Here is a 267633-nt window from a genome sequence, read left to right as displayed (position 1 = left end):
GGTATCGCTGAACTGGGTTTGAACCATTCAGGGTCACAGTCTGCAGGTGCAAATACCAGAGTTGTGAAGTAACTTAAACTAGTGGGATGTTCCTTTTTTTCGTCCCATCTTTGTAAGAAGGCTAGTAAATATTAAAAGAGATGTACTTTCATCTTTTCTTCACTTCCCTGGACTATCTAGGGGAGTTATTGCTCATATTCTTTGCTTAATTTCTTAATAAAAAAATGCATTTTGATTTGTTTTGATTAACTCAGTGTTTCATCTTAGGTAAAACGTCTTTATTCCCTTAACACTGATTTCTACAAAAATAATAACAAAACAGGAAGTGAATCATTGGAAGTCAAAATTGGAAATTAAAGAAGAAAGTGCTAATTTTCATTTAGAACAAACACTTACTAGCAGCAGGCAAGATGGAGAAATGTTTTCAAACTCATCCCCCTCATTGTGGAATAGCTCGGTTCAGCTTATATATGTACGTTTCCAGTGTTTATTTTTTTAACTTTGTGGGTGCGACTTATAGTGAGCTGCGCTCTATAATCCAGAAAATACAATATGTGTACGATTCAGTGAAAGCTAAACACAAATTTAAAGAATTTTTAGACCCATGGTGATGTTAAAAAAATCCTCATGAACTGTTTGAAAGCAGGAGTGGTGCAGGCAGTGGGAGTCGTGCTACCCACCTGCATGCTCCAACCAGGTTGGAGCCCTGTACTGGCAACCAGGCCAGCTGGACAGCATCTCTCAGACAAATTTGAGCTTTGCCTCAGGCTTTAAAAACAATAAAGAGCTATGATTTGTTGGCAGAACAAATGCAATGCAACTTAAATTTGAAGTGATTCTGCCACAATGAGAGCAGCCATTCCTTTCCTCGGAATTAGGCTCCAGAATATTGTCTAAATGACCCATGACGCTCCAAGCTGTATCATTTGATCAAGGAAAATAAGATTATGTTGCCCATTATTGTAGGAACAAGAAGTTAATGTTGTATCCTGAGTCGAACATTATGTGCAAATAAAGCTGATTAAAATGTTCTCTAACCTAATGTGTGCAAACGATGGTTAACAGCTGAAAGGAGCACAAAACAGGCAGAACTGATTGGGTGAAATCCCAATATCTGAAAATGATGCTGTGTATTAAATGTAATAAATATGTTTTGTGTAGCCCACAGATATATCCTAATTTGTTCCGGGAAGCATAAAAGGTCACCTTTAAACAAGTTTAAGCATGTTTCTTCAGGATGCCACTTGGCTCTGTGGTAGAGCAGGCACATCAGTCCTCCAGTCCGCTGTAGTCCTCCTACTGGTGGTGGACTTTTATTACAGAAATTGAGCTATCCAAACCATCCTGGCCTTGGATGAAATTGTAATTAGAATACATTCAATTACAGTGTTAACCATTCCAGGAATGAACAACTTACCAAATTATACCAAGAGTGCAACAACATATCACCCGAGAGGTCAAAAACAAACCAAGAGCAGCATCTAAGTCACAGGTGTTAAACTCCTGTCCTCAAGGGCCGGTATCCTGAAGTTTTTAGATGTACCACAAGTACAAAACACTGGAATAAAATAGCTTAGTCACCTCCTCCTTGTGTAGATAAGTTCTTCTCCAGAGCTTTAATGACCTAATTATTCTATTCAGGTATGGTGCAGCAGAGGCACATCGAAAAGTTGCAGGACACTGGCCCTAGAGGACTGGAGTTGACACCTCTGCTAAGTGAAATCATTCTAGCTGACTGGGATTGAACTAGACCAGCCTGACATTGACGAGTTACACCTGGCATTAAAATCAATCATGAGCACCGTGTCTGTTGATATTTTGGTAACGTTACAAATACTTGAATCCATTATAATTCAGGCATGGCCTTTTCAAAATCCAGGTCTTAAGCTTTACCTAAAAGAGGATCTTCATCCTCAAAAACCCTCCAGTGTGGCTGAATAAAGCAATTCTGAACTAAAACCAGCCTTAGCTAAAAAAGGTTTGTATGGATTTGTAAAAGAAAAATAAAGGAAGAAGTAATTATTTAAAACTGCATTTTGTTTTCACTATGGTTATTTTTGTTTGATATGTGCAATATATTTAAGTATGGTAAAAAGCGGAAACAAGAAATGTACAAAGCAAATACAAATCACACCACTGTAAAAATAATTTTGCTGGATTATGTGTTTGTAACCAGCAAAGCATGTTAATATGTTACTTCTGTACATTTATTCTAATATTATTTTTGTGATAAAAATAAAAAATAAATAAAATACATATACTAGTCCTTTTAAAAGCGGTCAGTCTGGCCATGAACATTGCTCTCACCTTCATATAGCTCTGCTTTGTGTTATTAAAATGCTGTTCTGCTCCATCCACTGCAGCTCTTATTTTTTATTTTATTTTATTTTTTTTACCAAAAACTGGGTTTTCTCCTGTGGCTCGCAGTCCCCGGATACATCTGCCTCACTGACACCAAAAGTGACCTTCACACTCTCCCACTGTCCAAACTGCATATGGCAAGAAAAATAAAAAAATAAAACAAAACAGCAGAGTGTGGCCAGCTGTCCTGTTCAGAGTGACAATGATCTATGTGGTGATCAAGCTGTTAATGACTTAGTTGGACCTCAGCCATTATGTGCTGTCCACATCCACATTGATGGAAAATTCCCCTGCCTTTAAAAAGTCTTTAATACCATCCATCAATGTGTGAAACAAGCTGTCCAACAGGAACAATCACGTTGATAAAAACACCATAAAAATCTTTAATAGGGCAAATGAATTGAGGGAACATTAATGGGAATTCACCTCAGTAGTTGAGGATGGTATACATTTCTAATAATGTCTGAGATGTCTTCTTGATATTAATGAAAGAGCAGAACAGAACAGTTGTACTGAGGCTGTGTAGTATACAATCCCTTGTTAAACATCAATACATCTTATTGCTTTTTTAAGCTTTTTTGCATTTCTAAAACACAGTATTCAATATTTCTGTCTCAGAGCCCTGAAAAATACAAAAACAAAATATTCATTCGGTCAATGAAGTCATCATTTAAAGGATTGACCTGTTTGTCTAAACAGAACCCCTGAGACCACAGAGCAGTGCAATACTCCTGGAGGTTATTAAAGGACTATAACAGTTAAATCAATCAAAGCAATCCCACTGTTTAGATTACAGTTAAATAAAACATTTAAAGTGACAGTCTGTATGTTATTCTGATAATTGTAAAGTAACTCAAGTATAACAAGCAGACATAAGTGGTTTCTGGAGGGTAGGTGAGCAACAAAATAGATGTTTTTACCAAGAACCATTTTACAGCATATACATTGGTAAAACCGGCTGACCAATATGATGGTTGCTCAGTTTGGGTTGCTAAATAACAGAGTGGACTATGGTGGGGTAGGGAGCAGAGGGACAGTACTTGCTGATTTGTGACATTAAATTCTGGTTTGGAAACTGGTCTTTTTTCAGACACCAAAAAACATGAAGTCATTGCTAAAATTGGCTAGGTGTTATTTATTTATTTATTTTTTTTATAGAAGCACTTGAACTGTTTTGAGAAGCAGTTGAGACCAAACTGGAAGTAGAAAAACATGCAAAATGTGAATTTCGTATAATATGTCCCCTTACAAGCATGGGAACATTACGACATGCAAATGTTATCTCCAATTTTCTTGAAGAAGGTGGTTATGTATCCCTTCCAATAAGATTTTGTTGTTTTAATTGAGCAAAGTCATTAATTTTTCATAATGTGTATCAGTTACCAGAACATGTTAAAAATCTAAAGACTGTATGAGAAAACTGAATTCTTTGTCCTCTCTGTGACGTTCACATGGTGTTTTGTGTCTTTAGTTTTGAACTAATCCATGTCATGTTCCTCATTACCATTATTCCTTGCACCTGTGTTGTTCCCTGATTGTTTCCCTTATTAAGCCTCACTCAGTCACATTCTCGCTGCCTGATTATTGAACACATTATCCAAGTAGTTTTCCAGCACTCTTGATCTCACCCTCTTTGATGTGACCTTGGTCTTTTTTCCCTGGATTTGCCCCTTTGCGTTACCCTACCTGGATCTTGACTCACACCCAAATTATGGATTCCCCACTCACCTCCATTCCGTCAGTGCAGCATCAACTCCTTTTTTTGTCCCTTGGCCGATCCGTGCAGAACCTGATTAGCAGATCAGGTTGATGAACATTCCACACACTAACCGTTTTCTTTTTGAGTGTTTCTCAGATCACTGATTTCTTCTCTCAGGCCCCTTTAGTGCTGTAGTTGAATAAATAAACTCAGAATAAATCTCAGTTCATTGCTCACTCCTGTGTCATGGTTTATTTTCTGGGTCCCTCTAGTGAGTCATTATATTCTCATAATTTCTTTCTTCAATTATATGGTACACACAACATAACAGTTATATTTCTTGTCTTTCCAGATCCAAAAACAGAACCTTCCTTGCTGCACATTGAAAGTACGAATACAGCAGTCCTTGGAACTGAGTTATCTGGGCTTCCAAGAAAACTCACAAACTGATTAGCTGCTTCACATGACCTGCCAATTAAAGACATCTTTAAAGATGACAGAGCTGGTAGATGACAAACACAATCTGTACCATAATTTATCATGACTAAGAATGCTGTCTGGACAACCAAGGCAGCATATGCCAAACACAAAGTAGGTAAACAGAGAGGAGCAGTGGTGGAGACTTACAGCACAGTCAATAACAGGCAAAAATATAACAGGACAGATGCTTCAGACGCCACAGCAGATCTACACAGAACAACATGGTGGAGCGGATGAGAGACGAATTGCAAAAAAGCTTCAACAGCAAATGACCTAATCTCAACTTAACGTTATGGAACACAAGTAAAACTAAATTATGTTTCTCCTGGATCACAATAAAGTTAAGTCTTTCATCAGACATAGATCAAATGGCTTCAGTAGGGGAATATTACTGGTAACGTCGCTGGTCCCCAACCAGCAGAGAGAATTGCAAAATAAGTAATTTTAGCTTTTATTCAGCAGACACTCTGAAGAGGAAGAAAGTTTTTGTTGTTGTTGTTGTTGTTGTTGTTGTTTTTTTTTTTTTTAACCATAGGGAGACCTTATTGGTAATTGCCTAAATTATTTCAATATTTAAATCTGGGGACATCCATATTTTCACCAATTACTATTACTAGCTATTAAAATACCATGACTTTGTCAGTAGTTATGCTGACTGGTGGGATTATCAGTCCTCTGTGTTTTTATGTTTTCTCCTTGTGACTCTTGGCTGGATGTTTTTGGATTTGTTTTCTTCTTATCTTCATTATTTCTTTTTTAAATCTACAAACTCTTCCTCTCTGCTTTTGGGTCCAACTTTTCACCAACCAACATCATGACAAACTGATCTTTTAAAATGACCTAAAAAATTACAATAATAATTATTTGTATGCCTAAGCTATTCTTAGGGGACAAATATCCTGTATTTTGATTTACTGGTAGTGATTGGTTGTTATTTATCCAAACAAATGCAGTATTTGTCAGGAATACCCTGCAGTTATTTTCTGGAGTTGTTTATTTGCATGCACTTTTAAGGCCTGGCAGAAACTGAGAGAGAGAATATTTCCAACAATCAATAGTCTTCACTTTGTTTTTATAAACATTGCTGAAGAAAATTAATCTTTCATGTATGTTACTCTTACAAATTTTTATAAATCACATGTTGCATGGTTTTAATAAAACAGATTATACACTCCTGATCAAAATCTTAAGACCAGTCAAAAAATTGCAAGAATTTGCATTTTGCACTATTGAATCTTAAGAAGATTCTAAGTAGAGCTTCACAATGTTAAAAGAAAATATTAGTGCAAGAGACAAAAACATTTGAGCAGGGAATTTTCTGAAAACTGCATTTACACTCAAACATGATTTTTTCAGCTGATCAAAAGTTTAAGACCATAGTCTTTAAAAGCCAAAGCTGTGCAAAAATCTGGATTCCATGTCATGTTCTGTGAAGTCTTTACACTGTAAAGACCTCCAGATGGCAAAAGCAAAAAAATTCACTGACTTTGAACGTGGCAGGATTGTTGAGCTGCATAAGCAAGGCCTCTCACAACGTGCCATTGCTGCTGAGGTTGGACGCAGTAAGACAGTCATTTTGCATTTTTTAAATGATCCTGAGGGTTATGGAACAAAAAAGTCAAGCGGTAGACCCAAAAAAATTTCACCAGCTCTGAACCGCAGGATCCGATTGGCTGTCCATCAAGACAAGGGACGATCCTCTACCCAAATTAAAGCCATTACTGGTGCCGACTGCAGCCCGATAACCATCAGACGGCATCTGCAAGGGAAGGGCTTCAGAAACAAAAAACGTCTTCAAAAGCCACGTCTTGTTCAACTCCACAGAATTGCCCGTTTGGACTTTGCAAGGGTGCACCAAACATGGGACATTGAAAGGTGGAAGAAAGTTGTCTTCTCTGATGAGAAAAAGTTTTGGCTTGATGATCCTGATGGCTTCCAACATTACTGGCATGACAGGGAGATCCCACCTGAGATGTTTTCTACACGGCACAGTGGTGGGGCGCCATCATGATTTGGGGTGCGTTTTCCTTCAATGGAACAATGGAGCTTCAGGTTGTGCAGGGGCGTCAAACAGCAGCTGGCTATGTGGAGATGTTGCAGCAGGCATCCCTCATGATTGAGGGCCCTCGTCTTGTGGTAATGATTGGGTTTTTCAACAAGACAATGCTGCAGTTCACAACGCCCGCCTGACAAAGCAGTTCTTCCAAGAGAATAACATCACTCTTTTGGACCATCCTGCATGTTCCCCGGATCTAAACCCAATTGAGAACATTTTGGGGATGGATGGCAAGGGAAGTTTACGAAAATGGACATCAGTTCCAGACAGTGGATGCCCTTCGTGAAGCCATTTTCAACACTTGGAGCAATGTTCCCACTAGCCTCCTGGAAACACTGGCATCAAGCATGCCTAAACGATTGTTTGACGTCATCAACAAGAATGGTGGAGCTACTCATTACTGAGTCCTTTTTTTGGCACTTTGATTTCTGTTTTGGGGGGTTTTGGAGGTTTTTTGATCTATGGTCTTAAACTTTTGATCAGCTGAAAAAATCATGTTTGAGTATAAATGCAGTTTTCAATTAATTCCCCGCTCAAATGTTTTTGTCTCTTATGCTGATTTCTTCTTTTAACATTGTGAAGCTCTACTTAGAACCTTCTTAAGATCCAATAATGCTAAATGCAAATTCTTGCAATTTTTTGACTGGTCTTAAGATTTTGATCAGGAGTGTATTTTTTTTTTTTTATAGTCTTTAAAGATTACAGGTTTTTTAAAGACCTATAATCTTTAGAGAGATTTTAGGTTGCTAGTGTATTCCATACACTCTGGACCTCTGGGATGAATTGAATAATTGTGAAAAGGCATCTAAAAGTCTCAGATGGATGATATCTTTGAAACGGAATATCTATGTCAGCTCCTCTTGAGGAGGTACTTTCTCCAGTCAAGACTCACTTGTCTTAGTGCTCTTAGGATTTTCCAATAGATTTCCTTTGTCCTGAATCTCAATCCCCTTCTTTTAAAAGGCTTTATACAGTGACTCAAAGATCCATTTCCCTCTTCACATCTTTGTTTGTAGTCCATTCATCTTGCAAGATGTCCTGTGTTTTTAGTATCGATTAGCTGTTGCCTGCTGTCCCAACCTGAGCCACAGGAGACTTTGACAGGTATGTCTGATAATGGAGTCATCTCCTTCTCATTATCCTTTGAATTCAAGCAGGACCAGTGATGCCCAGGACCCTTGCCAGACCCCCAACACCTCAAGAACTAATGATGACACATAACAATGTACACAGCACTAAAACAGACAGCACAGTACTAAGAAGGAGCTTTCTTCTGCTTCACACCAATTGATACGTTTCACTGAGGCCTCTCTCAGAAGTAAAGAGGAAAAAAGTGCAAAGAACACAGAGGATTGAACAAACTAATCCAAGATGAAAAAAGCAACATCCATCCATTATCTGTTCACCCTTATCCCTATGGGGTCAGGAGTTGCTGCTGCCTATCTCCAGCTGCGGTCCGGGCGAGAGACAGGTACACCCTTGACAAGGTCGCCAGTCTGTTGCAGGGCAACATAGAAACAAACAGGACAAACAACACACACTAATACCGAGGGAGAATTTCGGAAAGACCAATTAACCTAACAGTCATGTTTTTGGACTGTGGGAGGAAGCCACACTACCCGGAGAGAACCCACGCATGCACAGGGAGAAAATACAAACTCGGTGCAAAAAGACTCCGGGGCGGTAATCGAACCCAGCACTGTAGCACTGTTGCTGGAAGGCATCCCCAAAAAGGCAAAATAAAAAAAAAAATCATATTTCTCTAAAGCACAATAGTTTACCAGAAGTGGTGGCGGATTTGTCACGGCTGAATGTTGATGTTTTCATGAGGTGTAACACAGGTTGTAGTGTACAAAAAATCTAAACTACCTTTCATGGAAATTTGCACAAGAAAATACTGAACTGCATGAAAACACAGCAACTGTGGGAAAGGAAGCTGTTCTGTTAGAAATGACACTCAAAAGCAAGACTTGGATTTGATTTTGGAAATCACCTGTCAGATGCAGCTGTCAGAAAGCAGAATGGTTGTGTGCTGCAAAGACATTTCTGGTGAAGCTGTGTGCCACTCACAAGCTTTTTATTAAAACATTCTCTGACAGATGGCTTCAGAAAAAAAAACTATTAAGGCTTCCCCTGACTTACTGAACCCTAAACGTCCTTCTATTTACAGCATTCTGTATAAGGGCTGAACAGTGCTGCTGCTAAACTGTGCAATGCATTCCACTGGATGGATGTTAATTTGTTCTTCTATTTTTACAGCTTTCTTTTCTGTTAAGTGGCATTGAATAGTTTGCACATCATTTATGCCAAAGATAATTTGAGCCTGAGCAACAGAGACTGTGTGTTTCACTTGTCCCAGTGCTTGCTCAACATTTGTTCTCCTCGCTCTGGTACTCCAGGTGTTTTCAAAGCATTTTTATATGATGGTCAGATGAGAAGGACTGGAGTTGGAATTCACAGCCGCCTCTGTCTCCCCAGCTGTCCTAAACACCCAGACAGGAAAGTTTATGAAGCTTGATGTTCCCAGGAAATCAATTCTACCTAATTTATACAACTTTTTAATCCTAATTATTAACTTGTTTTTGTGTCAAACAACTTGGTAAATCTGCTAATTGGACTTTCTTGTGTTGTTTTTTTAAAACATTAAACATAAGTATTCTCATTAAAAGTAAAAAGGCAGAATAAACACAAACCATGTTTTAGACATTTGTGTATGTTTAGTGCCTAGATATTTTCTGGTCTGTCCTGAACAGCAAGCAACAGCATAAACTCTACAGGTTAGCTAAATTCCTGTAAAAATAGTACATTTAAAAGTAAACAGGTTTTACCTGAGGTACTTTGTTTTGTTGAGTAAATAAAACCAGAAAATGTAATACAATGTTGACATCCTATCAAAGCAATCAACAAAATGGCTCAGCATGTCTTTATTACAGAGACTATGTACACATAGCAGGCAAATGACAGCCAAATTCGCTTTTTTTTGCGAATTTTTTTTGCAACCTATATCTGCCTCTTTCATGAGTCTGCAGTCTGAACAGTCAGGTTGCATTTTACTCGGCTTTTAGGTCATTGATGTGAGAAAGGCATCACAATTCTGCATCAGAAGAACCCAAATGGGAAAGACTACATGGATAATGCAGACCTACTAATAATAAATATTTTTTATGTAATGAGACTGAATACTATTGTTATTCAAAGAAGAATGCCAGTTAAAAGCATCCCAAAGGTATTCAGTGCTGTTTTCTAATATATTAATATATTCTCTTTGTTTTCCAGATTAAAAGATACAACCAAAATACTCACCAAATCATGGCTGCTCATCCTCCCTCAGCAATTGTTCAGGCCCAAGACACACACCTTTGCAGATGATATTTAGATCCTACTTAAAACCTTCTGGATATTTAATCAGTTTCCCACACCTCTTCACCTCAGAGTCCTCTGCCTGGCTGCTCAATCACACAGAACCTCTCCTCCAAGGTAGACCAAAACACTCTGTCCCACTCTGAGCGATCTTTATTATGTAGACATTCTCAGATCATTCCCTCAAACAAATGTCTCCTACAGTCAAATCTCCCCATGACTATCACTGCTATCACTGTCCTTCCTCCAGAGAACAAGAAAAAAAAACATCACCTTTTTATTATAAATTCTTTAAGAATTGTCTGAATGGCTTTCCTGCATCTCAGTCAAAAAATGACCTCATTATAATTGTGCTCTATGAGATATTCAACATAGTTCCTCCATGTGTCTCCATGGCAAGCTATATCCAAGTATGGTTTGTAACAGTTTGTCCTTGAACAGGTTTCAGTTTGCTATTTTACAGGGCAATTAGATAATTTGATTGTAACACTCAGAGAGCCTTGTTAGGGTTGTGTTTCTCATTTTCAGTCATCAAGTACCCTGTATGCCAATGTTGAATGAAAAATTCCCAGTGCCACAAATGCAAACAGCGGAATTGTAGAGGTCTACTACATTTTTAAACTGAAAAGCAAACAGGTTGACCTTAACAGAAAAGTTCTACCATTTGAAAAAGAAAAGAAAATTAAATATTATGGTCACTGTTATTATCAAAGGTTTCATAAATAATTGAGAACAAAATGAGAACTCCATAAAATCTTCATTTCAAAAGTCAATGAGAAAAACAGAAGTCAAATCACAAGCTTTCTTTCCTTGTTTTCATGCTGATACCCAACATTCAATGCAAGCATAAAATACTAAAAAAATCAACATCATAGATATAACAAGGAAAACAGATGCAGTAAAGAAAATAAAATTGAAACACACTGAAATTCTACAGATAATACATGACAATGATTTTGAACCCATAAATAACCAAAACAAATAAAAATGTAATTATACATTCAGTCCACGATGTTGAGATCCTGTCTTTTTTTGTGAGAAAGCATAAAGAGCCTTGAGCTATCTCTAGATTGCTCAAATGCAGATGGGGGCGTCGGGCAAACTTCACACTTGGCACAATGCAGTCAGACAAGTAGCGTTATCCTGACAACTGTCATATCCAGAGTCCATCAGACAGTCTCATCAGACGGTGCTTAATTTTATACATCTGTCACCATGGAATTGATTGGAACACCTGATTCCAATAATTTGGATAAGTGAGCAAATAGTTTGGCAGTATAGTATATCTGTACAACTACACTGCCAGAGAGGGATCTACGCAAGCTGGCTGTTACAGTGTGAAAGGATTCAGGCCAGCCCAATGCAGTGAGCACCCTGTTAACAGAGGGTCCTGGGTATGATTCCCAGCCTGGAATCTTTCTGCAAGGAGTTTGAATATGCACATGTTCTCCTTCTGCATGTGTGCATTCTCCAGTGTCCTCCCACAGTCCAAAAACTTGACTGATAGAGTAAATGGTGTAGAGAAATTCTCCTTATGTGTGAGTATGCGTGTGCGTGTGTATGTATGCGTGTTTGTCCTTTCTGTGTCTGTGTTGTCCTGCAATTAACTGGTGATCTGTCCAGGGTGAACCCTGCCTCTCGCCAATTGATCACTGGAGATACCTACAAGGATAAGTGAGATGGATGGATGGATGGATGGATGGATGGATGGATGGATGGATGGATGGATGGATGGATGGATGGATGGATGGATGGATGGATGGATGGATGGATGGATGGATGGATGGATGGATGGATGGATGGATGGATGGATGGATGGATATTTAGGAATGTATGTGCTGCTGGGTGTACTGATCCATACTTGGAGGATGAAGAATAAGCAAACAGAGCAAAATTCACAGTTGACCTGGGGGATAGTGCACATATATCTGTTTGTGTGAGTTATGACATTGAAGCAGCCTGACAGACTTGTTCTCTGTCAGCAGATGGAGGCATACATAATTCATTCGGGAGGCAGATTCATGCTGTTTCTCTTCCTGTCTCATTGCTGCTTCCGAATACAGACAAGGCATGATTTGGCTACAAAAGAGAAGGAGGGCTTCATGTCTAGCCTCGCTGTTCCAGAGGTTGTCTGGGACATTCTAGAACAACTCCTCTTATCCCATATGCATGGGGTCAAAACCAAGCCAGTTGTGTATTAAAACTTTGCTTGTAAGTGAATATTCCTCTGCTGTCTTTTTTGCTGTGCCTTTACACTACAGTTATAGTTTGACTCCACATTTAGCAGATGGATGCTAAACTACACTGCTTGTTTAGTTTCCTGTTGGTGAAGAGAAGTTCTGTTTAGTTAATTCATGTTTCATAATTCATAAAGCAAGAAAAAGGAAGAATCATTTCTTGCTAGACATAAACTCTAAACTACACAGATGAAAACACTGAAAGAAGGCACAAACTATTCAGAGAGAACTTAACTAAATACAAAAAAAAAAATCCGTCTGATTTTTTCATTTAAGAGAAAAAAGCTCTCCAAACCAAACTGACACTTTGGGGAAAATAAAATAAAATTCTGAACCATCCTTGGCAGCAACAACAAATTAAAACAGTGGAGGATGTGAGGGGTCTTCAAAGACATTAGTGGTTCAAGTTTCAATCTTAGCCCTGTACTGTTCCTGAATGAAGGGGAGGCCAGCCCCCATGATCCTCTTTCTTGGCCTGACTGTTTGATGCAAATGTATTTTATTACACTGATATAGTCATGAAAGTATTTTAAATACATCTGTATTGTTTTTCAGTATTGGTGTTCTTCTGAGGTGAATGTGTCTACAGCCTAAAGAACCACTGCTCCTGTTTAACAGAACATACTGACTAAGTTCTGTTAAGAATCACTTCACTAGAGAAGTGAATCTTGAGTATATATTTCTAGTCTTGTGGAAACATTTGTAATAGGTTCTGAAACAGTTATGTCCTAATAACCTACATTATGTTGGTGTACAGACTTACGTTACATTGCAGTGTAAATGATAAAAACCTTATTTGTATTTCTTCTGAAGTGCAGGGTCAGACTCAAGGCTGAACCAAAATAAATTTACCTTAAAGATTTTCACCTTGTTTCTCCAACTAAATTTGTGTCTTGGGCTGTTTGTGGCTTATTTATATTGATTATACACCGGAAAATGAGTTCTCAGCTGAAAACAGAACAAATGAAGCAAAAACCAACATCCCTATTGTATTTATAGGGATGTCTGTCAGTTTCTCACTTGATAAGGATACACCAAAAGGTAAAATTTTTGGTGTTTAGCTCCTTTATTAATTTTCTTCAGCATAAAGCATTAATAATATATTGATTTTTGTACATTTAACTAATTGTAAAAAGACGTATAAAATCATTAATTATGTCAATTCTGTAGTTTCTAGTTTACAAACTACAAACAACTGTAAAAAGGAAAAAGAGATTCTATATCTACATGAAAGCCAACAGACGAAAGAAAAAGTACACGCATGTGAGGTTTTTTAGTACAGAACACATACTTGTGCCACATTTTTTTCAGGACACTCTTCCATTTGCAACCTCCTTCTTCATTGGGAATCACTTTCCTAATCTTTCCTTCTTTTAGATATTTTTCAGTTATGTTCTTGGCAGAGCAATAAATATCAGTTAAATATGTGCAGAAAGGCTGCATGCAAACAGCTTGCAGAGTTTTTAAAAAAAATTTAATGTAATTAACAACAGCGTGTGGATCTACCCATGCAGCAGTAACAGAGGATTCTTTATTTGGAGTGCTGCTTGAGATCATCTGATGATTGAAGAACTCTTTCTGCTTTTTCAGACTCTTGAGAAAAATTTGTGACCCTTAGGCTGATTAATGTTGCACTTTGATCTGAAGTTCTTCATATGACATCTCAGACCAAAATTTGATATGTTTTTATCACAGGAAAAGGACGGAATTGTCTCATTTCTTTAATTAATGCTTATTCTGGACTCCAAAAATATTCACAGTCCTGTGTTCCTCTTCCGTCATATTTGGGTTATATTTTGACACTGAACTCAGCTGAACTTTTGAGACTCAATTCAAAACAAAGGGCACAAAAAATAAATTCAGTATGTGTGGGAAAAACACAATGTCAACAATACAACATGGTAGTGGCTCCAATGTGCCTTGGGATTAAATTTTTGTCAAATCTAACTGAATTTTTCTTGAGATTGATATAAATGCTAACAGTTGCAAGTGCAGGCCAGCAATAACTCTGAATCTTTAGTTATCTGCTAAATTGTGATGATGAAAGACTTTCATATCAACAAATCAGGTAAGTGTTAGAATTACTTCATTTTTTTTTTTTTTTTTTTTGTTCAGGATCTCCATTCGCTGGGATTTCCACCAGCCACGCTTTCTTTGAATACATCATTAAAACACACATCATACACTCTTTTTTCTCTTCTGTAAATATTTCACCTCTCCTACTTTCATGTTTGCATTACAGTTTAATTTTGTTCATCCACAGAATTTCTGCTCATCACTCTTCTGAATGCATTAAGTTTTTCCACAGGTGATTGTGCAGCACTTTCTTTTAGTGAACTGTTCTCTGGAGGCCAGTGCTGAGGAACACCTCATCTCCTCAACAAGCTTATAAAACATAAATCAGCTTTCCCTGTATCAGCTTTTGCATTTCTTCATCACTTATTATTTTATATCTTTCCCAATCGACATGTCCGAATATCCATCTTTCTATGCTTTCATGATAATTTTTTAAAAATATTACACATCCTCCTCCACTTTCTTGTTCCCTATCTCCTCTATTACTAGCATATCCTGCTATCTCAAAATCTAACTCTGGTCTAAGCCATGTTTCTTGAACACAAATAATATCTGGTCTATTTTCCAAATAACTGAAATATCATTTAAACTCTTGACCATTTGCTAATAAAATTCTTGAGTTCCATTGTAAAATTAACATTAAAGCTTTCCTCCACCTTGTTCCCATCTATTTAAGGACTTTTATTTATTAACTCCCAAGATAAATCCTTCACAACTAAAATTTGTTCATCACCTTTCACTATAATCTTGATTTTTTTCAGTTTTTTGCTTCACTTGATCAGTACAATTAATAACATATTCCATGAATAGCATTAATGTATCCATTGTTATTTCAATTCCTGACATTCTTCTTTCACTAGGCCCAGGACTTGGATTAGAAGACACTTGTTGATTTTTCTGAACTGTTCTTTTTTCTTGAACACTTTTTGCTGCCTCTGCATAAGTAATAGTTTTAACTATTTTCAGCTGTTGTATTTCTGCTGTCTTTTTCCTTGCTTCACATCCTCCACATTATGCTGCCCACGAAAGTTACATTTCAACTGTACATCTGCTTCACGTTCATCATATCGATGAGCTCCACCACATTTAGTACATATTTGCTTCCCTTTACACACTGATGCAATGTCACCATACCTTTGCAATTTGTAACAGCGCAAAGGAGGAGGAATATAAGATCTAACAGGAAAACTCATGAAACCAATTTTCACCTTATCAGGAAGAACATCACCTTGAAACTCCAGAAGTATTGAAAGACTATTTTTTTTCTCCATACACAGATTTTAACAACCTTTTCAGCCTCCGCACTTCCCCACCATGTATATTTCTTTTGAGTTTTTCTAAATCTTCCTTGAGCGGAATACCAGTGATTACGCCACGTGATACTATGTTTTCTCCAACAATTTTCCTTCCATTCACAACCTTTTTGCAAATATGATCAATCTGTGTGCTTTTATTCTTTTGTTCTTCAGATTTACATTTGATCAACATGCTTCAATCTCGCAAGATTTTTACAAACTCCCCCTCCCCGAGTTTCTTTTTTATTTCTCTAGAAACTGCTATCGGACTTAGCTTTATGTTCACATCTTCCTTCCTGAATTTAAGTATTACCTCAAATTTTTCACTTATCACTTTCCTCCCAACCACTCTGTTTTCTTCATCTGAACTACCCTCTTCTAAACTTCTCTTACTATTTTGGCTACCACTCTCTCTATCACCTCTACCTCTTCCTCCACCTACAGGTGTCCATTCATCAAAATCCATGTCATCATCATTACCACCCCCATCTACCTTGGTTGTCATCCCAATCCAGTCACACTCCACGTTATGCCAACTGGAGTTTGTTTTGTGTTGTTTTTGTGTTGACAAAAACAATACAAAACAAACCCTTCTGCAGATAGCGTTTTCCGGGTTCCTCCCTTCCTACACGGTCTTCACACCAATTCTGGGGAACTCCAGCCCTGGATTCAGGAGAATGGTCAGGTCAGATGATAAAATTAAAGAAGACTGGGAAAAGGAAAACAAAATCCTAAAGAAAGTGTAACATAAAAATTAATAAATATAAATCGGCAGAAACAAAACAATAACCCTGTTTTGTTGGGGGGTGGGGGGAGGTTTCAGGAAAAAAAACTGAAATGAAAAAAGAAATAAATGATCAAAAGGAGAAAATATCTGAAACTAAAAGTCCAAACAACAAGAATCATGACCGAAAGTCTTGGGGAGGAAGCCTAAGCAATTATTCAGTTTGCTAATAATGCCTTGGGCCAGGTTTGAAACTCCCTACACCAACAACACTGACCCTGAAAACTTTCCCCAACTTCCTGCTAATCCTGCTGAACCCATCTACCTACGCCCACTTGGACATCATTTATATATTAATATTATACCATAAATCTTTTCTTAAATCTTACATGAAAACTTTTAATTGGTTTAATGCATCTGATTCAGAGGCAAGCATCAAAATATAACATCAGTAGTCACTGATATTGAAGACTGTACATAATAATTCTACAGTCCTTATGGTCTCTTAATAGAAATCTCTTAAATTCAACATCACACCCTCATAAAAAGAAGGATTTGAAGTGCTTTCTGCTGCCACATTAAGAAGGAATATCAGGCATTTGCTAGCTGGTAATCCCAGGCCGTCCTCAGCACGCAGGCTTTCAGCAATAATCAAGAAACAAGGTAGATGAATGTAAATTAATCCTACAGATTAGTGGGAGTGTATAAAAATGAAGAAAGAGGATAGAAAGTGAAAGAGAAAGAAAAAAACATTTCTGACATTGATAAAAGCTCTGGAAATGGTTTTGAACTTCAGGAGACAGTGGAGAATGTTGATGCTGTTAGAGCTGCTTCGCCTCAGTTCCAGATGTCCAGATCAATTCCAAACAAATCCATGCATCAATACACTTTTTATTAGATATCAGTAATTATTCAAAAGCATTTACTAAATGATGAATTAATATTTGACCTAAGGAGACTGCATGGCCTCCGCTGGTGTGCAAAATGGCTGAGACAGAGGCAACAATATTTCATGTAGTGATTCTTGAGAAGAGGAACAAAACAGGTCCTAAGGATAAAGCACAAAATTTGAATAAAATATACACAAAATCTATATTTTTCAAATATCTAACTAAACTAACTTGGACCATGTGAGCACAACAATACATGTCTTCCTGGTGTTTGTTTAAAGTTTTTTTTTAAATTATTATTATTATTATTTTAAACTTTATAGTAGATGGATGGTGTCTGTAAAATCCCTTGTCCTGGAGCAGAACTCAATACATTATAATAGTTTAAAACAAATAAAGGAATACTAAGATAATATATCATGACAATTAAGTATAAGTACTCAAATAAATAATTATAAAAATATCAATAAAATGAATTTAAAATAATTTGTGTATATTTTCCAACTCCACTGAAATTTGTCTCAAGTTTTTGTCAACACCGTCAGACATAAAAAGAATGCAAAAAAAATCAGGTATTATTGGGGGGCATCAGAACTTCTGAGGATCCCATGACCTCTTCCCTTCTCTTCCTTTGCTAAGAGGGCTGGACAGCTCTGGTTAATATATGTTATTTTTTCTTCTTATTTATTACAAAATTGTTCATCACAAGCATGATGTGTCAACACCATAACTGACAATTTGCAAAATTTTGATGACATTTTGTGAAATAAATGCATAATTTTAGTGTACTGTAAAGATTTCATGGACCTGATGAGCTACAATATGACTTCCTTCAGAATAACATTATGTAAACTGAGGTAGTTTGACATTTTGTCAACTCCGTCAGATCACTCCATCAGAGTTTATAAACTGACAGTGTGACTCTTTCAGTGTCAAATCTCACTTAAGTGTGCTGTTAATTCATCTTAATGTATTTTACATAAATGGCTTTACTTCACATGTTTCGAGTATTTCTTTTTACTCACTAGTTTGTCACCACCTTCAGTTCTCTGTCAACTCCGTCGGATGGACTTTATGTTGGTTTTTATTTAAATAGTATTTGTTTTTTGTTTCTTGAGAAACATTTATCTGTAAAAAATATCACTAATAGGGTAATTAAAAATAATTTCATATTTATGTTTGTCAGACAGTGTTGACAAAGTTCTGGGTACATTAAAAATGTAATTTTCAAAAAAATGTTGCAACTGGGAGCCTGCACCTTAGCATCTTTACATTTCCAAAACAGTATTTTAGGAATAATTACATTTTTTTAGGGGGATGGGGGGGAGATTTAAACACATTTTGTCCCTCTTCTCAAGAAGAAGGACAAATATTTTGCTGAACACTTTTTTTAAACCTTTAGAGCTGAAATACACTCTAAGAACTGTGGAGCAGTCACCGTGGAGACAAACACTGCAAATTCCCACTTCAGGTCTGAAGTATGTATATATTTTCCTTTTGAATTATCAGACAGGAATATGTATTGTTTAGCTTTTGTTCTATAAGCTTCTTTTTAATAGGACTCTGGAAACAGACTGGGGCTACCATCTTCTCATTATCGCACTAAGATTATCTGCTGCTTCATTTCAGCTTTTTAATGGACCAAAGAATCAGTAAAAAATTCCACTGAAGAATTCCACCTGAAAGAACGTCCACTAACAGACATTTAACATCAGTTAGATTTTATTTGATTGGCTGCAAGAACAAAACACTTTGGTCTCCATTTCTTTTATAGATTAGTCTATGTAAGTAACCTCTTAAGAATAAATAGGAAGGAATATTGTACATTTAGAATCTATAACAAATTGAAGATCAAATTGTCTGCTGTTTATATCTGTGTTTATAAGTTGACCTGAATGGTGGAATGTCTGACAAAAAAAGATTTATTTATCATTTTCCTAATTTGTTAACTAAATCTGTGATCATTGTTTACAAGCCAACATCCAGATGCCCATTGTGTAAACACTGTGCAGAATCTTGACCCACCACTTTATGTTTTTTATGCTGGGATCATTAAGCAGACAAGATGCATTAAATGCCTACTACATTGCCAAAAGATTTGATAACTAAGTTTTAATGCCTTTTCTGAGCATGTCTTCTACAGTGATTACAGAGAACGCTAGAACTCAGAGAAGACGACTGGCTGAAGGACCAGATGTGAGTTGTGTCAACGTTGTAAATAGAATATTGATTCATTTTTAAAAGAATTATATGAAATCTGTTGCAGACTGTCCATCTTCACCAAAACTAGTCAAAGGATAAGGTTTCAAAGAGTAAAACCTGACCAAAAATCTCTCTGATTCAACAAGAAAGAAACTTGTCACCATTTTAGTGGTAGATGTAATTGAATGTCATGACTATTCACCAATAAGCTTCCACTTGCTGATAGGAGGCAGAATTTTACATTTATTTTTTCAACTGGTACTACTGTATGTTTTCTTATCTGAGCATGGATATGTGTGAAATCCACAGAAATGTTAGAATCATTTGAAAAACAATTCTTAGGATGATGATTACTCAAATAGTTTTCTTCCCCTAAAAATCCTTAGTTCAGTTTATTAATAGTCTCAGTTTGCAATGTATGTGTTATACTTTAACTGTCCAGTTGTCTTTAAAAGGAAATAGATTCAATGGTGGTAACTTTCATAGAAGGATGAAGAAATTGCTGTCTTTACTTGTTTCTTGCAATTTCCATCTTTACTTGTTTCAGGGAATTATTGTTGTTGGTAGCAACATGGTTTATTCATACAAGGCCCAGGTTCTCATTAAATCTACTGTGAAGTTGGCACTGATATAATTCTATGAAAAGGCTGAAACTGCTTTCTAAAAGTGCAGACTTTTTTTTTTTCTTCACAATAAATGAAGATTATGTAATCTCACCCTACTGCGGGGTTGCCGCAGCAAGTTGTTTAGAATGGCTGGTGGAGCTGGATGAGATTAAATCTGTGAAGATGTGAACATTTATTTAGTGAAATATCAAAGTGTGCACTAAATGACATGACAGCTGCAGTGAAATGTTCTCGACATGCTGTAGCTGTAGGGAAGCTGTAGCTAACAGGGCGAAACAGCACATATGCTGTTTGAGTGTCTATATATGTGATGTCAGTGTGTGTGTGTGCCTAATATTTATTAGTGTGGTCCACTGAATGTGGGTCAGTTCTCTAGCATGTTAACCCAAAGTTAGCAGTTCCTCCAGGCATGTTGACTTGTTTGGCTTCCAGGGCTGCAGAAAACTCACAAGTAGTGGACAGCCTGTTCTCCAGATTTGGAGAGTAAACTATCAAGTAAGATGACCTATGACCTCATGACATGTTAGGAAAAAGTTAATGCAATCCTAGGCCACTTTGGTATGTATTTAGTTGACATCTGATATAGAAATGCGAGTGCTTCAGATTTTGATCTTACATTTTAGCTTTCAGTGATACTTTGCTGAAACCAAACACTGATACCGCAAAATGATTCAAAAATGAAAAATTCTATCTGTCTGTAGTTTTAGTTTGTTTTTCATGCTCAGAGCATATTAAAATATGCCCAACCTTTCTGATAGTTTGTGTCAGAACTAAAAATATTCTCCACATTAAAATGGGATTTATGTTGCACCAAGCATTTCATTAGCAGGCTGTTCAGGTCTGATAATTTGCATAAAAGATGCTAAATAATAATTTGGGTGTATGCACACCAGCCCTGTTTAGTCCGCTTTAACTGAACTCTAGTTTGTTTTCCCAGAAAGTCCTTCATTTAGGGAGATGTTGTTTTTTTCTCCATGTTAATTTAGGCTGTAGTGTCTCTTTCAGTTGATTGAGTCTCTGTGTTGTCTTACCCACCCCATGACTGTCCCCAACAGTCCCTTGTTTCTTCGGATTGTCTCCCTGTGTATTTAAACCCACATGTGTTCCTTGTTCTTTGTTGGGTCCTTATCTAATCTGTCTTGTTGTCTTGGCATGTCTTGTCTGGAGTCTATGTGATTATTTTCAACTGCTACCAGTTTTTTAGCTAATAACCTTCTGCTCATTCTGTGCTGCCTGGATTTTGGACTTTGAAGTTGGATTTTCACCATTAAATCACCATTAATTCTCTACAACTTGGGTCCGCTGCGTCTACCTCACCACCTTCATAATCGAATTCCATAACAGTGAATGCTTAATCAGACTCTTATGTGGACCAAAACAACAAACTGGTTTTGTTCAGTTCGTTGACCAAAACAAACTCTGACCAAGGGCATATTAGTACGGAAGAGGATTAGGGCCACTGAAAAAGAAAAACATTCTGAGATTAAAGTCTGAATTCTGACTTTAAAGTCAGAATTCTTTTTTTTTTTTTTCTGTGGCCTTAATTCTCTTCCGTACATATGTGATTATATATGATATGATCATATATTTATAATCTTCTTAGCAGAAATAAAACTGAAGAATAAAAATTTGACAAATAAAAAAGCAACCAAACAACTACCGTGGCTCCTATTAAAAGCACAAAAATGTCAGTTCATGTGTAACTGTATTTCCCTTTCTGCTGCAGAAGGACATTTAAAGGAAAAGGCTCCAACTAATGGCTAAGGACTAACCAGATTGCAGGAAATGTGGTTTATAGATGGAAAGCAGACACCTTGAAATGAGCGTGATTTCCATTTCATCCCAGGAGACCTTCAGAGCACCTTGGAACATGATCATCTATTCAACAGTGATGTGACAGTATCAAAACTGGAAGCAGATGCTGATAGAAAAAAAAAATGTGTGTTGAGGTTGTGGGGGTTATAAAAGGAGACAAAGCTCTGAAGGACATAAACAGCCTACTTACAATAATTTGACCCACCTAACCTTGGACTGAATGGAAAAGCAGACATGACAAGTTTGTGTTTAAACAAATCTCAACCATTTAGGAAATTTAACTTAAAAAAAAACAAAAATTTTTACCAGAGGATGGTTGGTCTCTGCATCAGAGCCTAGACCAGCAGACCAGCTGTTATGTCATGATAACAATTGGACTGTTATCCAGAAAGAAAGGAAAAAGAAAGAACGATGTTTAAATACTTATTTATCCACTCAGTAGTGATCCATATGAACATCCAACACAACTTAACTCACTTAAATTAACACATTCATAAATAAAAGTTCAAAATTATTTAAAGTAATTAAGACACCTTCGTAATCCCAAATATTCTGAAAAAGATTTAGTTCATCTAAATTTAAATAATGTCATTCTTGCTCTAACCATACTCATAAAATGCTTAATGCCAGGGGTGTCAAACTCCAGTCCTCAATGGCTGCTGTCCTGCAGTTTTTCGATGTGCCACAGGTACAAAACACAGGAATGAAATGGCTTAATTACCTCCTCCTTGTGTAGATCAGTTCTCCAGAGCCTTGCTAATGACCTAATTATTATATTCAGGTGTGGTGCAGCAGAGGCACATCTAAAAGTTGAAGGACACCGGCCCTCAAGGACTGGATGTTGACACCCCTGCTTTATGCACTCAGTATTCTGTTCTTTATTAATTTTATATTTTCTACTCAAATAAATTGTCAACTTTGGTTGACCAACATAAAATTTAACAACTGTACAATTTTCTTCTTCCCTTTGTCATATGTAAAACCACAAATAAAACTCTGTTCTGTGAAACTTTCTCTAAATTATTTCCAAATATCTCTTAGTAATGTAAATAAATCCATAATTCTGAAACATTATACAAAACAATGAAGAATAGTTTATCTTAATGAACAAAAGGCACCCCTGGCATACATTTATCTAAAACAACACGCTTAATAGCAGAAACAAAAGCATTAACTGCAAAAAATAAAACATACAAGATTCCCCACTATAAATCACCAATGTTTTTAATCAATGTTGGCTTATAAAATAGCCCCCATCGAGGTTTCACCTCAAAACCAACTTTAAAAAAAAATCTCTCCGAGGAATATGTTTTACATCTTTCAATTTTATTTTGTTCAAAGGCTTAGCACATCTCATATTATCTTTCTATTTACAGAATCCAAAAATGTCCATTAATTTTTATCCTTCTCTTAAAATAAAGTCCAGGACATTCAAAGTCTTTCTATTGTGACTAAGAACACAATTTCCTTGCTTTTTTTTTTTTTTTTTTTTTTCAACATGAAGAAAAACTTTGTAGGAGTGTCCTTTGAAGCAACTTTCTGAAATCTGCATTGGACCAGCACCCCCTAGATTCTTGAGTCTAGCAAGTCACCCAATGCAGCTTTTTTAGACTTGAGGTTTTCAAAACAATTTTGATCTCCTGTGGATTATGCAGAAACTCCACTACTTCAGATCTCCGATTTGGTTAAACCAGATGAAACATTGGCAAAATTTGTTCACTTCAATTTTACCACAATTCCACCACTATCCTAGAGATGTAAAATCTTCCTTTCTAGGTTTGTGCCCTCTCCAGAATGAACTAAATGCCTTATTAGAACTGGTATCTGATAACAAAGCAGTGTTAAAATGCCAATAAGGAGATTTATGTTTGATATTGGCAATAAAAGCACTACAAGCTCAAAGCTTCCCTGAGTTTACTGTCTCCTGTGGTTGAGATTTTACCTGCGCTGTAAAATAAACTATCCTTTTGCTACTGACATCAACTGTTTTAGATTATTGGTTTTTGTGTTATACCCGGTGCCAAAATTTACCCTTAAATACCTTCCTCAGTGAGGGGTTGTAACACTTTGAAAAAGTTGATTCTTCAACTTTTTCTGTTCTGTATTCACTGCTCAGTTCCTACATCCATCAGTGCCTGGATAGTGTCATTCACTACCATTAGTCTACCTTTTATGATTTCCTCAAATTAATGACTCTGCTTTAAAAACAGAATTGCAAGTCGCTTACTGGCCTGGGTTAAATGACTCAAAATTTCTCCCCCCATTCTCTCCTCCAATCTGTCTCATTTAAACAATCACTGTGTTTCTTGGACCATCAACACATTTATATGTTTTAAGGTCATTAAATCAAACACACTGACTCTCTTCTTCAAATCTCTGCCCTAGATCAAATTTAATGTAGAACCTCTGAAGTCTCTCGTTACAAAGTATGGAAGGATTAAAACCAAAAGAAAATACAGAAAATTAGCAAATGTCAGAGTCATCACTGTGAAATTCTTGTTTAATAGAAATGTTAGATTACTCGTTACTGGAAAAAAAGTGATACGACGTCAGTGATGCGTTACTGACATCACTGCACACAAGTTTCATTTGACCCCCATGAAAATAAATTCTGCCTCCCACCTGGCTTGAAACCCTCTGTTCTCAGCGTCCACTAACCGTTTAGCCATTTTTGAGGAGGGGCAACCTGAAAGTTAATCTCTACTCTGATTACTTCGCATTTCTGATTACACTACATTTCCCACAATGCTACCTTTGCATTGTGGGAAATGTAGTGATGGTGCGTGCAAAACAGGCCGCTGTGGCCTGCGGGGCGTTGTTGCCTGCGAGCTGGTTCTAATAGTAATTTAATATCATCCAGGGGGCCATAGATACTTAATTCATAATGTTTTTGTCTGCTTGAGTTAATAACTGGATGTCCAATTATTAAAACTGTAATTTAAGTTTGAGGGTATGTGTTTTACAAAGTCAAAATATCCAGCTGCTTTTGAATTAACTCATTATGCATCATAGGTTTTTTTGTGAATGTATTTTCTTTTTGCTACATTTTCTCAGGAACAATTACTCCATACTTTTTTTATCATTGGTTTTATTGATCTTAGCTAAATCTGGACTTCTTGCAAGCCTTTAACTGATTACAAAACAAAAACCCTGTAAATGATCATGTACAAAAACTTTAGTTTTATGGGTACACATTATTAATAAAATATTTTTAGAACCCAGGATAACTTTTAAAAAAAGCATGTTTTAGCTTGTGGACATCATTGAGCATAGATATATTCTTAAAGAATACCATATCCTCCTTTAGGCATTGATGTTAATGAACTTTTTAACCTTTGCTGTTCTCTCAACATTTCTCACACTGTAAGAATGGCAAAATCTGGAGACAGCTGTCACCTTTGTACTGTACACATGTGCAGGGTACAGGTCGTAAACACTGCATGAGAGCAGCTATGCAAACTCTCAGACTTTCCACTTCCACACAATCATCCATTGTTACAGTCACATTATGCACTGTACGCTCTCTAAGCTGACACATACTCGCATCTCAGCTGCGCCTTTCTTCCCGCTCACAGCACAGCTGTGGTTGGAGATGTGATCAGTGACGACTTTTCTGGCTTGGATGTTCCCATCATCCTCCCCCGCACAGTTAGCATCCCAGACCCAGCCGACCTGGACAGGGACCAGATCCCAGCTCCGTACACTGGGCTTGACGAGGCCCGAATACATCCAGGATCAATGTATCACTTTAACTGAGCTCGGTGCAGGAGTGGGCCTTTTAAGAATAGTGATGTGTAATTAAAGACACTGTGAATGGAGCTGGATCTAAATATAAAGGTTATTAGATTTGTTAAGGGCTTGGACAATTTGCCTTGCATTAGACAAGGATGAAAGATCATTTGTGAATCGCTGCTAAGCAGGCAGAGGAAATAATCACAGTGAACACAGCTGCCTTCTTTCCCTGGCTGCTTAAGCTAAAAGTAGCTAAAAAGGTCACAGTGAAACTGGTTTAATTTTCCTGACAGTGTTATTTAGAATAAGCTTAACAAATCCAAATGGCATTGGGCCACATAGGAGATAAGACAATAGCAGGAGTTCAGACAAAAACAAACAATTAGTGTGAAATAGCATAAAAACATGAATGAGATTATTTGGTTTGTTTTATTTTCCTGTAAAGTACCATCCATTTATTAATGACCCCTGTCAAGTTTCACAAGAGGTTCATCTGCAAGATGACAAACCATTCTGTCTGCAGGTAAGGTCAGAGCCAGCCTTCAGCGCCGTCCTGCATAAAAGCTGCTTGTGCTTGGTGGGTAGATAGTCTGTGTGGTCTGATTAAATATTTAATTACACATTTAGACTCTTTGGCCACATGCTGAATTAGTCATGTCTGATAATGGTGTGCCATGCAGAAGACAGGGCACAGAAGCCTCTGGGGGAGTACAGCCTCCCCGAATCCCACACAATAACCTGCTCACTGATATAACTCAAGAAGAAGAACATTTTTAAGAGAATTGATAAACAGCTAAATGTCAGAGTATAGCAGGAAACATTCCCTTTTGTTTTAACAGCTAGTCACTAGTGAACATTGATATTAGCTACATTGTGTATGTCCAGATCCAAGAGAGCTTCCAGGTAAGTTTAATAGAACTCAAGAAAAAGAAAAAAACTGCCAAGAAACAAACCAGAGGCAAAGAAAAGCTCATTCTTTTCATTTCAATGCAACAAGACATGTTAAGTCATTTTTTAGTCCATGTCAAGTCTAAAGTTTTACACCTCACCTCAAGTTTTCAGGCAGGAAATAAAGGAAGTTACACACAAAATCAGAGGTCTGTAGAACATGCATCAGATTATTATTTTTTATTTTATTTTATTTTATTTTTTGTGATTGTATGTCTTCGACACTTCCTGTGGTGTTTGGAATGTTGCTCTATTGTGTTGTATATGTATACTCAATAACTTTATTATTCATTATTTTCATTATAATTTACCTATTTTTCAATGTTTGTATGCCTTCTGTGTTTTGAAGTCCGTTGATGTCCTTTTATGTTGTGCTGTATGTTTGACAAGCTACTGAAAAACTAATTTCACTGGGCTGAACTAAATTAAGCAAAGAGGCAAAACTGGTTAATATTAATGGGTCCAAGTTCCATCCATATAAGTTTGTTACTATAATAACATCAGCCTCTTTCAGCTTAGTGCAGACTAGATCATTTATGTGAAAAACATAGTCAGTCATGTTGCAGCAGTTGGACATGCAAATTCATCACATCCAACGTAAAGCCACAGCTTTGGATACATAACAATACTTTTACTTCTTGACAGTTCATCAGTTTTCATAATTCTATCATTTTTACTCAGTACAGTTTAGCTGTGTTACTATCTCAGTGAGTTTGCTGGTTAAAGTATTTAACTGGAGGGTTCAGTTATTTGTGTTATTAAACTCTTATATTGGAGAGGTGTTCTTTTATGTTTTACCACATATGTGTGAAGAACTATCTTGTTTGAGAATGTCATTGCTGAACTTAAATCTTTCATATATCATATTTATTATCTAAACCTTTGCAGATAATAAGTTGGTGATTGGTCATTTTGATCTAAATGACACATTTTACTAATAATTGCCTTTGACATTTGTGATGTTATTTATAGCCAAACCAAACCTTTAGTTGTACAACATGTGAAAAACTGCTGCCATAAAGCTCTTTGAACACAGATGCTGAGTTCCTCTACAAAGGCCAAATCACTGTGGAAAACCCAGCGAATGGACAAACCCCGAAACGTAATAGTCATTTGAATCCCTTTACTACATTATGCTAGTGCGTCTGTGGAGGGCGTTGCATCAGGAGGAATTCAACTTGTGGCAAATATGTGGGTAGTTCGAGAAAGTATAATAACCTTACTTACCACCTTTAATAGCTAAATAGCATGATGATCACAGGCTGCTTTGCTCTGTCACCATTGGGTGGTGTAGAAAACACAGCTCTGTGCTGAATACCAGAAGGAAGCCGAACACTGATTACACTTTTGTTGTCCGCATTCTTGATTTTAAAAAATCCACAAAAAAGTGTTCACCCATAGCAAACCTGCAAAAGACAAACATGAACTACAGTGAGAATTGCACAACATATGCATGGATGCAAAGCAAAACATTGCTTTTGTGAAGTCCTGAAATTATGTCACAACATGAAGGATATTTGCAATTAAGGCAATCTGGTCCAAATTACAGCTTCATTATGACTGAAAAATAGGATGATGGGAAACATTTACTCTGCTGCTTTTATTCTACTTTACATCATGTTGAGGAGCAACACTCATTCATACCGAGTGCAATTAATTCCAGGAAACATAACTGGCACTTATTCCATGTCACTGGAAGGCATTAGAGGAGGGTTTATTTTTCTTTCTTTCCAATATTGGCTCAGCTGCTCATTTCAGCTTCATCCTCATTCTCATCTCCACATACATTTTGTCCTCTAATGCTTTAGTTATACATAATTCCAACATAAAGGGACTCCAGAAATACACTCAGTCACATGTAAATGCACTATAATTTCCTGAGGGAGTCTTCCCAAGGGATCAATAAAGTCAAGTCTAAGTCTCTAAGTCTAAGTCTTCATGACTGCACAGGACTTTGACTGAATCAAGAACTGGAAGTCAATATGGCTGCGTCAGAGAAAGAGGACAAATAAGTGTATTGGCCTGCAGTGTGAAGACAGGATAAACCAAAATATATCTGATAACCACATGACACATCACAGTCAGAAAGAAAAAGTCTTATGAACCTCAGCGCTTCATTCATACAACTGATGCCCAATATTAATTATTCATTTGAAACATTTTGCTCATACGTAAATCTGACAACACTGCTAGCTAAGTGGTCCAGAGATGCCTTTCTGCATGCTTTTGTGCTCGTCTACACATGGCCATGTATCCTTGACTGAAGTCAGGACAATGACAGTGATGAAGGAAAGATGCATTTGTTTGTGCTCTTCCATCCAAAAGCCTGTCAGATCTTTCTTAGTTTCAAATCGATGTGGGTTCCCAGCTGTGCACCCTGTAGCTGTGCTGGCTGCCTCCATGAGTATGTGTGTGACTGGCTGAGCAAGGGAGAAGGCCTGAGGTTATTATGTTCATGTAAAGAAAAATGGTGAGACAGAGTGGCCAGATTGAGACAACACTATCATTACTGCTTATCCATGAGGATTCAGGGTCAGGGTGCATGCTGCTCCTCCAACCCTGGAAGTTTAAACTGAGGTCTCTCCATATTCACAGAGATCCAAAGCTAACAGCTTGTTTAATGCAGTTCTGGGGGACTTGTCATTGGGATTATTTTCCATACCTTCTATAGGGTTTCTTTTTTGCTGTGAATTCAATAATTTCAAAGGCTTTTAGTCTGACTGGGTAGTTTGGCTCCAGTTACACTGCAGTCAAAATGGGACACAGATTGATAGCATGAATATAAACCCAGAGTGTATTGTAACCTTTTGATGCACAACATTGGAAAGAAATTACCTGGTTGGGTTCTTATGATCTTTATAAACAATCTGCATCACTCGATATTCCAGATTCTATTTTCTATTCAGTCGTGTTCTTGTATATTTTTTTGACTGAAATTTATTTTTCCTTCTAGTCTAGTTAGTAGATAGATAGATAGATAGATAGATAGATAGATAGATAGATAGATAGATAGATAGATAGATAGATAGATAGATAGATAGATAGATAGATAGATAGATAGATAGATAGATAGATAGATAGATAGATAGATAGATAGATAGATAGATAGATAGATAGATAGATAGATAGATAGATAGATAGATAGATAGATAGATAGATAGATAGATAGATAGCATTTATTGTCATTGAACAGGATTCAACAAAATTTCTATTGCAACTCCCATGCAAAAAGTCAAATATATACAATAAAAAAAAATAAACAAACACACAATAATAATAAGAATATACACAATAATAATAATAACAATATATACAACTAAAATTAACTAAAGGCACTCAACCACACCAAGGAAGAAGTAGTCGGTCCAATTCTTCCTTGGTTAGTATTCAGTATTTTAACTGATATACATATAGTCAGTAATAATAATTTTATTATTTTATTATTATTATTATTAACAAAGACCATAATTTTTACTTTTAGTCTCCAACTTTGTGACAAAGTACTGCTATTTTATTTACACAAAGTATACACAGGAATGTAGACAATATAAAGGAAGTTACACTGTGTACATTCCTGTGACACAGGAGAGACACTCCAACTTGGAGTGTAAACTTGGCATTTACACTTTGGATTCTTGTTCTGATAAAACTAGATGTTATTTTCTAAGTTTGTTCTAAATTTATATACTATGCCTTCAGAAAGTCATCACAAAAAAAATTGTTTCCTCATTACTCCTTTGCCAATGTCCATAGGAACATTACACTGAGAAATACTCCCTGATACGGAGCTCAAAGAAATTGATTGAGCTCTGCCCCTATAAGTTATTAGCAACAGATTAATCTTAAATATTATGTTTTTATTAACAAAACAACAGACTGTGTGTAATTAATTTTTATAATGTTTTTCATTTAATGAACTGAGCTACTGTTATACATAAACTTCTCTATTATATTCTAATTTGTTAAATATCGAGCAACGAATCCACAGAAGCTTCTACAAACACAATTTTACAAAAACAAAATTTTTAGTAAGCAAAGTTAGAAATTATTAAAATATAGGTTCAGATAGTTATTGCATCAAAGAAAAGTTTTAAATTTGACATAAATGCCTCACTTCTACTCTTATAATTAAATAGGAAAGTTATTTGCACAGTCAGTCCTCTTAAGACTCTGACTCCAGTCAGTGAAGTCTCAACTGTTGTCCACCAGTTCTGAAGATATACCCCCTGTTGACCTTTGACTCTGAGTCAGGTCCTGCTGGGGGTTTCTCCTGTTAAAGTTTTCCTCTCCTCCATCACTAACCAATGTGGTCTTTGTTTTCTGACATCTTTCCACCAGAACTAGCATTAACTTCCTTAGAAGTCATTAGCACTGATAGATAAGAGTTGCGTTTAGGAGATACTCTGATTAAGGTATATGCACACTGTGAACTAGTCCTTGTCAAACTCACTCAAATCCTCACTCTTACCCTAACCCTAACCAGCTTCTAAGAGAATAAAATGTTCTCCTAGTGGCTAACTTACCCTACTGTATGTAGGAGCCTCGGTGAAGAGATAAATAAAATCAAAGTCACTGGTCATAGTCCTTAGAGCTCTCTGGAAAACTAGGTGCTATTTATTAGGAACACATTGTCAGTATGTGAGAAAGGTGGTGCCACAGCCCCAACACAATTTCATTTGACGCAGTTTGACTCCAGAAGAGGGGGCTGATGGGTGAATTTTACACTGAGAGCAAACCTTTTAGCTTTGAACACAGCAAAGACACAATGTGGCAGGAAAATGGGCGATTGGGCTTCAAAATAAGAGTATTCCCATGAGGAAGGTGGAACGTCTCAGCTGGACTTTGGTGTGTCTGCGTGCATGCATGTGTGTGTTTGTGGCTTACATTTAGAGAAAATGGATGCAATTATTATTAATGTGACAATGCAGGGCTTCCCCTTCCTTCTTTCTTTCCTTTGTTCTTTATTTATTTATATTTTTTTGTTTATTTCTTTATTACTTTCATTTATTAATTCTCTCTTTCTTTCTTGCCAGTGGAACTGGTAGTATTATATCAATATTAAGGAATTATTTACCCCTATACTTAGGTGAAAATGTAGTTTTGTCTTATTTCAAGTGTACTAATATATTTGTAGTAGAATAGACAAACATACTTGATAAGAATTTGTTTTTCTACAGAGTATACTTTTAATTGCTCAAGTATTGTAGAAAGAGTCTGAATAATTAATATATTTATTGCATACTGACTCTTCCCCAAGTCTTACTCAAAGGGTTTCCCCTTATGCTTTATTAAACCATGTATTTATTTTGAAAGATCTGCCTGGAAGTTATTGAGGTGTATTTTGGCTCTCTTGATACCAGAGCGAGCCCCTGGCTTCCAAATAAGGAATTTGGCTGTCGCCGCGCGGACGCACGGACTGACAAGGACGCTCCAGAGCCGCGAGCTGGAGACGGCAGTTCCCGAGACGTGCGCGAGCTTCCTTTAGATCTGCGGCTCTGTCGCAGCACTCACATTCACCTGGGGGAGCGTGCGGCGTGCGTGCGTGCGGAGAGGATTTCCAATTGCAAAGATCGCCTAACTTTTTACACAGAAATAGACTCTAAGGATTAAAAACAAACAACGAACAAATAAAAAAAGACATATAAGAAGACGAACTGAAGTGAAATAAGGATATTTCTGTCCGAAGTGAAGAGTTTGATTTACAGGGTGAATACAAGCTGAATGCGTTCTACGCACTGGGAGCGCATCAAACAGAGAGTCTGAACTCCTGGCAGTTTCTCTGTCCTCTTCGTCCCCGAAGCGTCGTACTTATTTATCTTAGGGTGAGGCGAGCTTTTTCAGAATAAAAACGCGTTTGGTGGACTTATCGCAGGACTTAACCCTTCTGGAATTGTTGAACACGCTGAACGCACCGACCATTGATCACTGCCATGCTTCGGACGGAGTGGTAATTTACTCAAGGTAAATTATTTTTTTTTTATTGTTCGTATTATTTCGTCCAGTTCTCTGTTACCGATGTGTGAGGAACTGGTCCGGTCAAATCAAAGTTTCCTGTGGCAACATTTTGGGACGCGTTGCCCTTGTTGTTTCAGGAAATTCATATCTGGTTAAAGGGCAGGAAATACCACAAAGAGGTCAAGTATTAAAATATGTGAGCTGTCATTTATTCAACAACTTGGTGTTCCTGGAGCCAGGCCAGGAGATATCCGAGTGATTCCCAAAGCTCACACGCCCAGTCGCTTTGAGGCTCAGGGCGGCTCAGGGCATCGTCTGTCCGCGGGGACGCGGCGCGGCTCTCCGGGGATGCGGTGTCGCCCGAATCCAACCCTGCTCAGAACCAAGACAGCTGAGCCATTCTCTGTTTTCCTGCAGAAGGTATATAAGAGCAACAGTGTCCTTCAGTAAAACAGAAAAGAAGTGAGCTTAACTATATGAACTCGCTCACTGTGCACCACATATATGGCTCTTTTACACGGTATTTTCCCATTCACTTAAATTGCTCATGTTTTTCTTGAGAATGTAAATACTTTAATATAAAATACTGGACTATAACCAGCTTTTCCCGTGCATGTTCAACCAACATATAATCAATCATTTTCCGAAGCAGTTTGGATTATTCTGAAATGAACAGTGGCGAGGAAGATCAGTGTATCGCTCCTGGATTCCTTATTTTTATGTATGTATTTATTTATTCATTTATTTGTTTACACTTTAAAATAAGTTCCTACCATGTTTTCATTAATTTGTATAAACAAAAAAAGACTAAAATCAGGCGAGCTGCTGGTCAACTCCTCAAATGTCTCCATCTGCAGCTTCCAGGTGGCTTTCGAACATCCTGGAAACATGATCTGGATCTGCAAGAACACCGCAAAAATGTGCTGATGTCATGTCTTGGTGATACTTGACGAGCAGACACAGAAATCATGCCTCCGGTGATGCTCTTGGGGGAATCCCAAGTCTTTGCAGTGGAAGAGCTGGATGAAGAGGCTGTGGCACACCGCCTGTCTCTAGCTGATGGCCCTGCCTCTCAGGAGACCTCATCACCTCTAAATGAGTTGTCATTCACATTCACAGTCTTTTGCTTCGGTGAGCATCCTTAAAGTCTCCTGGAGCTGGAGTAGGACTTCTTAGCCTGCCCAAGCTGTGGCACTCAGAGCCAGCAGAGAAGGCAAGTTTGGAAACATTGCAGATTTTGGAATTTATATCAGTCTAATAAAAGTTGATAATTCCTCTTCATTGGACATTGGAAAGCAAAGTCAAGATTTGATCTCCTAACCTTTTTTAAATATGGCTAGATCAGACTGTTGGGGGCGCTATAGAACATCCATTCTTTCATCTGTCCATTTAAAGCCCCAGCGCAGTCTGAGGTGCTGACTGTTGAATAACTAAAGGCTGTATGGCCTCAGAGCTGAGATTTCTGACCAATAGGCCTTCCCTCTTTCAGTTGGCTCTAAAGTGAGAATGCAATCTTAAAAACTCAGAATCAGAAACTGGGCTTAGTTTTTAAGATCCATGAAAATGCTTTTTGATATTCTGTTTTGACATTGCATAAACGTGCTGCAAAACCTTCTGTTGAAGACGGATTAATAGAGTTCTGGTTTGGAACTAATTCAAACCTCCAGTTGCAGTCAGTTATTCAAAGAAAATTAATGACTAAATGAGCCTCATATCAGAAGAAATTGTGCCAATGGCTTTCTGGGAGAATTTTATTATTGTTATTATTCACTGCTGATGCATCTATTCAATATCCATTAACAATCCTAGTTACCACATGATCCAAATGATCTTTCTTAAAGAAGGAAAGAAATGTGTTACTGCAGCTAAAACAACACAGCGTACTTACTAATGGAGTTATAATTATGTTTCATAGAATGACATCATCTGAAGAGTTTTTTTTGTCCTTAGATTTAACTATAGAAATCTAAGGACAATGGATAAATATAAATTTATCCATTAATGACTAAATGTCATTGTATATTATAAGTTGATAATATCTTTGCTCTTTATAAATACTCTGGTACATTAAATAAACAGATACTATTTGCCCTTTAGCAGGACAAAACCACATTCTTTGCTTACAGACATTCTGTTAAACATTGTTACTATAGTGAGAGTGCTGGATGCTCTTTCCCAGTTTGTGCTACATTAAAACAAGGAGGAGATGTAGTGACCTTCTGTAAGCCTGCTGACCAGCAGTGTGCAGCAAAGAGTCTGAATAATTAATATATTAATATATAGGGGAGGTGTAGGGGAGGAGGGCTAGTGCAGCATTACTACTGTCAGAAAAATCTCTGTTTAGTCTGGTTTTAATGTTTAAGCGTTTAATTTTTAAATCTTTGGTACTCTTAAATGTACAAACATTATGTAATTTTATAAAACACATAATGATGAATTTTATTCCAAATGAAAGTGTGAACATTTATGTGTTTAAGAAAGAAAAATTTTTTGAATATCTTGTTGGAGAATTAACCTCTTTTCTAGCAAATAATTTCAGTAAAGCAACATTGAATGTTTTATTATTATTATTATTATTATTATTATTATTATTAATATTAATATTAATATTTGTATTAATTTATAAGCCATCTAGCCGCTGATGCTTGATAGTAACACAGTTTGAAGGGAAGATGTATGAATCTTTTTCTCACCCAGAATACTTCTTTTCCTTGACAATTCTGAAGCACTCACTAAATGACATGTTGTCAAACAGGCAGCTATAGAAATACATAATTTGTTTATTTTGACTGCATGATGTTATCTTTTGAGAAAATAAATGTGGATTCTTAAAGACTAGATCATTTCTTTATTCCCTGTCTGCTCTATGCTCCACGCAGGTTGGAAAATCTCTTTTTTTCATTGAAAATGTCATTGAAAGGGATTTAAAAAGGAGGAATGGTTTGATTGAAGGAGTTCTGGTTTGAAACCTCAGCCTTGTGACGATCCAGATGACACCATGATCCAGTGAAGCAACAGTAAGCATATGTAGTAAGCATCGTAGTGTTTATGGAACTTTTTGTCACACCGCCATTATTTCTAGATCAAGCCAATGACAAAGCTCTGAGAGAGCCCGATATGCAGGACCTGTCAGATGTTTTAAAGTCACAAGCATTTCTGGGAGGGAGCCAGGTTTAGAGTTTGACAAGCATCACCCCGGCTTCCCTCGGTACAGGTACTGCATGTTGGCAGTCAACTGTTTTATCTCCAGAAAGAGAAGAGATAAGCGAAGGGAAGTCAACAGTGGAGCCCTGACAGGCACTGCTGGCTCTGAGGCGCAGGGATGAGACAAGCCAACAACGCAACACTGGCCTTTTCAGAGGCATTCAGGCATGTTTTTTTTTTAACCTCGATGTCCTCTTTTGTTTCTGCACCACATCCTCCCGCAGCTTCGGAAAATACCCGTACTGTCGGCTCGCTCGCCCTCCCTCTGTCTTCCCATCCTCTGATCACTCCCTTTTCAAACAAGGCCACAGTGTCCAAGGCTGTGAGCCGTCAAAGACATTCATATGTGAATTTGTAACATTAGAGGGATCAGTATGAGAAAGGGAAACTGGGGACGTCGTTGAAAAGGAGGGAGATTAAATAATGGACGGGCGACAAGGAGACAGTCAGTGAGACGATCAAAGATGGATTAAAGGAGGGACAGAGAGAGCATACAGGACTCAGAAGATGTGCATCTAGGAGGCCCTTGAACTCTAAAAAGTGTCTTACCATCATGCTTTGGAGTAAATGGCCAGCAATCAGTCTTACCGCACAGGTTATTCATACACTCCCAAACACAGGGACATTATAATGAAAACCTACTGTGATTCTGTGTCCCACTGGCCTGTCAGCAGTAATGTGGTAAATTATTGTTCTTTTTTTGCCTGAAGGGACCTGGAGGTCCACCAGATCCAGTAAAACTATTTGTTTCCCTAATTAGGGACAAAATGAGAGGCTTGGGAGGGTATTTAATGAGGCTTGGCCGTGTGGGGACAGAATCAGGAACTGTTATTCTACAGTTGCAAAAGTTTTACCACAACATTTAACAAGCACTGACTAAAGCGGTTTCATGTATCAAACGCACTGAATGTCATTAGATGGGATTGAACAGAAAGTTCAGCTTAATTCCCAACCTGGCTGGACTGGTGCTCCAGCAGGTGCAAACGTCACAAACCATCATGAGGTCTGATTGGGTAGTTGGTCGTCATGGAAAAAGCCCCTCTAAGTTGCAAGAGAAATATGAATTTTAAAAATTGAAGTTCCACAATTATTCTTTCCATGTATTGCAGCTCATTCATGAGTGGAAGCTGTGACCGTCGCCTTCTGAGAGCCAGCAGCGTCTGATCACTTCATTAGTCCTGTTGCTAAGGTAGAAAAGGAGAGCTTCAGGTCAGCTATTTAATCTGGAAACAACAGCAATCAGAGCATCAGAGCAGGAACAAAGAAGAATGCCTGCTGCTCAGAGGTGTTTATGAGCTTAAAAATACAAATGATGTGTAGTCCAAACAATGTAGAACATGACCTTTTGGAACAGATCGTGTTTTATTCTCTGCTCTAGCATCAAGGCTGGATTGATTTCCTTTAGGTTGAACTGTAATGCCTATTACTTTGCATTGTTCTTCTGAAACAAAAATTACCTTATTCCTTTTTTCAGAAACCAAACACTGTTCGAGCTTACATCACTAACTTCTTAATTTGCCAAGGCCACACTTCAGATATACGTGTAATGGTTTCCAATAATGTTAAGTAAGTGTGGAGAGAAAGTACCAGCTGTGTTACATCTGGTATTTATCAATCAATATTTAGTGTAAGGGCATAAGGTTATTTTATTTAACTGTTGACTTCAATGATTAATTTAATTCAAATAGACTTTACATGAAAGATACATCAAATGTCATAATTCATATCATTGAACTATTTTCAAAGAGTCATTGGAGATGGTGATGCTATGGGCAGGAAGGATCTTCTGCAGCAATTTGTCTTGGAATTAATCAGAAGAAGCCTCTGACTGAAGATGCTGTTGTTGTCTGACAGTACTATGACAGCTCAACATCCAGGCAGCAACAGTAACATTTCCTGATGACACCATCAAAAGCTCTGCTAATCCAGCTCACTTGCTTTCACTGCTCCTCTTTACATCTCTGTCTGGCCATACAGTTAGGAAGCAGGTAGATGTCAGAGATGGAATATGATCTTTTCCCTTTAAGATCAAGAGAAGAGATGTTTTAAACTTCCCTTTGATCCCACTCTACATCCATGATTCCTTATCATATCCTCAGGGACTCCAGATGACTCCACACTACTGACCAATCTGAGCTAAGAAGTTATGACTACTGGAATATCAGAAGAAATCTTTTTCTGAATGTTTGTGTTACTAAATCTGATTCCATGTGTGCATGTAAGGCTAGACACTACTTACTGTGTAATTTTGGTCAAGACCAGATTTGCATGTTAGCTAAGTATATAACAATGTTGAGAGATGATACAATGTACAACACTGGGTTCGCAAGCACCAGACACAACTTTAGCTATATTTTAAATAAATTCTATATTGTTAATTTTCTCACAGAGAAAAGATGTAGAATAATTTAGTCCATATGTTTCGATTTATATTATTGTGTAAATCTAAAGTGACCTTTAAGCCATGATAACACATTTAAGCATTTACTCAAATAACTTAATCTTCATACATCTCAAAATCTCTTCCTTTTTAAATTATTTTTAATTTAAAAAAGAATTAAGCAGTTCAACTTTGGTTATCTTCAGTATGAGATGATCACATGTGACCAAACTGTAAAATAACTGTTTAGAATTGTGCAGATAGGGAGCTTCAGAGCAGATACTAACATTAGCACTGTTTGTGGCTAGTGGTGAACCAGTCACAATGTTCTCACAGTAGCTACTTAACCACGCAGGTCAGGCAGAGACTCTGTTTCACTCTTTTGTTGCTTCATTTTTCTATTGAAATTCTACCAAAGAGTTGAAAATTGGTAAGGGTTTTTTTTAATGTTTTTATGAATGCATTGAAGCATTCAATATATTGAGCAGCATTCATTAGTGCACTGTCAACATAGATGTAAATCAAAAACTGCTTCCAAAAAACAGACACCTCAAACTTAACAGGATGCACCTTCATATCTGAGGGTTATGATATTAATGTAATCTTATCAAATGTTTTGACGAGTCTAAGCAATTTATGAGAGTTCACTTTTCAAGATGTATCTTGGCATTTTAACAACATTGGATCTCCACACATTCTTAATGGTAGTAAGTAAATATTGGTTTCAGGTGCCAGTGATTAATACATTAATGATAAATATTTTATATGAACCAAAGTTTAATATTGCAAGACCAACTAATTTATGTGGTTTCTTACCTGTGCATTTTGGTGAGACACCAGTCAGTATGCCTGGTTAGTCTATTTTGTTTGTTTGAAATGAAAAAATTATAATTTTCCCATATCTTGGGAATTTTCAGACAAAACCTCTCACTGGATTAGACAGCAGCTGAAAAATGATGACGCTTGGCTCTGATTTGTATGCCAGGGATGGTTTGTTATGTGTTTTTATGGCAGGATCAATTCACTACCTGACATTTCTTTATAAGGGCGTCCTGAAACTGTTTCCATATTTTTTTATGGCCTTAATCTTTGCATCTCCCTATGATTTCTCATTTTTATATTTTCCCTGGTTTAAATGAAACTGCAAGAGAAACCAAACCTCTAAATCTTATTTAGCCTTATTTAATTTCTTATGAGATGACCGACAACATCCTGTTGTGGCTCTGTCCCTTCTTGAGCAGATCTTTGATGTGAGATTCCATTTTTAAGCTTTACGCCATTTATACATTTAGTCTGTTCTGAAAATAAAGCTGCTCCGCCAGGAGCTGCAGCCTTCAGGTGACTTTTAGCACCTCCTGCCAGAAACACACGCTGCTCATACATCCAGAAGAATGAGCTTTTGTCAGTGTGGTAATAGAGTCTGCAGCGCTGCACTCTGTGTCTGTTGGTTTTAGCAGGAAAAGGATTTCATCTGACTTCTGGGTGCAGCCTCATATTTCTGGAGCCCCTGAGTGCTAGCATTAATAGTATGGTAGCATCTTAGGTGAGTGTCTGTGAATCAGAGTCTTTAATTAACAGGATTCTCTTTTCTGCTATTTTTGACTTCATGTTAGCACATTCTGAGAGTGAAGTAGAGGAAACACCTTCACACCTCAGATCTGGAGCCATCCTGTCTCCAGATCTGTTTTTAACATTGCACAATATGTAAAACATGAAAGAGCAAAATCCTTTTTCGAACACCCTTTTCTGTTGGAGTCATTGCATTTGCATGGTGTTTTTTTTTTATTATTATTATTATTTGTTATTATTATTACGGCAGGTGACGCTTTACGTAAAATTTGATGTAGCAGATGTTTTTATCCAATGTGACTTAAACAGGAAGTAGAGAAAAGCCTTAGGGTGAAAATATCAAACAGCACATAACAAGCTGATGTTTTTGGTTTGTTTCTTTATGACTGGAAATGAAAAATATATATCCTGCTCTACTCAGCCTCCGACAATAAAATCCACTGTAATAAAATGTGTCTGGTACAGAGATGTACAATTATAGAAAAGAAAAATCTTCACAAGTAAAATTGAATAAAATATTTAACCCAACTATTTACAATATTCACAGAAACATAGAAATGGTTTAAAAGCCATTCACATATTTTGAAGCTTTTCCTTTAATGATAATAATTATTTTGTTTTTGTTGGTCCAGGTGTTGGACAAGACATTGCTTAAAATGTTGTACAAACATTATAGTCCCATTATAAATCACTTACACTAAAAATGTAAACTAAAGTGAAAACCTGGCATAAAAATAAAATTATTTAATTTTATGTTAATGAGGAATGATCTCAGACAATTGGATTGGATTTTTAAAAAACAAAGTCTGGTAAAAACAATTCCAAATGGAGCCACAGAACAAACCGATAATCCGACCAGAGGACAAAGGGGTTTAAATGTGTGTTGGTGCCTGAGCAGCACGTCTTGGTGAGCGGCAGCTTAATAGATGGAAACCCCTTGTTAAGGTCAGAGGTCAGAGTAGAATAGGCAGCCTGAGACTGGGATTACCAAACTGTTTAACTTGTTCTGTGAAGGGTTCAGATGCTTCATGATAAAAGATAACTCAGAGAGCTGCTGCAGTAGATTACACAGGGGTTATGAGTCACTTGAAATAGTTTTATGGTATCACTGTTCATTTATGTTATCTGATAAAAACACCATACTAATTATGATTAATAAATGCTTTGTAAGCTTCACATTTAGGTCAACTGGTTTTCTTCCAAGCAGAATCTCTTTCTGCTCTTGATTTTATGTGTTTTTTTATTGAATATGCAAACACATTCTTGAAAAGCTCAAACAAGGCCATTGGTTTGCCATAACTTCTTTTTCAGCAGTTACCATGGTGAATCAATATCTGGAGGATCTATTAATGAATTATATAGATGTGAGAGACATCAAATTTTTTAGTTGATAAGGTACCCCACCAATTCTGTTTTGTTTATAAGTTAATTCATTGTTCACTGTAGTTTATTAATTTCTTCTGAACTTGGTTTTATTTTTGGTAGTCATATTTACTTGATGTCAGTGAATGTGTCGCTGTCGCTCAGCAGTACACTGTTTTTCCCCGTTCTGCTGGGTAGGGTTAGATGTTGACAGGCGACTTTTGTATGAAGGAAAATAAAACCTTTCTTATAATCAGCAAGGACAACTCCGGATGTCGTACATGCTGGAGCCCAGCAACAGAGGTAAACATAACTGAGGGTTAACTGAAGATATTACTTTTTGGCTGACCTGGAGTTAAATTTTCAGCCTGCTTTGTTCAGAATTATCTAGCCCAGATTTTGCAAAGAAACTCTTGAGTTTGTTAATCGCCAGATGCTACACCCGTTTGCAAAAACAGGAAACACAGGCTCACCAGAATGAGACAATAACAGATTGTAAAAATGTTTCTTGTTTTCATGAGTCTTCATTTCAGCTTCAACATTCAGATGGTAGGGTCAGAATTAAGAAACAAATATGCAGCAATCTGTCATGCCAGTATGATTTAAAATCAACAAGGAACATTTCTCAAAACTGGTGTTCTTAGAGATGCCACAAGGAATCAAAGCAGGTGTGAAGCCAAGAAAGTTCTACCTTAAAATGTGGCCAGTGAGTGTAAAGCACTGTGCTCTGTTTCGGAAAAGAAAACCTGAACAGGGATCAATTATAGCTTAATTTTGTCTCTTCTATTCTGGGAATGCACTGCAGCATCGTTACATGGTGTCATATTCCTCTAACGGAAGTAACTACATCAACTTAGAACACAAAAATTGACTATAATATGAGCAATTAGTGTGAGCTAAAAGAAACTGAACTTCTCTCCAGGACCACGCCAGTGCCTCTCCTGTAACTTGCTGTTAGTTGTTGAAATGCCACAGAAATGAGCCAAACGCATGTGGGCATGTTCACAGCGTCTCCTCCGCATGCACATACTGTACACATATATCTAGCTTGTGAATTCACAGATGGTTCTCTCTGCTTCCTCCACAGCTTTCTCAGTGGTGGCATGACCCTCTTTTTGGCTGAAAGCATCACTTTTTATCAACACATTATGGTGTCATTGCTGTAGTTTTATTTTCCTGGCACTTTGCTGATTTCTTCAGCAGCCATAGGGACATGGATGACCTACGAAGCATTTCTAGGAACATTCTGTGAGTTATTGTGGCTGCATAAATTGATGACCATATGCGCAGCAGTTGCTGCACACACAGATGCATGCTGTTCTATTTGATACTTGTTTATTTAAATTGGAACAGTTCTTCTGCTTCCTTCAGAAGTATCCCAATAAAGCAGGCACAGGTAGTTTCATAGTGCAGGGTGAAATGATCTATTCTTGCTCTGCTATGATGAGTCCAGGGGAAATCTTTGATCTGGAGTGTCTGGATAATCATCCATGGCTGAGCCCTGATTTCCATCTCTATTCAGCTCTCTCCTGAAAGCTCTATAAGAAGCCATCACCACTGGAACTAATCAGGGTTATTACCACTCTCCCTATTGAACTGCATACTTCACCAGATGTGGGCTCTGCCTCCAGCAGAGCTTGTTCTATGTGTTGATGTTTCACACTCACTTAATTCTATCTGCTAATGCATTTTTGCTGATCCTGAAATTGTGTGGACAAAAATGTAGATAAATAATTATTTATTCTCCACTTGAAAATTCATTGCTGCAATTCCTGTCAGAGATTCTGGCATTGTGTAATTTCAGGGTCAGAAAGTCAAAAACATTCAATTTACTGAAGTTTTGGGACTTTACGGGAGAGTGGAAATCAATATGTTACTTTTCCTGCATGTTTGAGGTCAATTGAAATGCACCTGATCTCTGGCTTCTATCTTTGACCTGTTGATAAGTTCTCTCTGTAAACTGTCATTTCAGTAGACTTAACCCTTCGGTGGTTTTAGCGCGACACTCAGGAAAAGCGCAGAAAATGTCACAGCAGGGAAGCGAAGGAGGTTGTCCCATCAGACAGTCATTTTCAGGAATAACAGAAAGTGACTTTACTAGGTACTATATGTACCTGGTAAAAGCACACATAGGGTCAGTGTGACCCTACTTCACCTCACACAGAATAAAAAACTTGTGTGGTCTAATCAACCTCATTTCTTAAGACCACGAGAGGGTTAAAATATAATTTGATAAACATTTTCAAACAAAGACAACTTGATTTGGAGTTGACTAATCTGTCTGTCCACAGAAATGAGCCAAACGCACGTGGGCATGTTCACAGCGTCTCCTCTGCATGCAGATACTGTACACATACATCTAGCTTGTGAATTCACAGATGGTTCTCTCTGCTTCCTCCACAGCTATTCTATTAACACAAATAGCTTCATTGACAAAATACTATTATTTGTGTGCATTTCTTAAAGAATGTCCTAACATTCTCTCTGACATTTCCAAAAGATTGCCAATATTTAAAAAAATCAACATTTTAAATGGTTGACAAAGATTCACAGCTGAAAATCATTCAACATATAAATTTTGCTGCTTCATGTCTTCATTTTTACTTTTTCCTATCAAAGCAGCTTGAACAAACAACTGACATGCCTCTGAAGAAAATAAACTTCTAAATGGCTTTTGACATTTCTGTCCCTCAGAAATGGCAAATTTTGGCCAATTTTGTGTCTAGCTTCTCTACACTCAAGAGTTTTGCTATTATCACAACCTGATAACACTGACACCAACTGCTTAGTACGTGGAGAGCCAGTGGCTGTAATAAAACTGGAACTTACTCAACAAAATCAATTGTCCAGAATTATCCATATACCTGTAGTTAGAATAGACAGAGTAGGAGAGGCATAAAAAAAAATAAAAAAAAAACACTGTCCCGTATTCTCCTATCCCCCAGCTATAAGGCTAAAAATCTAAAAGACCAAAATTACATATTTCAGTTGGGTTTGGCTTAATTTTTTATGTTTCTAATTTAGTTTGGTTTAGAAATCTACATGTCCAATTATAAAATTTTCACCATAACACTGAGATTAACCTCTCCCTCTCTGAGTTGTGTGAACCATTTGCCCTGACGGTTTCTTTTCTGGTTGACAGAATGTCATTGTTAGCTCTGGTTATCCATAAACAGCTGATTAACAAGAAACATGCCTTCTATTGGGAAGGATGGCTGCTCAAAAACTTTTGGAGATTCATGTCATAATTTTTAAATGGCTCACTTAACATCCAAAAAAGTGCTAGTCATTAGTAAATGTTTTATTTTTTTTATTTTTTTAAATAAAGGTGCCATGACAGATCAAGCTAAATATTGGTAAATTTTCATCACCAGACAATTTTTCTATCTATGTCCAGTTCTACCAAGTCCAAGTCAAATATCTGCTTTCAGGCTTCCAAGAAAACTCTGGTTACTTTGCAAAGGGTATTTCCTGAATTTCCTATTGAGAAAGTAACAAGGAGTGACTTGAGACTCAGACAGAGAGGGAAAAACAATTAGAAGAGTTTATTGACATACAAAATTAAAGTGTTTGGCGCTCCGGCCCCGGCTGAGGACATCAATGATTGCAAAACTTTTGTGATAAGCTCAGATGAGCACTCCCGATGCTGGTGGGAACGTCATCCCACAGGGATCCAGCACTGATGGTGGAGGTTTGGCGAAGAATGTGGCCGAATGGCCGGGCGAGTGGAGGTGAAGGGGTGGTGGAGGTGGGTTGAGCTCTGCTGGAAAGCGGAAGACGCCATGGATGGAGAGAGAGGCCAGCGGGGGACGCAGCGGGGCAAGGGATGGTAAGCTGCTAAGAACACAGGATATGGGGTGCACAGAACTCAGGGCTTGGGATGCACAGATCGCAGGGCTTGGGATGCAGATAGAAGAAAGCCGCCTGGGGATGCTGGGAGAGGTATAAGGAGATGCAGGTAAGCTAGCAGGGTATTAAATAGTGGAATGGACAGAGCGTGGGACATAGGGATGCTTATAAATAGAGGCTAAAAGGGGATGTTGCGGGACAAGGGATAAGGGGTAGCTGGTTAAAAGGCCAGCTGTGAGCTGGGGATGCTCCAAGGCATGGGATGATGTGCTATCGGAGAAGAGGGCCAGCTGAGGGTGAAACGATTAGTAAAGAGTGAAAGAGAAAGAAAGAAGGTGGCTAAACGTTATGAGGATTACGGATGAAATTACAAAAGGAATACTTAAAGAGAGGTATAGACTGCTTGTGACAGAAACGAGATGCTGGAGTAAGAATTAGACTTACAGTGAAATAATCGAAAGATGTGTGTGATAGGTGAGAATTCTCCTGAAAGAAACCTGAAATTAAGGAAGTAAAAGCAAAAGGGGGGAAAGTAACGTCATGGCATTGGGAAGGAGCATGCGTTTAGATGGACTAAACCAACCACCAGTGAATTGTGCAGTACTCGTCTGGTATTGAGGGGAGCTGCAAACACGAAGAGATGTGTATAATTATAAGAGGATGCTGAAGATGAACAACAAAGCTGTTGGTGAAAGGCCGAGAGAATACATGCAGACTGGTTGAACGTGATCTAAAAGGCTGAAGACGTCTTATATGGATTTTAGTCTCATTGTCACAAGAATGGGAGGCTTGGAATGATAAATAATCATAAATAAACAAAAGCTAATACTCAAAATAGATAAGGATGAGAAACTGAGAAAAGAATAGGCAATAAAATACAGTGTGTGAAGTGAGATTGAAATTTGAAGTGGGTGATGTAGTCCAATACTTGGAGTGGACTGAACAAAGGCTGAGAGAGACAACTCATCAGCAAAGGTGATAAAATGACCGGGGCTATAACAAGTAGAGATGATAAAATTGATCGATGCCAATTGATGACATGAGGTGGATAGGGGGGTTCGGCTTAATGGTTCGCCATGACAGCTTATTGCGGAAAGCGACGATGAGGGATTGCTTGCAGAAATGGCCCCTCGGGAAACGGGCCATTAGAACAGTAGGGCAGTAGAACAGATTTTGTAAAATACTGGGCAAGCTAGAGAATAGCCTGCGTAGACTAGGAAGTGACAGGATTGCCTGTGGAGTAAAACCATGGAAATTTTGGACGATCTTGGATGAGAGATGAAACTTAAGAAGGGTCAGATGGGACACGAGCTTGAAATATCAGAATACGTGACATTTGCTTGTTAGCAGAGAACGACCATCTCCGGACAGCTTAGCAGGAGGGCAAATGAATATAGGTGGCTAGGCGGTGAGAGAAGCTGATGACGAGGCTGAACCAGAGGGGGGAACCGGTGGAAAGATGATGAACGGCAGTGGTGAAATGGAGAGATGATGAATGATGAGCTTTGAGGGAACAGCAACGTAGATTGGTGCGGCGAGACCTTAGCGGTCCTAGCCAGGGCCTGAAGTGAAGAAAGGCTGCCCGGGGATGACGACAGTGGGATTATGCCAGAGATGGACCGTTAAGTAGGTGACGAAGGAGCAGGAGACTGTGGATCGCAGTCAGGCGAGAGAGTGCCGGGAAAAGCTGCTTGGAATGATCGAGGCCAGGAGCAATTCTCTTGCAACTCGGGAGCGTCTGAGGGGAAAGGCAGGGGCTGAGGATGCAGCTAAGCAGCTTTTATGGTGGAAGTTAGAGGTGGAAGGACGAGGAATCACAAAGAAAAGAATCTGGTGAGACAGCTGTCTGAGAAGCTGAGGCGTGCAAATGAACAGATTGAGCTCTGCAGGAAAGCATAAGACACCGTGGATAGAAGTCCTTATCAGCTGGGACTTTGATGGTGATTGGACATGACGTGTCTTGGACCTTGGACCAGTGTTGATTGGTCAACGGTGATGACCAATCACCGTCAACCGGTGATGCACCTGTTGGATGATGCAGGTGGGGCGAGACAGAGTCTTTCAGTCTGAATTTGCGCCTAGGCTTCATTTCCTGTACACTTTCATACCTGCCTCATTTAGTTTGACTTTCGACAAGCCAACTCATCTCTGTCAGATCTGAGATGTCACCATTATAAAACTGCTTGTCTTTACTCCAAATATTGATCTACAGTCAAGTGGCGATTTGTCTCATATGTCATGAAAGTCTTAGTAAAGTTTTTGTCTCCCTGAAAAAGAAGCCATGTGGTTGTGAAGTGCTGACTTCACAACCACAGCTGTTTTGTCTGCTGTGTTGTACAACAGTTCTGCTTAATTGAAGCATTTACTTGTGACCTCTGCGCTCCACTTCATTTCATCCATAATGTTGTTTTTCCTCCACTTAGAGGACATTGCAGCTTGTACTGAACATAGCATATTTTGCCAACGTAAGCACTTGTTAATTTGCTGTTTTGCTCTTGCATGATGAGCTAATGATGGTTGAAAACAAATTGTTAACAAAGGAGGTAATTTATGCGTCACCTTATATTCTCTCTGAAGTGATAAGTGTTCTTATTTATTGTCCTCGCTGGGCTGTTTTATTTTCCCTCTGTGAGATTGCGTCCTAAAAAATGGTTCTCCACTCTGGTCCTCCTCTCCTGTCCTTTTGAATATCTCTTCCTATTTGTCCTCGACTTCCTTGATACTCTTTGTTCCCATTTTACTCTCAGATATTCTCAGCTTGAAGATCTGCTTAACTTTCACACTCTCTACTTTTTCCCAAATAAATCTTTATTTCTGTTCACCTTTTACCCAAAGGTGTCAACACAAACTCCAAAATATTGAAAGAGTCCACATCGCTGCTTTGGAAATATGGATGCATATAATTAAAAAACAGTAAGGGAATTTCTCTGCTGGCATCTTAAGACAAAGACAAACAACATTTAATTTAAGACTGAATTATAAAAAATGCAAATTTAAGATGACCATCACTGTTAACGCACAATCAGATGGACACAAACAAAAAACAGCAGAATATATTTCCTTGAAACTAAAATGTTTCCATGCTTTGAACCAGGTGAACAAAACATTTCAAATATGAAAGTGAAGTTCTTGCTCCATTTGCTTTTTATGCAAATATCAGTATTAGAGTTGGTGTGAATTGTGTATTCAGCCTAACTGATGGCGTTGATAACAAGAATTTGTCGACTTCAAGACTTTTTTAGCTGACACAATTTTTAGGAGATTAGTTTTTGGTTTCTTAAGCTTTTTGAAAAATAATTGTTTTTCTGCACACTGCTATGTGTGTGCCTGCTTGTGGGGCCCTGTGCATGTGTGTGCGCACGTGTGTGTACTGCAGTCTCTAGGCGTCCTGGGTATGGCTCTGCTGCATATCTCAGCATAATTTGGCTCCAGTCTTTGGATGGGACCAGCTCTGTATCATCAAAACAATCATGCTAGATGAAGCATCTGTTTCAGGGACAAATTTGCCAGGTAAAAAGAAGTGTTTTTAAAGTTATGAAGCTCATTCAAGTCAGGAGATCAATGAGTACCTGAACACCACAGATTTTCTTACTGCAACACAGAGACACAGCACCCATGTATGTGGTCCAAAAAACTAAATAATCATAATCAACTTTTTAAGCTTCTAAATGCTCTCTATGAAACATCTTATGTTTGAGGAAAGTTCTGGACTCTCATTGGATTGGTCTGCCTGTGCTTGTTTGTGTTGATGTGCAGGGTTTGGAATTAATAAATGACAAAAAAAAAAAAAGCATTTTGATCAAAAATTATATTTCTAGAAATTAAGCAACATTTTCACTTCAGAAACCATTTTTTACTGCTAAAGTATTGAATAAACAGACATATCAGCATATCAAAAACAAATACATTTGTTGCTTTAATCTGTCATTTGGTGCAGAGGGGTGCAAGGTACTATCCTATCCATTCATCTTTCCAGTGTTTCAGGAACTCCTGATTGTTCATCGACCTTCTTTAGAGATGTGAACTGTGGACACTGAAGTTAACATTCTGGACGTCTGTGCCGCTGCTGCTACAAGTTTAGGACTGAGATGCTATTTTAGACTTGAATGGCTTTGCTAATAGGCTGACTCCTTTTAGCACAACAATAGGCATATTTGAAAAACAAACTCTGTTGTTATTCAATATAAATGGATTTTGACCAAGATAACAGGCAATTTTTTTTTTCCTTTTCAGAAAAAAAGGTACGACTCAAAGAGTGAGCAAGTAGTCTAGAAGTTGCAGCTGCAAATGTTTTGTATTTGCAACATGAATAACATGTACATATATTTACAACAACAACATTGGGAGTATCCAAATGGCCATTGAGGAAGGAAAGAAAAACAATAAAATAAAAAATAAAATAAAGGGAAAAAAAAAACGACAAAGAACTATATCAATCACTCGTTCCCAAAGTTCATCTCACACCCCTTAGTCCATCCGCCCTGAATGGGGATTAATTAGGCTTGCGAACAATATGATTATCCAGAGCTTGGTTCACATCTTGGGTAAAGAAAAGTCCGATCGAAGAGGGAGCAGAGTCCTTTATTGATAACAAGAATTCTCCTGCCAGCTGGGTAGGAGAAGCAAGCAGCATCTTCAATCACCAACAGGTGAAATCTTTTCTTGGCTCTTAACCTGGTCTTTTAGCTCACCATCACCTGGCCTGAATAACAAAACAGGACCACTTCCTCAATATATATCGATATATGATCTAAACATTCCTAGTGTATACACAATTCAATAAATAACACTTTGTATTATAAATTATTCTAACAATCATATTTAATCAATTGCAATTTCAATCAATCTAAAATTTAATATAAATTACATTCATGAAACAAATATACACCATATAATCAATTAACATGAAATGTAAAATTCTAATATAAACCAGTGCTCAATAAATACTTAAATTACCCTTTTGTTTATCAAAAGGAGTGTAAATATTTCTTTAGTGGCTACACAACAGCAGTAATTATAAGCCAACGCTACGTCATGCACAAAAACACTCACCAGTTCCGCAGTTTTATCTCACACTACCGGGTCTTTTTCATCTCCCGTCTGGCTCACAATAATGGGCTCCTGTACTTCAGCACATTAACTGAGCATCGTGCATATCTACAGAAAATAAATGACACAACGCTTTAACTGACCTGCAAGCTCTGCTCCTTCCAACGCGTTCTAACCTTCATGCCTTTCTGCTCCAGCTAATATACCTAGCTGGTAAACTGCGAAGGTACATGTGACCACACTACTCAGCCGCAATTGGCTAAATAATAATCTCGCGAGAATCACTAATCATTCTATTAAAACATCGCAAGATCGAAGGCTAAAGGGGGATTAATCTGCACATCAACTCTAAAGCCAGAACCATTGCTGTACCCAAACAAAACAAATACAGGAAAAATGACCCATTTTCAACTACTTAATTATAAAACTCTAGAAGAAATTATAAGTTAATTAAGTTCCAGCTCCTGATGTCTGGATGTCCTACCCACACATTTCTTTAAGAAAGTCCTGCCTGTTATTTCTACTGATCTGATCCAAATAGTAAACTCATCGTTCACATTAGACGTTTTCCCCCAGGCTTTGAAAACAGCAGTCATCAAACCACTGCTAAAAAAGAACAATCTGGACAAATTCCTACTGCAGAATTACAGGCCAATCTCAAACCTGACATTCATCAGCAAAGTTATTGAAAAAACTGTGTGTAAACAATTAAATAGTTTCCTCATGATGACCAACTGCTTTGACACTCCAGTCTGGTTTTCGTGCTCACCACAGCACGGAGACTGCCCTCGTAAAAGTGTTCAATGATATCCATATAAATACGGACTGTGGGAGAACCACAGTGCTGGTTCTGTTGGACCTCAGTGCAGCTTTTGACATTGTCAACCATGACATATGACTGAATCGACTGGAGAGTTGGGTTGGACTCTCCGGTTTGGTGCTCGACTGGTTTGAATCTTACATAAAGAACAGTAATTTCTTTGTTTCAATTGGAAACTTCTCATGAAAGAGGTCAAAGGTCACATGTGGGGTACCCCAAGGTTCAATCCTAGGACCCCACTTATTCAATATTTATATTCTCCCACTAGCTCAGGTTATAACAGGAAATAATATTAGCGGATGACACACAGCTCTACATTACGATGTCACCAGGTGACTCTGAACCCATCCAATCACTAAATAAATGTTTAGAACAGACAAATATGTGGATGTCCCAAAACTTTCTCCAGCTGAACAGAAATGAAACTGAAGTCATTATTTTTGGACCTAAAGAGGAACAATCTAAAGTCAATGCACAGCTTCAGTTATTACAACTAAAAACTAGCGATCAGGCCCGAAACCTGGGAGTAGTGATGGACTCGGACTAAAACCCTGCGAGCCACATAAAAACGATTCCAAAGTCGGCCTTCTATCACCTGAAGAACATCTCCAGGATTAGAGGAGTAATGTCTCAGCTAGATCTAGAGAAATTCATCCATGTGTTTATCTTTAGTCGCATTGATTATTGTAACAGCGTCTTCACAGGCCTGTTCAACAAATCAATCAAACAGCTGCAGCTGATCCAGAACGCTGCTGCTCGTGTTCTCACTAAAACCAGGAAGATAGAGACATAACACCAGTTTCAAAGTCCCTCCACTGGCTCCCTGTACCTCAAAGAATAGATTTTAAAATACTGTTGTTAGTTTACAAATCACTGAACGGTTTAGTACCACAATACATCAAAGATCTGCTGTTGTTGTATCAACCTTCCAGAATCCTCAGGACTTCTGGTTCTGGTCTTCTTTGCATCCTCAGAACCAGAACCAAAAGAGGAGAAGTAGCTTTCAGCATCTATGCACCAAACATTTGGAACAAACTTCCAAAAAACTGTAAAACAGCAGAAACCCTGACTTCCTTTAAATCTCAACTAAGAACACACCTGTTTAGAATTGTATTTGAAATGTAATATGTAAAAATGTATTGTTTATTCCATGATGCATGACTTATGTTTATGATGTAAAGCACTTTGAAATATCTTGCTGCTGAAATGTGCTATACAAATAACATTTTATTGATTGATTGATAAAAGACTAAAGAGTAGAAAATCAGAGGAGGAAATGAAGGTTAAAATTACACTCGGGTTACACCAACATCTCATCAGATTTGTTTTGAAGCAGAAATGAATCTCCATTGAGCCAATGGAAGCATCCATGCCCACCATTTCTGTCTGCATATTTCATTTGTGTGTCAGGTTCACTGTTGTACCAGAAAAACAATAAAATGTTCCAGCTGGGGACTATTTCATGTACAAAACAAAATCAGATGTTAACATTTTTGATGCAAGACTCCTTTTTGACATGATGACATGTTAGCTGTGCTTGTTGGTGTGTGTGCTTAGAGTCACCAGCATCAATGTCTGTTGGGTTGCAGCTGCTGGACGCTGGTTCAGCTGAGCTGCGCTCTTTAAGTGCTGCAAGGGACAGTGCTAAAGGAGTACCTTTTGAATAATATCTCTCACATTAACATAGCTATAGTGGAATTGGGTAACATCACTAAATTATAAGTAATAACAGTCATAGGCTGTTGCTATGGAGAAAAATAAAAACATTGCACCCCATTAAATTCTGCTTCGGTCTACTTTTGTTTGTCCACTATAGCTGTATCAGAAACCTTAATGTTCTCACATAAGAGAGTTTACCAGGGGATCCATTCTATGCTATAGTTGTGCCACTTTTTAAAGCAGAACATTGCACTTCGCATTCAGTTCCACACATAAATATTCTGCATGTGTTCAGATATGAAATGATGCTGTATTCATTGGGTACGGAGCAACGGGACAGTACTTGATGTTCTGCATGTGTGCACCCCTACTTCACAGCTTACTGAAATCCCTTAGCACATGTTGAAAACAAGTGTTAGCTGTTGACATACTCATTAAATGACCAATCATTTGGCTTCTTTTACTGACAACATGGCTGCAGCGTCACATTAAGTCTTCAATTAGCATTTGAAGGTAAACAAGGACTAATTGTTAAATGATGTGTTGCTTCTTTTTCAGCAGCTTTGTCCGTATTTGTCGTTCTGAAATTTAGCCCCAGCCTGCTTTTAACTTCTGATATTGTCATGTCTGTTTGCTCCAGAGGCTGTAGAGAAGCACTGAGACACTCTGAATTTGCATAGAGCAGAATATCAAGCTGCCGAAGAGCAGCCTGTTTGATACATAGCCATTGTTTCGCTTTGGCTCCAGGTCAAAGTGAGAGCAGTAGGCAAAAACTGACAGACAGATACCAAATCAACAGTCTGTATTCCCCCCCCCCCCCCCCCTCCTGTCTCTCTCTGGTGTCTAATGAAGAAGCTAAATGTGTTGGAAGGGATTTTGTTGTTGGCCTTCATTTCATCCTCTCCACCATCTGCCCTTTCTGGAATCTCTGAACGCTTCATCTCTGCATGTGCCGGAGGAGCAAATTAGATGTTTTTTAATGTTGATGAAATCTGAGTTTCTGCAGCAGGCATTGTTTTCATTGTCTGTTCAGCTACTGCTTATCTCAACTATCCAAGTCTTTCACTTGTGCCAAAGAAATAGGAAACAACATGCCTCACTTGCTTTGCACCCAATGATTTTTTCTGATAGAAGAATCCCAAATGTTAAAAGTTTTATGAACTACCTAAACTTTCCATCAACATGAGAGGAGCAAACAGACTGTAATTCAAATGAAAATGCCACAGTCCATTACTTTAATGTCTGGATATGGAGTGGAAATAAAATGCTGCCAGAAATAACAGTTTTAGTCTGCAACAAAAAGCTTGAAAACACAGCTTTCTTTAGAAAGGAAATGTTTTGTGACAGGAAGAGAGGATCAGGTAGGCACCACAAGCTCAGTGTACAGTGATGAAGCGAACCTGTCAGTGTGTGTAATCAACTGTGTACACAATGGCCAGCCACCAGGGATGCAGACTGAGGGCAACACAACAAACACACACACATTTTTGGTGCAGATATGTGTAGTGGTGGGAATCAATTAGAATATCTTCAAACGGAACTTGTGTTTGCTGAATGCCAGAAAACTTAATGAGAGCTAATTCAGGCTGTCTTATTTTGTTGGAACAAGTAAAACAATTTCACAGCATGAACATCTCTAAAATCCTTCTACTCAGGTGTCATAGCAAAGATCCTAATGACTATGTCACTTGACTGAAGTGACTGGAACTGACAGCAGTTTGACTTTTTTTTGGTAGAATCAACTAATCGTCATCTGACATCCTTGGTCACTTTGTGAAGAATCGCTATGGAAAATATAAAATTAGCCAGTGTCAGAGGAAAAGTAACACAGCCTGCCTCACAGCCTAGGATGCTATAAATTATACACACTTTATCCCAGTACACACACTTATTGTACGGACCAGAGACACCCCATAAGTGACAGACGCACTGCATAGAGATGATGTTTTCAAAAATGCATTTCTTATTCACGTTTAGAGCCACATTGATGCACAAAAACCACAGCAGCTTCGCATGTAGTGACATTACTGATGAAGAGCATCAGGCTGGGTGATAACAAAATACTCTTACAATGAAAAATACATTTTATGAAAACCCACTTGGATTTGTTTATTTTATTTGGTCTGTCTTACAAGAAATTCCATGTTCATGTTCGTTCATAAGGTTTTATGAAAAAGGTGTAGTATTTTGTTATACATAAGGGATTTTATTTAGACATTGTAATAACTACAATTATGCTTTTGTGTTACTTGATTGGATTTATGACAGATGCAGCACACATAGATCTTTGAATTCTCTCACAGGTGACACATCACAAAGAAGTTACTTTACATCAATATATTGAAGCAGTATAATCAAAAACGTCTTTACTTTTTGTGCATTTATCAGCACAGCAAAAGTCCATAAGAATCCAATAACTTTTATTCAAACAAGAGTCAGGCAAGGTTAAGTAACAAAGTGCTTAAAGGGCAGTTAAAGACCGGTAGAATGCAAGTTAATGGTACATTGCAAATTACAACTCATTACCTTAAAGTGGATCCTGGAAACATTTTGCCACTCACAGCCATCTTCAGCAAAAGTCTCTGAGTTCATCTGAAATAAGAATGAGTAAAAATCCCAGATTTGTTCTGAAACAGAATGCAATCATGCTGTTGAATGTCTTCACAGCTGCAGTCAGACATTGTGTTATGCTCATGCTGTTAATGAACACTTGAACTCCACTATGTGACACAAAAACCAAATACTCCTGGGTAATACAGCAGGACCATATCTCAACGGGCAAACAAGTAGCTCAAGAAAACAAAGACAAAGGTAATTTAAGAGTAGCCTAGTCAAACATCTCAAATTATGTAAAGCCAGCTGAGATGTTTTGGTTTGGCCAAAAACAGGTGATTCCTGCTGGAAAATCCTGCTCTGTTCCTGGATTTCTACAATTATGTAAAAAAAAAAAAAAAAAAAAAAAGAGTGGTCTGAAATTCCCCCACAGTGATATATGAAACTTGTTCTCACTCAGTCATAGTCTTTGCCACTGGGGGTACAAGCAGTTTAGGTGAAAGGTTCTTTCCAACGATCATTTGATCTTAAAATTCATTTAATCTGAAAATGTTCTTTGGCAGAAAAAGAATGAATCTGTAAATACTTTGGGGAACACAGAGGTCCGGTGCCGACTCTCCAATCCAATCCTTTGAGCAGTAGTTGGAGATGAACAGCAGAAGTATTTGCAGGCTTTTTTCTCTTCTTTGCAGAGGGAGAACAACAACATGCCACAAGGCAACAAGTGTTGCTCAGATAGCAAAGGCAAGGAGACAGACAAGATACAGAGAGAAACAGATAGTGAGGAGAGGAAAGAAATGCTGAGAATTTTTTGTCATGACAAATTAAAACAAAAAAAAAAACTGAGCAGAGGCATTCAGTTTTCCCCCCTGGTGGTGAGTACTTGGAGGACGCTGAGGTTTACCTGATCCCACTGCAGGCAGGTAACACAAACAGTAGACTAGACTGACTTATTCAACATTAGCATTTGTACATCATTTGTCTTTGTCAGTCAGGATGTAAGATCCAGGCTTTGGATGTTTTATCATACAGCACAAATAGGACTAAAACTGGGAAAACATAAATAAATATGAGCAAGGTGCAGAATTAACCTAAGTACAAAGAACACTCCTCATGACATGTTTCTGCAACACAAGCATCACTGCACATTCCTCTCTCTGCATGCAGCTTCCAGAATGTCCAGAAAACTGCCATTAATGTAAAACAAACAACGTTCATCAATAAAATCAAAAACTGTTGCAATATTTCTTAATTAACAATACTTACACACAATGCTTCCAAAGGCTATAATTCCAGGTCACCAGGTGAGAGCTATACATTTTCCTCCATTGATTTGTAGTATATATGGATTGTTCTGCCTTCTAAAACCACAAAATAAAATAAGTTTTGTTTTCATAGCTTATGCACTTGTAAATCTGACTGTGACATTTTGATATTGTGTGACACACTGTCAAGAGTGCAAATATCATTAGAAGGGAATAGAATTAAAATCTGTCACTCAATGAGTCTATTATCTGCAGAACCAGGGTATGGTGATCAGAACCAGCACCATAGGAAATCCGGACAAACAAGTAATGAAAAAAAAACAATAGATGAAGCAGAAACAAAAGTGGAAGGGTCAGTCAGGATGTCCCCAGAGAACAGAGTACTAAATATTTTAGCCGTCATGGCTGAGGGTAGGCAGCTGGTCCCTTTGCATGGCAATGAGGGGAAAGGAGCAAGGCCTGGTTCAATAGAGCCCTTTAAGCGTGGGAAATCTCTTCACATTATCAGACACACACGCACACACCCACAATCCAGCTGAGTAAGAGCCACAGGACAGTGAGGGTCTGTGCTGCCTTGATGTACCATCTTCGCTCCCAGAATCTGACTCGATTTGCTGCACAGATTCAGACCTTCTGAATGACGCGCACATTTTAAACTGCTGTTGGTTTTGAACTAATTTTCTTCATTTTTAAGTTTTTAACAACTACAGCAGTTCACTTCGCACTAACTATATTGTTATTTGTGCCTGCTGATTTTTATTTTTTTTTTGTGGGTGTAGCAATGTAAACAGATAATCGAGTTATGGTTAATTGTCAAAAACAACTAATCTTGTTAGCGGTGAGCCTAAGTCTTGCGAAAAACAGAAACAATATTATCAATGTAATATAGCTTTGACTGATATATTGTGTAACCACTCTGTAGAATATTGATACTAATTTTATACCCTCAGAATAAACTTTTGAAAAAAAATGTGTTTGTCAGACTACATTATCACAAGTAGGATATAAAGCACCTTATTTTTTTTCCAGTGGGTTACTTCCTCTTCCTATCAAATATTTTATTTACTCTAAAAATAATGTAAGATTTGCAGCAGATCCTAATCTGATTCTTTTAGATCTTTTTTCGTTATTGTTTTCTCTTATTCCACTACTGACACACACATGGTATAGCTCTTTTCTACAGCTCCACCACACAGGCTCATTGTTTATTGTTGTATGTTAGGTCTTACAGTAATAGCCTGGATTTAAAGCCCTTATTGCCCTGCATGAGCATGATAGGTTAGAGCTGTGTCTCTAACACAGCGGTGTTTTTCCATTCACACCAAATCTGTGTTCCCCTTACAGTTAAATCTGTTGCATACTGGCAGGTGACAAGGTGCAGTTAAAGTCTGTGTGAATGATTAGGGTAAAAATTATGCACATAACATTTCAATAAATTTGGTTTAGTTTTTAGTTTATTTCATTTTCTAAATCTAGTAAACCTAATATAACAGTGAATTTATTTGTTCATAAATATCTTGCAATTTGAGAAGTTTGGTGAATATGAAGGATCTGCAGTAAGTAGAAAATTATATTTAAGAGTCTACCTTATTCCTGGCACTTAAAAATAGTCAGATGTAAATAAAATTCACTCTAATTAAATAGTATAGAAAATATCAGATCGAGACTGAACTCAGTTATGTGTTTACCTCCCATTCTCCACTGGTCTATATAATCAGTGTATATTTCTGCGGTTCATCTCCCCAGTCCTTAAGAAAAAAAAAGAATTCCTATAAAGATCTTAAGATGTACCGTATTTTCCGGACTATAAGTCACAGTTTTTTTCATAGTTTGGCAGAGTGCGACTTATACTCCAGGGTGACTGATGTGTGGAAATTAACACATCACTATATCATATCACATAATTGTTTTCACACTAAACCGCAAGAGGGTGCTCTAGGTCTGTGTTATTCTACGTTCGGAGTTAGCAGAGATGTTTACAAGCAACACCAAAGATGAAGATTTCATTGTGTTTAGTGATTTGGAGAAACATGGATGGTTTGGTAAATTTGTTAGCATGTTATTTATGTGATAGTTATCTGAATAACTCTTAATATGTTATCCTAACTTACAAGGCACATTCTCAGTTTGTTGTTCATGTAGCTAGCCTGCAAGGTCAACAGCAGGTTTTTTTTTCATGTTAATAAAATACAGGAAAACGCTACAACAGGAAGTTATGAAGTCGCTAAACTAATGCCCTGCATGGTGAACCGTTGTCAGACGGTGATTTTATCAAAGTCTCAGAAATAATGTGCCCAGAAAAAGTGCCTAATTTCAACAATGCAAGCTTGTCCAGAAATACAGAATTGAGGACTTGTCAGCTAACTTGAAACTTCAGCTGAGAGACAAGGCTTGTGCTTTTGATTTTTACTCAACATCGATGCCACAGACACCGTGCAACTGTTCATTTTTTTGCGGGGAGTCGATAATTTTTGCTGTATGGAGGAGCTGCTTGATACTATGAGCCTAAAAGGCACAACGATGGGAAAATATATGTTTGAAGCTGTGTCAGTTGAAAAGATTGGGCTTAAATGGGTCAAGCTCTGTGGAGTAACAATAGATGGAGCTTCGCCATGACGGGCTAGCTCAAAGGAATGGCATCGTTGGTGTGCACAAAGGTAAAAGAGAGTGGAGGTGAGGCTGTTAGGATGAACTGTATAATCCACCAAGAAGTGCTGTGTTCCAAGACTGTCCAGCTGAGCGATGTGATGAACTGTTATTAAAACTGTCCATGTAATTCCAGCTAGAGGACTGTACCACAAAGATTTTCAGGCTTTCCTATTTGTTGTGGATGTTGAATACGGGATGTACTCTACCACTCTGATGTGCGCTGGCTCAGCTGCAGCGGTTTTATTGGCTGAGATCAGAAATCAACCAGTTTTTTTTTAAAAAAAGGACAACCTCTTCATGAAATAAGTGACCCTCTGTGGCAGGCAGACCTGATATTTTTAGTTGATCTTACGCACAAGAACCTACAAGGAAAAGAACAGCTGGTGCCGCACCTGTATGCGCACATTAAAGCCTTCTGCGTAAAGCGCCGCCTTTTTGTGTGACCTGACCCTTTGTTTATTTTTCTGTATTTGGCCCTCACTAAAAGAAGTTTGGACACCGCTGGTCTAAGGAATAATTCAGCATGAATTGCTTCTCACTCAACACACAGCTTTGTTCTCACAGACTTCTTCATGCTGCCACGAGTGCTTTGATGTGTAATAGTGTCAAGACACGCTGAAAATCTATTCCACAAATACACACACTTACACAAGCTCTGTGATTCCACTGTTAGTTTTCACTCGCATTCATAGTTTAGCTCTTTGGTAGTCATACTCATGGGAAATTGGTATCTGTGAGGCATCATGGGGCTCAGTGGCAGAGCAGCGCACCTATGCTGAGACTAAATTGAAATTGAGATAGTCCAGAAGCAGAGGAAACATGGCAGATATGGGCATACTCAACCCATGTTAGATGAGAGAACCATGAGGAGGGGTTCGAGGAGCACAGGCAACAAAGCGTAGATTCCATCTCCCGATTTATGCGCTTGGTTTCCCATTGGTCAAAGACACTTTGACCAAGTGACACTTTGGTCAAAGACAAAGACACTTTGGCCCCGAGTGCACCACAAAAATCCTTCCACAACCTGGAGATGAACTGGGGCCCCCTGTCAGACAGGATTTCCGTAGGAATCCCATGGAGTCTGAAAACATGTTTAATAAGCAAAAGAGTGGTTTGTAGCAGTTGGTAATTTTCTAAGGGGCACAAGGTGACAGGCCTTGAAGAAACGATCAGCTATGGTGAGTATGACAGTGAACCCCTTAGAAGGAGGCAGGCCGGTAACAAAATGGAGCACAAATATGGGACCAAGGACGTCCGGGAACGAATAAGGACTGCGAGAGACCACTGGGAGGTTGATGGTGAGACTAGTTTTTAACACAGGTGGAACAGGCTTAAACATATTTATCCTCACATCCTTATGAAGGGATGGCCACCAGAAGGAACGCCTGAATAATGGTGTGGTCCGACTGGTGCCAGGGAGGCCAGAAAAACGAGAAGTGTGGGCCCAATGTATTAAATGCAAATGAACCGAAAGAGGAACATAGGTTCGGTTCGGGGGACCGTTACCAGGATCAGGATCGGACTGCTTAGCTCTGATGACCTGGTCAGAGATGTCCGAGGAGACCGCCCCCATGATACATGAACACGGAACTATGGTGTCAATGACTGGACTCTCATTGTCAGAGGAAAATTGCTGAGAAAGAGCATCTGGATTCAGTCTTCGAGCCGGGTCTGTAAGAAATGAGAAAACTGAACCGAGAAAAGAAAAGAATCCATCTCGACTGACGAGGATTCAACCGTTTGGCCGTCTGCCGATAGGACAGGGTGTCCATAATACTATTGGAAGCTCAGCCCCCTCCAACTCGTGGTGCCACTCTTCAAAAGCCAGTTTAATAGCCAACAACTCACAATCCCCTATGTCATAGTTCCTCTCCGAAGGGAATATGCAGCGAGAAAAAAAGGCTCATGGGTGCAGTTTGTGATCAGAAGGAGAGATCTGAGATAAAACCGCCCACACCCCAAAATTGGAGGTATCCATCTCCAATTTGAATTGCTGAGTGGGGTCAGGCTGAATCAGAACTGGAGCGTTAGCAAACTTCTCTTTCAGAACCGAGAAAGCTGCCTCCGCTTCTGGAGTCAAGGAAAACTAAGACTTGGTGGATGTGAGACTGACTGTAATTACGGATAAACGTCTGATAAAAATTCTGCTGTGAAATGACAGGCAGGGCTCCTCCATCCAGGGCAGAAACTTGGACTTGAGCAGGGAAGAAAAAATTGGTATGTTTAATTTCTTCACCAGTTCTTCATCGATCAGATTCTGCTCACATCCTGAATCAATTAGAGCTGAGATAGTAACTGACCTTTGATTGACAAAAAGAGATGCAGGAAGAGAAAGTAAGGAGATCGAACTGGAACAGCCACCCACCAGGACTCCCATTATCACTGGTGGGCTCTCCCTTTTAGCCAAGCGGAGCAGGCGGTGATGAAATGGCTAGTAAGCCCACAATAGAAGCAGGCACAAGCTTCTAGTCATTGGTGTCTTTATATGGGGGAAATTCTTGTGCGACCAATCTGCATGGGTTCCTCGGAAGGGAGCGTGTTCGAGGTGGTTTCCATGATAACATGGAAACCAGTTTTTTCAGAAACTGTCTGAAAAAAACATAAGTATAAACCCCTTCTTCTCTTGGGACCTTTCCCACAGTCTATTATCAATCTTAATAGCCAAAAATATTAAATCCTCCAGACTGGCTGGTTTGTCCCTGGAAACTAGTTCATCTTTAAGGGACTCATTAAGAGCCTGATCAAAAACCCCTTTTAGAGCTTCGTCATTCCACCCAGATGTGGCTGCAAGGGTGCAAAAGTCTATTGCGAATTGCAAACAGAACGGGACCCGTGCTTCTGGTTCGAAAGGTGATGTGATATCTTTGAGCTGCATTCTGCATAACCAAATGTTTGCTTTAAATCTTTCTTAAAAGATGGTGAATGGCGTAAGGGAGAGAGATGTGAGGCTAAACTTAGCTTCTGCCCATCTGAGGGCTTTTCCTTTCAATAGCCCGATCATGTACGCTATTTTAGCAGTCTTCTGGAAATTAGTCTGGAGCTCAGCAAAATACAATGGGACATTGCAAAATGAATCTTCCACTCTTTCCAATTTCTCCTGAATCATGTTCTGGTGTTGGTGGCGAAATTTCCCATCCATGGAGTGACCTGACCGAAACTGATGCCGTTGAATGCTCCGCCTCGGGTGGTGAGGCGGCGGTTGCCACTCTGGCTATGTTTTGAGGCTGAGGGTTATGTTGAGGGTTATGTTGACAGTTCTGAGCCTGTGGATCTCAATTGATCCATCAGCTGACCCTGGATAATTTGATGATCCAATAGAGTGTGAAGCATAGCATCGTGATGGGCTAGGAGTTCTGCAGAACTTAAACTGGATCGTGAGTGAGGACCTGCTGGGTCAATATGGCTCGATGGTTCTGTCATATTGGATTTAAGTTTCTTAACCCACATGCAGGTTCACACATCAGAACGGAGAATCCTTGATGCAGAAAGTTTATTTACAATCAGTCTTTAATCGGATTTATTCCTGATTGCTCTCTGGAATCGGGAGTGGCTTGCTGACTCAGTTGGTTTCCCAGGCGGTGGGGGCGCAGAGGGAGAGGAAAGGATCCAGGTAGGTGCGGAGGCTCGAAGCTGGTAGCGGAGATTGACGGATGGCAACAGGTGCGGTTGGTGAGGTTCAGTCAGTGGTGCAAACCTCGGCTTGACATGATTCCAGGTTAGATCCCAATCACCAATCGGGGTCTGTGAGATAGCAGAAAACAGAGTAACTTGACAATTCGTTAAACAACAGTGACAAGAACTTCAGGTAGCCTCTGACCAACAAGTGGGGACCATCGAGCGATGACTGACAACTCCACCGCTTCTTGACAGGCCAGCCACCAATTGCTGGAATCTGCTGCAGGTGCGCCAGCCTGTCAGAACTCTTCCACGAAGATTGTCTATGGGAAAAGTTCTCACACAAACTGGATCGTAACACATACGATCCAGTTTGTGTTACAAATGTAAAATGCTGTTTACATTAGGATATAATGTAAACAGCACTGTCAGTGATTCAGTAAGTGTATAGTAGGTGTGTAAACAATCTAGCAATCTGACTGTTGATTACAGCCAATCCACATTATTAGCAGAACAAAATTTGGCTTAGGGCCCCATGAAGGGTTGGGCCACTCCTGCAAAGGAGGACTAAATAATGCAACCCAACATCATCCCAAAAATAACAATAATTTATTTTTCAGTAAATTATAATAAAATAGTAAACAAATAGTATTATGCTTGCTATTTTAAGCATACTAGTATGCTTAAAATCTTATGTTTTAAGTATACGATTAAAACATAAGATTTGTTGTCGTAGTTCTAATGGAATACATCATCAGCAATGACTATTATTAAGAACCATCACAGAGGCGTCCGTGTGTCTGGTGTATGACCACTTCATCCTCTGAGACCATTTTCACACTGACTTTTTCTCTGAGTCTGTGTGTGGGTGTGTCTGCATGTGTGGATAATTGGTTATATGTTTCCACTTGAAAGTAATTAGTAAAATGCATCTGGCATAAACACGCTCAGCATGTCAATTTACTCACGTAAACTCTTAATGACGGATGGGTAGCATACGTTTTCATCTCTTTTCTTGCTGAGTGAAAACTCACTTTTCATGGTGACAGGAGATTCAGCAAGGGATTACTGAAGGTCAGTGAGAGGCATGTTTCCATCTAGTCAGTTCATCTGGATGCTGTCAACAGCACAGAACATTTTCAACACTCATCCAAGACTAATGTTTCATTCTTGCAGTGACTTTGCTTTATTTGGGTATTAATGTCTATTAACCTGAAATTCTTGAAAAAGAAACATCTGCGTTTGCCTGTTTCTTTTTATTTATTTAATGTCCACCACCCACATTGAATAATCCATTTGTTGAAATGATGTTTTTGTCACTTCCTTAAATCTGTTTTCAAGTCGAGTAGTAATAGTTTTTCCAAAAGGGGAAGGTATAACAAAAATCCCCTGCATTTTCTTTTAAATATTTTAGATATGTTTTGTGGAAAAGTCCGAATTTTCCAAAAATATTTTGGAATTTGTATTAACTCACAAATTCAGTAACATGGTTCAATATCTGCAAACACTGAAACATGAATAGTTGGGGATCAGCTGAGATGGTACACAACAAACACAAAACTGTGAAAGGAGTTATGAAACTCTTTATTAAACAAAACTATGCAATTTGTTACAACTAAAATATAAATTGTGCAAATATGCACACAGATGCTATTTATGTTTTAGGTCTAACAAATATTTTGTGTGTAATTCTATTTACTGGTGCCAGTAACTATAATATTGGCTGCTTTAAGGTTGTGTCACTGTTAAATACCAATGCTACCACACAGGAATGTTACTGTTGTTGTGTTTATTTTATATTAATGTTAGTTAAATATTCTTAAATATATAGTTTATAATTTTGTAAATTTGATCCACAGTTTAAGTCTAAGCTGCATGATCTCTTTGTTGAATTGGATCTATTTCAACGCTTTTTCACTCAGGAGGCTTTGCTACATAAAATCATAAAACCTAGCTTAATATTGTTCTACCACCAGGTTGAAGTAAAATGAGAACTTCATTCTCATATTACTTGGGTTAGGACCTTATTTTTGTCACGCACTCCCAATTTCCCTCACTGTTTTGCTAATGTCAGTTGGGAGTTTACCACATTATCCCTCTTCACTCTGTCTCTCTTCCTCCTTGACTTCAAGGCTCTGTTTATCATTTATTGCTGAAGAATATTTACAGAAGTTGAACTTATAGCAAATATTTGTGATTTTTGCACGTTTGCTAACATCAGGTGCAGATTTATCTTTTTCTTTTTTTTACTCAGCTGTTCCACTTTTTCTCTTTTGGGTTTCCATTCCGGATCCTCCTTTTGCAGGCACATTTATGACTTCATAAAGCATTTGACCATGACAAGCATTTCCAAACATTTGCTTCAGAGGAGTTGAATTGTTGTAATTAGTAGTTTAAACAGCAGAGGATGCTGCAGATAACATAAATCTGTGTTCAGCTACTGGAAATACCTCAATTCAGTAAATAAACAGAATTGAATTGGTGGCAGAAGTGTTTATACTTTAAAAACAAACAAACTTTGAGAGTTTGGTGTCGCTCTTCTGCTGACTTCTGTAAAAAAAAAATAATAATAATAATATAAAAAAACTACTGGGAAAAAATAAAGTGAAATTTTGGAGGTAGTCAGAATTGATGATAACAAAAATTATGAGTATGAGACAGGTGTTAACATTTACTGATGTGATGAAATAGTGAGGAACCAGGAAAATGGGAAGGGAGTCAAGGAAGGACAGCGTGCAAATGTGTGATCAGCCCTTGTTGTGGAAGACCTGGAAATCACTTCAGTCCTGATATTTTTGTAAAGCAATTTCATATGCAGAAGTTGTTCTTCTTGACTGGTTTTAAATGTTACTCTTCTTGATAAACTGCTGGCATTAACATTCCAAGTACTTGCAAACCCTGACAGCTTATGTTTTCATCTTAAGTCATCATAGAGCAAGCTATTCCAATTTTGCTGAATAGGAAATTATGAAAAAGTATGACATTTTATTTAAGTGTTTTCAAGATTTTAATAAAAACTTCATCATTCAGTTTAATTCACTAAAAAACAACTTTGAACTGTGGGAAGTTTGAGAAAGTGTGGGATTCTGTCGTAGAAAATGCGTTGGAATAGTTTTTAAGTGTCATTTTGCTCTCTTTATTGCCACCTTGTGTTTTCATCAGTGCATAACAAAGAATTGCCATCAACGTGAGGTCATTAGTTCCACAAAATGTTTGAACTTTGTAGTATTGATCTTTTACTTGCAGGCTGGCATCAGCGTCATGTATCCATCCATCCATCTTCTACCGCTTATCCGAGGTCGGGTCACGGGGGTAGCAGCTTAAGAAGGGAGGCCCAGACTTCCCTCTCCCCAGCCACTTCCTCCAGCTCCTCCGGGGGAATCCCGAGGCGTTCCCAGGCCAGCCGCGAGACATAGTCCCTCCAGCATGTCCTGGGTCTTCCCCGGGGCCTCCTCCCGATGGGACATGCCCGAAACACCTCACCAGGGAGTCGTCCAGGAGGCATCCTAACCAGATGTCCGAGCCACCTCAACTGGCTCCTCTCGATGTGGATGAGCAGCGGCTCTACTTTGAGTCCCTCCCGGATGACCGAGCTTCTCACCCTATCTCTAACGGAAAGCCCAGGCACCCTACAGAGAAAACCCATTTCGGCCGCTTGTATCCGCAATCTCGTTCTTTTGGTCATTACCCAAAGCTCCTGACCATAGATGAGGGCAGGAACATAGATGACCGGTAAATTGAGAGCTTTGCTTTTTGACTCAGCTCTCTCTTCACCACGACGGACCGGTACAGCGCCCGCTTCATGGCGGACGCTGCACCAATCCGCCTGTCGATCTCCTGCTCCCTTCTTCTCTCATTCGTGAACAAGATACTTGAACTCCTCCACTTGGGGCAGGACATTCCCCTCGACATGGAGGAGGCACTCTACCCTTTTCCGACTCAAGACCATGGTCTCGGACTTGGAGGCACTGATCCTCATCCCGGCCGCTTCACTCTCAGCTGCGAACCGCTCCAGCGAGAGCTGCAGATCACGTCCCAATGAAGCCAATAGGACCACATCATCCGCAAAAAGCAGAGATGCAATCCTAAGGCCACCAAAACGGATCCCCTCAACACCCTGGCAGCGCCTCTCCTTGAGCTGCCACCTTATCATGGTGGAGGGGTTTGAGTGCCCTAATGATCCTAAGAGCTATGCTGTCTGGGGCTTCATGCCCCTGGTAGGGTCACCACAATTCGGCGGACTGAATAGACAGGACCCCCTTCAAAATCACGGGCGGGAGGAGGGGGTTCTCGTGGCGGGCACAAAGAACTGGTCAACACAGGCTTAATGCAAGACACATAAAATGTGGGATGAATAGCGAGTCATGGCGGCAGACGGACCGCAGAGGGGCTGATAACGGACTCGATGTCAAAAGGACCAATGAAACGAGGGAACAGTTTCTGGGAAATGGACTTCAAAGGTATGTCTTTGGTAGACAACCAAACCCGCTGTCCAGGAGCGTAGACAGGCGCCAGCCCTCCTCTTACGATCCGCAAATCGGCAGTTCTGCTCCATGGTGCTGTTGAGGGTGGCAACTGTGTTCCTCCAGATGGTCCTACAGAGACGGTTGTGACGCCGTACTGAGGTGACAGCTATGGCCTTCTCCGACAACGTAAACAATGGTGGCTGATAACTTGAAGAGATTTCAAAGGGAGACAACGTGGCAGACGAGACGTGGGAGTTATGTGCATACTCAGCCCAGGGAATGAACTGACTCCAGTCAGAGGGATTGGTAGAGGTGAGACATCTGAGGATGGACTCCCACTCCTGGTTCATGCGCTCCGTCTGACCATTAGACTGTGAATTGTAACCAGAGGATAAACACACATCGGCCCTGAGAGCCGCACGAAAATGTCTCCAAACCTGTGCCGTAATCTGCGGTCCTTGGTCAAACACGATCTCCGCAGGGATGCCGTGAAGCTGAAAAACATGCTTGACCAGAAGCTGTGCAGTCTGGAGAGCAGAAAGCAGTTTCTTTCAGGGGACCAAATGACGGGTCTTAATGACCACCGTGAGAATAGTAGTCATGCCCCCAGAAATAGGAAGTCCAGTCACGAAATCCAGTGCAATGTGAGACCACAGCTAACTTGGGATAAAAAGGGGTTGTAGCTGGCCAGAAGGGAGTTGGTGGGAGACATGATTTATTTCGAGCACATCCTGGACAGGCGAGCACAAACTCCTTGATGTCTTTGTAGCTAGATGGCCACCAGAAGTGTCGAAAAATGAGTGCGATGGTTCTACTCACCCCGGGATGGGCTGAGAACTTAGCGGTGTGTAACCACTTGATCAATCTGGACCGGACAGACGTGGGCACATATATACACCTTGTTCGGAGGGCGAGTTCCCGGATCAGGTTCGGTTACTTGAGCTTGTTTGATCAAATATTCAATTTCCCAAGTGACAGATGCTACTGAACAGCTGGGAGGAAGAATAGAGACCAGATGTCTGTCTGAATCATCGGAGGAATGCAATCTGGACAGTGCATTGGGTTTAATGTTCTTGGAACCGGGGCAAAAAGAAATGGCTAGGTTAAATCGGGAGAAAAATAGGGACCATCGTTTCTGCCGGGGGTTGAGTCTTTTAGCTGATTTGAAGTACGAGAGGTTCCTGTGGTCAGACCGGATGCAAAGCTCCCTCCAACCAATGTCTCCACTCCTCGAGGGCCAGCTAAACAGCGAGAAGCTCCTGATCCCCCACGTCATAGTTTCTTTCGGCATTACTCATTCCACGAGAGAAGAAAGCACATGTGTGGGTCTTATGGTCTGTCTCAGAGAATTGTGACAGGACGGCTCCTACCCCGGATTCAGAGGTGTTCACCTCTACAACAAACTGTTTAGTGGGGTCCAGCTGAATGAGTACGGGTGTGTTAGCAAACAGAGATTTCAGGTTGCTGAAGGAAGTATCAGCCTCTGGTGTCCAGGAAAAAAACATTTTGACTGAAGTCAGGGCATTTAAGGGTAGTGCGATCTGACTGTAATTTCTTATGAAACAACGGTAAAAATTTGCAAAGCCGAGAAATCTCTGAAGTTGTTTTTGGGTTTCCGGAACCAGCCAGTCCAAAACAACCTTTACCTTGTCCTCCAATGGTCTCACCTGTCCCCCTTCGAGCACAAATCCCAGGAATGACACTGAAGACTGATGAAACTCGCACTTTTCAGCCTTGACAAACAGTCTGTTCTCCAGGAGCCGCTGAAGGACGAGTCAGACATGTTGACGATGTTCAGGGAGAGTCTTAGAATAGATCAGGATATCATCAAAATAAACGAAAACAAAAACATTCAAAAAATCTTTAAGAACATCATTTATTAGAGCTTGAAAACAGGCGGGTGCATTGGTCAACCCAAAAGGCATGACCAAATACTCAAAGTGGCCCAGAGGTGTCTTAAACGTCATTTTCCATTCATCTCCGTCCCGAATGCGGAGGAGATGGTATGCATTCCGTAGGTCGAGTTTAGAAAAAATGGCCGCTCCCTGAACCGGTTCTAAAGCAGAGAGAAGGGGTAGGGGATACTTATTTTTGACCGTTATCTGATTTAAGCCACGATAATCAATACATGGTCTGAGGGAGCCATCCTTCTTACCCACGAAGAAAAATCCTGCTCCTAACGGAGAGGAGGATGTGCGGATAATGCCAGCAGTGAGGGAATCCTTTATATATTTCTCCATAGTCTCGCTCTCCACTTTGGAAATGTTGTAAAGTCGACTATTGGGCAGACGGGCTTCGGGAAGTAAATCAATAACACAATCATAAGGGCGATGTGGAGGGAGAGAAAGTGCTTTAGATTTACTGAAGATGGCAGCTAAATCATGATACTCCACCGGAACAGTTGCGATGTCTGGCGGATTCGCCTCATGTTGGACTGCTGATGACGGGCCTGGTGCAGCTGCTGAGCGGAGACAAGACGAATGACAATTTATTGACCATGACACAATGTGTCGTTCAGCCCAGTCGACATGAGGATCGTGTTGCTCTAACCACTCAGACCCCAGGATGACAGGAGCGCTAGCTACCATCTCATGGTGATTTTCAGAAATAAGCAGATTTACTGTTTGGTGGGTAATCCGATGCAGAGCTTGGCCGTCCAAAGCAGAGACTCTTAAGGGTGTTTGTAGCGGTAAAGTCTCTATGGCCATCTGCGGTACTAGACTAGAATCCAGTAAATTTCTTTCACAACCTGAATCGATCAGGGCTGACAGGGCAACTGACTGGTCTTTGAACGAAAGGGTGACCGAAAGGAGGAGTCGAGGAGATTTTTCTTTAATTAGGTGGTCCACCAGCCTCCTCTCATCTACTGGTGGACCTTGGTTTTTACTTTAGATGGGCAGGCAGAAGTGGCCGGCTGTGCCACAATAAAGACAAAGCTTAGCTCTAATGCGCCTCTCAGGTGAAAGACGAGCCTGTCCAATCTGCATGGGTTCGGGCTCAATTAGCGCTACATGACCTGGGCAGTTTTGTTACAAAACACGCCCTCCATAGGCGAAACTAGTGAACCTCTCCTCTTATCCTTAGTGAGGGCTCTGTTATCTAGGCGGATGGCCAAACTTATCAATTCCTCCAGAGTTCTCGGTTCTTCCGGTGTTGCGAGCAGGTCCTTCATGTTTTCGTTTAGAGCATTATGAAATGCACTTTTAAGTGATGCTGGATTCCATCCAGAGTCGGAAGCATGGTCGGAAGCATGATTAAACACTTGTTTAAACTCTTTAAGAAAATCCTCGAACAAACACCCATAATCAGAGGATGAGGAAAACTTGGATTCTGCCCAGTCTAAAACCTTGCCAGATAGATGTGAGAGAATGAATGAAATATTGGCGCCATCATGAGGAAAACTGTGTGGTGAGTGATTAAACAGTATATTGCATTGAAAAAGGAAACCCCTGCACTTACTCACATCACCAGGGCTGGAGGAAAACATGGAGCGGACTGTGCTGACGGTGCTGCAATTGGGTGTGGTTGCGGGATCCGGAGCTAGATTCTGCTGTTGGGAAGGCTGAAGAAAATGAGCAATCTCCTCGAGGCAGGCGTTAGCCTCTAGCTGGCGTTTGTTCATTTCTCGTAACGCTACATCATGACTCTGAATTAAAGAGTGCAGAGTTCCACGGAGTGTGTCTGCTGGGGTTAGCTGTTGGCCGGAGTGTTCTGTCATGTTTTGGTTTACGCAATTAACCCACATGCGCAGAACGCACTCAGGAGACCAGTGAAAGTTCAGTTATTTATTACAAAAAAGTGATTTCTGTGGTACTCCTGGCCACAAGGAATCCAGATGGAAACAGACACCGGAAGCTTCACTGAGACAACACCATTAACTGGCTAACACTCTGACACTCCGACAGGTTTCATCCTCTTGAAGTACTCCTCCAGACAAGGTAAGTGGCAGCAGGTGTGCAGGTGGAATCCGCCAGCCACGCCCACCACGACGCCCCTGGACGCCCCCTGGTGGGGAAGGCTGAACGAACACTATCCAGCCCTCCAAAGATCCACAACACCTATAACTCTTGTGAAGCTTTTAAACTGGAAGGTCATTGCCATTGTGGGCTTTTGAATCCAGCAGTCATGAGCAAAGATGGTTTGTAGTGGCTATGGTGGTTAAAGGACAACATTTTATACGCTGGTACAGTTTAATAGATTTTATTATTATAACAATTTATGGTGACACATAACAGATGTCTGCTCCCCTGTAAACATGTTTAGGTCTGCTCCTGGCTTGCCTTTGGAGTAAAGTCGGTTTTTGGCACATGTAAACTAGCTTCATATTTCCCTTCTGAGGATGCTGTTTTTACATCTGTCTCTAACCAGGAAAGGATATGTAAATGAGCACTATAGCAGACACTATAAGGTTTAATTATACATGATTGTCCCCTGATGTGCCTGCACAGTAGGTCATCAGTATGGGGGGAGATGTACCAATTACTGGAACATCTTTCAGAGAGATTTATAATCAAAACTAAAGCATCCTCTGGTGAAATGCTGAACACTGTCACTAGATGAGGGCTGCAGCAGGCATGGAGGGTCCTGCTGAGTAAAAAAAAAAAATAATCAGTGCAGGTTTAAACAAATTCAAGCTTTATTTGCTTTCCATGACTGTATATTGTAATGACAGAAAAAGACAATAGAGAATGTGTTTTTAATCTGTCTGACAAAAACACAATGAGTTTGTGTTCTGGAGGCTTTCAAAGGTTTGAGCAAAGTGTATTTTACAGCTGGATGGAGCAGCATTTAAATGCAGTCAGTTGTATATGATGTTCTCCTTCAATTTTAATCCCGTTTCCTTTGTGCAAACACATAGCTTTTCTGATGAACTCATTTTCATTTGAATGCAATCTGACTTGATTCGATTTGCCATCCAAAGCAATTGGCTTTCATATTAATGCGATTAGGTTGTAGAACAAAGCGGCCATTATGCAGAGACTTATGGCGCGAGTGGAAAAAAAGGACCATCACATTGCCATCAGTAACATCCCCATTGAGAGATATGGGCATTAGAAGGGGAAGATAACACACACACGCAACGCCATATGCATCTTGACTCTAATCTTGCTTTGCCTTTTGTCATGGCTGTGGGCAGAGCTCGACTGCACAAGTGTTAGATGTGAGAATCCTACAAAGTGGCGGATCTTAATGTGTTTGTCAAACCACTTGTGATCTGCTCTCTGTATGTAGCAACACTATAATCCAAGGTTACATATTGCAAATTCTCATCTCAGTGAAATCCAGTGACAGTCATTTTTAGCCCTGCATCCACTGGAACAAATCCATGGTCTGTTGGAGTGACTTTTCTCTGTCACCATACTTCTGCTTTGATTCTCTGACTGGTGGACAGAGCAGCATTTAGCTTACAGAATAAACAGTCTGTACAGTTAACCTAATAATAGCCATGTTCAATTACACTCATGAGGTTTTATGAGTTCAAGTATTGGAAACAGTGCTTGCTGTTTGCTGTTTGCTGTTTGCTGTCTGCAGCCTGCGCTGTGGGCTTTGACTGATGGACACTGACAGCATCACAATTTTTCTGCTCCACTAGCAGCTCAGGGAGGATAACACTGTTGGTTGAATGCTCTCTCCGCCCCACACATTTATCTAGACCAAGACACCTTAACAAATTTGATAGACTATACTGACACACAATTGCCTTTTAAGTCAAAACCATAGTGAGCTGTCTCTTCTCTGAATGCCCCACTCTGCTGCAGTCTGAAAGAGATTTTGGAAGTTCATGCTGGAAATAAAATATTAAGTCCAATGCACATGCTCGACGTAATGAACTCAAATTAACACATTTAAAAATTTTATTTAGATCTTTAATAAAACCATGTCAAAATAATAGCTTTCATTGCAAAAGTTGCTACAAAAAACCATCAGTCTGAAGTCTGAAACTGCTTCAGTGAACCTATGGGAAGGATTAGATGGATTCTAGCTCTGGTTTCTGACAGATCAGTGCCTTAATGTAAAGAACAAGCGACTGCGGGGCAGCTGGTAAAATATCCTCACAATGCTACTGGGATTTCTTCCAGAAAATGAAATCACAAACCAAGCTGAGTTCATAACAGAACAGACACCTGCAGTATCTGAATCTGCATCGCATGATATCATTTACTCATATCAGTGAAGTGAGACATATTTTGGTTTTTAAAAGTGAATTACAAGCATAAAACAGAGAGATGTTTTGAAAGGGAATAAAAGTACAACGGTGGTTATTATAATGCAACCTAAAAAATACAATAAAGGTTCAGACTTTACTCAAACCTAGAAATAGAACAGCTATTACTAATGTTAGTAAAATATCGGAAATTGCTAAAATGTACTTACAGATTAAAGAATTCCTTTTACTAAAAGTAAAACCAGACTGGACAGAACCAAGACTGCCATATGGCATCAGGCCCTCTGCCCTCCACCAAGGACACAGTGGAGATGGATGGAGGGCTGGTTCAGGAAAAGAGGACAGGAAAGAGAGTAGTAACTGTTAAAACTTTAGAGACTTGAAGGACTCTTAAGTTGATTTTTGCTATTTTGAAAGTGCTTTCAAAGGGTTGTACCTGTTTTGTCATAGACTCTGCATACAGCGGTCTTTGGACCTTTGATGTTCTGTTTTCCCCCCAGTTTCCTGTCTCATTCCTGCGAACAGCGGCCACCTGTGTGTGTTTAGGGGGTTATGGGATGTGAAATGTCTTCCTTATGCTTATTAGAAAGGTTTTGACATTTACCACAGTAAACACATTCATCAGCAGAGACAGCTAATTATCTATTTAATTTCAGAGCATTGCAGGTTTTGTTGTACTCATATGGGTGGAGATGTGTAGAAATGGCAGCATTTTGCTGAGAAAAGAGCCCTCTGTTATCCCTAATGCTTGCTGAGATATTAATATCCCCTCCAACTTTGCAGAATTTACATATGAAAACACTTATTTTGGACTAAAGACACCATCAAGAAAAGAAAAGTTTGCTTTGTTGGTTTTCATTCAGGCTCAGACAGGCCATTTCCTGTCAGCATATCTTCGCTATGAATACTATATACAATGGTGCACGCAACATTTTATTTTAATTTCTCCTGGTGTTTATGATTTATCCTCTCCTTACAATAAATGATGTCTTTGTTATAGTCCTTCAGGTTTCTTCATTGTATATGATGAAAATACTAATGCTGCTCCCATCTGTCCCATCTTTAGCCCCTGCATCTACAATTCAACAGCTGGCCTTGGGTTCAGCTTGACAAATAAATTTTCATCAGGACTGTGACTGACATGTGACTGCCAAGATCTGTCCATTTCTTTACCATGCTGCTGCACTGGTCTAAGGAAGGATACGAGACATCAACAACCTTGATGGTGTAAGAGCAGGCTTAATGTTAATTATCTGAACCCAGTCATGAACAGAGAAGGCTGTCTTCCTGGTGGTTTTAAGCTTTTCAAGGTAGATTTATATTTTTGAACTGAAGTGTTGTCAAAACAGTGGAAGTCTTGAATTTTCTTTTGCCTAGTTGAATGAACAATTTTAAAAAATTCACAAGACTTGTGGTAGTCAGCTTTCTGATTTCTAGTTTGTGTTGTTTCTGTCAGCATACGCAGTAGAAAAGGTGTGACTCTTGTACTGTCATTATTCATCTAGTGGAAGAGTGAAATACCGATCGATCAACTTGAATAAAGACGTTTAATCTTACGTTTATCACAGAGAAGTTCCATAATTTATCTGTTTATGATTCATCATGCCTATTACTGTCACTTTGAAATTTTTTATTTTTATCTTTTTTTATTCCTAGGACATCTGAAAGTAACCTGTAATCTAATTAAGTTTTGAAATTAAGTGGACAGTCCTAAATAAGTTGATTTTTCAGAGCAACTATGCCATGACTCGTTAAAAGTCAGAAAATTGGAATAGGAACCATCAAGCAAAGAACGCTCGATGGTTGACGACAAACAATTTTTCACCAAGTGCAGAGCAGAAGTTTATGTAGGCAGAACACAAGTGGAAGCAATCAACAGCCAACAGAGTCAGGAGGAGCAGAGAAGAGATGCAACATGAAACATGGCACAGACAGGGAAATCATATCATGTGGTTGAGAACATTCTTTCAAGCTATTTTGGGAATTTATTGAACTAGCATTGGTATGGTGTTTAATTTATGGGCTAACATGTTTACTTGTATTAATTCTGTCCACTGATTGGTTCAAACCAAACTGCATGTGAAGACTGGTGGAATTTTGGAATTAGCTGCCAAACCACTTTTTATCCATTTGTCTGTACATGAACAAATAGTGATCATAACTATTTCACTCATGGATGTTTGAAAATGATAATGATGATTAGGAGAGCCATTTAAGAAAAACTGGAAAGGGGTACAGCGAATAAAGTTGATCATGTGGCTGGAGTGAAATGGAATGCTGAAATAAAGCCTCTGATTGGACAGAAAAATGTCAGTTTATGTCAGACTGATCTTCACAGATCTCATTTTGTTGTCATTTCTCATCACTCCTCTTATCTTATTGGTCTGCATGATCAATATCTATCTTTGAATGTGAATATTATCCTTGGCACATTGTAATATGAGTGAAATAACAATGAGATAGGATAACTGTGACATGTTTCATGTAAGAGAAGTATGTGTTTGTAAGGCATGTCTGGTTTTGTTTGTGCCGCAGTGCAGCAGCTCTGTATCAGATCCCTGAGCTACACTGCTAATCAGCCAGTAATCCCTGCGCTGCTGATGTGACAAGTGATATGCCATCTGACTCTATCATTTTTTCATCAAAGTTCTTTTTGTCTCTGTGTCTCTGTGTACGTCTCAATTTGGGGCCTGTTGTCTCACTGTGATTGAGCCATTGTTGTGACTGACTCACTGGGAGCCTGTTGGGGGTGTTTACATGAGTTTTTTTACTCCTGGGCTGCAGGATGTGGCAGCTGCTCCATTTTAATCTCTTGATGATCATCTGAGCTAAAAAATAAAATAAAATAAAATAAAAGGGAAGATTTTCAAACCACAATATTTTATTTGTTTTTTTTTTCTATTTAATATGTTTTTCTAAGTATATTGAGAAGAGGCATATTTCACAAAACATTTTCATCAGCTCATATTTGTTCAGACAGAGAAAGCTGGTTAGTATTAAAACTCAGTTAACCTGAAATGTGGTGCAAGAAAATTTAAAGCATGGTGGTTTTTTGATCAAACTTGCTCTTGAGAAGGTAAAGTAAACAAGAATGGCTTTGTAGAAAAATGTCTAAATTATGTCTAATGTGATTTGACTTATTAGATACAAGATCAAAACTTTCCCTATAAACAGACATCTGGTAGTCAAACTGATGATAGTAACCAAGCCGTCTATCTCTTCCGGTTCCACTGGAATCTTTACTGTAGGTTCTCTTTACCAAGTTCTATTGCAGAGAAATATAATCCAGCACTTAGTAATAGGAGCATATCAATACACCCTGCTTTAGACTTGAAACAATAAACTATGTCTCTTTGAAGAGATGGCAAAAGAATTTTAATAAATTTAAAAATTGTGTCAAAATTCTGGGGAAAAAAGGGTCAGTGTCGATCAATGTGGTAATTGTGACTTTGTTCTTAGAACAGGAGAGGGAGGCAACAAAATCCAACCCCTCAGTTTCCTACTAAAGCACCACTCACTGCCTGTGTGCTGATGATGAAGCCATCAAAATGCTTCCTGGTCCTTTTTTCTGCACAGGCAGAAATTATCAAGCAGTCAGAATGAGGGCAGATGAAGTGAGGTGAGAGAAGATGGAACATGAGTCTGGCCAAGTTGAAATGATGACTCAATGAAGTGGAAGGAAAAATATTTCCTCATTAGTGATATTGGATATTGCGACTTTGCCAGAGTATTTGAAAAGCTTTTCAAAATTCTGCAGCCATTTCTATCTCACAAAGAGCATAAATAGAAAATGTAGCTTTTCATCTTCATAAAGAGACCAAGCTCCAAATTGTTCAAGAACAGCAGTTGATTTAACAGCAGTCATTTTTTGTGATTTTTGGGGGCGAGGGTTAAGGGGTTAAACATTCTGTTTAACAGAGACTTGTCCCAGAATCCAACTTTTCCAGCAAATTTTGTGTGGACTATTGTGAAGCAATTCAGAAGAAATACACTTTTAATATTTTATTTGTTTTACCAAATTGCTTTGCTCTAATGAAGACAATAGTTATAAGTTCATAATGTTTGTATTTGAAGAACCCTATTACGAAAAAAACTGTTATACTAAAAAGAAGTTATATTTTTTATGTAATTAATCATCAACAGTATGAACTGTATGAACAAAATAAATGTCTATTTATTTTGTTTAAAATTTATTCTGAAAATATGAATTAGGAATTTCCTCCATTACAAATATGAAAAATAAAATAATTCATTCCTCCCTCATCTTCAGCCATGCCTAAACTTTCACAGCTTTCATTTTTTCATTAGTCACATTAATCCTATGATACTGAAAGAAGCATTGTGTGATGTGATAATGATGAAACAAGAAATAATAAAAACAATGGAAAAACTACCTGTTTGTCTAATATTATAACATTACGTTCCAGACTACATACTACACAAATCAGCTTTGTTTGGGTGATCAGAAAGAGTAAAGCATTGAATTCTGAACATTGTGGACATCCAATTGTCTGCATACATCTGCATAGGAGGAGCTGGGAAAACACAGTAGACCTGACTTGTGCGCTAATAAGAGCACCATGCCCCACAGCATGACACATATTCCACTATGCTTAACAGCAGGCATGAGGTCCGTTGTTTTACATTTTTGCCCTTTCTGTAATTAGCAGTAATTGTTTTTCGAAAATCTTACATTTTAATTTTGATCTTGCTGAACTGCACAAACTCAAGGTAAAGGTTGGATTTTTCTCCGGTGTCTGTAAGAAACTCCAGAGAAAACGCACGTCACTGTTTAGAGATTATGATCTAATTAGGTGAACTTGACAAAGGATCTTGAAGATTTTCTATGTCATATTAATGAGATTGTTTTCTTCTTTCAGTTTAATAGTAAAAGTAGAATGCAATCTATGAATTAAGGATTACTTGTAAATACATTTGCTACATGCAGTACATGAAGTTAACAAACTCTGCATGTCACTTCCGAGAGACTTGTCACCTGATGTTATTATCTAAGCATGAAAATTACATTGCTTTTTACTTCTTGAGAAATACAATAATTTAAGATTATTGTTTTCTTCTTCTCTACATTGAACCAGTTGGAATCATTCAGCTGAAATATAGATATGTTTTTCTCACAAAATATAAACAGACTTTTTAGGAAAGCAGAAAAATTAAGTTTGAATTATTTTCCTTTTCTAAGCTAATTTATATTTCAGCCAAGCATCTTTGAAATAACAATGCAAAATTCTACTAAATATATTTTGTAATGTTTATTGAAAACATCAGACCACCATAAGAATATAAATAATTTGTTATTGAAATTCTCTTCTCTTAAGGCATCAGCTGATTTGGGGGGATTAATAAAGCAAAAACAGAGTCCTGATCACAGCAGAATAAGAGCAGTAATGAATGGTTGCAGCTGTTGCATTTTTGTAATTAATAGTCTTCTAATTGGACAAATGATTTTGCTGCCAGATGAAGTGTGGAAGCAGGCGTGTGAAGAAAGTAGTAGTCTCTCAGGAAAAGACCAATCTGAACTTGCATAATGAAGAAAAACTCCATTACACTGCCAGCTCCTTGCTTCCATCTACCTGGGTTCTACCTGGTTCTGTTCTGCCACAACTACAGAGCTTCATTTGTGGCAGTTGTTCTGAGAAAACCGCACAAACAATGATAGCAGATAGGTATTTTCTATTGTGAGGATAAATGGAATCAGTGTAATCTTGTTCTGTTGTATAATCAGATCCTAAATCTAATCTGTATCTTGTCTTTCCCATCTCACAGATTCCTGCAAACCTCAGGGTTGTCTAACTCAGCCATGGGCATATCGCTGGATCTTTGAGAAGAACCAGACTTCTTCACATTTGTCACTATCTTTCCATCCCCTTCTCCATTTTCTATGCATTTGTTATATGGAAAACTGGGGAAGTGACTCACCAGGAACCAGACCCCATCAACCGTGCCTGTGGAACTGCCTTCTTTCCTTCAACTGGAAACCATGAAAAACTTTTTTCTCATTGCTGGCCATTCAGGATGGCCTTTTCCAGCACTGTTATTGTTTTGTGCCACTTTTCTACTGATGGACGATTGCTGCCATGCTGCCCCCTCGGGCCCTGAGTCCGACTCCTGCTCCACCTTAGTTCAAAACCGCTTCTTTGGTTTCTTTTTGTCATCATCAGTGTTCCCCACTGTGCCTTGTTCCTGGACCCTACAGAACCCAGATCCACGACGGTACACAACATTCATCAAGGTGACCAAACCCACAGGGGGCTGCCAGCCATTTCAGCTGCGGACCTTCCAGTATGACTCTTTCTTGGAGACTACGCGTACCTACCTTGGCATGGAGAGTTTTGATGAGATTGTGAGGCTGTGTGACTCCTCTGTTCCTGTGGCCTTCCTAGAGGCTGGAAAACAGTTCCTGCAGATGAGGAAAGGACCTCCTCGGGCAGGGATGGCCATCCAAAATGGTGATGAGGATTTTAAAACCGAGTACCTGGTGGTGGGGAAGCGCAATCCAAGCATGGCGGCCTGCCAGATGCTCTGCCAATGGTTGGAAGACTGCTTAGCCTCCAGCACATCCAACAGACCCTGTGGCATAATGCAGACCCCCTGCCTGTGCTGGGATAAGCCTCCACAGCTCAGTGTGGGTAATAGTTGTTATCACAATGGAGTTTACTTGGAAAACTGTTTGCCCAGTGTGAAAGGGAGCGGAAAAGATCCAGAAATAAATGGTGAGTAGTGTTCATTTTATGGCAGTTTAAAATAAAAAAGTGTCAGTAGAGATTACATCATTGTTTGTGAATCGACTGCTCGGCCTTTCAAAATCACTGAAATGCTGAGATTAACAATTATCTCTGCTTCTCCTCTAAACAATAGGGTAGAAAATAGTTTTCTGCCAAGAAACTGCAGAGTAAAGAGAATTTTGTTTTTGTCTGTCCTTGGAAGGTCAGCATCACTGTTTAACATGCTCTCAGCAAGGCATCTGAAAAATGGTATCTTCAGTGGCCATCAATGCAGGGGAAATGTGTATGATTTGTGAAAAGTGAGAACAGTAGTGTGACATTGCCTCAGAAGCACATAGGGGTGTTCTGGCAGCAATTGGGAGAAAGAGGGACTGAAAGAGGCAAATGGGAGGTTTAAGGTTTCCTGTGACGGAAGTGAGTTCGGTGACCTTGCAGTGTCTGCAGCGCATTTGGTTCCTTTGCAGTCCTACAAGTGACACTTGATCGGCCTCAGGGAAGCTTTGGAAAACTGAGGAGAATCAAGTGCTGATGTTGGATAGCTGTGAGGATGCTCAGCACAGAGTGGGGGGAGAGGGTTGGGGCTCGAGTGATGTAATTAGAGACAAAAGAAGAAGTTAGATAGGAAGAAAGGCACAAACACATTGGGCTAAGGGTTCGTGGTTTGTAGTCTAATTGTCTGTTGCTTGATCCTGACTCCCTTCTCCCTCTGTGGACAGGATGTGGCCTGACATCTTTATCCTTGCTTTGTCATAATTGGCCAGAGGGATAAAACCTTTCTTGGCTCCCTTCTCTCCCCTTAACCTTTTCCAGCATCTATCTCACATTTTTTCTCCCTTGGTCCTTTTCCGTCTCTTCCTCCTCTTCTTCTTCCTTCTTATCTGTCCTACCATCACTTCTTCTCCATCTCTCCCTCCCCAGGCTGATGGTGGGCTGATACTGAGACAGTCATGGGAAGCCAACCAAGCAAGATGTTGTACTGGGTGTTTCTTGCTTTATCCACCTCCAGTTTCCAAAGAACCCGATATCCCCCTGCTACCTCTGCCTCCTCTGCAGTAGTTATCACACTTATGTAATCCTGTTTATGGTGCTCAACTGCAGGGTGTGGGTTATTTGTGCCTTAAGGTGTGAAAATTAAAACAGAAGTATACCATTCACCATTTGCTTATAAAGGGATAAAAAGCAAAGGACACATTATAGCTTTTTTGTCTCCTTGTGCTTCAGTCTCCACAGACCAAACATCCATATCACAATCCAAGGTGAAAGCCTATTGTTTTTGGAATATTGGCCTGGATGGGCGATGGCATGGTTGAAAAAAATAAACAAAAGGCTGCAGAGAGGAAATGGGTTGTGAATGAAAAAAAGGCAAGGGAACCAACAATTTAAGACATCCTGTGCAGCAACAAATGGGACTAGAAAGGTGTCTGTTGTGAGGAATGAATAAAGACAGCAGATCTAGAGTGCACAGACAGAAAGGAGCTGAAAGAATTTAAGGTGAAGAGGCTTGCAGAGCTAAAAGGGAGAGTGGTGTGAGGTGAAACGGGTTTGACTTAGATCAATGGATTGTAAATAAGGGTTTTCTCTTGGATGTATGTCTTCCATATGGATGGAAGAACATCTGGTCCAGCATAGACCTGAATAGAAAAAGAAACCTGATAGTTTCTATTGTGTCATGTGTAATGGTTGAAAGTCACAGTGCCTTAAATGGACACAGTAATTCAGAAAAGTGCCGCTATTCAGCCTGACATCCATTGTCAGCTGGATGTGTCAAGTCAGATTTCCATATTTGATGCACATCACCTATTATTTAGTGAGGCAGAAGGTTGAAGGTGCACAGCTCTGGGTGGTTAATGGACTGGTTATACATCAAAACGTCCATTTTGACAAGGTTAGCATTAATCATTTCTTTTCAAGAAAATTGATATCATAGATGTGAAAATCTGAAAAATTGAACTACCAGTTGCTTTAAATGATGTTCAAAACTCCAAAATCAAATGAGTCTCATAACTTATTCATAAAATTTAATAAATAAAAATGTAAGAAATTCAATAGCAATTACCCAGAAATAGCACAGCTTAATTTCACACACATATAAAATTCAGCTCTGCTATGCAGATGCTCCACTCACATTGCATTATGGGATGGTTGAAAAAATAAAAAGCTGAGTTGTTTTATTGCTAAAATCTAACTCATTCGCCTCTCCAAGGACGTTAACAATTTTCCATAAAGACAAAATTAGAGTTGGCGTAGCAGTACTTTGCTAAGCTAACCGGGCTGACTGTAGTGAATATTTTCTACATTTATCACTCTTAAGGTATTTTTTTTCAAATATTTTAGGCTATTGTCTACAATTTCTAGATCCAAGTTTGTGTAAATAGAAGGCTGCTGTGTAGTCTCAGTAACCATCACCTGTGGAACTCGAGACCTCACGGGATGAAAAATAAGTGGGACGCTGTAGGAAATAAATGAAAAACAAGTAAAGACAAAAATGAGTCTTTTTTATGTAAAGTAAATATGATTTGTTGAATAAAAACAGTCCTCCATCCTGGCCCTGTAGAATAGACTAAAAGTAATTGAACACTAAAACTAATATATCTTATAAGTGCTAACTTCACAAGTGGCATCAAACAAGTGGAAAAAATGTGATATCCAGTGAAGTTGGTGGCTTTTGCAATGACACATTTGTTTATTTGCTGCAGGTGATAAGTAAGTAATTGTCATTTCTTAATGACTTTATCAAAATATCTTAATTTTAAATATATTCCTGGCAAAGCTATTGCTCTCCAACCAGTTCTTTGTTGTGTACAGTGATGAAGTGATATCAAAAAGAATTAATGATAGAACCTGAAGATTGGGGGAGAGGCAACAAATTATAGCAATGAAGATGGTCTCAGTTATGTACTATATGGTGCCAGCTCAGCAAAGAAAGACAGAGGTCATGTGAGCAATTTAATAATTTAATTATTTTAGAACATCAAAGTCATTACTATGGAGGGAGATGCAGCTGAAAAGGATGAGAACAGGAACAGAGAAGAGTGGAGCCAAAAGAGATACAGCTTTGATTAAAACAAATGGTAATTATTGTCTTCAGCTAATCTTACAAGTAGTATAATTTATTCCTGAGTAGTTGTCCCTGCTTTTAAATGTAAGCCTGGAGTTATGAAGGGAGAGATGAAGCACAGAAAACCAAAAGGTAGACGAGAGAAAGAAAGTAAAATGACATGGGAGGGTAAAAAGAGGTAACAAAAATATAAAACCCTCAGTCAAGCTCAGCTGTAACATCTCCATTCCCCCTATATGAAGCATGTAAGAGGGAAATTTAAAAAGTAGTGTATTGATAAAATGACCAACTTTTAGGATGCATTCACACCAACCCTGTTTAGTCCACTTTGATCCATCTCCAGTCAGTTTGCCTCGAAAGTCTGGTTGGTTTGGGGAAATGGGGAATGTGTAATGAGCTCTGGTCATTACACAAACCTAGCTCTCGGTTCAGCTCAAGTGAACTCTGATACAGTTCTAATGCGGAGATGGCTCCAAAAGCAGTAAGTGAACTTCTGGGTAAATATAGCCAAAACAAATGCACCAAACGGCTTGTGGTAATTTGTCAAAGACTAGGAGAAAAGTCCTACAACTGCTAAAACCTGATGCCACTCTATTTCTGTTTATATTTTGTGAAAAATGTCTTCTCCAGAAGTCTTCATGTCATTTCCTACAGTGGTTGTTGGGGAGGTTAAGAGGGAATAGGTTGCTCAAAGGGTATGGATTGTTTGGCACAGCAGAGAATTGCAACAGCTGAAAATGGAACAATTGTTGTAATTTTTGTCTCCAATTGAACCAAGTTGACCGCATTATCAGGGGTAAAAACAACCTTTATATTTACCATCTTATTTCCTTAATCATTCAATTTTGATTGGGCAAAAACAGGCTTTTACCTTTTATTGACATATCTTTTTTTTTATTTCTAGCTCCTTGTCTAAACTAAAATGCATTACTTTGTTCAAGTAAATTTGGGGCCTCTCACAGCACTTCCTTTGCAGAGAAAGGTTTATTAAAAGCCAGAAAGTTCAAAAATTCTGAAAATGAGTGAATAAAATTGATTTTTTTCTTTTATTGCTATTGTTATTTCTGACAAACATTTCACCAAGAGAAAACAACAGATAAAAAAGCAGAACTTGCATATTTTCTAAGTGAAACACATACTCAAATACATGAAGCACACCACTTGTTTGGTGACTATGAATCTGAAAAGGAGTCTGAAGAAGTTTACCTTATTTAATCAAACCCCATTTCTATCCTGTAGCCCATTACATGAATCTTCACATTTCCCTTCTGAATCAAAATTAGTCTTTAAGCCAGATGTTAATAATACATACATACATACATACATACATACATACATACATACATACATACATACATACATACATACATACATACATACATACATACATACATACATACATACATACATACATACATACATACATACATACATACATATATGCAATGATTGAAATTATAAAAACTGTGAAGGAATAGTCTTACTTTCAGACATTTCTGTTATCTTTTGATCGACTACAAAGGAAGAAAAGATAAGTTGTCAGTCATTTGACAGCAGTGGAGGTCTAACTTTCACCTTTCTGCTTTTAACTCAAGTGTTCTGCCTACAGTGTCAGAATAAGTGTGAGGTCACATCACTTCCATAATTTGACCGCTGCTTTCTGACTTTCTGATTTTGACTGACAGATAAATAAATAGCGTACTGTCCACAAAAAGTGACATCATGTGGAAAGAAGAAATGGTCATTAGGCAGGGAACTGCTGGGAGACAGCAGCAGCTGAGGAAAATGAATGTGAAGGCTGCATCCCTCCCTTCAAGCCTCCGCTGTTAATCTAAGGGCTCACTATCGTGCCTGGATGCTAACACGACTTCGCGCTGATTAAGCTGTGTAATTGTACACACGCATACACAATCTATGATGTCACAGTAGAAAATGGCACATGCAACAATGCTACCACGCACCAGCTCCCCATGCCTGAGTGGGTGGCTGACTGAGGGAAGTGGATAAAGCTGATTTGGTGTGTGCATGTGCAGAGAGCTAGGTGTGGTGTTCCCAGCAGGAACCCAGCGAGGAGAGATGGCAGCAAGACGCTCTGCGTTGATGTAGAGGTCACACCCCCGGCAGGCAGCCTTACTGTCTGTTTCCTTTATTTCAAACAGTTGGAGGGGATGAGATGAGACAGAATAAGCTTCCCTTATTGTTGCTACATGTTCACCCCGTTTAATGACCAGCATCATTTCCTATAAACAACAACTGTGGTGATTATCACCATTTTTTATTTACCCTTGTCGAATCTGTCTGCCGGACAGCTTTAATTTAACATACTGAAGCAGAGGCTGGATGTTTGCTTTTGTGTCTCACACCGTTTCCTCTTACTGCTGAGCTTTTTGGGAAAGAAACTGCCTTGTTTTCATGTGGCACTGCTGCAGCTGTTTCAGCTGAGATGGTGACAAAAGCATGAAATAATCCTGCATTAGCTTGAAACAACAACGAAAGCAAATGCTGATATAAGCAAATATGTAGATTCAGCAGTGTTCAGTGAGGGGATTGCTGTTTGGAATAGTATGTCCCACAAGAAGATAATATTCAGACTGGAAATTCTGACTGAGGCTGCCATTAGAATACTGTTGGAATGTCTTAATAATTATAACTAACAACTACCTTGAATGAAATGACAGTAAAAGTACTTATTGATGTATTTTATTTTGTACGTAACTTCATTGTGCTTTGGAGTGAGAATAATGGTTAAAATCACCAGCTACTAAATATGTTACAGATGTCAAGCTAGAAATTACCTGATGCACAGGGACAAACAATTTAAGCTTGTCAAGATAGGTTTACGTAAAATAACATGTTTCTCTACCCACTTTATGTCCTCTGATTGAAACACTGTCAGAACTTGAGTAGACTGCAGGTATGTTCAGCAGCTACACTGTGGGGATCTGACGCTATTGCCTAATGTTTGCAAATTCAAACCAGCAAATCCAAGAGCACCATTGATACATATACCATGACATAATGGTGTATTTGGTTTCTGAAATCTTAAAACAGGCAGTTATAAGTTGGTTGTTTTAAATAGTCTCAACTATTTATGGGCAGTTGTGTCCTTAACCTTTCTGAATTCTGGGTATCAACTGTATTTCAAATAAAGCTTAAAAATCTGCATGGCTGTGAAGGTACTCATCCTGTCAGTGATATACAGAGGCCTGGTAATGACCCATTGAGTCATAATTTGATTCAGCTGTGTTGAACCAGATAGAGAACTAAAATTCCAATCGATCACTTTATTTTGTCCACATCAAACATAAGAGACATGCAGGATACAGCTATTGAGGACTGATTTTGGACACACTGGGCTCAAGGATATACCAGATATTATTCAAACTCTGATCCCGAGACATGGACAAATTATTTCTCTGTGATTCTTGATACATCATCCAACTGCAGTGAATCTGAGCTCTACTGTAGCTGCATTTTGTAACTTTTATAAAAAATGTTTTACATATTTATTCTCACTGATACTATGTGGTGACAGTACATAGTATCAGTATCTGACCCAACAGTTACATTCGTAACTGTTGGGTCAGTTACCAATGCAATGGTTGATTTCTATCCATTAAATAGAAATCAAGCTCTTCTGCCCTCTCTCAGTTCTCACTAAGCAACCAATCAGGGTCAGGAGGAAGGTCTTAGCACTGTCTACTCGCTACCAATACATCTGAACAAAATCAGAAATGGACCTAGAACTAAGTTTTAATTTTTGATAAAAATATTGAACGCATCATAGATGTCACTGTTCTGCATCAGAAGTTTGCTAGAGAACATTAGACAACAACCAGCATCATTCATGCTTCAATTAAGCAGTTTTACTGTTAATAGTTACTGCTTGATGATAAAAGCCACGCTCCAGGATGAAAATGGTAAGCAGACAAATCTGAGAGTGTGTTTGCATCTCCTAAGTAAGACACCATCAATTTACAGACATTAGAAAAAAAATATGAGATTTAGGAAGCGAAAAGACGGCCTGAGTTTTTTTCAGTAGTTCTCTTCAGTCATGTGTTGGAGAACTGTCAGCTGATACAAGGATGAGATAGGGAAGCCTTGACTTTCTGACAGCCAGCTTGTGATCCACACTATTCTTTATGCGTTTTCTCTCTTTTTTAGAGAAATCTAGCCCTTTCTCCTACTATTACTGATAGAATATAAAAACTTACCTTGGAAATTTGAAATTTTGTGTTCGTCTGGAAGAAAATGGAGAATTAAAGTGAGTGTTGGCAGTCTCCTTGGCTTTGAGGACATTTAATGTTAGTGTGACTGTCAGTGTCATTCTTCAGATTTGTACAACGAAGATGGATCACAGCGGACCTCGGTGAGGCCCATGTTTACTGCCTCCCTGTACTGGAGCCAGAGCCATTCATCTGTGTTGGTGTGCCTTTGTGTCCTTGTTAAGCGCAGGCGGTGGCTCTGCAGGATGGCTGTAAAGGCTGCTCTCCTTGGCAGTATCACCTGAAATGACACCCAGAGGTGACACACTGTCACACCCATAGCAGGCACAGGACACACACTCTGATATACAGAGCCACAATGAGCTGAACGGATCTTCGCCAAAACCTGACACGGCCAGAAAAAGGACTCATTAGTGTAGACATCTTCCATGAAATGCTTTAGCAACACTCATACACACACACACAAGCAAATAAGAAGAGCAACACACACATGTAGACATGCACACATCTGGGTGAGCTCCATAGAGGACCTGCCTTCCGAAGTTAAGCTGTGCTGTAAATAGTATCAGCAGTGTAATTCTGAGTCCTGCTTGCTGTTTCCTGGACATGTTTTCATCTGGTTGGGATGTATGATACATCTGTGAAGCAGAAATAAAGGTTTTTAATTAGATTATCCATCTCAACCCTCTCCAGGTAGGTGTTGCAGATTTGCAACAACTTAATCAGTCTTTGCAAGAAATTTGAGCCTGAGAGGGTTAAGCTTTGTAGAGAGCTGTGTCACCCTATAAACTGAAGCTGCTGTCATGTCTTGGGATTTCTCAGCTTTAGATGGTGGCCTTGTGTATACAAGTACTTTGTCATATAGGTCAAACTCAATCTGCTCTTTGGTTTTTCATTCAACTGGACACAATGAAGAGTAGTCTCCTAGAAATGTCTGACATAGACAAGATTAGCATGAGCATGGGCATGAAAGAGATTTTCACAGGATGCTAATCTTGAGGAAAAACACATTTCTCAGTCTGGCTGTTGAACTCTGTTAGATTCACATCTTCATAGCCAGTACAGGCTTTCTCCTATTGACTTGGATTCTACTTGGCCAATCAGCAAACAGAAAGAGAAGTAGTGATTCATAATGTTGATTTCCTACTCTGATTTTGTATCATACTCTGCCTGTAGTTTTATTAATGGCAGTGGAGAAAATGAAGGAAGCTATTCATTCCATGGTGGTCACACTTCCACATTATGTATTAACATTAACAGCCTCTTCGCTCGGTTCTTCTCAAATGCAGTGGAGGATGGTTGTTTATGGAGCTTTCCAGCTTTCTGGTAAGCTCCATACCAACGAACTGGTGCATTACATATGTCATGGACAAATGTTAGTGATTGGGTAACATTTCAAACTCCACACTTCCAGGAAGCAATCGTTTCTCAACAGCAGAGAGCCTAGATGCTCTGAATGAAGGAAAATGTAGAACAAGGACTTGGTTTCCTTGTCCTCTGTGCAGCCTCACAGCTGTGATGCTACAGTATCACAACATTTATTCAAATAATTAAACTCAAAACTGAATTGGATTAGTTATATAATGAACAATGGATAATTAAATTTCTATCCAGACTATTACAGATATAATTGTATTTGTAATATTTAGGTTTTGTTATTTACATTCTAAATTACAGATACTGTTCTGATTGAATTGATGGTCAATTTGTGTAACTGAAAATGTAGTGTAGCATGTAGAGTGCTTAAGTTCCAAGTGAAGTCTAATTTTTTTTTAAATTTTACTTCAACTGAATTATGGGCTTTATTATAGAAAAACAAATAAACAAAAACAGTGGTTTGGATGAATGGAAACATGCTTTTGCATGCTAAGACCTCAAAACCCTGAAATTTGGTAGTAGTAGTATCACAATTACAACCGAAGAAAGTTAGGATGTTGTTCTATATACATTCACAATTACGGTAGTCAAACGGTGAGAGGCAGGGTACAGGCTGATTCATTTAGGGTGGACAATTAACCCATATTTTCATGTTCTTTAATGCTGAGTAGAAAAATAAATTCCCATTAGGGATGTGCAAACTCCACCCAGATGGGTTCCAACTTAAAGTGAACTAACAAACATTTTTCTGCGTAAAGTGTTCTGGCAGTGCAGACCTATCAAGTGCTGTAGTGTTACATTTTATTATCAATAGTCATAGAGGGTTATTTCTCTGCCATGATGTGGTTTGTGCCAGACGGCAAACATTATTCATGCTATAAAACTGGAACCGGAAGGTTCTTAGGAGAAAACAAATGTTTTGGGGCCTTTTACAGTGGATCTGTTGGGTCAGTTACCAATGCAGATGGTATCCATACCATTACCGGATCAGATTGATGACTGAAAGCTGAGAGAAAGGGAGAAAAAGAAAGAGCTATATAGAGAAAAAAAAAAGCTGCATTTTTATTAACTCAGTCAGCTCGGTCTGTCAGCCAATACACCCACATCTGCTTCCGTGAATCATGCCTAGTTTCAAATAAGCTGAAGAGATAACATCTGTGGCTTATCACACCTATAGGAAACCTCTATGAACAGGAGCCTCGAGATTGGTCTAGAACTTGCTTCTCTTCCTCTCTCAGGTAAGATTCATGTGCTTTGCATGACGGCATAAGAACATAACACACTTTGGCTCAGTATATTGTCCACAATTCATCGCTGAATATGACATTTTGAATTAAAATTCAGAATTTGTCTTTTTTTTAATTTAAAGAAAACAGTATTTGGTGGAAAATCATAAAAAATGGTCAAAAGTTGTCAGTGGGGAACAAGCACAAGATATGTTTACCCAGAGCATTTAGAGGGCGAAATAAAGTTTATTCCATTTCAAAACTGCAGTGTGGAAAAATGTAAAAGATGGATAAATGCCTGCAGACGACCTCATGAACAGCTGGCTACAGAGAGCCACGGTATTAAAACAACATGTTGTATGAAGGTTTTGTGATAATTAGATCATCTGCTCCTAGGGTTGAGGGGGGGTACTGACGAGCAGGAGGGAAGTGAAGAGCGATAATCAGTGATAAGAGAGGGCTCTAAATAAAGGAACCAGGGACACAGGAGCGATCCTCCGGACCGCAACCCTCCCAATCGACGAGGTACTGCCAGCTGCAACCATTCTGATCATGACTGCCGATGGCAGTCATGGACGGAGTAGGTCGGACGGAGTAGGTCGGATGGCCATCAAATGTCTCGGGGGGGGGGGGGGTGAGGGAGCTCAGAAGGAGTGCTGGTCTGGACGGCCTTTATTTGGGACACGTGAAAAGTGGAGTGAATGCGGAGGGAGGCTGGGAGACCGAAAGTGGACGGGTTAATAATAGATTCTATTTCAAATAGACCAATAAAACAGGGAGAAAGTTTCTTTGACATGGATTTAAGTGGGATGTCACGGGATGATAACCAGACTTTTTGACCGGGGGTGTATGTGGGAGCCGGGATTCTTTAACGGTATGCCTGACGCTTGTTTTGTTCTGCTGTATTGTTGAGGTTGTGGATGGTGGATTTCCAAATATTCTGGCAGAGGCAGATGTGGTGACGGACGTGTTGTCCTCTTCGGATAGGAGTAGCGGAGGTTAGTAACCAAGGGAAGCTTCAAACGGGGACAGACCAGTGGCAGTCGATACATGGGTACTTAACACAAGGGAGGAATTGGCACCAGTCCGATGGATTGGAGGAGGTGAAGCAGCGGAGCGTAGTCTCGAGTTCTTGGTTGAGCGTCTCAGTTTGGCCATTGGTCTGTGGGTGGAAAGAAGAAAGTGAATCTTTGGCATGAAGAGCAGTACAGAAATTTCTCCAAATCTGGGATATAAATTAGGGACCACGATTGGACAGAATCTCTTGTGGTAAACGGAAAACATGTTTGACAAGGAGTTGGGCTGTCTGGAAGGCTGTGGGCAATTTACAGAGGGCAACGAAGTGGCAGGCTTTACAGAAACGGTCAATTATGCATAGGATGGTGGTCATACCTTTAGCCCTCCCAATCAATGAGGGAGGGCTAAAGGTGGTAATCCAGTGACAAAACCTATTGAAATATGGGACCAAGGGCGTTTTGGAATGGGGAGTGGCTGAAGGAGACCAGATGGAGGTTGATGGGAAGACTTATTTCGGGAACAGATCGTACAGACTTGAACATACTCTTTGACGTCTTTATGGACTGAAGGCCACCAAAATTTGCGATTGACCAGGGCCATAGTTTGACTAATGCCAGGATGACCAGAAAACTTAGAGGTGAGGTTGTGGATGGTGGATCCACAACCACCACCACTGGAGCAAATTGGCTCGAACGGAGGTGGGTACATATAGTTTGTTAGGTGGATAGGAGTCTGGTACAGGTTCGAACAACTGGGCCTGTAACTACTGCAGTGTGACAATAGTTACATCTCCCATGTAACTTTTGCCACGCTGCAGCTGGGGGGGGAGAATGGTGGCTGGAACCTTGTCCGAGTTGTCAGGTGACTGGAGTCGGGAGAGAGCATCTGGTTTAATGTTACAGGACCCCGGATGATAGGAAATGGAGAGATTATATCGTGAGAAAAACAAAGACCAAAGTGACTGACGGGGTTTGAGCCTCTTAACTGATTGCAGGTATGAGATTTTTATGATCGGTCCAGACCAGCACCAGATGCTCAGCTCCTTCCAGCCAGTGCCACCTTAATGGCCAATAGTTCTCAATCCCCCACATCATAATTAAGCTCTGGAGGAGAAAGCACACGGGTGAATCTTACTGTCATGAGGAGCTGAGAGAAAGGGAGAAATACCTTTCTCCCTTGGATAGCACGGCTCCTACTCCTGTATCTGAGGCATCGACTTCCACTATGAACAGTCGAGAGGGATCTGGCTGGATAAGCATGGGAGCATTTGCAAAAATATTTTTGAGGCAAGTGAAGGCTGCTTCGGCCTCCAGAGTCCTGCAAAAGGGGGTCTTAGTTGAGGTGAGAGCGGTTAGAGGAAGAGCGGTTGTAGTTCTGAATGACTCGGCAATAGAAGTTGGCAAACCCAAGGAATCGTTGAAGCTGCTCGCATGTTTCAGGGGTCAGCCACTCCAGTACTGCTCGGATCTTCTCCTCTGCCGGTCTTACCTGTCCGCCCCCCAAAATGAGTCCAAGAAAAGAAACTGATTGTGGAATTCACATTTTTCTGGTTTGACGTATAATTTGTTTTCTAGGAGATGTTGCAGGACCAGACGAACATGATGTTTATGTTATTCAGGGGGCTTGGAATAAATCAGAATATCGAGATAAACAAATACAAAAATGTTTAGAAAATGCCTCAGGACATAGTTGATGAGGGGTTGAATAAAGACAGGAGCATTCGACAACCCAAACGGCATTTACCAGATATTCAAAATGGCAGATGGGCGTCTTAAAAGCAGTTTTCCACTAATCTCCCTTGGGGATGCGGAGTAGATGATAAGCATTTCTTAAATCTAATTTGGAAAAAATAGTTACACCATGAACCGGTTCAAAAGCAGATTATAACAAAGGTAAAGGATACTTGTTTTTAACTGTGATATTGTTCCTACCTCTGTAATCAGTGCAGGGTCGGAGAGAACCGTCCTTTTTGCCCACGAAGAAGAATCCAGCAACTAATTGAATTATTCAAGCAGTTGTTGTTCATCACCTGTTCATCACCTCTAGGTGTACTATCTGTGTGCAGGTTTGTTGATTCTGTTGTTGCCACATACATTGCATGTACTCCTCCATGCTGAGTGACATTTGGGAGAGACCACCTGCATCTCCATTTACTTTGCCTGAGTGATATTTTATTGAGAACTGAAAATCTGCCAGTTCAGCAACCCATCGATGAGTGGTTGCATTCAGTTTAGCTGTGGAAAGCACACATGTAAGAGGGTTATTGTCAGTGTAAACTGTAAATGGTGGTGCATAATAATCACATATGGCTCACTTCAGAGCCAGGAACTCCAGCTTCCCTGAATGAAAAGTGATAGTTTTTTTTCTAGGGGTGTTAGCGTTCTGGATCCATATGCAATGACTGCTAGAGTTCCCTTCTGTCTTTGGTAAAGTACAGCGCCAAGCCCTTCTTGTGAAGCATCAGAATGTAGAAGAAATGGCTGTTCAAAGTCTGGATAACCCAATACTGGTGGTTTCACTGGAAAATCTAATTACTGGCCAAGCACCTCTTGATGTTTTGGTTACCATATAATTGGCTGTGATGATGGCAATTGTCCACTGTTCTGATTTAGTTTTCCTACACCTCGCTTTTTGTGTTTTCCTTTTCCCAGGGCTTGAAGAGAGAAGATCATAAAGTCTTAGCTATGCAGGAGAAGTTTGGGATGTAACTGCGATAGTAGGAGACAAATCCCAATAATCTGCTCAGCTCTCCCACTGTGGAGCGTTTTCTCTCTTTCAAAGCCTGTGCAGGAGCAATATCTGCAGGAACCACTGCATATCCATCTTTTGTGAACCGCTTTCCAAGAACTCTCACTTGGTTCTGAAAGATGTCACATTTCCTTGGTGTCAACTTGACTCCTGTTTCCTGATGACGCTGCAATACACTTCTAAGATGATTGAAGTGGTCTTCAAATGTTTTAGAGTGCACCAAATTATCATCCAGGTGAGGCAAACACATCTCATCATGTAGCCCAGTCAGGCACTCTTCCGTGGACCTCTGAAACTCTGCTGGTGCTGATGATAATCCAAATGGTATTTTCACCCATTCATACAGACCCCATTTATATTTGTTGATTCTGTTGTTGCCACATACATTGCTTTTACTGCTTGGATTTGACCTACTTTACTTTTGGAGTGTAAAACAATGTCATGAGCAATATCATTGTTCACTGGGATTCTGAAGCAGGACCAGGAAGTCTGCTGTAGGCACACTAATCCTTCTTTAATACTTAGTTCTTCTGGTAGCTGTGACTGTGACAAATAGGACTCCTTGCTGACCTGCAAGTAGACCAGCTCGTGTACTGCACTTCACCATCTTCATCTGGCCAGCTGGGATAATGAGGAAGAAATACCTCTGCCTTCTTAATTTCAATAGAAAATTCTGAACTAACAGCTTCTGTAATGATAGAGGGAGGATCCAGACCCTTTTTTAATAGGTACTCAATCACATCGTAACCAATGATTGGTTCTTCTCCCACCGCATCCTCCTCAGCAACTAGAACTGGCACCCAGAGCTCTAGCTGTGTTTGACTAAAGGTACACTATTAACTATATAACTATTGTATTGCCTTCACATTGTATCTCATGTTAAAGCATAAATAACATTTTGGGAAATTTGACCTCAACCCAAGGGATTGGTATCTTATTCACTGCTCTTCCATCCAATATTCCAGGTCCAATAATTTCAGTGAGACTTCTGATAGTAACATGGGGGAGAGTCTGCTTTCTCCATTTTTAACTCATGAGGCAGACCTGTCCAGTATCCAGTATCCCACAGAGCTCTGGTTTCCACTCCATCCAGCAGGCAGATAATGGTACACTTCTTTCCAATCAAGTTGAGCAGTTTATCTCTTTGTGACGGAGAGAGGAGGTTGATACTAACACTCTCATTCAACTCAGGCACCATGTGTCTCACTCCTTCCATACACTTAGGTTCTGAATGGTGTGTGATGTCAGTGGTAAGCTTGCGTGCATTTCCCGTTTGGTCATTTTCCTTTTTATCATCTCCTTTTGCTTGTACAGATGTCACACTGCTCACAGACATATCTGTTTCTGTCGGCTTATCTGACGTGTTTTGAACAAATCTACACCCACGAGATAGATACCCACCTTGTATCTATCTCTCCTCTATTGTTTTCCTGGCAATGTTTACAGCCACGTCTCCTACTTAGTTTTGATTTGGAAACAGGTAAACGAGAGTCATTAACCAGTCTCCTGATGGTTAAAGACCATGACTGATGCATTTCACTTTTAAGTTGTCTGATGGCATCTAGGAGCTCGGTTTCTGTGTGCGAGGTAGATGATTGCATTTTCCAGCTTTATTCTTTATCCCGGTGAAAGATAACTGTTCTTGCTCCCAAATTGTGCCAACTGTTGTTTTGGGAACTGCCTGTGCTTCTGCTCCGACCTCCCTCACTTTCAGATCTTTATTATTTCTTCTGAACTTCTGTTGCCTTTCCCATTCAATGTTGGCTGCCTCATTAATCTTTGCTATCAGTACGTCATCTGTAACTGTCAGATCATCCAGGAAGTTATTGAGCTGATATTTGATGTTGTCATTAATAAGTCCTGTTCCTACTGCTCTCAGAAACTTCTTTTGAATCATAACCCTCTTCTGAACCAAGTTATCTAGATGCAGCGAGCAATCTTTCTTTTAACTCTGTTGCTCTAAATAAGAAATTTTGTGGCGACTCATTACTATCCTGAGTAATGTTAATTAAGTGATGATATTGGTAAGTGGAGCTATCTTCCTTGTAATGGCCCTTTAATATTGTACGCAGTTGTGCAATTGTAAGGTCTGTTTTGGTCTCTTGCATATCACGGAGGTGTAAACTTGGGCTAATAGCACTGACCACAGACTATATGATCTCCACTGTAATTTCTTTTTAGGCCCATTTCAATCTGATGGATCATTTTTGAATAGGACAGTTTGTCTCTCTGACCTCTTTCTCCAATTTGGCCATTAATTTTAAACTCTCTTATTGTAACATCTGGTGGATGTGCTGCAAAGGGGTCAGCAAGTTGTGTTGGAAGTGGTGATGTTTCCTGTTTTTTCACTTTGTTTTCCAATTTTGCCATTTCTCTCTAATTTCTTTGTTGCAGCCTGGGAACTTAGCTGTAATACTGCATATTGTTTTTGCAAACCAATAAGCGCAGCATTGTCCTGTGTCACAGCATTAACAACCATCTGTGACATAAAATGTCACAGATGGTTTTTATTTGGCTTTTGATATTAATCTGCTGAGGAATTCATAAGCCACGTTCTCTTCTTCACTCTAAATAGCTGTATCTACAGTTGCATCTATTAGTCTGATCAACTTGTGCTTTCTGGTCTGATTTTGTATTGAGACTTTTCCATATAAACACACCTGTAGTAGTTGGTCCTCTTTCAACTGCACCAGGACCTCACTTAGCTGGTCCTGCACTTGCTCCAACTCCATTGCTGGTGTACCTCAGCCTCTCTCTCTTTACTGAAGCATCCCCATATGGGCCACCAGTTTTTGTGGTTTTTCGCAAGTTCTTTATTTGATGTACACTGTTGACAACAAGAGCGACAGTGAGTGCCTCCGCTGACCAGCCGTTACTGCACTAAATTGCTGTTGGTTCGCTGAGTCAGGAGTGCTCACCGTGCTATATGTGCCAACTAGTGGCAAACTGCTGTAACTGCAGTTTAATGCATCTCAGTTTGAGTAGAAGTGCAGCTAGAGGAAAAGTACAGTCAACTGTTCTTAAATAAAGTTAGACAAGGTTGAGGGGGTCCAGTTGCTCCTCATGTCCATTCTGTCACAATTTAACTGTGCTGAGAAGAATGAAATGCCATTCTTATTTTTTGCTGGTGTTATAGGTTAAACACTTCCATTGGTCTGTAGTTACTGACATCAGGCAACATTTATCACCTTTCTTCAGCTCACCTTTGTGGAGAGACTGAAGTGGCTGTTTTGACCCACGGGCAACAGGCAGCACTAAAATTAAAATCTGCTAACATTTGAAGATAGTATAAATTCACATGTTTCCAACAATATTTTATGTTTTCCCGGTTTCAGTATAGCTGTGCCCACACACAGAAAGCCTGAAGAACAGTTTATTCCTGTCAACTTTGGAGAAACTTCTGTTCAGCCAAGACTTTTTTGGAACCTCTATCCTGCAGATGATAGGCTGGGCCTCATCACCCTGTCTCACATAATGTTGTTACAGTCTCTTCACCAACTTTATGATGGATGCTGGAAGTGTTTGCTTTAAGTTACATGTTCCAAACCTGTATGGAGGTAATGAAACATAATAAATAAAGAGATCTGTATTTCCTACATTAAATTGTATAAACAAAGTCCAACTGTATTTAGTGTTCAGTTTATGAGGACTCTGAAACATATCAATCATTCAAGAAATAAACATGTCCTCCATCCACCAAACTTAGTCAGGAATTGATGCAACATGATAAGAGTCTCTCTAGTGCTGCTGGAGAAATGTGCCTATTTTAAAATGCATGCATTCAACGCATCTTTAACCTGGACTTTGCATTCATTATGGCAGCTCTGATCGCCACTGAGTACAGAAGACTTAAAATGGCATCCATCTGATACACTCTTCATGTCTTTTAACAAAATGTTGCTTACAGCAAGAAGATAGCTTAAAAGGGGAAAAGATGCATCAACAGTTGCTGATTAGAGAATTAATAAGAGCCATACAAACATACTAGACTTAAAAGTCTATTCATGATCTACCTGGCAGGTAGACAATTGGCACCTCATGTTTTACTCACATTTCCACATCAGTTTGTTCACTCTTTTCCAATGTATTTTAAAACACATACACATTTTCCCAAAACAGAGAAAGGCAAAGATCTTCTATTAAGGTGTTTCTTAGATGTGTTAGAAGTCTATAAACATGGAATCAAGTTATAAGTGCCAAACCAAAGTCAACAAGAACAGAAGCCAGATTACATTATGACAGAGATCTAATCTGAAACAACAAAAAAACCTAAGAAACCTAAGAACCAATTTGTGTTCTTGAAACATATCACAGTATTGTTTTTAGTGAACAGTTGTATTGATCAAAATCAAGACTTACGGTATACACATCTAAGACTATAAGTAATCAAAGATACTGATTAAACAATGCAACCCCATATGCTTGATTGCTGTGTAAGGGCTGCATACAGTACATAGTACAAACTATGTAATGTACTCTCTGGCAGTCAGTGCTGAGTTCCTCACAGAGAACCTCTCTAGAGGATTCACTGTTTGCTTTCAATGTTCGGTTTTGTTGAATTCTATATCAGCATCAGAAAAGTATAATATTTGTTTAAAATATGAAAGCTGAAATTGAATTCAACTTCTCAAGAGACCTGACTCCTTGTGCGCCCCCCGCCCCCCCTCGTTTAACTGTAAGACATTGTATTGTGGTACAACCTTGTTTTCTTTCATTGAATATTTTCATTTTGAAGCACATTTGTTTGATGAAAATTGTGGTTTTTGCCAGCACCACACACAGAATGTACTTAAGTGGGGTGCAGTGCAGAATCCAGGACCAGCAGTCTCAGTTTTAAATGCTTTGTAACAGCGAACAGCTGGGCCATTCTGCTGATGTAAAACTCTATATATTGTTTCATGTAGCAAGCAGTTACTTTCTTTGTTGTGCTATAACAACTCCAGGCATCTCTGATTTTAAACAATCAGCATGAAAAACTTAGATTCCTCTAATCTTGTTTTAGACATTACATGGAGTTCAGCTGTGGTAGAGGCTGGCTCACATTTAGTGTCTTACAAACAAAAAGCAAAAGTGCTACAAGGTAACAAACCTTCTCTCGTTTCAGAGTCCTAAATCTCTTTTGGTTTAAGAAATGGTTTAATGTGAGTCTTAATCACAATTCTTGATATTAATTGTTTATATTGTATTATTTGTTATTTTAGTACTAAAGCTCCAGTAATAATTGATTTGTGGCCCATTTCTGATCTACTGATTCTACAAAACCTCAAAAATGCATAAGATTTTAGCCAGTTGTGATTTTTCTTAGGAAATGTAAAAAGCATCATTCATTTTTACTGTACGAATAGACAATGTCACACAGTGTGGCACAATGTTTAGTAATTTACATTTTGTTGTAGAATTTGTTATGAGAGTAGCCAGGTGAGCATTGTTAGCATTATTAACTATAATCACAAGTCTGTTAGTGTATTCTCTGGCAAACACCTACTTTTAGAAAAAATCCTAAGCTTCCCAAAAGGCTACCTGCACTTCCAGATCCAGCATGTTCCATAACAATCATTGTATAATGCCTCATAACCAGAAATCAGCACAATTTTGTGGGAATATTTTGAAGATAACTTCCTGTTTAAAAGTAGCCACCACACCGAAATGGAAACCAACACTCCTCTGTTTTATATAAAATTCTTTTTCACTAGGTTTTTTTTCCTCCCCTTTTTGTGCTTTTTCTGACTTCAGTAGTCTCACTGAATAATAATTTGCTTTCTTACTTCTGGAGCAGCTTCCACAATGCGAGGTGTTGTGGTCACATCGGCCCAGTTTAGGTACGTGCTTAGGTACGTTGGATTCACTGACAAGAAAAACATTGGATTCCATAACATCTGTCTTGAAGGCAAGACATAACTTCTTGCTTAAGCATGAAGTTAAGGATGTTTGTAAATTGTGCAAAATAATCAACCAGTATTTTATTTTGGCGGGTCAAACTGACAGCACACTTTAAGTTCAGGGTCAGAGGTGAACTCAGATCTCCTCCATTACTGTCACTGCTGTCGCTGAGGCAAGCTGCTTGTGTTTGGCATTTCCCAAAATCACTGAAGAATACTGCTGGATTGAGCCTGTTGACTTGAGTGTATTCTCATGAATGAACCTTGTCCCCAAACTCAGCAAAAAAAAAATTCACTTCAAAAGGAATAGCAAGTTTACGTTGTTAAAGCCAGTAAAGTATAAATGATTAGTAAAAGTCGTGTGACAAACCTTCTCTCGTTTCAGAGTCCTAAATCTCTTTTGGTTTAAGAAATGGTTTAATGTGAGTCTTAATCACAATTCTTGATATTAATTGTTTATATTGTATTATTTGTTATTTTAGTACTAAAGCTCCAGCAATAATTGATTTGTGGCCCATTTCTGATCTACTGATTCTACAAAACCTCAAAAATGCATAAGATTATTTGGTGCAAGTTTACATTGTTAAAGCCAGTAAAGTATAAATGATTAGTAAAAGTCGTGTGACATGCTAATCCTTTCATATTGGAATTGTATGCAGTCTTGGTTCAAGTGCCCCCTACCAGCTATACACCAGCACCTGATTCACATAACCAGCATCAGAAAGTCCATCAACTTCAGCAGGTGTGAGCAAATTGGACTTTTTGAAGGTTGATGTTCTTCACACTTCATAATCTTCAAATTAACATACAAAAAAAACTGTTGCAGACAGTGAGAGGCAACATGACAGTTAATTTTTCAAATATAAAAATAAATGTATAAAATTTAGTACAGAGCAAGTTCATAAGTTTCTATGTTTATTGTGATGTAGCTGAAAAACACAGCAGCAGCAGTTTATGTAATTTTAACAGTTGGTTTAGTAATGACCAAAATTATTTGCAATACTGCAGGATTTGATCTTGCATAAATTATGTTCTATAAATCCATAAGTGCTTGTTCTTTTCTGCGAAGAGTTTAAAATCTGTTTATGTAATGTCAATAATATGCAGATAGAAACGATAAGGCTCAAAGTAGGAAATAATTCCAATGATGCTGTTTATAGTAGTTAAATGTATTATTAGTCATTTATTATCGTTCACAATACACATTATTGTCTGATTCATGACACATTAAGCTTTTTTAACAGCATTGCTGTTTGTGCCCATTAAAATCCAGAATGATTCAGGACTCCTTTAGCAGAATGAGTCAAATTTTGTCTGGTGTTTCTTGCTGCGGCCTCTCTGTTTGGGCTGACTGTTAGGGTCTGTGTTGCCAGAATTTGTGACATAACAAGCAAGCCAATTTAGGAAAACAAGCAACTGGTTCTCTATGAAATAAATTTGGTGCTGTGTATAACGAGCAGAACTGACAGCTTTGAAGCCAAAGCCATGTGTTGCAGGATGCTGTAAAGAATTCAAAAGGCAGCAGGTGATTAAGGTGTTTGAAATATTTCTATGAAATTGACTAAAATTTAACATGAATAAGCCTGATTTGAATGTAGCCTGTTATGGCCTTATTTGCATCAGGATGATCAGGATCAGAAAATGCTGATTATATGCGTCTTTCTGTGATTGGGGTCCTAATCAGGTTAATATGGAAAAATTCCTATCCTTCTGAGAGAATCCCACAGGTGTCTTTGAATTAATTTGCTTGAGCAAGAATCTGAAGATGTGAATAATTCAACCTGAGTGTAATTGTAGTGATAATTCAGTGGAATGAAATAATCCAGGTAAATCCAACCTTTTGAGATGGCTTCACATGAACAGTCCCACTGACATGCTTCAGTTTGGTTACTGACCTCAAACTGGTGGGAAGAATCACATATTGGTGTAACAAGTACCTTCATCCTAACAGGCATGAAAAAGCAGCAGATTTTATTTAAAATTCTAGTTTATTGCATCATGGGTTGATTTTTCAAGACGACAATTCAGAATGAAAATTAATTGTTCAATTGTAATGTATTTAATTGTACTTTTCTGAGGGTTCACATCCAAAATAATACCATTGTTATGACTGTTTAAGGTCACATTATGCATTCACCACTTATTTGGTCAGACAGTGGTATTTACTAAAAATGCAATTGGTCATGATTAAATAATCAGAACATCTTTAACTATTTTAATATTTGTTCTTTAATTGAGTCTCTTCAGTAGTTAAAACACTGGGACTGGATGAACCCATGTGTTCCAGTTTTATTTAGAAATTGAAAATTCCACATTTGGAGTTTGAATGTTTATCAATATTTGCAGTGTCAGAATCCAGTTTTCAATGTGTTTGATTTGTATCTCACTACATCTTAGTGCTGTATCTAAATGAAGTTAATATGTTAGTAGCTAAACATCATTAGGTGTGTAAGGTTAAATTTACACCAGCCCTGCTTAGTGCACTTTAATCAAACTTGTTTGTTTGACCACAAAGTATAGATCGTTTGGTGGGAATGTGCAATCAAACTCTGATGCGGGAAAAAAAATTCTAGGTATTCGTTTGGTTGAAGTCATCTCCAGTGTGGTTTGAATACATGTGAATGCGGACTGGACATGGCCCCAAAGCAGGAAGCAGATGATAGCGCAATGCATTTTGGGTTAACGGAACCAAAACAAATGCAAAAATGTGAGACCAATGCCAGAGGGAGAAATGGCTTGTGGTATTTTATCAAAAACAAATTCTACAAACTCTAAAATCTTATTTTACTCAATTTCTATCTACATTTTGTGAAGGACATTATCTAAAAATGTAATGTTGCAATTTTAGCCCCCATTCAAACAGAACCTATCAGGCCATCAGGTGTGAAAACTTCCGCACTTCATTAATTAGCAAATTCCTGTTATTTTCCAAATTGAAACTGTAACACAGATAGGTTGAGATTTTTTTTTCATTCTCAGCTCCAGTAATAGCTTCAGCTGCAACCTAAAGAACCACAAACACATTTTTGTTTACATGATGTCTGTTTTAGTTCCACTGGAAACACTTCTAATGAAGGAAAGACTAGTTTACTTGAAGAGCTAATCTTCACCACTGTTAACAGTCATTTAATTATATTTACCAGGCAAATAATAAATAGCAAATATCTTCAACCTACCACAAAACCCGAAGAACCACTTATACAACAATTTGAGAAGTGTGGCTTTAAGAGTCTCATGAACAGGATCTGCAGGTTTTAAAGTAACATTTTTTCCCCCCAGAGAGTAGAAAAGGCTGTAGCGTTAAATCAAACTCATCTTACCCAGATTATTCCCACACTGAATACCTTGCTGCCTCACCAGCAGTGTTGTGAGAGGCTCCTTTTTAATGGTCCACCAGAATGAAACCCTTGCCACCTCCTCATCCTCATCTTTCTCTCGTTGTTTCTCTAACTGTGTCTGTAAGTCTGAGTCACAATGCAGTCACCATCCCACACTGTGTGGGGAGACAAGGGCTTGTGATGTATGAGAGAGGTGCAAAGCGTGGGAAGAATAAACTGCATTGCTCAGGGACCTATGTGTGTGTGTGTGTGTGTGTGGGTGGGTGGGGGGGAGGGTTGGGGGTGCACCATTGGATCTTACAGATTAGTGATCCCTGGACGCCTCTCAATATGTTTCATATACTGGCACAGGGTGTATGCCTTTTAATGGAACAGTTTATTATATCCCCAAAGTAAATTGGAGAAACATGGATAACAATGATGCATCAGATTCATGGTGAACGAATAAGTCGCAGACCAAGAGCATGGCGGCCAGGGGCTCGTAGTGAAATTCATATAGAAAATAGATCTCGAGTCTCTGGGAGTTCCCCCAGGGACAGTTTAGCCTGATGCCAGGCTCTCCTAGGAAGACAACTAGTAAACAATATCCATCTAAAGCGGGAGTAGTTCTATGTAGCACTCAGTGCTTTGGCTGAAGTGAAAAATCCAAATATAAGTTCACAGAAGGGCCACCCAGATTAATTGTGCTGAACTTTTTTTTTTTTTTAAAGCAGACCAGGACAATGGAGTTGAGCGAGGAAACTTGTCATAGTAATCTGGGACCACAGGCTTCATCAACAGCCATCTGGGCTAAAGATGGAGACGGCTGTTAAAAACCTTGTTCCTTTGAGCTGTCAGTCAGGCTGCAAAAAACTAAGAAAAGCATGTGATTCTTGCAGTGAAAGACCTCTCAAGCTTTTTCTTATCACTCTCTCTAAAGTACAACATCCATCTTCAGAATTGAAATGTCTGCCTGGCTGACCTGCCAGGCAAACCGAAGAGCTGCCCATAATGGGCCACGTTTTCATAGACAATGGGTTTCAGCATGGAATGCTCAGTGAAGGTGCTTACTGATAGTAAACCGAAGGATGAAGAGAAAAAAATAGTACATGGAAACTATGAAGAAAAGCAGCAGTTTCATAGTTTCTTGAAAAACTGAGACAGACTGATGACATGCTACTTTAACCATGCTGCCATTTGACATGCTGGCCTTAAGTCTAAAAAGCATTCTGAATCTCATTTCGATCAAAACCACATCAGTCTGAGCTGAACAACATAGAGCACTTTTATTTTTAGTGCCTCTTTGTTATCAGAAAGGAAGTAAGAACATTTGAACGTCTTCTTCACTCTTTATTGTAGCTTATAACATTTGACAGATTTTTTTTCTGAGTTTGGTTTTTGTTCAAATACTGTCAGTTTTGCTTTGTGTTCATTCTTTGTTGTTTTGGGGATTTTTGCTGGAAATTATGATGAGATAATCTTGCTTGAAGATTATTTCTTGAGAAACTGTTTTTTTTTGCAGTAGAGTCATATGCAGTTTTTCAAAGCCAAATGATTTTTTGATATTGTTGGATGCCAAATAAAGCTCAGAAGCTCTGAAAAAAGCAGAGAAGATGGAGGTGAAAGAATAAATAATTTCTGTCCACCATAAGATGTTACAGCAATGACATTTTTACATTAACTTGCATGCCAGACAATGAGGTAGAAGCTCTATTGCTGGGTTTCAGATGACGTAGCACCAATGTCACCCAATGCAGATGGAGGACTGGAGGTAAATGCAGCCCATTTATTTATTTTGATCCAGCATCAAAATGTCTAAAGTATGTGTCATGCACGGTTGTTCCAACTGTTAGAGAGAATAGAGAGAAAGATAAAAGTTATTTTTGTGTTTTGAAGGTAGTTGGTCACAAGGGAATTCATTTTAAAAACTTACTGAAAAAAGAAGAGGAAAGTGGATCAACAGGTACAAAAACTAACAAAGCTAACGTTTGCATTGCCCACTTTCTAACAGGTAACAATCGCATAGTTTAAATTGTATTTTCAGATGGATTGGACAGTTACTTAGTAAGACAAGCATTCACATGTAAGGTATATACTATTTTTTCGCCCTAGCTTGGTTGTCCTCAGAGCGCTAGCTCAGTGCTGAGTCACGGACAGAAAATGTATATTCAGTGGGATTATCTTGCTAAGAACAAAAGCTAAATAAATAAAATATAACCCACCCAGCCTTACAGTCACAGTGAGTTGTTACTATTCCCCCAAATGGTTCGTGCCTATAGGTGTGTGAATAGTTGACCTACATTAGACCTGATTCCACATCCTACCAATGCCTCAACAGTAACATACAACTCCAGTATGAATTTAGGTTTACAGAAGTTAAATAAATTATTTACCAGAAGATTCAAACTCATAGAAATAACATGGGTTAGTTTGTTGTTAGAGATAGCATCGTTATCATAGGCTAATTAATTAAAATAGCACAATTCACTGCTCACCTAACAGAAACAAATCGACAGCCATTAAATCTTCTTTTGATCCTAAATGCTTGACTCAACTTGAAGCTAAATGTATTCTCCAAGATTTTGAAAACAATAATTTTTTCAAAAAATGAGCTGGAATGAGGTCAATGAGTTCTGCAGCTCCAGAGTTAGTTATGTGGATTGCCTCAAAATTATAAGAGAAGTCATTTTTACAGAGATAATACGAATGATATCCTAAATGTCCTAGATGTCTTGTCTGTTCCAGCCTATTTAATGCATTAGCATACTCGTGATCAATTTTGCTTTGTTTTGAACCGGAGAAATGTACTTCCAGCCCTCCATCTGAATTTCATGCGTCATCCGAGTCACGTGTCTGAAATCTAGGAATTGTCCAAATATATCCAAATCCATTCTGGATTTGGATATATTTGGTGTACTTTGTGCAGCAATCTCACCTCTTTGTAAGACCATGTTATGACAAAAAGTAAAGCTTAAAAAAATATCAACTATCAACCTCAACTTTTTGAAAAAGGTTTGAAAACAATTGTATCTCTTCAATGTTAATTCAACAAACATAATATCTGAACTGAGTAACTGCTGGGGCCTTTTGTAAAGGCATACTTTACACAAAGCTTCTTTTTTCTTCAAGATATTTTCAAATCAGTTCCATTCTCCAACAGTGTCACTGAGGGATGAAAGCAAGCGGCACATTTTCTTAAGGTAAGTGTCTAAACATACTTGATCCGACTTGAAATGACAAAATCCGTCAATTCTACAAACATTAAACTATCTGAGCAGGATTTGCACACATTGAGCCGCAGCTTTGAAGGAATTTGTTCAAAATTTGACAATAATATTTATGCTGTGACTTCCTATGCAAATTACATTCACAGTGAGGGAGAACCAAACTAGTGGAGTTGATGGCAAATAGCCAAATGTTTGACCAGGTAGCCCCTACAGGGTGTTGCAATGTTTTTGTGATTGTTGCAGCCTAAAATTACAGATTTTTCAGCAACTTTTTCAAAAAGTTGAGATCAAAGTTTTAAATTGTTTTAAACTTTATTTTTTTCTGTGACCTGGTCTTACAAAAAAATTGAATTTGCTGCATGTAAACTTTCCAAAAAATACAGGAATCCCAGGTTAAGATTTTTGTTACAACCCAGCTCAGCAAGGGAAATAACAATGAGCCAGGTGGAACGGGTTTTAAAAAACAGGTGGTGTATTATTTATATTTTTTTAAGTGAAAGGGACAAAGGAGGGGATTTGAAAGAAGGGCACCATGCTAAAAATAAATTAAATTTATAAAATACGGGACCAAAACCAAACTCACAAACAGACCTGTCAGGTTTGATAGGGGAAAAAATATTCCAAGGGACTTCAACCAGAACTAATTCCAACAAACTTTTTAACAATCAGGCACTAGAGTCTCCATCCAGAAACCACCTAGGTTCTTTAACAATGCACTAAAACAAAGAAACCTAGCAGAAACAATTAGTGTAAGTGAACAGGTCAAGCCAAAGTTTTCACAAGACACTCCAAAACAAACAAACAAACTGTTCAGATCAACCATTCAGCTGTCCAAAACACCTGCCCAACCTTCAAAGTGCAGCTCCTCCTCAGAGCTGCAGTTTCCAAGCTTCCAAGCTTCTGCCTCACAGAGCAGGCTCTCAGCTCCTTAAGATTACCCAGCAGCAATTAGCAAACACCTAGTGGAACTGTCTACAGAGGCCCTATTTTAAGGTGCTGAATCAGTGTGTGTGTGTGGTATTTTCATGACAACTGAATATAACATACTTAATTGATTGTGCTTTAAAATGGGACTATGTACCCGGAAAACACATAATGCTGGTCCTTTAAAATGAAAATTTAAAATACTATTTAAAGTGGAAATATTTTAACGTTTTGTCTTGAAATAACATTTTTATTAAAAATTAAATGATGTAGTGAGGCGTTGTCAAAGTGCAAAAATGCATATTGGTCGTTCAGGTCAACTTGAACTGTATGCACAGTAGAGGGAAGTCCAAGAATGTTCGGTTCATTTCTAATCAGCTGTGTGACATATGTTCCTAAAATTCCATCTGATGCTGTGTAGCAGTGGAGAAATATTGTTAGCTCTTTGAAAGTAGACTGGATGATGGTGCAGCTGAGCAAAAGGGTTAGCTTGAGAAAAATATGGAAAGCAAAGTGCCCTTATAGTTGTGACTTTTTACAACACCTAATGGATTCAAAGCTGCTAAATGATGTTCTATAAACATAACAAATGCCCAGAGAATAGTACAACAGGTGATCGGCAAATATTCACCATTTAATTTACATCGTTGTCTAATTGGGAAACACGTTTGGTTCTTTGTTTTTTTATAACTAAAAACCACACACTTTTTATTTTACTTCATGTTGACATGAAACAAACTGAAAAACACCGGAGGATGGTTGTTTGTTTTTATTAATTTTGTGCTATTTTCTTAAGTGAGATGTCTTTAAGTTTTTGATTTAATCAAATTCATCTTCAAAATGAGAATTTCATTTTAAATTCACTACTGCCTTGCTGACCTTTTTGGACCTTCACATCTTTAGAAAATAGGAAAACTGTAATAGTTAAATGCAACAGTTATGTTTGCTATTCAGGAATATTATAAATTAATTTTTTTTTTTTTTTTTTTTTTTATGAAATTTATTCGAACATGATACAAATATAAAAATAAAATAGTGCACAGTAACAAGAAGTGCATAAGAAAGAAGAGAAAATACAGATTTTTTGTTTCAGTTGACATATCATGCTCAAAATGGGGTAGGAAGAAGTGAGAACTTATAAACTCCTACCCCTAAACACTTGAGACTGTAGAATCCTACTGTCATTAAAAAATCAAAATCAAAGTGTCAGTCAGAAGTAACAGTTACTAATATTTACCTATTCATTTTCCCATTTTATACTGGTTTGTCTTTCTTAACCCTTACACCAAGTTATCTGCAATACACACCTTATTGCTTTCTATTACACGTATGTGTATCTATTGAAAATTACCTCTTTGTACTTTCTTTTGAATTGCGTTAAACTGTTGCTTTGTTTTAAATCTTCATGTAACTTATTCCATAACTTTACACCTTTAATTGAAATACAGAAGCTTTTCCTTGTTGTTCTGAATTTGCGGATCTTGAAGTTTGAGTGACCCCTCAAGTTATACCCCCCTTCTCTTTCAGAAAACGTGCTCTGTATGTGCTCAGGTAACAGCTGTTTAGATATTTTGAACATAAATTGAGCCATTTTAAATTCTACAAGCTCGTCGAATTTGAGAATTCTGGATTTTATGAAGAGCGGATTTGTATGGTCATAATAACCGACATTATGGATGATTCTAATGGCTCTTTTCTGTAGGACGGTTACCGGATGTAAAGAGCTCTTGTAATTAACTCCCCACACTTCACAGCAATATGATAGGTATGGTAAAATCAGGGAGTTATATAGAATATGAAGTGATTTAGCATTCAATACATGTCTAGCTCTAGCCAATATGGATATACTTCTACTGAGTTTACTCTGTAAATGTTTAATATGAGGTTTCCAACTGATTTTGTCATCTATTATTAAACCGAGGAACTTATTAGCAAAAACCCTTTGTAGAGTTACGTCCTCTATTTGAACTTGGATTTCAGTATTTTTATAACAGTTCCCAAAGACCATGATTTTCGTCTTGTCCAAATTTAGGGATAATTTGTTATGGTCAAACCATATCTTTAACTTACTAATCTCTGAAGTGACTGTTGAGAGAAGATGTTCTAAATTGTCGCCAGAGGCTAGAATATTTGTGTCATCAGCGAATAAGATAAATTTTAATACATTGGACACTTTACTGATATCATTTATATAAAGATTAAATAAAACTGGTCCCAATACTGATCCTTGTGGTACTCCACAGACAGTCTCCTGCCAATCAGATTCCACCTCTCCCAATTTCACAAATTGTTTCCGGCTCTTTAAGTAACTCCTCATCCAGTCAGAAACTACTCCCCTAATTCCATAGCGTTCTAATTTTTTAAGTAAGATTTCATGATTTATTGTATCGAAAGCTTTTTTTAGATCTATAAAAATCCCTACTGCCAGTTTTTTACTATCTGTTGCGTTGGTTATTTCTTCTATTAAGTCAGTTATGGCTAGTGATGTTGACCGGTTTGCTCTGAATCCATATTGACTGCTGATAAGTAGTGAATGTTTTTCTATGAATTGTTCCAGTCTTTTCTTAAATAGTTTTTCCAGGATTTTAGAAAATTGTGGGAGAAGAGACACAGGCCTGTAGTTAGTGAAGAGGTGTTTGTCGCCAGTTTTATACATTGGTTTGACCTTAGCTATTTTCATTTTGTTGGGAAATAATCCTGTTTGAAATGATAAATTGCAAATATAAGTTAGTGGTTTAGAGATACCTTTAATTACTATTTTAATAGTTTTCATGTCCAGATCATCACAATCAGTGGAAGTCTTATTTTTACCGTTATTCACAATGTTTATGATTTCTTCTTCTTGTACAGGGCTGAGATATAAGGAGCTGGGATTATTCTCAATTAGATATTGCTGAGTTGCAGTTTTTGTAGTCGGTATTTTTTCTGCTAATTGAGGTCCTATATTAACAAAAAATGTATTAAATTTATTGACGACACTTTTCAAATCAGTAATATTCTGTTCATTATCTATGAAATAATTTGGATAGTTGTTATTGTTAGATTTTCTAATAACTCTATTTAAAATATTCCATGTTTCCTTAATGTTGTTTTTATTCCTATCCAGTAAAGTATGATAATAGTCCTTTTTACATGTTTTTATAATATTAGTTAACTTATTTTTATATTTCTTGTATTTGTTTTCTGATTCAGACGTTCTATGTTTTAGAAATTCTCTATAAAGTTTGTTTTTCTTTTTACATGCCTTTTGTATTCCTTTTGTGATCCACTGTTCATTTTTTTGATTACTTTTCCTGTTATATTGTTTGATTGGGCAGTGCTTGTTATATAATATTTTAAATGTTTTTAAAAATTCTTCATATGCTGAATTCACGTCATTCATTTTATATATTAATGTCCAATCATAGGCTAACAACTCAGCTTCTAGAGCTTTTAGTGTCTCTTCAGACGTAACCCGTCTGTAATGTGTCTCTATTTTTTGATCGTCTGTTTTGCACTTACAGTCGTAGACTATGAACACTGGTAAGTGATCAGTTGTGTCATTCATTAATATTCCACTAGTTAAATTATTTTCCAGCACATTTGTAAAAATATTATCAATTAAGGTAGCGCAGTGCGATGTAATGCGACTGGGCCTGGTGATTTTAGGATACAGGCTTAAACTGAGCATGGTTCTTCAGTCATTTCTTCAGTCATTCTATGTTTATTTGGATTGAGAAGGTCAATATTGAAATCCCCACAAAAAAATGTTATTTTTTGATTAATTGTTATAAATTTTTCTTCTATCCAGTTGTTGAGTACTTCAATGTTTGATCCAGGGGCTCTATAAATGCAACTCACTAAGACATTTTTCCTTTTTTCCACGAGTATTTCTATAGTCACACATTCAAACATGTTGTCCATCACAGTTGACATTGTTTCGATCAACTTATATTAATCTTCTTGTCAACATACAAAGCTACTCCCCCTCCATTTTTGTTTTCTCTGTTCTTACAAACCATTTCATAACCATTGATTTCAAAGTCTATGCCCTTATCACTATTGAGCCAAGTTTCTGATAAGGCAATAACATTGAAGGTCTGTGAAAGTTGTTGGAGGTATTGTTTGATGCTGTCAAAATTTGCATAAAGGCTTCTGCTATTAAAGTGAATTATTGACAGCTTTTGTTCCGTTTTAATGCTGTTGTTGAACTGATCATCGCTGTAATAGTGACAACTATCATTGCTGACATTATAGAAGTTGTAATCAGGATCAATGTCAGTTTCAATATCTTGCAGATGATAGTTTCTGTGTTGGAATACGGGTAGCTCTATATCCTCATAGGCCGTGATCTGTTGCATGTTTCTCTTTCAGAAGTGAACGTCAGCTATGTCTGGCTGTCTGTCATACATTGTTGGATAATTTAGGGGTACTAGTACGTGGATGGGTGATCAACTTATCATAACGTAGGTAAGCAATGTCCCCTCTTTGACGTGCTGCTTTTAAGTCCGGCATTAGTTCCGCCCTCCTTTTCCTTACTGCATCCGTGAAGTCTTCGTTAATGAAAATCTTAGATCCCTTAAGTGCCTTGGTGCTCTGCAGAATAGTTGATCTGTCCTTGTATCGTAAAAATTTGACAACAATGGGCCTGGGTCTGTCTCCTCTATGTTTACCGGTGCGGTGAGCTCTCTCAATGTCAACCTTATGTTGAAAGTTTAGCTTTTCAATTAAAATAGTTTTCACTTTCTCCTCAGTCTCAGCCCAAGTCTCATTTGGTGATTCAGTAATTCCATCAAAAACCAGGTTATTTCTCCTTGATTGCCCCTCAAGGTACTCCATTTTATCAGTGATAGTCATCATACCCTCACATACTTTAAATATGTCTGACTGCACCGTGTCACTTCGGGCCTTGTACTTAGCACTTTCTACTTTAATATCGTCAATGTCTTTCTGTGTAAATTGCAGGCTAGTTTTAATGTCCTGTAGTTCTCGTGTCATCGCGTCCATTCTGGTGTTAGTAGTATCCATAATGATTTTAACAAAACCCTTAAAATTGTCCTGTTGTTGTTGGAGTAACTCCATATACATTTGCTTTTGCTGGCTCAGCAACTCTTTGACTTGCGTGAGTGAAACATAGTCTCATCTTGTCCCGTCGGTCTTGGATCCTTTTGGAGGCATTATTTCGCTTCTTTTGCCTGTCGCTGCCTTAAGGCTCCTGCTCAGCAGTTGGAGGCCACTTCGCTGTCTTTCTCTGCTTGCTGTCAATCCAACGTGTCGTTTTCCACTGGTTTTTTTCTCTGTTAGGTCGGTTAGCCGGGCGTTGGCCTCGTCCCGGTTAGCAGCCGCGATGTTAGCAAGCTAGCCACAGCAAGCTAGCCGCACTGTCGCTCTGTGAACACAACACCCTGGGCCAGACGCGTTGTCCAAGCACAGCCGATCTCTCGCTGTTCCGCTGACTGTGGTGGATAGCGGTACTTACGGACAAGGCAGAGATGAACGAGACAACGGTGTGGCCATTTTCCCTGGCCAGTGACATTTCTGCAGCAGCAGTCTTCGTCAATATTATTCTTCAACAGATTATTATATAAAGAAGTACATTTCTGCCCGCAGAGCAGAATAACAGTTTGATCAGTTCAGCTGGATATTTTTCAATGAAAAAAAAAACAACATTCAGAAAAAAAAATATTTGTTCCATTTTATATGAGGATCCTCAGGCATGAGTGTTTTCATCTGTGTACGAGTATAACGTTTTGTGCCATTCAAGTCAAGCTTATCCTCCTCCCTCTATCCCCCTTTCCTCCTCATCTTATCTGTTTTCACATTTTCCCCTCTTTCTGTTCCTGTCTCCTTCATCTCATCTTGCTCCCGCCCCCGCAGCTCTCCCTCCCCCATTTCCTCCTTTCACCGCCTGTTATCTCTGCTGTGCAGTTGACTGCCTCTGTCCTCTGGGTGTCAGCATTCGCCTTATCCTTCATTCAGCCACACAGCTTTGTGTGAACCAGTCACTCCATTGCTCCCTGCGCTTCATGTTTTCATCATTATTCTCCCCCTACATCCTCATGTCTCTGTCTTTCTAAACATTTTCCCTCAGTTGCAGCTCCTCCCTCCCCAACTGGATGCTGGTTTTTACAGCTGCCGTAAACATCATATTTTAGCCATTCTTTGTTCCCCTAACAGCTCCACAAGCAAACGTTCCTCAGTCATAAATCTGCAGTCATGCTATCCACTAAAACCCTGTGTATGTGTGGGTGCATGAGCGTGTGCGTGTGTATGTGCACTAAGTGCTAGCTATTGATCAAAAGTACAGAAACTGGAGCTGTAAGAAGAGATGCCCATGCAGTCATCCTTTCGCTCCAAATAGAAGATGAAGGTGACTTTCAGGAAGTTTGTCAACACACTCACATGCACCCAGTGAACCGTGCAACCACACATGCTCACGCACACACACACGTAGACACTACAAAGAAAGTGTGTGTTTTGACAAAAACAGATAATCAAAATAAAGTATGGACTGTGGAAAATGGAAGGATAGAGGATGAGTTTAAGCCTTGCAGAGGAGAAATGCTCCTGTGACAAGGTGCTCAAACAAAAGCCCCCTCTAAATTGAGAATATAATGAAATGTCCTTGCAGACCTGGGAAGACAAAACTAAAACTCCATTACTCCCCTCACATTTTTCTACCCTCTCCAAGACTGTATTTTTGAGGCAGAAAAAAGAAAAGTTACCACCATTGTCATTTTAAAAAAATCTTCTCTTCAAACAGGCCTGAAGTCTTTTATTAGCCTTGCTAAAACCTTCATTTGAAGGAAGGAGTGATGTTCTCTGTTCCAAACATCTGTCATTTTTTTATTATTATTTCATTCACAATAAGACCAGAATTCAGATTGAGGAGAGGAGCTGAAGGTCATTTTGGAGTACCAGGCTGACATTAACTCTTCTAAAACAGATATACATATTCACATCAACATGCCTCCTTTCTTCCATGAGTTCTATAGAAAAATTACATATTATTTATTTAAGAATAAAAATTGCTTTTTGAAACTGGTAACCATGCATTCACTTATAAATGTATCTAAGGGTTGGCAGCTGATTATACTTTGAAACTATACTGAGGATCTGTAGAATCCATAAAAATCATATGGCAGAAAATTAGATCATCTGTAGAAGATGTAAAGGATGTTAAAGCAACTTATATCAAGCAGTAGTTCTAAAGTTGGTTAGTTTTTTCAATAATTATATATTTTTTCAGGTTCCAGGGATGCATTCTACAGCTTTGGTCAAAAAGAACCTTCAAGAAAAAATAAAACTCAGTAAAATGAGATCAATCAGTATATAAATATAAGAATGAATAACAAAACATTAGCAAGCACCTTGTTGCAGTGAGAGCTGAAACAAATCACTGTCAATGTTCCTGTAAGATCTCGCCTCCTCCTTTCTATTTTTCTTTTTTTTTTAACTTCGAAAAAACGTTTCCCCTCATACAAATTTATGTGTTAGCACTCACACGCCGTTATAAAAGGGAACCAGTGAGGGTTAGATTGGGGTGAATACACACAAAGGCAACTCTGTCTTTGTGTGTACTCCTCATTGCATTCTTTCTACTGAAAGAATGCAGTGAGGCCACTGGCATATACCTTGGTATTTTTATGATAGTGCTTTTTTTTTTCCTTAACAGCTATTTTTCATTTATAGTCAAAAAAATTCTTGCAACTTTGGATCTAGAAATTTGTAATTTAGAAACCTTTTCCTTGGTTTTAGTCTTTCTGTGGTTCCGGTGTACACAGATAAACCCAAAACCATCTCTATGACTGTAGACCATGCCAGCTGCTGGACAATTTAAGTAATAACACAGTGGCTACCAGCCTTTCCCTCAAGTAAGAAACCAAACTTTGCATATATAGCAACTTTCACAGACCAGAAACCACAAAGTGCTTTACAAAATATAAGACATAAAGACACAATAGCTAAAACAGAAGGAGAGATAAAACATCATAGATGTGAAAAAGATGTGATTAAAGTAAAAAATGTGTAGTTTTTTTGTAATATAATTTTTCTCCCCAAGAAGATATTTCATTTTGTCAAATCCTTTTAATTTTTATCTCAAACCTGTCTATTGAACACTTATCTTCATGTCATAATACTTTCAACCATGTTGTACTCTCTTCCTATCTGCTTTCTTATTACAAATGAAATCTTGGAACCCTTAGCCAGGATCTACAATAAAAAACAAGAAAAAAATATGAGTTTTTTATTAAGATTCTGAAACATGCTGGTGAAAAAGAAGGCTGACCGATTCAATCTCACTGACCGAGATTCAGATTACATAATTTACACATTAAGCAGTACATAGTAAGCCCAACAGAATAAACCTTCATTGAGGCAAATAAGGTGATGAACAAAGACATCTGAAATGACATACACAACTGACTCATCATTGTATAGGGTTTTCTTCTTCACATGTTTTAACTTTTGAAAATCATGTTTTGTGCAGTGATATTAAATTGTATTTTCAGGTTTTTTATGATGTAAATTTTGTAGTACTTTCTGCTTTGAATTTAGGAAAAAAATCGCTGAAGTTGGTCTGTTACCAATGGACACTTAGCTGACTTTAAAAACTGTTCTGGTCAGAAATAATTTTTCTGTCTATGCTAAAACATGGAATGACATTCCACAACACATTAAGTCATTCCTAATATTAGCAGTTTTAAAGAGCACTCGTGCGCATCATTTGCTGGACACCTATTTGAGCTGCATCAATCTTCAGTGCACTGTATGATTTGCAGAGACATATGCACCAAAACAACAACAAATGGATACAAGTGTGCCCAATTCACCACACTTTCCTGTAGTTCCAAAAGATTTAAGCCAGGGATCTGAAACCTACACAGAGCCACATATGGCTCTGTGGAATGTCTTCAACGACAGGTCCCAGAGGAAAATTTATCCAAATTATTTTATTTTTTTAAGAATGACCTATTTCCTAGAAGAAATGTATCAAGACAATGTAACATTTGTGACTCTAAATGAGTTTATTATCCAGACTGAAATAAAGAATGCTTAGATCACACCACTGATCTAAGCGATAGCAGTATTTTCATTGGCTGGGGATGATTTTGTCTACATACTTTATTAACATGCCTACCAGAGACATTGTTTTGTTTGGCACGGTAACCATTTCAACTTTTTTGTGTTCCAGATGCCGTAAGAAATACAGATTAATTCAAAAGTATGTGACAAATAGTAATCTGCTAGCTATAACACTTCATAGTTTGAAATAATACATTTATAATATTTCTAAATGAAACATTTTTCAAACATGCAATTTGTGATGGTGCCCAGGCACCGTCAATTTGTGACGGTGCATGGGCACCGTCAATTTGCCCATGCACATTTATAATGTGCATGGGCAAACCGTCAATTAATTAGATTAATAATTAAATTATTATTAATTTCATTATTGATTATTGAAATCATTATAATTTCATTAATTATTATTAATGAAAACAATAATAATAATAATGACAATACAGACCTTTGGGCACTTAAATAACTTATATACATCAGTCATATTATACTCATGGTTCTGGCATGTTGGGATGACAAATAGCTGCAGAAGAGATTTGTCTGCGTGCACGTGCATGTGTGTAGGTTTGATTCTTTGCACTGAATCGAATGCTCTTCACGGTGACCTCTCTCATCCCAATCTCATCTCTGAAGAAGATTGATTTGCGAGTAATTAAAACTGTGTGCATCTGGATGTGGGCCAACTTCATGTTCTATTCATGCAGATTAATACATATTTGTCGTTGCCTGTGGGGGCTTAAAGACATCTGTCTGTGCCATTAAACATTTATGAGCTTGGAGGACACAGGCGGGGAGAGAGTTGTTCGGCAGCACTTTGCTCCATCCTCCTCATATCAGCACACATCTTAATGGTGAACATTAAATCAGAATAGCTAAACAGGGAATTTGACTATGACAATAGCATTCATCACACCATGGTTCTAAAGAAAAAAAATAACTCCTCTCAGATACTTTTTCACTGCAAGATACCATCAGTCGGTGATGCTTATTTCATGCTGTCGCAGGTAAGTTTTCAAAGTATTTACTCACACAGCCTTATCCTCTCAATCTGCTTTGATGATTGCTTTAATGTATTTGCAACAAAAGAGATTTTTTTATGTGTTCTTTGATAGTATTTGGACACTAGGATACGATAGATGGTAACTCCTGAATTTTCTCAGCCTGGCCTCAGTTGGTGTGGGTAATGTTGGGTAACGGAACATCGGCGGGTATGTACTTCTATTCAATATAGAAGGGTATTATATAACCAATTTGCACATGTTATGTGTTCTCACATCTAAGGCTGTGTGTGCTATGAACAGAGTCCATTATCAAGTGATTACCTTTATAATTAGCATTATCACAGAGGCTTCTTTCATAGTGGAATACCCATGCTAATGACTGAAGTTAGCATGGGTATACCTCAGAAACACTTCTTTTTTAATGGACGCTTTTAAATAAAATATCTTTATGGCAAAGATATTTACCTTTTTCCTGATTGAACAGCATTTCTTAAAATTAGAGGAAATTTGTACACTGACAAAACAGCTGCACATCCAGAAGTCCCAATCTGTCAACTCAGGAAATAATTGCTCCCACTCTTTTAGGAAAAGAAACTGTGTTCTAACAGTTGTGTTCATTCACTATGTTTATATGGTCCCAGCCCCTTTCTTCAGAGACTACATGGGTTCCTGACTGGAAACACATCAGGAGACCACTTTTTTCAGTAACGAGTACTCTAATGCGTTGCTATTTCCAATCCAGTAGTCAGACTACAACTGCATTTGTAGTAGTCTACAAATGAAGTAGACAGTTACTTGTCGAAATCACTTTACGTCACTATCTTCTTTTGTTATTTAATTGTATTCCGTCTACGGGTCTTGTCGAGTGACCAACATCTTTATCCAACTGTATCAGCAGCAGAAGAAATGTAAACAATGGAGGGAGATGTGCATTTTGTTGGTGTGAAAACAGGAACTATTTTGAATTATTATTATTATTAGAGGCTATTTTTTTAAGTCGCTTGCAAATTTAATGAGTCACGGATTGCATCTTTTTGGGCTCATTTAGGCTTGGAAATAAGTAGAGACTCATAATAAATCCCAGAATTTGTCCGCTATTAAGGTAGTATTAGTTAGACTCTCCCTGTCCATAATTTCCCGGATGATCCGTCCCGCTGTGTCTTTATTAATGTCATCTTAATATATTACCTGTGAATTATGTTGAACTATCCAGAAAATTGGAAACATCAAGACTAATCTGAACAATGCAATGAAAGTGAAAAAAGCCACAAATGAGTGAATACATAAAGTTGTGCAACTAAACCCCATTTTAATTATTAATATTTATATAAATATCACAAATCTGTGCAGCAGCCTTTTGAATGGACCTTACCACAAGGGCCGCGTTCCATTGGCTGATGCCCATTCTACATCATAGCATGGCTACCACATGCGTGGCTGCCTCACAAACGCAAGCTAATGTACATGCATTAGTAAACACAAGTTTTCACATCAACAATCGAAAAAGAATGGTTCTCTATTGCCTGTACTGGTGATGTCAGGTATCCTGATCATATTTGTGGAAATAAAATTCACAGATTTCTAAAATCAGAATCAGAATGCCTTTCTTGGAGCAAAGCTTGTGCATGACCACATGAGCAACTCAACCTTTGTAGGATCAACAACAAAGGAGTGTGTGCTGGTGTAAATATCATTTATTTGCTTTATTTCTATCTGTAAAAAAGAAAATCAATAATAAACACACCCATCATGAACACCTTTTAACTAAGTACAGCATAACGGCAGTATGCAGTATACTAATTCTACACCTTGAGGCCTACCTGCTACACAGTCTTACATTAGCTAAACAGATCGATATGCAATGTGTATCTGACATACATTCAAGATTTTATTTTAGCAGAAAAGGCTTTGAACTAAACTGTTGCTCTTGTTAGCCACTCTAGCACCGAGTACAGTACCAGGACTGGGCACACTCAAACATTTACCAACAAACCACAGGATTCACCCTCTGATTTCAAAAGTAACCTACAAAACGATGAATGCCCAACTTACCCAGGTTGCAAGAACAATAAGCATCTGTAATCTTGTCCACGGCTATATTGATGCTATGTTTTCCTCATCGACCGAAATGCTGTGATGTGCACAATGTTGGAGGCATCGAGTAGCTCAAACACCTTGATGTCATCCAAAAAAGATGACCTGAACTTGTTAGTTCCTCTGGCCATTGTTGTAGATGATATTTGGTGAAAATCCAGCAGAAGTGATGTGCTAATCGACTCAGAAATACACTATGAGTCCAAGTGGAAGACCCCATGTTTACATAGAAACAAAGCGCCAACGCTTTGTTTGAGACTGAAGGCCATGTGAGATTTTCGAGGTAGGTTGTGGGTGGAGCTTGGTAAGGTCCATTGCAGAGCAGCAGGAGGAGCTTTGTGTGTTGCGCTCTGACACCAAACACAGGGCTGTAACGCAGAACCTGGAGGCTGGGACAGGGATGTGGGCTTTAAAATGCTTCTTAGAGTTTTCCAGACAATAAAAACACAGAAACACACACATTACTGACATTTTGTTTTTGTTTTTGTTTTTTAACTGTTTTAATCATTGAAAAAGCTCCTCTTTTATTCAAAAGGCCTTATGAGTGGAGATACATTGCTGATGTTACCATTATAAAATAACTTGCAATTAAGTATTGGGAAAGATCAATGTAATTTTCACAGGTGGTGGAGCGTTGTTGTCAGCAGCTGCTGAAAGTAACTTAAAAAGTTACTTTTAATATAACTTAGTTACTTTCCAAATCAATTAGTCAGTAATCTAACTAAATTACTTTTTCAAGGAATAATCAGTAATTTGATTGAAGTTGCTTTTTCAAGTAACTACACCATCACTGGTCACTGACTGGATAGGGGTGGGTTGGTTGTGTGACAAGAGCAACTCCCTTACAAGGATCAGTTCTAACATTTGTAAAAACTCGCAATACTAATGTGCTAAGAAAAATGGCAACACTGCAAATAGATTTGGTTTGTGGGGTAATGACAAGATGCAAGATAAACCCAGCATAAGTTTTTTTCACTTGTGCTGCATTCATGTCGAATGTTATTGCCACATTGCAAGGGTCCACTCTGCTAGGATGACCCCACTCACACAGAGCTGGTATTCAAGTGCAACTGAAAATATTCTTAACCATGTAGACATAAACTTCACTGAGTAGGTTCTAGTGGAAAAGAGTCAAAGGAACTGTCTTTTTGTCTGATTCTTCATCTTGAGCTGTGAATCTCTTCCACAGTCATCTCAGAATTCTTCCATGATTCTCTAAACAATGTTCTCCTCTCTGTTTTGGTGAAAGGGATGCTCTGGTAGGTTTGTAGTTTCTCAAACAAATCCTACATTTAACCTATCTGCTGTGTTCCTTGGTTTGTGTCATGATTTATTTAGCTCGGTAAAGCTACATGAGCAGAACACACTCGGGAGACAGATGAAAGTTCAATGAGATTTATTTACAACAGTGTAGAATGTGAATGACAGGAGGGAATCCGGGGGTTGGACACTAAGGAGGGAAATGGGAACAGGACCAAGGGGGGTGGGGGGTTCTCCTGGGAAGGAAGATTGATGTGAGAACAGGGTGACGTATGGAATTATCTTAGGAGTTCTCGACCTTACTTGCCGTTGCAGAGAGCGGAGTGAAAGGGAACAGGTAAGTCGTGGATTGGAGGTAGACAAAGTAGGAAAACAGACGGCTGCGTCGTAGGAGGGCGGACAGGTGAGACTGGTTACAGGAGCCACACGGAAGATCAGGCCACATGGTCTCGATGGGCCTCCTGGCCAACGAGGAATCCAGGTGGAACAAAATGCGGGGAGCACACGGAGACAGGACCTGAAGGCGAGTGAAAAGGAGATGTTAGAAAACAGATCAGGTTGGTCTGAGGTTAGCTTAGCAACTGGATCTACCATAGGCGAGCAACAATCTGGCACTGGAGTGTCGGTGTGATCCTCATGGGGAGAAATACTCCTCCCCATGAGGTAAGTGGCCACAGGTGTGCAGGAGGACCAACCAGTCACGCCCTCCTCAGTGTCTCACGATGCCCCCTGGAGGAGAAAGCTGAAGGAGCACCTCCAGACCTCCAGATCCACAACAGTTTGTTCACTAATGCTGTCCAATAAACCGCTGAAACCTTCATAGCTGTATTTAGGTGGAGAGAAGTATACACACGAGGACTCTATTTACTGGCTATATACTGTGAAGGCAGGATTGCACAGTAATTTAAGAATATCAGATTAGACAAGCAGGAATGTGAATTTAGGGTCTAATTTCTTGTGAAAAAATGCTGAAAGCCATGTTTCATTGTTTTTAAGTTTAACTAATGGCTAATATAAGTTAAAATAGCAAAAACCATTCTACAGTACCACTGTGTTGTGTGAAACATTACACAGTCTGTCAGTTTGTTGCAATTACAATGTTTGCTTCAGAGTGTAAGAAGAACATATATATTAATTTAATCATTCCACAAAAAATAAACTGTTTTAATTTTATTTATAAAAGCTGTTGTCATTTAGCTCACATGTAGTGTTGACAGTACTGCAGTCTTTTAACAGTGACTGTATCTGTTGGCTGTGTTTGTGTCTGCAGGAGGTTGGACTGTGTGGGGTCGCTGGGGCCAGTGCAGCAGTGAATGTGGTGGAGGAATCCAAACCCGAGCTCGGACCTGCCAGTCGCCTCCAGAGGAGTCTTTCCTGTGTGAGGGCGTAGTGGAGGAAGGTCGCCCTTGCAACTCCCAGTCGTGCACAGGTTAGCTCTTCCCAATGACTTTGGTTCTGTCCACCAATGAAACTTTGTGTTCGTTGGACATTTTAAAGATATTCTACGCTTGCCCTTCCTTTCCTACTAACTTATTCTTCTGTTCTGTATCTTATTGATGTGATTCAGTATTTTGAATTAAGGAGTGCATGTTGGAAAGGGGACTTTGATCGATGAAAATAAGAAAACCTGCATGGTCAACTGGTTTTTTTGGTCAATAATGCAAAGACCAAATTATTTCAAAATCCTAACATCCTCAAATGGCTAAAGTGACTCAATCAGTGAGCATCTGGGTGCTTTATTGGTAATTAGAGTCTATTTACCAAGAAGTATTAATGCTTTCACTGAAATGTTTGACAGCTTAAAACTTATTTTCATCTGGGCAGAACAATTGTTGCATTTCTCTGTCTCAAGAAGTCATGGCTGCAGCTGTGATGGGTTTAAGTGTATTTTTGTACTTAGTCAGACCATCAGAGGCACTTCAAGACTCTGAACAGCATTTTACAACAACTGAAAGAAATTGTCAGCACACAGGAACATCACATAAACACTAATAGCACAACACAAGTCCCAAGTTTGGCTGATGCTGTTCTGGGTGACCAATCACGTCACGGTTGTTCCCCAAATATAAGCCGTCAATGAAGGAGCTCTGGTTGCTAACCCCGCCCCTCCTCCCCCTCCTGGCCTTGCCTCGTCCTCCTTTAGGCAAAGGTCGCCATCTCTCTCGCAGCCAGTCTCTCCGCTCGGTGGACAACCCCAAGCGTGATGACACAGACAAGTCTCCCCGCAACGGACAGCAGAGTCCTCAAGAAGGTAAGACAACGGGACGCAGAGGGATCCCATGCATCAGTCACTGTGGCAGCTTGGGTGACCAGTTTACTTTTACAACATACGGTGTGACACACTTCAAACATACACATCTATCAAAATCTCCCACAGCACTGCCTTGTCCACAGTGGACTACTTCCAACATGTACCCTAACTGAACATAGAAAAAAACTGAAAGAAACAACACTGTGTACTCTCTGTAAAATATGAAATCAAACTGAGTTGCTGCTCTCTGATAAAGTGATGCTGCACCAAAGTAAAAAAAATAAATTACATAAAGGAATAGTTCAACAAATTTTACTGGTAATCAGTCTATGATTGAAACAGAAGATACTGTATTATTACTATATTGGTGATATATGTAAATACAAGGAAAGAATAGTTACTTTACCATGTATTCATTTTACAGAACATAGAAATTATATGTTGCAAGAAAATATCAAGCAAGTAAATCCTAAAGTGTACACAAGATCCATGTACATATCCTCCACCCTATGCACATACATCCACACACAGATACATTCAAATGTGAAAAACCATTTCGAAAACAAACTACAACACTGTTCATGTTGAAAAAGAAACCAAAGTTGCAGGCCTGAATGTAAAGACCCTTTGCCAAGATATTTTCTGGGAATAGAGATTTAAACCAAAATTACCCATTCCTAAAGTAATTATAAACCATAAAGTGACTCAAAGTTTATAAGTTCTAACTGTCATGATTTTGGAGGGGTTTTTTATCATGGGATTTTGTTTTCCATAGGGTTGTTATTCTTAGTCTTTGGTTATTTATCTGTGGGTTTACTTCCAACAATATTCCAGAGATTTTTTATTTTGAGTGAGGCATCACTTTAATGTGCTTAGCTTCCCACTTCCTGTTAGCTTTTCTTTTCTCACAACCCGACTGTGATTCCTCAGGCTTCTCTAATTGGTTCAGTGATCCATCTAATTGGCAGTTTCTGAATGTAACAGTATGAATGACATATCCTAAGGCGATGGCATTCACTTTTACATAGAGTCAATGCAAAGGATATGACATCTGAGCCTAACAAATAACAAGCAGATCCAGTGCTGGGCTCCATTTCAGGGGTCGCTTGTTTGAGGGGAGCTATGTGTGAATTTGGACAAAGAAGGTTAGCCTTTACCTGTTGCAACAAGACAGGACAGTATTTAAAAAATTACTTGTAGCCTCCTAAACAATTCTTTATCTTGTCCTTTAGAATGATCAACAGTACTATTTAGAAGACCGATCATCTTAAAGGACTGCAAGTTCAAGCTACCATGAGAAAACCCATCTGTCAACCTCATTTGTCTTTGAAGAAGACAACTTTATTCAATATTCAGGAAATCTTAGGTGTTCAATAAAAGCGGCCCCTTGAAGTGTGGCACGGACATAATTTACCTTTTAATACACAGCCCTTCTTTTTTTGGCCCCGGAGGCTGAATCCTGCATGTTAAACAGTTGTGGACCTTTCCTTTTCTTTCTTTTCCTCCCAATCCTTCCATTCTTTACCTATTCCATCTTGCTCAGTAGAATCAACTTCAGGTGAGGAGTGGTCATCCTGGAGTGTGTGTTCTGCCACCTGCGGGGAAGGCTGGCAGAGTCGCACTCGTTTCTGTGTGTCCTCCTCCTACAGCACCCATTGTAGCGGGCCACTGCGAGAGCAGAGACCTTGCAACACCTCAGCAATTTGTCCAGGTGAGCCTCTCCCTTACCCCTACCAGATCCTCCTCACGTTCCGCAGTCACCCGCACCTGTCTCCTTCCAGCGCTCAGTCCTCTCCCTGACCATGTATTATCCATAGAAGACCCTCTAGATACCACTCTTATTAGCCACTCTATCAACAGATCAGGTTTCAAAGGGTGCTCAGTCTCTTATGGAAAGAGACAGCTGGTGGAGGTCCTAGAAACAATAGCCTTAAAATCAAACCCACAGTGGAGTAACAGATGGGTCACCTGTCACTGTGATGTTTCTTAGTTTACAATTTGTAAAATGGATGGACTGTACATCGGTCTTCTAAGTCACATGATAGTTGCTCTGATTGCAGTTCATGGCACATGGGATGAGTGGTCACCGTGGAGTTTGTGTTCATCCACCTGTGGCCGAGGTTACAGGGCCCGAACAAGAACTTGTTCCCCCCCGCAGTTTGAGGGAAAACCTTGTGATGGACCAGAGAAGCAGACCAAATTCTGCAACATAGCCGTCTGTCCAGGTAAGCATGACCCATCAACCAATGACCCAATAATGTTGACATCCTCATAGATCACAATCAAGCAAACCCTCTCAGTTTGCTTAGCTGTGAATAATATCCCGGCTTATGAACACTGTGGTTGGTCACACTCTTTGTCCTCGCTTGTTGCTGTGGCCCTGCCGGTTCCCAGTTGATGGGGTCTGGAATGAGTGGTCCAGCTGGAGCTCCTGCTCTGCGACATGTTCCAATGGGACGATGCAGAGAACCAGGGAATGCAATGGCCCCTCTTATGGAGGCTCGGAGTGCAGGGGAGAGTGGCTGGAGACGGTTGACTGTTTCCTGCGGAATTGTCCAGGTATGATCAATTGTTGCAGAATGTGTCTTTCACTCTGCAGTTAACAAACTGACTTTTCCAATTAAAAATAAGCTTTAGCCTTCTAATGGTTTGTATTTTGTTTTTAAACTCAGTCTATTAAAGGAGCAGTGTTATGTCAAATCAACTTTTATGAGCTCTACGTTTGCTAGAATCTTATTCTCTAATCAGAAATATACCTGGCGTTTTAGCTTAATTCTTTTATTAATATTTGATAAATCCTTTAATTTCCCATGGCAACTGTTCTGCTGTGCAAATGGCTGTGTGGAACTAGCATTCCCTTTGAAATGCAGCTCCTCCTTGGAGCTGCTTTTTCCAAGCTTCAGCCTCACAGTGCATGCCTCGCCACGACGCCCCCACTCAGCTCCTTCAGCCTAGGCTGCAGCAATTAGCAAACACTAATTTAATAGAGGAGTGAAGTTTTGTGGACTTGCTGGAGGTGGAGTTTCAGCAAAGATCAAGCGTTTTTAAGGAGACAGAGGCTTAATTTCAAGGCATTAAATTACAAAGCCAAATTTTCTTTGTCATATGTATATGTAGTTGGATAGTTATGTGATTGTGTTGCAAAATTCCATTGTTTGTCTGGAAAATACATAATTCTGCCCCTTTAAGAGAATTTAATTGAATTTTTACTCTGGAATTTACTGTAGTAAACAACATTTCATGTTGTGTTGATTGTTAGTGGATGGGAAGTGGCAGCCTTGGTCCTTGTGGTCAGGCTGCTCAAAAACCTGTGGAGGGGGGACGCAGCAGAGGAATAGGGTTTGTTATGGGCCCTTTTTTGAAGGACAGGATTGTCCTGGAGAGAGACAACAAATCCGTCACTGCAATGAAAAGAGATGCCCAGGTGACTGTACAGAAAAATTTCTATCTGAAATGTGCACATACATTTTCTCACGTCAGTGTGACTGACAGTTTATTTATCTTTCTGTTGCAAACAGCACCTCATGAGATATGTGATGAGGACAATTTCTCTAAGGTTGTGTGGAAGATGACTCCTGCCGGGGATACAGCAGCAGTACAATGTGATCCCAATGCCACAGGTGAGCTTCCATCTTCCATGCATTCACACAAGATTCTATTTAGAGAAATTGCATGACAGAGTCCTCAGTGCTCAGCTGAACTTCTGTGTGTCCTCCACACAGGGGTTATCCTGCGTCGCTGCTCTTTGGATGAAGAGGGGATTGCCTATTGGGAAAATCCCACCTATATGAAATGCATTTCCAATGACTATCGTAATATACAAACCTTGGTAAGCAGTAAATCTATTTTCATTTGAATTGTTTGGGTTTTTTTTCTCCTCCAGGGTTTTTTTTTTTTTTGGGGGGGTGCTGGGTGGGGGGCTGACAGGAAGAGGGTAAGGAGAGGGGGAAGACATGCGGCAAATATCATCAGGTCCGGGAGTCGAACCCGTGACGGTTGCGTCGACGACTAAAGGCCTGCAAGTGTGCGTCACGCTATCCCCTACGCCACCACAACACGTCCTCATTTGACTTGTTTAAAACAGTTTGTGATCTGTGAAAGCTTTATTTTTTTTAAACAACATATTGAAATGGTCCCTTTGTTTCTTTTCCACAAATGTGCATACATTTTAAATTAAGGAATATCTCCTTCATGTAATGGTATCCAGGTCTGATTCGGTATTTTAATTCTTAATCTACAGGAGAGTGAGGACAGTGCAGCCATGATAAAACCTGTGAAATTTGCCTTGGGTTTACAGCCAATAGGTTCCCCAGAAGCAAATGTTAGCTTTGATGGCATTAGCATCGAATTATTAGACGGTTCCCACACTCTCAGGGTGCTCACAAATTATTTGAAAATTTTTTTTTTTCTGAGATTTATTTTTCTACCGAGCACCCAAAACTTTCTCTTTTTTGTACTATGTACTTATCAGAATAACATGGCAACTCTAGAACTATGGTACTTTCTTTTTTAATTCAAAATAAGAGTTTCAGACTGAGACATGGTAACTTAAAGCACACAATTTTATATCTGGGCTTCATCTTACTAGCTTACACTTACTTCTTTAGATGTACATTTTGATAGATGTCACTGACAATACGGTAATATTTAATGATAAGATTTTGTTGGACAATATTTCATTACCTGAGTAGGGGTGGGCTTTAATAAGTTTGTGCTTTTACCCACTCCTTTGAACGTTCTTTGTTTATATGGCATTGCTGTAATTTTTTTGTAACTTGACGCATTCGATAAACTTCAAAAATAGAAAAAAACATCCCCATGCTTTACAAATCACAAACTATATGAGATGCCCCAAAAAGAAATAACAGATAAACTAACAGAAACTTTCTCCATCAGACTCGGGATCACTTGTCCAAAGCACAGCGTGGTCTTGTGGGAGATGGAGTTTCAGAAGTGATGAACAAGCTGAGGATGACATCTGATGATGGAACAAGCTACAGCGGTGATCTGTTGGCTATCCTGGACGTACTGAAGAACATGACAGAAATCTTTAGGAGGGCATACTACAGCCCCACCAGTGCAGACATGAGGGTAATTTTGGGGAGTTTTCACATTTCACCTCTGAATGTAGAAATGCTTAGAGTTAGAATTAAATTTGAAACATGTTTAGTTATTTTGGGTTCTTCTATCTTGTTTTGTAGTTCAGTTTCTGAACATATATCTCATGTATGCAGAGAGCTAGTCCCAGAGTTGATGGAAAAATTGTGAAAACTGAATGTTTCTGTTTGAATTCTGTAAGACGTTAGAGGTAAGGGCCATTTACTGCATGAGGTTTTCAACCTTAGACAGTGAAGGAGACGTGGGATTTTGACTATTAATTGAGAATGTAACCATTTCTATTATGCCAATTAAACATTATTCACACAACGTCAAATCTAAAAGCACCAACAGTCAATATTTTGCTTTTCTGTACTTTATAATTAATCAATTTAAATGTCTTAAATGTTCTTGTAATTCATATCCACCAAGTATTAATCCATGACTATCTTGGAACAACTCTGTGGCCTCAGTTTGAAGACACTGTTGCTGTATGTTAGTGTCATGACTGCTATGACATGCTAACAGTTTGATATCCAAGATGGCAAAGCAGCCTACAACAAAATTTGATAGGATTTGATGCATGTTGTAACGTACGAAAAGAAAATACAAACGCACTTCTCAAGGGAACAAAGTGGCTAAAGAATCATATATTTTGACCGACTTAAGGTTGGTCCACATTCATTAGTTGGTTTTTGTTTCAGGATTGTGTACTGTAGGAATATAATTGGACATTGTTGAAGGTAGTGTTATTACCTTTTGGAGTTCCAAGTAAGACCAGATAGTGGGGCATAAATCTTAAACATACTTAAAAAATACATTTCAACCTGAGTGATTGAAAAACATTTCATTTTTGTTTCGTAGAACTTTGTGCAGACAGTGAGCAATCTGCTGATGGAAGAGAACCGGGACAGATGGGAAGAAGCACAACTGGTGAGAACCACCCTCTCTCAAACAGTTTTGCTTTGTTTGTAATTTCCTTCCCCGTTGAACTCTGTCTTCAGTAATGACAACCCTAAAGCTGATGAGTGAAACTATGTCAGAACAGCCCACCTGTGTCTTTTCAGACAGAAAGTGTTGAGGAGAAAGGACAGATGAGAAGATAGAAATAGCTTTAGCTAATGAGGAACTGACTCAAGGCAAACACCCACTCCTCCATCTGCTGCATCCATCAGTATACAGGTGGCTGTGCCAGGACTGTCACCATGCAGGTGGAGGAGAAGCATTTAATAAACCAGCTAGGTTTCTTAAACCATTTCATAAGCCAGTTTTTATTTTTCTAAAGCAAAAGTCGACCAAAGAATTCAGCATAAACCATCATTTGTTTAAGCTCGGTTTAAATGACATGTATCTATTACTCTTAAATCTGGGGAAAAATAAATCTCATTGCAGACTGAGACAAATGTTAAATAAAACACCTCTAACACTGGAAACATATAGCTATTAACGCGAACAATTGTACAAAGTGAAGGTAAAGCTGGTTGCAGTCTGGTGTGAGACACAGCATGGTTCTCAATCAACAAGCAACAGTGGTATTTTGTGTGTTTTATACTTAAGCAGCAGCTAAGAATATTCATCTCATATTCCTTATCTTTTCCTTCTTTCCAACTCTCGTGTCTGTTTTCTCAGTTGGGCTCCAACATCAAGGAGCTGTTCCGTCTCATGGAGGACTTTGTGGACGTCATTGGCTTAAGGATGAAAGAGTTCCGTGACCTGTATGAAGTCACCGATAACCTAGGTTAGTTTCAATTTCACACATTATATCTGTCTATCAAAAGCATCTTCTTTTTGCTGCTTTTCTTTCTCTAAAAACTTCTGTTTGAAAAATATCCCCTGACATAATATCACCTGACTTAAAACAAAATTCCTGAAACAATGTTGTGCAGTTAAGAACTCATTCACTGTTAGAGCTAACAGCAATGGCTTTAATGAAAATAAATCAATTTATTTTCACAAAAATTAGTTTTATTTTAAAGAAAATAAATTGATTTATTTTAATCAATTGACGTATTTATATTTCATTTGCATCACAGTCCTGTGTAACACATTTATTATAAAGATATTTTTAGTCTCAAGACAAAGTGAACCTGAGCTTGAGTTTCAATTTTAGACTTTTAATTTATCAAAACATCAGAAAATGTTTACTCAGTTGTTTTCTTTAAGTGGATCACTGGCTGACTGTGATAGGCTGAGTGTTGCTTTTTGTGTGTTATGGAATGAACAGGTGTGTTAAAACAACACTTTGTTGTTGAAATTGAAAGGCTCAGAGGAGTGATCTGATGTGTGACCTATCCGTTGTAATGTTGGCTGATCTGTGAGATCGTAGGAAAGTTTGCTTGATTTAGATTAGAATGTTTGTTTTCATTTTTCTCTTGTTTCAGTTGTATTTTCTTTCTTATGGAGAAACACTTTATTTTGCATTCTATTTTACTTTTACACTATGTTCTGCTTGTATCGCAGAAAATAGCGATACAAGCAGAATGGTGAGGAATTATGTTTCCTTTAAGATTTTGAATCCAAATTTACAACTACCTGCTGTTTTTCTGCATTACCTATTGGCTACAGATGTTCAACTTTTCATTTAAAAAGGCATGAACATGAAATAATCCTCACAGAGGCCGCTGGTTACTTTTACCTCTAGATAAAAACTTGATCTCGACTGGAGGAGTACATGTGGGATTGAGCCATCAGAAGAGTCGTGTTTAGCTCAGTGTCTGGAGCTGGCTGACCTCTCCTCCTCCTATATATTAAACATGAGCCATGCTATGTAAAGGATGCTTCACTCCTCCAAGAATATTCCACACTGTCATTAAAGTTTTTACTTTTACTCTCATAAAAGAAGTCAAGCTATAAAGAATGTAATTAGTCAGATATGTCCAGAACAGGTTTGTTTGTCAGTATACTAGCCTCTTTCAAACAAAGATCTCTTGCATTTATTTATTTATTTATTCATGAATAAAAAATCATAAATAAAAATTTGCATTTTTGGCTTATTTTTCCTGTGTATTCTAACCTGTTCACAAACTTGATAAAGGGCCCTACCCCAAGTTTTTACAGTCCCTGACATGCACTTTTTAATCCATGAAAACTTGAAGATCCCTCTAAAAACGTTTAGAGGGATAAGAAAAAAAAAACTTTTTAATTGATCAGAAAAATCTTTTATCTTTCTCACCAAAATACTTGAAGAGAACGGGGTAGAAGCAGGCTGTCATCTCCCAGGCTCAGATTTAATGCAGCTTGTACCCAGGAGATGTTATGATTCAGTTCAGTTCAACAATAATCCTAATAATGTGTTGAAAGAGAGAGTGCTGACTTTTATAGCAATGTTGAAATTTTTGAAGGCTTACATACAGTCACTATTCTGTCGATTACAGTTTTGAGCATCCATAAGCGTCCTGTGATGGATCAGGCTGACTTCAACTTCCCTATGAAGGGCTGGAGAGGAATGGTGGACTGGGCTCGGAACTCTGAGGACAGAGTCAACATTCCAAAGAACATCCTGTCCACTGGAAAGTCTGGTAAATGCTGCTTGATGGATGCTCTTAAAAATGTAAATTCCAAACATTCTTCAAAATCTGATATCAGATAACTGATAACTCTGTTAAACAGAGAGCTTAACAGAGTTTTATCTCAAATACAGTCTACCCTGTATTTGAGAGCAGAACTACGTGTGTGTTTCTTTGTATGTGTTTGTCAGCACAGAAAAGTAGACACATAGTGACAATTAGATAATTTGTAAAACAGTGTTTACATCTATTAATCTGCAGAACAAAGCCCCCCACTTAGATAAACGCTTGGATTTAGTGTTGCACATAAAACATGCAGGAGAATGGAAGGATTCTACGTCAACCACTGCTCTGTGGCTGCAGAACAAAGGCTTGTTGTCTTCCAAAAATATTTTTTTAAAGATGTTAACACAAAGCCTGCCTGCATGCCTTCACAATCTGATGACACTGAAATGCAAATAGCAGCATTCAGATGCTTATTCTTGCTAACACACAAAGAGAATTATCCAAACGTGACTTTAAAGCAAACTTACTCTTACTGTGTGGGAAAATCCCATATACGTGTTTGTTAATAAATACAAACTGATGAAACTTCTCTTTGATCAAAAAAAAATTCCTTTATTAGCCCCTCGGTTTTCTCTGTGTGTAGGGTCATTATTTGATAGTCTGTTTCTTAATGCATACTCAGTTTTAATGAGGAAATCTCAGCAAGGAAACACTCCATTTGTGTTTTTTCCAAGCTTTCCAGAATAAGTTTTCACAGTTTATAAATTGGGGGGAAAATATTCTGGAAAGTTTAACAAGCGAACAATAACAGCTCCCTGAACTACAACAGTTCAGCCCGACTCTCAAAGAGATCTGGTTGAACTTAATCGAGCAGTAAGTGATGCTAGACACCTTGATATCAACTCAGTGTTGATAGTTGATATTGGTTGAGATGAAGCAACCAATCACAACAAGGTGGCAGGAGCAAACCTGGTCCCCCAGCAAATAAAATACCAAATATTCAAACAATTTGTATCATTTACTTCTAGTTAATTAAACTTTATAATCTCACCCATCTGTCTTTTATAATATACAATAGAAGTGAGTGTGACCATTGATGTACAGGCTCAATATGGAGCACTTCAGACAATATGATGCATGCTGTGCTCATGAGAAATGATAAGGTCATATTCTTTGAGAAGAACTTTAATTGAGAAATAGAATTAAGGTCAATCTTCAGGTTCAAGACACACAAACTTCAGGATATTCAGTAAAAACATATGACACATAATTTTACATCATTTTTAATATCATGCTTAGAGCTTCAACTCTTCTTGGAACACACTTCACAAGGTTTACAAGTCTGTTTCTGGGGATTTCTAACCTTTTTTTCTTAATAGGATGTTAGATGTCAGACACTGATGTTGGGCAAGAAGTCTGGCTCTCATTATTTGCTGTAATTTGGAATTAGGGTGCTTGATCAGGTTAGGTCAGGTTAGGTCAGGACTTTATGGAGTAAAATTATGTCCCTCAACACTAAACAAGTGTTTAGTGAAATGTAATAAACTGCTTTATTTCACAGACATAACAGACATTAAGAACAGTCTGCTACACTAACTGCTGGATTGTATACACCAGAGCCTATTTGAAGTAATTGGAAAACCTGAGTCCAAATTGTCATTTTTATTTTCTCAGGGCAGTCCTTGGATGAGAAGCACTGCTTTTCTTGTCATAACTTCAATCTGAGGCTAAATTATGATGCTATGAGATTCAGAAAACAAGATAAACAGGGTTATGTTATGATCAGTGATGTCATCAATGCCTTACTCTAATAAGACCCATTTTTTTCTGTAAGATATAACACTTTATTTTTATAATTTTACATAGTAAAAAACATAAATTGTTGCTTTCCTCTTGAGAAACATCTCATCTGTAACACTATGCAGAAACAAAAACATAAACAACGGAGGGAGGAGAGAGATGCATGTTGGAAATTATTATTATTATTATTATTATTATTATTATTATTATTATTGTTATTATTATTATTAACATTATTATCAGTTGGTGTCAGCTAAAAATGACAGCATCAAGGTTTGTTTTTCCCTCTGTTCTGTGACAAAGTTCTGAAAGAATGGGAGACAGAATAACAAGAGATTTCAGTACTTCACTCATGCAGCAGCTTAATGCAAAAAGGACCCTAATGAAGGATGGAGCCAATATTCGTCGATCCCAGAATATGGTTACTAGCTATTTCTGATGAACAGATCACAGTCTGTTTGAATTAGATGACACAAATATTACAACAGAAAAAATGATAACTTTTTGATTATTGTTGTACTCTATTTACATTCTTAGGAATTTATATTTATTGCGGGGGTTTTTTCTGTCATTTATAAATCTTTATCTATTGTCAGGTTCCATAGTATAAGGTCAATTTTCCAAATTATCTGGCTACAAAAGTTCAACATTGAATTTGAAAAAGACATTTGACTCAAACTGACAAAGCAAGTTCAATAGGTGATGCGAAGCAGAAAGCTGTGACAAAACATGCATGGCATGCTCTCCCACAACCACCCAAACACAAAAAAGGTTATCTTTTTTCTATTTGGGTGGTACAAAAACCAGTAAGTGAAGCTGAGTACATGAAGCTGGCCATACAGAATGTAGAGGAAATGTTGTCTTTCAACACTATTCACTCACCCTGACTCTCATGTTTAGGTTGAAGCGACCAGGACTGTTATTTAAAAAAAAAAAAAAAAAAAAAAAGCTATCAGAAATCAGGTTACTTGATGCGGAAGATTGTGAAGTTATTGTGTTAATTAATTAACCCACTAATCTTCCTTTAGGCTGGAGGTTAAGATGGATTCTCTTCATTTAACTGTGGCGTGTTAAAAGAGGGAAAAATTAAAACCATGCAGGAAACTGACCGCTGATGGGTGTATTGACTGCTCCAGAACAACTGATTGTGAAATTAATCTTTCCGTGCAAAGTAATAGACCTTTAGTGACTTTAATTACTTTACTGCTCAACACCCCAAAGGCAGACATTTTAAATGTATCTGTAAAACTAACAACCAGTTACTGACACAAGTTGGACTTCTCTGAGTCAATAATATTTGTGAAAAATTATTACTCCCTCACAGAAAAATTTTGTTTTTAATTGATTGGAACTTTCTGCATGCAGTTTTCAATTTTTACAACTTTCTTGAAAAAAAGTGTGTTTTAGTGAATCCTAATCCTTCTATGTTGACAAACTGGCAGTTTGTTTCCCATCTACTGGCCTGTCTCATTCCTTTGCTAAAGAGCACTTTTGGGTGTTTAGTGTTGAGACCCTTGAAAACAAGAAGCATACTAATGAGCCCGTCATTCCTAATCAAGAGTCAACTGGATCCAATCAGGTGCAATTAAAGGTAATTTCCTCGCTGACTGTGGGATGTGTCTCCTATGCAGTAATGTTCCACCATCAGCCAGCACATTATGGATACGATTTTCACTTGTTCACATTGATGAAAAGGCTTTGGTATTTTATTTCGGGATGTTTGAAAGGAATCTAACAAAATGGTGATGGACCTCCATTACTGTAGCAAAGTATGCTAATTTGCAAGACTGTATTAAAAAAGCAAAACAAAAACAAAAAACCATAAGGTTCTAATCATTTGTTGCTTGATAGTAACTGGAGTCTCACAATTTATTTATATGTTTAAATGATAAGAAACATATCTAAATATTACACTTTCTAACCTAATATAAATAATGAAATTTATTTTGGCACTCCTCTGTGTGTAAAGTATGTCAGTATGTCATTTTACCATACTGACATAAATATATATATGTACATATGTATTTTTATATGCATATACAAATATAAATAATATATAACATGCATTGTTGCTTTAGAAATGATTTCCTCACTTACTTAAAGTTTTGTTCTGAATTTACAAAGAATTGGTTCATACTGGTATAGATATCTTTTTATTTCAGTGTTGATTCCATATGCTTTATGCCTGCTCAGAATAAGCAAATGTATGTTTTAGTTTTACATTTGGTCTTTCCTTTCTGAACCAATTGGTTCTGAGTTTTACTTGCAGACAGAAGATTGTGAAGTTATTTTGTTGATTCATTGACCCACTGACCCTGCAGACAAACTCAGAATCAATTGATTAGAATCCCTCCAGACTAGTTATTGTTGGGCACACTCGATCTGGCTGAGCATATTGCATGGTGTGGCCAGAGAGTGTATAAGCAGGATACATAATACTTCATCCCCCTCACACTCCCACACATATTGCTTGGTTCCCCTGTGATGCCCATGGGAGCTCAGCTGTTGCCTGGGAGGCACTGTCTCTGCATGCTGCCTGGCACACTGCTGTGCGCTTCCAGGCTGCAATATAGTGTGCTGGAGCAGAAGAGTTGGATGTCTTGAGATGGCCCGACAGATGGAGGCATGTTTTCCTACAGTTTGGGTCTCGTTTCAGCCCAATGCTACTGTTGAGTCCAGTTGTCAAGTTTTGACAGATCTCCTTCCTTACTGCTCTGAAATAGGGAAATTTATGAAAGCTAAAGCCATGTTTAGTAGCAGCTCGGATCACTGTGGGCCTCTTACCGGCACAGTGTCCAGAGACCTCTGGAGGAATTTTCTGAATAGAAGATACAAGTTTTTACACTCATTAAAATGTGAGTGCCCATTGTTTTTGGATTGTTGTGGAGTCACAATGATCTTGTTTGTGTGAAAGTTTTTTTTCTTTTTTTTGCCTTTGGTACTTTAAAAACAGATATTGAAATCTTACTGACAATCGATGTCAGACTGGGGTTAAACATCCCTTCTTTGCATCTAAATACATACAAGAAAGCAAAAGCTGAATTTTTATTTATTTATTTATTTATTTATTTTGGATCATCAAAAATTCAATTTGGGATGCATAACTGAAGTGAAAAATGTTTTAGAATCTTCTACTGCAAAAGAGAGCTCTCAAGAACCTGGTATCCACCCTGGAAAACTTGCGTAGCATGAGTTGGGTGTGATACATCTGCTTCTACAGTGAGGCAGTAGAACAGCTGCCTTAGACAAGAAGCTGGCCAGTTCTTTCCAAAAAGAACACCCAGAAAGTCCCGCAGGAAGTTCAAGCTCTTGTGCTGTACAGTGGCACAGTTGGTAGAACTATTCTCCCTGTGCTTGGATGAGTTCTCTCAGGGTTCTCCAGCATCCTGCCACCATTAGGTAAATGGGTTTTCTAAAATGGTCCTTTAGGTATGAGTGAGTCGATCAGACAACAGTTCTGCTTTACAAGACATCTGGGCGGCCCTGTGATAGACCACCCAATGACTACTGGAGATGGAGATGGACAGAACCCTTTTGATAAAAAACAGATTTGACTATTGTCTCTCTCTGAACATAGAATTTTTTGGAAATAATTAGGATTTTCGAAATACTTGTCATAAGGGAAAGTTTGAACAAATTCAGAGAAATGGGTCAAAGAGAGAAGGGCCTCAAGATCAGATACAACATAATGCCTGAAAACCTAATCATCAGAACAGGAAGAGGAATTCTTCTGCTCAGGTAGGATGCTGTTTACTTTGTTGGAACCAGCCTGGGCTTCTGCTCTGGGTCATTCTCTCAGCTTTGTCTTCTCCAGCAGACTCAGCTCCCAGGGAGGATACTATCCTGCCAGGGCAGTTTCTCTGAGGCTGAAAGCCTATTGGATGGGCGGCCATTTATCTCTATGAAAGTCAGAACCATAACACAAAAATTATAAAAACTTCCTTGCTGAAAGGTTGAATAATTTTGTAGTGAATACCAGTGTTGTATAGTAACGAAGTAAAAATACTTCACTACTTTACTTACGTATATTTTGGAGTACTTCATACTTTCCTCAAGTATGAAAATTTTTGATAACTTTTACTTTTACTTCACTACATTTCTGAACTTAATTACATACTTTTACTCCGATACATTTTCAATGTGTGGTTTAGTTACTCGTTACAAAAAAGCGAGAGAAAAACGCCAATATTTTGATCCCACCTACTGATCGACTGCAACAAAGCCTGCTTGCCTGGGCTTGTTCATCATCACCAATAGGATGCACAGGTTTCGCTCCTCCCCACCTACGTCAAAAAGTCCAGCAAACAGTCTGATTGGTTAGTTCTCCGTTTGGTCTGTGTCGTTAAAATGTTCGTTTTTGCAGCTTTGGTTTCCGAGATATTAAAATGATTTTTTAGACCATCCAGAGTTCACCATCCCCGCATTTTGCTCCAAAACAAACCAAAGTGGGCTTGTTCATTTTGCAGGTTTGTGCAGGTTTGTGCAGGTTTGTGCCGTTAAAACAAACGCAGCAAAGTTGTTTTCAATTTGGATTTTGGCTATTCCGATATCCGGTGTGAGCGGCATCTAGCTCAAGGTTGATCCGATTCGTGGACGCTGATTTCTGCCAGCCGTTCTTTAGGTCTCCCCCTTCCTCAAGGTGTCGGAGGTTCACTCAGGGAGACCCAACAAATTTTAACTCTCCTGAGAAACTAATGGAAATAGATTTCTTGCCTTGTGACCAACTGACACAAAATTCACGACACAAAATATTGAGTATGAAGTAGTCATACTCAATATTTTTTGTAATTGTAATCTTAAAAAGTATATATTTTGGATGGCCTAAAAAAATCATTTTTAATATCTCGGAAACCAAAGCTGCCATTAAAACGAAAATTTTAATGGCACCATCTGAGCACTAACCAATCAGACTATTTGCTGAATTATTTGAGTAGGTGTGTGCCAGCTTCAAGAGGTCTGTTTCACTTCTCCCATTGAACACCAAGTTAACTAAAAAGCTCTCCCTCTTCAGATGCCAAATAAGCAGCATTTCCCTCCCAATTCTTTTTTCTTTTGCATAATAGTTTGTGAAATAGGGTAATCGTAACGGGTTTTTTTCTTCATGTTGGCTGCATTTTGGCCACTATTTATTTTTCTCATTTTCAGCACCGACCTTACTGAAAGGGAAAACTTGAGGCTTATAGAAACTTTGTATTTTCTGTCCTGGAGGGTTTACTAAGAAGCTGGTTCAGTTGTAATGCAGGTTAAGTTAACCTAAAGCAGGTTAAGCAGTTGTAAAGCAGGTTAAGTTAACCTTTTGGTGTAGGTAAAGCACCCACTTTTCTTAACTAAATGATGCCTGCAGGTTTATCTATTAGTAGGTTTCATTTTGTCTGCACTTGGTTGTGTACATTAAGTGTATTTGACAAGTTTACCAAAATATAAAAAATGTCATTCAAACTGCATTTGCCTTGTTTTACTTTTTACTTGTTCTTTTCATTACATTACTTGAGTACATCCATTGTTACAGTAATTTCCATACTTAAGTACAAGACATTTCAGATACTTTAAGACTTTAACTCAAGTAACATTTCAATCAGTGACTTTTACTTTTACCAAAGTCATATTTTGGAGCGGTACCTATACTTTTACTTGACTCCGAGATTTCAGTACTTTATACAACACTGGTGAATACAAATGACATTTTAAGGAAGTGGACTGCCTCCTAAAGCTGGCATAACATTAGGATTTTCTATGAGTGACTTTTTCTTATCATCTACATTTAGTTTGATCATAATTGCTGTTTTTTCCAGCATGATGGAGAAGCATGAATCAGGGGAATATTTAGAACAAACTGGCTCCAAGTTCACAAAGGTTTTTTTAATCTGTGGTCAGTTTCTTTACTCCACTGGGAACCGGTTTTCAATTTTAAAACAATAAATGGAGAAACAGAAGTCAACAAAATGTGCTCAACTCCAAGCACTAAGAAGACAAAACTAAGTAATCATGAAAATTATGAATATGTTGAATCAAATAATGATCGGATGAATGTATTGTGTGTGTTGAGATTCTATGTGTGAATTTAAAAAAATATTTTTTGACTTATAAAAAGTTGTAAAATTGTTAAGACTGAAAAAAACAAATAAACGAAAAAAAAACAGCAATTATTTCTCTGCCAAAACCTGTTGAAGGGTTTGGTGTATAAGGTTATGTACAGCCTGAGAGGTTTGTATGGAAACAATGGATTTGGAATTGCAGCCTTTAGAGGACACACCATTAGAGATGCATTTTACACACACAGAAAAGTCTAAAAGTATGGTACCTAATGGGCAATGGACAGATTTACAGCTTTTTTAGAGGGTTTATAAAAATGTCAGAAGTTCTACTTTAAATCAGCTGATATCTATAGTGCAGCAGTGTTAGTTTTTTTAGGTTGGAAATGGTTAAGTCCCTAAAACGCTCAGCTGTAAAATTATTTCATGCAACATGTTCTTATTCATTTCCTGAACATTCTGACTGACTCAGTTCATACATGCAGTGTAGCGCTGTTGATGCTAAAAGCTAAATCACAACAGCCAACCTGCTCTCTGACAGTCTCTTCTTTATGAAAGACATCAAAAGTGGCCACATTTGGAAAAGAACATGAAACTAAAAAAAGATTCTTGAACAGGCAAATAAACCATCTATTCATTTACTAAAAATCTATGAAAATGATGAAATATATTTAGGTTTCCTTGACATGTGTGTCTCAGGTGTGAGGTGTGTTGGTGTTGTTTGGCTGTAGGCGCAGAGGCAGCATGGATGACCTGCTCTCTTCTTACACACTCAACTATTCAGAATGCATCAGCAGTCTTTTTATGACTTTGACCTGCCGGCTCACCGTGTCCTCATTTCTGCTCCTCCCAAACACAGAAGCAGACGATGACTCGACCTTTGTAACCGGCGTTGTTCTCTACAGGAACCTGGGCAGCATTTTGGCTCTGCAAAGGTAGGACTAAAGGGGATGGACATGTACGCAATTAATCATCTTCTGAAATTATGATACTGCTTTTAAGGATGAAGAATGGTGTTCACATGAACCATTGTGACATTTTCAACACTGGAATTATTTTAGGATTTGTTGAAAAGTAATTTGAACTTCCCTGGATGAGTTTCAGCTACTTGGAAATGATTTAGATACAAGCTCTAGGTTATATTTTAGAAAATAAATTATGTTTTCTAAAATATAATTTAGAAAACATAATTTTCTAAAAGAAAATTATGTTTTCTGTAAAAGAAATCTGTAAAAATAAAAAACAGTAAATTCACTGTAGAAATTTGAAAGAATTTTCAACTAAGACATTGACATGTTTTAATTTTAATTTTTCTACTTTATTTCAATATCTTTTACATTAATGCAAAATGGGGACAATTTCAATTTTGAATTAACAAAAAGGTGACTAAATTAAACATAACTTGAAAATCTCCTGTCCACAATTTCTTACATTGTAGTAAAGTTGAAATAAGGCAGTTTCCAATGAGATGGGAAGATATTTTTAAGTTAATGGACATAAATACATGCAAATGAGTTTCTGAGTCTAACCAGCTACATACAGCTGTGCTGACACTTGGAAATAGATGTCCATTATGATAATGTGCTAAAAGCATATAATCTACGGGTAACATATGCAGCAGGAAAATGAGACAGACACAAATTCCACCCCTCCAATGTATCTTTTGCTAAACTTTGGATTTCTGTCATTTTTTCAGTTCTCTGCCTCATTCTGTATTTCTCATCTTTACTGGCTTTTGATTCCTAACCTCTTTCCTGTTCTACATTTAATGCACCTCTCAGGGAAAATGAGATGAGTCTGGAGCAAGAGACTAGGTGACACAAATGTTTAAGTTGACTGATTGTGCTGCTAAGAGTTGAGAGTTTGATTATGGGGAGAGGACACCATGATGATGTGAGTGAGCAGAAAACAACAGGGGGCTGTTGACCATGTTTGGTCATTTTGGTTTCTGTGCATTACATTTTCCCACATTGTCTTTTGCAACATGATTGATAGTTCATATGAAGGCAGACAATGCAATTCAGAAAAGCTTTTGCAAAGAAATGTAATTCAGATTTGGGGAGAAGAACATTACTTTTCCTAACACATTTGAACTTTCCACTCAAGGTCTGGTTCTAATGTCTGGAAACATAACTAAATACTAGAAAGCCTCATCAATCTTTTCAAAACCAGACCCTGAAACCACATACTACAAAAGGATTTGTTATCATGAGGAATTAAAAAGTAATGTTAGTATTCTAAAAAATAATAATAATTTACAGACGATAACCTAAACATTATTTGTCACTACCAGCAATAAAAACATTTATTTTTATTTTTGATTCTCAATTATAATCTGGTGGATTATCAATAGCTGCTTTGGTGTTTTAGAAACCAGGAGGAAAACTCATCAGTTAGCAACAAGAACAAGTTCAGTGACCATGAGTGCATAAGCCATTAGTGCACAACTTCTTTTAATTTGATATTTCAGGTTATTGTGGCATTTATTGTTTTTGTTGTTGTTGTTTTGCAGAAACAACACTATCCTCAACTCTAAGCTTTTGTCAGTGACCATCAAGCCCCTCCCTGCTTCCCTCTCTACACCTATTGTGATCGAGTTCTCCCACCTATACAATGTCAGTAAAAAACTTCATGTCTGTTCTAAAGTCCTTTCAGATTTCAAAGCGCATGCCCAGTTGAACTTAAACTCATTGTGATGATTCTGTTTCCCTGTTCCTCATTTGCAGGGCACGACCAACCACACCTGTATATCCTGGGATGAGAGCGACAGGTAATCTCCTCTTTGTTGCTGATTACCTACTGAACCCTGTAAGTTTCAATGTTCTCATGGGGGATTTAACCACATATTTGTTGCTATTGTCTGAATTGTGTGTGTTTGATTACCTTTGAGTTAACATTATGTTTTACTGACTAACCCATGTAATCTCATCTCATGTCAAGAGGACATGTTTGCAACATTCTTGTTTGGAATATTACCGCAGTGTAAAGAGAACCAATGTGTCTTTTCTTAGGCTCATTATGAAGCTTTAAATATTTTCAAGCTATTTTATGTTATTAATTGATCACTTTTTGAGTAATTTAAGTGTTTCGGAACATGATATGACAAAATTATAAAACTTTGCAGGTTGTTTTGAATTTGGAGAGGAAGAGTGTTCAAAGTGGGGTCTTAGAGCCATTTGTGTTGCTGATTTTGTGCAACACAATGCAATCACCTTTTCTGGGATTTTATTATATTTTGATGGTGAATTGGAACACATCTACTCATTGACTCGTGTTCTAAAGCAATGTTTTTCAACCTTTTGTGAGCCAAGGTACATTGTTTTCATAGAAAGAATCATGAGGCACACCACTGACCAAAAATGTAAACAAATAATACTCTATAGCCGCAGATATTAAATATATAGTAATTATTATCAAAGTGTCTTGAATAGAAATCAAATAAACACAAATCTAGTGATAAGGAAATTACATGACTAAGTCTCTAGTCGCTATTACAAAACAGACATTCGAAAATGGCATATTATTTGCAGATAATTAATTTGTTTTCAAAAAAAATTTTTAGACCATCCATCCATCCATCCATCCATCCATCCATCCATCCATCCATCCATCCATCCATCCATCCATCCATCCATCCATCCATCCATCCATCCATCCATCCATCCATCGCGGGGGTAGCAGCTTAAGAAGGGAGGCCCAGACTTCCCTCTCCCCAGCCACTTCCTCCAGCTCCTCCGGGGGAATCCCGAGGCGTTCCCAAGCCAGCCGAGAGACGTAGTCCCTCCAGCGTGGGTCTTCCCCGGGGCCTCCTCCCAGCGGGACGTGTCCGAAACACCTCACCAGGCAGCCGTCCAGGGGGCATCCTGACGAGATGCCGGAGACACCTCAACTGGCTCCTCTCGATGTGCAGGAGCAGCGGCTCTACTCTGAGTCCCTCCCAGATGACCGAGCTTCTCACCCTATCTCTAAGGGAGAGCCCAGCCACCCTATGGAGAAAACCCATTTCGGCCGCTTGTATCCGCGATCTTGTTCTTTCGGTCATTACCCAAAGCTCATGACCATATATGAGGGTAGGAACGTAGATCGACCGGTAAATCGAGAGCTTCGCTTTTTGACTCAGCTCTCTCTTCACCACGACGGACTGGTACAGTGCCCGCTTCACGGCGGACGCTGCACCAATCCGCCTGTCGATCTCCCGCTCCCTTCTTCCCTCATTCGTGAACACTTGGAGAAGTGGAGAAGTTCAAGTTCTCTGGGTCAAGTTCTCTGGGTCGGGAATCAAGTTCTCTGGGTCAAGTTCTCTGGGTCGGGAACACCTCGACCCAGAGAAGGCACTCTACCCTTTTCCAACTCAAGACCATGGTCTCAGACTTGGAGGCACTGATCCTCATCCTGGCCGCTTTTACACTTGGCTCCGAACCGCTCCAGCGAGAGCTGCAGATCACGTCTCGATGAAGCCAATAGGACCTCATCATCCGCAAAAAGCAGAGATGCAATCCTAAGGCCACCAAAACGGATCCTCTCAACGCCCTGGCTGCGCCTAGAAATTCTGTCCATAGAAGTAATGAACAGAATCTGTGACAAAGGGCAGCCCTGGCGGAGTCCAACCCTCACCGGGAACGAGCCCGACTTATTGCTGGCAATGCGGACCAGACTTTGACATCGGTCATACAGGTACCTGACAGCCCGTATCAAAGGGCCCGGTACCCCACCTTCCCGGAGAACCCCCCACAGGGCACCCTGAGGGACACAGTCGAACACCTTCTCCAAGTCCACAAAGCACATGTAGACTGGTTGGGTGAACTCCCATGCACCCTCCAGGACCCTGCTGAGGGTGCATGGAGTTTTCTTATGTTTGTAACAAAACCCTGAGAGAAATAAAGCTTTAAGTCGACTTAAAAAATGGATGGATGGACGGACGGACGGACGGACGGACGGACCACCAGCAAAGTAAAAGGAGAAATTGAAATTTCTATGCTGTTTCTTTACTACATCTCCTTCCCCACCGATCGTTATCCCACTGTAGTCAATAGACCCTTAAGATTTCACCAAGACCCTGCATTGATCATCCTGGCTTTGCCTGGTTTTTTGTTTTTGTTATGTTTTATTTTGAAGACGAGTCTTCATCCAATTTGAAGAACATATAAGAGAATAAAGCTAAACTTATGTTAAGCATAAAACACTGGACTGCCGGTCAATATCTGAATACAAGCTTTCATTTGACACTTAACAACCTGGTGACTGTTGAATGTTATTGATTGCAGTCACCTTCCAGCTGTCACTGCTAACTACAAGTTTTGGAAGCAGAGCAGTGGAAGAGGGAGCGACAGAGACAAAACAAGGACAAAAATCCAATCTTGTTGTGATGGGGAGTTGGGTTGGGGGTTGGAACAAGACATGTTCTGAGTAAAATTAAAATCCATCTCGGTCGGCAGCTATGATTAATGAGTTAATATTTGGAAAAGAAATTGGAGTCTGAGAAGTCGTCCTTGTCATGTTGATAAGAGCTGTGAGACTGCTCGAGCCTTCACTCGCACGCACCCGCTTCACTCCGGAATCGATAGCAAGAACATCAGCTGCATCTTTCTGTCCATCTACCTGACATCAATGCCTGGTTGTGTTTGCAGCTTTTCCTGCCTTAGGTGCTCTAAAAACCTGAGCTGCATTTGATGTGGTGTCAGCCCTGGGTTGTGACAGTGCGTGCTTTGGCAGGTCTAACACTTTAAAATGTTGCGTAATGTTGATTATGTTGTCCTTGGAGATGTTTGTGTTCTCTGTCAAAGATAACTTATTTTGTGGAAGGTTTTTGGGATTTCATACATTTTTATTAGCAAGATATCAGTTGAGGGGTGACAAGAAGATGTGAGAATTGAAACATAAACATAAAGGTTTGGACTGATATTCTCCTTGCTCTTATTTTTTTTTTTTTAAGACAGTGATTTGACATTGATAGATTCTGCTTTGAGGCACTTTAGATACAAAATAACAACTTTTCAGTTTTGGAACCTGTAGACATAAGACTCCTAAAATATCCCCAAACATTTTAATAAGGATGGTAAGTGTACATTGATATAAACAATATTTTACAAACATGTGGTCCAATTCATCAAGAAAATAATGCTGACACCACAAAAGCCAAAATACACATATTATTTACTTAAAACACATATTACAGATTGCAGAATAAAATGGAAATCAGAGCATCAACAGTGTGACTGTAAACTCTGTACCGACCTCATTTATTATTCTAATGGATACAGGAACAAATTAATATTTAAATCTATTAGTCTCTAAGCAAGAGTTGTACAAGTATGATGACACTCTTCAGATAGACTGCAGGGACTGTACCTTCCTTCCTCTCAACTTTACTGCACTTTGAATCAGACAAGTTAGTTTTTAGATGCAAAGAGAAACTATTATCGAATCAAACCTGATGATAATTTCCAACAAAATAAATATGTAAGCTGCTAGTTAACCCAAAAACTGGATTTATTTTCTATATATCAATTAAAAGCAGGAAGTTGTCAATATAGTCAATCAGCATTTCTACAATTAATAATGAAGTGGTGCTCCGGGGTAACATCTGCTCAACCCTACAGCTATTGCACATATTACAAAAAAATGCCAAATTAATCAGGATTGTAAATAACGTTTGACAATGTGGGGACAGGTGAAGTCATTGCTTCTAAAGCATCTGGCTAATTTGATCACATTGAGTAAGGCTATAATTATGTTCAGGCCAATAACACTTTGGTGGGAAGAAAATTCCAAAAATGAAACAAATTTTAAGAAACAGAGTGATAAAGCTACTCAATATTTCTGTCACATGAAATTTGAACATTGGTTGTTCTTGCATATCTTTACTTGTGTAATATGAAAACTTGAAAATTTGTACTGTTTAGGTTTTATTTGGGAAGTAATTAACTTAGGGAGATGACATATAATAATACTGCTCCCTGCTCCTATTCTGTTTATTTTGGATGTCAGACGAGTTTAGATCATTTCCTATTTATTTTTTCTCTTAATCTACAAAAAAAAACAACAAACAAAAACTATCAAACTTATATAAATTAGCCTAAACTTTGGTGTATTATCTATGACCTATGGAATTTGAATGGATCCCACACTCCAAATTGGTGCATCCCAAAATGAGTCTGAAAACAGCTAGATCGGTTTGAGTGAGGGTCAATTTCTACAAAACAATTATTGGTAAAGCTGACTAATTATCCATCCTGTCTCTGATGACCTTCATTCACCCTAATGACTGACTTTCAATCTCTGGCAACAGCCAGGAGCACTATTGCTCTTCTGCCAGCTCCTTGCTAATCAAATAATTTATCAACTGCCCTCCAGTCTACATGTGGACCAAACTGAAGCCAAATTGGGCATTTTCTTCCAGGTGCTTATGGCGTTTTATTTATTTATGCATGTTTGATGGTGCGCAAGTGCACATTGGTGCATTTTAAAAAGAAATCAAGAAAATTAAAAGACAGAAAGGAATTTAAATATTAATTTGAGAAGATTAATTAAGAACACTTCTTCTATCTAAAGTCATTTGTATCCAATATTTAGACATTAATAATAGTTATTATTTTGACAATAATAATCATTTGCAGTGTGTCGATCTGCAGCCGCTTCACGCGGCGCTCACTCGGCTCTCTGCTCTGCTCCGCTCCTGCTGCAGCCCAGCCGGCGGAGATGGAAAACGGATTAAAAAGCCGGTGTAAACGCAGTGGGATTGAAGCGCGCGCCGTCTTTTCTTCTTCTTTTTTTTTTTTTTTTTCTGGCTCTGTATTCACCGCATCGCTTTTCTTTGCGTTTGTGTGTGTGTGTTTCTCTTCGTGCAGCTCGTCTCTGCTGGGATCTTGGTCTGCCAGGGGCTGCAGAGCCGTGCTCGTCGACTCATTCAGAACCAAATGCGTGTGTGACAGACTGTCCACCTTCGCCATTTTAGCACGGCTGAACCCCGACATGGTAAGTGCTGCAACGCTGCCTTGACTTCCCTTGACATTGAAGGTCTCGCAGACTGAGTTTTTGTTTGAGCTGTTATTTGAATCTATCCGCGTTTCTGGGTTGATTTTTATTTCTCTTTTCCTCCCAAAGAGGAAAAGATCGTTATTGTCCTTTCATATAAACATCCCCTCTCTCTGCCTCTCTCCCTCTCCTTTCTCTTCTCTCTCTCCCGCCATGCCAAAGCCGTGCAGATAAAGGTTATTGTAGATTGCTAAGGAAAAGGATTTTTCTAGGTATTTGTTTTTATGGAGCTGTCCATGCTATCCAAGAGGAAACGCACGCTGCGAGGGCAGCACTTGACTAACCTGTATATTAATTCACACACATAACAGGTTGAGTAGGATTTACATTAATGTCAGAAATGAAAATAACACCCACCCCACACAGTTTAACAGCGTCATTACATGTCACACCATGTATTGATGATCAGAATAACGTCTTTTAACATACTAAGCGATCAATGGTGTCTCCATGGTTACCAGGCCCTTTGGAGAACGTCCAAGAGAGAATATCTTTTCTGGCAGTTTAGTAATCTGAAAAGGATACGAACACACAAAAAAAGAGAAATGTTTATTGAATGTGATATATGCTGACATATCCATATTTAGTGAAACATGCATAGGACTACAGTGAGACAGATAACAATGGCCTCACAGCATGCTTCATTCCTCTGCTGATAGGCTCAGAGAGAAGCATGCAGAATATCCCAGCAGAATTCTGTAGACTCTAAAGCGGACAAGTTCCAATAGGGAACAAGACATTGTCTTTGTAGAGAATCTTCATTCTCTGCAATTAGTTATTATTAGACTGGAAATTTCCTCAGAAGTGTTTTTTCACCAGTTGCCCTGGCAACAGTGTTGGCACCAAGGCTTTCTTAAAGACATAGCGGGAAGCGTGTGGTTCGTCATACTGCATATGGCCCAAGGATGAGACTATGAAAGATTTTGGTCTTTCCCAAAAATAAAACGTTCAGTGGCAATTAACTGGCTCTTGCATTCATAATGCAGAGTATAGGTCTTTTTATTGTAATAGTCAAAAAAGTGGAAAAAATCAATGCCGTTTACAAATGGAAATTTTGTATGCACTTACATACATACTATACTTTTGCTAAGAATTTTGAAGATACGTTCATTTTACAGACATATACCTATAAAAGGTAAAATCAAAGAAACCTATTATTTTAAGTGGTTTCTTAATTTTTTCCAGAGCTGTATATTTCAGTTCTGCATAAGAATGGAACATGGTTTTTCCCCAGGCCTTTAAAAATTCTTTCATCCATTTTACAATTCATACCTCAGTCTTTCACTCGTAATGTCCATTCATTCTCAATCCATTCATCGATTTTTAAAAATACTTCCACTTGTTTCCTTGGAGTGGTGTATTTAATCATCTGTCCGTCCGTCCGTCCGTCCGTCCGTCCGTCCGTCCGTCCGTCCGTCCGTCCGTCCATCCATCCATCCATCCATCCATCTTCCTTCCCTCCCTCTTGTTTTTTATTGCTTCTACACTTAAAACTGTCTGTGGAGTGGGGAAATCTGTTCCTGCAAGTTAATTTTCCAAAGGAATGGTTAGATAATTATCCTTGACATTATTTTTGTTTCTATGGCATTTTTTCAATGCAAAATATCTCAACATTATAACTGGTAGCCAAAGACATTCAAATCACCAAGGGTCTGCTTAAGTGTGTGTAGACTGGCCCACTGACATTCGGACATATCAGTATGTTGTAAGCAGTTAATGTGACTACTTTTTTCAGTAACGAGTGACCAAACATGTTGCTATTTCAAATCTAGTAGTCAGAATACAGTTACTTCTTGAAATCATTTACGTTACAGTGCATTACTGTCTTCTTTTGTTATTTAATTGTATTTCCTCTACGCATCTTGTGAAGTTACGGTCGTCTTTATGCGACAATATCAGTCACAGACATGTAAACAATGGAGGAAGATGCGCATTTTGCTGGTAGAAAAACAGAAACTATTTTGAGTTTATGTCGCCAAGTCCAATTATTCTAAGCGGCTTTGGGCTTTTTTTTTAAGTCGCTAGCAAATTTAATGAGTCGCGGGTTGCGCCTTTTTGGGCTAATTTTTGAATGTGAAGTTACTCATTTGGGCTTGGAAATAAGCAGAGACTGAAGAAGTTAATATGTTACCTGTGAATTATGTTGAACTATCCAGACAATTGAAAACATCGAGACTAATCTGAACACTGCAATAATCGTGAAAACAGCCACAAATGAATGAGTCTGTAAAGTTGTGCAACTAAACGGCAATATAATTATTAATATTTGTATAAATGTCACAAATCTGTGCTGCAGCCATCTGAATGGACCTTACCACATGCGTGGCTGTCTCACAAACACAAGCTAATGTACATGCATTAGTAAACACATGCTAATGTAGCGCCAGGCTACATTGCAGACCGGCAGAAAAGTTTCACATCAACAATCAAAAAAGAATGGTTCTCCATTACCAGTGGGGTATCTGTACTGGTGATGTCAGGTAGTAAAATTCACATATTTCCAAAATCAGAAGCAGAATGCCAAAGCTTGTGCACGACCACATGAGCAGTTCATAGGATCAACAATATTATTGACTTGCTTTCTTTCTGTCTGAAAAAAAGAGTCAATAATAAACACATCCATCATGAACACCTTTTAGCTAAATACAGCATAACAGCAGTATGCAGTATACTAATTCTACACCTTGAGGCCTACCTGCTACACATCCTTACGTTAGCTAAATAGATCAATGTGCAGTGTGTATCTGACATACATTAAAGATTTTATTTTAGCAGAAAAGGTTTTGGAATACACTGTTACTCGTGTTAGCCACTCCAGCACCGAGAACAGTACCAGGCCTGGGAATACTCAAACATTTACCAACAAACAACAGGAATCACCCACTGATTTCAAAAGTTACCTACAAAACGATGAATGCCCGACTTACCCAGCCTTGCAAGAACAATAAGCATCAGTGATCTTGTCCACAGCTATATTAATGCTATGTTTTTCTCATCGACCGAAAGCATTTTGCTGTGCCGTGCATAATGTTGGAGGCATCGCGCAGCTCAAACACCTTGATGTCATCCACCAAATATCCTCTGTCCATTGTTGTAGCTGATATTTGGTGAAAATCCGGCAGAAATGATGCACTTCTAGAGCTTTGGAGCTGACATCACTGCATGTGACGTTTACGTCGCCATGTTGTTTGGCCACATACCAAAGCAAACTTTTTCCGGTGTTTTTATCGCGTTACCACTGTATCCTCTTCTTCCATAATGCTGAAAAACTGTTTGAGAGAAAGAAAATATATGTCGCGAAAAGCTTCTCCCAGAAGCCAAAAAGGGCTTCATGGAAAAAATAGCTAAAATTGGACATAATGACCCGTTTGAAATAAAAAGTGTGCCTCATCTGACATTCCCAGATATCTTTTCATACCTGGTCTGTGGTGTCAGTGCTTGAATCAATTCAAGAATTATAAGTCAATGGAGGCACATGTCTGGTTTACGAATGGCTGGGTACATGATTTGAACAGCTCCAGAATCAAGAGAGACAGTCTAACCACATGCAAGTCATGCGGAGACTAATATTTGCACTTATATTTATGTAGCAATTTTTCTATAAAATGTTACCTCAGATGGTCGCCACATTTGTCAACTGTAATGTTCACTGACATAAAATTTTAGGACAGGATCTATTTCATTACATGTTCGCTAATTGGAAATATGTTAAATCCAACAAGTATTTATTTAAAGAGTGATTTATTTTATAACATTTTCTTGTCACCTTTATTGTTCACTCTGAAATGTTTTAATTACACATCAAATGTTGAAAGATTTGTTCTTTAATCTGGTTTATTTGTTACATGAAATTTACTGAAAATTGTCAGATTTTATAAGTCTTTAAGTTAATCACATAAAATGTTTATTTAAAAATGTAATCTCTTTCATTGCATGTATATATATTATATAAAATATTGTAATTAAATTTTTACTTAAAATGTAATCCATTTCACCTGTTTACATGCAACTTTAAGTGCTTGAATCAAATGTCTCATGTTTAGCACATTAATTTATTAAATGAGAGAAAACAGTCACTTCCATGTTATTCAATTATACACATATTTCAATACAAAATCATGAATGGAACAAATGCAATTTTCTCTTTTACTATCTACATTTTACACAAATCAGTACTGACTGTACAAATATTTCTAAAGAATGAGTGGCAAAAATCTCTTTTCAATCTGCATTTTAGTCATCAGTGCAGTATTGCAGTTTCATATTAATATGTGCAGGTTTCATTTGCATTAGGTTTCACAACCACACCAGAACAAATGTTCACTAAGCTGCAGCACACATACACAATTTTGTCAAGACGTGTCACCTCTTCACCCTCACAAGTAGACCAGTACTTAATTGGTATACTAATACTAGTACCAATTAAGTATACCAACTTAATTGGTATACTTCTGTGTAACATTTTGTATTTGTTCCTCATACAACCGATCACTCTTTCCACATGAATTCTGAGGTGAGCTACAGCTCGTGTGTCTTCAACATCTTTAGCATCCAGTTGACATCTCCCGTTAGTGAATGACACCATTTTAACCTCAGCACACATCATTCCTACACTGTCTTCAATATCAAAGCCTCTGTCCGCTAACACAAAGTCCCCAGGGAATAAATTGGAGAGAAGGCCACAGTTTTCTGTAGTGTGCTTGTCCAATGCATGTCCGTCCCATCCCTTAGAAATGAAAGAAATCGACCCATGAGTTATTATACCAATAAGGTATTTCATAGTGTGTCTGCCTTGGAACCAGGAGAAAGATTGTGCTCGTGCTTTTAAATGTGAGGGTCTTTCTGTGCCTAATTCAAAACAGTCAACAATAATTGCTACACATTTCCAAAAATTGAGGAGGCATTGTGGCTTGTAAGCAATGCCTCTCAGGCCAGCTTACCATGGGCTTAAGCCCATGGTAAGCTGGAGGAGCTCCACAACGGCTCCTCCTGCCGTTGTAGAGCGGCAGGAGGAGCTCTGTGTGTTGCGCTCTGACACCAAGGGTGTAAGCAAAGCAATAGTTTTATGTGGCACATTAAAAAGATGGCAAAGATGCTAAACAGGTACAGTAGATAAAGTCGTAGATGCATTCATGTGAGTAAAACCATTTGAAACTGTGAAAGTTTTTTTGATTCTGGTAGAAAAGGCCTTACAGTGTTAAACAATGATAACAAAATGACAAAGCAAGGAAGTCCTGTATATTTTACTTTTTTAGTGTCATCCTTTTTTTTTATTCAGCTCTGACCTGAACTCCCTGTCCTCCTGTAACAGACGGTTTATTTCTTCTCTTCTCTGTTCACACAAGTGACATTCTATTTGTTGCCTTTTTGGTGCTGTTTCATGTTCATTTTCAGAGTTCATTTTCAGAGCTCAGAGTTGCTGAGCTCCTCTCCTGGGGTTTCCACCTCTCCCTCTTGAACTCGCTCCTCTTCTACAGCCTCCTCTACTGTGTTTTCATTATTTACCTTTTCTGGTGTTTCTGTAACTTGTTCTCTCACTTGTCGATCCATCATCGTCTTGCTGTATCGCCTCTGTAATTGACGCGCATGTTGGTCTGATGTTGTGGCGTTTACCTTGCAGTGACCCAGATCCAGCGTTGGAACCCTTTCATAGGACGGTTTGCCTTGAAGAGGACATATCAGAACACACATCAGTATTAATACTGTAAATTATAACACTAGAAAACTTAAATAGTTTACTTTGCAATAGCCCACTTAAATGACCTCAACATCACTGAACATGAGTAAATTGGACAAAATCATAGCAAAACATGATTACACAACACCAACAAACAAATTTAGACAGTCACCAGAATGGAAATGTCTGGAGCAAACTTTTAGGTAACTTGAGATGTTGGAGAAGGTTATATTAGGACGTCTCACTGCTGATACCCACACTATTCGTCTCCTTTTTGTTAGCTCCGATAGCTTAGGTCCCTGGTGTTGTTTCCAGGCAGGAAAATTGTAAAACGAAAGTCCATTTTTTTGCCGTTTGGGTCGTGTCATCGAACATTGCACCCAATAACGCAGCAAGTTTGTACCATCACTAAATTATTTTAAGTAACTTAAAATATTCAAAATTTTAAAATAACTGTGGGACAGCCAGTTATGTTCTTTTCTCGGTTATGTTTGTGGCCAAACAAGATGGTGCTCAGACCTCTTCCCCCTAGAGCAGTGACGACACGCTCCGAAGGTCTATCGACTCAGAAATACTCTATCTGTCCAAGCGGAAGACCCCATGTTTACATCAAAACAAAGTGCCGCGAGACGTTGTTTGTGAGACTTGCGGCGATGTGAGATTTTCTAGGTTGGTTGTGGGAGGAGCTTGGTAAAATCCGTTGTGGAGCGGCAGGAGGAGCTCTGTGTGTTGCGCTCTGACACCAAACATAGGGCCGTAATGCAGAACCTGGAAGCTGGGGGCAGGGATAGGACCTTTAAAATCCTTCTTAGAGTTTTCCAGACAACATTGGGATGCACAAAAACACACACAAATTACTAACATTTTTTAGCGTCGTGTCTGTTGCTTAGCTTTAGAATTGAGCAACAGACGCACCGCTAAACATACTACATAGTGCTCTAAAGAGGGAATGAGTTGACTGACTAACCATAGTCTCATTATTCCCATTCACATCTGGGACAGTTTTGTTAGTTCTCTTTCAACATTCGTTTCGGTATCTCACTATGGAACACGCCCCCAACGCTTGTCCCCCAGAAGCTCTATTACATTAAGCCAGTCCTGACTGGCCAGTAGAAGTGACATCGGCTCCAGGAGGAGGGACTTCCTCCCACTTTAAATGCCTGACGTCACACAAGCTATCTTCAGTCTAACACCTCTTCTGACTCCCAGAAGCAACTCTAAAATGGCCAGTATGGTTACCATTGAGGTGGCTTAACTGTTCACAGAGTGAGCTAACAACTCGGTCGCCGAAAGCTTCTCAATAGCTGTGCTTGGTTGTTCTGAGTTCTTCTACTTCACCAAACTGGCTGCGCTAGCTACCAGACCTCCAGCTATCGCGGGTGCAAAGAAAAAAAGGTGAGCGACATTTCAAAGGCATAGTGCCCAGGGAGAACAGGCCCACCTTTTAAAGGGAAAAAAATTATCTCTGCAGAACAAAAATGCAATTCGACTGGTCTCGCAGGAGCAAAGCAGAGAGAACTTTCACTCCAGATATTTTCGCGTACGGAAAAAAAGGCGGGAGACTGTAACCGTTATTCGATCTGCGAGCTCTGAATGCATATCTGTGTCAGTATACGTTCAGGATGCTGACACATGCATCTCTGATAAGGTTTGTGCATCGAGAAGACTGGTTCATCTCCATAGACTTGAAAGACGCATATTTTCACATCCCTATAGATTTTTATTACACAGACTCAAAGTCCAAATTGACATAAAAAAGAAAACAAAAATGATAAAAGAATAAAAAGTGCATTAATAAATGGCAACTTACCCGTCAGGAGGCAATCATGTCTCCAGACTACAGATGATTATTTTATGGCACTATATTTAACATTCGTCAACAATAAAATAATTCTATTATTAGACTCATTTACACGACAAATAAATTTATCCATAAACTTTCTTAAAACAGCCATCAAAGTGTTGACACGAGCCGATATAAACAGTTCACTGGCACTGGTCCATCTGAACTTATTTAACAAAAGTCTTAAAGCATCATTAAAAGCTACCTTCAATCTTTGAAGACTACCTTTTTTAAAATTGCACCACAAATGTGCTGTATACATTGATGTACAATATGAAACAAATGCAGTTTCACTTCATCAGTACAGAATCCAAACTTATGGACAAGGATATTTGCGTGAGCATATAACATTCGAACCTGTCGGTAAATGTCCGCATCATCAGACAAAGTGTCTGTCAACACATGATCAAGATATTTTACTTCATTTGAGACATTCAGTAGAGTTCCAGGCGGCTTGAAATTAGGAAATTGGCTATATTTGTCCTCCTTAGTGCGACAGATCAAGATGATGCTTTTTGATGGATCAAATTTAACATTATGTACTTCACCATATGCTGAACAGACATTAAGCAACTTCTGAAGACCAGCTGAACTTGGACTAAAAATCACTATGTCATAAGCGTACATTAAATGATTAATAATAGTATCGCCAACCATGCAGCCAGTTCTACACAAGTTTAGCTGCTTAGAGAGTGCATTCATATAAAAATTAAATAACATAGGCAATAAAATACTACCTTGTCTGAATCCATTGCTGACATGCAGATGTCACATTTGACCTGCATAGTTTGGTATACCAATATGTCAGACATCTTACTACATATTTGGGCACACCAGCTTGGCACAATTTTAAAAATAATTTTCTATGATTTACATGATCAAAAGCCTTAGTGGTGTCTAAAAAACACACACACACAAGAAAAACTGTGGATTGTTTTGTTGGTATAATTATTCAGTAATTATTTGAGGCCATATATACACGTATCAGTGCCATGTTTGGACTTAAACCCAAATTGATTATTGACATAACTTTGCAAATTTTGATGAAATAATTAGTTAAAAGACTTTAGACAGTGTACTAGCTATGGGTCTATAGTTATCAGAGCTGCCAATTCTACCAGCTTTGTTTTTAATCACATTAAGTAGAAGAACATTAATCAAGGAATCAGGAATAGACCTCATGAGTTTTGATTGTTCCAACAGTACTAACCTTGTCAACTAGGTAGGGTTCACTCTGTACACAGGTAAATAGCTTGCTGTAGTTATGTTGCCAAAAATCTACAATCGTATTCGTCCCTGAAACGCCATCGACAGTGCAAGGGAGAGATGATTTACTGTTATTGATGGTTTTAACCTCTTTCCAAAAGGCTTTTGTATCCTTAACTATGAGCTTTTTTGCCAAGGAGTCACCCCTCATTGTTTGCTCATTCTGTCTAATAAAGTGTAGTGCATATTTGAATTTCGATTTAGCCCACTTTTTATGTTCAGATATAGGGCCCTGCCTAGGTTTACCTGCTTGAACCCAAGAAGTAGTAGCTTCGCTGGCTTCACTGTGATATTTAGACACTGTGATATTCCAGCCTGGTATAGTTTTAATCTTAATATTACTTTTATTGCAAAGCAAGCTAGCTCCAAGTAGCGCTTCAATAATGTCAGAGTATAATCCAGTAATGTTAGTTCTGTCCAATATTAGAGCAGTTGCTTTCTGTACAAGTAACTGCCTCTCTTGGAATTTTAACGCTACACAACAATTGATCAGTTTGGGTATAGTAATGGGCTATTTGTTCAGAAGAAAAAGAAGACCAGTATAGACTGGTCTGTGTTTGGTTTTGATTACTGTCCACATATATATCCATATATATCCTCCTCAGAGAAAGTCTCTCAGATTTGCTTTTCAGGGGAAGACATACCATATCTTGTACTTTTGGCCCCTCACTGAGCCCATGTTCAGTGTTTGTGAAATGCACTGAGGCTGCAGTCGGGAAAAAGGGAATACGTAAGCCTACGTACATGGACGGCTGGTTGATTGCAGCTCAGTCTCTGGGGGAACTTGTAGTAAGGAATTGATTAATGCCTGGTTTCAAAATTAGTGAACTGGACTTAATATTTTGTGTCCATTGTTGGACACAACACGGTTCAATCGAACCGTTATACCGAGGATTTCTGTTGGCTAATGTGTCTCTCAGGTTTTGATAATGGGCCGACAATCCGCAACATAAGATCGTTAGTGCGCGCTGGGCATTACACTAAGAAATAAGGAAGGGAGGGTCAGTGGAGAGCACCGGAGATTAGCCTTTTTTCACTCGGTGTCATCAACAATAGGAGAAAAAGGCAGGAAGAAACGATATTGACGATAATTAAAATGAGGTCGATAGTTTTAATTTATCGTGCGATTAATTGATTTATCGTTCATCGCGACAGGCCTAGTTCAGAGCATGCCTCTCAGCAGAATGATTGGCAGATTTCGCAGAGACGCACTCCTGAAATTCAGACTGTGTCACAGGCTGCTTGGTCTGATGGCGTCAGCACTGTCGATCATAATATTCGTCCATTTGCACATATGAGCGTTTCAACGGTGGGTAACATTGCTCAATTTGATCCCAACATGCGATGCCCACCGGAAGGTGAGCGTTTCCGGGACATGCACATGCTCTCTGAGTACGTGGAAACGCACCACATTTCTGAACACCGGCTTTGGCATGTGAACCATCATAACATGGAAGGTTGTTTCCATGGATACCTCGTTGACTGGCTGGGGAGTCACACACGAGGGCATGATGGTAAACGGTGTGTGAAGCTCACAAACACGGACCGCTCACATAAACTGTCTGGAGCTCCTCCCTGTGACACTGGCTCTGAGACATTTTCTACATTTTATTCGAGGGCACCGTGTTTCTGTCAGAACAGACAATACAACGGTGGTTACATACATCAAGAGGCAGGGAGGCCTGCGCTCACATCATTTACACAGTTGGCACACAGACTGATGGGCTGGACCAGCTCACCCCCCCTGTTACTGAGAGCCACTCATGTGCTAGGGGTGATGAACAGGAGGCAAGGTTTGTCCAGAGGCAAACCCTGCTACAGGGAGTGGAGACTCCACAGTGGGGTTGTAACCCAAATATGGTACAATCAGGCGGCGGTAGACCTCTTTGCATCGGAGGAGAAGATTCAGTGTCCTGAGGTTTTTCTCAGACACTGAGGAGGGCGCTTCGCTGGATTTGGATGGTCTAGCACACAAGTGGCCTCCACTTCTCCTGTATGCATTTCCACCGCAAGAACTGATTATTTCTACCCTCGCCAGGGTGTGAGAGAGGAAACATTCACTTGTCCTGGTAGCTCCTTACTGGTCAGGAAAGCACTGGTTAGCAGAGATTTTCCAGTCACTGCAGGGTGAACCGTGGTGGCTCCCAGTGATGGCACAGTTACATTGAAAAAGTTACTTTAGTCAGATTACTGATTACTCCTTGAAAAAGTAACTTAGATTACTGATTACTTGATTTGGAAAGTAACTAAGTTACATTAAAAGTAACTTTTTTAGTTACTTTCAGCAGCTGCTAACAACAACAACCTCTGCCACCTGTGAGAATCACGTTGATCTTTGAAAATACTTAACTGCAAGTTATTTTATAATAATTATGTCAACAATGTGTCTCCACTTATATGGTTGAACTGAAGGTGAGATGCTTTCAAAATTACAAAAAAACTTTAGTAATTTGTGCGTGTTTTTGTGTGTTTGTATAGTCTGGAAACAATAGAAACACACCCCCGGCGCCTCAGCCTCCAGGTTGTGCGTGACAGCGCTGTGTTTGCTGTCACAGGGCAGCGCACAGAACTCCTTCTGCTGCTCCTTAACTCAGATGTACCACTGCACAGATTTGTGACACCTTATTTTAATATTAATAATTATAATGGCATCAGATGCACAAATTTACAGACACATTCATTCATGGCTGTTTTCACGTTTATTGCGCTGTTCCTTTTAGTTTTGATGTTTGCTATTTTCTGGAGCACAATGCGACACTTGACGTCATTCAGAGGTGATATATTAACTTGACATTAAAAAGACACAGCCGGACAGAAATGATGGACAGGGAGAATCTAACTAAAATGTCAGACAAATTCTGGAGTTTATTTCTGCTTATTAAGCCCAAAAACTGCAAGCGACTTTAAAAAACAAAAACAAACAAACAAAAAAAAAACCAAAGCTGCTTATAATAATCGGTCTTGGTGAGCGAAACTCAAAATACATATCTCCCTCCATTGTTTGTTTCTGTTGCTGCTGATACTGTCACATAGACAGTCCCCAAGCCATGTAGAGGAAGTAAAATTTAATGACAAAAGAAAATTGTAACGCAACGTGATTTTTGATAATTAGCTGTAGTCTGAGTACTGGATTTGAAACAGCAATGTGTTAGATTACTCGTTTCTGAAAAAAGTGGTCCAACATCAGTAACGCGTTACTGAAATCACGGTGGCTCCCTTGCCGCAGAGATCTCACAACACAAGTATGCGGAGAAATACTTTATCTTCATCTGAAGTGCTTAGGCTGTGAGAAGGTGAACCTTACAGGTAATAGGCTTCCCCAGAACATCACTGACACAATTCAGAGTGCAAGAGCAGTTTCAACTCATAGCGCATGTGAGGGAAAATGGCATTTGAGTGTTGGTGTCCAAAAACTATGTTTAATGTAATGCAGAGCCCTCTGTTAGTTATTCAGACATTTCTACAAGAGCTGCTAGATAAAGAATTGGCTTTTTTCACTGTCAAAGTGTACTTGGCATCTATTTCAGCTTGCCATGTAGGTTTTGGAGACAAAACAGTTGGGCAACATCCTCTGGTGTGCCAGTTCATGAAGCATGCACGATGGCTCCGGCCAGTGTCCAAAAGCTTCACTCCTTCATGGGAATTACCGATCGTACTTGATGCCTTGTCACATGTAGCTTTCGAGCCTTTGGAGCAGACTGCGCTTGAAGTGCTCTCATTTAAGACAACTTTGTTAGTTGCATTCAAGCTTTTTCACTAGACCCCTCCTGCATGCGGTTTACTGAGCGGAATCCAGTTTATAAACCAAAAGATTTTTAACCCAGTCTAATTTGAAGTTTATGGCTTTCTGCAGAGCGAATGCATGAACAACTGCGTACGCTCTGCCCTGTGTAAGCTCTGTGGATCTATGTGGAGAAAACAGCTGTGTTTTACAAATCTGAGCAGCTGTTTGTGGCATGGGCTTCACCACATAAAGAGCAGCCTCTAACAAAGCAACGCCTTTCCCACTGCACAGTGGAGGTATTGCTATGGCCTTGCACCCCCTGCAGGTCTACGAGCTCATTAAAACTTGTGCCATGGCCTCATCGTGGGCACTGCTTCAGGGTATACCTTTGGCAGACACATATGATGCTGCCAGCTGGACATCTCCTCACACCTTCACTACGTTCTATAGACTGGATGTCACAGCACCAACTCTGGTTCACACAGCTGTGGGGATGTGATTCACACTTGGATAACTTCAGGATGCATCTTTTGGTCTTCAATTGTGCTTCTCTGGCAATACGGAAGTCTCCATTTCCTATAGTGAGGTAGCAAAACACCTAAAGAGAACTTTAGCAGCAGTGAGGTATCTCACCAGATCACCTTCCTTGCCTGGAGCGAGAAAGAGGTGCTTGCGTGACGTCAGGCATTTATACTGAGAGGTAGTCCCTCCTCCTGGAGCCGACCTCACTTCTATCAGCCAGTCAGGAGTGGCGTAATGTAATAGAACTTCTGAGGGACAGGCACGGGGAGCGTGTCCTGTAGTTAGATACCTCACACATTTTTCAGAGAACCGAAATTAGTTCCTTAACCCAATCCTCAACCCAGTGGTTCTTGAAGATTTTCTTCTGCTGTGGTGACAGATACTAATTAACCTATAGGTCCTCTTTAATCTTTTAGACCTGTCGTGTAAAACTGAATCAGTGTAATTTCCCATTTTTAGATTTGGTTGTTTGTTTGCTTAGATTGCAAAGTGTCAACCTGCACACTTCTGGGTGTGCATCTGATCTTCTCTTTCCTTCACTCTGAGCAAGCATGAGGCAACAAATCCTATTGTGTGGAACAATAACGCTCAAAAAGATTAGGGACATTTGTGTGTTGCTGCGGAAAATTAACTCGGGGGGGACAGAGGGGAGAAACACATGAAAATGTTTTGACACAACAAATCTAATATGGGATTTAAAAAACAAGCACTTGACTGTGTTTGGCTTCATCGAGGCTCAACTACTGGAAAACAAGATCTTCAGAGTGACCAGCGGATAAAGCACCGCACAACTACCAACTTTCACCCGGAGGAGCATGACAGTCAAAAAGCTCGACAAATAACCCGAAAAATAATTCAAATCTTCGAGCTGTGGCTTAAGAAGCTGGTTCTGCTCTTGCTATTGAACTGTCACTATGGGTGGTAATATTTCACAGATGGAACGCAGCTCAACCTCCACAAGACAGTGAACTCTCATGCTGAACATCTGCTTACGCTGTCACATGTAACTTAAAAAAAAAAAGACTTTAGATATGTAATAATATATGTCTGTAGTTTAGATTAATTTGTTGCCAGATCAGTTTTCCATTTTGCCAGATAACATAGTATCATTTATATCCATCCATCCATCCATCCATCCATCCATCCATCCATCCATCCATCCATCCATCCATCCATCCATCCATCCATCCATCCATCCATCCATCCATCCATCCATCCATCCATCCATCCATCCATCCATCCATCCATTTTCTGAGCACCCTTCTCCCTAACGGGGTCGGGAGGTGCTGGTGCCTATCTCCAGCTGCGTTCCGGGCGAGAGGCGAGGTACACCCTGGACAGGTCGCCAGTCTGTCGCAGATCATTTATACCTAAAGTGAAAAATTAACACCCATTCCAGGCAATCGGCAGAGATCTGCCTTGTGATTGGTATTGGAATCAGCAGCAAAAAACCTGATTGGAGCATCCCTACAATGAATACTTCTGCAAGCCACCGAATAAAGTAGCTGCATCAATAATTATTCTATAATAGAAATACTATAAAGTATAAAATCCAGTTTTGATACACCTAGAGGCATTTAGAGAACAGATATACCCAATTTTAATTGATGGATATTTTGATCATTAAAGTTAAATATCAATAGCTGATCATTTTAAGTAATGGTTAGCTATAAAACCAGGGAAATATTTTGAACAAACGAAAGCAGAGGGGTTTTCTCTCCAACTGAACCAGAGCTAAGAGGACATGCTGACAGAGATAGGGAGTGATGAATTGTTGGAGAAATTTCACAGCTGAGTGGTTAAATAAGGATACTTGTTCATCACACTGGAGCACCAGAACTGAGTAATGTTTGCCTGTCAGAATTAGGCCATATGATAGTCCCACTAGTTTACTTGGCTTTTTTGTTTTTACTTATTTGTGCATTTAGTAGTCAACCCTCCATTGTACAGGGATGTCTGTACGATGCAGACATCACTCGTCTGCGTTGGAGCTGTGCTTCCATTGTGAATTAACATATAGCATGTAAAGAAACTTGTCTTTTTCTAAGTTGTGACAAGACAGTTATCTGCTTGCATTACGAAGATTACTGACACTTTCTCTAAAGATTGGGAATAAATGAGACTTGATCTTTTCTGTTCTTTGGCATTCTTTGCTAAGAAAAAAAAACAGTAACCTAGTAAAACAGGTCTGCAACACACTTCTAGGTCTTGACAGAGGCTGCCCTAGATTTGTACTGAATATGTTAATCCCCTGGATTCTAAAAGAAGTATACATTCTTTTTATTATGATATTGTGTGAAAAATTTGTTTGAAAGACTGGGTTTTACTTCAAGCATGTCACTTTTGTTTTGAGGTAGCCTCCAACCTTTGGATAAACACCACATTGTTAGCATGTCATCATATTAACATGAACTGTAAGTGAATGATTGTAATGTAACCTGTCCTCTTTCACAGAGATGCAAATATCTATTCACATGTGTGACTTAAACATTCTTGCCAGTCATGAGCAGTGAAATAGTCTATTATGAAATTAGTAAGCATTGACTAGGCAGTTTCATACCTCTATCCCTTCTCCCACTGCTAGCTATGTAGTGAGCTAGTCATAACAACCATGCTGCAACACAAAGTAGCTTATAAACCTGGCCTCTCTGTCTGCAGCTATACTGCTACTGCCCCAGCATGACAAACACCCCAAAGTCTGTCCTCCCTGTTGCCTTTGTTCTCATAATCTTTTTCATCACACTGTTTTACTTTTACTGTTATTTCAACTTTGCTTCTCTCATTTTGTGATTTGTTGTTTTTTATACCTTCAATGTCTCTGCTTGTCTCCAGTTTACAATGTCAATTAATGAAAGACCTGCACTTGGTGGCTAAAGCCCGAAACAGATTCTTCCCAGTATTATCTGTATGGATGGTTAGTTGGAATAGGATTTGGTACCTGGTGTTTCCTGGTGCTTGCTGAGGAACTTTTTAGCCAATTAGCCTACATTGTGAAAGCAACAAACACATTGGACTTGCTGAGGTTTATGGGCTTCAGGCCATCGTACTGTTTACAAAATCAGTACGATTTTGATATAGTTTAAGTCAGTGTTGTAGTCAAGACCACTTAAACCGAGACCAAGTAAATACCAAGGCCAGATACTTGTCTCAAAAGGCTTAGTTGAGACAAGACCAAGACTTTTAGGGTTTGAGGGTGAGTCGAGAGCAAGACCAAGAGCGGTCAAGACCGAGTCAAGACAACGACCAACGCTCTGTACTACACGATACAATAAAATGTGAAATATGATTAAAATTGCTTCTCAAATTGATCCGAAAGATCAATTTGAGAAGGAAATGTCACCCCTCCCTTGACAAGAGAAAGCCTTGGATGGTTACCCATATTGGCTATGTCAGAAACCATCACTGTCTGCACCAGTAAGCTTAGCAATTAAGGCAATACGGTAATGGTAAACAACGCTCAATTATAAAAACTGACCAAATAGCAACAATCAAGAAGTAACCAAGCAGAAAGAATGCACCATGACTTTCTCAACCTGCCTACTGCCTGAAGTCAGGCAGCACACAGAGCAATAATGTCTTCCAACATGACATGTGACAAAAATAATCAGAGTGTTCTGTGTGATCTTACGTTCTTGTATTTTACCTCAAATAAATCATTGAATAAATATATTTATTTGATGGTAGAATAAAATAAATGATTCTATTTTTGATTTTAAAAAAGTTACTGGAGTTTGTGCAGAGCAGTACAAACACAAAAAACGGTTCTCAGTGAGACTCCAGTCGTATTGTTCATAGTAAAGATTCAGAAGAACGTCTCATTTGTGAATGTCACATCACTATATTGCAGACTTATATAGTCTGCAATATGCAATATACAAGTCTGCACACTTGTGCAACAACAGCGTTGTTGCACAAGTGTGACACGTCAGCAAACACCTCCGCACAATAAAGTGCAGAAAGTGACATCTTTTTTCATTGCAAATGCAGCATATTTGTCAGACTTTCAAGCTAAAGGTCAACTAACTCTGGTCTCCAGTTGATTTCACTATGAAACAGTCACAGTTTCAACGACTTTCAATACCATGTCACATATAGGTCCTGCTGAACTTCCTCACACTCACTGTTTTTGTTAAGTTAGGTTCACAGCATAGCCTCATGCAAACCTAAAATCAAACCATATTTACATGAATGGTGTACCAAATAATTCCCAAATCTGATCATTCCTTCCCGGTGCTTCACTTTTTCTGTCAGTGATAGCATTGTATTGATTTGGCACAGGTTTTCAGGTGGTAATTTACTCATAATTCATTGTGGTGCAGTGCAGTTTTTGTCTGATAAATTTGATATTCTTTTACATGGTATCTGGCAAATAAGAAATATGTGAACAAGTTACCGTATTTTCCGGACGATAAGTCACAGTTTTTTTCATAGTTTGGCCGGGGGTGCGACTTATACTCTGGAGCGACTTATGTATGAAATTATTCCTGGAAGCCATTGGATGAATCGACAAAGCATGGGCTTCAGTGACAACCAAAACCATTGTGTCAGGATTCAGAAAGGCTGGAATAATTGGAACTTCAACAGATGATGAGTCTGTCGTAAGCGATGTAGAAGAGGAAGCGCCACATCTCCTACCTCTGAAAAAAATTTAATAAATCTTCTACCTTAGCGGAGTTGCTTAAAAGCATCATCAAACGATAAAGATTTCATTGGATTTAGTGATTCAGAGACACGAATGGTTTGGTAAACTTGTTAGAATATTATTTGTACTATAGTTATCTGAATAACTCTTAATATGTTACGTTAACATATCATGCACATTCTCAGTTTGTTATTTATGTGTCATGTAATGTTAGCATACCTTACAATTATTCAGCCTGTTGTTGCCTCTATTCTATTTTTATTTTAAATTGCCTTTCAAGATGACATGTCTGTTCTTGGTGATGGATTTTATCAAATAAATTTCCCCCAAAACTGTGACTTTTCTGTCTTCACATACACATGAAATTGAGTGGCATTTCATTCCTAATCCGTTTGATGTCAGTTAATAAATATTGTATGTTTTTTGCAGGAGAGAATTTATGACATTATAATGTGCAAGGGTTGTTCATGGTTCTAAGATAGCCTAAACGTGTCTTATTGGGTTGAGGCCAGTTCTCTGTTAAGGCCATTCAAATCTTTTTGTATCAAAGTAGTTCATCTTTGTCTTTATAAATATTACAATCATGCACTGCCATGCACGGTTGCTGGAACATTAAGGGACTATCCCCAAACTATTCCCACAAAGTTAAGAATTTAAATTGTCCAAAATACTTGTGGTATGTTTGACGTCAAGAGTTTGTTTCACTAGACATTGCCACCAAACCTGATGCAACGTTTGATTAAGTGCCGTTATTTTGTCAACTGCCAGACCCAAACCCGTGCATTGATTTGCCAAACAGAGAAGTGTGATTCATTACTTTTAGAGAACAGGCCTCCACTGCCCTCAAGTCCAGCAGGTTTAAAGCACAGCATCGAAAGCTTTGCTGTTTGCTGCTCAACCATTTAAATCCATTCAATAAAGTGTATATGCAAGCTTCTTGAGCTAATCTATAGGCCATATGCAATTTGGAAATATGTAGATATTGACTCTGCAGAAAGAACAGTGACTTCTACTCACTATCTGCTGACCTATTTGCTGTAGCATAAATAGTGGTGGGGACATTTTTTTCACTTATTGCACAGGTGGCTTAGGCCTGTTGTGATAAACAATGACAATGCAAATGATTGACCTCATTTCAATTTATCAGCTTTATAATTTCTTCCTGCCTTTTTCTCTTTCTATTGATAAAAAAAGCCTCAAATCCAGTGTTCTGCACTGACCCCTCCCTTTCTCATTTCCTTAGTGTTAGGCAGGAGTGAACTATTGCATCAGGTAGTTGGATATGCTCATCTTCTCTGTCTAAATCTAATAATTATTGAAGGGCAATATAGTATACAGACTTCATAATCTGTACTCTGTTGGTTGAATGTAGTTTTTAATTTCCACTTTGGGTTTATGTTTAGTTTTCATTCAAGTGCATTTTATTTTCATTTTTGGTTGTTTGTTCACCAGTTCTAGTGGTAAATATTTCTTCTGGAAATAAAGTGTATTTATTTGTGGTAGTATGTGCTTGCATTATTATGTCATTACACCTACATCAGTTTAAAATGATCTTCAAACATTATCGTTTACCGAAATAATTTTTGAAACAATTAATCACTCTGCAAAACTTGTTATTGTGACAGGCCATGTCAAGCAACCAAGTGAGAATTCTCTGAGCCCCTAAGACTGACCTGTTCAATAACAATATCATTAGAGAATGCATGCAGAGGTGCTAGGATTTATCCCTTTTTGGTCATGGAATGCCTGGAAAACCTGAATTCAGTGATTTAGAAAGATGAGCACATACTAAGGCATACACAGCACAGTGTATGCCTTATATGCCATTTAAACATTTGTCTGTCTCTGCTTCTGTAGAATAATGTGGTTGCTAATGCTCCTATTTCTGAACAACCACCCAACCAGGTGCTGTCTGAGCAGAACTAAGTGTGTCTGTCTCTGTAGATGTCTTTCCATTCCATTGCTCTCACTATCTTTCCTCCACCCATTTGCTTTTAGAGTAGTAACTCACTGCAGTGTAGATTAATCAGAGGGATTTAATTAACTTGGCCAATTATCAAACTGAGATACAAGGCACACTATATACTCAGCCAATTATCTCCTGCTAAACAGGGTTTTGGTGGACACAGGGGTGCATGGCTACTTGCCTCTTCCTGTCCCCACATGTTCTTCAACCCTCCACCTGTGAATAACAGCAGATCTTATTACTACAGCTGCCCCCCTCCTCACCCTGACTTTACTCACTGAGATAGAGCACAGCATTTAGAGATGAGCAGCTACAGATTGGGTTCTTGTGATTACTTGTGGAATGAACTTAATCCTCAACACTGTTGCGACTCTTGGTCATATTTATTTTAAAGTTGCAGAGTATAACATGCTCACTGAGCAGTCTTTGTGGTGTGAAGTTGGACTAAATGAATCAGGGTTGTCACTTAATCCATCATTGCAACAACAAGATGTGCAACACTGCAATCACAAAGGACTGCTTGGATGGACTCTTAAGTGCTCTCACCTAACTTTTTATTGAACAGGTTGAGATAGAAATGTTCACAGTGATGGGAACAATGAGTAATGGTAAAAATATAATGGTCACAAAAATCTTTATTGAATTTTTCACCATGGAATTACAATTACATATTTTTAAGATATCTTGCAGCCCAGGTTTTTAATCACTTTATTAATGGTGAACTGACATGCTCTTCTCTCATATAATCTAGTAAAAAAAATGTACTTTCAACCAACTAACCCTAACCCCAAACTAGGCCTGTGAAAATAAATCAATTAATTGCATGATAGCTCAAAAAATCTATTCGTATAATTGATCATTTTTCTCTTCTCCCTTTCTACCAAACACTGTTTGACAAAAGTTTTCAATCTGCTGCTTTGAGCTCAGCTGCTCTTTTTTAAAGGTCAATTTTGTTTACAGAGTTTTACATAATTCAGTATAATTGTTGTTTTTCTGCGACAGATTGGCAACTTGTCCATGGTGTACTCCACCTCACGCCCAAAACATTCGGTTGAGATAGCCACTAGCGCCCCTCCTGACCCCACCAGGGACAAGCGTGTACAGAAAATGGATGGATGTAGTTGTTGTTTCTGTGTTTTCTTATTTTGGATGTCTTCCTATTGCAGTGTTAAACGTTCATTAGAAATTGAAGTTTATTGATCTACGAGAATGTGTTCTTGCATTTTTATGCCATTACTGTTTTAGTGCTTCAAAATGATCTCAAAACAATAATATCATTTGTCAAAATAGCTTCTGGAACAATGTAATGTTCAGCAATCCTATTTGGGGCAAAAAAATCAAGACCCAATGTAAAGTGAGATGTCCTCATAGGAGCTGAGTATGTTTTAAGAGTACTGATGCATCAGTACTCATACTAAAGTGGCCAATATTCCAGTGTTTAGTGTTCAAAGAACAAGATTGTAGGTCTCATTAGAGAAACTTAGTGTCTCTCTATTCATTACTAATGGCAAGCTGCACTTTTTTTTTTGTTAAAAACAAAAACAGCATAATGTGAACAATAAATATTTGTAAAAAATCAATGTTCAAAGTAAGATGAGTCGTAAAACAACTGTTGGTGATGAAATGGGACACAGCCTACCAAATAGAGAAAACCATTTTCACAAAGAAGCCAAATTATCCATTTTTTTGTCAACAGCATTAATAACAAGGTCCACAGTCCCATCTGTATGTCCTGTAGTAATGTCTCTTTTGACCAACTGAGGATCAGCTCTGGTTCTGTTTTGTCTCCTTGGTACAACACATTTCAACCTGTTGAAAACTAGGGAAGGCCTTGTACGCATTAGATGCAAAATGAGCATAAATTTGTTTTTACGCCAAATTTCTCCTCTAAGTCAGAAACTGCATTTAATTTTTTTTGTCAAGTGTACTATTGTCAGCAAGCAGCTCTTTGCCAGAAACAGAAAAAACAGGAGACTCATTCAAATCCTCATTCAAATCACCATCTCAAAAATAAACTAAGATCTCAAATCATCTCATCCAATATTCCTTTAAGAATTTAAATTTCTCAATGTTACAAATTTTATAATCTAGGAAACAATGTTTAGTAACACAAAACATACAAACAAACATTCACTCCAACATGAAACAGACACAAACATTGCCATCAGAATTTGGAGTCAGTCAAAATTTCCTCACAGTCAAACATTTTCAGTCATCATTTTCTGTATATTTTCTTAAACTGAAATACCAAAATATTATAAACACTGCAGTAGCAAGGTCTTTAATTCTTAACACTAAAAAGTATTTAAAAGGAAAGGAAGGAAAGAAAAAATATATATTTAAAAACGTTTAGAGTCAAGGGACACTGGTATTTTATATTGGACCACTTTGTAATTCCCATTCATAACATTGTATTACTGTCTGTGTCTACAACGGTTCAGCTTTTTAATATTGGACCTTTGTTTTTTACGTGTAAAAAACAAAGGGTGTTCCCAAAAAAAAAAACTACAGTGATTTATTTTAAGCTTAGCCAATTAAACTTAGTTCGATCTCCTTGATTCGACCAAATCAAACAATAAATGCTGTTTGTGGTGCTGATGTTCTTAGCAGGAAGAGGGGCCCCTAAATCAAATAATCTTCAAAGCCCTATGCAACCTTGGGGTGAAACCTGATGCACTGCACACCTCTCTGCTGAACCTAAGGGAAAAATGGGGAGATTTAATTAATGTGGCACTTGCAGAAACCAAGCTTTTCTGTTTGATCACTGTTGTGTGATCAAACACAGTGTGGCCCGGGCTTAGGCCAGTCACAATAAAAAATTGTGCTGGGCAATTAATTGTCCCAGAAATAATTTATATAAATTATATTGTAATTTTGAGATCATTGTTAACTGATAGCATAGAAACAACCTAACAATTCAAATACACCCTCTCAAGGTGTATTTGGATTGTTAGGGTAAATAAACAAATTTTGAAACCTTTATTGCTGGAAATGGAAGACCTTTAAATAAAACAACAAAAAATGCATGGGACAGGAATTGGAAGGGGGGTTGGGGCTTGTTAAAACTTAGAGGAATAACTTCACTTGGCTTGATAATTTCCTCTAGTTTGCCGATCCATGACTCCGCATGTGCAGGGGAAATAATAAAGAAACAATCATTCGACATCAGACTTCAGATAAATCTAAAGCTTTTTCCAGAGAATTCAATGCATACAGAATGTTATATCAGCATTACACCCAGATCATCAAGAAGTCCAACACATGACAAAACATAGAATTACCTGCAACGAGTTGAAAAGGAACGACAAAAATGCATTTTTGGGGAATTGCTCACCCGAGCACAAAGCAATTTGATCTTCTGCTGTAAAACAGACCTTTTTGTAAGGATGTGTATTCCCTTAATTTAAATATATGCATTAGAAGGTGTATCCTCCCCCTTGCAGGGCTGTTTAATGTTAATTTTATTACCCTGCTTGAGACCTGCTAAAAAACCTAAAAGCATATATATGGAGAGAACATAGGTCGTTCTCCACTAGAGTCATCTCGTACCAGTCTTCTCCTTTTTACATTCCAGATGAGAATTTATGACCTGGTGGTTTTTCTGTGTCAGTGATTCAACAAGAAACTGATTTCTATTTTAAACAAACTGGCACAAAAATCTAATGCCAAATAATAACTTTGTTTGGATCTAAAAACTGCAGGGTTATCTTCTTTTAGGAAAAACTCTTAGAATACCTGAAATGTTTTGGAAGTAAAATAGTTTCCTAATCCTATTGTATTTCAGTAATATAAAATGCATGCAAATAGTATGGTTAGAGACTAACTAATTCAGAACATGCTGTTAATGCTTAAGGGAACTATCTTAATACACTTCATTATACTTGTAGAAGACTTTTCTTAAGGTTTTAGTGTTTACTGAATTCTTAAACCAACACCAAAGAATTCACTGATTCTGATAAGAGACAGACTTCCTGAGCCTCTCTGAAGACCCTCCTTTGTAATTTATGTGAGTTCAGAGAGTCAACAGTTGTTTTAGTTTGGATCTTTATCTTAGTTTACCTAACTTAGAATCTACTCAAAATGTTCATGCTGCAGCTAATATTTCATATTGACTGTCTCTAAAGTTATGCTAACCAAACTTATATTCTCCACAGGCTGCATTAGGCACTTATCATATTCTGATGCTCCAGTTGATGGCAGAGGGGCCTGGCCTTCACACGATGTTAAGTGGTATAGAAAGTACTGAATTTACTTAAGTAAAAGTAAGAAAGTACTTGCTATTAGACACCCCGGGTGTCACCTGTAGTTCTCGTTCACATGCTGCAGGTCACCACGTCTGTCACTTAATGTTGAAAGACATTGGGTGACAGCTAAAGAAAATAAAGAATGAAGACAGACGCCACTTCTGTCCATGTGCAAGGTGACACGTGTGAACAGTAACTTTTTAAGATAGGTCAGAGTTTCTTTGTGTCTGAGGAACAGCTGTTCTAAATTGTGTGCCAACGTAGATGGATGGAATGTTTCAGTTTAAATTGGTTTTAACGCAAATCTCTAAATATGAAAGTTTTGTATGTTTACCAAATATCAATTATCTTGACAAGCCTACCGCAAAGATTGCAAATATTTAAATCTTTTTTCTCACAATATCTCCGAAACACACTATGTTTATTTTATAAATTTTTTCCTGTCGACACTTCCCTCCACATTACTGCCATAGTGCCAGCGTCCCCAGCTGTGACACACAGAGAGAGTGAATGTTTTGTGTTCTTCCTGACACAACCTCTGACTGTTCACAGGAAGGAACAGGTTTCAAGCAGGGAACCTCTAAAGCCACTGCTTCGCTACTATGATTTATTTTATTGTATTTTCCCTTTTTTACATTTTTCTCTTTACTCTTACATTCAGAACATGGATAAGATGCAGCTCCCATCTGTAACCTTGATTGTTGGCTGTGGAGTATCTTCGCTCACACTGCTGCTTCTCATCATCATCTACGTGTCTGTGTGGAAGTAAGTCAATGCTTGCAAAGAAAAAAAAACACTGCTGTTATTGATGCAAATGTTAATACCAGATCAGGTGAAACATCACGTCACATGCAAATGCTTTTATTTTGTTTTATTAAACTGTTTTTTGAAGCTGCACACTAATATTTTATAATACATAGACAATTATAATATCAAATTTATATCTCTCTAAAAAGAGATTTTATATGAAGGGACTTCCTGGTAAAATAATGGTTAAATAAAACAATGCTTTCACTGACCACATTATCAGAGACACCATTCAGCTTCCTGAATAATTGTCGTGGAAAAAAAAACTATTTCCAAGCACTGTCCAGGTAAAATCGCTCAGTCAGGTTATTTGATCTGTATTTGCGCACAATACAGAGATCATTAAACAATCAGTAATGAAGCCAGTCTGGATGCCAAGTTCACAGAGCTTCCCAAGCTCTGCCAAGCAGAGACAACATGTAAGTTTTTATACAATGATAAGGATTGAAAATCAAGGGGCAAGACTGTCTGGTCCTGACGCCGCTGTGGAAAACAACCTTCCAACCTCGTACATATAACCCAAATAGTTATTTTGGTGAGAGTTCACAAACATTTCATATGACATGACTAGCAGATGTGACCTTATTGTAATTTTTATTATGACAATAATCCTTAAAAATCAAGAAATATCTGATAAACTAGGGAAGCCTCGCTCTGTGGTCAAAGGGTGGTTTCTTTAATAGCAGTGCTGGTGGGGAAAACCAGGGTCAAATTAGCTGCTTGGCTAACAGTTTGCAGTTTGTATTTTTGGCTTGCACGTGCTAGTTTGGAACACCAGCTGTCTCCTCACCTCTGTTCTGGAACAGGCATCAAACTGGAGGACATGGGTTCTGGTGGCACAGCGTCAGTAAATATTCACTTCTCAGCTCTGGATTGAAGCTGAGCATGGCTCTGTGTCTTCTCCCTCAGACAGCCAGACACAATATTTCTTTTGGGGAATGTATAATTCAAAGATTCCTTCTGCAGAATTATGAATAAGCAAGGGTCAAGGCTTGCATGGAATGTCTCCCTGATGTCACCCTTGAGAATGACGGCTGTAGAAAAGACAGAATGGCTTGTTGTCAAAGTGATGTCACATGCATGATGCAAAACTCTTGAAAGTAGGTTGATGGATTGTGGGAGTAGTAGTTCCTATAACAGGGTCCTGCAGTTCAGCCCTTTAATAATGAAAGACCAACAACTTGTATTCATTTCCCAGGTTAATGACGCACTTGAACGCTTGAAGAGATACAATAAGCTGGCAGCTGGAACTCAGTGCACACCATCATCAATCATTAATAGCTTTTAAAGAAACCTTTAAACTGGAGCTGTAGATTTTAGACCTAAATGTTCCTTCTTTTTCTACCTGCAGGTACATTCGATCGGAGCGCTCAGTCATCCTTCTTAACTTCTGCCTCTCCATCATCTCCTCCAATGCCCTTATTCTCATCGGACAGACCCAAACAAGGAACAAGGTTACATCTAATGAGAGGCCATATTATTTGACCCCCACAACTCAGCAGGCATGTTCAGTGTGTTATGTCTCCCTTTCTTGTTCCAGGTTTTATGCACCCTGATTGCAGCATTCCTTCATTTCTTCTTCTTGTCATCATTCTGCTGGGTTCTGACTGAGGCTTGGCAGTCATACATGGCCGTGACCGGTCGACTGAGGAACCGCATCATACGGAAGCGCTTTTTGTGTCTTGGCTGGGGTGGGGATTCCGACTGTTGCCTACTTCTTGTTCTGTTCTTCATGTCTGTTTATCTTCCTCTGAGTGAAGATCCAGTCCTCTGTTTCCTACCAGGTCTCCCAGCGCTTGTTGTTGCCATCTCAGTGGGATTCACCAAGGCAAAAGGATACGGAACACCAAACTAGTAAGCATGTTTTCTTAAGGGTTAATGGTGTGAACTTCCTCTAAACATATATTAATGCTGAGTTATTACACATGAGACAACAGTTATGTTTACAGCATAATTAACCTTTATCCTCTTTTTTTTAATCTATATTTTACTTCCCTCCTTCTTGTCATGCCAACATCCCTTTTATTCCAACCTTCCATATTTCTGCCCCCCTTATCTTTCACCAACCCAAACATCACTTCTTCCAATCACCTGTGTCTATCTACCTCTGTATCTTCTGCTGCTCTCTGGAAGCTGCTGGCTGTCTTTGGAAGGAGGCCTTCTCTATGCATTTGTTGGACCTGCTGCAGCTGTAGTCTTGGTATTTTCTTATCTTTTTATGTGTTTCTTGACTGTCAAAGCTTCTGCATCAAGCAAAGTTCATCACCGCCAATAGTCACTACCATGTAACACGTTATCACTTTGAAAGTGAATGCTGCATTTTGTTTGAATGCAAGTTTTTGCACAAAGTTACCATAGTAAGCTATTGGTCAGAGATTTAGACACAGTCTTTCCTTAAATGCTTCATTAAAATGAAGGACATAAGGACAACAGGTTATATTCCAAGCTTTTATAATGGTCTTGGCCACTAGTTCTCCAGGATATAGATGTCTGGTTGACTAGGCAGCATTGTATTGGCTAAGCACCAGCCATCATTTTATAGGTCGGTCATGATGGTAAATCTTGGCTGAAATTTTTTGACAGACCGTTTTGTCCATACTGACGAGTCTTTCACAACTTTTACTGTGAGAATTCAGAAACATTAAACCTAATTGCTGGTTCAATATTTAATAAAATAATACATTTCTAACATCAGCTCCAGATCACAGAACTATGATGCTGAATAATCTACAAAAAATATTCTTCAGGTTATTGTAAAGAAACATTTGTTTTGTACAACTAAAGTTCAACTGAAAAAGAATGGCAAGGAATTATCAAGTTATAATCAGGTTAGAACTATCCTAAAAAAAAATAAATGTATATTGTGCTTTGCACAGTGTGGTCAAATTGTGAGAGCTACTTAAAGTCTGTACAAGTGACAACGAGTAACCTGGAGCTACAGCCAATATATGTCGAAAACAGACTTGCATTCCTTCAACCATAAATATAAAAGCAGTTGGTTTCAGTTTATTACTCCAGTTGGAAAAGGAAAGCCAGCTAACATTTAAAATGACCAAATGACACAAAGCTTACTGTTCTGCAAAATAAGGTTGGCTTGTTTGAGGTAAAAAATGAATAGATTACAGATCACAGTGACATTTAAAGAGTCTGTAATTCTGAAGTATAAATACAACCCATATTTCAAAAAAAATAATCTTGGTTTTCTTTATACTTCACATTTTTTCTTGTTTTAATATCCTGCATTTCAGTAATTGCTTTCTTTGCTGCTCGTAGGTCCATGTTTCCCATTTTTCTTCCTGTAACCTTTTACTGTTTCATATCATTGTCTTTCTTTACGTCTTCACTCTTCCTTTCTGTTTATCTATCCTTTTAATTTCAGTATTTTCTAGTGCAGAGGTCGGCAACCCAACATGTTGAAAGAGCCATATTGGACCCAAAAAACGAAAAACAAATCTGTTTGGAGCCGCAAAAAAGTAAAAGCCGTATATAAGGCTTTTATATAAGGCAAAACGGGCTCTAGGTGATTATATTAGCGTATTATCAAAATGACTAAGTGTATACATAATTAGTATTCATGATTAAATGTTTATTTTCCCTGCAGTGCGTCCTGGAGGGAATGACGCATCACGTGACTCTTCTGTTGTACGATGGTGCTTTATATTAACCTTCTGTTACAATATGAATGCATTTACAAAATTAAAGAAACGCAATAAAGAAATCAAATTTTTGATATCATTTTTATTATGAAGAGCGACAGGGAAAGTGTCTTTTTTTTCCCTTTTTGGAACATGGAAAATCTGCCCCTGACATGCAGTTTGCATAACGACGATCGCTCTTTGTAAATAATCACCGTTAAGTGTGTGATCAAAAAAACAACAAACAGAGTGTAATAAAACGGCAGCTCTTTGAAAACGTAAAGTATATAAAATTAAGAGTTTAAGTTCAATTTCTGTGCAAATGCCAAGCAAGTCAGTGCAACATTAACACAAAGCAGCCATGAGCAACCCGACCTGAGCAACGACACAAAACAATATCGCTAAGTGTCATTCTAAATGTATACTGATGAAAATTACTGTATCGCTTATTTATGTATGTTTTCAGTTTTTTATTTTTGTCCAAAAAATTTGTAGTTTCGGCTTTCATTGAGGTGCGCTCCGGAAAGTACAGTACTCTTTTAGTTATTTGACAACTTGTCGCTGCAGAGCGAACATTCAGGCAATTCTTCCACACTGGCAACGAATGCAGATGATTCGGCCCAAGAATTGTAGAATTGAATGTTTCTTCTACACATTTTTATAGCATTGGAAAACGTTAAGAATGATTGTGTCGTGTTTGTCCTCCTACAGAAACCATAATAAAACAAAAAATATATTTCCCAGCCCCATGTTTTCCCATTTTCAAACATTTTTGATGAAGCTCCAAAGAGCCACTAGGGCGGTGCTAAAGAGCCGCATGCGGCTCCGGAGCCGCAGGTTGCCGACCCCTGTTCTAGTGCCAATATTTAGTGTTTGCACTAAATGCATGTATGCATATGCATGGCAAACTTGTTTGTTCCTGGTAAAATCTGGATACATGTCTGATTAAGAAAAAAATCTAAACATCTCAACCTTAAAAGATTTACCATTTGGTTTAATGATGGTTAATTTGCATATGTTCCTAACCAACATGAATTAGATTTCTGTTGTTTTGCAAGTATTTGCATCCTTGTATAAAATTTGCAAATGCTGGGATCATGTGAAGTGTAAATAGATTAATGAAAATCTTCTATTCTGAAACTTGCTAAGGTTTTGTTCTTAATCCTCAACTGGAAGGTATTAAAGTGGAGAGCTTTATAATATCACCATAGGTCCAGCATAATAACTTAGTAAAGCACTGTTTAATGTTGCATCCCATCTGTTCCAAAAGTTGGAACTCAGATTTAACGTCGTAGACAACTTAACAGTGTTATACTTCCCTGCTGTAAAACATTTTAGGGGAAATGTGCTCAGTGACCAGGCTAACTATTCTTAGTAATTGAATAGTTTAAAAATTTTCCATCAACTACATATTTTATAAATGATATGATTTCATTTCCAAATGGAATAAACAGTCAACAAAAATCTATAGAATGTTCCTGAAGTAAAAAACCTCAGAGGATATAGAGAGAAACCTGTCATAATCAATTCCTTACTGATACTACACCTGAACATCAAAGCAGCAAGACAGTATGATACTTTGTGTCATTTGACAGTTATAAATCCAAAGCAGACAAAAATTAATTGTGAGGTTCCACAATGATCCATTCTCTGGGGACTTTTATATAACACCTTTATGATATGTCCTACCTTGGAACATAGAGTACTGTTATCTCAACTATTAAGTGCAAGGTGACAATACTCAACTTTATATCTCTGTGTGTCCACAGACACTGTAGTGTGTGCCTGTAATATGTGTGACTGTATTGTTTAAAATGTCCTTCAGCTTAATGAAGAAAGAACATAAGTGATTGTTTGTTCTCAAAACTGCTAGGCTTAAGTTTATCCCTCAGGTAGACTCAGTGATATGGAATCCCCCTAGGGTCATGGGATTTTTTTTTCTTTTTCTTTACCTGAGAAGATTCTGCTCCTGATTCTTTAGCTGAAATTTGTTTCTGAGCTGCTTTTCCAGTACGAATCATGAAGAGCCTCAGCTCTGCAGACACCTGCTAACTCAGAGTTCCCATAGACACTACAAACCACGTCAGACAGCATGCAGCTCTGGAACTGGGTGTGTCAAAACCGATTCCTCTTTTAGATCGGACCAGAAACTTTGTTCAATCCAGCTTTTGATCAAAGAATCTGACTAATGAACTGTTTGCCTGATCCCTGAAGAGAGATTGAAAAAAAGAGAATGAAGATTAGATTTGGAGTTCAATTTCAGTTCTAAATTATTCTGGAACATTTTTATAATCTATTTTATTTTTTAAAAAATTGTGTTAATTTAGATAAGCACTTTGGGTTCCTTTGTACTTGAATGGCCCTTTATGAATAAAGCTGTTAATTTACATGAACAGCTGCCATGTAAAGAATGTTCTCCAGAGGAACAGGGTGGCGTTGGCAGTTGAGTGGAGTGAAGGTCACCAGACACGTAAGTTGCCTCGTTAGACACATTAGAACACATCAGCAGCAAATACTGGAGCTGTTCCTCTTTGTATGGCCTGGATTGGGATGCCTATCAAGACAAATGATTTATTTTGACAAATTAATTTTTGTTGCTACTTTTCTGTCCATTGTTTTTTTCTTTTTTTTTTTTTTTTTTTTTTGTTGCTTAACGTTATGAGGTTATCGTGTTCCAGGTTTATTCCTAACTTGCACATTTACATATTTAAATAATTATTTCATAATTGTTGTGATAGTAAAGACTAAGCCAAAATTAAACCCAACTTCCAGTGTTTTAAGGTCTTATACAAGGCCATTTTTAGTAATATAATATTGAAATTAGTTTTTAACACTTTCTAGCTGAGGATGCTTCTACTACTGTTGTAAAAACATAAATATTACATTTTTCAATTAATCAAAGTTGTTAGTAGTATGTGGAGCACTTATAGATTTTTCATTAGTCTTCCAATATTCTTACATTTTTTGTGTTTCTATTTATAGTTCCTATCCTATAATGCAGTGTATGTGTCTGGTGACCGTTGATTTGATTTTGATTTGATAATTTATTTCAGACAGACATTTCACCAGCAAAAACAAAACATAATAATAAAGACTTCCAGGTTTCTAAGTGTAAATGCAATACCTTACTCTCAAATGTACATACTTAAATACATGTAAATACACAACCTCTTTGGTGACCGTTAATCTGAAAAGGAGTATGATGATGGTTAACTTATATAATCATACCCCTTCTCCATTAATTAATCCATAGCATAAATAATATTCCTGTTTCCAGTAATCTTTCAAAAAACAAAACAAAAAAACAATAATGACAAATCTGAAATAATATTTGCTGAACCAGATGCAAGTGTTACATATACCCATATATATACATACGCATCTACCTGCATATATGCATAATGATATATACCTATTTACACACCCACATATATTTACACTCACATACAACATCCTTCACTCACTGTTGTGAAGGTTAGTCCAGTTGCAGCCCTTCCAGGTCTTATAATGCCACCATCTATGTGTCCTGGAGTCTGTTCTTAATTGTGACCATTGTCCTGCATTTTACCAAATTCCACCTTAATAAGACCAACCTTCTAAATAATTTATGTGGCTCTGTCCTGCTTTAGTCATTGAGGGTGTGTCAGATGTTTTATGATGAAGGGACATAATTAAAAAATAAAAAAATAAAGGTCAAGTCATTGTATAAAATATATATATATATATATATATATAATATATATATATATATATATATATATATATATATATATATATATATATATATATATAAGTATATATATATACTTATTAATATATATTAATTACTGCTGTGAATGCAAGTGTCCATGGAAAATGGTTAATAAGGATGTTTTCAAACATCAATATTAGCTCGACAAGAAAAACTCCTCTTCTCACAGTTGCTTTTTCACCGAGAAAAGGGTCGGCCTCAGCTTAGCCAGCAACATTCTGTTGTGGTAAACTGACATATTAACGGTCCTCTAAACTCTCAAAACCAGACATCTATAAACATAATAGTTTTAGTTCTCTGTTCAGTTCTTGGCCTGTCCTTTCTACGAGGGGCAGTTAGTTTTTAACCTGTCTGACTGTTACTCTGCAGTCATACTGAAAGCCTGGCTCACTCTATTGTCTGATTATGTGTAGAAATGTTTGTATACATGAAATAGGAAATGGAATTCATTTAATCAGCCATGCACCATTACTCCCAGCACCTTTGATTTCACTCATATTTTATGTATATTTCTGTTTGCTGCTCATCCTTCCTGTTCTGAATGAATTTTATTTAATCTTTAAAATATGTTTATGATTTCATCATTTTTTGCTTCATTAATGCCTGTGACTCAAATTTAATAAGATGTGTTTCAGTTTTTAGATTTCAGAGCCAACAGTGAGCTTACCTAGAGTCTGTTCTGTGAGCCATTATGCATGCTGGACATCGTAGACACCACCACCATCATCATCCTCACTACAGTGGTGCTGCATGTTCTGAAGCAATGAAAGTGCCTTTTTTCTGCTTTAACTCTGTGCCTCTTGTCTTTGGCAGGTTAACATGGTTATTGGGATTCTCGTTTTTAACAAACTGGTCTCCAAAGATGGCATTACTGATATGAAACTAAAGGAGAGGGCGGGGTATGCCTTAAATCACACATTCATTTTACACAGTGACCTATAACCAGGCTGTCTACTTATGGAGGGGATAGTGGCTGTTATCAGCTTCAGCTCTGAAATAATGGTCAACTCAAATAGCTAAATCTGACACTGGAATCCTCTGAGTGAACTAGACCAAAAAAAGAAATGACTGTATAAGACTGTCTGGTTATTGGTCCTGCACAAACTGAGCAAACTGATGACTTATCTCATTGCTTTATTTTGTGTTTCTGAAGTTTTGCATTCTGTTCCAGCTGCTCTCTGTTTGTAGGTGTTGCTCTTGATGTAAAAGCTCTGTAAATCTATCCTCTTTTTAATCCTACTTCTTTTTTTTCTTTTCAGTAAAGGGAATCAGGGTGTAAAAACAAATTATGTGTTGGGTTTAACGTTCTTATCTCAATCTTCTATTGCGTTTCTGAAAACGGTTTAGTTGCATTTATACATCTCAGTAAATAGCTCAGTGCTACAGTACCTAGTGAGAGACTATGATTTAGCTGTACTGTTGCTGACCAGGGGTGAAGCTTTTTCATCTGAAAGAGACCTTATGTTTCTCTTAATTCTGCATGATATATGTTTATTCTACACATATGAAACAAGTTGGTTCCATATGATCCACATCAAATGTGATGTACAACTTCCTCTCCATACAATGAAGCTTGGATGAAAAACATTTTAAATCCCCAATATGTAACTTTTATTATTTTTTTAATGTTTATTTTATTTTATTTTTCTTACATATTTGTTAAAACTGTCACCATGTCGTAACAGTAAAATTTGAGACAGTCTGTGGAAAAAAAACAAGTTCTTCTGCCTGTGGCTCTATTGCCATCTGCAGAAATGCACTGCTCCATGACTGAATGATCCATCAGAGTCAGGAGGAGGGACATTCCACTGTCAATCATCCTCAGGTTTGATTGACATTGAGAGGTACGCACATCTCAATGTGTTAATGTGTTAATGGTGGAACACCAACTTCTCATTAAAGGAAACCTATTTATTCGCCTTTATGGATAACCATGCTAACTGGCTTGAACCTACATGTCATGCTAGCTGTGGGGAACAAGGTGTAGCCTGGGAGATATCGAGGGGGAGGCTGTTAGCAGCACATACAATAGGGCAGTGTTTCCCTGACCCTGGTCCTCAAGACACACTGCCCTGCAGTTCAGCAAACACCTGTCAATTGAAATCACCTGGACTGAAGCAAAGAAACACCTAAAACAAGCAGGGCAGTGTGCCTAGAGGACCAGGGTTGGGAAACACCACACTATTGTTATTGACTAAGATCCTCCTCTTGGCTCTGATTGGTTGTTTCTAACCATGTTACAAGCCAGACTGCAGGAAGTAGAGCTAAGCCAATGGTATTTTTTTTCTCTTTCTTTTCTGTCCCAAAGCAGTAATAGTCAATAGCCAAAGTATAATATTGTATAATATAATAGAACTCATCAATCTCAGACTTATTTAACCCTAAAGATAAGAAACTTTTTAATACGTATCTTTACTGTTCTTTATTGGATCTTACAGATCACCTTTACTCTCCTCATTTGGTTTGTCAATGCCAGCTTAATTTTTGAAAGCTTACATGTGCAGGATATCTCTGGAATTATGTTATAAACAGCCAGTGGCAGCTCAATGCGCAACATGTCTTTGCAGGAGTGTGATAGAAATGTTTTGTCAAAGAGGTTTTTGATTCAAGTAAAGCTTCTCATTATTAAATGAGATTATGTCAGCAACTGATGGAAGCTAACATCCCTACTATCCTCTAGGCTCATTGAGATTTCAGTTTACTTCCACCACGTACTTAACTTGAAGGTCACAAATGATCTAATCGACAAGCTGGATTTGTCCATTTTTTTGTGGATTTTGGTTGCTAATGACCCAGCTGTCTTTATAAGAATGTACCAGTGATGGATCCAGAAGAAAATACTGATATGGAATCTCAGCTGGAGACTTTTTGAGTGGAATTTCCATGTAGATGCAAGAGTTCTCTCTGGGGACTCCGGCTTCCTCCCAGGATCCTAAAACATGCATGTTTGGCCAATTGACCTCTGATTTTCCCTTTATGTGGATGTGGGCATGCATGGCCTGTTGTGGGTATTTATGTTTAGTTTGGGTGTGGAGGGTGATACCATTCTCTCGTCGATGACAAGTCCCACCATCCACCTTTAAAGATTAGTGGGGTTTGAAAGTGAGGACAGGTGTTTGATTTGTTTGGCAAACCACTAAATTTAGTGTTCTAAATTGGATCAAGTCATAGCTGAACAATTTGCCATGCCATCATATTTGAGAACACTCAGGAAAAAGGTGGTCAGTTTGATAAGAAAAGTGCTGGCAATAAAGCAGACCTTTTTTTCTTGTGTTCTCAAATATGATGGCATGGCAAATTGTTCAGCTATGACTTGATCCAATTTTGAATACTAAATTTAGTGGTTTGCCAAACACATGAAACACCTGTCCACACTTTAAACCCCAGTAATCTTTAAAGATGGATGGTGGAATTTGTCAAAACACTTCTACGCTACAACTTTCGTCCACTGGCTGAAACCACAAATATGCACACATTCATTGGTGTCTCATTATGTGCCTTAGTTCCTATGTGCCTTAGCTCTACTTAGTGCCCAGGTTCTAAATTCTCCCTCCATCCAAATTGCTTGAGTTTGGGTGGAGGTATGCTTCATGCCGACATAAGCAAGTGAAAGCAGTGCTATTGGTTGTTATGGAAACATTCTCTGCACATTATAAGATATATTTTGTTCATATTGCACATGAAATTAAGCTCCAAATGACATTGGACCTTTGGTTGAATTTGTAGGCTACCTTAATGAAATTTGTGAGTTATTAATTAGCACTCTAACTCACCCTGATCCCCTTTACTCTTCCAGCTGTTTTCCATCTCCATGAGCATTTTTGGTACATATGATTGTTTTTATTTGTTTCTCTCTCTCTCTCTGAAAAGTATTTGCTTTCTCCGATGATCTCTCTGTTCACTGTATTCGTTCTGCTGTCTGAATTGTCATGTTTGAGTTTGCACAGAATCCCCTCTCTCTCACTCAGGGCTCTCCAATCAGGAACACATCTGTCTCAGAAGCCCCCTCTCATCTCATCAGTGATTGGGTAAAAATATCTGCCCATCCAACTTTCCTCTCTAAGGCTACCAGCCCTGCCAATTACCAAACAAATTGATTCCTCTAGCAAGCATCAATGATTGGCTCACTATTATTTCCTGCCTATACACCCCACTATTTCGCTGGTCTTGCAGTTTTCCGGCCTTCTGCTAGCTGGCAAGAACCTAACACTGTTTATGCCTTAATGACGTCTCTAGTGCTTTTAGAGAAATGCTAACTTTTTCCTATCAATAACTCACAGCAGAAGGGCAGTACAATTAATATTTTCTTCTCTATAAAACTTTGGTTCAGAATGGTTGTTGTGAATGAAATATTTTATGTGGTATCTGATGGTCTTATTTGATATATTGTAAATAAGAATGCCTCAGATATAAATCTGTTACTGTTTTTCTGGTCTGCATAGTTTTATGATATATTGATTATTCACTTCATAGTTCTCCTTCGGTTGTCTTCTTTAAAACAAGAAGATTGTCACTTATGTTTAAATAGGTGTACTATAGTTTGGATTTTATACATGCCACCCAATGAATTCATTTCTTAAAAAAAAATATTCAAGTACTAATTTGCCACATTGTGGCTAATTTCATAGCTTTTAGATGATCACCCACGCTTGCGAAGTAAAATGTAATCTGAAGTATTACTTAAAAGTGTTTAAGTAATACTTAAACACTTTAAGTATTACTTAAAGTATACTTAAAGTAATACTTTAAGTAGCATTTTTAGCATTTTATACTGCTAATCCAACTGGCTTGTTGGATTAGCAGTATAAAATGAAATCTAAATAAATCACACAGTACTTTAAGACTTTATTCATAAGACCAACCAACTCTTACACAGTCATTCAGAAGAGCTATAATGTGTCTGAATGTCTGAGTTCATGCTTGAAAATTGTTCTATTTGTCCAAAATATTTGGAGATTTTCTAAATAAGTTCTCGAAAGGATACTTTTTCCATCCAGTCATGTGAACATGAAGCCAAAATTATAGACATCATGTTTTTTTAACTTTCACTACTAGAAGACTCTTTCTTTCTGGCAAAAATCTCAGACAACCAATAATTCAGAAAAATGGTTTATAGTGCACCTGTTACATTTCTTGATGCCCAGACTGCAGTGAGACTGGCTTTTTTACTTTTTGGTCAGAATGTTCCCAAAGTGAAAGGCTAAGTGCCCCATTAATTGATGAGTGGAGGTAGCTCCCCAAAACCTTCAATGCATCACTATTTCAGATATACTCACAGCATGAGGACATAGTTTTACCTCAGACATACCGCTTTGTCACCAAGGATATGTCCTTTTCTATGAAGCCAGTCAAAAACAAAAGAGAGCAGAGTTGTACTTCCAGGTTAACATACAGTATGATTACTTGCAGCTATGAAATAGCCATCCTGTTATCCAAGGGCTAAACATTGGCAGAAAAACAGTGGTAAGTGGCTAGCTGTGCCCAGCTAATACTCTGCTGATCAGCCTTAGTCTCCTGGAATACTGTGTGATTCATTTGGTCAGGTGGGTGCTTGTTCATCAGCTGTCTTTAGACTGTTAATCCTTGTAGAAAACCATCTGTTATCTTCCTCAAGTTGTCCATCAATATTTTATCAATAAAAAATTGAATGAAAAATGAACATACATTTCCCAACCCAAAAGTGATCCAAGTTTGCATCACTGTTTTCAGAAGTTTTGCTTCATAGTATATATTGAAAGTATTCATATGTAGTGAAAATTATACCTTCATGATATATCTGATGAGATCAGATGTCTATTGAGAGATCCACTTATGTATATAATTATAATGACCATACTGATCATATTTGAGGATCACATTTCCAAGTTTAAACTGTTGTTTACTGTATAGTGTTAAACACAAATTTATGTCTTTACCGAGGTTCATGATGTGAGAGATCAAAAACAAGTCATGCAGTTTAATCAACTAATTTTAATCAAATGCAAATTACATCTGTTGGAGATCAGACAGAAAAGATGCCCACAAGGATTCAGTTATATCTGGCATATGTTCAAATAACTCATAGTTATGTAGATTTTAGCCACACCTCAAGCTGCAAAACAAACTAATTCTAGAATTTTACCACCATGCCTGCCTGCATAAAATGATGATTATGGGTTACTTTTAACAGTTTCAATTTTACGAATCATACTTCCTAATAAGAAGTTGCTACTTCTGAGATTTTGTCAGTCCAGTTAGCAAAACCTGAAACCTATACAATCTCTGGTACATAATATTCCATATTAGACCTATTATATATTACTATAACAGATCAGACTCATTTACTTAATGTAAGCTTAAATACCTGCATTAGCAGGTATTAATATTAATATTAATTTTGTCATAAAATAATAAATCTAATCCCATTAATAAAAGACAAAACATAATTCCACACTATAAATGCAGCATTTATCTTTTAATTTATTTAAATCAACTCAGGTAAAAAGTAACATATGTTGAAGACTAATGGGATACTCTGCAAACTCCTAATAGGAACCCAGTTCAAATTTACAAGCAGGGCATTAGCTGGCTAGTTTTCTTTTGAAACACGAGGCACTGAAGGTGCAACTAATCAAATGTTATGATAACAATGGTACAGTATTTATTAGCTCATATTCAGATGTTAAATAGTCCTTTTCTCCAGTGTTGCTCCCTGGCAGTTTCTTAAACCAAGCACATTGCACATGTAAAGTATGCAACAGTAATGATATATCATGTCATAGAAAGTCATGCTGTTACAAATGAGTTTGACTTCTAATAGAACTTGAGTTATGCTGAGTAATGTCATAAACGTTTTTTAAAATTATTTTACATAATGGTTCAACATTCTCCATACCTCTTTCAGATTTACATCTAAAATCAACTTCTTTTCCCCATGTTTTATCTGACTCAAAGTAATTTTGACTTGTGGAAGTTGCCCAGCCCAACTTGAATAGCAGATAAATTCTGTGATTAGGATGATTTCCAGGAGACTTTCCAATCATAAAAAATATCAATAGAATCATACAGAAAGCTTCTTAAGGACTGAAAGAAGATACACTTTTCGATTGATTATTGGCATAGGTATTAATGTATTTGACTTGTTTTTTCTCCTTTAAAAAATATATATATTTAGTACCAATTCACAAAAAAATTTCATCATGAGACACATTACAAAAATATTTTCAATTCAATTGTGCATATATTCCAGTTGAAGGAGTCTTCATAAATGTTTATAGTTGAAGTGTCATTTGGTAAATAATGACACTTTTAACGCAGAGTTGCACAAAAACAGACAGACAAAAAGACACAGACGATCTGATGTTGTATTATTTTTAATATTCATTATAAGTAAAACATTAATAGCAGGAGAACAATTAGTTAATGAGATAATTAGTATATTATCTCAGGTGATGTCCTCCTCCTGAAATGTACCACAGCCAGTCAGAATACCAGGCCAGGTGTAGTTTCTTGTTTCTTTTAGATAGAAAACAAAACGTTAAGTTGAAATAACAGCAAATAATGCAAGTTGAGAGTAGTAAAAAAAAGAAGTGAGAAAAAGTGGTCAATTTGTCCTCCTATACTATTGAAATACTACTGAAAAATAACTACAGCAATAGCTCAGAATAGCCTAAGCCAGTCTAATGCTGAGCACTAATAAAAGATAAAGTTTTACCTCGTCTCAAAATTATACTGAGTGCCTGCCTCGTGGACTAAAACTGGGTGCTGGTTCCACAGAAAAAAAGCCTGATGAATAAAAGATCTAGCATATTAAGCTGGGAATCTCAATGTTGCAGCCTGATTGCAATGATAAATCGAATAGTGATCCTGACCTCAAATATGGAACAAAATGTTAAAAATTAAACAATTTGTTTCTTGTTTATTCTGTGGCATAGTGACCAGGCAAACATCAGTCAACTGTTAGTGAAGAATCAAACTCAGTGAAGGTCATTGAAGCCCCCCTACTACCTACTGGGTGCACAGCGCTATCTGCATCATGAGGTCAGCTCTCACTGTGCCTGAACATTGAATTTAAAATCCATTATCAAGTTAAATATGAAAGGAGATGTCCAGGCAATGAAAGGATAACATGTTTCTTTCTCAACAAACAACTTAAACACTTTTATCCACAAACTTTGTATTCAGCTGTTGTTGCAGCAGGTGATGTTTTTTTAAGCTATCCTCCCATTTAGTTTAGCCTAACTTCTTTTGTTATGTTATGTGTATAGATGAAGATCTTTTTTTGGATTAGTAAATACTATATCAAAGTAATCAGGTGTCATGTTTTATTAAACATTAAGTCTCAGCCAAACACATTTTGCTGGTGTATTCTTCAGTTCAGAGAAACTGTGTTGCTTAAAAAGCTCAAATAGCTTTTTAATAGCAGGACCTCTAGTGTATGTTTAACAACTAACTTGTTCTTATGTTAAAAATGGTATTTCTAAAGAAAAAATATTGTTTTTATTTTTTTTTGTTACGGTTTTCCCATTGCAAAATATAGATTTCCTCAATTCTAATTATTGTGTAGTGAAAGTCTATCTTGTAAGACATTTGTTTATTATCTTTCAAGATTGGTCATTTTGTTCTCTGAACCAGTCTTACAGTAGCATTATTGATATAGTTAGAATTTGTGAACGTGATGCCTTCGGATCATACTACAGATCACATGACAGCTCATAAATCCAGTTGAGATTTTCCATTATATATAGTCCAGACAACATGTCTCATCAGTGATCATCAGAATCTCTGATTTAGTCATTTTTATATTGGATTCAAACAGACAAACAAATTATAAGTATCCCCTGTAAGCATGTGCTATTTAACTTGATGATTGATATTCATCTAAATGGATGACTCAAATAAAGAAAACACGCTAAAATTAGACTTATTTGTTTCTTATATATTTTTTAATATGTCACTATATCCTGACAGAGTAATATGAAACAAATAACCAGTGAAAAAGTCAAGCTCCTCTGCCTCTTTCCTGTGTTCCTACTGCCTTCTGCAACTATGTCCCTACATGCTTGTGCAGAAACAGCCAATCAGTCAGGAGGAGGGTCTTAGTGCTGTCATTCATCCTCATGTACATGCTGCTCACACCCTCCCCATTGCTTGCTCCTGCCCTGCAAATTCTTCTGCCCAGCAGACCCTGTCACAAAATATAAAGCTAGTTAGCATGGCCCCTGATGATGGTGGTTGTCCTGGGATGGTAAGTTGTTCCTCCACTATCAACACAGCTGCAGCAAACCGAGTTGCGTGTACACATGGATGACGAACAGTGCTAAAGCCTTCATCCTGTAAATAATTGATGAATGAAATTTCAAACATGTTCACGAGTCTCTGGTGGACAATAAGTTTTTCCTTTTTTTTTTTCTTGAAGGTCTGCAGCAGTATCATACTTGGCCTCCATGCAGCCTGCAATCAGCATTATCCTGAGTTGTGAGATTCTAAAAATATTTCACTGAAGAACAATTATATCTGTAAAATATTTTTTGTTGATAGAAGTAGAATAATTTCAATTGACACAGGAACTGTGTCTGATTTCACAGCCCTGTAAATAGAATGTTATTTTTAAATGAAAGACCAAGTTAAGAATGTGACGCTTGACAGGAGACCAATAAACTCAGTGGACTGTGTACTTTAGCTTATGAAGCTAAAGAAGATAGCAGTGCATGCCGGCCTTAAAGTGCATTGGATGGAAAGCATCCTCCAGAAGAGCAGAAGGGGTCTAATTAAATACTGTTTGGATGTTTTCACTTACAGTACATTGGGTTTTACATAAACCTGTAATGACACCTTGCACATGTGACTGGCTGATGCTCTTTCTGTTTTAAACATTAAAACAGAAAGACCATAGCCACAGTCTTCAGATAAAAATTTAGCCTAATATAATTTTTAGCAGAGATCCATTTTTTCTTTTTTCTGGTAGTTTACACTATAATTTACAGTGGCAACTGCCATCAAACTCCAGTGTGAGGAATCTGCACCCCTGAAATGTGCACACACAGCACACCTATTATGAAAATAATATTGCTTGACAATGCATCATATGTGTAAATTTGCAGTTGTTGAGCAGTCTGGCAATCACATGTCAGTCCGCGATGGTCTGCTATGCTTTTGTCATCAACTCTATACATGATGTGACCTCTGTCCTCCTCCTTTACTAACTTTTGACTGTCAAACAAAAACAAAAAGTTTAATCCGAAGTGCTATTATCAGTGAGAAATTTAGGGTCACAATTGGCAAATTCTCATATTTCCAGATTTTTCTGTTGATCATAACTTCAAGTTATTTGTGGAAAGTCTGCTTATTTGCATATATTTTTTAATAATCCTTATATTCTAGATCCATAGTGAATCTAGAATATTCAGAAGAAAATGAAGCTTGGGAAGCTGGAATAATTAGCATGATGCTGCTTGAAACACTACTGGCATTAGCAGTGAATCCAGGAGCTATACTTATTTTTCTTGCCTCTGGTTGGCTGAACCCCCAACAGTGGAAATGAGAAAACCTTAGATCATAAACCCATAGCTTTTTATATGTTCCTCTAGGCTCTCGAGGCTGCCGAGGTTTACTTCATCAATCAAACCAAAGTAGTTTTTATTGGTTTGCTGGCAAATTACATTAATGTGAAAATACGTTTGAAATTATTTATTAATTTTTTCTCCGAAGAGTTTTTGTGGCGCGAGTGGCTCCTTTTTTTTTTTTTGACAGTAGGCAGACAGGAAAAGGGGATGGGGGGGTGGGGGGGGGGGGGGGGGGAGACATGCGGCAAAGGTCGCCGGGACCAGGAGTCGAACCCGCGAGGAATAAGGCCTATGTTGCAAAGAGTGGCCATATTTTAAACTGCTAAACATATTTTAGCAGTTTGGATATTTTATATGGATATTTTGGCAGTTTAACACAGTAGCGGGCCGTGTATTTTGCACCTCGGCCTTCAGTAGTGCTCCGTTTGAACCAATCCAACCTTCAATAACTACTTTCTGGCTATAAAACTTCCACTGCAGGTACAGCTGTGACACATATAAAAAAGGCATAGAAAATAATCTGATAAAATTGCATTATTTAGGAATATAGCAAGATTTTACTCACCAAAAATTCTGATTATTTGTTCACAAAATCCGTCCTCCTTTTTTTCCTGAAGAAGATTATCCGTTCATTTCAGTTCCATGAAGAAAGCAAATAACAATTACTCCCAGCAATACAATTTACAGCGTTCCTGGTACCGCTCGTAGTTAGTAGACAAAAAAAGTGGCGGACAAATCCTTTTCTCGGTTGTGACAGGCTTGCTAGCTTCTGAGTTCGCCGACCTTGCTTCACAATGTCCAGCTTTTCTTGAAACGCTTTAACAGTAAATCTCCAACCAAATCCATTTCTTCTCCTCCTTCACCCATTGTGGGTTGACAAAACAGCTATTAAACAACACAACAATATCTGCTTTGTGCAGCTCGCTATAGATGCAGTTTGCTAGCTCTGGCTAGTACACTCTTGGACTATCCAATCAAATCGTGTGAATACGCTGACATTTCCTTACGCCTGCTAGAGGGCCTTGGTGCCATTAACTCAAAATCTGATTGGTTGAAGCGACATTTATTTTATGCTACAGGGGCCCCAGAACTGATTGTGAAGGCCTCAAGGCAGATTTCTTTGACCCTGGCAACAAATAGCGGCTGAAATGTGATTGGTTAAATGCTTAAATATGAAATACACGTCTGGAAGTAGCGCAACCAGGGGACTAGCAATGCAAGGAAGTGGACAGACCATTTGTAATTACTTAATACGTATTCATGGACAAAATATAATTAAACCAGTGGTGGGCCGTCAGGGCCTGCAAGGCCTTCTCTAAAAGTATCTGAATCACAGACTGATGTTAACAGGTTTTATCAATGCAGACTGGTCCTTTGAAGAAATGTATAATTTTGATATGACCCAACCTGAAAATGAGTTTGATATCTGCTGTAGATGTTAGCTTCTGCAGCAGTTCTAAGATGGTCTCCATCTGTGTGTATTAATGCATATTAGGGTATAATTGGCATTTGAACTATTAGAATGTTAAGTTCCAAGCATTTCTTAAAAGGTGTATCCAATATTTCTGGGGATTCACTTTCTAACCAGCTAACTTAAATTGAAGCTGGTTTTGCCAACAGTGCGAATGAAATCAGTTATTTTTTTAAAGCCTTAAGTTTAACGGAGGAAATGTGTAGTTTGTGATGAAGTTAGTTGAGCTGTCAAGATTGTTTTGTGGTTTCGACTTTGGATGGGTTTATTGGAAGCCTTTGAATTAAAGATTATCAAGGATACAACCAGAATCAAAGCAATAGAGAGCGACATGCTGGATGAGTTTATAATATATTACCAATATATTGGCTTCATATAGAAAAAAAAATCACATAAAGTCTTATTTATTTTTCTATTTATTTATTTTGGTAAACAAAGAAAAGAAAAGAAGACATCCAGTAGGGGCCATGACCTGTCCCACTTACCCTGTCCCATTGAGACTCACATCTAAACACACTGAAACACAAAACCTCATCCAAATCTATAGCCCTGAGAGAGAGACTGTGCGAGAACACTGTGACTTAATGCGTGTGTATGTGTCTAGTGTCCTGCGTGTGCTCATTTGCGCACCTGTTTTGTGAGTCTGCGTGTAGGAGCATTTGTATCTGTTTGTGTATGTTACAGCGTGTTAATTTGACTTTGCAGTCAGATGACAGTGCCACTGTACAATATGACGCTCAAATGTGCCAAGTGCGGAGTTATCTCTTCGGCTGACGTTTCCACCACAGCTACCAGTAACGCCATGTTAGTCCCGCTAATTATTTTACCTTAACTCTCTGTTCTCTCCTCTACTGTATGCCGTTCTTTCTCACTTGATTCGTTTTCTGTCTTTATCCTTTTGCCATTTTTTCCCTCCCATAATGCTCTTGCAGTCAGGCTCTTGATATGTTTCTCATACAAAAACTGTTAACATAATTTTGTGATGTAATTGCCTATTCTTCTGTGTGAAATGATTGAATGAAAGTGTGTATGTGTGTGTGTGTATGTTTGTCTCATAAGAATCACAAAGCTGTCAATAAGGAGGCCATGTTTGCAGAGAGGCCAGCCACACACAGTAATTATTTGTGTGTGCGCGCCTTGCTGTGATCCGTAAGTGCCTCGATTGATCACTCTCTTATTTTGAAAATAATTTTCCAATATTAGCTTTTCTGGCATAAAATCTTGTTTTGACTAGATGAGTTAGCTGTTTGGTTTTCCACTTCTGTCTGAAGTATTCAATGCTAGAAGCCACACATATCCCAAAATAGCAAATTTTTTTTGTCTGATATGGCGTGCCTTAACAATTACAATGCATCATTTCACCTCATAGTTTGTATGCTGACATGCTGGCAACTCATAAGCAACAGACATTTTCTTTGTCAAATTTATGTGAATGTGTCAAATATCAACGTTCCAAGTTTTTCAATGCAAATAAGAACTTAGAGTTAAAACATAAATCTCCAGATAAAAGCTGGTTCATATATACAAATAGAACCAACAGTCAAACGTTTGGACACCTTTTCAATCAAATTTTATTTTGGCTTCCATTGTCCAGAAAAGCAACCATAAGTAAATATGTATATAAAAATGAACTAAATATAAAAATAGTTCTGATTAATATTGTAAAACTGAGAAAAAAATTACGTTTTTCTCAGAACTGTATGTCTTGAGCTTCAAAATGCAACTAGAAACAAAAGCAAGGAATAAAGTAGTCAAATAATTGAAAAATGTCATCAGCTGATTAGAGATTTATCACCATGTGTACAAAAAAATAAAAAAAAGCATAACTAAAAGTGTTAAACAACTCCAGAGTGAGTATCTCCAAAATTCTTGTCGACTTACCTTGACTAAAGTCCTTGTTTGCTGAATTACACTTTGGATGGCAAACATCTTTCAGTTCTCCATTTCTTCACTGCTTGTGTGGCTCCATGAGCTTTGAGACATTTTTTTGGATGGTGCCTGTGTTCTGTCTCATTAGAGTCGGTCTCTGTTGTATGACTTCACATTGTTTGAAGGCAATGATTAGCAAGTCGCAATACTTATCCTGTCGAACTTAATCTTTACATGCTTCATCAGCAAAAACAAAAAAAATAAATAAATAATTCATTTGTTTATTAGTTATGTACTTTTTCAAGTGTCAGGGACATAAATTGCAGCTGACAGGACAATAGAATTCCACAGACACAGCTTGACAAAGCATAGTGGCAGAGACTTCATATAAGGAGCTCTTGTAGCACTGCTGCCGCCTCTCCGATTCTACAGTCCATATCTAGTTTTGTGTCCGTTACTTGTCACACTGCCAGGGTAATAAGCTGCTTTGTTTATTCTAAGGATGAACTTCCTGCTTTCATGTGTATTAGGATTGAAGTAATTGGGAACAAAACCAGTCATGAAATGGAACCCTACCTGACTCCTGAGATTATACTGAAAAACTTTCTCATCCCACTCTGAAACCTTATGCAGTATATTCTGTAAATACTTCATTTGTATACTTCTGGAGAAATATATGGCATTCTGAGATAGAATGCCATATATTTAAAGTTGAATCATTTAAAACTTGTCTATTTATTTTTTATTGATAACAGCTTTGCATACGTTTTATCAGTTCACAATACAAGAGAAAAAACTGGTAATAGTATATTTCTATATGTGGAAGCATTGTTCACAGTCAGTAATGTCAAACTAAGCTCACACTTAGATTACGTATCACAAACACCATCATCTTTAAAAAGATTTATTCTAGATGCTTCATTTATTTTTTCCAGTTTTCTTCATCCTGCCAACAGAGGAGTTTACAATTTTAATTTCTGCTTTTAAAATCTTCTATATCATTTAGGCTACTTAAATGTCACAGCCTTCTGGAGCCTTTAGACCAGAAGTGCCCAAAGTCAGTCCTCGACGCCCAGCATACCGCATCTTTTAATTTTCTCCCTGGTTTAACACACCTGGATCAAATGATGGCTCATTAGAAGTCCCAAGAAGAACATTGACATGCTGAAAAGTTGTTGCTACCACCAGGGAGAGAACTAAAACGTGCAGGACGCTGGCCCTCGAGGACCGAGTTTGTGGACTTCTGCTTTAGACTTTCCTGCAGTCTTCTTTTATCTTTGTTGTAAATTTTTAAGGAACAGGAAAAATATCTGATATAATTTATTATAACTTGGATGGTCAACCTGTCCAGGACATACCACAATGATCATGAAGATAGGTATCAGCCCTTATAAAACTCTGTAAGGGATGGATGGATGGATGGATGGATGGATGGATGGATGGATGGATGGATGGATGGTGGATGGATGGATGGATGGATGGATGGATGGATGGATGGATGGATGGATGGATGGATGGATGGATGGATGGATGGATGGATGGATGGATGGATGGATGGATGGATGGATGGATGGATGATGGATGGATGGATGGATGGATGGATGGATGGATGGATGGATGGATGGATGGATGGATGGATGATGGATGGATGGATGGATGGATGGATGGATGGATGGATGATGGATGGATGGATGGATGGATGGATGGATGGATGGATGGATGGATGGATGGATGGATGGATGGATGGATGGATGGATGGATGGATGATGGATGGATGGATGGATGGATGGATGGATGGATGGATGGATGGATGGATGGATGGATGGATGGATGGATGGATGGATGGATGGATGGATGGATGGATGGATGGTGGATGGATGGATGGATGGATGGATGGATGGATGGATGGATGGATGGATGGATGGATGGATGGATGGATGGATGGATGGATGGATGGATGGATGGATGGATGGATGGGATGGATGGATGGATGGATGGATGGATGGATGGATGGATGGATGGATGGATGGATGGATGGATGGATGGATGGATGGATGGATGGATGGATGGATGGATGGATGGATGGATGGATGGATGGATGGATGGATGGATGGATGGATGGATGGATGGATGGATGGATGGATGGATGGATGGATGGATGGATGGATGGATGGATGGATGGATGGATGGATGGATGGATGGATGGATGGATGATGGATGGATGGATGGATGGATGGATGGATGGATGGATGGATGGATGGATGGATGGATGGATGGATGGATGGATGGATGGATGGATGGATGGATGGATGGATGGATGGATGGATGGATGGATGGATGGATGGATGGATGGATGGATGGATGGATGGATGGATGGATGGATGGATGGATGGATGGATGGTTTAACAACAATGGTTTAACTAATAATTCTCTACTATAAGTTGATTTTCTTTGCCTCACTCCAAGTTTACACTGACATAAAATTGCTCACCTGACCTTTCATGACCATTGTTCATATCTACATTTATAAAACTTTTTTTGTTTTGTATTCAAGTTACAAAAGGTAAATTTAAAATCACTTTGGATGGGAACGTGTGTCCAAACAGTTAGCTGTTGTTTATAAATGTATACATATCTATATCAAATATTACTTCACAGTAGACTGAACTTTGTCAGATGAGAATCTCATCACCTTAAAAGACTTGTAATGTAATATTTTGTCCTACAGGCTAGACTTGTTACATATAACAATAACATAAAAAGTTGAGCTATTGCTATTAATAAATTCACACAGTGCATACATCATACTGTCCTCTTTTCTTTTTGTGTGCTCTTTATTCTTAAGTGTCATGAATTGGAGACAGCTTAAAGTTTTATTCGCTCACAAATTTCAATTGGTTGAGCTTGATTTATTTTTTATTTTTTTACCTTTGTTTTTTCTTGGTTAACACTAATGGGCAGACAGTAAAATCATAGAAATACTCCACAGAAAACATATAGACATGTGTAATTAGTTGTAATTGAAAATATATAAAATAGAGATAATGAATTTACCTACCTAAGTCCAAACTGTCAGCTGATTAGAATGATATGAGCAGTTATTTGGATTATCAGGCCTTTTTCCCTCTAGTTGCCTTTGCTTTGCTATAGATTAATTAGAAAAATTCTGCTGTCACTGCATGTGATACACTGTTAGCTGAGTACTTTTTCCACCTCTGGATATTATGTAATTAAAAGTGAAAGTGCTGATTATTCTCAGTTCATTTCCGAACACATACTAAGAACAGTTTATCTCGAATACTCGCATTAGAACAAATGGGATCAGTCAGAAAAAGCAGTGAAAGGCAGGAACAACACTTCCTCAACTCAGACACTCTTTCTCTGTCCTGCTTTGCCTCCTGTGTTTGTCTTTACATTCTGTTTCAGCCTCATTCCACAAGTTTTATTTTGACCTCCATCCTAAACCCTTGCTCCTTCCCTCTCTTTCCTGTGGCACTAGATCCTATATGGTTTGACTATACTATCTTAAATATACATGCATGTAAGAAATGTAATTTAGAAACATATATTTATTTATACACTTATACAGTACATGATGGATGATGTCGTAGCTAAACAATTGAATATATTTTTGCATGGGTAAGAACTTGTATTTACAGCCTAGATAGTTACTGAAGAACAAAATATTGTTATTCATTGTATTTCCTGTTTTACCTTTGAAAAAGAGAGTAATCTTATTTATTTCAATATTTTTTTGTTTGTTACACTGTTCTTTGTTAACACAAACTAATCTTAACTATGTAATAAAATGTCAGTAGTACATTAGGTAGAAAACCTAAGTACAGTAGTTCTAGCTTTTGCTTTGCATAGACAGCACACCGTGACTGTAATTCTCTTCATGTCCTGCAGGGCGTCACTGTGGAGCTCCTGTGTGGTTTTGCCTCTCTTGGCCCTCACATGGATGTCTGCTGTCCTGGCCATCACTGACCGGCGTTCTGCCCTCTTCCAGATTCTTTTCGCTGTGTTTGATTCTCTGGAAGGTTTTGTTATTGTAATGGTTCACTGCATCCTGCGCAGAGAGGTACCCAACATGGCTACCCATTGTACTTAGTGGAAGTTAGCTTCAGTTTGGCTTGGTTTAAGCCAAACGATTATGCTATTGCTAATGTAATATTTGTGAAAGACAATATTACTGTATTTTGAGGTCTGTCATCAGTCTGAGATCTGAACTGAACCACTAGCAGACTTTAGTTAGTAGATTTAAGTGTGTGTACTTCATTAAAATTCATTGTTGAAACCACAGTAGCTTTAACATGCAGTAACACACTATAGAAAAAGTGTTTTTATGCTTCATAAACACTAGCTTTTGGTTTTGAAAAAGCTAGTGTTCTTCACAGAATGAATGACTAGTGTTTCAGCAGCACTCTCTACCCCACCAGGGTGTCAAATTCTAGTCCTCAAGGGCTGATGTCCTGGAACTTTTAGATGTGCCTCTGCTGCACCACACCTGAATAGAATAATTAGGTCATTAGCAAGACGCTGGAGAAAAACTTATCTACACAAGAAGGATGTAAATAAGCCATTTCATTCCAGCGTTTTGTGCCTGTGGCACATCTAAAAACTGCAGGACACTGGCTCTTGAAGACTGGAATTTGACACCTGTGCTCTACACTGATAGTTGTCTGGTTACAGTAGGTCACATGGCACAGAAAGTTCATAGAGGTGAACTGAACAATCCCTGCAAATATTCCACATTAAATCTGGACCTAAATGACAGAATGTTTTGTTATCTAAACTTGAAGGTTTAGGGTGTGGTTTGTGGCTCAGTTTTTAAAATCTCCCACCTGTCTCTCTGTATCTGTGCTGCTAGCATTTGTCCTGTTTTGAGTGACCTCTGCTCCCATGGTTTTCTACAGGTTCAGGAAGCGGTAAAGTGCCGAGTGGTGGATCGGCAGGAAGACACTAATGGAGATTCAGGTGGATCTTTTCAAAATGGGCATGCTCAGCTCATGGTAAGCATCAGCCTTCTCGTTTTTTTGTTCTTTCCGAGAAGCTGACTGATATTCACAGTCTGTACATGTGCTATTTTCTATCCTCAGACTGACTTTGAAAAAGACGTGGATATGGCTTGCAGATCCGGTAAGTTTCCTGTTTGATATGTTTAATTTGTTGTTTGTCTTTTATTCCGCTTTAGGGACAGCAGTTCATGTGTGGCTCATCTGTCTGTTTTGACTGCTGCAGGTTCCTCTGTGTTGTTGGAACAGATGTAATTGTGTCTAACAGTCATAATAACTTCCTTTTCTCAGGGAAGTTTTTCAACAAGAGATCCAGTTTGACTGCTGTGTGCCACAGTTAAATCATGGCGAATGGAAGTGGATTGGACATGTGCTGAGCAGTTAAATGCAGATAAACATGGCCGCCTGAGTCTCTCCTAATGTGCTGCTGTATAATGAAGTTCCTTCTGTCAGCGTTGCGTCAGATATGGACTCTTAAATCTGCTGGGATCAGGAGTCTGATTTTGATGTTAGACGTGATACTAGGAGCAGCATCTGGAGCAGAAAAGCTACTGAGCTCCAGAGAAAACCTGATGGGAAAGTAACAAGAGACAAGATTGCTGTTTTTGTTTTTCTTTTGAGATGTAAAACAGGAAGAGGGACCACAGAGACTGATTTTTGAAAATTTTGTTTGTATAAGGTATTTTAGCAATCTAAATGTTTTATTAAATACCCCATGTTGCAAAATGCTAAGAATATTTTATGCTGTTTACTTAAAATCATATAGCCTGTGACAAAATACATTCTAACTGCATTGTTTGGAGAAGGAGTAAGCAGCAGAAGATGATTTTAATAAAGCAAAGCTTTAATAACAGAAGAAAGCAAGATTAAGCAAGGATTTCCTGCTGGTCTAAAATGTTTATCTTAGAGAGGAGCAAACAGAAGAAATGGACGAGAAATGGGCAAAAACGTGTAGGCTTTTAGTCTAGATTCAAAGGAACTCAGCATTTCAGCTGTTTTGCAGTTTTCTGGAAGTTTGTTCCAGATTTGTGATGGATAGAAGCTGAATGCTGCTTCTCGACTCCCTGGAACCAGAACTTGAGAGGTCTGGAAGATTGATACAACAGCAGCAGTATTCGTGTATTGTGGTGCTAAACCATTTGATTTGATGATTTATAAACTAACAAAAGTATTTTAGAGTATATTTTCTGAGAGGTAGCTCGTGGAAGGACTTCAGAACTGGTTGATGTGTTGATCAGCTGGTGGTAACTCTGGAGGAGCTACTGCAATTCACAGCTCATCTCAGTACACTGCATAAATCTGGCTGTTATTGAAATAGTAAAAAGAGGGAAATCAAACTGGAAACCTTGATATGAAGTCTGCAGTTTTCCGCAAGTTATGGAGACAATCCTGCAAATGTAGAAGATCCTGCTTTCCTCATGATGGGATCAGAGTTGAGCTGCTTCTTCTGAGATATAAATTGCAATGTGAAATCTACTATATACATCACCTAGAATATAACGTCCCTATGGGAAAACATAGGTGACAGCATTATGCTGTCACCACCATTTTGCTTCTTCAGGAGAAGCAACTGGGAAGAGTTACTATACTAAGTTCTGGACCTTTTAGAGGATCAAAACTGAGACAGAGCAGGACACAACCGAATGCATGGGAATGTGTAGGAGTGTCCCAGTCAAAGCCCAAAGATGAACAAAACAATATTGATACACAATAATAAAGACTTTTACCATTTTATCTTCTGTATTTAATTTATGTAATATAAAACTTAATTTTTTAACTCTTTTTTTGGTGGAATGTGATGAAGGTTCATTGATCATTTAAGCATTGGTGGGAAAGTTTATCTTTCATTTCTGTTTGGCCTCCAGGCACAACGAAGCGCTCATCTTTCCAGGGGGAAGACAAGGCTTCTGCCGGGACTCTCACCCTTCAGAAAGGATCCAACTTTAACACAATGCCAGCCAGCATGACCAAGGTTCACCTCCAGAATGTGGCCGACTACTCCAGCCACACCCTCACTCTGCGCCGGGAGAAAGGTGCTGCAAAGGGGATCAGCACCGAGCTCCCTGGCGCCAAATCCATCTACATCTGTGATGGCGAGCTCTTCAAGCAGCTGGATGGGGAACTGCCCCGAGGGAATGGGGAGGGCAGCAGCTCAGACAGTACTGGCAAAGGCCCAGGGTACATCATCCTACCAGCTAACAACACAGGTACTCTGAAGGCCACCAAGGGGAAAGATGATCAGACCAGCAAGTATAACATCACCATGGAACAGCTCCCTCAGAGCAGGCTCATCCATTTGGCGAACTCTACTGCTGGAGAGCCAGTCCCTGGCTTTGGGCTCAAGAGCCTTCCTACTGACCAGGTCAGTGTGTCGTGTACTGAAAGAGACTCACCAGCTCACAAACTGCACAACATGCCCAGAGACCCGCAGACAACAAGCAGCTTGGCAGATGCAGGCGACTCTGGCAACTCTGGGGTGATGTCCAAGAGTGAAACCGTCTCCACACTGTCCATGAGCTCATTGGAGGTAAGACCACCAGTCCTGGATAATAGATTTCAGACTGACTCAGAGAACAAATTTATTTCCACTTCCTGTAAGACTTAAGATTGTAGTAATTAAACTTTTTCATATATTTCACCGTGTACAAAATAACGATAATCTCCATTTCCACAACATGTGCAACACCTTGTGTAAATGAAATAGGTGTATTATTCACTGCAAAAACATAACATCTAACAAGATATTTTCCCCATGTTATAGTTTCCAGTAGAAATAGTACCTTTAAAGAATTATTGATTTCAAATTGCTGAAAAGTTACTTGTAAGTTAGTTTTATTTCAAGTGTACTTAGATATTTGCGCTTGAAACAATTCCAAAGTTACTTAGTAAGATTTTGTTTCTTGAACAGCATAACAGAGTAAATAATGAAAAATAGATTGGACATTATAGTTGCTTGTCTTCTCAGTTAAATTTCAGATTTATTGAGAAAGTTGTGTGATCTAACTTACATTTTAAGTACGACTTCCCAGTTTTGGAAATAGTGGGAAATTTTTTATTATTTTGTTATTAAGTGCTAACTTAATTACTCATAAGAACAATGCAAGTCCCATCAAAACAACAACCAGCCATCCAATGTAGACAGATGTAATAGAATTCTTCAAAGGAGGCAATAATCTATCATTTCCATATGCAGGTGTGTTGCAAACCTATCACCTGGAAGTCCTTTCAGAATCAAGACTGTGGCACAAACAGGGAATATGATTTTAGTTCCAGCCGTACAGACATGAAGTTCTATTTATTACTTTGGGAAACCCAGAATCCCTGACAGTTCAAGCTCCTTCAGGGGTTTTCAAGCATGTACTGTTTTCAAACAGTATATGCTTGAAAATGTTATTTATTATGAACTGCTTTATATCTGTTGTAAAGATAGGAGAGACCAGCTGTGGCAGTCTATTCTTTACTTCTGGTCATTCAGACGTTGCTCCCTGTTCTGTTAGTGTTTGTGAGGTTTTCTTCAAATGTGTCTGTAAAGTCACAGAACATTCAGAGGTTCTGTTCATCCAGAGTTAGACAGGTGGCTACAACACATAGGCTTGATGGAGCAACATTCCTGTTAGGTACATCTCTTTCTGGTTATTCTGGAGGTTAAGGACCAGAATCTCCAGGAGGTTGATCAAACCTTTGGATACTTGAGACCTGCTCTCCAAACGTTTTTTTTAATAGTTCAAACAGCTTATACTCTTTGATATGCACTAATAAGTGCAATAGAAACAGTTTTAGCTAACATCTGCAGTCCTCCTCATGTCCTTAGGGATGTAACACCTGAAGGGATACATCCCTTCATGTTTTTTTGCAAACAAGCACATTTTCTGCAAATAATTTATCATTAAAAAAAATCCCAATCTCTATTAAATAGTTACCTCTCCCCCACAGGTTGAAACATGGTGGTGGGAGTATCATGCTGGTTGGACTTGATTCAAAAATAGATGGAGCTAAATATGAAGCAGCCCTGGAACAATAATGACATCTTGTGGATGTTCTTCTACTTCTGAGATTGAACTGGCTTTAGGAACCTTGTAAGGACCAGCGGATTTATGTATTCCTTTGAATCCAGCTAGACATGTAAATGTGATGAAATATCAGTTCTATTGAAAGAAAAGACATGTACTTAATGAGGAAGTCATATAATCAGCACATTATACTGAAATCCTGACTGAACACACATGAATGTGGAAATGACATATTGTTTTTATATTTTTATTGTCAAACCTTTTGAATGACTAAATGTAAAATCTTCAGATGCGCTCAGTGGCCCAAATGCTTGGAGTGCTTGGTGTTCAGAATAATTCTGCTGGTCTGATGGGGTTAGTTTAATAAAATATGATAATATGCAAGATTAGGAATGTAAACACTGTACATATCATCCATTCATCACATTTTCTCTTTTTTTTGCCTCATAATCCAGAGAAATTAGCATTTAACTTAAACCAGGATGTTGTTTCTTCTGCATTAGTCATGAATAAACTAAACATTAATACAAGCAGCTGAAGGAACAATTAAGTTCTAGAGTTGCTTTCTGGATTAATTTATTGTGCCTTGTAAGTGTTTAGCCAACACAGTGTTAGACTGAGAAAGGATTCCTAGCTATGATCACCATATGAGGAAATTATTAAACTTAATAATCATCCCAATACTTAGAAGTATCATCAATTGCTGTCAAAACATTTCATGTTTTCATCACTTCGGTCATCTCCGAGCTGATGCACAGCTGCTTGCTTCCACTGATAATGAGAAGCTTCTCTGGGCCCATGTTAGAGGAGCATCTGTAAAAAGGTTAGTTCTCTGTGAGCTCGCACTACAGACAGCAGCGTGTGGATGAGACGCCACACTGATCAGCACAAAGTGGCTCAGACATCTGCCTGCTGGTATCTTTTCACTCCGGGGCAAAACACACTTCCATAATGGCGTGCGAGGCAGCAGCTGCCAGAGGAAGCAGGCAACCTGAAGGTCAGGCCTTCCTTCAGCTCTCTGGGACAGCTGACCTAAAGGTCATTCGGTCACAAGCTGTTTGTTGAAAACTCGTGCCAGCGGGGTCTGAATAACCAACAACAGAGCTTGCTTCGTCCCCCCATGACTCACTCCTCCTAAGCCCAGGAAGACCTTTTCTATTGCGGTTTATGTGGAGCTCCACTATTAAACACTTGCGTATTTCTGCTCACAAGGCCTCCAATATCTAGAAGGAATTTTAATCTCTCTGTCTCATCTTCCCCCAGAGACGAAAATCACGCTATGCAGAGCTTGACTTTGAGGTAATTGTAGTTTCTTTGCTTCCTATAGAGATTCTAAAACGTATACCAAAAAGCCTGATGTTTGTTTTAAAGACCTCTACCTTTTTTAACTACATTTATTTTCCAGAAATGATAGTATTGTGCAGAGTAGGAACGTTTAATGTGCAGAGAAAGCAGAAGTAGAACTGATGGTAGTCTGTTCTATTAAACTTGTACGTAACGTGCAATGTTCCTGTGTAGAAAATAATGCACACCCGGAAACGGCACCAGGACATGTTTCAGGACCTGAACAGGAAGATTCAAAGTGCAGACAAGGATAGAGAGTCTCCACCTGTTGATGCCAAAGCTGCCAAAAGATGGAGTGTGTCCTCTACCGGCAGCGACAAGACCAACATGAGTGTAAACAGTTTAATTTTATTCTGCCCTTTCCCCTCTGCTATACTGAATGTTTCCCTATCCCTCTAACCATTAGCACAAATTAACACTGACATTAGCTCTCTTGTTTAACTGTCAATGCCTTTGTTCTAAACATGATGGTTTATCGTTCTGTGTTGTAAGAATCAGATTAAATGAACTGTGGCTTCAAGCTGTGGGTGAGCATTTGTAGGACTACCATTAATATCAAATGCTGAGTGTGGAGTTCTGATTATAGTGCTTTTCATTTTGTCACATTACAACCACAACCTGCTAGTGGAAATTTATTAAGATGTTTTTTTATTATTATTATTATTATTATTGAACAACACAGACAGTGTGTAACTAGGGAAAGAGGGAAAGAGAGGAAAAGGCATGGTTTTTAAATAAATAAATAAAAATACTATTTCAAAACAAAAAATCTGAAAAGTGTGGCTAATGTTCTTAAACTGCCCCTTTTAATTTGACACATCCACAAGTTAGAAGCAGTTGCAGCTTCAGTTCATCTATAGCATCCAGCAGTGTTTACACAGGATCAATGCAGATGTTCTGTGAAGGCCTCTGAAGTTTTTTACAGAACGCACCTCAAAGCCCCGGTTCCGCCTCCTCACAGTTAGCTCTCTGCTTCACCTGAACCTAACATTACCCAGGTGGGTTCACATGACTCCTGACAGATTGACAAAATAAAAATAAAACTCAGGCAACTGATATAGTCTCTGTGGCCCAATAGTCACGAAACAAAAAAGCCTGAAGGTCTGTCCCTGCTAGTGTCTCATAAAAAAAAACTCCCTATTTGTTTCTCGCATCCAGCAGAGATGTGCAGAGAAAGCGACTACCTCTTCTTTCAGGGCCGGTCTGATGTAATATGGGGCCTGAGGCAGAGTCTTATTTAGGACCCTCTCTTCCTACTAAGAACATCAACATCACTAACAGTTTTTTAAATATAGATTTAGTGAACTCTGTGAGAGAGGGACCAGGTTAATTGGCCAAGCTTACAATCAATCACTGATTATTGGCTATTATTTGCTGTGATGTATTTGTAAACAAACCAAGTCCAAACAAAAAGATTACAGCTTCAAATTATAGCCATGGTAAAACTGTTGTCAAACTATCAAGATGATTCTGTGCACTTTTACAAAGTAAACTTTAGAATTAAATCCTAAATGTAAAATTTATTTTTTTATTTATCTCTGCTAAAACCATAAATAATATTTAATAGTATTGTTAAATACTTATTGTTTCTTAATAAACAAATGCTAAAGTTTTAGATCTGTGGACTGTGTTACAATTCAAGCATTCATATCGGCCTTCCGTAGAAATCTGATTGATTTTTTTTTTTTTTTTTACAACACTGTTGTAGTTATTGACTAAACTTAAATGCATGGATGTTTCTCAAGACTTTGTTGAATGACAAAATCTAATGAAAATAATTTATCTCTTAGTCTTAGAATTCGAGATCTCTGAGATGCTCTCATTGAAAAATATCTAGACTTAACCCCTCTGAGCTTTTTTGATCATTCTGCAGCCAGATTGCTATGGAGATTAAACAGTGGGCTATTATTAAGGTTTATTTAGTAAAATAGCAGTGAATTTGCTTATTTCATAAAAAACTTAGTCTCTCCTCTGGTCTGTTTATACAATATGATCCAATGAAATATTAGATTCTTGATTAATATGAGCTTTTGCTATGTTGTTATACGGTGTTTTAAGATCTTGTTCAGTGTGCCCCTGTTAAACTTCAAGCCCCCACCTCTCCAAAGGTCTCTACACAGCCCTGACATTCAAAAAACTAATTTAAATGCACATAAAAAATATTGTGGTATCATTATTATGATTGCTTTGCTATAAAGTTTTAAATGTTATTTTTTAAAATAACATTTAATTTGAAAAAGGTAACTTCACCTTACAGTCTTCAATACCTTTCTGAGTTTTCTGCAGTTTTAAGAACAGAGAAGAAAAAAAAAATACTGTGTATGTGAGCTCAGGCTCTTCCATTCAAGTCAACAAAGAGATTAGAATCTAAAACTGAAAGAAAGAGTAGAACTGGAAGAGTCATAGAAAGTAAGGGGTCAATATGACTATTCCTGTCATGATAAATTTTGCTGGATCATAAATTGTCTCAAAAATTATTGCAATAAATGATAATATTGTTGTTTGATATCATTTATAAGAAAAACGATTGATAATAGCATAATAGTCCAATGTTGCTCGCTCAAAGATTAATGAGCTTTAATTTTGTACAGAAGATTTCACTCATAAAACATAACTAGAATTAATAAATATAAATGTGGTACAAACAACACACAACCAAAGCCATAAATAAAATCGATTCATGTTTTTGTAAAATAATTTCCTTTCAAAAATATTCAAAAATATTAATCCACAAAATGAAAATTATTGACCTTATTTTATTATACAATTAATCAATTCTTTATTGCAACAGCCTTATATATGCCCAATTTCGTTGAATCTTTCTTTCTGGATTCTTATAGGGGATGTTTGTTATTTTTCATTTTATACAATTACTGATAAATAGATTCAATTCTTTTTCATACCAATTTTCTCAAAGATTCACAGATTTGCTTTATTTTTAACTTGAGACTAGCAACATAAGATTAAAAATAACTGCATCACTCTGCTAAAAGTAGCCCTTAAGACCATATAGGAATGAGGCATAACATAAAACTGAAGAATGGACACTAAATATCTCATAATAAAAGCTTTGTGGCAAGTAGACTTTCAAATTCAAATTCTTTATTACTTCCAAAAGGAAAATAAAAGTTGGTGTAACTCGTATTAATAAAAATTATTCAAAGAGATATTGAAGACAGTGATGGCTGTCTTCAATGGCAGGAAAGATATCCTGTAGCAGTCTGTTAAAAACCTCTGACTGAGAGGATTGGTCCGGGATAATTGTCTTGATTTTATGTGAGATCCTTCTTTGCATCATCATCTGTAGAGGTTCCACAGTTGTCCCCAGAACAGAATCAGTCTTTTTTGTCAAGCTCTTGATCCTTTTTATATCCCTGATTCTGATGCTGCTGTCCCAACACATGATGGATGAAGAGATGATAATCTCAACAACAGACTTATAGAAGACCTGCAGCATCTTGCTGCAAACCTTGAAGGATCTTTGCTTCCTCAAGAAGTCCAGTCTGCTCTTACAGAGCAGTACTTCTTACAGAGGCTTTAGTATTGCATCTACAGTCTAGTCTGTTGTCCAGATAACAGCTTGGAGGTATTTTTATTTGTTAACCACCTCCACTTGGAAGTAGGGTTTGGTCTAGCCCTGCTCCTCCTGAAATGTACAACCTTCCCCAATCATTAGGGCAGGAAAAACATCATGAGTATGTGAGCAAGTTTGAAAGGGAGCAGATCACGACTACATTTCCTAACCTGCAGATGTTGTGTGGTGTCCGTGTTCTGCAGTGTGCAATATCTCCTAAAGACAATTCATGGAGCTTCATGAAGGTCCATTGAGGCACATGAGGAATGAAGGCTGGCCATGTATGCCCAGTTGAGGGAGTGTAGCTCAGAGTATTAAAGAAGATTCTGACAGAGAGGTGTCAGAATATCAGGACATTATGATCTTGGGCCAACTCAGCCTCTGTGGGATGTTATAGACAAACAACATCCCACGCCGATCCTCTCCCAGAGCTTTAAAGATCTCCTGCTAGCATCAGCAGAGTTCACCACAGAGTTGCTCCAACACACTAACAGGAGGGTCATAATGTCATGTTTGATATCTCTACACATAATCTCAACAACAGACTTATAGAAGACCTGCAGCAGTATGTCTATATTTACCTCAGCTGTCAACCCAAATTGTTTGTAAAATTTTGGTGTTCTGTCACCTGGTACAACTTATGTGGCTATCAAATATGAAAATCAAAATAACATATTATGCATTCTTATATTTGATGTGGAACTGATGTGTTAAACTGTGACCCCACTGCCGCCCTGAGTTTTTAGGGCTCTACAAACCTGCAAGGAGCCCATGATCATTATGCTTAATGTCACCAGCAGCCAAACAACCAGCACTGCCTCTTTGCTTCTCCTGTTTCATTATCAACCAATTTATTATGTCACTTGTAGAATTTCGTTGAATTGATTCTACAAGGAAAAAAGAGGTTTGGAGGGGGGGGGGGGGGGGGGGACATTCATGCCACTTCATGCTTGCATTGAGCTCCTTTACTGGAAGGCACATATGCTTTTCTTATTATTCATATTTTAGTTGATTCACTGTAAAAAATGTTTTTATTTTTTATTTTTGGCAAAAATATAGCTCTAATTTCCATAACCACCATTTTCATTAAGATAAGATACATTTATTACCCTGTCTGAAGGTATTGCTAAATGAGTTTATGGTGCTGTGAAAAGTATTTGCCTTTTAATAGATTTCTTCTGTTTTTGCTTCCTTGCAGTCAAAGACAATCTGAGTTAAAAAAATATAATCCTGTTTTCTGATTTTTTTTTTTTTTTATTGCGGAAAAAAGTAAAATTTCATATAAAAACCAACCTTGGTATTTGTGAAAACAAATTAAGAACTAGTTGTTCCACCATTTGGAACAGTGGTATTTGTGAAAACCACTGTTCCAAAAATGATTACTCAAATCTCCCAAAAAAAAGAAAAATAATTCCACTTTAATTTTGTCCCTCCATAGAGCTGCCCTAAAAGTCTGCGAGAAAATCAAAAGGGTTTTTGGAAGTTGTGAGACGGGCCTTTGTGTTCCCTTTCATCAGAAGTATTTAATTGGGGTTATTATAAGAAAAGAAATAAAGTCATAATATGTGTTGATTGCGACTAATTTGTAAAAGCAATAGCATGTGAGACCTGCTGGACGAGTTGCTGCTCTAGCCTCCTCTCTGCTCTCTTAGCCAATCTCACTGAGGTTCTCTGGAATCCTGAACCGTTACAAACGGCTTTCCAAATTGATAGATGTTATTGAATTTCTATAGTCCACAATATATTGCCCTAGGTTGGTGTAGACGTTAATTTTTCTTTAATAAATAAAATGATTTGCAAATGTTTTTTTCATTTCTGAAAGGTTACCTTTGTCCGATGGTAAAATTTGTGAAATGATCTGAAACATTTAGTTACAAAAAGCAAAAACTGAAGAAATCCATTCAGTCTTCTTGCACTTTACATAAGAATTAAAGTAGAAACCTTAAATTGATGTAGTTTATATTGAGTTTATATGATGAAGTAACTTTCAGGCCACCATCAGTGTACAGGAGCCGACAACCTGCCTGAACCAAATGAGTGATTCATCTACAGCACCTTATGACATGCTGAGAACCAGATTCAGTCATTACTTTAACTATGCTACAAAATAGTCACATCTGAAACATGCAGGATGCCAGGTCTGGGGCACTGGAGTTGGCCACTTCTGCTTGATTCAAATGTTTCTGAAATAAAACAAAACTCAAATAAAAAAAGGTGGGTTCTCTCATTGTGTCCTTTTCTGCAGGACAAGCAGCAGACTCCCAGTAAAAGGGCATGGGAGGGCATTCGCAAACCTCACTCACCCCCATCCTGGGTGAGGAAGGAACTGGAAGCGGTGGTTGTGTCACCCTTGGAGCTGCAGACGGTAGAGTGGGAGAAGAACAGCGCCACCATCCCCCTGGTGGGCCAGGAGATCATGGACCTGCAGACGGAAGTGTGACCTCTGACCAGGGCCTCACATCCCGCAGCTCCCTGCCATTTTCAGTGCTGTCACCACGCACACTCACACACACACGCACACCCACGCACTTTGCCATGGTCAGTGCAAAATGAAGTAGAGTCCTCTGCCAGGATGCTACTGGACATAAATTGGAGGAGGGGACAAGGTTGGAAATTGGAGTTTCGAGCAAAGAGGAACATGATGTCTCTTTTTTGTTTCATTTGATACTTTAATGTGGCAGAAAAGTGGACTGTCTGGACAACTGTCAGGTGACTCATAACAAGAGACTAAGTGCTTCTACGTGTGCATTATCCAGATGTTCTAAACAGCATAGTTATGCTCCCCCTGTATTCAACTGTTACCATGTAATAATCTTGATGTGTCTCTTGGCTAAAATCGAGGCTGTCCTGATGGAGGCTGATGTTAAGCTCAGCTTCAGTTGCCTCAGTGACACTAAGCTGGGTTTAAGGACCAGGACTGGATCTGACCCGCTCCTCAGTACCGATCCAGGCACAGTGATTGGAGCATGCCACGGTCAACAGGACTTTTTGTCCCCCTGATGGGGGACAAAAAGTAGGGAGAGTTCAGAGACTGTGGTATGGGTGGGGCATGTATGGGCTGCTGGCTCTGGTTGACCCGTATCATCCAGTGGGAACCCAGCTACTTGGGGTTCATAAAGTAAAGACACCCTGAGAAGAACAAAGCTCAACATGTTGGTAGACTGGAAAAGTGAACCGAAAGGACCCTGTGTGTGTGTGCCCTGAGAACCGCATTAGGAGTACGCGGCCATACTTATATCTGACTCATTGGTCAACGATGATGTCCAATGAGGTCATCCGGCAGTGTGTGTGTGTGTACGTGTGTGTGCAGGCTGCACAGAGGGAAAGCACAAGACTCACCTGGAGTTCTGATGTATAGCATTGTTATTATTTTGACAGAGTTCTACAGAATGGATTTTAGCCTATAAATATCTTTCTTACTGTGCTTGAGGATAGTTGTTCTCATTATTATAAATATGAACATGATTATTCTGATACTGATAAGCCCCCCTCTCTCTGCACCCCCACCACCCACTACCCTCTCTCTGCCCCCCCAGCAGCCCCACTACCCACTACCCTCTCCCCTGACTCATCAGGGTACCAGACTACAAGTGTTCTGTATCGCTATGTAACTGTGTGTTTTGATATCACTACTGAGTCATTCAGATCTGTGTTTGTCTGTTGCCCTGCCCTTCATAATACCATGAAGTCATCCGTACTTCACCCCCAATCCCCATGTCATGCAACCCCCTGATCCCTTTTATTTTGCCAGTACTGCTTTTTTGTTGATGTACAGTTTTCAGAGCACAATATGAATGTGTCTTATTTCTAATAAAAGCATATCTATATAATGAATCTTTATGTCTGCTCCCTGATGATAAAAGTGCCTTGCTAAAGTGTTCAGACCTCTAAAACTTTTCTGTTTCCATGAGGTGGGCGGATCGATCCAAGATATCAATTAAATCAATAAAGTATCAATATTTGATCAATATAAGTGTGTTAAAATTAATACTTTAATTTCAGATTCCATTTTCTTTTGTATTATAGTTTCTTAACTCTACCTCAATATTTTTTATTTGGTCTCAGATGGTGATTTTTTGCACTTTATTTGGAAAAAACACACAACTCATGTTAATGTGTTATCATTATATTTTATAGATGCCAATCAACTTTGTCCATATTCTGCCCAAGGTTTGAACAAAATAATTCCAAGTAAAAACCACAAAAACATTTAAAGGTCATTAATTATATAACAAATTTAAATATTGGTGATACTGGCCAAATATTTCCATGGTATCAGATCCATACCAAAGTATGCAATATCACATACCTCAACATTTTTTTTTTACAAACATAAAAAAATGTAAACATTTTAACTGATAGATGTGAACAAAGGAGTGCGTAACTGTGAGAAAAATTAAATGTAATAAATAAAAATCTGTTCTTCCTGGACTGTACTGAACGTTTATATTCAGCCCCTCAGAGTGAATACTTTGTACCCCCACCATTGTGGAAAATATTGCTGAAGCTGAGATTTGTTTGGTGAATATTAATATTAAAGTCATGGTACAGACTGTTTGCAGGGTTTCGGTTGTAACGAATCTCCATCTAAACAAAAGATTGTACACACTCAAGGCAGTTCTTTGAATTATTTTATAAATATTTAGAAATTAGTATGTTTGTTGCCTTTTGTCATGAAAACTAGAAAGAATGACGTGAATGTAATAAACAAAAACAAAAAAAAACAATCGGACACGTCAGTTTAAGAATGCGGATGGGAGTGGCACGCTACTTACTAAACAAAAATCAGCTGCTCCACTGGATTCTCCGTATTATTTCCGTCACTCTTGTGTTTCTTTACAAATAAACAACACCCTTATTTACCTTATTAAAACAGTCTCTAAAACAAAACAAAATGAGACCTTAGAATAATAATTGTCCAACGAAATGTCAGCATTAATGCGCTAAAAAATAAGGATCCGTGCACCCACAAAAAATTGCCGTTGGCACCCAAAAAAAAATTGCCGTTGGGGCTTAAACATTTCATCAGTCTTTGTCCAAAAATTATAGTAAAATATGGAAACATCTCACTGGGTCGGCAAAGTGTATACATGGGCGGTCTCCTTCGTCTGGCCTGGTGCGTCCTTTGCCCCAGTCGCTCCAGGTATCGGGTCCTTGCCCCGTGTGGCCTTCATTTTACATCCAGAAGTCCTTTTAATTACTTCAGCATTGGGTCAAACTTTCCCCCAACAAACAAAGAAAATGCTTCTCCGTGCTATTCTCTGGAGCTCCAGACATTTTCCTCGCACCGTGCACCTGCACAGCCCCTTCCCCTCCAACCTGTGGAGAGGAACTCTTTTTATAAGTTCGGGTAAACGTTGTGACCCAGATATTTTTCCTCCGTGGACTTTTATACACAAAACAAATACATACAAGACCTTGTTGTGCATATACTAATACAAACAATGTATTTGTATTTTATTAATTTATGTTTTATTCTCTGTGGTTATCATTTTTTTTCACGATACTTTATTTTTATTGTGATGTCACAAGATCAGTACTGAACATGTTCTGATCTAAACCACTTCTCCACACTTAACGGTTTTAATCCCATATCCCCATCAATTCTGATGAATAGTTTTATCATTCTGTTCAGCATGATGCTGCACCTCCATGTTTCAAAGTGGAGGTGGCAGCAAACGTCAGATGCAGATGACAAAATCCAGGCTGGTGTGCTTCCATGCCTTTATTCTGGGTGGTTGTCTTCACACACACCAGCCCATCAAGGTACAGCAAGCAGTTACACCACCTGGCTATGTCAGTGACATAATCCTAAAGCCCAAGAATGAGCAGCAGGCAAAACAGGAGCTAAAAGTGTTTCGTTGTCCATGTAACATGACAGTTGCAGCGTTAAAAATGAAAATTATCCATAGAGATGTCATTTTCTCTCCTGACCTTTTTCAGACAGCACAATCTCCTTAAACATTGCATCCATCGGCTGTTCCATTGAACTGAAATGCTCTATGTGTGAAACACACTTTGTGGAGGCCAAAAGGGTGTTATTTTGCTCTCTTGCAGCAAGGGCAATCTCTTCTAAATATTTGTTGTCATGTGAAAAAGTACACAAGACTGCCACATTTTGGTGCATCATCAGAATAAGAATAATAAGAATCTTTTGATATTGTGCAAGAAACTACAACAAAATAAAAACTGCAACCTTTGAAGGCAGTGCAGATAAATACATACATTTCAATTAACTATTGTAGAAACACAAATCATGATTTTAAGAAAAAAAAAAATAAATGGTGATCTTTATTTTGCTTCCAGGATTAGACATACATATTTTGCAGAATGTCTGATTTGAACATGAAGACCTTATTAAAAATATAAAAGTGTTTAGTCACTGTTGCTGAAGTCAGGCAAGAGCAAATGTCCGAGCAAATGTTGAAGGACTGCTGAGGATAGTGGCTGACTTACAGATCTCCACAACCACACTAAAAGTAGACATGTAGTATGTAGTGTAACACAGATCTGCTTCAACTGCATGGTTTTAGATGTGTGTGATACTGCATATTTTGGTATTGATTTGATGCCAAGCAACTACAGGAACCGTACTGATTTTATATATCAAACTTGTTTAAGTTTGATATAAGAATTTTTATATATCAAACTTCCTTATATATCAAACTTTATATATATATATATATATATATATATATTATATATATATATATATATATATATATATATATATATATATAAATTCCCTTCTCACCCACCGCGGGTGGTTCTTATCCTCTGAGCTCGGGTCCTCTACCAGAGGCCTGGGAGCTTGAGGGTTCTGCGCAGTATCTTGGCTGTGCCAAGGACTGCACATTTCTGGACTGAGATGTCTGATGTTGTTCCTGGGATCTGTTGTAGCCACTGCTCCAGTTTGGGGGTTACTGCCCCAAGGTTAGAGGCTAAAATCAAGGTAACAAGGAGGGAAGTGAGCCAACTGTCAGAGCTCCACAAGGGTACAATGAAAAGACCAGTACCCAGAAAGTACAGGCAGATGCCCATACCTGAAGCACTTGAAACTGCCAAACAGAGGCTTCAAGCCTTGGCCAGCCGCCTAAAGAGATACACAAGGGAGAATGAATCCAGAAGGATTAACCGGCTCTTCTCCACTCAACCAGCTAAGGTGTACTCTCAATGGCAGGGTAATAACAACAGAGCAGACCCACCAAGGCTGGAGACTGAACAATACTGGAAAGGCATATGGGAAAGGGAGGCGTCCCACAACAGCAATGCACAGTGGCTGATCTCTCTACGAGAGGACCACAGCAACCTCCCTGAGCAAGCCCCGGTAACCATCACTGTGATAGATGTTCAAGAAAGAGTCTCAGGCATGAAAAACTGGACAGCACCAGGGCCTGACATGATCCATGCCTACTGGCTAAAGAAACTCACTGCTCTCCATGAGCGACTGGCAGCCCAAATGAACCAGCTGCTACAAAGTGGGACTCACCCTGAATGGTTAACTGAAGGGCGGACAATCCTAATCCAGAAGGATCCATCAAAGGGTCCAGTCCCACCCAACTACCGACCAATAACCTGCCTCTCCACAACCTGGAAGCTCATGTCAGGCATCATAGCGGCCAAGATAAGCAAACACATGGATAAACACATGAGCACGGCATAGAAGGGTATCGGTGTAAATACCAGAGGAGCCAAACACCAACTCCTCGTAGACCACACAGTTGCCCGAGACTGCAAAGCCCGACACACAAACCTGTGCATGGCTTGGATCGATTACAAGAAAGCCTATGACTCAATGCCGCATACTTGGATCATTGAATGCCTAGAGATGTATAACATCAACAGGATTCTGAGAGCCTTCATTGCAAACTCGATGAAGCTGTGGAAAACTACCCTTGAAGCCAACTGCAAACCACTTGCACAAGTGTCCATCAAATGTGGCATATACCAAGGAGATGCTCTGTCCCCGCTACTGTTCTGCATAGGCCTGAACCCCCTCAGCCAAATTATCAACAAGACTGGCTACGGATACCGACTCAAAAATGGGGCCAACATCAGTCACCTCCTCTACATGGATGACATCAAGCTGTATGCCAAGAGTGAGCGAGACATCGACTCACTGATCCACACCACCAGGATCTACAGCACTGACATTGGGATGTCATTCGGACTAGAGAAGTGTGGTCGGCTGATCACAAAGAGGGGGAAGGTGATCCGCACAGAAGGAGTCTCACTCCCACAAGGAACAATAGCAGACATAGAGGACAGTTACAAGTACCTAGGTATACCACAAGCAAATGGCAACCTCGATGAGGCCACAAGGAAAGGAGCCACAGCTAAATACCTCCAACGAATAAGGCAAGTCCTGAGAAGCCAGCTCAATGGCAAGAACAAAATCCGTGCGATAAACAGCTATGCCGTGCCAGTAATCAGATACCCTGCTGGAATAATTAGCTGGCCAAAGGAGGAGATAAAAGCCACAGATATTAAGACTAGAAAGCTACTAACCATGCATGGAGGGTTCCATCCCAAATCCAGCACCCTGAGACTGTACACGAGCCGCAAGGAAGGAGGCAGAGGACTAGTGAGTGTGAGAACCACTGTCCAGGACGAAACAACTAAGATCCATAAATACATCAGGGACAAAGCCTCAACAGACAATGTGCTCAGCGAATGTCTCAGACAACAGGGAACGGAGGTTGAGGTGCCAGAGATACCATCATGGGAGGACAAGCCCCTACATGGGATGTACCACCAGCAAATAACCCAAGTGGCTGATATCAGTAAATCCTACCAATGGCTGGAAAAAGCTGGACTCAAGGACAGCACAGAGGCCCTCATCCTGGCCACCCAGGAACAGGCCCTAAACACCAGAGCAATAGAGGCCCAGTTCTACCACACCAGACAAGACCCAAGGTGTAGGTTGTGCAAGGAGGCCCCTGAGACAATCCAGCACATCACAGCAGGGTGCAAGATACATGGAGCGACATAACCAAGTGGCAGGCATAGTGTACAGAAACATCTGTGCAGAATATGGACTGGAAACCCCGAGATCAAAGTGGGAAACACCCCCAAAGGTGGTGGACAACGCCAGAGCTAAGATTCTGTGGGACTTCCAGATCCAGACAGACAAAATGGTAATGGCAAACCAACCAGACATTGTCGTAGTGGATAAACAACAGAGGAAAGCCGTTGTGGTAGACGTAGCAATACCAAGTGATTGCAACATCAGGAAAAAGGAGCAAGAGAAACTGGAGAAATACCAGGGCTTCAGGGAAGAACTGGAGAGGGCCTGGAAGGTGAAGACCACAGTGGTGCCTGTGGTCATCGGGGCCCTCGGGGCAGTAACCCCCAAACTGGAGCAGTGGCTACAACAGATCCCAGGAACAACATCAGACATCTCAGTCCAGAAATGTGCAGTCCTTGGCACAGCCAAGATACTGCGCAGAACCTCAAGCTCCCAGGCCTCTGGTAGAGGACCCGAGCTCAGAGGATAAGAACCAACCGCGGTGGGTGAGAAGGGAATTTTTTTTTTTTTTTTTATGTCCTTTTTCAGAAAAAGGACATAATTCATTTATATCTTCTAAATTTAGCTACAAAACTGCTAACCTTACTCAAGGGGGGCTTATAAAAAACTTTCCATATTGGTTTATTAATATCTCCGACTTTAAACCTGTCTCTCCAAACAGTATCATTTCTTCCACTTAGTTGTTTCTCATTCAACCCTTAAACAGCCAATTTATACAAACATTTTCCATTTAACATACAAAAATTAAAATCTTTTTGCGTAATCAAAAGAGGACCCATCAATTCTGAGAAATCAATATTTAGTCCCATTTCTGGAAACGGATCTGTAGAGTCAGAGAGTTCTTCTCCATTACAAAAGTCCACCAGCATCTGCTTTTCATCCAAAGTCAATTTTCCAAGCCACAGGTCTAAAATAGTCCTCATGCCTCGGATCAATTTTAACCCAAGCGAATAAGCTGTCGCCTTTGTGTTTTAAAGTCCTGGTCCAGCCGTCTCCACAATGTGTCTTAATTTTAGAACTTTATTCTGAAATTCTTGATAATCCAGCTCTATCTTCAAAAGCCAAACTTTCCTCGTAAATGAAAGGTTCTTCAAGAAGCCAAAACAAAGACACAGTTGGTTCCAGTCTTTTCCACTCAAAAATCATCCATGCTCTAAATAAACTTTTGCAAAACATTGGTATTTCATACAAAAATAACAGTTTACAATTTAACAAAAACAAAGAAACATCTAAACCAAAACCTCCTACTCTTTTCAAAACAATACTTGTTATTGACTTCCACAAAACATCCTCCTCCCTCCCCATTAGATATTTCTGAATAAACTGTAGCCTAAATGCAGCAGTTCTGCTCTCCAGATGAACCAATAGTTGTCCACCTTCTTCTTTAGATAAGAAAAGCACAGCCTGGGATACTGTGGTGGAAAATTTGAATAAGTTCACATCTGGTAGTTGTAAGAACCACTTCCAGACAAAGAACAACATTGTCGAACACCTCTTGTGACTTTAAAAGGTTTGCACAAACAGTCATTAATTTTCAGTACACTCTCAATGATTTCATTTATAACCATAATCTTGGCAATAAATCCAGAGCCAAGACCAAACCTTTCCGACACTTTCCAAAGGTAATGTTGCTGAACTCAACTCTAATAAGAAAAATTTTATCAAACATCAATCTGCCAGGGACATAGTAAGTTTGTGTTTGATGAACAACCTGATCCATCACCTTTTTCAATCTGTTTTCCAGCACCTTTGACAAGAGTTTATAGTCTGTACATAGCTTAGAAACAGGTTGCCGATTTTTAATGTCCTGGACATCACTGTTCTTTGGTAGCAGTATGAGAACTCCTTTCCTGCAGCTCTGAGGTAGAAATCCTTCAGCAAACTTCCAAAAGGTCAACGCAGAGGTCAGACCAGAACACTCTGTCAAATTCACTGGGAACTCCATCGATGCAAGGTGCTTTGCAGTGCAACATGAATTTCTTCCAGAGTCATAGGCTCCCCAACTCCTTGGCAAAATCCACAGAAATTCTTGGAATATCACTGCAGAAGCCATTAAAACTGTCTTCATCCTCGATGTGTTCAGAGCTGTACAGATGTCCATAGAAATTTGCTGCTCTTCGTCTGATGTCACCGCAACATCCACAGATGATTTCAAACCATGCATAAACTTGCACTGTCCTTGCTTTTTTCTCAATGAGAAGGAAAACTTTGTTGGAGTGTCCATTAAAGCAACTTTCTGAGAATAGCATCAAACCAGCGCTCCCTGTGTTTTTGATCCCAGCAAATCAACCAAAGCAGTTTTTTTGGCTTGAGGTTCTCAAAACAGCCTGGATCTCCAGTGGATTGTGCAGAAGCCCACAGCTCCACTATTTCAATCTCCAGATCTCCTAATAAACTTGGGTAAACCAGATGAAACATTGATAGTGTACTGTTGACATAGTTCTTTAATTTAAATTTTCCCACGATCCCACCACTGCCCTCAAGATGCAAAATCCTCTTTTCTAGTTTTGTGCATTCTCCAGAATGAAATAAATGTCTCTTTAAAATTGGTATCCAATAGCAAAGCAGTGTTAAAATGCCAATAAGTAGACTTATGTTTAATACTGGCAATAAAAGCACTTAATGAAACCACAGCATGGTCCAAAAAACATACAGAATGGATATTACAGTTTTGAAAAATTCCAAAATTATGTCTAAAACTATATATTCTATCCAACCTAGCTGCAGAAAAAGCATTATCTGTGTTTCTACCCCATGTACCGGTATGTGTTTTTTGAGTGTGCATTTCTCTCCAAATATAAACCAAATAAAATAAATCAATCAAATGTTTTAAGAAAGTTGTTGAAGCTGAAAGAGGTTCAAAATAATTCCTATCCAATTGATCATTTTCTGTACAGTTAAAATCCCTGCCCAAAAAAAGAAAATCATCCATATCACTCATATGAAACATTTTCAAGTTTATGTAAAAAAAAAAGAACCCTCTCTCTTCTTGCACTTGGAGCATAGACCTGTATGAAAACAATATTAAAACAACCATATTTTGCTTTCACTGTCATTAATCCACCCTTGATTACTTCCTCAAAATGATAAGACAGCGGTTGAAAAGTTGTCCGGTCTGGTTTAAATTACTCAAAATAATTTCTCCTCCCCATTTCTCCTCCAATCTATCTCATTTAAACAATCACTGTGTGTTTCTTGCACCATCAACACATTTATATTCATTAATTCAAACACACTGATTCTCTTCTTCACATCTCTGGCTTCATTCAGATTTAACAAAGAAACTCTGAAGTGACTCATTACCAAAGATGGGAGAAAAAACAGAAAGAAAATACAGACATTTGACAAATATCACACACATTGTCGTTGTTGACTTCTTTCTTAGTTTTCCAATAAATTTTTTTAACCGGTAAACTTCTTTATCATTATATTCCCATTTTCTTTTATTGCTCAACTGAGATCTCGCATGCACGAGAAAACATTTCTTGTGCAAAATTCTCTCCTTTTACATTTTTCATATTCTTTGTAACTTTTAAAAAACATTTTGCACACCATAACCTTTTCTGTGTTCACTTTGAACAACGGATTTGCAAGATGACCTGGCCAAAGTATCTACAGTCCAACCATCATCTTCACCTTCCTCCTCCTTCTCTTCCATATTACTTTCTGACTTTAGAACTTTTTCTGAGCATTCAATATCTGTATCTTTTTCATCATTTTCAGTTTGAGACCCACAAATACCTTCAGAAAATGTCAAAACCATCTTCCTCCAGTGTTTGACTGTATCCCTCATCCTCTATTTCCTCAGTATTTGTTTTCCTCTGAAGGGACATTAGTAAACTGACTGTCCTCCTCACTGTTATCTTCCTACTTTTCCTGTGAATCGTTCACCATTTGATATTTCAAGATTTGCTCTCCATCTTCTAGCACAAATATTTTATGCACTTCTTTTTCACTGTGAACATTTTTTTTCAGACGTTTGCCCTTCTATTTCTTTAGTCACTGCGCTCCCTGAACCTGTAGCCTCAATTTGTTTTGACAATTTTTCACTTTCCTTATCTTGGGTTTACACTGAATTATCAGGAGAAAGATTATTTTCCAGGACACACTCGAACCAAGTGACCAACTTCCCCGCAACCAAAACAAAAGTTCCTGACATAAATATATATAAATAGCATAGTCAATCATCTACTCAAACAATAAGAACTAAGTTAAGGTTTCCATTTTTCTTATTCAGAAACATAAGGACCTGTCTTCTGTGTGAAACAACGTGTTCAAACTATGGTGACTTGAAACCCGACACCATTTTCCTGATTGTGGAAACAATTTTCCCATGCCGCAATAATTCTCTCACCAACAATTCATCACTGATGAACGGGGGTCTATTTGCAATCGTTACCTTTTTAGCTGTAGTACTCAATGGGGAAACAGACAAAAAAGTGTCATTCACAACAATCCCTTTTTCAATCACATTGTTTGCCTTCTCCACTCTATCAACAAAAATGACAACAGCACTGTTCATCTGATCAGCAGATTTAATGCTACTACATCCTACAACTTCTTCTACTGCCAAACTACATTCCTCTACTGCCATGTTGTCTTGTAAGTTTGGTTAAATCCATTTCCGGTATTTTGCACCAGAAGGTAAAATGCCAGTGTTACGTTTGGAAAAATAACCAATTACACCCAACCTATCTCCGCAACCACAACATTTAAAAAAGAATACTCATAGAAAACCCAAAAAGAGATAGAAAATACAAGATAGAAGTTTTCAATCTCTCAGTCCACTCACCACACACTGAAGGAGAAAGATCTGTGTTGAAAAATCAATCCAGTTGAAAACAAATGTATTGAATATTTGACCTCTTTTTGGATATCAGAAGAAGGAATTATTAACACAGTGAAGTGTTACAAAAATGAAAACATTTTGTAACACCATCCTTAGCTTCCAGCTAATTTCCATATATTAAAGTTCTAATTGCTATTCAGATTTATTTATCTAAATATCATTACACTGAAACTGTTGTAGATACAAAATAATATAACTGTGCAAGAAACCCTGAGATGAATTAAACATTCTCTTCCCCAATAGTGCAAAATAAACTTCAATGTAAATCAATATGCTCTTCTGTGAGGTAGACACTCTATGTTCGAGTCCAGGTTTAAAACTTTCTTTTTTTGATAAAGCTTAGAATTAAAGTTAGAATGACTTCAATAAGTCATCCTGAGCTACATTTCTGTAATTATTTTTCACTAGGCTTGGGATACTGGAGGACAAACTGATCACTTTTTCTCAGGTTTTCTTCTACTACTTGCCAACTTGCATTATTTGCTGTTTTTTCAACAGTCAACTTTTTGTTTTCTTGCAGTTATTTTTCTCGCATTCTGATTGGCTGATTCTTTCCTGGAGGAGAACATTTATAGAAATAATGTACATATCTACATACATTATGCCTCTCCTGCTATTAACTTTATGAAATAAGAGTATTTGTTTACACATTTAGGACATGCATGCTCGTTATGAGATTACTGGGAAGTCAAGTCAAGGCTTGTCTTGAAGAAGTGAATGCTGAAAGTCAGTGACTAGATGCTTTTCTAGGCTTCCTTGGATCGAAACCTTTTATCCTAACTTGATTAATTAACTGTACTTACTGTAATTCAATTAGAATGTATGTATGATTGAATTAACATTACTTTTTTGTAAAGTGTTACAAGGTAGTATTTTGCTGTGTATTCAAAATACAAAGTCTTAGATCACATTTTATTAGTATTCTGCTCATTTATTAAATTTGGTACATTGCACGTTGAACTCTGCAGGCTGACCTTTTCACAATTTACTGATGTTTGTTTGAAATATTGCCTGTCATGACAACTCTGTCAAACACAACCACACATTCCCTCTTGTTGTCCATGAGTAGTGCAGTTCCAGCCACAGTGAGTTCACTTTGATTTTTCTCACTTTGGGGGCTTGTTTTTCTGCCACAGTGCTTTAAGTGGGGGGGTGATGTAGCATGAGGAAAAAGTGGCCTATAACATCATTACTATCCATCCAGACACATTAACCTCATGTTGTTAATTAGACCATCAAGAGGCTTTTTGATGTATCTCACCCTACAAGAGTCTGACAATGGGCAATAATTGAAAGGCACTTGGACGACATTTTGTTGATCTCTTCTAACTCTTGTAAGTGGTTGTGAATGATGGTGGAGGGTGAGAAAGTTGCTAATGGATAGTTGCAGCTGCACACTGCTGCAACTTGAACTTGGCCATACTATCAAACTCACTGTTAAGCTGCAACAAAAAAGTAAGTTAGCGATTGTGCATGTGTGTGCGACCATGCTAACATGAACTCAATAATTAGGTCTCACAAAATCAAATTTCAATGAAACATTTAATGCTCTGTGTCAAGAGTTCAGCTCTTCAATGATACTCTACCTGAATTAGCCATTTAAGAGACCAGCTGTGGCTAATTTGATTTCATATTTACAGTATTGTTCATTAATTTAGCAACTTTCAGTCTGACCTCAAAATAAACTAAGAAAAATATGTGGTTTGCAGATAAAGGTCAAATTTGAGTAATACATTCTAATATTCCTGATGCAGTAGGAGGTAAAGAATAGAATGGAATATAGTTCATTAATCCCCAAGGGAAAATTGCTTATTCATTGACAAGCTACTCCTTCCAAGGTCTTAAAAATTAATAATAGAATATAGCCATAAGAGATAAAGTTGATCAAATATATTTAAGAGTGATAAAATAAAATATATTTAAGGCTGACATTTGTCCTTCCAGGCAAGGCGAGTAAAGTGTTGCCCAATGAGGTTGATCCATCGATTCCAGGGTGAACTCCTACTGCCTTTCCCACTGTTACCCCCATTCTTTCAGTTGTCTTAGTCTGATCACTCTTCCAAGGTGTCACTACCTGTTATTTTCTGGGAGGTGTCAGGGGAGTTTGGTGGAGGATATAATTGATGACAGTAGTGGTGGGTGTGACGATGCTATTCACTGTGAAAGTAGTTCATACATAATTGATTTCTTTGAGTTGATGTTCTTGTTCCTTTCTTGTATTTTGGTCCTTGTGGTTCGGATTCTTACAATTTTCCTTTGATTAGTTGATTGTTCTGTTTCTAGCTAAACTCCCTCAGGGTTCATTTTGTGCTTTTTAGACACTTTTCCTCAGGTTTGTTGATTTGCTTCTGTCTCATCGGCATTACAATCCTCTGATGTCAGCTTCTTGTATTCGTCTATATCTGTATTCCATGTCTCTTCTCTAATCTCATTTTTTCTGGATGCCAGATTCTTGCTGTTCCCAGAATATATCTCCTTTGTTGGTTAATCAGATTAGTAATTAAAAAACAAGAAATAAACTTATACAAATATAAGTTTATTTCTATAGCACATTTTATCAAAAAAGTTCAAAATTTTTTGCATATTAAAAATATAGTGCAATGAAACAATCAACAAGAGTTATGTGACATCAGACTTTTAAAGAACATTTCCGGACACTCAGAGATGCCTTACAGAAAAATCAGTCATTCCCAATCACACACACATCGGCGGCAAACTACTGGACAGTAACCCTAGCTGCCCTGAGACGGTCTGACAAAACCAATACAGTGATGCCACCACCAGCAGGTAAAGTAAGTGAAATGCCTTCCCCAAGGAGACAAGACAGCGATGGATTTGTCAGTATGGTCTTACCATCACCATCATTATTTTATTTTTTTGCCAAGTGCCATTATCAAAATGATCAAGAATAGCTATAAGAAAATTTACGCAATATATATTGATCAATGTTCCAGTTATTATTGATCAAAGGGAGCTCTAAACAGGTGGGTTTTAGATGAGGTACCTGGTGTGTGAGTTATTGACCCTTTGCATGTGATATCACACCCTTCATAACTTTGCCCACTCCATTATGATGTATGTCAAAACAACCTATTTGATCTTGTATGGCTTTACAAGTTGTCTTGTAAAGCCGACTTGTATTGCTTTACAAGACAATGTATCACTTTCATTTAGTAGAGTGCCCTGTGGTCGGCTGCATAAACAAGCAAGGAAGCAAACCAAACTTGTCATTTTATTGTCTAACTTTTAATGAGGAAAGATACGACGGCGATGGATAGCAGCTGTCAGTTATAGTGACTGTCAGCCATCAGTATAATCACAAATTTACAGCGAACACGTTATACAAGGTTAGATGATTAACGTTCATTTACTTTATATTATATTATATTATAGCAAGTGTACACGTCTAACTATTAGCAACTGTGGAGACAATGCAGAAATGTCATGTAGCCTAACATGTATGAATAAAAACTATTAATGTCGCTATGGTTTGAGAGGAAGCAACATGTATAATAGTGATACAAATCATGTCGTGTAAATTCAGGCAAAGTTGGTCATTTGATCAACACATGAGGAGGCAGAGGTTGGTTTCTAAGCTATGAATTTCTAACTTTTGGAAATACCACCATCTATGTGTCCCAAGGATGTTATGTTCATAGACACATTAGGTTGATTTGAACAAGTAGAAGCCATGAATATCCTAGCAAAATAAATAAAAACATTTCAAATATGCTGAACCCAGCCAAGATAAAGAAATATTACCAAGGCCTCCCCTCTTCCTAAATTGATGATTGATGATCACTACCAATGGCCATCATGTCGCCTTGAATAATTTTGTGATGTAATTGCAAAGTGTGAACAGGAGATTAGTTCTGTCTTCAGAGCAGTGGTTTGTCTCCTCTGAGCCAAATTACACATACACTAGGCATGCAGTCCTACTCTGCAAACTCTCACAACTGGCTCTGACATTATTCCAGATATATGATATATTACAGAAATATGGTATTGTTTCTGCAAAACACTAATTCAAACCATTTCTTTTCTGAAAGTATACAAAATCTAATGATTTTGAATAGAAGTGGGTTTAAAGTGAGGCCTAAAAACATTAGCTACTCCTCTTGGATTGCACATGTGTCAGCAAACTGATGGAATTATTGAAAACTAATTTGTGTGTGTCAAAAAGTACTGAGACCATTCGTTATTCTGATGACATGATTAAAAAATAAAGCATAAATACAGAGAATAATGATACAAGGCTCATAGATAAATGACACATTTTAATAATGTCTGTAGTCAAAATATGATTTTGATTGCAAACAATAAAACACAAGATTCTTGCTCTCTTTTGCAGAAGTATACTTGTATAAAATCAAACTATAATTATGAAGATCAGAATTAAAGTGATTTGTTACTTGCTAAATCAGATGAAATAACTGTGTGTAGTCATCCTCTTGACTGATGTTTGGATATCCTGAAGCAGCAAATGCACCACCTTGAGAAGATGCACACCATCTTGATTAAGGTACTGTAAAAAACTTCACATCTTTTAATACCAGCAATACAAACAATTTACTCAAAATATAAATGTTATGCAATACTATGAGTCTTAAACAGCCTGGACTACGGTGAGCTTTAATCATGTATTATGTGGCTGAGATTATTATGTCACTGATTAAAATTAATCATTTATTCATTTTCCCTGAAATAACAGGAAAGGTGAAACAGCTGGAGGCCTCATGCCTATCTTAGCTGATCTATTTTAAAGGAATGATTCAGTTGTCGAACAAAGAAAATCAAAATCCCTTAGAAGAAACGATTGCATTTACTTGATGTTTTCTTTTTCTGTTGTAAGCACATAATTTTCCACAATGCCCCTGAGATGTAGCTAGCAACTGTTGCATAAATGTAATTTTATGTCACCTTCAGCAAAAACCAAGCATTTAAAATCTGTCAAGGGAAAAAAAGCTTTATGTATATTTCTAGTGCAAGGCTTTGATAGTACATTTCTGTGTTTGGGACTGAAGCATTTCAGTCTGTCATTGTAGACAGACAGAAAGAGAAGTCTTATTAACTGATCAGTAGCTGGTCATCTCCCTCATCACGCACATGGAAGAGAAGACTGACAGCTTTCCCCCGTCCAAGCTAATGGTGTGATTGGGTTATAATAGGAGGGATAAATGGTGCTCAGGCAGGCTGGAAGTAATGGTTGAGCCTCACCTCCAATATGTTTCAAAGAAGAGCTCAAACTGAAAGCCGATTATTTTGCTTTTATTTCTTGAATAGACAGCACACCTTAAACACCGTATGTGAGAAAACAGCTGTGTCTTCCATGCAATGGTCTGCAGTTTTAATGTGTGATGAGTTTATTAATATATTAAGTGAGTTTGCATTCCTTCATTGTTTACTGGGACAAATAAGACACTGGCTTGATATTTCAATGTAGAAACAATCATCTTTTCTCTGCTAAAAACTAATTACTTAAATGTAGTCTGTAGTAGAACCCGATGTGCAGTTATATGCAAATTACGTTTCACTATGTTCTTGCTGTGCTTAGTCTGATTGTGCATAAATGTAAGTATTCCTTTTTTTTTGTTATGCATTACCTTATATTTGAGTGTGAGAGGATGTTTTTCCCTGGCACATTGAAAAACAATGTGTAAGATTTACTTGAACGCCTATCCAATAGAATCAACAAGGTAGAGCTGAAAATAGTTCCCTTGTCTTTTGTTGAAAGTGTCCTGCCAACAGTTCTCTTCTATCCTTTAGATTCAAGCAAAAGAGCTGATGTAAAGAGGAAAATGAACAAATATCTGCTGTAGAAATTTTTGGAAGTGGAAAGCATACCCTCAGTCAGGCTACTCTGCAGAGAGAAAATAATATTTTCATGGGCTGTTGTGGGAGCTCCTCTCACTTGTATGGTGTTTGAGTTTTTGACCTGAATTGGTAAATCAACATTTAAGTCTTTGTCAGTAAATCCATACTTAGTTAATAAAAATAAATAAAAATAAAAAAATATCTAAGCATCCTCACAATATCAAAGTCTCCGGCATACCATGCTTAATTAAAAACATTGATAAGATAACTTTTTATGAAACCAATGTAAGTTTGTTCGTAAATGTACTGCACAGTTTATAATTAAGCAAAAAATAATTAGCTTTTTAAAGCAAACTTACCACCAGCAAAGCAACACGTCGGCAGCCTTCGTCCCTTCGGGCTCCTTTCATTTTAACAAAATAGTAAAAGATTATTAAGGCTCCTAAAAAGGCATACTGCATTAACCTAAAATATACAGTGAGATGTAATTTAAAACATACAGAAATTTCAGTCTTTACTAGTTTACTTTAAAATATGCTTTAAGTAATTTTTTAAAAATATATATTTTGAGCATATATTTTAAAATATACACAGAATATCTTTAAAAGCATGCACTTGAGCAAATACATATTTTATTCACGTAACGTATATTCTTATTTAATATATTTCTTAAAAGTGTATTGTGGTACAATTATATTTAAGTGTGTTAAAGTCATAATGTCAAAATTGCTAAAAGCATTTACATGTAATACACTTACATATAAAGTAAATTTTTAGTATGCCTAAAATGAACTTACACAAATATAAGTATATTGGATATACAATTGGAAAAATCGTTAAAAATAAATCAACAATAATAGCGCTTTACTCTACAGTCATAATAGCCCAGCTATCAGGCCATTCAGTTGAGACACAATGGCTGCAGAAAGATAGAAAAATTAAGCACTCAAATAGAGCATTTCACCATCATGAACACAGCATGTTCAGGAAATTACATTCAATTTGCTGCAAGCTGTACAAGCGGTACCAAGAAGCTTTTTTTATGCGAGTTTGAGGTTTAAAGGAACGATATATGTTTAAACATATATCATGTTATATTGTTATTCCCTCAATAAAGACATAAAGAAGCATTTTTTTGATGACTTGCTGAAGGCGGAGTGCCGGACAGAAAAAATTCTGAAAGAGGACAGTTTGAAAGTATTAAATAGTGAAGTCAAATTTCTTTTAAACTATGTTTGCATTTTCATAGCAGCTGAAAGTAACATGATAGATTTCGTTATAAAAAATCTATCATGAACAGTAAAATTCAAGATTAAGTCAGGTTTAAATTCACTTTGTTTGCTCTTCTTGCACAGCTCAATGTGAACCATAGGCGCCGGAACAGCCCCCCCACACACACACTCGCGCACGCACGCACATACTTTACGGCCCTGCCCGTCAGCTAGTCCCACAGACATCATTTAGACAGACTGCACAAATCTCTGACTGTTGTGTTCCATGTTTTTCTGTTTTTATTTGAGTTTTCTGTGTCCTGAGTCTCCTCGTTGTCCTGTCTTCCCCTTGATTGTTCCCAGGTGTGTCTTGTTCCCCTGATTACCCTCAGTGTATTTAACCCCACCTGTGTCTCTTGTTCCTTGTCGGGTCCTCGTCTATTCACGTCTTACGTGGCGTCTCTAATCCCTGTGGTCTGTGCTCCTGCCCTTCGTATACCCGGTGCTATCGGTGTCGAGCCCAGGCTTCCGCTCGGCCGTGCTGCCCGGTGTTGGGACTGAGATGGGACTGTGTTTGCTGTTATATGCCATTAAATCATTTGTTTCAACTTTATCCTGGGTCTGCTGCCTCTGCCTCACCACCTCCATGCCACCGTTCGTGACACTGACAATCTGTGACTGACGTCTTTCTGTGTTTATATAGAGACGGAAACACGGAGAAAGCCTCCAGCATTGAGATCTGGACCAAAATCTAAAGGATCCAGATCGCATATTTGAGTCACCCAAAGGCTGCTCAATTTGACCCATGAGCAGCTCTGGGTCAAATTGACATCATGAACCGCTAGGGGAATGTCATGGACCAATTTTGTCCAAAAATTAAATAACAATTCTGTATTTGTGCCACATTTGGGCCAAATGCAGTATTTATGGCGACATTTTCTTTCTCTTTCTTTCACTATTAGCAGAACAACAAGCATAATCTGCACCGCCGTTTGGCTTCAGATCCAGAGCATCCAGATAGCGCTCCTGGTCCATAATTTGACGATACGCTGGAACCATTTAGATGTCCATCCTCGGCATAACTGTATGGTTGTGGGTTAAACAGTAAAATCTATTTTAAACTTTGCCAAAAGAGTAGATATTAATCAAACATGGCTGCTTCACTTTATCCTCCTCTGGATATCAGACAGACCACCTGAACATGGGAATCTCCATCATATGGGTAGGTTTTGCTTTCATGCCTTACTTATTAGGCATAATTTTAAAAAATATGTCAGCTGTTTTAGTGGGCCATAAACTCATTACACGCGTGTGGACTTTATTTGTGTAGTTTAGGTTTGTGCTGGTGTTTTGCAACACACACAATGCGCATTGTGCTTTTGCAGGGCAGGTGCTGTGATAGTTCTACCCTCTGTATCTCAACTATGTTTTGATCATATATGTCAGGCTGTGTATTAATATTTGTACACATGCCAGGCAACGTGAAACATTGTTCCTTTACAAAGAAACTACCCTTTTGTAGATACAACACATATTCATTGTTTTGGACTGAGCTTAACGCATTGATCTTTAATCAATAAGCAAATTATCTAATTATAATGAAACCTTCATAGATGTTTTAATACCGTGGCTCTCTGTATTCAGCTGTTCATGAGGATGGCCTCATAAAAGAGGCCTTATCTTGTTTAACTTGTCAATCCTGAGTGAAAAACTCTGAAATTCGGAAAGTGCCTAAATTTTAACTTGATTATTTTTGAGAAGCAATACAGATAGACAGACTGAGGATGAGTTTAATTTCAAAAGATGCAACAAAGTGCCATGCATGTGTGATTCATTGTAGTTCTCTCCCAAGCAGAAATGCTTTGCTTTGTACTCCAGACACTTTCAATGTATTATTCAACAGTTCATGGAGCGCAGTTGCTCTCTGAATGGCACTGAGAGGTCAATGACTCATGGAGCACTATTACCATCTCAGGCTCTCACTGTCTGTGTGCATATGTTTAAAAGAGAAAGAAAGAAGTAGGCATAAAAGAAGAGGCAGACTTTGACATTTAAAAACCACTTTTAAACAATGCTCGGTGAAAGTCTAATCAACAGAAGGCCTATACCTCATCACACATTGAAATAGCAATGAACTGGCTCTGGCGAAATGTCTGGAAGCTTTGTTTGGTCTTTGGAAAGGCATGGCTAAATTAAACAGTCATAGTGCTTATGACTGTTTAATTTAAATGCTTTATTATGTATTAATTATGTAGTGCTTCTAAAAAAATTAACAGGTATTGCCATAGAGATGGCAGGAAATCATTTTCTCTTCTCAATCACTGTCACACATCACTGTCACAAGAAATAGGACTTTGTACGTCCAGTGGTGTATAAAACACAAATAAGTTGGACCATCATATCTAAACAATCATAAAAATGACATGAAAAATAGTCAATGACTTTCCCTCACTTACACATTTCTACACCCATTAGAAACAACAGTCTGAATGCTGACTGGTGCAGGACATAATTTTGGATTATTTAAACCTTTCTACTTTAATTAATTTCAGCTACAACCGAACAATGTACACATAGTGATATTTCTCGTGAAATACGTGTAAGTTCAGAAATGACACCACAATTAACCCGGCGAAAAAAGAAAGCGTTTACTGGGATACCCATATTTAGGCGGGACCTTCAGCTTGCTAACCAGGTGACATTAACTCAGTCTTTTGCATTAATACAATTGTAGGCCTGTTAAGACATCAGCTTAGGTTAGTACTTACCGCAGGTTTATTCTTCGATTAAATGCTAGGACGTTAATCATTCTTTCTTCCCCATGCCGAAACGGACGATGCTCTCCAAGCACTTCTCCACAACTTCTTCTCACGTGACTCAGATTCACATTATTACATCATTTCCTGTCAGTATGTTTTGAGAGAAATCAAAATATTTGCTTTCTTTCCTTCAGAAGTGTGATTAATTCAGTGTGAATCAAAATTGACACCTCAGAATGCAAAAAAATTGACTTTCACCATCAAGTCAATTTTACAATGTATTCAATGGTAGTTATTAGCTTGAATGAACAGCTCCGTGCATCACTTTTTCCAGTGTACTAGTGCCACCCAACTGGAAATGGTAATTTTAAAATATAATACTTATGAGATCGGCAAAGATTTGCCAGAAAAAATGTAATTTCCGACTGTCCTTGAAGGCAGCCCGATGCCCGACACTGTTCATTGGTTAAACTGACATGTGGGTCCTGCTTGACCCACAACACATCCGCGGCTTTAGAGTTACACCTTGGAGGAGCTGTTACCTTCCTAATGAGAGGCGGCACTTGTCATACATTTCTAAAAATAAAATAAAAAAAATGGTTGTGCACCGCTGCGTAGTGCCTCATTTATTATTTTAGCCATGCTAGTGCTGGTAGATCGTGTTTTAGACAGATTCTTTTAACATATGTTTTAGTGCACATGCTGACCTGTAATGTTTTATACAGTTAGGGCCAGAAATATTTGGACAGTAACACAATATTTGTGAGTTGGGCTCTGCATGCCACCGCATTGGATTTGAAATGAAACCTCTACAACAGAATTCAAGTGCAGATTGTAACGTTTAATTTAAAGGGTTGAACAAAAATATGTGATAGAAAATGTAGGAATTGTACACATTTGTTTACAAACACTCCACATTTTAGGAGCTCAAAAGTAATTGGACATATAAACATAACCCAAACAAAAAAGTTTTTTCTCAATATTTTGTTGCGAATCCTTTGGAGGCAATCACTGCCTTAAGTCTGGAACCCATGGACATCACCAAACGCTGGGTTTCCTCCTTCTTAATGCTTTGCCAGTCGCAGCCTTCAGGTCTTGCTTGTTAGTGGGTCTTTCCGTCTGAAGTCTGGATTTGAGCAAGTGAAATGCATGCTCAATTGGGTTAAGATCTGGTGATTGACTTGGCCATTGCAGAATATTCCACCTTTTTGCTCTCATGAACTCTTGGGTAGCTTTGGCTGTATGCTTGGGGTCATTATCCATCTGTACTGTGAAGCGCCGTCCGATCAACTTTGCAGCATTTGGCTGAATCTGGGCTGACAGTATATCCCGGTACACTTCAGAATTCATCCGGCTACTCTTGTCTGCTGTTATGTCATCAATAAACACAAGTGACCCAGTGCCATTGAAAGCCATGCATGCCCTTGCCATCACGTTGCCTCCACCATGTTTTACAGAGGATGTGGTGTGCCTTGGATCATGTGCCGTTCCCTTTCTTCTCCAAACTTTTTTCTTCCCATCATTCTGGTACAGGTTGATCTTTGTCTCATCTGTCCATAGAATACTTTTCCAGAACTGGGCTGGCTTCTTGAGGTGTTTTTGGGCAAATTTAACTCTGGCCTGTCTATTTTTGGAATTGATGAATGGTTTGCATCTACATGTGAACCCTTTGTATTTGCTTTCATGGAGTCTTCTCTTTACTGTTGACTTAGAGACAGATACACCTACTTCTCTGAGAGTGTTCTGGACCTCAGTTGATGTTGTGAACGGGTCCTTCTTCACCAAAGAAAGTATGCGGCGATCATCCACCACTGTTGTCTTCCGTGGACGCCCAGGCCTTTTTGAGTTCCCAAGCTCACCAGTCAATTCCTTTTTCCTCAGAATGCACCAGACTGTTGATTTTGCTACTCCAAGCATGTCTGCTATCTCTCTGATGGATTTTTCCCTTTTTTTCAGCCTCAGGATGTTCTGCTTCACCTCAATTGAGAGCTCCTTTGACCGCATGTTGTCTGGTCACAGCAACAGCTTCCAAATGCAAAACCACACACCTGGAAACAACCCCAGACCTTTTAACTACTTACTTGATTACAGGTTAACGAGGGAAAGGCCTTCTGAGTTACTTGCAGCCTTTGGAGTCCATTGTCCAATTACTTTTGGTCCCTTGAAAAAGAGGAGGTTCTGCATTACAGAGCTATGATTCCTAAACCCTTTCTCCGATTTGGATGTGGAAACTCTCATATTGCAGCTGGGAGTGTGCACTTTCAGCCCATATTATATATAAATTGTATTTCTGAACATATTTTTGTCAACAGCTAAAATAAAAAACCTGTGTCACTGTCCAAATATTTCTGGCCCTAACTGTATCTCCCAGCTCTTGCTTGAAATGTGTGTGGTAAGAATATGTGAAAAACCATTAAGTTTTATAATGACTGAAATGTAAGTAGGCTATGTCATATGAAAGCTTTGAATTATAACCTAACTAGTTATATTGATTCTTTTTGAATGAAAGGAAACAAATATTTTCTTTTTTTTCGTTCCATGGAACGGTCCATTTGTATATGGACCCATCTGATAAAGCCTTGCTCACCCTTTGGCCACCCCTTGAAAAAAAGTCTAGCTCCGCCACTGATGTGCAGTGCACACTCTCATTTGTCCACAGCCGCCTGCACAACACTCCAACGCCGCTCACTCCTCGGCGTGCCACGCCCCCTTCCGTTCCGGTTCAACTAAAAGAAAACACAGGAAAGCGCCAGCATCCCCGCACCAGAACTCCGTCGGAAGATGTCCTCCCTGCCAGTACTCTGCAGGATCGGTCCAATCGGAATGGAACTGATACTTACAGGCGTGGTTACCCTCTGCCCTGATCCTCTGTACTGGGCCGTTTTCCAACTCTGATGTCCTACGCCGGATAAGCGGGGTCCATCTGCCCCTCAGTATGTCCATTTCCGTGGCTGCAGAACCAGTTCCTCTCCTCCTCTTCCCATCCAGGCTCCTTTTATTTTGGCTCTAATCAGCCTCTGCTAACACCTGTCCGGGTGGCCAATTAGTGCGCCCCACCTCCCGAGACAACCACCTTCAGTCCAGCACATTTGACAATCCAAATGTGCTATTTGGATTGTCAAAGGGGAAAAGGAAAAAGAAAAGCAACAACCCAAAAACAATATACATCCAAATCAAACAAAAAAGCAATAATAATAATTAACCATAAAAGAAAACAATCATTTTCCCCTGTTCAACACATATTCACATATTATTCTTTAATGTTTCTACTAAACTTGACAACACAACTTTTGGGAAAAGTGAAAAAAAAAACATAACACTGTTCATCGTATATCGCAGGAATGAGTGTTTTCACCACTGTTAGAACATTAAACCTGTTTTATTATTATTTCTTGATCTTATTAATTTATTTGTGTTTTGTGGTGGGAAACAAATATAAGACCTTTAGCACAGAATCTAATGCTCTTGGCCATCCAGACAAATTGAGCAAAGGGCCTCCTTGTGAAATGTTATGGAAGGTTAAGTGTTGTCCTATTGGCTTCAGTGAGGTTCTACACCAGAGGTGTTAATTAATTTGTCCAATGTTTTCCAGTAAATCTTTGTCTTTCTTTCTCTCTCAAATATTAGGTGAACTTTTCATATTTTCAGTATGACATTCTGCTTCAGAAAGAATAGATACATTTACATCAACCTTCCAGACCTCTCAGGTCTTCTGGTTCTGGTCTGCTCTGCATCCCAGAACCAACCAAGAGAGGAGAAGCAGCTTTCAGCATCTATGCACCAAAAATTTGGTGCATAGATCCAGAAAACTGTAAAACAGCAGAAACTCTGACTTCCTTTAAATCTCAACTAAAAACACACCTGTTTAGAATTGTATTTGAAACATAAAATGTAACAATGTATTGTTTATTCCATGATGCATGACTTTGTGTTTTTGTGTTTATGATGTAAAGCACTTTGAAATGCCTTGCTGCTGAAATGTGCTATACAAATAAAATTTGATTGATTGATTGATTTACTTTATGGGTCTTAACACATCTTCACTTGGGGCCAAATAGTTGTTAGAGGCAATATGTGCTACAGAAGATGCATTTAGCCTAACATGGCTAAAGAATTTAGAAAACAGTGTATTCTCAGATTCTTACAAAAAAAACACACACACTTAAATGTTGCTATAAGAATATAGTTCAAGTATGATTGTTTAGTGTTTGTTTCCAAAAAGATGGAATAGTTACTGTACACTGACAGTGAAAACGCCATCCTTTTTTGGGGGTGTTTAGTCTATTTTCTACACCATTGTGCATGGTGTAAGGTCAGGAAAAAATGAGCACAGCTCCAAGAACAAAATCTGCTTCCACATACACAAAATATCCATCCATCCAGCCATTTTCTTCCGCTTATCCGGGGTCAGGTTGCAGGGGTAGCAGCTTCAGAAGGGAGGCCCAGACTTCCCTCGCCCCAGCTACTTCTTCCAGTTCTTCCGGGGGATCCCCAAGGATTTCCCAGGCCAGCCAAGAGACATAGTCCCTCCAGCGTGTCCTGGGTCTTCCCCGGGGCCTTCTCCCGGTGAGACGTGCCCAGAATACCTCACCAGGGAGGCGTCCAGGAGGCATCCTGACCAGATGCCCGAGCCACCTCAGCTGGCCCCTCTTGACGTGAAGGAGCAGCGGCTCTACTAAGAGTCCCTCCCAGATGACAGAGCTTCTCACCCTTTCTCTAAGGGAGAGCCCAGCCACCCTACGGAGAAAACCCATTTTGGCTGCTTGTATCCGCAATCTCTTTCTTTCGGTCTATGGCCAAAGCTCATGACCGTAGATGAGGGTAGGAACGTAGATCAGCCGGTAAATCGAGAGTTTTGCTTTTTGACTATGCTCTCTCTTCACCACGACAGACCGGTACACCGCCCGCTTCATGGCAGATGCTGTGCCAATCCACCTGTCGATCTTCCACTCCCTTCTTCCCTCATGCGTGAACAAGATCCCGAAATACTTGAACTCCTCCACTTGAGGCAGGACACCCTCCCCAACCCGGAGAAGACACTCTACCCTTCTCCGGCTCAATCCATTGGCACTGATCCCCATCCCAGCCTCTTCACACTTGGCTGCGACCCGCTCCAGCAATCACGTCCAGATGAAGCCAATAGGACCATATCATCCGCAAAAAGCAGAGATGCAATCCTAAGGCCACCAAAACAGATCCCTTCAACACCTCGACTGCGCCTAGAAATTTTGTCCATGAAAGTAATGAACAGAATCGGTGATAAAGGGCAACCCTGGTGGAGTCCAACTCTCACCGGAAAGGTGCCCGACTTATTGCCAGCAATGTGGGCCAGACTCTGACATCAGCTGTACAGGGACCTGGAAGCCCCTATCAAAGGGCCCGGTATCCCATAATCCCGGAGAACCCCCCTCAGGGCACCCCGAGAGACATGGTCGAACGCCTTTTCCAAGTCCAAAAAACGCATGTGGACCAGTTAGACAAACTCCCATGCACCCTCCAGGACCCTGCAGAGGGTGTACAGCTAGTCCAGTGTTCCACAGCCAGGACGAAAACCACACTGAGCTTCCGAATCCAAGGTTCAACTATCCGACGGACCCTCCTCTCCAGGACCCCCGAAGAGACCTTGTCAGGGAAGTTTAAGAATGTGACCCCCATATAAATGAAGCAAACCCTCCGGTCCTCCTTTTTAAACAGGGGGACCACCACTCCAGTCTGCCAATCCAGGGGAACTGCCCCCAACGTCCATGCAACATTGCAGAGTCATGTCAACCAACACAACCCTACAACATCCAGAGCCTTAAGAAACTCCGGGCGAATCTCATCCACCCCTGGGGCCCTGCTACCGAGGAGCTTTTTAACCACCTCTGCGACCTCGTTCCCAGAGATTGGAGAGCCCAAACCAGAGTCCCCAGACTCAGCTTCCTCAATGGAAGGCATGTTGGTGGGATTGAAGTATTCCACCCACCGGCCCATAAAGTCCCGAGTCGAGGTCAGCAGCATACCATCCCCACTATAAACAGTGTTGGTGCTGCAATGCTTCCCCCTCCTGAGACGCCGGATGGTGGACCCGAATCGCCTCGAAGCCGTGCAGAAGTCTTTTTTCATGGTCTCTCCAAACTCTTCCCACACAGAGTTTTTGCCTCAGCAACCACCCAAGTTGTATGCCGCTTAACCCGCCAGTACCCATCACCTGCTTCCGGAGTCCCAGAGGCCAAAAAGGCCCGATAGGACTCCTTCTTCAGCCTGACAGCATCCCTCACCGAAGGTGTCCACCAACAGGTTCGAGGGTACTCTCCAGTTCCCCCTCTAAGAATTCCAAGAAGGGTGGTTAATCTGAACTATTGTTTGGCCCGTAAGCATAAACAATGGTCAGAACCCATCCTCCCACCCATTAGTGGAAGGAGGCTACCCTCTCATCCACTGCAGTAAACCCCAACATAAAGGCACTGAGATGGGGAGCAACAAGTATGCCCACTCCTGCCCGACTGCTCTTATTGCGGGCAACTCCAGAGTGGAAGTACATCCAGCCATGTGTAGAGGTGAGACTGACTATTTCTAGCCGGAACCTCTCAGCCTCACAGACCAGCTCCAGCTCTTTCCCCACCAGAGAAGTAACATTCCACGTCCCAAAAGCCAGCTTCTGCAACCGAGGATCGGACCGCCAGGGCCCCATCCCTTAGCCGCCACCCATCTCACATCGCAATAACCCCTTTGGCCCCTCTTGCGGGTGGTGCTCACCACGTCACAGGAGCCTGAGGGAACACGGAATCCAAAGCACTTGCTCGTCATCGGGGTCTTCGGGCTACACTTTGTCTGGCTCCTCACCTAGGACCTGTCTGCCCCAGACAGCATAGCTCCTAGGATCTTTGGGGCACTCCTTGGGCTGCCATGATAAGGTGGCAGCCCAAGGAGAGGACACAAAATATGTCAAACATATTTCAGTGTATGATGTTGGGGCTTCTTGTTTTTCACCCTGAGGAAACATGTCAATCTAACATTGAAGATTTGTGTAATGAAACACAAATCACTAGAAAACTTCATGAAAAAACTTAGTGGGTCAAAGTAATGAATCACTTACACGTGATGACCTATTAGCCTGATCTGCTTATCCTCTATGAGCTTAGGCATCATGTGGCCAAAGAGGAAGGACATAAGCATATAGTGAACTTCAAAACACACCCAGTATAAAACAGTTTCAGAATAAATATCTGAGTCTGAATCTTAAATAATAGACCTAGAATTTACACATTCTTTCCATATATAGATATGGAGGTGTATATATATATATATATATATATATATATATATATATATATATATATATATATATATATATATATATATATATATGTGTGTGGGGGGGTGTGTGTGTGTGTGTGTGTGTATGCGTGTACAAGGGTGCGTGTGTATATAATCTGAATACACTAAGGATGTGCACCTTTCAGCAGACCTATAGACCTATATTCTTCATCCCATTTCAGACACAGAACAATATCCAGTTGTGCCTATGCCAAGGGGAAAAATAGCATATAAGCTGCTGTGGCAGCAAAACTCTGTCTTAACTGACTGACCACAAACACCCTGTGGGAGGAAACCAAGAGATTATCTCCTCCACCAACCTCCTACATTAACGCTGACCTCTATAGGCTCCCTGAGGAAGGGTTCTACCATTGTTGTCATTGATCTCCCACCTCACACCATAAATACAGTTCCGCCTCAGAAGTACACTGCTGTGTGAGGTAATGTACTGGAAATCACCAACGTGTTTGTACTTGAACGTGTTTGTACTTGTACATAAAATGATTGCATATTGTTAAAACTATCTCTTTAACAATGTGTTAAAGTGAGGGCAGAAAAATCTACTGTCAGCAATATTGGTGAGCATTTCCACACCAGAGCCATCAGGTTGTTTCACGATCTAAGATGTCAAAAGTAACTGTGAAGTTTCTAAACTCTCATCTTACTGAAGCAAGAAAATATGTGACAGACTATCATAATTGTATCAAAACATTGTACAAAACAAGATTAATTCTAGTTTTTATCCACTGAGTTTCTGGCACAAACAAGTACACTGTAAAAAATTTCCTTCTCAAAATAAGTAAGAACAAATTTAGAAAACAAGATGTTTTTCAGTGTTATAAAATCTGCAAATGGAACTAATACTTAAAAAAAAATCAATATTCAATTAATCTTAATTCAATATATTCAATTAAGATTATTTACTTAAAGCAAGCTTTTATATCTTGCTATAAAATTATTTATAAATTAGTTTTGTCTTATTTCAAGTGTACTAATATTTGCACACGAAACAAAACAGAACTACTTTGTAATATTTTATGTTTTTCCAGTGTAACCAGGGTTTTCCTCAGAAAACTTGCTAAGCCTAGTGGTCGGGGCACCAAGGCAGTTCACCAGCAGCCTGTTATGCTTTTGTATTAAAAGACGCTAAGTTGACAGAAAATGTAAAATATTACTGAGTATTTATGTTACTGGAAGACATTGCCAATGATACTTAAACCCAGAACTTTTTTAAAACTTTTTTACAACTTAAGTTTGTTGCTCAAAAGCAACAAATAAAAAAAAATCAAATTGAAAGAATTCTTGCTTTCTGAAAAAGGGCCTTGTTGTACAAGCAATTGCAGTTGGTAAATAATATTTAACCTAAAACAATCTATGCTTAGATTTTGTTTTTCAATTTTCCTTGATCCTCCCACTTTGGTCAAAGTCCAGCTGCAGTTTAGTTGTGATCAGCTGAAGAAAAAACCCGAGAATTGTCAGTTTTGTGGTCTTTGTGTTTGAATCGCTTTTGTCCGTGCAATGCGGAATCACCCACATTGACACTCCATCTGAAAGGTTTACATCACAAGCCAGCCTGTCCATCTGCTCAGATCAACAAAAGGTTATGGCCTTCAAATTGGTATCTTACTGTCTTTCAGGGCCCTCTTTTGCAAAATAAGCACTCGGCTTTTCGTATCACTACAGCAGATCAGAAAGTTTTCCAAGTAGCTCCTGTTGTGCTAACACATTTGATTTCCTAGACAGTGTTATTTATCAAATTGCTTTAAGGAGAGGCCTGAATCAAAATGTGATAAGGGGCACAAACTGTGAATGTAATTGCTGTTTTCCACTTAGACACTAAACCGCCATGCAAAACACATTGTGACAGATTTAATCTCACTTGTAAGAAAACTCACTTGCTTCATTCTCTTTGCTTTTGCCTCAGGTATGTTCCCTGGGGCTATCAGAGTTATGACAGCCTGTAAACTGAAGTAATGAGTCTTCTTGCTACATGGTCAGTCTGTTTTGCTGTGGGCCACTGGACAGATAAAGTCACAGTAACAACTATCCACAGAGGAATCGGTGTGTTAAACAGTATCAATATCTGAGGCAATAATTTCCCCTGAGCGCAGATTATCTTTGTTTGCCTCACAGCACTAATGAGATTTAGCTTGGAGCAGTCACAGCACAGAGCAAATATTTTAAAAATCACAGTGAGATGCTGTCGGCAGCATGAACAAGACGGTCCAGTCACCTCAGTTAGAGAGCTGAAAAACAGTAGCACGTCAACCCTGATAAAACACATGAAAGTACTGATGTATGTGATCAAGCATGACATGAGCTAAGTTTACATAACTTTCTTCCCTCAGTATCTAAAACTAGTTAAAGACGTGGACCAATTTTGGGCCAGAAAACATACTGTTCTGTTATATAAACTGATCATTTTCATAAAGTGCGCATATTTTACAACAATAGTGGTGGGTGAATTTTTTTATGGTTCTATAGGCTTTTTCCAGTACGTTTTAATGACGTCCATCTTCATTCTGCATATCCTTTACTGGTTCTATCCACTAAACATGGAGTCAAATTTGCTTCTAAACAGTTTATTAGCTCCATTCACAAATTTTGAATGTGATGAACCCTTCAAAACATTGACTTTGTTGTCCTTATGCCTCTTTGTAACTAATTTGATAGAGCGGGTCATTGTACATTTGGAACATCCATTTGAAGTCAAACTTCAGCTGGCTGGCTGAGTTCTTTAAGTATTTTCAAATGTTCTTACCCGATAATCCTATCTATAATAACGCCAGCAAAAATGTTTATTCTCAATAAAGCTGACCAGCTGCCTGGTTTCCAATGTTATATGACTATTTGTGCTAATAGTTGTACATAAATAAGATTGTAAAAATATGTATATATAAAATTACAGAAAACATATATTCTCTTTGTTTTAAAGTTTCGTATTTTATCATTTTTTTAAGTAAAACACTTCTGTCATTATCTGGAGTAAAATACACCTGGTAAGGGCCTGTGATTCACTTTGAGGAAAGGCATTATACTGTATCCATAGTACTGATATCATTACAATCACTGCAGTGTGCACACATTGCTAGCACAGAGCAGATCCCTCATGCCTTCCTCTGGAATGGTTTTGACAGCAATAAAAGCTTTGCAGTTTGTTATTGTCTGTTGATGTGAGCCTGCATGTGTGTCATTGGAGATAGAAAATTTAGGGCAATATACCACTATTTTTTATTATTTTAGTGATGGGTATTTTCTGATAAACTCAACTTTTGACAAACAATAGTATTCAGTAATATTTGTTATGAAACCTTATCAGTATGTTCTAGTAAAGAAAACCTATAGCAAAACTAGTAATCCTGGGGTAGTCCTGGGGTTGCCACCCTCCCAGTAAAATACAGAATCGTCCTGTATTTGGCTGTTAAATGTTGCGTCATGATTTGCTCCATATTTCTATCATTGTCACACACATATTGTTGGAAATATTAGTTTAATTATTCTAGTTTTAATGTCATGTTGGATTTGAGTTTCTTCACCCATGGAAACAAGCTGTGGGGAAATCTCCAGTTATGTCTTCCCCAGTGCTCATGGAGGAACCCGAAAAGATCAGCGACTGTGTTGTTCCGGAAGGTCCGAGAGGAACCCTAACAGCACCACCGTTACCCGCTTAATCACCTGGGCAGACAACAGAAGAACCATCGGTATCTACCCCTAAAACAACCCAACGCCCATCAGCAGAGCGCAGATACCCTGTGAGGCACAGAGTTCCTCCAGAGACTGAATCTTTGAAATGTATAAAGTAAAATTTAGTTACTGTTAGTGATTTTTGAGGTGATAAGCATTTAGTAAAGCCTAAATTGGTAAATTCTTAGTGAAGGCAGTAGGATATTTTATTTGCTGTTAGTATGCATTCTTTCCTAATTATTAGTTGCAGTAGAAATCTAAAAGGGGAGAAATGAGTATTTTGTTCCCCCCTACTGGTAAGAAATACCGACATACCAGTTCCAGGTATAGTTCTGAGTAGGCCAGTTTATTTGCAATGTGTTAGCTGAAAAGCAATATTGATGTGGCTGTATGTTCCCTGCGTTCCACAATAAAAAGACATCGTATCCACATGTTCTCTGCGTGATTCTTCCAACCCAAGAATATCACATAACGGACTGAATGTTATGTTTTTAACGTAATCTTTGCTCGGCTTGCGGTACATCAGCAGGTGCTCACTGCTGTGACGAATGAACATTGCGGTCAGTTCTTTTGTTAAATATGCAAAGCACTTATTCTGTCTTTTGAGATAGTCGTTTGTAAGATCCATGGCTCTGTTTAGCCTGAGCCAGTAATCGAAAGGTGTCTCACCTAAGTTAGGTAATGTTGCATAAAAATCAGCCAAAGGCATGCTTGAACAGGCAGTGCCACTGAAGTGCAGTTTTAAGATCTGCACTTCGCCCGGAACACATAATGGCACACTATGTATGCCCACCCTGACTATCCCTCTTGCCCTCCTTGCCAGTTTACTAAGCACTTCATCAGCTTGTTCAGCTACCTGTACCCCTTTTTTCTTCAAATAGGTCATCATCATTTCCTCCCATTCCTGAACACTGCATGTGTCACAACTATCCCCTCTAAAACACAAAGGCTCTTTAATATCAGAGTTCACAATCATATTCAAAAGTGAAGGTTCTGAGAGGACATCACACTGGCAGCCCAATGACACTGTTTCTCAGTCCACAGCCCAATACAAGAGGCAATGCTTTCTCCAATAGAAACACCAATTTGTGTTGCCATATCTGTGTAAGGCCCTTTTTAGTAGGTTTGGTATCTTATGCAGAATGATGGGAATCATCACAGTCACCATCAAGAGGTTTTTCATTTACCCCAGCAAAGGTGGGCCTACGTGTGGATGAGTCTGGAGCTGCCAGTATACCTGTTCTACCCCTGCCAAATGACTGCAATGGGGTAAAACTAACTGTCCCCCTCCCTCTGCCAAAACCAGGAAATCTGTCATGATTCAGATCTGCTTCGTTTATTTTATTTTTTATGTTTTAACCAGATGTATAGAATCCCACCTCAGTTTTCCAATAGAAAACAGCAAATGATGGAAAGGAGGAAAATTCCACGGGGTTTCCCACAGTCCATGTGGTGATTCCAACTACTGTCCTGAAGCTTGGGTCACGGCACCAATGTAACTGGGTTCTGCTTCACTCCACTGTTCCGGCCCAAGTAACCCCCTCGACTCTGCATTGTGTAGTTGTTTTTAATGAAGACAAGGAGTTTCTGGGTGATCAGGCAGTTTATTTCCTGAATAAAAACATATCGGGGTTTGAATCAGTGCAACAGCTCAGCCTCACTCAGCACACTACAACAGAGCATTATATTAGTTTTTAACTTAGCACATGACATGTTTTACAATATTAACAAAACAAAAAGTACAAAATTGGTGCCAGGTGCACATTTAGTAAATAATCATTACACATTATTTAAGTAAGTTGATAAAAATTATGTTTTTTGTATGGCTAACACTTTTTTATGCTGTGTGGTGAAGACTAAATCACCTCTGGTGCAGCTTTCACAGACTGGCACTGAGTGCAGGGGCCAGCAACATATAACCAGATACATAGAGAGAGGGTGTTGTTTCCCCAGTGCATTGATACATATAAAGCAAGTGGGATTTTACGTCCTAAACACGGTTACATACGTGTAAAGATTTTCTGTCCAAAGCTAATCCATACATAATCATAGCATTTTTCAGATAATGACAACATTTTCTTCAAGCTATAGTTTTGAAAGGGAAAAGCAGCTTGTTAAAATCTAGATTCTTTTATTTTTATTTTGCTGCATAAGTGTGAATTCTTGACGAAATGATTTTATCAATAAGTATTGGTTGTTGTCTGCAGACACATCTTTTGAAATACCTTAGGGAAAAAACGATAGGAAAAAATAAAACTGCACATATCTTTTAATGCTGAAGAAAGACAGAGAACATAACAATAGTAGTTTAAACAACAAAAGGTAACAACTATTCTTCTACCTCATCTATGACTGAAGAAATACCCAAATTTGAACTCTGTTGGAATTATGTTTTTATCTCAAGTGTTTGATCTATTGTGCAACTGAATGGTTTTTAATGAAGGCGATGGCTGGATCAGTGTTAAAGGCTGTAACTCAACATTCGTCTCTTGATGCCCTTTTGGCTCCCACAGCCTATCAGATAGGATGGGAGACTGCCCTTTGGAGGCTCTATCTCAGGCAAATTGTCAGAGGGCTTGCACACCTTTTCTATCAATTTACAGACCTTTTGTACCCATGCAGCTCCGCTCTCATTACTGCAGCCCTGGGTTCACACACAATCTTTTAGATTCAATTAGTTTAGATGCGCAGCAAAATATCGAAGGGCATTTTGCCGGAGTGAAGCCTCAAGGAAACTGGAAAAGGTCACACATCTGACTTTCTCTCAGAGAGGTACAGATAGGGAGATAGAAGGGAGAAAAATGTCACGTTCAATGGGCTAAAATGGCATTTCATTCCCAGCACTACACCGCCACAATGACCAAATTTAATTTTCCTTCAGAAAATGTGCTGCCTGGAGCTACCAACTGTTTCAGTTTAATTCATAGAACAGCTGGCTTTTAATATTCCAGGTCCATTACTGCTTTAGCACTTCATTAATATTCAGGCCCCAGTCCCTGGCCAATCTTTACTGGACTGAAATATGCTATCATTGAACCCAGTAAGACCGCAAACTAGGAGGTTGAACTCTCAACATTGCTTTGTAACATATGGAACATACCCAGCTCGGCTGCTAAAAGCAACACCAATTTGGTGAATAAAGTGCTCCCTTTTGACTAGAGGTTTAACATATAAATAGTATATTATGCATGGAAATCAGGCATCACCCTCATTCGCTGTAAAGTCTGAGGATGACCTTCTTGGACGACAGGTGTTAGAGCAGGCATAAAACACAGTCTATAACCTGGTGGTGAAATAAAATAGTCAATTAAATATTAAGATCTCAGGATTCACATGAATTAAGTAAAATGTGCATGACATCACTTATAATTGCTAGTATTTTACTGCAGATAAAATAAGTATTGAGCATGAGGTCCCAGGGGTGGGATTCTCAGACCAACAGTGAGGCCACGTGCTGGTGAAGTGGACTTTGGAGTTTGATTCCAAATCTAGACTTTCATGGGATAATAATTTTGATTTACATTGTTGTTCTTTTTTCCTCAATGCACAATGTAATGAATACAGATTTTCAACTGAGATTATTTATTAATTGGAATCCTGTATGTGTTCCCTTTAATTTTGTGAGCAGTGCACTTTTTAATATTAGGTAAGATTTTCTCAAGCAACACTTTGTAACAAGTCCTCTTTTCCAAAATGAAACTCTTTACAAACATACAGCTGATCAAGCTCATATTACACAGCCTGGGCTTGGTCAAATAGCTTCAAGAAAAGTCTCAATTCAGTACAGTTATAACCACAAACAAACCAATTCATTGATAAACATTACAAGCCCTGTTGTACAAACAACCTGTTTGCGTGAACAGAAACAGCTTCAAAGGAATGTAAAGGAATGAGCAGAATGAAACATTTCTATAATGACAGATTGACTTAACAACCTAACAGTAGAACTGCACTGTGTCAGTGCCTTGAAAAGCCTTCGAACTAACCAGAACCATTTTTTCAGGCAGTCACCATCAGGCAATATACTGAAAAATGTGAGGTTTCAGTATACCATCATGAACCACCTGTATTTCTCCTGTGTAGCTGGAGGAATGGTCAGTGCAATAAGTGAGTTGATGTACCTGGTTTTCCAGCATAACCAGGATCCTGTTGGGACTCTTTCAGGGGGATCAAGCTTAATAAAATCCTCTGTGGCATTAGGCAGTCATATTAAATCCCTTCCCTACTGCATAAGGCTGCTGAAAAGAAGGTCCGTCATGGTGAGATTTTTTTCTCTCACTGGCAAGAATGACTATATTGACATCTGCATGGAGATCTTTCAAAAGTGAGGCTATAAATCTGCAGAAAAGCACAAATTCAACAGGGCCCTCTAAGAAGACAAAACATCCTCAGGGACAAAGGTTCCATGTCCATGAGTGAGAAAATAATGAGGGTTTAGGGTGAAGGCAAGCCTGACCTCTGCCTTCCTGGGCAGTTCTGGTCTATTCTCGTCTCTTCACTTCACTGCTGTGTCTGGGCTTGCTTCCATTGAACTTGATTGCTCTGGTAGAGTTAAGACGCAACTTAAACTTTTCTTTTCCTGTTCGCCAATCAGTGAACAGAAAGAGAAGCTGTGAACTTTGATTTTCTGTGCTGTTTCATAATTGTAGTCTGCCTGTAGTTTTAGCAAGAAGTGAAGGAAGCCGTTCACTTCAGTTTGGAAGTGGTCACAGTTCCAAACTGAAACTGAGTTGACACACTCAGTGAATTTCTTTTTCATCCAGTGGTGGATGAATGTTTACAGCACAGGCACCTTCCAGTTAGCGTCATACTGTCAAGCAGGGTCAGCCAAAGGCATAAGCAAACCACTCAGGGCTCCCAGGCCACAAAGGGGCCCCCTCATTGATTTGTTTTTACAATAATATATATTTTATCATGTATGTAGAAATCATTATGGACAAGAAGAAAAAAATAAATTGCTCTTCGGGGGCCCCCTGGTGACCATGGTTGGACGTGCATGCTTTGCCGCTAATATGAGCTGCTTTACAATGTGCAGAGTGCATCCAAAAGTCCAAATCTCTGGTAGAAGATAAATTAGCAAAACAATGTCACAAAAAAGAACTTATCCTTCAGAAAAATTGAAAAGAAATAGGAAGGATAGAAAAAAAAGACAAGACAAAGGTTTGTTTTAATGTGTCGAGCTGCCTTGGTAATTTAATGTTTATCAAAAACATTTGTGGAGCTGTGAAGAGAAAATTAGCTTCATAGCGACCTTGAGTGGTCCCATTCCACAGCTAGAGATTTATGCTGGAATGTTTGTATTTTTTGAAACTGAGTTTTAACTTTATATGAGTTTATTCTCATGCCTGTTTGATCATTTTTGATAACAATTAAAACTTCTCAATGTTTGATATTGTCCATCAAAATGTTTTTAAATCAGACTCCATGGCTATTACATTAATATATCAATCAGCTGAACTAGACTGTAGTTGGTGATATGTTTTTTGTTTCTGAGCATAATCATGGCTAAAAGAAACATTATTTTTACATCAACTAATAAGGTATGTCAAACTTTAGTCAATCATTTGAAGAATCAACCCGGTACGGGTCCACTTTTTCCACTTTCTCAGGGGAGAAATACTCACGTGGAAGAAATACAATTTTTAGCTATTGGAATTATGCTTAAGAGAAATCAATTTAATCAAAGAGTGTCATGAATATGTGTGAATATATTCCATCTTAAGTAGGGCTGCACTGATTGCAATTTTCTGTCCGATCCCCAATTTAAAAGCCTGGCCTGCTGATTTTGACTATAGCTGATAAAAAAATTTTTTGTCTTAAATGTTCCACATTATTAGCACTAATAGAAGTCCCTAAAACCAAATTTTGCGTAGGGCCCAATGGAGGATTGGGCTCACTCTGACATCAAGTGGTATATTCCATGCGTCATGGACAAATGTTAGTGACTGGATAAAATGTAAAACTTCAACAGATGTCTGTCAATACCTGAGAGCCCAGACCCTGTGAGTGAAGCAAATTATAAAACAAGGGCCTGGCTTTTACCAGCCTGAGTAAAAGCATGAACTGACAGATGTGTTATAGGCAAAAGTAACAATTCAAACATAGCAATCCCAACAATAGAAGAGGGATCAGTTATGTTATTTAAGAAGTGTTGAATATGAATATGATTAAGGGCTGCACAGCGGTGTAGTTGGTAGCACTGTTGCCTTGCAGTAAAAAGGTCTGGGTTTGATTCCCAGCCAGGGGTCTTTTCTGCACGGAGTTTGCATGTTCTCCCTGTCCATGATGGGTTCTCTTCGGGTACTCCGGCTTCCTCCCAAAGTCCAGAAACATGACTGTTGCTGTCCTGTCTGTTTCTGTGTAGCCCTACAACAGACTGGCAACAGATCCAGGATGTACACCGCATCTCGCCCGGAACGTTAGCTGGAGGTAAGCACCAGCACCACTCCCAACCCTTCTAGAGACAAGGGTGTTAGAAAATGGATGGATAAATATGACTATGATTGTGTTTGTTGCTTTAAGAATTTATTTCATAACTTAGATTTAAAACATTGTGTGTAGTGTCCTGTTAGGATAACACCATTTTTGGGTAAAACGTTTCTTAATGAAACATGCCAATGCTAAAATTCATGTTACTTTAAAGATGCAACATAATTAATTAGGACAGAGCACAGAAAATCTTTCAGCAAGGATAGCTGAGGTAGTGATGAAAAGAACTTCACAGCTTGCACACTTTTTGGAAGCAATGTTTGTTGTTGCAGGTGTCGTATTTATTGCTGAGACTTTTCAAATATTTGATAAATATTTTGCTTATTTGGAGAATTTCCAATATTTGTCATGTATTCAGAATAAAGTTGAAATCTATGATGAGGCAAAAGATAAATTTTTCCGTCACAATAGTTAAGGATAAAGATGCGACATTTAAAGAAAGGTAATGTATTATTTCCAAACAGGCTTGACATACATTGAAATAACCTTGAGTATATGAAAGAGAATGTTTTTGATGGTCTGTCTTATTTTAAATTATGAAGATACTTGCTCATTTACATAAGCCAGGTGGGATTTCTTTAAACATCTCAGATTTTATCTTCACATAACTCCAATTACTCTTTTGTAAAGAGGAAACACAACTAATTCTTACACTTTTACCCATCAGATTTATGTCAACATGTTCATACAAATCGACTATTGAGAGATAGATTTCCCAAATTATATTTCCTGTAACTAAGCGATTTTGTTTTACATCATAACTCATAAATCAATACAGTTCAAAAACATGACTGTCAGGTTAATTGGTCACTCTAAATTCTCCACAGGTGTGTGAGTGTGTGTGTGTGTGTGTGTGTGTGTGTGTGTGTGTGTGTATGTGTGTTGAGGACATTGAAGAAAAATAATATTTGTAACTTCTCTTGAAAATGTCACCATGAGCTAAGAGAAACTTCAATTGTAGAAAGCTATTGCAGTAGTAGTTGCAAAGGTTAGGTTTTATTCATAACAGAGCAAAGCTATGTTTTCAAAAAGGTTAAACATTTGGAATATGATCAAACAAAAGTCTCAAATCTATAGGAATAGTAAATGGAAAAATGAAACACACAAAGCTGAAACTTGAAAATTTGCACCAATAAAAATAGACTTAGCAATAGATTCTTATACTGACCTCTCAAACTGTTAATAGTTTGGGAAAGTGGGTTTAAGTTGCTGAAATAATAAAGACAATAGTCTCGTAAACACACTAACTGGCAGGCTGAATGGTGCCAATGCCTTGCAGCCAGGAAATTCCAAGTTGAAATCTTTTCAGGGCCTTTCTGCATAGAGTTTGTTGTACGTTGACGTAGATCCCAATCAGCACATCTTCTACTGCTATTTGCTCCATTGATTTACAGACTTCAAGTACCGGCATATTTGTATGTCATCATTTCATGAGATGAAAAGTGTTTAGGTGTATTTAAGTTAAGAAAAAATTTGCCTGAATGTTATGCTCACTTTTTTCAGCACTATAGTTATACCCTGCCTGCAAATAATGAATTTTGGTTTGTTAAACTAAGTATGCTATCAGCAAGCAAAGTGGTGAATGTGATATCTCTCACACAGGTTGGTCTCAACTCAAAATAATAGTCGAGACCAACAGAGTCAGTGAGTCTTTTAGTGTTATATCCACTGTAAGAAGTCAGAGTTAAGAAGTCAAGAGTTGTTCCATTTCAACACGTCCAAATTTGACGCAGAAACACTTTTTTTAACACTTGATTTTTACTGCTTGTGTTATCCCAGAGATACATATGTAGAATGTGACTCTATTAGAGTAAAATTTACTCTGCTTTTGCGCAAACACCAAAGCATTTAATATTTTGAATTTGGTGTGTGCACATACTACTTTCTTTCTGTTTTGTTTTGCTCTTCTATACTCAATTTTTTTCCTAAGGTACAATTCTCAGTATATAGGCTTCCATAACACTTTCAAATGCACATACAAGTATGCCCAGTCGGATCTAAATTAAGTCCATATTCAAGTTTGAAGAATAGAACACTGTTTGTTAAAAATGATGGTTCAAACTAATACTCATTGCAGCCTTACTCCAGTAGATCAGGCTCAGCTATGAGCAGGCCTGGTAACGAGTCATTCATTTGATTCAGGTGTGTTGGAGCAGGGATGCATCTGATAGTTGCAGGATGGTAGCTCTCGAGGACTGGACTTGAGCACCCCTGTTCTAGAGGTTGCTTCCACATGTCACAACAACATGTCTTCTTCAGAAATACAGTAGCGTTCTGTTTAAAGAGAGCCTCCTTACCGTTGAATCTAACATCATTCCCAAAATACAATGCTACTCACAGTATACTACAGTATTTTATTAAAAACAGCAATAATTGCCCAGAATGCATTGTTTTTCATGGTGCAGTACCGTTTTCAATAGAAACAGTATGATACTGTTCAGTTTTGGCCGTTTTTTTACAGCAATTTGTTACAGTGTGGATAAGCAGACATTTGTACACTGGCAAAGAAGTATGAGGCCATTCTCCTCCACCCACAGATTATGGAGGCCATTAACAGTCAATATGCTGAATTCAAGTACATAAAGCAAGAAGCAGACTGACCCATCAACCTGGGCAAAGTGTACAACCACTGGAGAAGTGAGAAGACGTGAGAGGTGAGAAGGGCAGACGTGAAAAAAACTGTAATTAAATATTTTACAAGAATTTATATTGCATTACAAGCTACAGAAAACATTGTGCAAAATGTGAATGTTTTAATATGAACAAACATTTATGTCTGAAAGGTGTAATGTCTCATTTCTCGCCCTGACTAAAGCAGGACTCTTACTTATAGCATGCATCTCATGAACAGCTACGTTTTCTTTTTTTTTTAATTGGGCAAATCACTTAAATTAAAAGCAAATGAATGAAACTTGCTGATGTAATTTGATTCTTTTAATAAGCCATGCTATTTTCTATAATCCCAGATTTATGATACTTGTGCGTGGCCACGCCGTGTACACTGATGATGCTCACAGTGGTCCTCAGTGTGGCCAGGAAGCTTGTGTGTATGCCCTGACATATGAAAAATTAGAGGGAACATTTCAGGGGTGTGAAGGCTTGACTTCACGAGGTTTTCTGCTGGGTTTCTGGCCTGCTTCTGTCAGCTCGATCCACCGGAGACGAAGAACCCAAACCCTCTGCTCCGCCACATTTTTATACTTTCTTCCCTCATTGTTGTGTATGGGGAGGTAGTGTATGTGACTTCTCAAACATTTGATTACCTCACGGACGGTCCCATGCCTTCCCATATTCAACACCCTGTCCACTTCTGCTTTATGTGTTTATCTCAAGCTTCTGGCGTAGTCCCCGGATTTTCTTATTTGGCACACAGACCAAGGCATGTTCAAACTTGTTCTTAAAACATGTCCAGACTTATTGAACGGACAGTTCGATAAGTCCGTCTCAGGGGTTACAGTTTTGCACACACAAACTGTCCCTATTCTCTTATTGTATGATTACAGTCCTTTACATGCTATATGATTACCATAAAACATCAATACAATAATTTTTAATAATTTTTTTCAACCATAACTGCTTAATACTCATTAGTTTCAATATTCAAATCAGATTATACTACTTTCAACTTGTGATTCGTCATTCAGCTGTTTTGTATAATCATCAATAATCAACTTCAGAATTTACTCACTTTATGATCATTAATACGTCAACATAATATACATTCTTATAATCAACAGTAAATCAACGTACAAGATTACTTCAGTCTCTCAGGCCTTTTATGATCTGTTTTCTGCATGAACCTGAAAAGATCTCACATCCCCCTACCAGTTTTCATGACACTCTGTAATTAATCAAATGAAATGTAACAAATAAGACTGAACACTGGAATTAAACTAAAAGGTGGCTTTAAAAAATATTCGTTATGAACGCTTACCTGTATAACTCTCGCAACTATTGAAATGTGTTGCTTCTCTGCTATTGACTCTGTTTTACCTCTGACTGAGGTCAGAGGTAAAGTAAAGGTGAGAGGTAAACCAGATTCATGTCACATGGAAACACATTACTGAGAAATCAAAGCTATTTCACAAGGTTTGACCTACCTTTACCAACCTGCTGCTGCTTTTACTTCTCTACACAGTTTTCTTTGATGCTGATGGGGGAGAAAGCTGCTTCTAAGCTATCAACTGGGGAAAGAAAAATCCATGGTGTGTCACCTATCGGGATTTTAGACGTGCAGCAGTGAGTGAACCTCTCATCCTCAGAGAAAAGAAAAGGAGTCTATTGACACACTCACAGTGCTTTTCATGATGATGAAGAACATTGTCTAGACACATACCTAAAATAATCAGAGCTGGTGCAGCCACACTTCAGGTGGACTGCACAGAAGAAGAAGGTAAGCAAAAATCCAAAACTCCATGTCTGTGTCAAGAGGGGAAGAAAAACAATATATATAGCACTTTATTGAACTAGCCTTCAAAATATGATTAAAAAGACAGCAATTCCAATCTGAAATGAGTTTTCAGAGGTGTATGTGAGAAAATTTATATAATGCTCACATACACTGTGCAGATTTTATTTCTTCTGGGAGGAGCAAATTGGCCTTTTCATTGTTTGTCATTTTGATTCAGGTGTGTCCATATAGTTTATCACACTGCTCAGAGGTATTGCAACATTTCCCAGTAACTTGATTTTTTGATCATAATTTTCTCATTTGCATTCATTTACAGTCTGTAAAAATAGGTCTGATAAATCTATTGTAGCGTCCATCACACTGTATATTTTTGTGAAGGAGAGATGGAAAAACTGAAGCCAATCAGAATTTAAATTAGCTTCCAAAACAATGTTGAGGGATGAATGGGAGATATTTGCAGAGGGATTTGTATGTAACAATAAAAAAATGAGTTTTGAAATAATTACTTGGTTCTTGAGGCTTCTGCATATATTTGCTTTCAGACTACTTCTACCTTCCAATAGGCTACTCTTATTTAGTGTGTAATTTGATAAAAACAGGGGCTTTTAAATAGATTGAAAGAATTCACTCAATGTTGTTCATATTTTGTGTATAATACTGACCCAATCCTTTGCTTATTGTATAGACTTCACTCTTCTATATTTGCTTTCAGCTGATTGAGGTGTGCGTTGTTTTGTAAGATGTCATAAATTTGTATTGATCTTGAGTCTGTAATCATTGCAGACAATCTTAAATTGTAACTGTCAGACAGAATGTTTTACTTTTAAACATTGAATATTTCAGTAAACAACGGATTTGTATTCAACTCAATCAATGCAAGTCAGACAGCTCCTGTAACTGCATAATAAGCCTGGCCCTTGCAAAACATGGTTGTTTTTGTCTAAACCAGTGGTTCTTACCCTGGGTTCGATCGAACTCCAGGGATTCGATAAGTCCGTCTCAAGGGTTCAGCGGAGTTTCTGTCGCGGAGGTAAAGACACACTCGTGTAAAGTCCTGATGACAAGCCCTGCTTAGCCATCACTTGCTTCAGAAGATCATGTGACATTGTTTGGCCAATCAGTGCTGCAGGGAATTTAGTACGAACAGAAGTCAACGGCTGTCGTAGTGTATGTCGTGTGGTTTCTTTCTCAATATTTTAATCCATACAAAACATGTCGAGCAGAAAAAGAAAGTGGTCGGATGAATATGTACAACAGGGGTGCTCAATACGTCGATCGCGGGAAGGTTTTGAGTCGATCTCGGCAGTAGGTGATAAACTGAACGCAGCCAGGACGCTGAGACCAGCACTTCCTCTTCTGACAGGCTTATAAAAAATATCCACCAAGATCCAAAACGTTTCTAGCTTCATTAAAGAATAATAAGTTTTAAAAAAATCAAAACGTGTTAAAATTAATAATCTCAGTAATTATTGTTTCAACAAGGCGTTGCGCAATTCAGCGCATTTTGGTTCCATTAACAAAGGCGACTCAAAGACTGACTAGTAGAGCAGGAGTTTGAATTAGCTAATCAACCACCTCTCATGAACACAGGTTCATGAGAGGCTTACGAATAATCGAGAAATAAATATCAAGCCTGGAAACATGATATTGTAACACACTGAATGTTATGTTTTTAATGTGATCTCTGCTCGGCTTGGCAAGGCAACGGTGTGCTTAAACAATAAAGTGAGATGGAGAGCAAAAAGGTGCGAGTGGGTTTGACTCGATCACCTGTTCGGGTTATTTCATCTTTGTTTGTGGCGCATCACAGCCTCTAGTTTCTGAACGTTCAATAACCGACAAACTTGGACTAATTACCTCATTCGTTTGTAGTAAACGTCACAAGAAACATAAAATAGAACAGATATATTTTATTAAGTTTTAACAAACAAATGGCTTCTACCACAATGATTATGTGAAATTAAATTAATTATATTCCAAATTCTGAAGATTTGCCTTTGCCTTTGCAGAGCTCTTTGGTTACTCTAATCAGTCTGTAGTTTCTCATATTGACGTCATCAAACCAAATTTCAGATCAACCATAACTGACTGACACCTGCTGGCCTCAGGTTTGCAACCAGCTTCTGACTGAGAAACCAGTAACCTCCTCCCAGTGTCAGAATCTCACTGAGGAAGAAACTGCATTAGGTTTTCTATCACTTTATCATTTAACTGATGTATATTTGTATAGAAAATGAGTCAAAAGGGTTTAATTTACAATTTTTATGTTTTCATGTCATGAGGTAGATCTCAGTCAGCAGGTGAGAGAAAAGCATATCTTAGTCTCAAAATGTTTGAGCGCCCTGATGTACAACATGGATTCATATGTATCACAGAACGGGATGAAAATCAGCGTCCTGTGTGCATGATATGCAATACCAATTTGAGCAACTCTAGTCTCGCACCAGCAAAACTAAGAAAACACTAATTAATTATTTATTCTAAAATAGCAAAAAATAAAATTTGGGGGGCTGAAATTCTTTTACGGTTCCAAAATATTTTGGGGGGTTCCAGAATAAAGTAATACCGTAATTTGTTGTGAGTTCATGCACTGTGTTGGTTTTGTTCTTTGAGACAGGTGATGTTCATGCATGATGCAAAATAAAAAAAAAAAAAAAAAAACATCATATTTTATTTATCACTACAGAACGGTTCAGTGAATGCACATATTAAATTGGTGGGTTCGTTACCTCACAAAAGGTTAAGAACCACTGGTCTAAACTGACATGCTTCATTGATCAGAGAAGCAGAAGAAGCTCTAGAGATCCACAACTCAGTCAACAGGACAACTTGGAATTGTGTAGTTTCAAATATGATATTGGTGGAAGAGTAGCATGAGAATTGTTGAACATTTGTAAGGGGCTCAGAAAATATGTGAAAGAAGGTGTTTTGATTAGATTGGACCAAAACAGATTTTTTGGCCAACAAGTGGGAGTTGTTAGAGTAGAAAAAGTTACAGTGAACATGTCATCTCCATGGCTAAACAACTTTCCTTCAGCTGGTACACAAGTCAGAATGTATGTGAAGGTAGATGGAACTAAATCCAGAACAACTCTGAAAGAAAGGTCTGAGTCTGCAGAAGACTTGGAACAGGGATGAAGGTTCATCTCCCAGAAGAAAAAAACAAACAAACATAAACTCAGCTTTACAATAGAAGGCTTTAGATCAAACCATATGTTTTGGAACAACCCAGTTAAAGTGCAGAAGAAAAAGCTACAATAAATGTGGAGCAGTACTTGAGGATCCCCATATCCAGAGGCTTTTCATTTAGAGCTAGAGCTACTTTCTCAAAAATAATGAACTGAAATTTTCATCTCAAAGATGTGAAGTCTGTTCTACACTGAGAGCCATTCTGAGTAAAGGTTGAGAATGATCTGTAAATTAGCACCAGCATATTCTGTTCCCAGTAAAATAAATAAACCTGTTTGAAGCCACAATCAATTCACCATCATTCTTTGAATGGAGACATTTTAATAGATTTTCTCCATCACCACGACACCTTAATTCACATCCATGCCATCACCAATGAAAAGTGACAGTTTAGTAAGGCAAGAGATAACAGAGGACTGATGAAAAAAAAAATTATTAAAGGTCTTTGTCAGCTATAATAGGATTTTCAGTGTGATAATGTATCAGATAGCAATATGAAACGTGATACTGTAAAACTGTTTGCTTGGGGTGGTAAATTCAGTCTACGACATCGACTTGCCCTCAGAGGTGAAAAGATGTCCACCCAATAATCATAATCTCTCAAATATAAATTTAGTTATCAAGGAAGTAATTATTTACTCTAAAAAAAAAATCTAAAAAAAATAATGTTGGTAAACCACTAAGTGATCAGCTGTCTGCGAGTCCACCAAGAAAACATTCAAAATATTAGAAAGCATGGAAATGCACAGCAATGTACCGTCATTGGTTCTTTGGCTCTGATGACAAACTGTCAAACAGTTACTCCAATTTTGGTGGACTAGAAGTAAACTGACAGTTATTAGGTGAGTTTGAAGGCATCTAAATTATTAACTATAGCAAAAGAGACCTTCAATCAATCTTTCTGGACCCCTTCAGGTGACAATATTATTAACATAGAGGTTTTCCAATAATGACTTTACCTTACTTCTTGTTTTGGTTATTTCTTGTTTTGGTTATTTCTGAATTCTTTTGCTATGTCCAACAATATTAGTCAAGCAAAGGTCTTGACTGACATGAGGATGAAAGAATTGTCAATTTATCCATTTTGTCGAGAAACAATTGCTTCCTGGAGGCATAGACTCTGTTGAGTTTTTACATTTTACCAAGTTGCTAACGTTTGTCCATGGTATTACATATTACTGTATGTAATACCATACCTCTTGGTTCAGTGCCAGAAGGAAGCTGGCCAGATGTTGCCTGCACTGTAAACAATCATCCTCCACTGTGAAGAGACAAGCCAAGCCGAATGAGGTGGCTAATGTTAATTTAATATTTGGAAGTGTGGCCTGAACGGCTTCCTTCACTTACTAAACTGCCAATATTAAATCTACAGGCAGACTGCAACACAAAAACAGACGTCATTGTTCAAAACTTCTCCTTCCATTCGCTGATTGATCCAGTGGAAAATCTACCAGAGACAATCCAAATCCAGGAGAGAAAGCCCACACTGTCCTGGAAGTGAGATTTTCTTTGAGCAGAGTTGCACAGTCAATGACCAGACTATAGTGTTTTACATATAAAACTGTGTTACTGTTTTATATGTTAGTTGCTTTGCATGTCTTTGTGAACTACTCTTGTTTTGACTGGAAGCAATCTGGTTGACTGCACCATTTAAATAGACTAAGTGCAATATTGTATTTGTTGTTGTTGTTATACCGCTGCTTTATCAACCCCGGGCAGCGAAGTGCTTTGAAGGTCATTGTATGTGAAGTAATTCTTCTTTTTATTATTTTTTTCCGAATTCGCAAATTTAGCGGCATAAAATCAAAAACATTTTTCCTAAAATTGTCTCCAGTATGAAATTAGACTCTTAATGGAATCGCAAGAAGGCATGGCCACACTGCTCTTTAGTGCCCCCTAATATGAGATAGGTCAAATAATACATTGTTGAGATCTGAAATTATGTACATAGGTATTCTCACCAAATCAAGAAAAAAAAAAAAAAAACTCTTGGGGGCATGCCCTAAAATGTATAGGGAGTTAGCCATTTTTGGGTCATAGGGCAAATTTTGCATTTTTTGTTTTGCTTTTTCACACTTCAAATTTTAACAAACTGTTAAATTTTAACAACTGTTTTTGCCCATTTTTCTCATCTGTGTTAATATGTTCCCGTAAATGTACCGTATTACGAGCCCCTCTTTCTCTCATGTTACGTTCAACCTTGCCCCGCTCTTACCTTGTTTTCTACCCCTCTGCCTTCGCTCTTGCGTAAGTGTCACAAAAGGTCAATTTGCACCAAACCTGGCATAAGTGATGCAGGTTGCATGCCTGACGATCCTTGTTATGTGCTTTGGGCACATTATAAATTTTTCATCTTATTTTTCTAGATTGTTTTGTGTATTGACTTTAGTTGAATGACTTTTTGTTTAATATATTTTGGAGTTTGGATAATTCCTTTTTCATAATTAATTTGATTATGTTCATTTTTGGTGCTTTTGGCCTGCCTATAATATGTAGGGAGGTAGCCATTTTGGGTCAAAGCTCATTTTGGGTTTCAACATGTGTGGGGAGACGCCCTTCCGCTCGCTCCACCACCGTGGAGGATGCGTCCTGATGCAATGCGGGCATGTCTCCAGTCGCTATAGGTTGCAGCAGATGTCTCCAGCCTGCCATGCAGTATTTTTGTTAGCCTTTGTTTGTTTGCTGTTTTTCTTTGTGATTTTGGCCTGATGGGACCGGTTGTCCTGTTTTCGATTCTTTCTTTGCAGTAGATTTTTTTTTTTTTTTTTTTTTGCTTTATTTTGGTACTAGTCAGGGCTTCGACGGAGCCCTGACTATTATGTACATATAGGAACTGTTGTATTCTTTTTGAGGGGCTCACCAGATCCAACTTTCTGTTAATACTTTTGGGGTTTCGTTTTTTCCTCTGTTTTGGGGGCACACAGAGAACTGGGGGTATTTAACTCTCTCTTTTTTTCCTTCACAAAAAAATCAAAGCAGTTGAACCAAAAAAAAAGTTCAAGAGTTTAAAAATAAAATAAGTTTTTTGAACCCTCATTTTTGCCTCTGTCTTCAAATGCTGTGCCCTTTTTGGACGTAACAATCCTATAACGTCATAGGGTAACGTCATCTAAGCCCTGCCCCTCATAATGTCGTGTTACGGGTTTATAGTTCATCCGCTATCTAGTGGATGAACGGTGTTACACACTGTGTTACTCACCGTTCATCCACTCGATAGCACCAAACTCACCCTTGTCCGGAGATGTGTGCATTCATCCTGCACACCAGGATTCAATCAGCTCATCAGCCACAGAGTACAAGAGGAGTTGACTACCAGTACTTTGACAAAAGTGTCCCAACTGCCAGTTTTCCAACTGGCAGTCGGACCGCTCCTCTGTGTCCGCCACACCCGAGCTTTCCTGTCTTCCCTCCGCCTTTCTTCACGCTTACCTCTGAATTCCCTCCATCAATAACCTGAAGTTACCGGACCCACAAAGGGTCTTCAGACAAATACTCCTGGACTGAGAACATCAAAACAATGTGGATTTGTAATTGTCCTCCGTTAATTTCCGAACACTCCCGTTTTCTGACTGCCCTGAACTCATCATCTACTCTGCTGATTTCCTCAACTTGCCCCCACCCCCAGGACCGGTACCGTATCTTCCATCCACCTTGTATGACAATGAACTGCCTTTAACTGATTTCTGTTTCTCCTGTGGTGTTCTGCATGTAAGCAAAACAATTAGACACTAACAAGACAGAAATTGGAAGTGAGGTTTTTTTTTATTTTTATTTGCAAAGCTCCATCTCTGACCTTCTTGAGCTAATCTCCATGTTAATACTCTGGGTTTTGTTGGAGCACATTTTTCTTTGTTTGCTATGTTTTTGTAAGGTATTCACCATTTTTTTCTTCTTTTTTATTACACACTGGCTGTTGCCCCCTTTTATGTCACATCTTTCCCCATTGGTAAGCCCCAGTCTCCTCTGAGATATACACATATTTTATTTCAGCTAACAACTTTGTTGCACCCCATTAATTTTTGTCGTAACCAATCTGCTTTTTACGGTGGTCCTGAGGTGCAAACAAATTCAAGAACACAACATTAACGAAGCACAATTACAAATTCAAAAACACAACATTACCAAAGCACTACAGCATTAACAAAACTGTTAATGTTCAAATAGATGAATTAGATTCCCACTGTCTCTTACTCCCATCCAGCGAAACCACAGCAAAGAGAATCGGCTTGGCAGAATCAGTTGGGAAAGAAGACCCTGTTGAGCTTCTTTCTCTGCTGAAAGAAATCTTGGAAAGGGTGTGTCCCACAATATCTGTGTTTAGATGCTAAGTCAATACCCGGATATGGTTAAGGTTTTTTTGTTTGTTTTTTCTCTGAATGTGAATGAATCAGGAATGTATTTTCTATGACACTGTCAGATTTTGTTCACACTCCTGTCTATAGCACTGCTGTACACTGTAATAAATATATAAAAAAATAAAATAAATAAATTTAAATATAAATATAAATAAGTTTGACAACTATCAAAGATTGTCTTTACAATAAATGCCTAAAAATTTAAATGAAGTTGCGTTTATTTGTATCTTAAAATGGCAAATGCACATTGACTTATGGAATTGTGTTTATGTTCATGCATACATCACTGTAAAGGTGTGTGTGTGTTCATCAATAAAAATGATTTATCAGAATCAGCTGTATCAAATGTAATTATTGTGCCCCAAAAGAATTAAACACTTCAAAAAGTTCCAGCTGTTTGATAAGCATTGTTCTGTCCTGCTGTGTCCTCAGACAATGTGTTGTCATGCTGGACATTTCAGGAACAAAGTCTCTTCAACTACAGTCTGTTTCCTCACTGCTTTGTTAAAGTTGCAGTATGTAACTTCAAAAGAAAAGTTAACTTTTTTTTTTAATTCCTATATATAATAGCGTGTGACATTCATTAACTTAAAATACTTTGCAGAATGGCACTTTACAAAGTTCGGTCCATTTATTTGTATTAGCTTGCTGGCAGATATGCCTCTTTCAATATGGCGGACGCTATAACATATTGCAACAACGGGCTGACCCGCACAAGCGATAACTCCAGTTCAAAAGCACTGTTGTCCAATCAGCGATCTTATGTCTCCAACTGGGACATACCCTTTTCGTTTTAATTGTTGAAGTGTTTTGTTAATGTGTTCCTGGATTTGTAATTGTGCTCCGTTAATGTTGAAATGATTTTTACCTCACGGCCACCATAGTTTTAGGATATTGAAACCAAAAAGTGCTTTTTCAATATTGAATTTCAATAAATTTTGTAGAATGTTTGATTCTTGTTTTCTTCTTCCAGTAGAACTTACCTATTACAATTTAATTTTCTTGTAGTGTTATTCCAGGTGGTGTTGCTGGTTTCTTTGTCTCATTGCAACTTTAACATCCTCTATCTAGGTTTCATAACCTTAAAGAAAACCCAACTCAGGCATACACATTAATATTTTAACTGCTTGTTGTTGGGTAATTTTATCAATACATTCTTCCATAACAGGCCCTTTGAGGTCCTTACTCCGATGCAGCCTGAAATGAAGAATTAAACACAGCTGTATTACTGCAAAATATCTTCACAGCTCCATCTGATCCAGAACACTGCTGCTCACATTCTCACCAAAACTAGAAAAAACATAACACACCCACTACCATACAAAGCCTGTCATTTAGTCATTACATGCATAAATGGAGAGGAATACTCGGTTATTGGCATGTACTGAAAGAGTGTTTTGGCTCTAGTTAATTTTATTAAACAGGGAATCGAACTCAAGCCAGCTGTCGTGAATACTGTAGTTTCTGCATATTGTATCTTCACTGCCAAATAAACAAACATTGATTTAAAGAAGAAAAAAGCAACAGGACTAAGTTTTGCTATGTATTTCAAGGATTTTTTTGTTTTTTAATTAAAAGCATATAACCCTACTCTCTTAGTGTATTGTTAATTATTACTATTAAAATGACAGTCAAGAGATTACGGACCATCTGCACTTACACATCCTTGATCTCAGTGCATATCTCAGTTGGAGTCTTCAGGCATCACAGATGTGTTGATTGCAGCTCCAACTCAAACTCTTACCCAGCATGAAGTAGCTGCTGCTGCAGCACACAGAGATATGAAGTTAATTAAACTGCCAATCTCTGTAAGCACCATACAGCAGAGAAGACAGACCTATGCCTGGATTAGAATGAAGGAGTGCTGGGTTGGGGGTAAGAGTAGCACAATCTGCAGTGTATCTAGAGTTTTGTTACTAAACAATATCTATTGGATCTGCCTATCTGAAGGGATATTGGTTTCCCAGAGTGTGTATTTAGTTTGCATCTAGTATTAAACTGCCTTCTTAGGCCCTTGAGAGAGAATCCTTGCGCTCCTGGCACTTCACTTCTTCACTTCAGTTTGCTATCACATCAACACTTGGGAGAGATCCTGTGCACAACACCTTCCACAAGTATGAAATAATTTATGTTATTTTACCTGCTTAAATAGTAGAGAAAAAAAGAAAATACTGATATGACACAAAAATATTATTTTTTAACAGGTTAACGTTAAGAAACATTAAAATCTCAACCTTTCTGTCTAAATGAAGATCAGTTTGGTTTAGACCTTTGACACTGGCATCAGAGAACTATTTGTCATCTTTTAAAAAAAAAAAGTATGTTTGCATATTTAAAACAATATATTTTCCCAGTTTCACATTCTTTGTGAATACTCTGCTATTGGCATATACTAAAAGAGTGTTTTGGGACTAGTTAATTTTATTTAATAGGTAATGAAACTCTGTTCAGATTTATCCCATTTTGATATCTGCACAGCATTTTATGTAGTAATTATGCCCTTACTGTACAATATATTTTTCATAATTTAAAATGAAAAAGATTTATTTTACATTTATTTTACTTTTATCTTATTTTACTTTTATCTTTGTGATCTTTGTGTACATGCCTCAATTGCCTGTCACTTTACTGTTACACCTAAATTTTCCCACTGTGGAAAAGTAAAGGAAATGTCTACTAAATACTGTTGAGACAAGAAACGGATTAGGGAGTCATAAAACAACAGTTTTAAGTAAAGTTATACTGTTTTTTGGATATGAATTGAAAACAGGAGAATTATTCAAAGATTCAAAACATAGTGCTTCTCCTCTTGACTCCAGGATATTTGAAAGAAAAGGATGAGGAATAAATTCCAAGGAAAGCACACAATAATCCTTGAAAATGAATCAGTCTAGTCCAGCAAAATTATAGTTGCTGAAAGAAAAAAGTGCTTGATTTTATTACATATCTTGGACAGAGCAAACATCGCATATCTCATTTCTTTGTTAGTATACAACACCTTTATCACCTGACTGACAAACAACATTCATTAGTAAAAAACGATTCTGTTCTTAGAATTACAAACAGCATATTAATGCTATGTTATCAGCTTGTGCCAGTTCAGCAATAGGAAAGTCCTTTGGCCCACTTGTTTGCAGACTTCATTTTGTTCGGTTTGGTGCGGTTCACTTTCACATTGTGATATTTTTATAAGCACACAAAAATTTGTAAATAAAGCCATATGAGCAATGATCATTGGACAGAACTGACAGGGCACAACAGAGCACAGACACACAAAAATCAGACCTTGTAAGGGCTGGTAGCTGAATTTTTGGTGTATGCATTTATTTTGGAAGAGCATCGGCAAGTGTGTGCTGCAAACTGAATGAGTTTTTTTTTTTAAACAGACCCAATTCCAAGGTGCTAGATCAGAAAGTCAGATTTCTTTTAAGTCATATTTAAAATACATAACATGTTTAGAAAATGCTGAAGGTAACACAGTTACTTGACAATGCAATAAAATAGCACCAGGTGCCTGGAAAATACATACTTCTGCACCATTGTTACACAGATTTATGTGTAACAACATTCACCCAGCACAATGGTAAGAAAAACTGATTTACATGAGCAAAAGCCTGAAGTGAAGTGAACTGGATTTGAGTACAAATTGAATAAACTGTTTCAAATGGTAGATCCAGGCTTTTTCTGTGGTTTATTTGAAGCCATTTTTAAACTTGGTGCAACCTGAAGCACATTTTTTCAACCCCACATTGCTAATATTTACTTTTCAAAGTATATTTCTTTGAACCAAACTTATAACTAACAAAGCATAAATGCTCTTTGTGTAGTGAACAGAAAAGCAACTTAGTCCCTGTAGCAATATGCTAATCATCTCCCACTGCTGTAACCTTCCCCACCTCCATACCCCACTAAGTCCCTTCTTTGTCAGCCAGTCACTCTGCTCTTTCAGGAAATGGAAAGCAAGTTCAGGTTTACCTACCTACACATTCAGAGCCTCCTCTTGACTTTTCTTTAGAAAACATTACAGAATATGCAGTAAAGCCTGAAGGACAGGTTATCTTTCAGAGGAAATCCAATTGTTTTACAGTTGTTCTCTCTGTGTAGAAAAACAACTTCAACTCTTGGCAACAAACCTTTTAGCTTGGAAAACTATCAAATAAAGGGAAGAGAAGTGGACAATGGGTTCAGTTCTAAAACCAAGCATGCTAAATATAAAGAAGTTTTTTACAAAGGCATTTTGTAAAGATGAAAAACAGCTAGTAAATGGTAAATGACTTCTACTACACATTATCTCGAAGTGCACCCCACAGTGCTTCACACTACATTCAGTTATTCACGCATTCACACACACACCCATTCATCCATTGATGGTAGTAAGTGGCTACATTGTAGCTACAGTTGCCCTGGGGTTGTTTCACAGAAGCTATGCACCAACGCCACTGGGCCGTCTGCTTCGCCTTGCCAGGAGCCAAGGCAAACTATTTAAAATAAATAAAACTGTGGAAATGCACACTTGTGTTTGTTGGTTATTGTGAACATTACAGATTTTACAACAAACAGAGTAACATCTGCTGTGAGGATGGATCTTTCTTTAGCAGGAATTGCATTTTCCAGTTACACTGTCAGCAGCACCTCTGTGCCTTTGAAGTTAACTCAGGGACTTTCCCTCATAACAGGGAGATGATGCAGCACTGACAGAATGTCTCTAAGGCAGACAAAAGTTCAAGTTGAATTAGGTAAAAAGTTAATATTTTAGTAGCACTAGAAAGAAAACTATAAGTAGTACACAATATCATATGTTGTTGCAAGTTCTGACGTACATAACTGTGTGGCTCATCTAGTAAATATGCTATTTTAATAATCTAATGGTCTGGAGGATAAGGAGCTTATTCTTCTTTTGCCATTCTTCACTAAATTTAGATTTCTAATTAAAACCTGAAAACATGTTCCAAAACATTCACCAAATCAGAATGTTGAGAGCACAAATGTAGGTCCTCCCACAGTTGAGTTCAGCTCTTTCCCATTGCACTCTTTTTTCTTGTGGGAACCAATGCAGACTCACTTCACTATTTGTTTTAATTTTCTTTAATTACAGCCAACAGTGATGCAGTGTGGCATTGTCTAAATTCACACCAATCAAACACAATGTCATAAACCACTCAGGTAAAGTTATCTTTCCTGTGTTTATTCTGTAGATTCTAATACCGAATGGATCTAACCGTATCATCAACATTTGTTGCACAGTTAAAAAAATTTCAATCTTGCTGGGGGAAACATATCATGAAAGATATAACATTTTTTAAAGTAATTATTTGTTTTTATGTATCACAAACAGCAATTATTTAGTTAGTAGGAAAATCACATATTTGGGACAACATGTTCAACTTATGGTGGATCCCTTTTAAAAAAAAAAGGGATCATTTATTTTTGCTCCAGCCCATTTCTTGCACTAGTACATCTATTACTATTTCACAAAAACCATACTTTTATTTGAGTATTAGTGAATGACAGTGGTTTTTATTTCCCAAGTTTTAGCAGGTTTAATATATATTTTTTTCCATTCTAATATTTATTTGAAGTAATAAAAAACCAAACTGCATACTTCTGCATACTTATTCACATCAATATCATATTTCCAATTTAGAAGGTACCTTATTCTGTCATTAAAGAATTATATATTCTTTAATGACAGATGGCAAGGGTTAAAATCCCAAGATGCTGCAAGGAACAAAAAAGTATTTGTTTGTTTTTGATGGGTATTTCTCATCTCAGAACAGTCAACAGACAGGATGATTTAATTGATCCAATTTAAAGTGCAGCACCCAGCAATTAAAATAACAGAAGGCACAAAACCATTCAAGATTATCAAAGGTGTGTCTTTGACCTGCATGAGGTCTACAACTCCTTTTCACTGATAATAAACTGGTATGTTTGCTTGTCAAACATGTGCACTGACATTCAGTTGTTGTGGCAGTATCACCATCTCCATTATTCTTTATTGGAATGAGGATAGTGGAAATAAATGTTTATCATTAGCCTCTAGATTTTTTGCAGGGTGAAACTAGGTTGAGGGTTGAGCAGGAGATCTCCTTTTCTCATTTGGAAGTAATCTTCTCCACACAATGAGCCTTGTGTAAACCTCTAGCTCACAATCCTCTAAAGCTCCACAGTGTCACGGATGCCTCGATACATCCAGCTGGCGAGGCCAAGGCATTGGAAGAGATGTAAAACTGGACATGTTTTACATCTTTGTTAAAAAGAAACTCTGCAACCAGGCAGCACGAAGAGCTGCATGAGAGTCAACATGCTGGTGTGTTATGTGGATGTGTGTGCATTTCAGAATTTATACGTGTGTCTGCATAAATTTGAATGTTTAATTTCATATGTATGAGTGTGTGGGTTTCCTCTCTGTATGTGCAGTGAAGAGCTGCAGGACAATGATTGTTGCATATTGTCATGATGGCTTCTCCAATGGTTTTAGAAGCACAAGACTGCCACCACTTGCCACAGAACTGCAACTGCACAAGCTACGCAGGTGGAATACTGAGACTTTCTTCAAAACAAGGCTAATAATTGAATTGTTTTTATTTTGCACATTCATGTTGTCGTGAAAACTGGTAAGAAGAGGTGAGATCTGCCCAGGTTCATGCAGAAAAACACATCATAACTGGCCTAAGAGACTGAAGTAATCTTGTATGTTGATTCATGTTGAGTATGGTAAAATGTAAAGTAGTGGTGATTATAAAGTAAGTAAATTCTTAAGTCTTATATAATTATATAAATCAGTTAAACAAGGAATCACAACTGGAAGTATAATCATATTGAATCAAAAGTAACAAGTATTAGAAAATAATGATTGAAGAAATGTATTAAAAGTGATTATTTTGATGAGTTATAAGTCTGTATAACATGTAAAAGACTGATTTCAGAATAATAAAAAGCATAGGGACAGTCTTCGGGTGCAAAGGCAAGCCTGGACATGTTCTGGTAATGGGTGTTGACAGGCCTGACTCATCACTGGGAGAGGACATCTGGGCAGCAAACCCAGAGGCGTGGTGCAAGTAGAGGATGAAGTGATCAGGGGGCCTGGTGTAATCACATATTTGAGAAATCATGTAAACTGTTCCCCATTCACAACAGTGGGGGAAAAGAGTATAAATAAGCACAGAAACAGAGAGCTTCGGTTCCTCGTCTTCAGCAAGTGGAACGAGCAACATCGGGCCAAGGAACCAACAAGGGAGCCTCGACCCGGACCCAGAGGGAGGACAAGCTTACACTTTGCTGGAAAAAAGACGGGACCCGACGCCCAACAACTCTGGCTTGTAATTCGACCGAGACTCCAAACTCAGTCCAAGAATTACTGCAACGGACTTGGGGACTGGACAAAAATCACAAAAGTGATTAAGATTTGGGACGTTTAAAAGATAACTACCAACTCTGCTTTGTTCCTGTTAGGAGGAGGATTCATCATACCAAGACAAGATTCTGCCCAAGGATATTAACTTTTCTGTTGCCAAGATCCCCTGTCATCTGGGTATGAGTTGCCTGCACCCCAAAAGCCTTCTTTAGTAAACTGATGGCACGGTTAGGGAGAGGTGTTAGGAGAGATTTAAGTTGATTTTATACAAATTTAAATGTTACTCTCTAAAACTTCTAATCATTAAAAATTGATCTGTTTGCCATTTACTCCAGT

The 267633-nt window shown here is 38.5% G+C and overlaps 1 protein-coding gene across 9 annotated transcripts; it reads left to right on the top strand.

The window, feature by feature from the left end:
• Positions 1-31917: 31917 nt before the first annotated feature.
• Positions 31918-210686, top strand: adgrb1a (adhesion G protein-coupled receptor B1a). Of its 9 annotated transcripts, none has more exons than XM_055041766.1 (32): positions 31918-32462; positions 78847-79793; positions 121493-121651; positions 122366-122473; positions 124020-124184; positions 124534-124698; positions 124868-125032; positions 125733-125897; positions 125992-126093; positions 126196-126302; positions 127370-127564; positions 128435-128503; positions 129200-129308; positions 130945-131088; positions 139774-139849; positions 141427-141529; positions 141641-141684; positions 146762-146888; positions 171494-171597; positions 172991-173093; positions 173180-173330; positions 173424-173493; positions 173773-173839; positions 179839-179924; positions 191746-191844; positions 196819-196990; positions 197826-197921; positions 198009-198048; positions 199790-200451; positions 203198-203233; positions 203453-203611; positions 209098-210686. In XM_055041766.1, the coding sequence occupies exons 2-32, from the start codon at positions 79061-79063 to the stop codon at positions 209290-209292; spliced, it is 4776 nt and encodes a 1591-aa protein (XP_054897741.1). In that variant the 5' UTR covers positions 31918-32462; positions 78847-79060; the 3' UTR covers positions 209293-210686. The 9 variants fall into 9 exon arrangements, with proteins under 9 accessions (XP_054897741.1, XP_054897742.1, XP_054897740.1 ...); XM_055041767.1 differs by lacking the exon at positions 191746-191844 and adding an exon at positions 192100-192189 and having other exon boundaries at positions 124017-124184; XM_055041765.1 differs by having other exon boundaries at positions 124017-124184.
• Positions 210687-267633: the final 56947 nt, after the last annotated feature.

The sequence above is a fragment of the Poeciliopsis prolifica genome, unplaced genomic scaffold (assembly GCF_027474105.1).
Source record: "Poeciliopsis prolifica strain line A6 unplaced genomic scaffold, Auburn_PproV2 SCAFFOLD017, whole genome shotgun sequence".
NCBI classification, from domain to species: domain Eukaryota; kingdom Metazoa; phylum Chordata; class Actinopteri; order Cyprinodontiformes; family Poeciliidae; genus Poeciliopsis; species Poeciliopsis prolifica.
The sequence above is the reverse complement of the archived record's forward strand: the minus strand, read 5'-3'. Positions and strand labels throughout refer to the sequence as shown.

What these genes read in the sequence shown, in the direction of transcription:
- adgrb1a (XM_055041765.1), top strand. Translation starts at nt 79,061, where the DNA reads ATGAAAAACTTTTTTCTCATTGCTGGCCATTCAGGATGGCCTTTTCCA. An exon ending in CACCTCAGCAATTTGTCCAG is followed by an intron (nt 124,185 to 124,533) that starts GTGAGCCTCTCC and finishes CTCTGATTGCAG; the next exon opens with TTCATGGCACATGGGATGAG. An exon ending in ATCTACGTGTCTGTGTGGAA is followed by an intron (nt 171,598 to 172,990) that starts GTAAGTCAATGC and finishes TTCTACCTGCAG; the next exon opens with GTACATTCGATCGGAGCGCT.